Raw genomic sequence first — 288,358 nt, forward strand, 5'->3', positions numbered from 1 at the left:
TTCCACATGTTTTTATATATTATATGATCTGTAGGCTTACCTGTTAGACACGCTCCAAAACACGAAGGTATTTACAGCCATCAGTGTGGCCAGGAGGAAGAAGAACCTCTCCAGATTCCCATCATGCAGTATGTTTGGGTAGAAGTTACCTGTAAACGAGTGTCAACGTGGTCCTATCAGCATCAGCAGCATAGTTTTTTTCAATGAAATTCCCGTGTCAATGTAATTTGTTATTGGTAGAGACCAGGCAATGCAGTATTTGTACTCATTTTACCTCCAGAAAGAAAGAACACCAGCTGAATGATGAAGGCTCCCAGAAAGCAGCCTCCTCCGTAGGACAGGGTGAGGAAGTGCAGGGAGATCCCTCTGATGTGGCTCGGGGTCAGCTGGAACTCTGACAGACGCTTGTCAATCTGCTCTGTGTAGCGCGCACTGTCACGTTACGCACACGCTTTCCGCTGAGTCTCCAGCTCTGACGCCAGGTTTTGGAAGTTTCCCAAATCATGGCGCTGCAGCTTTAGCTTCTTTAGCAGAAATAAATTGGAAGATTAACTAATTAGCTTGCCGGAGTTTTGCAGTAGCTCGCGCGGTTGACTCCGCATACGTGGTGACCCGTGTTTTAGAAAATCAAGTGGCAAATGCCATGCGGACATCTAATTTTTTTTTAATGGCATGCGATCTACCCGCACTACCTTCGACGTATTGGGCACCCCTGATATCGAGCAAACATGTGAAACGTTTTCTGGTTCCAGCTTATCAGATGCCAGGCTTTGGTGCGTTCTTCGAACAGTAACTCTTGGTCAGCGGCCCTAAACGTCAAACTATGACGCTCTACGTCAGTGGTTCTCAACTGGTCTGGCTGCGGGACCCACCATCACCCCTTAATGACAAGCCGGGACCCACGACCCAAATTATATATATAATTTGGGTATATCTATGTTCAAGAAATCTTGTAGTAGTAACTTCTCTGTGTAGTAAACAACTGTCAAATCAAATAAAGAAAGTACACATCAATTATATTTAACAAATATTATTCTGATTTTTCAAATTGAACTGGATGGATTATAAATAATACATAGAAATACATGAATAAATAACGGCTGGATTAAAATAACGGCTGGATTAAAAAACAAATTACTTCACGAAATTAATTATAGCAAAATAATTTTCACTGAATTACCCTGCAGCTTTAAATTCAGTTCATTCAGGGTGAAGTGAAAAAGCCACAATATTATATTTTTCTCATCTTCTCAAAAGAGAAATTAGTGTTTGACTGGACAGACTCATATAGGTGAATTCTTCAGAGTCTCATGACTCTGGTCTCTCTGGCCATTTCTCGCTTTTGGAGATCGTCCTATGATTTGACTTTCACGACTCACACCTCAATAAATAGTCCTGCTCTGCTCATATGTCCTCGTCTCTCCCTGTGTGTCATGGTGTGTGAACATCTCACTTGAGTCAGGAAACTTGTCAGAATACTCATATTTGATTGGCTGAGCTTCATCACGTGATGCGATTCACAACGCATTGGTCGTGTTTTTCCTGCACCGCTGAACAAGTGCCGTATATGCTGGAATAATTCCGCTGCATAAAAAATGCCCTTCAAAATAAAATCACTTTTATTTTTTTATTTTTTGTCAGGCAAAGGCCCCACGACCCACTGAAAATGGGTCCGCGACCCACCAGTTGAGAATCACTGCTCTAGGTAACCCTCTAGCGTCAGTTTTGGACATTAGTAAAGTACGGAAGTAAAAAAACGTCAGGTAAAATAGGTCAACGTTGACTTGGTCTCACTCAGGACACAAACTCTTTTTGACAATTTGAGTGGCTTAATGATATAATCGATCTATAATAGATATAATGTAAAAAAAGGCAGACTGCATGGACTAAAAGCGATGATCCTGAAAGTGGGTTCATGCAGAGAGAGAGAGAGGCTAAATGCAATGAATTGTCAAATATGGCGATATGCGCACAGACGATTGTTCCGCGAAAGCATTGATGAAATTGCACTGGTTTGGACACTCAAAAGGTGAATCCTGCTTCCTTTCTGACTTCTGCACACACAACAAATCTCTGCTCTCTTAGTTTCGGATTGTGACATAAAATGTTAGAGTTGATGTTGCAACTCCAACGTCAAAAAGGTGTGGGGAGAGGTGCTGCCGTGGAAGCATTCAGTCAACTTTAACTCCAAAAGAACTGAAACAAAACTTAACCAAACCGGTGTTATGGTAATTTTTGAGTGATTTGGGGAAAATTTACATTTTTAGTTATTGCTTGCTCCAAAAAACAATTTGAACAGTCGCATGGAATAGAGTTGGAAGGGAGGAGCTATTCCAGTTGCCCCTGGTTTGCGAAGTAAAAGTTAGTTTAATTTTCAACCTACAAAATGTTACGTGACTCCCAGTTGGAGCACTTCTTCTTCGGTTTGGATCGGCATGAAACTCCTGGTTGAATCATCAGTCCATATGATTAACAACCGCATTAGAAAATATGAAAGAACAAGCCAGTGTGCCTGAAAAATTCAGGGGAGAAATCAACTACGGCTCTTGAAAATGTGCATTTCGACATTCAAGTACCGATTTGAAGCTTCCGAACGCCTCCACAGATCCTGGTGTAGAGACATTTTTACTTAAAAAATGTTTTCATCAACAAATAGATCGCATTTTGTTTACATCTGTGTGGAGCATCGGCCAGACTGGTGGCAATAAGGGAAATCTACAGAACGGTCATATAATCTGGCAGGGTTTAGTGTTTCTACGTTGAGTAACAATGAGGATATTGCATAAAGAAAAAACTGAAATGGAAGCTCTACAAGAATATGATTAAAAAAGGTGTTTAATTCTGACAGACATCATGCAGACCTTTGTGCAGGTAATCTCAGAAGTAATCATCTTCAAAATACTTAAATGATAAAAACTGATTTGGTTTGTGTTTACTGTTTAGGGAGGGAAGCCTTTAAGCTTGTTGGCGTGAAATGTGTTTGTGCGGCGCCATGGCAGGATTAACCTGTTTGCGTGGGCCCTCGGGGGCTAGAATGTTTTGTTCAAAACCTCCGTCGCCATCAAGTACAAAAGCCAGCCAACACCTGATGCAGTACTTAACGGTCTGTACTTTTCTGTGTGTCAGTCAGCTTGAGGAGATATGATTCAACACAGCAAAGAAAGGGCCCCACAAGATTAGGTAGGGCCCGCATTTTAAGTTTGATATTTAATTGTTTCAGGATGGCAACATCCCAAACTAATTGTCAAACGAATCAAGTTCCACACAAACAGATGTGACACAGGGAAGCTCTGGTTGTCTGGGAGTAGAGTTAGCAGAGTCGCGCCACTGACGGAAGTGACCCTTCACCTGTAGCCGATAGACAGCATGCGAGGCCCACCTGATGCTCACGCTGTCCATTGACAGCTCCCACTGAGCGTCCGTCATGCTAACGTTGTCCGTGCCGAGCGCGGCGCCAGACTCTTGTCAGACACGGAAGGGGGTCCGACGAGAGCGACTCTTTCCCTCTCACTCCGGTGTCACCTTGGCTGTCACGGCCGACTTGAATCCCTTTGGAGCCTGGAGTGAATTCTCCGGAGTGACGGTGGCGATTGCTAATCCGTCAGAATGATTTGGTGACAGGCGGAAGTGCTAATCCCCACTGTGTTATTCAGTGCCAGTGCGAAGCGCCTAATCCTTTGCTGAGGGTCAGATGTAAAAAAACAACCTAAAAGGGCTCTCGAGGGAAAAACGGACGTTCATGCCTCCAGTACACACTGGTATTAACACTGCCAATATTTACTGCCACTATGTGTATTTTGTCGTGAATGTGATTTGATTCTAAGCCAAAAGCGTATTCGTGAGGTGATTGGCAGCTGAGCGAAGAGACATGTTGTTCCTCAGGCGAATATAAATCATTCAAACACCTTCAGGGGAAGTTTCTTCAACCTGTTTTCGGGGTAACACTTTTTGTTTTATCCGTAGAGAAACTGACTCATTTTTGGAACGTATCAGTTTTGAGAGAGCGTAACATTTAAACATCAAGATTTTCAAAATTACTTCCTAGAAAATGTGTAGCTGAACACGGAGAAAATAGCAGGTCCCACACTGACATATTGCAAGTGGAGGAGAGTTTCCAGGGAATGAGAGGAGCGCAAGTTCTCAGAGAAAGACATTTTGTAATGAGAGCATATTACGAATCAAATCCCTTGGCGGCTAATAGGAAGTGACTGACTTTTAAAGCTAGTATCAATTATACGAGCTGTGAGGAGCATCTTGCTTTAGCTTCCGATACCTAATGTCGAAGTGATTTATTTTCCAGAGGAAATGATGGAAATGCATGCAGTGACCCAGAGGTAGTGTGCAGAAAATAGACGTCCCTGAGCAACTGTATATGAATTGCAAACTTTTATTCAAACTGCCCGAGTTAATCCCCTAATTATTAGCACTCTGATGCAAATGGGGTATTGTTGACTGTGGGCCCTCTCATTCACAGAGATGAATCATCTTCTCTCTGACTGAATGAGAGGCCTGAAGCAGGGAGCGAGCGAGCCGGAAGGGATTTGACAAACACGTGTTATCATAATTATGCAGACGACACACAAATCTACATAACTATGTCACCAGGGGACTATAATCCCATACAAGGGCTGGGTAACTGCATTGAACAAATCAACAACTGGATGTGCCAGAATTTTCTTCAATTAAACAACGATAAAACAGAAGTAATTGTTTTCGGTACCAAGGATGAACAATTGAAAATCACCGCTCAGCTTCAGTCACTGATGTTAAAACCCACAAACCAAGCCAGAAATCTAGGTGTAGTTATGGATTCAGACCTCAACCTGAACAGCCATATCAAGACAATTACAAAATCAGCCTACTATCACCTGAAGAATATATCAAGGATTAGAGGACTTATGTCTCAACAGGATTTGGAAAAACTTGTCCACGCATTTATCTTCAGCAGACTGGACTACTGTAACGGTGTGTTTACAGGTCTCTGTAAAAAGTCCGTCAGAAAGCTGCAGCTGATTCAGAACGCTGCAGCTCGAGTCCTCACTAAGACCAGGAGGGTGGATCACATCACTCCAGTTCTGATGTCTTTGCACTGGCTTCCTGTCCAACAAAGAATTGACTTTAAAATCCTGCTGTTGGTTTACAAAGCACTGAATGGTTTAGGGCCAAAATACATCTCCGATCTGCTGCTACCTTATGAACCATCCCGACCCCTCAGGTCGTCTGGGACCGGTCTACTTCCTGTTCCCAGAGTCAGAACTAAACATGGAGAAGCAGCGTTCAGTTTTTCTGCTCCACATATCTGGAACAAAGTCCCAGAAAGCTGCAGGTCTGCTGAGACCCTCAGCTCATTTAAATCAAGATTGAAGACTTTTCTGTTTGCTGCTGCCTTTAATTGAACCACGTTCAATTCATATATTAATACATTTCCTGCATTTCTGCATTTTACTACTGCATTTTATTTCTTGCACTGTTTTTTAATGTTTTAATGAATGTTCTTAATTGTTTTTAAATCTCCTTTTCTTTTGCCTTATGTTTTGATGCTTTTAATGGTTTTATGTGAAGCACTTTGAATTACCTTGTTGAAATGTGCTATACAAATAAACTTGCCTTGCCTTACTGATACGCGGCTACTACTTCTTCTAAATACCAATACTTCTTCTAAATACTAATACTTCTACTACTAATGATACTTCTACTACAACTACGACTTTGAGGTTCCTGACTCTTTTCAAATGAGAGCACTTTCCCTTGTTCCCATTTCCTCCGAGATCCAGAGAAGCGTCTGTTGAATGTTAAAATCAAGGATGGGCTTTAATCAATACTTGCCATCGATGTGAACATATAATTGCAACAGGCCTCAACTCGGACAGTACAAATGCCTCCCCTGAGTTTTGTGGCGAACACGTTGACAACAAGAGACCGTCTAACATCAGCGGGCTCCTTTTCCTTCTTCTTTTTGAACAGATGTGAGTTAACGCTTGCCCTTTTCAAGCGGCGACGCCTCTTTGCCGTCGTGGTTTGGCGTCATCTGTAAATCGAAAGAGACAAGAGTCCTGAAATGTATATCCACGGGACTTCTCCTTCACCGGGAAGGGAAAAGCAGACGTTTCATTGTGTGCAGATTTTCTCTGGATAAGTAAGAACCTTGTACGTGGGCTATTTTTAGTGTGTTTAATAAGTTTGTTAGGATTTCACACGAGTTTAAAGGGAAGATAATCCTCACCCCTGCCCCAGCTGCAGCGAGCCTCGGATGCCCACGAAACTTGGAACTGAACGATAAAGCACTTTTCAAAAATGCATTACACTGAACTTGTTTGCTGAAGATAACATAATTAGAATGGTTGCAGTGAGAGTAAAAAAAAACAGCTGGAATATGCTAAAACTCATTTTGCTGAACGGGGAAGAGGCCTGCGAATCCGCGGTGGTACACATAGACCATGAAAAATGGATGAGATCTACCTCCCGAGACTAAAATTAGACAGGAACCTAATATGCTCAGTGTCCTTCAAGTAACACTCTGATTTATAAGCCACAACAAGAGACTCAGGGTGAGAAAAACAAAAAATAAGTCTTCCGTTCTACAAAACAGTCGCCAAGATAGGTAGAGAAACGTAATGCCAGTCGCCACAGCGTGGAGAATCAGATGATCCCTTTTGGATGAAAACTAAGCAGCCATTGAAATGAAGCAATGGGGTCTTTTTTAAGCAATCGCATCACACAATATGATTACTGCGTGACTGTCCTTCAGTGACTACGCTGCTGCAGAATATAAAGGTGCGATTTGAGCGCGTGCATGTTGATGTTAGTGTGGCCTTTGGCAAGCAGCTAATAGATGAGCAGCATAGTTCATTAATTAAAGAAGGACCTTAATAGGCTTTTTTTCTTCACAGGCTTCTGGAAGAAGCATCTGTGGAGAACACCAGTAATTAATTGCTTACTAACATTTAAAAGTGCAGCCTTAATGGCTTATTCATTTATCAATTAAAGCTCTTTTATTTGTTGCTGTAAAGTAGTGACTCAAAAACTACCCTGAAATGTCTTTGGTTCCCAGCTTTAGGAGAGATCAGCTCATCTTCACAAATATCTACTGAACTTTTCCAGGCCATGGAGATAACATATCGGAATTCTTAATTTCGCTGGTGCTAAGAGATAATTGCGAGATAATAAGGGCTGCATCAGCGATGGATTTAAAACATGTTTTGCTGTTGAGGACTTCGTTAATGAGCGTAAAATGCCAAGACATAAATCTTAATTGATTTTTGTGGGCCACTTGGGCGATTTGCGTCATTAACATGGATTTGCAGTTGTGATTGCATCTACCTGAAAGTCCAATAATCGCTCTCCTTTTAGCTCCGCTTTGATCCCCACCAGGCCCTGAGGGAAATACTCTTTAGCTGTGGAACACTTCAGTGTGTTCGCCAGCTTGTTGCTAACGTCTTCCATTCAGTGCATTCAGTGCGAGAGCCTGGTGATAATTCAAGTGACACCTGTACTTTTACACATAGCTGTTTGATTTATTCTGACAGCATTGGATTCAGATGTGTTGAAAGTGTTACGGAAATGTCATGAGGTTGCCGTCACAGCCTAAAAGACTAATTCAGACATGTGAAAATCAGCATATCTGTTTCTTTGTTTTCCAACGTGTTATACTTATATGACAAACTTATTTTAAGCCGCAATGTTTTTCCTAAACCTAACTAAGTGGTTTTGTTCCTTGTGCCTCAACATAACAGCTAAAGTGTGTAATAATGAAATGTATGAATGTAAATTGCTGTGCTATTTATACACCTTCCTCTGAGATTGGGTTGATGCAACAGGAAGCATGTCTGTAAGGGGCTTAGCTTTGAATTTAAAAGTGACTGAGTGTCAGAGTGTTTGTGCTTTGTCTTTCACCTCTGGGGGCTGTAGTTTAGAAGCACTACCCCCCCCCCCCCCCCTGTCTGTCAGTGTGAGCAAACACCGACACTAAGTATTAACTGGACTTTTCTAAATCCAGAGACTGCAGGGTAAAGCAATCTCCCCTGTGAGCCTGCGGCACAGCTGACGTACAACAAGCCACACGGTGGGAGACAGGATGCGCTGTTGATGGCTCAACAAAGCAACGGCTTCGGAGGAAACGCGGCCAGCGGTGCGGAAAGGAGCGGCTTAATTGGCAGAGTTTGAATGCACAATCACTAATTGGCCGCGAGGAGCACGGTTCAGCATCCGATTCCCAATAGCGTTCCGAAAACTGCGCTGACATTTTGCACTCTGCAGGGTGGTCAGTGGGTGTGCAGACTCCCCAGAATAGAAAATGCACAAGGCTTGTTAGCATTTGTTGTGGATGCACAGTGAATTATCATTCATCTGAGCTCAGGCTATGCTGATGTTAAGAGTATTGGGGATTTCTTCTTGCACAATCCACATTTGTGTCAAAGCTGTAAAAGTCTGGTTCTCCTCCGCTGCATCTTCTGTGTAATAACACGGACGGAAAAGCAATCAGCGCTGATTTCCTGAGTCCCGTCAGAGACAACTTGATGACTAGAACACGCATCCCTCATGTTTCTTTTTTAAAATGCAGTGCATCACAACAAGCTCTGAATCAGAGTCAAATTACATGTGAAACACAGTTAGCGGGACGTAAACACAATTTGCACGTTTGTTTGTGCGTCCACGCGTAGAAGTGTAAAAAAAAAAGAACGATCGGTTTAACGACGCGTCGCTTCAGGTCAATCATGCAGAGTATGTCGTGTTATGTGCTCACACTGCGGCAATAATCGCCAACATGTGAACTCTCTCATGTGAAATAATTCCATTGTTCATGCCCGCTATTATATCTGGAAATGAGCAACGCGTGCCCATGTTTTATATTTCAAGGGAAAACAGCAGGATAAATGCATGCAGCACGGTTTACGACTCCAGTGATCCAAAGTGACAAATGAAAAATTCTAAGAGAAATATATGCTTATTTTTTTCTTTTTTGGGGGGGAATAAAAGTGTGCATTTGACTTCTTTGCAGAGGTTGTATTGGGTAAGATTAATGTCGAGGAAAACAACAATGGCTTCTTTCCGAGGAGTTGGGCGCAAAATAAGTGAATGCAAAGCCTCGTGTTTGTGAGGCGGTGCGAAGAGGAGGAGAGAGGATTTATAGTGGAGATTATTATGCACAGTCACTGCTAAAGCCACCCGTTCCTATAATGCTGTCTGCCTAACCACACACACATATTGGGGTAACTGTGCTACAAGCATTAGCTGAAAGTCGCGGCACTGCAGACGGCACGTCTCACAAAGATGCAACACAAAGCATTGATTCCATGGACACCTGAGGGCGGGCACGCAGTCTGTCAATACAGGTCATTATTTATTCATGATTCATTTTGAAGCGATCAATGCTGTAATTTGGAGTAGTTTAAAAAAAAACTAATTGGCACAGTCCAATTAAGTTATTAAGTTATTCTCAGTGCAAAAAAAAAAAGCATTTGCTCTGCTCCTGTACAAAGATGTAGATCTGGAAAGTGGTGCGTTAATGAACGGGGCTGTGGTGGTGCTCGTCGTGTTAAATTAAAATCAACATGAGCGTTGCTTTGAGTGTTGGAGTAGATCTCCAAGAAGAGCTGGAATCACTTTCTCGAGCTTTACTTGGTTAAATTCACATTATAAATCCCGGTCAACTCAAGCAAACAAGGGTTTTATGTAATCTGGTAAGCGTGGCTTTCCTCGTTTTTTCATGTATTTCTGCTTTATCTCTCTTTATTCCTCCCTCTTCTCTCTCACAGTGACTCATGCATCAGCCTACAGCTGCTTTTTCGGCTGTCAGATTTTCCACAGTTTCACTGACTCTAATCCAATTCAGAAGCAAATCCCAAAACGCCCAACCCTGTAGGCTGCCCTTCTCAATGACCCCCCTCGCCATTACCATTTACCCAGAATTCTGTGGGATCTTTTGTGTTTTCCGTCTTGCCCACGACACGGTTGGCTCAGAGTGTTTCCAAAAGATATGGCATGGGCTCGAAGGGAGTAAAGAAATTGCCACTACAGTACTGTATGTGTGCCACCTAGGTCAGCCCGGATCAGCCTATTAGAGACACAGCTGCATGTAGGCCACTCGGAGTGGTGAGTCATATGCTAATTTCGTGCTATAGATAACTTCAAGTCTGTGAAATGATATTTTAACTTCCTTTATTAATTGTGTTATCACCTTATAAAGTCAAGTTAGCAAACAGCTGATCTACTCATCCAACAGACATGGAGCAACATTTGGAGTTGTGTCTCGTATAAAGTCTAACATTCGCTCTTTATCTCTGATTTGGTCTCTAATGGGGGAACTATCGTCGCTACATTCTCCGCTATAGTTCGAGGACTGGTCATTGTTCGGAAGGCCCCTTATTCCAACACCCCAATAGTCAAAAAAATGTCCCATTGGACCCAAAGCCCATTTGTCCGATAGCCTGTTATCCCGAAAACAACCGCCCATTCTTATGAACGGCTAATTATTCTAAATTCTAAAGTTAAACTAGCTTTGTCTGTCTGCCTTGTGTTGCTAGGCAGGTAGCATACAATGGGTTTATCAAAAATGAAAACAGTCTTTGGACGTAAGAACCAAAGCAATGAGCAGGTATAAAAATGCTCTTTAGCACTGAGGGGAACTGCAGAGTTATATGATAATTACCACCATGAGCAAGACATGACACATTTTCTTCAATGCTAGTATAAAAACTATTGGTGCAGCTCTAAAAGGTCAGTGTAATTATCTGCTGATGTGCCACCAGATGTGATGCTGCGGTTTAATGACGGCGAAGCAATGAGATCACAAAGTACAACTTTGTGATCCTTCAAAATGTTACTTTTAATTGTTGCGTGTAGCGTTTCTTAAATGCGCGACCACATTTCCAATGTACCCAGCAGCTTTCTGTTCTGTCTCCTTCCTCCTTACCATGTTGGAAGAGATTTGTATTCCCATCTGGCTTTCACTCCTTCCACCAACTGTCATTGCTGGAAAGCCTGAAAAAGCTTAATTTCTACAGTATTTAGCTGTAAAAATAGAGGCCTTGTTAAAACAACCTCCTAAATCTCCAACTAACTGTGAACAGTTGCCACAAAATACAAAAGACAATATCAGCTGCAGAAGCCACCACTTCTTTCAGCACTTATTCCTTTTAATCTTAGCCGTGCTTTGAAACCACATTCTGCCATATAGACTTGTAGGATCACATACTATTATATCGTATTACAGTCTGTCAACCTGTATCTGCTGTCCATTCAGTCACTCTGTGGTGGGAGAAACATGTCTTAAAGGCAAACAACTGAAAACAAAAAGCTGTTGTATGCCAGATATGGATTGGGGACAGGAAACAGACCGCAGGATCAAAGCTTTCAAGGTAATGCACTTTAACAAGTGCTGAAATTGTATTTTTAGTCTTTATTTGATCAGTTCCTGCACTCTGTAACCTCGGCCTGGATAGATTTTTATAATTTATTATTATACGTTTTTTTTGAATACTTAAAATACATTTACAGTTATTTGAGTAATTCAAGTTTTTCCAGTGGCCTATCGAGGATCCTGAACTGTCTTTCTTCAAGGGTTTAACTTCATAAATAGCTCATAACAATAGCCATTTTAATCATGATGTTCTTTCTGATATGAGCTTAAATACCTTACAAGGCCATAGTGTTTTTCAGCGCTGCTTGCTGCATGACACACAGCTCTCCGACAGGATCACCAGAGCAGTTCCCCACCGCAGCAGCAGGCAACTGGACTGTAATGATTAAACAGAGAGGCAGAGAGGAACAGGGGCCGACGGGCAAAGGCAGACAGATAAATACACAAAGACAGAAGCGGGCTTGTGGACGGATAATAAGGTAGACAGACAGAGATAGTTACCAGAGCACCAGATGGATGGGCAACAAGACAGGTCGACAAATAGCAAGGCGGCCAGAATGACAGATTGGAAACACCTTAAATTGGGCTCTGTAGCAATGAAACTGAAGGGATGTACCGTAATCAATTTGTGTGTTCTCTCAACGCGAGGACCAAAGGAATTTGAATTTTAAAAAACATCGCCGGCCTTACTCTATTTCTTCCATTTTTTTGTTTTTCATTAATGTGATTGGCAGACTACATAGAGCGGATGGGAGTAAGGGTTTGTAGTTGCTGTGGCAACGGCCTGCTCTTTGTTAAAGGCTACATTCCTGGAATCTGATGTTTCTGCGCCGCGATCGATAGAAAACCCAGCCTGCAGGAGGGACTGATGAACGGACTCGGGCTTTTGCCAGGCCAGGTAGGACCGGCAAGAGATAGAGAGAGAGAGCGAGAAAGGAGTAAGGTGGAAGATGTGCGAACAGGAGGACGGAGAGATAAAACAGCGATAGGTAGAAAGAGGGGAGATATGGAGATGCGAGCGGTGCAGCTGTTGAGCCGGGTGGAGGGGTGAGTGCTGTGGGGAAGAGGAGGGCGTGTGTGTGTGTGCTCCCCAACTCCTTCTGCCTCATCTCGGTTATTTTCTGAACGTCACTCACTTCACTAGTGTGTGTGTGTGTGTGTGTGTATCTGTGCACTCATCATCTACTTGCCTTTTTGCTGGGGAGATCCGCGAGCAGTCGGAGCTTTTTTTTTTCTTCCTTTTTTTCGAAAGACACCTTTCATATTTCGAGCATGTTTTCTTTGCCTTTGCGACGTGCGCTCAAAATTTCCCAGCGCTCACAGATGCGCCTGACGTTTTGCACACCTAATTGGCAAAGATGGCCATGAGCGGAATGCAGATATGACCGGTAATGAGGCAATTATGGTCAGCCTCACTGTCTACACAGCCATCTGTCAATTCTACAACCTGTGGCTGCTGGAAGGTGTTTTTCTGTCAAGGGCTGTGTCTTTCCAAGCCGTGAGGAGGCAGGGCCCTCGGAGAACATAGTGTTTAACAGTTAACTGTGCATCCCTCCCCTCATCACCCTGCCGTTATCCTGTAGAAACCTGGAGCCACGTTTCACAGAGGAAATGAACAAAATGTAAAAGAAATGAGAGAAGAAGAAAGAAAAAAAAAAGCACAAATCAAATCTTTCAGGAGCCACTCCAAACTTCACAGATTTTATTTGATGTGTTGGTTTTCACATGCAACGTGCAGTTATCCTGCTATGCAAAGCAGAAAGTGCTGCCATACCAATAGAGTGGTCTCGTGTGACGTCACAGTTTAGCTGTCGGCCATGTTGGAGTACACACAAAGCCACTTGCATGCACGGCTGAGTCGCATAACCTATCGGTGGTGAACTTTTGTGCTGTCTTTGGTTGTGGCAGCAGAGCTGATAGAGACAAGAAATCATTCTTTCGTTTGCCAGCGGTCATTACACATCAAGGAAATGACACGAAGGAGCTATCCAAGCGACGTCGCGAGAAATGGCTGTCACGCATCTCTCGAGATATAAAGGAATGGAATTTGGCGTACACTAGAGTATGTGCGGATCACTTTATAAGTAGTCAGTGATTTTATTCACAAATTCGTTTGTGAACAGTATTTAATAAAGGAAATATAAATTAAACTTGGACATGAGAAGGTTACCGAAGCTTCATCGGCCCGTGACAGCAGTCGGTGCCAGAGACGTGTCAAGCGTGTACAACAGGCGAAACACAGAGATGCAGCCTCAGCATTGCATGATATGAGTTTAACGTTGGATCATGCATATGACAGCCCACCAGCAGCAGAGGATGAGGACGAGGATAAGAATAACCAAGCCAACCAGACAGACCTCGGTGGGGCCACGATTGCAGCAATGCAAGCTGAGATGCAGCGCCTACTCTCGGGAAATCTGAATTTTTAAAAGGAACTTTCCGATGAACGATCCATGTTTGATTCAGAATTTTTCGAAAATAATGATGAAAAAGTGAGATATTATACTGGACTGCCGGACTTCTCAACCCTGTAAATTCTATACCATTTTATAGAACCACACATCCCATATTCTACTTGTGTAAGGACTGGGGGTGTTCACGAGATACGTGTAGATGTTGGCGTAGTTTACCGATGGAAGATAAGTAGGATCGGCACTGAAACGATCTGCACTCATCGTATAGGGATCCAAGTTAACAATAACCTTCAATTTGGCCAGGTAGCGAACCTTTGATGCACTATCCAGTGATTCAAAGTATTGTATTTTCGCCGCACTTCCTTGTTTACGCGCCGCCATGTAGGATCTTGTATGTACTCCAACATGGCCGACCGACCTCGTAACTAAGGAGATCGTGACGTCGGTGAGACCACTCCATATGCTTCCATGAGCTGAGACTGCGTGTGCTACAGAGACGAGCACGGCGACTGCAGTGATGTTACCCTGCCTCACTGTTCAGACTGGGGTTGAGCCTGCGAGTGATGCGCACACATCAAGCGGCTCTATCGAGAGACACCACTTTACTGATTGCTTTAGAAAAAAAGCCGGGTCATTTCAGGAATAACTGTAACGCAGTTTGATTTATGATTAAACAGGAGATGTATGCATTCTCTACGCATGATTTTTAGCGTGAAATATAGAAACGTAAAATGAAAGAATGAGCCAGTAACTCTGTGGATTCACTTGTAGGAGCAAACATAAGCTCCCATTTCATTTCCTGTTCAGTTTGTCTTTTAGTTTGATCTCCACCCCACCCCCTTCAGACTCTCACACGTGTACAAACCATGATCGTTGATGCGAGCTCCACAGTCGCACGCATGCAGCAAATACCGAACCCACGTGCATTTCGCCTCGCTGCACTCTAACGAGGGGTCTTTTCTCGCCATTGGGCCAAAACATTTTCCATCCTCACGCAACAGCCACCAGTTCGCCTGCAACCTTTTGTGCTAACACAGTTGAACGTTCACATTTATCCGCAGCTGGTATTTATCTTGCTGTGCCCTGCTGCAAGTTTAATTCCATTTTACCCACCTTGCCAGGAAAAGCGAAGGTTCATTAAGGGAGAAAAGGCTTGACAGTTTAAAGAGACATGAAGTGTAAAAGGTTGAAAATGTAAAAAGGCGGCGAGAGTAGGTGAAGACAGACTGAGTCGAGCCGAGTGTGGAGTGTTCTAACACATTTCTTGTTCGTGTACTGTGTCTTGCAGGGCTTGTTCGTGATGGTGCTCTGTATGGACAAGAAGCTGTGCCATGACAGAGGGCAACGTGGGTAAAAGAGACATGCGACACCCAGCCCTGAACCACTGCCACCTCTTCCTGGGCGGGGCCTTGCTGCTTCTCCTGGCCAGCCCGACCCTGAGCTGCCCCGCCCGCTGCGAGTGCTCCGCTCAAACCAAGTCGGTCAGCTGCCACCGCAAGCGCCTGCCCACCATCCCTGAAGGCATCCCCATTGAGACGCGCGTCCTGGACCTCAGCAAGAACAAGCTACGTATCATCACGCCGGACAACTTCTCCTCATTCCAGCAGCTGGAGGACCTGGACCTCAGCGACAACCTCATCAGTGTGGTGGAGCCCGGCTCATTCCGCTCTCAGCTCGCTCTCCGCTCGCTCAACTTTCGCAGAAACTTGCTTCAGCTGGTTCCCGCTGGCGTGCTGTCGGGCCTGACTAACCTCACCCGCCTCGACGTCAGCCACAACCGACTGGTGGTTCTCCTGGATCATGCTTTCCAAGATCTGCGAAGGTTGACATCCCTCGAGGTGGGCGACAACGAACTGGTTTTCATCTCTCAGCGGGCCTTCACGGGATTACTTGGACTCCAAAGTCTGACCCTGGAACGTTCCAATCTGACCGTGGTTCCTACTGATGCTCTGGCACACCTGCACAGCCTGGTCGAACTGCGCATGCGCTACTTGAGTATTAGTTTTCTAAAGCCTTTCTCCTTCAAGAGGTTATCACGTCTCCGCCGACTGGAGATCGATTACTGGCCCTGGCTGGACACACTGCCTCCCCTCTCACTGCACGGCCTCAACCTCACGACGTTGATCATAACCAACACCAACCTGTCTGCCTTCCCCGGCGTGGCACTGCGCAACCTGCCCTACCTCACACATCTCAACTTGTCCTACTGTCGCATCCAGCACATCCATCAGGGTGACCTGGGCCAACTCCCACACCTGCTGGAGCTCCACCTCCAAGGGTCTCATCTGATTTCTATTGAGCCCTTTGCATTCGCGGGCCTCAAATCTTTGCAGCAACTGGATGTGTCACAGAACCGCCTGGACTCTCTGGAGAGTGGAGTGTTTGCCTCGCCAGACATCCTCCAGAGGCTCTGTCTGGGTGGAAACCCATTAGTGTGCGACTGCAGATTGCTTTGGCTGCTCAATAGCCATAAGCCCCCCTCTCTGCAGATTCTGGATGTGCAGCCAGAGTGCAGTGCCCCGGAGCACCTCCTGGGGAAACCACTCCGTGACCTCAAGGAGCCTCTGGTCTCCAGATACATGACCTGCACCAAACCCCGGATTGGACCCAACACGACCCAGCTGCTGATGGCTGATGAGGGTCAGCCGGCCCGCCTGAGCTGCACGGCGGAGGGAGTGCCTCGGCCCTCAGTGGTGTGGATTACACCTCACAGACGTTCCATCACAACCAAGAGCAGCGGCAGGGTGGAAGTCCAGCCAGATGGTACCCTGGAGATCAAGGAAGCGGAGCTGCATGACAGCGGTGTGTACTTGTGCATTGCCAGCAACCCTGCTGGCAACGCCAGCCTGTCGGCCTCTTTAGCTGTGAAGAGCATGGGCATTGGGGACAGATATCACTTCAGCAACAGGAGCTCAAACTATCTGACGGACTCTAATAGCACATGGGGTAATGGGACAGTACTGTACAACATGACAGTCCCCATAGACCTCAAGACTATCATTATATCAACAGCAATGGGCTGCCTGTCCTTCCTAGGTGTGGTCATCTTCTGCTTCCTTATTCTGTTCATCTGGAGCCGAGGGAAAGGACGCCATAAGAGCAACTTTGATATTGAGTATGTCCCTCGCAAGTCCAACGGGGCGGCATCAGACGTGACAGAAACAAGTGGCCCGCGACGGGTCAACATGAAAATGATTTGAAAAAGGATGCAGGCTTACATGCAGGCTTACACATACGACAGCGAAGTCTACAACAAAGTGCACATATCAGCTGAAAAAAAAAAGAATTTTTTTCTATGACTCAGTGGATTTGTGACAAACGAAATTGACGTACTATTTATAGTGGGTGTCGATATGGCAGTGATCTCGTGATAAAGTGGGCATGTGAATATAAAAGTGATCTATGAAACCGTGGACGTGTTTATATGAAATAATGTTCTCATACAGTACATTGAATATACTACTATAACCAACATATCAATATGGGAGTAATATAGTGCTGCACTAGGCATGTCGTTCAGTGGTGATGTGATGAGTAATGATGTTGTCGACCCGCCGTGACATCAGGGTGCAGGAGGGAGCCGTTGGGAGTGACGGGACATCGTCGCGTGGCAGTAAAGCCGTCATCGCTGCGACATGTCAGGACTAAATCGTCGAAAACCCATCTTAGCTGCAGAATGGAAGGGTGTGCGAAGTGTTCATGTGTGTGCGCGTGCGTGTCTGTGTGAGTGCATCGGTGTGCGCATGTTGCATCTGTGCGTTTCTTTGTGCATGTGCACGCATTGCCTTTTCTCGTCGGACTGAACAATTGAAGCGGACGATGGGGTCCAAAGCATTTTTTTCCAGGCCTTTGTTCGTGTTCGGTCAGTGCAACAACAGTGTTGTCACTGTTGACTAAAACAGAGGATTATCTATGTTTGTATGCAAAAATCACAATGGTTATATTAAAAGAGAAATACATTTTGAAAAAGGTCAAATGACTCCAACATTAAATGGGGATTTCAAGGAAACGCTAAACTAACACACGGTAGTTCCTATGTCAAAATGTCTGAGCTTTCTTTTTACCATAGAGCTCCCTCGCACTTTCCCGGGGAGATAGCAGTGGTCGGAGCCGTTATTACTCTGGAAAAGCTTCCAGCCACAGAAATGGCATGTTGAACCCATTTTATAACACAATAAATCATGGGCAGATTTTCCTGCCAAACAAATCCCTCGATATGCCATAAAAGAGTCGGTGACCAGACAGAATGACAAAGATTTATTGGCCGGTGCCCTCTTTGGGACAAGACAAAGTTGAGCTTCACAGATTTATGGGATGTATTCCCCCTCCTGTCATATTTTTCTTTGATCGCACCACTTCAAGCTAGCGTGTCCAGATTCTTCCCTCGGGTGCCAAGGGGTTCTGGGTATATTTAATAGATGGCAATTTGAAAGTTGTAGTTGAAATCTTGTGTTGTTTAGTTTTTTTGTTGAAAATGTTTTTAAATGTTTAAGAAAAAAAAAATAAAAATAACAGTAAAACCAATTAAGGGCAATTGTTTGTAATGCAGGGAGGTGGGTGTTAACTTGTGTGATCCTGTTGTGATAAAATGTTCAAGGTTGTATAATTGTTTTTGTAATATGACAAATTTATGGGTATATTTTCAAAAGGAAATAAATCTTAATCATACCCCAATAATTGGACTTGCAGTAGTTGAAATCTTGTTTCCTGACTTTACATTGATGTTAACATGTTTTATTTTCAATCCTGTCCTATTCATCCTTTTCTCTAAATTATATCAGTTATGATATTTAAAATTCGTCTCATAACCCATGACGTTTCTCTGTCACTCAGTATTGTATTGATCTACAGTCATGCCTTTTTCATATTCCATATATCATGTCATATAGTAAACCTTCTGTTGTAACAACTCAACATTTATGTCATCTTTACTTGTATGGTCAGTATAATATTACCGTATTCATGTATTTTGCAGGATATCGTGATGGCTCAGTCTGTGTTGCCTGGACAGACCTTGTTCTTCCAGCTGGCTGTCACATGTGTTTAAACACTCGTCAAGCTCGAACAATGTATTTGTTTAGGCTGTTCTCATACAACGTACGTAGCTGTACCTAAGAAAAGTGATGCACTCTAATTTGTACATATTCAACAAAACCCCTGTTTATACTCCGCGTGTATCCTGAAGTCACAATGTTGTTACGTAACTTCCGTACTTCTGTAACGCCACATTTAGTTTAATCCGAACCACGATATGTTCCTAAACCTAACCAGGTAGGGTCCTGCAATGATGGAAGTTTACTTCAAAAAGACTGTTGTGGGAGATATCCACACTAGGACCCTTCAAGGCCAAAATACTGCTCTTATTTGGCTCTTGGGATAGCAAAGTCGTTTGTTTGGTCGATTGGTCCACCACTTTAGTTTGCACAGTTCGCCAATAAATTTGGTACAAACATTCATCGTCCCCAGAGTATGAATACTAAGGACTTTGGGGAACCCCTGACTTTTCCTCTAGCACCACCATGAGGTTGACATTTTTGTTTTTCATTAAATGTCTCCGACTTCCTGCCTGTAACCCAAAGCTCTCCTGCTTGTTGTCCTCCCAGTTCAGTATCGTCTCATGGTTTTGGCTTCTTTGGCGTATATTTTCACACAGCAACAGAGTCATGGCAGTGCTGACGAATTCTTGATTGTGTATTCATATTCAAGCTGCTCGAGGTTGCGCGCCCTGATCTGACTGTGTGCATAACGCTTCCATGTAGTCCAGATGGGGATTGGAAAACTGTGACGGCATGCATGTTTTTTTTCTGTTCCCACTGATCAGAAGACATCAAAACTGGGACACATCAGAATTGGGACACTTTGAGCTGCGGTTATGCGAATGCAGGCTGAATAGCCTGTGAGCAAGCAAAACTTACACACACACATTACATGACCCGACACTTAGTCAAGGTGACACCACACTTGACTTACCTATGGTCATATAAGTATATTCTAAGCCAGGCAAAGTACCACACTGATGAAGAGCTCTTAGCAGCTCCCTCCTCCACTGCCTGACCTGGCAATCAGATGAAAGGAAATGCTAATTTGGCATCCCGCTCAAACAAAAAGTCTCTTTTTCAGACAGCACTTCATACTATCATGCTAACGGTAAAAAGATCTGTCTTCTGTGTGTGAAAGCTCACAGGGAATATTCAGGCCACGAAGACGAGATCAAAGTCCCTCCGACAGGCTTTTATTGTTGCTGTTTGCAGGTTCCCTTTTACCGAGAGAGTGCTTTATATACTATGGAGAAGAAATGGAACGCAAGTGTCACCGTCTCCTTTCCTCACATCATATCTCTTTTTGATGGAGGATTTCCGAATCAGTTCTTTAATGATTCGAGCTCACACAAACGGTTAGCAGAGTGTAGTTTTTATTAGAATGTTAAAGATTCTCTTCCTCAGTCAGGCAAAGAAACAACATTAGCTTCGTTTTACGCCTGCGATGAAAACCAGAACCATCATCTAGTGCAGTAAACATACCATGCCAGGACTCTAAGTGCATTAAAACACTTGAAGAGTGTTTGGTGTTCAGGCTCTGGGCCATGCACGCTTAAATGAATAATTTCAGACATCATAAAGGATCTTCATAAAAAATCTGTCACAACCTTGCAGCCTCATCAAAGGCCATGAATCAAAGTGAACCAGACTCTGTGGGGCTGGGTGCTGCATCAGCGTGAGTTTAGCTTGGTTGTGAAAGAGGATCTTCGTCGCAGTAGAGATCCACGTTTTTGGGGGTGGTTATAAGTTTATCCTGTCTCATGAGATCATCTTTCATCCGGAGCCAACTTACTCGCTGTTAACGGATATGTGCATATACGGATGTAAAATATGTAGGCAAAGGGGCAAAATGTTGGTATTGGAAGCATTCTGGTTTCCGATTATATTATCCAAGTGGTTTTGACCAATCACGTTTGAGCTGGCTTTGGTTGCATGCAGGTAAACAGTCTGTGTGAAGAGCAAAAGAGGTGGAACGCACTGGCCAGAATGCGATCTCAGAAACCTACTGGTTATCTTTTGGCAACGATTCAGCTTTTTATCAGCTTTTTAATTTTATTTATCTGGATTCATACACAGATATCTGGTTGTAGACGTCACCTCTCAACTCCATTCTTGCGAATAGTCTTGATGGATCGGACTGTAAACAATGACCAGCGCACAAAAGAGGAAGTCTTGGTCCAGATATCGGTTACCTGGATACCCCAGGCAATTCTCATTCCCAAGGCGTCAAATACCAACACTTTGTCACACACCTCGGCGTCTGACACAGACTACATAGGCACCCATGAGCGTCTGTATGAGACGCACGGGGCTTTCAAGTAACTACAATGTAAACCCATCTGCATCATTACTGAACGCTCTGAGAAATTATTGCATTACTTATCACAGTCCTAATGGGGGGAAATTGTTTTTTGAGTGTGAAATTCAAAAGAATTATGCAGATGTTATTTTATCTAAACTTTGACTTTGATTGTTGTTAGTACACATGGGATGTCACATTCTAATTCAGAGTTAGTTCATTTACCACCTGCCTTCATCAACTTATCACCAATTATATCCTTGCTGCATCCTTGTACCCAAGCTTGATGAGATATTGAACTTTTTCCACACTGCCCCTGCTGCACTTGTGTTACCAATCATTTCGCTGTCTGGTTGCTCCAGACGTCTGTGCGGTTTTGATCCGTGCTTCACAGCAACCCAAATCCATGAAAAGTATTGGAGTTTGGTGCAGTGGCTCTTCCCTTCCTGCTGCCCTGATGCTTGCTGATGATGGACAGACGATAATGAAAGGTCAGCCGCTAATCGAGCTGGCCTGCAGGTTCATGCCACGCAGGACCCCAGAAGGCCCTCAGTAGAGAGCTGTAAAAGTGTAATGTTATGGCTAGTTGGTTTTGATGGTACTGGTGTTGTACTGTTTTAATGAAAGCTGCTGCTCAGTTGCCCTAATTCTCTTCAAACCATCCATCTACATAGGAGTACAGCCATATTTCCATTTACAGTACATTACTGCAGATACATAAAGAGTACATAAATCACCCGGCTCAAATGAAACTTGCTTCACTGCCCGTATTCAGTCCAGAAGTAATCATACACTTAATGATGTAAAAGCAGATGGAGCCCCAGATTCATAATTGTGTTTACAGCTCCAAAAATTGCAGCTTGGGCATCTTTCGCAGTGTTGGAAATGTCCTCATCTGAAGCATCCACAGATACTATGTCTCTGCAGCGATGTATCCGATGATCTTACGAAGAAGATGAAAACATTAACAAGGCTTTTCTGCGACCTTTGACAGAATAAATAACACAGTATTCCTCTTAGAAATGGAAACTTACTCGTAGAGGCAATATAACAGCCACCGGCTCAATTTAATACACTCCCAGCAACTGTGGCTTTTTTTTACAGTGCTATTCCGCAGTCAGTTTTTCAAATGTAGTGGCAATTTGAACCGCGCTTCCAGAAAATCTGCAGAACAAATTGCATATAAATGTTTGCACATCGACTAGGGTTGCTTTGCAAAATATAGAAGCTGGCCAGAGAAAAAACAAAAAAACAGCTGGTGGCACTAATTCTCCAGTCGGGTGCCGTAAAACCATTGCAAAAGAGGGTGGACGTAATCAAAACACGCGCTAGTCCAGCCTCAGATGGTGGAAAACCATCATGAGGGACATTAAAATCGTGGCAAGAGAGACATGTAGTGACAAATAAGTCACATGTCATCATGTATTCTCGCAGTCTGTTTCCATTGCACGTTACCACATTGTTCAGCTTTTCCAAATAGATATATATATTTTTTTTAATGGAGCAAATTGAAATTGCACATATAAAAACAGGATGTAAACACGCTTTTCTGACATGAGTGCAGCTATTGTGGGACGGTGATGATGTCGGAGAGCAGTTTGATTGCACCCTCATTTCTCAGTGATGGTGAAAGCGCACTCACCGGCAGCTCCCCGTTTAACCCTGCTCTGGTCGAAGTCGAGCGCCACTCGCCTCGTCTCCGACGACCTGCCCCATTACAACGCAGCTTGTGGCAAGTGTCAGGGAGAGGTGCAGTGTGTGAAACATGAGAGCAATAACAGGAAAGGAGCACATCACATTGCGTCCCCCCTCCCCCCACCCCCTCCCGTTGGGGTGTTGATTGAACTGATGCGTCGCCCCAAACGTCGGGGGGGTAGAAAAGGTTCAGCCCACCCCCCCTCCCCCTCCCCTCCCCCCACACACACACACACAGAGTTGTATGAGGAAGCTTATGAAGGAGCCCTACCTGCTGAGTCTCAGATGTGTATAAGGGATTACAGCTGGGGGGCCCGGAGGCATGCAGTGTGATTTGGGCCTTGGTGAATTGCAGTCACATTAGAGCTCCTGCTGCTCTGGGCTTCTCTCGCTACCCGTGTGAACACAAACCCTGTAGGCAGCTAAGTGTTCAAGCTGCCTTTCACTCAGCAGCGCTGCAACTGTAACACCCCAGAGCCATAGCTTTATTCTGAAGGATACAGGACGGAGAGAAACATGTCATTTACATATCAGTGCATGTTAATTATTTTCTTTTTTGTAATTGTTGCACCGCAGCTGGTCAACAAGTGAGATGAACGATTATAAAATGATTCATTTGTGAGTTACGACTCCCTGCAGCATTTCCTCCCGCGGATACTAAATGACAGAGGAAGAAAAGCAAAGCTAGGTGCTGATTAATTCAAATATTAACTCTCCTTACAACAAGCCTCCCAGTCAGCTCTAAATAGGCCCATTGTTCAACTGAAATTCCCTCTCAGACGACACAGCCGCCTTTTTCGTGCCAGCGTTCTTGTCAGTGAGTCACCGATTCATTTGGTTCATTCTGTGGGCAGCGATCGCGTGCATTTTTCGAGTTGGTTCGAACGCGGAGATAGCTACGACCCACGTGCAGCCTGCTTGGACTCTACACGGAACACCTGCGACAAATGTGTTAACAGCCTTTTGTTATTGATCAGCATAAAAAGCACAGTTAAAACTCATTCAGAAGTCTAATTGCACGTATTTGGCTCAAAAACGGATCCGTAATCCGCGTGAGCGCCGCTCCTCGTGTCAGCCAGCAGTCAGAGTGATGAGGCAGGAGTCAGCGCCTTCACTGGATGAAGAGGTCACAGCCATGCTTAGAGGGTCAGGAGAGCTAATTAGACTGGATGAATGACGGGGACCTGAGGGGCTAAATGCAATTACCAACAGAATGAAAGGCATAAGTAGAGGAGATAAACCCATGAGATGAGATGATGAAAGTATAAATTCTTTAACTCTAAGCCCCGAAACACCTGAAGTCAAAATCAAATATATGCAGCGCTGAGTAGGTATGAGCTTCGAGATGGCAGGAAGCTCGCAGCACAAACAGTTTTGGGCTCATTACCACGCAGCACACGCTCGGATCGTCGTTAGGGATGTTATATGGACGAATATGCCGCCCTTCTGTCGGGGAATTTATGGACAATACGACGACCACGATGTGAAAATCGGCCTGCTTGTCTAACTGATGAGCTATACAAAAATGAATTTAAAATAAAGCTGCAGTGTATCGGGATAACAAGGATCACCTGCTCCTAAATATATACATCCCCCTCTCAGCAGGTGCTGCGAGATGAGTCGGACGGAGCCTGCAGACGGCAGAATGTCACTTCAAGCACGTCTGGAGAGAGAAGCCGCCTGAATAATCATTATAGCCTGTTCAGCTATTTCCCGAAACAAAAAACAACAAAAAAGGCAGCAATAAGCAGAAGGCAGTGCTGGTGCTTCGTGTTTCATGTCGTCTGTTTGATTGTTTGATCCGGGATAAAAGACACGCGGGAAACCTGCACGGCTGTCTGCCTGGCTTCCCTCCAACGACAGTCTCCGTTTGGGAGTCCCTTAATGTCTTAGCAGTATATAGGAAGGATGTCTGGAGGAATTTGAATCTGCAGAAGTAAGACCGGGGTTGACGCTTAACAGTGTCTGACGGCACAATGGTAATAAGAGCAACAGGGCAAGCATGAAACCCCCCAAGAACACACAAGTGAGTGAGCGGGGATGAGTTGGTGATGTAAATATCACTGACAATAAAATCATTTTATAGAAACTTTAAAAGAGAACCAAGCCAATTCCAGAAAGGAACGTAGAGATCCTGGAAGACACTGCGAAACCCCAGAACAGGTCAAATGATATCATACAACGATTAGTTTCGATTCAGTATTGGTTGGACGAGAGGCATTGTACGACAGCACTTTAAACTATTGTATCACTCCGCTTTACAGGCGTGCTGATATCTTAGATTGTAACAAACGTTACACAGCATGAGCAAATATCCACAAATACCATTTGTGTTCAATTCTAAATGTTCGTCAGAAGACGACGAAGGGAAGGAAAGAAACGTGGATACTTCAGCGACAACTTCCAGGTGCGCTCGTATGATATCGGACGACCTGGACAAATTTGAGAAAAAGCAATAATGGGGCTTCAGCTCTCGGCCTGCGGCTCCATACCTGGTGCAGAATCACGGCTGTGCTGATATTCAGTAAAATAGCACTTCCTGTGTTTTTGCTTTCTGTTATACCCATACGGCGACGAACAAACATATGGGCCAGCTCGATTAATGGCGTTCCCCCCCCCCCCTCCCCAGATGTTATGTCTTTCAGCACTAATGCCATTGTTTGCGCTGCTCGTGCTGTTAGCACTGTTAGCTCCTTGCCGCCGGCTCAGCCGTCGCCATGTTGAGAGGCATGTGGAAGCAATAGGCATGCTCTGAATCCAGAGAACCTTTAATGTTAGGCAACTAAAACACATGGTTAATCTTTGGCAAAGTTTGTGTTTCGGCTTAATAAAATGGTGAACACCACCACCCCGACTTACACACCTCTACTTTCCGCCTTGCTATATACAAAAACCTCTAAACCCTGTGCACTGGGACTGCACATTAGCATTAGATACAAAAGGTGTGGAATCATCCAATATGGATGCAATTCCTCTTATATGGGCTGATGGGGCTACAAACTGGTGTCTGCAGCAACAGAAAGCCATATAAAAAAAGTTCAACAGAATACTGAGTGAGTTCTGTGGCTGCTCGAGTCTGAGTTCTGAGTAAAGCAGCCCCGCCGAGTGCCACTGGCACTTAGACATAGGGAATTGGAAAACAAGTTCAAAGGGATTGTGGAAGCTTTGGTCTTGACCCAAGAAAACCTGCGATGGACAAAGCAACACCCTGAGAAAACAGCAGGCTGCCAGTAGAGGTGGGTTTTTTTAAGAAGGATGCGGCAAGGGGAGTTAAAATAGATTCTCAAGCAGAGGCAGGGGGCCGACTGGGGAAGCCTTGTTGCAGAGCTCTGTGTGGCCAACGGGGAGGCGTGTGAAATGACAGATGAAACGCTCAGGTACAGCACGCCGAGCTACTGTAGCAGCTGTTGCTAGAAAGGCTGTAAAGACAGGATATGTCCCCGTGTAAAGTTTCGGTGATATGAATTCGCAGGCTCATTCATTTCCAGTCTACCGCTGAGTTGGTGCTGAGTGTGGGATTCAAAGAAAATCGACTGGAAAAAAAAGAGCATGTGCATTTTCCTCATGCATCATCACATCCCCGTGAGATGGAATAAACAAACGTTAGCCACAGGGTGTGAGCGAGACCAGCATCAACAAATTATGTAATCACGGCAAAACGGTAGAGCAGCGGCAGGTGTTGAAAGGGTTCACAGCTCACGGCAGAGCAAACAAAGCATGATGAGCACATGTGGGGCATGGAATCCCAACACAAACACAGCCCCTAGGCCTGGACTGGACAATAACTGGTGCCTTTGAGCCAGAAATGCACAGTGCATGACGTCTGCAACAGCAGCGCATATTAAAAGACATGATAGCAGCTAAGATTTAAAAAAAACAAACAAGACAAGGCAGGTACGTGTGACATTAAGGAAGCCCATAAAAATCTCTTTCTGAATGCAACTTGATCAAACCTGAAGTGATGCATTAAAAATCAAAGAAGATCAGAGGTACACTGTTGCGTCACCCGGCTTGTTCACGGTGAAATGTCTCGCTAAGTTTTAACTATTTAGATTGTCAGATTGGAGACTTTTGCCCTGGATGGTCCTCGGTCGTTTAATACATTCCGCTGGTTTCCATTTAGCGGAGCGGCTATATCGATTCCTTTCTGCTCAGGACACTCCTGGTGCCGGCACTCTCAAATCTTTACTAACATCTCGGGTTATTCGCATCGATCCCATCCAAAGTGTTTTGAGTTCTGCCAGATGTGTAATGTGTTATATTAATATCATGTAACAATGAATAGTCCGGTAGTATTATTCCCGCCAGGTGTAAGCCTGTGGGGAGATCATGTGCTCGGTCGTGCCTGTGTTTGTATGTGTGTGTGTGTGTGTGTGTGTGTGTGTGTCTGTCCATGCTAATCTCGCATGCCACTGGACCATCTACCTAACATTTGTTGTGCACATTTATGACTGTTTGCTCAATGACCTCATGGTTGTGATGATTGAAACCTGTTTTATTGACCGTTTTATCCCGTCTTTGAGAGTTGAGTGCTGACTCCTCGCCTCTCGTAGGGGCAGCAAGTGATCAACAACTGCTTCGCGTGCAAAAAGCCTTTTTCCGCAAACAACTAGGCTAAAAACAAGGCCACCCGAAAGTTACTGAATTGGTGTATAATCCTCCATTAAAGCTGTTGTTCTTGAACATGTAAGTATCTACCTACACTGACACTTCAACTGCATTCATTTATTCCTCTTCAACTTCTTCCAATGCTTATATTACATCACAAAGCTCTCCAGCTCTTCTGAGTTCTTCAACTTACACGGTTCATACACAATTTTCAACTGACATATTCTATTAGTATATTTGCTTGAACTTGTACTTATGTCTTTCAGGACAGCCACTTCAACTGAGTTCTGGTTCTAGCTCAATTTGTCACCTAGTATTCAACGGACATTCCACCTCCTTTAATCCCTTTCTCCTCATATTTCAAGTCTTTTCAGTGCTTATACTTTGACTAACACTTATGGGTCTCAGGTCAGGAAAAAAAACTTTCAAACCAATACTTCAACTTGACTTTCACAATTAAAAAGGCACCTCAACTCCGTGTAGTTCTTACACTTGAAGATGAAACTTCTTTAAGTATTTGTACTGCACTTGTATTGCAACTACTGCTTCAACTTATTCAGTGCTTCAACTGCAAATTTCCTTCAGAATCAAATCAAGCTCATTCTAGTTTGTAATGATCAATGTGAATTGATAACACTTTGTTAATGTGACACTAATGCAATGGTTCATTTCATAGTTTGACGATATCAGATACATGTATTTATGATGATGCTTCAAATGTATCAACAGGGAAACCAAGACTCTGTATATGGTTTATACAGAGTCCTGGTACTGTGCATCATATCTAAATTGGTTGTCCTTATTATGATCCTTTGACAAATACACACCCATTGTGATCTAACAGTGTTGCTTCTCAGACAGCAAGTACATGAACTCCCATTAAAGCTCCTGTTCTTGATCATCCTAACATGTCTTCATCAGTATTTGAGGCAGATACAGTGACCTGCAGTGTCAGTCTGTTTAGCTGTCTGTCGAAAGCCCTGTTTTGTTTTTACTAATTATAATGATTGGCCCGTGACAGCGAGCCGCATTGCAGCTGGGCAAGAGAAAATGAGGTCCTTTGAAGTTCCCTCCTTTGAATGGCGACACCGATCGTTGTTATTGCGCCTTGTTTCAAACCTGGAGGCTGCTTTGAAACCATACAAAGGGGCCGGGCTTATTATGGCCCAGTAGCCTGTCCATACTTTGCCCTTTAAAAAAATTGAGGAGTAATTGGAATTGGCAGGATCGGAATTGGCAGGATCAGCCTTTGCTGAAGTGCGATCATGAGCGTGACAGACTGCGGAGCTTTGTGATCGCACTTATGTGATTCATCTTTATCGTTTTTGTTCTCCTTCCCGCTGTATTTGCAATGTGTATTCATGTCAGTGTTTTATGCTTAAGGTCTAATCTTATATGACATTGTGCCCGGCACAGCGTGTAGCCGCCATGCATGTCTACTTTTACCACCAATATGTGTGATATTTTCAGTTCAAACACAGGGTATGTGAAGGAAGATAGGGGGTTATTTCACGAAAGAGGTGGCAGAAAGAAAAAACTAGGAGTCATGGAGGCTCCGGAGGCTGCTCTGACGGCAGCTTTGCCCCATTTCTCATGGCCATGTAGGTTAGCGGGGAAAGGACTGATGTAAAAGCGATCCTAATGGATGCTGGTGGTGAGCATCAGGCTGCCGGCCTTGGCGTAAACAGGAGCCCGTCTGTCCGTCCATGGCAGACGGAAAAGAGATGCGGTGCTGTCACTCCTCTCAATCACATCTCCCGGAGAAGAAAACCACTCAGACACCAATGAAGTGAACCGCAGATACAGAGACACAGCCACAGACTCCACAACCTCGGAGCTTTTAGCGCAGATCGCTGCTCAGTCATCCAATATAGCTTTGTACTTAGAATCCAAATTGAATCGCTCTTAATCCAAATTGAATTAGCAATTCATGAGTTATTTACTGTGCCAAACACATGAAGAGATCCACGTGAAATGACTTCGCAAGACGCTATTAAGCAAAATAATTTAGTTAACAGGACTTTACGCTGAGATTGTTACTTGCAGTCATATAATGTTGTCAAAAACACAGAGAATAGAAAGAGAGAACTTACTTTTAGTCTTCCCATGGCCTTGTACCAGACTCAAATGATACTATTACCTGTCGATCTTGTGTAATGTCGCAAATTTTTGAGAGGGAAATGTGTCAGGATAACAGGACTGAGTAAAAATCTGGGAACGTGATCATACAACATATTATGAATTCACGGTGTGAAAATGTATTTTATGTCTAAATTGGAAATAGAGTCACACAATAATACAAAAAAAGGTAACATGAAGGTGTGCACCAAATTTCATGGCGAATATTTGTTGAGATTCTTCTCTCAGAACCTCAAGTGGGAACCTCAAGTGGGAACCTCGTGGTGGCGCTCGAGGAAACGTCAGACGTCATTGGGCTTCATCCTCTGGCGACCATGAATGATTGTACAAGATGTCATGGCAATCCAGCCAACAGTTGTCTCGACATTTCAGTATGAACCGACCATCCGACAGACCAACATTGGCATCCATAGAAGCGCCGCTGGCATGGGAAAAAAGTAATCAGCTGGACAGCCATTTGCAACATGTTTATGATAAGTAAAGTAGTGATTTCTTCATATTTAAATGAAGTAACAACCTACACCCTCTCTATTCATGAGTCAACCACAGGAGAATACTTCTTGTAGACTATTAGCATGCAGAAGCTGCTGGATTTACATCCATACAGCTAATTATGTGTGAAACAGTGAAACAGAAGGTTTCTTCCAGCGTGTGATTATCATGACTAAAAAAAGGCATCCTTTGAAGCCAGGGATATTGAAGTTCAGATACATGACCAGAGATTTTCTTTGTGAATGGGAATAAAAAGGCAGTGTGAATGGGAAATATGCAACACAGACAGATTTACCTCCCACTCATTTGGGGCAGATATAGATGAAATGGCATTGCGTGAAAAGTCTGCCCTCCAAGCTGAATGATGAGCTCGGAAGAAAGTGACATCGATATAAAATAGAGATTTCTACTGTTAAAAGAGTCTATATCAAAAAGGAAGGCAAAAGATGCAGAAAAGTGTTAAGAGCTACACACGCTTCACAAACTAGAGTTGTTTGGAAGAGTGTGACACTGATATATCTTTTACCAATATATCTCTTTAAGGTTCCTCAAGACTGCAACTAAAATTCTCTGTAAAAAGTTATTTCATCCATCCATCCATCCATTTCCCTCCGCTTATCCGGGGTTGGGTCGCGGTGGCAGCAGGCCAAGCAGGCTGACCCAGACTTCCCTCTCCCCGGCAACATGTTCCAGCTCATTCTGGGGGATCCCGAGGCGTTCCCAGGCCATCTGGGAGATGTAATCCCTCCAACGTGTTCTGGGTCTTCCCCGGGGTCTCTTCCCAGTTGGACGTGCCTGGAAAACCTCCAGTGGGAGGCGTCCAGGAGGCATCCTAATTAGATGCCCGAACCACCTCAGCTGACTCCTTTCGATGCGAAGGAGTCGCGGCTCGACTCCAAGCTCCCTCCTGATGACCGAGCTCCTTACCCTATCTCTAAGGCTGAGCCCGGCCACCCTACGGAGGAAACTCATTTCGGCCGCTTGTAGCCGTTATTTCATGTAAACAGTCAAATTACAGACAGTGTCAAAGTATTGGCAATGGGCAAGTAATGTTATTATGAGCATTACTTTTCAAAACCACAGATTTGTTTCGGATATGGTTGGTTAAACACTGATGAGAAGATCATGACTGTGTTGTTCAAAGCCAGGAGACAGTTAGCTTAGTCAGGAGACGGTTAGCTTAGTCAGGAGACGATTAGCTTAACCTAGCATAACAGCTAGCCTGGCATGGGCCGAAGGGTGAAGGAAATCTGCCTACCAGCACCTGGAAAGCTCCCAGTTTAACATGCAAGCACCTTTTATCGTTTGTAAACGATAACGTACGTAAGTGTGCGCATGCAGTTTGACAACAGAAGAAAGGTGGAGTGCAACAGCTTGTCAAGCTATGCAAGGGCATTAATGCCAAAGATCACGATTGCAACCTAACCAAATTAGTGAGTGTGTAGAATAAATGTGGTCCAACATTTAGTGGCCAAAGTATACAGGACGTCAAATACCAAGATAAACAGATTCAGAGTTTTGAGTTTATTGAGTTTTACAATGGCCGCTACAAACAACAAGTATTTTTGATCAGTCCCAGCGGGGATCAACGCGTTTGACAGCTTGGAGCATAGACGCCGCCGGTGTTGCAGTTTAAGGACTGACCGTACTAATTGGTGGCTCTCAGCCATTGCTCGTGGAGGCCACAGCTGTTGAAAACACAAACCGCATTCTCATCTGTGTTTCTTATCTACGCCAACCATTTCCATAAATTACTGCGAGCATCCTCAGAGCTTTCGGCTGAAATTCGACAGTTAACACGATCAAACACCTGTTGCTCTGAAGCGGTTGAGATCCTGTCGGAATTCTGTCGAACTTGAGTCCGCTGTTGTAATATCGATTCTGAAGCTCCAAGCAGGCAACAACCAGCCATGCTGATGCTGGGAACAGTTTTAATTCAATGTTTAAAGCTTGCTAACTCTTCTGGATGGCTGGGGCAGTACAACCTTTATGTTGACAACATGTGCATGCAGGGTTCTTTTAAAACACAGTGAGCTTTAAGGCCGCTAGTAGGAAGACGTTATTTTTTTCAAGCCTTGCACAGGCTTGCTGTTTCCCCATATCCAATCTTTAGCTGAGCTAACGTCTCTCGCAAAATATAATCGTGGTATCCATCTTCTCACTTAACTCTGGGCAAGAAAGCAAAGTGTATTTTCCAAAATGTTTTATTCCTTTAAAAGCCTGTAGTAGGAGATAACGACGGCAATGTTTAGAGAGAAAGTCTTACTTCAACATGAAGAAACCTACATATTTCCAAACGAGATATTGGGTAGGCAGAAAGTTGTTTTTGTGCATGTAAGTATTCAGTGTAATGATCAACATCCAAAATGTGTGAATAACAAGACTGGTTATCTGTGGACGTCCAAAAGTGGTACTTAAAGACACAGATATTGTGGGTGACGTGCATAATTATCCAAGCCTCGGTTCTGGCGCAAGAAAAACCTGCAAGGAACAAAGTAACACCATTACAGTGTGCTAACACTGCCAGTGAGTTGGTTATTGGTTGGATCTGTTCTGACTGCGGGCGGTTCGAGAGTCTGATTGCATCTTTGTGGTGGTATGCAGCCACAAAAACGCCTGAATAGGTAAATCTAATATGTTATGTATTTTTTCTGTCATCACGTTACGCCGACATAGCAGCAAACTGTACAGCAGATGGTTGGCAGGTGGCAATAAGGCGGTAAATATATATATTTCTAATCGTATCCTCGTCCCAAACAACGGAAGTAATTGTTTCCTAAATAGCATTTGTGAAAATTCGAAAGAGATATAAAAAGCCAATGAGAGCTTCATCAATTTCTCATGAATTGAGACCCAGGAACCTGACTGTGCTTTTGAAGATGAAAAGATTTATAACAGGAAAGAAAAAAGATCTTGAGGCACTTTTATGTAAAGCAAGATGATGAGGTACATGAAAGTCCTTTGAATCTGGAGTGACTACGGGTAAAAATGAAGACCATACACTTTTGACTTTCATCGGGGCAGAGATAATAGACAAGCATTATATATATAATATATATATATATAGAATAATAACACCTTCAATTTGGGGAATCTACCATGAGGAAGTTACCACAAAAAAAGAGAACTAAAAAACGTGTATTAAAATAGTTCTACAAAAATTGCCATGGGTCCTTTCGCCTGAGGAATATAGAGTAATGGGAAGCCGATGGCCTCTGTAGCAGTAGCAAGGCTGCAGCGCTGTTCACAGAAGGCAATCACATCAGCAGGGTGGCCAGCGGCTAGCCACGCAATTTGGAGTGGCTGTTGACGGTCAGTGACCTTGAAAACTTCACCAGCAGCCAACTTTTTTTTTTTTTAAACGAACTCGCTGGCTGACCGTCCGCACACTGTCTGAGTTTGCTGCTGCTGCTGCTGCAGCTCCGTAGGGAAGAAGAAAAAATAGGACTTACCGGTAGTATCTTGTTCTTCATGATGTGGGAAGAGCGGGTAATGGTGGAAATACGCTGAAAATGGTGGGCAAATATTTCCACAAAATTAAAAGGAATAATGTAAGCATTCGGAGAAAGAAAAGGAGGGGAACGAAAGGCAGGAGGATGTGATGGAAGGAATATGAATGTGTCAAAGAATCAAAGATCTCATAAGTCCTAAATATTCAGAGACAGCTGAACACTCCCTTCAAATCCTGTCTGAATGTAATTAGCAGGCTATAGCTGAAGGGCAGTCACTTCATAACCACGTGCTTATGCCCCACCAATATCAATGAAATGGTAACAAAAAATATTTTGAAGGAATAGTTTGCTTGGCTTACTCCCTTTCTTACCGAGATTCGGACGAGAACATTGGAACCACTCTCATGTCCGTCTGTTAAATATGCAGCTCAGCTGGTTTAGCCTATAAAGACTGACATGAAGCCTTCCAGCACTTCTGAAGCTCACCAACGTCACATGTCACAACCTTAGTTGTGACATTTAGTCAATTTGTCCAAAAACTGAGGTATAAAAGCATAATTTTATTGAATTTTTTTTACAAAAGGGGTAATGTGCGGAACTATCTCTTGGCGGTGTGGTAGTTGATTTTCTTTGAACAGACTGGTCACAGATGAGGTTGGAGATGAAGATCAATTTTTCAGAATCCTTTATTGGATATGAATCATGGGAAGAAAAGCACAGTTTGCTGCCAGACATGCCAGACATAAGTCCATACATGGAGATGGTCAGAACACAGGCATGCAGGACATAGGTCCCTATTTAGATAAGAGCTGACCCCACTGGGTCAACCACCTGTTCAGCCAGAGTGCATTCGGTCACAGAGTTTACAACAAAGTGGAAATATATACCAATTAATTGTGTTGAGACTGATCATAAGCTGCTATAATATTACATACAATGTTATCAATCCTAACATGTATACACAGGAGATATAAAATATCTCCACAGGCGGGAGCAGTGACTTTGTGAACTATTGTCGTCATTGTGAGGTTGCCAGGCAAGAAAGCAAATTTCCTAAAATGACAGGACACCACCAAATGGGTCTTGGATTGCATCACAGCTGAGTGTCCAATTTCCAACTATCGGTGTAATTGTGTGACATAATTAGGGCTCACTGCTTGCAGGAGCGTTCGCTCTGATGAGCCACTTCCAACAGCTGCATGCAGCCATCCTGTAAGTGTCTTACTAAGATTATTAGGAATAATATTGTAACTTGGTGTCAGCTCAAGTGTGTAGATGAATATAAAGCTGAGAAATGTTAAGGTATTTATGGAAGTGTGAAAGAGATACGTTCCTTATGATAAAGGATGGCTGGTGTTTAAAATCCCGGTGAAATTGGAAAATATCACATATATCCTCAAGGGAAATAACACAATCATGTTAACATCTGTTTACACAGTTAAGGTTCCCCTGGAGGAGGTCTGCTGCCAGGTACTCATGAGAGATGTCATGAATGTGATTTACAGTGGTATAGATGGAAGAAGGAAAAAGGGGGGGGGGGATCTCCAGGACTGAGTGGGTTGCTATTAATTTGGACTCGCAGTGCCCTCAGAAGATGAAATTACAAAGGCAAACACAAAGTGTTTTTCCCGCAGATACATCCATTCGTATGACCAGGTAAATGATTTCCTACAACTCATTTTCTGCAGGTGGCCGCCCAGACTAAATATGACATCATTGCAGCTCTGTCAACGGTGACGTAGGGCTGACGTACAAGGAAGTGTGTCAAAAACAACACTGCAGCTGGCTAACCACCATTCAAGCGTTGAGCTACATGCTAACAGAAAACAATGTAATGAGGACATATCAGCAAAATCCAAAACTCGTCCTCTGACAGACGCCGCGGTGTGGCCATTCACCACCGAAAAGGTGGAGAACAAGTAAGTCATGGCGGTGTCATTCCTGCGCTTTGTCGGTGCTAGTTCGGCTAACGCCAGTTAGCGAGCTGTCCTGAGTTAGCCTGCTAATAATTATTGACTGGTTAGCGAAATACCAAAGATATTTGGTGCCTTTATTTCATTTTTTTCACTGATACTGTGTTTAAGCTAGTTTAACGACTGCATTGTCACTTGAGTTTACAACACGTGACCTAGCTAATTATGAGCCGTGTTGTTGTTGTGGTGTAACGTTAAACATAAAACATTTTAACCATATTCGGTTGTAAAAGCTGTCAGTATAGGGCACATTGCTTGTTACAGATAGACAGAGCTACCTGTCGACGAAACAGCGACACATCTTAAATGAATAGAGGTTGCTGGCAAATTCGGCACATGTATGATAAATGGAGTAACGTTAGCAGTTTATGATTGAACGTTACATGACTGTGTGTCTGATACGCCGTACGTTTCCAGGTAAGACGCCTAACGCAGGGAGCTATATTGAAAAGTAAAAAGAGACATTTTTGCTGAATAACGTGTAAGTATATTAAGCACGAATGCGGAATTGCTCAGAAGTGTATAAAGACTGCTACAGGCTCTTGGGTAAGCATTTTACAGACGTTTATTTTGCTAAAAAAATGAATTAAGCATGAAAAGGCCACATATTGAAAGGAGTATGGTGATAACTTCCATGTTTGTCAAACACAACATTGCCAGAAAAAGAGAAGTTGCTTTTGACTTTGTGTAACAAAGTATCAGCTGACTCCAACAACATCCCAAACAAATTACTTTCATTTCCACTTTGAAGCCTTCGGGTTTGTTGGATTTCTTTTCACTACGTGAGCTGTAAACTTCTTATCGTTGTGCTTTCAGAGGCGTTTGGAACAGAAGTAGAATCTACTCTTTACCGAGAGCTGATAACTGTTGTTTCCTGTAGTTGTCTTATCATTCACTGGGACACTCGGGGGACACGGTGACATCTCCAGGCCCCTCCAATGTCCTCTGGCTGTCCGCCCCAGTCACCCGCCGTGGCGAAGTCTGAGGTAGCAGTGGAGGGAGACTGCCCGCTGCTGGCTGCCACCTTCGCCTACTGGGACAACATCCTGGGGCCGCGGGTGCGCCACATCTGGACGCCGAGGGGAGACCAGCTGATGTTCCTCAGCGACGGAGAGGTCACGTTTTTGGCCAACCACACACTCAACGGGGAGATCCTGCGCAGTGCCGAGTGCGGCGCCGTGGACGTGAAGTTCTTTGTCCTGGCGGAGAAGGGCGTCATCATTGTGTCGCTCATCTTTGACGGCGAGCTGAAGGGGGACAAGAACACGTGCGCCTTGTCCATCGTCCTCCCGCAGACGGAGCTGGCCTTCTACCTGCCTCTGCACACCATCTGCGTGGAGAGGCTGAAGCACGTCATCCGCAAGGGACGCATTTGGATGCAGAAGGTACCCACACCGCTCTTGCTGATCCCCCGACTTCTTGCTGTTAGATACGAGAGACGGCAAATTGTTCCCCCTTTACACCCATAAACCTACTTTAAGACCTGATTCATCCGTAGGTCCTGATTTTAAATGGATATTAAGTAACCTATCACCTCTGTTTTACCCATTTGGGATTGCAACAACATTGCCAGAATAATAAAGTTGCAGCCTCCCAACACAGAGGACTGAAATTAGCTAATTAGGTCTGAGGGAGAATGCTAGTGAGGAGGTAATAATAGAGGGGGGGGGAAGAACATGACGCACAACACTAAAAATATATATCCTCGTTGCACTTCCCTGTTACTCCCTTTTACCTTTCGGACGGGGAGCCTCTGATCAGACTGCTCCCCCCCCCCCCCCCGGTCACAGTAAATATTTTAGGAGGTTCTTTTTATCCTGCCTGATCTTCCCACAGTCCGGCCTTTTCTGATGCTCCGTTACTCATCTTGTGTTGCTTTGAAAACGTATCTAAGAGTCCTCGTTGCTGCCAAGCACTGCTCACTGGCCTCATGGCTGGATATTGATCCTCAGTACTCACTTACCTTTTGGCACTGACTGTAATGTACCTGTACCATTGAGTGCCAAAACCTGTCGAGTACAGTTGGCATCGTGTCTGGTCAGAATAATAATGTTGTTACGTCTTGCTTCTTCTTTGATATTATATATATTATAGTTCTGGTACAGCTATGTGTGTATTGATCCTTTTCAATCAACTGAATGCATCTTTAACCTGACATTTTTTAAGGAGTGTTTTATAGGGGTGGGAATCGCCAGAGATCTCGTGATACGATATTATCGCAATACTTGGGATACGATATTATCACGATATTGTGATATTATCACGATACTTTCACGGTAGTGCGATATTCTGAGTATTGTGATAACATATGTTGCGATTTATTACTTTTTTCAACTTCAAATTATGTCCCCAAAGGAAAACTGTGTCAACAGCATGTTTTATCTGAGTTCTTTCTCTGATGTCTCCATCTTTGTTTCGACCAACTTCCTACCAATCACGCATGCAGATCCGGCACCTCTGCTGACCTCACCAGAAAACAACTCAGCACCATCTAGTGGACTGAAAAAGCAATTGATTTTATTTTATTTCTTTAGATTTTTTTTTATTTTTATAGTTTATAGAATAAAAGATTGATACTTGGCATCCGTGTATCGATATAATATCGCCACGCAAAATATCGCGATACTATGCTGTATCGATTTCCCCCCCCCACCCCGAGTGTTTTATAATAGTTGCTAAATTACCTCAAAGCTTTTTCACAGTCTAACCAATACTGATATCATAATAAGAGTGAAAAAACTAATTAAAAACATGGAGACCTCACAGTTTTTACCAATATGTGTACTGAGAAGGACATTTTACAATGAAAGTCAACAGTGGCCTCTGGAAGACAAACTTTGTAAAACTTCATATATGGATCCAGCCGACTCATCAGTCCAGCTCTAATGGCTTTTATTCTGTCCCCACAGTGTGACTGGTGTCTTTCCACTTCCAGCTCTCGAGTGAGATGCACAACAGGCCGTTTGATTCCTTAAATCATCTGTCCCTCTCAGTAAACGTATCTTAGTGTTTCTCTGCAGTGCCTCACAGTTAACTGTTTCCTCTTCCCTCCACTTCAGGGCTACAACATCATCTCGGTGCTGAGCTTGGAGATCGTCCCCATCATGGAGCTGTTGGCCTCCATGAAGTCGCACAGTGTGCCGGAAGACATAAACGTGAGCGGCACATGCACATCGCCACCAGTGATCAAGCGAACCACTAGAAACTGTAACGATTGATTCATTCTCCTGTCGGTGGCAGAATTAACAGCTTCTAGTTTCAGTGGTTCACGGTGAACAATCTCTCTATTGAAAACAATCACATATGACTTTTTGGAAGAAAAAAAAAATAATTCTTTCTCCAACTTTTCAGTTCTTTCATTATTTCACTTGTTCAAATCGTTTCTATTTCCAAGAGGTTTAGATTACCCAGGTTCCCCCCTGCCTAGACTACCACCCAGTGTGATTCAACACATTTGCTTCCTTCTAATATGCAAATGCGACAGAAAAAAAGAAGCAGCACAAAAGAATCTCCCTGGAATCCGTCTTGCTGTTTCCTACATTGTTGCACAATGGTGCTTTTTTTGCATTTTAATTTTCATCACAGTGCCTGCAAATGTGCCCATCAGCACTTTTGTCTTTGTTGAGACCAATTCTCTTTTTTATTAAACGACTCATTTGTTTCGCTCCCGCTGAGCAGATAAAAGACACCGTGCTAAATGATGATGACATCGGGGACAGCTGCCACGAGGATTTCCTCCACAAGTAAGTGCTCTCCGGTACAGGCAAAGGGAAGACGGATGATGAACATCGCCCGTTTAACGCCCATCAAGCTTCCAATGATGACTAATGGCTCGCCACTTACACCAAGTTTCCTCCTGAGAAAGAACCAAAGCTAAAATGGCCGTTAGTGTTGAGGACCCAGAAAGTCCATTCCGGCAGTGGAGCTCCCGATTGCTCAGGTGTTGCGCAGGATTAGTTCAGCATCCTGTGGTGATGACAAAGCATCTGTGCACTGTAATTTAGTTACTTGGATCTGAAGGAGCTTTTTAGCTGATGGAGCTTTTTAGTGAGAGAATAACAGACTTACGGACGCCCTGAGAGGGGAGTAAGCACAGAAAACTTTTCTCTCTTGACTTTATGACTTAAGATCAGGAATGGATTTTGCCAGAATAATTATTCTGAATTCCTAAAAAAAATTATAATTTGTGTAAAAATGAAATGTGCCAAGAGTTTTTGTGTGTTGTTGTAATACTCGTTTCAGCCACAAATAGCTGAAGTGCACCACTGCCCCATGTGTTAAATATGGCTAAAAGTATTGATAACAGCAAATTAGCACAGATTAAAATCCTACAGGCTAACACGCAATATCTGTAATATGTGTAAAACTCGGCTCGATGAAAACAAGTCCGCTTTTAGTCCTACTTAGAACATTCAGCCTCTTGTGGCCGGAATTAGTTTTACAACAAACACCTCGAAAATGTTTTTTTTATAGGATTTTCTTTTTTCCTCCCTCTCAGTGCTTCCGTACAGCTAACTGTACGTTTGAGCCAATGTAAGATTTAGCTTAAAACCAATCAGTTATTTTTCGTGACAATCAAATGATGACGGAAGGTCATGAAATTGACTTATTTCCCTCAGAATATATTGAAAAGGTCAGAAAATGAACCAAACTACATGATTTAAAACTGTAAATGTGAGTATTACGAGTCAGATGTAACTCTCCACTGGCCCCTCTACGTAAAGCCTCATGTCCTCTTCCTCCTCCCTCCGCCTCAATCATTATTCCTAAAAGCTGTCGTTGACGATCAGAGCAGCGGTAATGAAGCTAATTGGTTCTAATTTGCATGTCTTTGTCTCCGTGGTTCAGGGCCATCAGCTCTCATCTGCAGACTTGCGGCTGTTCGATTGTGGTCGGGAGCAACCCGGAGAAAGTAAACAAGGTAAATGCTCCGTATTAGTGGCCGCACACAAACATATTTGTAATGCATCTACATAATTTAGAATGTTTTGAAGTGTGTTGTTTTGGAGCTTTAATGAGACCCCCGTGTCTCTGTTGCTGCTCGAGCCGACGCTTTGGATGTCTGTCTGGGCTTTGGCAGTTTCCAAACAGAAGTAACACGAGGAAGCTTATCAGCTTCTCCAAATGGGCACATATGGGAACGAAACAAAGACAAGTTATCCTGCGTACGCTGTTTGTTTAAGAGATCTACAGCAGGAAAACAGCCGCTAACGCTTTGCCCGATGAATATCAAAGGGCTGCACCACCGTCATTTGTAGTTTTGTTGACTTGAGGCCCAAACTCGGCACCCAATTAGATCGTAAATTGTATTTGTGTCTTAACAACAAGCCTCAAGCCTAATGTCACATTAAGGTCCATTTCCAAAATGTGGCTGCTTTAGTCAATTTTGTGCTGAGATGTAGCTCCTAGAATAAATGCGCTGGCCTGGTCTTAAGACATTAAGGTGAAAACAAAAAGTAATTCATTTTCTGTCCGTGTTTTAAATGGTAAACCTAGTACAGCGTGGTTGCATAAGGGTTGCACACGCCTTCCAATGGCAAATAGTTGCAACAATGTCACGTTTAAGCTGTTTTCCATCAACCGGGGAGCAGTTGAAAGCAAATCAAAGCCAGTTATTTTCTGAAGTGTTGAAATCTGACTGTTCTGGGGTTGTTTTTTGCAGATTGTGCGGACTCTGTGCCTCTTCCTGACCCCGGCTGAGAGGAAGTGCTCCCGCCTCTGCAAGGCTGACTCTTCTTTCAAATATGACACGGGCCTGTTTGTTCAGGGTCTGCTCAAGGTAGCCGCTCAGTTCCCCTCTCATTATACCGCACAGTGCCATTTGAATAGGAGCTCATTGTTCTGTTGTGCCTGCTCGTTTGATGTTGGTATGACCTCATTTCTTTTTTGTATGAATAGTTGCGATAATATATTTGTATTACTGCACTGCATGCGATTCAGATCTGTTTCAATTACATTTTAATTATCTAACTGCATTGTTCACGTTAAGGCTAAGCAAGCGAACAATGTTACCACTGTTTGTTAATGTTGTTGGTGAATTCTACTCGCAGTTCTCAACGTTACAATCACTTCTTATTTGCTGCTGGCAGCGGCAGAACACCTGGCGGTGCTTGTTAGTTCAGTCATTAAGAGTCAGTATGGTGCACGTCGGCTGTGCAGCGGCGCTCCTGCAGGACCGTCTTATAGATTTCAACATAAGATGCAGCGGGGAACAAGAGACAGTGGCCCAGGGAGAAACAACAAGAGAGGAAGTTGGAAGCCGCGTGCTCGCAAAAATAGTGAAATTATTTATGAGACCTTCTGACCTGAATGTAAAAAAAAAAACACACAAACACAATACGTGAACAAAGAATAAACATCAAGGTAGCTTCACCATCCCTATGTGAGTATATCCACGGCAGAAGCTTTGATAAAGCGTTCCTATTGTTGTTTTCCTTTCTTATCTTTTGATTCACAGGACTCCACGGGCAGCTTCGTCCTGCCCTTCCGCCAGGTGCTCTACTCCCCGTACCCGACCACGCACATCGACGTGGACATCAACACGGTGAAGCAGATGCCACCGTGCCACGAGCACACGTACAACCAGCGGCGCTACATGCGCTCCGAGCTGAGCGCCCTCTGGAAGACGGACAGCGAGGAGGACATCCCCCCCGACACGGTCATTCACACCGACGAGAGCTTCACCCCCGACCTGTGAGCCACGGCTCTGCATTTCTTTTCATACACTATTTTGTTTGCATTTTTTTGACACCATATTTAAAGAAAAACAACATATAAACAATTGCATGTCATATCATTACCACAATGTCTTCTCTTGTTTTTTAGGAATATATTTCAAGACGTCATGCATAAAGACACTTTGGTGAAGTCGTTTATAGACGAGGTAAGAGTACAGCGGCATCTTTTTTTTCTTCCATATTCTTTGTCATTTAAATTTTAGTTTTTTAAACGCTCGACCGAGTCAGAAGAAACGAGACAAGAACAAGTAAGCCCTTAAACATATTGACAAAAATACTGACGTAGGAAATAATAGAGAACATAACGGCAACCATTGGTATCATTCTCGTCATCGTTCAGAGACGTTGTGAAGCACTTTTGATGAAAGCTTTATTTACCATTGAAATCAAACAGCAGGTTGGTGCTCATAACCCACAATAGGAATATGTTAGTTATGAAGATTGGACAGTGCTTAAATGTACTCATTTAACATTGACAATAATATAGCTTTTTATGGAAAGTGAGAGAAGAAATATCTGCTTATCCATTTTTTTACTCTGATTGGAATTGTTTTTCTCTTCTGTGCTTTCGACTTAAGAACAGGAAAACAAACAACTTCGTACGTTTTTGGTTTTCATCTGGTAAAAAAGAAAAGAAAAAAAAGTTTGTGTCCTTTCTTGTCAATATTGGCCACAAGAGGCTGAAGTGCACGACTCTCCTCTGTTCTAAAGAGGAACAGAATACCTCTCAGGGCTTCCATAGAGATCAACTGAATGCTCTTCCACACCAAGTTGAGGCAAATTAGATGGCACATATCTCGGTATTGTTGAATCCAGTTACAAGCACCTGCTTCTTATTGCACAAGATTAAAATGGCATACCAGAAATACACCTGTTCTGGTTCCCTTTTTGGTCAGCTGATGAACACTTAAAAAGTCAGACTGAGTAAAAATGATAGTGAACCAAACTGACTGAGGCAAGAACATGGTAGAAATGCTCAGTTATTTTGTTGCCTGTTGTATTTATATACCATTCTGTTTGTATCCGTTTCTATTACAAATTGTGTTTGCGGCGATATTAAGTTTGAAAATGCTTTATTGTGAAAGAATCTGCTTTCAAATGAGTGAGGATTCAACTGTGAAATCAACAAGTAGAAGTGTTAGATTTCTTATTTTTGGCTCCCCATTGCCGTCTATGACCGACCTTGTTTCTTCTACTGCGCTGTATAATAATGTGTAGTTGAAAGTGGCAGATGCATTCTCATAGTTTGAACACAGAGAGGTCCGTCTATCGGGCTGCAGCGAATACTTGAACGATGCAACACAGCGGTACAATGTGTTCCCACGGGGTCTCGACCCGTCAGCCGTTCGTATGCAGGTGCTCCCAGAGTTACAAGTTCCTCTCGAGACAACGGCAATGTGTTCCTCTCTGAAGGTCGGCACAAAGGAGGGACATTAGGGCTGTTATTCCAGACTACTAATGGACGTCCTGTGTCGTACCCAGGTGTTCATGCTGAAGCCCGGCCTGTCCCTGCGGAGCACCTACATGGCCCAGTTCCTGCTGCTGCTCCACAGGAAGGCCCTCACGCTGCTCAAGTACATCGAGGACGACACGTAAGAGCTGCCGCCAATCACACTTTAATCCCAAAAACAAAAAGGATGCTTGTTTGGCACTTGCTGTGCGCTATTGTTTGTGCATCGACTTTGCGCTGCAGCCGCTGACCTCCTAAACACCCTGAAGGCTTGTAGTCTACGGGTGAGTAGAGAAAAAACAAATCATAAGATCAGCTGAGTCATCCTTCACCCTGTGCCGGTATGACTGTGATGCAGTTGACTTTATGGATATGCACAAACACAGTGGCTGAGGAACCGTAGCTGCTGGGTGTTGATGGAGCCCGGTGATATCTACACACTGGGGCATAGCGAATGGCAAGATTACGGTACATTACATCTTCCTCTGGTGAAGCACGTCGTTCTATTACGCTGTTGCTGAGCTGGCGACAACTATAAGAGGCTGGAAAGATGTAGAAATTACAATGTTTTTAAATTAATAACCAATAGCAACCGGCACATCTACAGTCATGATCTCCGTATGTTTCTCTGTAACACCAGAATAGCAGCCGTGTTCCAACACGCTTTGAGTGAAACACACGAGCAGGGGGTGAGGTCAGAGGAGGCGTCTTAATATTACCTTCCTCCATTTCCGCCCTTCAAAAGACGAAAGCCACAAATTGATACATATTGATGTATGTGGTGAAGGGTTTGTACTGAAGTCGAGATTTGATGGGAGTCTGACTCCCCTGATGTGCTTTTTGGCGGCGTATTTCACGTGGCCTTCTCCTCTTTCGCCAGCTGTGCACCGTCGTCGCTGCTTCAATGTGCTGAGCCCTGCCCACGACGATTGTGATTGGTTTAGAAAAGATGTAAAATACGAACAAGGCAGTGTTTTTTTTTTTTTCTCACAGCGCTGCAGAGATCTGGTCTGGCTATGTGGGACTAATTCAATAGTAACAGAAACATCTCAGACCTTTGTTGATTGAGAGCCCTCGTGCTCATTAAACAACTATAATATTAGACAAAAAAATGAATAGACGACGATGATGCACGACTTTTGGTCGGCTGAAACGAGCAATGGGAAGATCTTCTGATGGGAAGTTTTCACATTTTACACGCTCGACAATGAACAATTAATCAACAATACAAATGACTTCTTCGCTTGTGTATGCCAAAGGATGCCTTTTTAACGACACCGACAAAATGTGTCTCGTTTGATAGCGAGTCACGCTCACCGGACTGCTTTATGATGGTGATTGGTGTCGGGGAGAAGCTGTGACCAGGCGGCTGCGCGTCGAGCCGCGCGGGGCGATGAATCCTCGCCGGCGTCCCAGACTGACGGCTCCCTCCATCTACACAGCACGTGTTTTTGGGGAGGAAAATAAAAAACGTGCTGGGCAGGAAAATGATGCACCGCACACACACAACAACCACAACATCTGAGATACCCTCATCATCAACGCTCTAAATGATGTTTTCATGATCGGCATTTGATCACTGACAAGACACGCCAACTCCCCCGCTGAGGTGTAGAAATGAGACTGTATGCCAGGTGTCAAGGTGACCTGGTGTATTCTGATGGCCTCGCACCAGTCTTTGCTTTAATGCGTTCACTTCATGATAAAACATGGAAACCAGGAGTAGGGCTTTACACCCTTATAATAATCGTATCTAGTCACGCTACAGTCACGGTTACAGTAACCACTTTCTGGCACGGCTCTCGACGCCCCTTCTTAAAGGGGGATGGTTTGGATTTTTTTTTTTAAGTGAGGTTGTATGAGGTACTTATCCACAGTGAGTGTATTCATTACAGTAGCTGGCACGCCCCCCGGTGTGGAGTGCCTCGTACCGGAGATGAACAATGAAAACAATATAAAAAACTGGTGCTGGTACTCCTGTCTGTTTCTCCAAACTGGGAGAGTGCCAACCGCCATCTACTGTAGGTAATGCACCGACTTTGGACAAGTACCACTTAAAAACATCCAGCTTATCCCTTTAAGCCTGGACCATTCCTCTGAGGCACCTGTGGCTCACCGCGTCTTCAGCTCCTCGAAATTCTTTCCACGCTGCTGTCCCCGCCGCGACCCGGTCATCGCTCCATCTGGGCTGGACTCATCTCCGTCTGTGCTGTCCAACAGTGGACTGACCTTCCCACTCCTTCAGGGCGGCAGTCGCTCCCCGTTTTAGTTTCTTCCCCTTCTGCACGATTTGTCTTTTTCTCCCGTTAATGAAAAGAGTGAGGATACCAGAGCAAATGCGTCAACAAGTGCGTAAGCAGTCATGACGATTTGTAGCTTCTGCTTCCGGCGCGTCTTACTTCAGATTTTGAGACGATTAAAAGTACAACGTATTGGAACACTGCAGAACAAACGAGGTGACACAGCAGTACGTGTTACACTGGGGTTACTAAAAGTGGCCGCATTGTTGCATCAGTAAATATATATATATATATATATATATATATATATATATATATATATATATATATATATATATATATATATATATATATATATATATATATATATATATATATATAAAAAAACATTATAATACAAGTCTTCCCTTCTTTGTTTCCCCCCTGACTAAATATTTCAGTGATTTTGAGTTCATAGTTGGTGTGCAAACCCAGTATTTAGGTGCTGGCGTGAGAGGATGAAAGCGCTCTTGTTTATGGTGCAGCTAACAGCCTTAGGTCGAAGGGCGCGCTATCATACAGGTGCCTCGACAGCATTGTTTATGCTCCGCATAGCGGCATACATAATTCATCTTGGCCACGGCGCTCCCGTGCACCAGCTGCGGCCCCGACTAGATGCCAAATGCAAATCCTTCTGACCCCGAGCGTTGTAGGCCGTTAGCAGCTACACTACCACGCTCTCCCCTCTCCCCTCTCCACAGGCAAAAGGGGAAGAAGCCCTTCCGATCCCTGCGCGACCTGAAGACGGACCTGGATCTGACGGTGGAGGGGGACCTGAACGTCGTCATGGCCTTCGCCGAGAAGCTGAGGGCGGGGCTGCACTCGTTCGTGTTCGGGAAGCCGTTCTACACCAGCATGCAGGAGCGAGACGTGCTCATGAGCTTCTGACACCTGCTCTTTGTACACGCTGCATGGATACTGGAAACAGATGGCGTATTGTCTTTGGTTTGTCCTGTTACATCAATGCATGCCAACCATTGGACTGAATGTTTGTTTCTGCTTTGTTGACATGAAAAGAACACAAACATGTATTTGCCTTTTTTTTTTTTTTTCTTTGTCTTGATAAATTCAAGGGATGATTTCAAAGACTGATTGTTACAGCTATTATGAGCCATCAGAATTAAAGTTCTGATACATTGCCTTGATCAACTGCAAGCATAATGTGAGTTTAATGTTTTAAGAAAGCCAGAATAATTATTCATGTGTTCTATGCCTTCTGTATTAATTTATGGCGTTGAAATCGGTGCACACCAGGACATTTGCAATTTATTTTAGAAATCATATTTATTAGAACACGCGTTATCGGCTTCTTTGTTACCCGTGTTATACAATAACCTCAAAACCTGTGAATGGCCTGTTTTTTTTTTTTTTTGTTATTATTTCTTGAAGAAGTTAATGAATGAGCATGTGCACTGAATGTGAATGGTGCTGATCAAGTGACATTACAAAAAGATTGCAAGTAATCACAAAGATTTCATTAAAGTAAAAGAGACTGGTCATTGAAGTCTCATCACAGGCCTTCCTAACAAAGCACATCTGACTGTAGCTGACACTGAGTGTCATTATTAAATGCGTTCGGCCAGCTGTGCATAAGATGGATTTGCATTTGAGTCTTTCTTTGTTTCTCCTCAGGACAGACCCACGTACTGGCTGTTAGGATTATCCGGCTGTACTGGTGGGCTTAAAGTCAAGCGATCTAGTTGATGTGCTATATGTATTGCTTCCAAAGATGTGAATAGTGTTTTGGCAGTGTAGTACGGTGAGGTGATAATGGTCTGCCATTTTCCCACATTTACATGTGATTTTGTATTCAGGACATGTATGCTCCCGCTTAGAGAGACAGAGATACTAATACCACACCTTTCCCGCCACCACATGCTGGATAGTTTTCTCAGTAGTTGTTCGTTACAATCAGGATTTTTTTTTAAATTCAGTATGCTGAAATACAACTTACTCAAACGTGCTCAATTTTGGCTGACCAACAACCAAGATGTTAATCAACAAGGTTCATGGAACAGTGTGCCAAATGTGCTCTCTATATATTTCTTTTTTACTGCAGAAGGTTTCTCAACATTCACTACACCATGTCTTGATGTTCCAACATCTGGCAAAGTGTTGCGTGAGTCACGGTGGATGAAGATGTCCTGTTGAGATCATGTGGAGATGTGCGGTGTGTATTGAAATCAGCCGAGAGTGATGCGGGAATGAGTCCTCAAACCCAGCAATGAGTCCGAATTTATGCAGTTTCATTTCTCCCGTCTCGAGGGCAATGGAGTTTTTGGGTTTGATGCCTGAAATGAGGTCTTTGGTTAACGCAAGCCGAAGAGATTTTAACATTTTTTTTCTACGATACGTAGGTAAATACCCCTCTCGTGAATTGCTAAGCTTACGTGTCTTATAAAAGATAGCCAACAAGTGACCAAAGTTCATTTATAGCCTGACGTTAGCTTTTGACTTCTTGATGAAATTTACACTTCAAAAATCATAAAAGTGATGTCCATTTGTGAAGACGATCTCGCTGGACAAAACATCTCCAGTATTATGAACGTTTGTTTGCCAGAGAGCTTATTTTCTGCAATAATCTAAAAGAAGATGTGGTTAATCTGTGAGGAAGCTGCTTTCTCTAATCCACTGGATGAAACAATGGCAGTTTGAAGATCTTAGTCTGTCTATAATTGCCTCAAGCTAGAAAATTCAAATTAGTTGTCCTCTCGAGGACCTTGAACTGTTGCATATTTAAAAGAAGAAGAGAAGAAACCATTTTTATTGTCATATACATATATACGGAATTTGACCCATCCCTGGACATATAGGGAGCAGTGGGTTGCCATTGCTCGGCGCCCGGGGAGCCGGGGGTTCAGTGTATTGCTGAGGTACACTTCGACACCTGACACGTCCCAGTCGGGGTTCGAACCGTTGACCTTCCGGTTCCCAGACGACCCTCTTAACCCAGTGTGCTACGGTCAAATAAGTGAAGGTGCTGTTAATTACTAATAGGATATCTGTATAGCGACTGTATCAGGGACCTCCATCAGGAATTTACTTCACAAAAGAGGAAAAGATAATTCATGTGAGATGTGGTTTCTTTTAAAGCCACTGCCAAAATAGGTCGGTCTTGAGGGGACGACTTGATTGGCAGGGGAAAGCTTTGAGCCTGATGTTTGGCACCTTTTCAGTAAAACAACTCCTCCGTGTTCTTTGTTATTGTGACTGTAGGGAGGGCATGACAACAGGATCCTACATGAAATAGCACCCTAGAGCTCTGGCAATTCTTAGAGATAAAACAGAAGTTGATGTTGGAACTGTTTCTGCTGCTTTGACACAAGATTGTTTTTAAGAGCAGATGAGAATAGAACAGGAAGTCAAATTGCCATTTTTTTCTTTTTTCCCCCCTTTTGGCTCCCAGTTTTCAGCTCCTTTGATATTCAAACCACTTTATCCACTCATTAGTGTTAAGATGAGCATTTTAAAAGTACCACTGATAGAAACAGCTAAACATTTGCAGAATCTTGCAGAGGTGACGTTGGTCGGAATGGCTCAAATGGATTAATTGTTGTAGCATCTGCGAGATGGATTGGCACAACATTTTGAATATTCATGGTCCACAGCGGATTTCTTTGCTCTGTTCACGGTTTTAAAAATATATATTTTTTGTGCATTCTTTTATTTTCTTAAGTGTATAATGTGTGTGTATACATTTGTTTAATTGTATAAGGCCTACATTATTTTTTTGTATACATTTTTATATTGCTTGCATTTTAAATACTGAAAAAAACTTTCAGAAACAGATAATTAAAACGTGTGAATCCTGTTGATCCTGCGATGGGTTCAATACAACTGTACAGCATCAAAACAGCGCTGCTCAAATCCCACTACTATAAAAACATTAACGTTCATAGGTTGATTGAACTGTCTGTCAGCGAGGCCAGTGTGTGGCCTCGCTCACGACGCCCTCTGATTGGTTTGTCTCTAACTCGCCATCTCTTCCTATTGCTCAACTTTGTGACCGCTCGCGACAGACCAGGAAGAGATTGTTAACTGGTCGCCTGCCAGGTAAATATTCAACAGAGGATGCTAGCAATGCTCTTGTCTGACACGACAAAAGGACTGCAACTCCTGGAGAACTGGAGCAAAGATGAAACCACATGCTTTATCGAGGACGTTAAGGTATTTAACAACCGCTGAGCGACTTGTTTTCACAGTTTGAAGAAGGAGAAGTTAAAGGGTGCGGCCTGCTGTCATTAGCTTTCTAGCTAACCTCAGTGCTAACGTTGTGATATTTAGCGGTTAGCTTAATAACTGCATTAACCACAAGCTAAAGCGTAATTAGCCAAGGAGCTGCCCGGCTGCACCGGACGGGTCGGCAGCTTGTCGTAACGTTACAAACGTCAAAAACAATGAAAGGCAACAGTTCGACTGTGTTGCTAGTGCTGAGAACATTGCCCCAGGAAGGACCAGCAGGGCTCAGCTAGCTAGCGTTAGGTTGTATGGGTCCAGTCAGTTATGGCTCTGGGTTCAAGATTACATCTGAATTCAAGTGCATTGTTAATTTAGCAATCGGTCACGCCTGGCCATCTTAACACACGACGTGAAGGTGATAGCTCCTCCACTTCAACATGTAAACAAAGCCAAAGACTGGCTGTCTTTGGCTTTAACGTTTCCTTCAATAAGTTCCTCTTTTCTTTTGTCTTCCCCATCGTCTTAGTTTAGCAATCATTATAGTCTAGCAACAATATATACAACATGGCTTGTATATTCTTTTTTTGTGTGTGAGAGAAGTTTGTGTGCCTGTGAAGTGTTTTGTGATCAAGAATGCTTTGTGAAGTGGTCACCAGATTCCCCAGAAACAATGATAATTAATTTAATCTGACAGTGGATGTTCCAATGTATATTTCCCTGTCATATCTGCAATGATGATGATACAAACTAGTACTTTCCAAAATCTGTCCACTCTGAGGCTAGCTGTTTGGTGTGGTGCTTTGTCTTATGTTTACAGTATCTGTTGGGATTAGCTGTGGTAGCTAACGAAAAACTGGATAGGTGGCTTTAGAACTACCCTCCTCGCGCTGCTTAATTAAGTCACTCGTAAACCAAAACACCTCGGGTGTTGCAGGTGCCTGTGATGAGTCACTGGGAGGACCTGCCTTACACGAATACCTGTGCTGTGTGATCCATTCAGATGAATTGAATCACAGACGCACACATGGGTACATGCACCTGGCTACATTTAGATGTTTGTACTTGTGATTCCAAAAAAAGTCTTGCAAACACTGCTTTAGCACACCCAAAATGAGCATGTGCCTCCTGCCTGATTTGACGTAGTAAACAAGCCCAACAGTCTGATTTGGATTCGTCTCTGGTAGCTGGTGTCAAGTTCCCTGTGATGTGAGATCTAGAGATGTTTAGAAACAGTGTTTTCTGTAAGAGAGAGTGAGTGCAGGGTTTGGTGACATCTCAGTGGCTTTACAGCCAAAGTCATTTAAGGTGGATTAGCCCCGCCCCACACACACACACAGAGACACGCACTAATGTGCAACACCCTTCCACCAGGCCCCTTCCACACACACACACACACACAAAATATAATAATCCTCTCTGTAACAGCAAAGCCCACGTCACCAAACACAGCCTGCGTCCTCGCGGTGCACGTATAGCTGATTATGATCACGCGTGGTGTTACACGGCGCAACACTGTGAGCGCAGCTCTTATGGATGTTTGGTACGATACAAATGCTTTGAATTCCTAAACAGTTTTTAAAAAACTGAATGACTCAGTTAAATGCAAAGATAAGTTTGACTTTTTTTTTTTCTAAATATGTCATGGAAAATTATTTGAAATAATAAATATACCTTCAGGGTAATATGGAGAAAATTAGATATATCACGATTTTTATTTTACCAAATACCTCGTGGCTCCCGCAAAATATTTACAAAATGTGGTTTTTGATATATAATCATCGTTGATGTGGATATATTGACTCGGTGAAAAAGGCAAATAATACAACAGGTAGAACAGTCTGGTAAGTTCAGTAAATGACATCACCTCACTGCAATATAGCCTCTAAAACCAGGAAAAGACAACACTGTTTCCCACAAACCAATTTATTTTCCGACTTGATCTCAACATTTTAGACTAATAATTACTGGCAGAGGTGGCGCAGCAGTTTTGAGTAACGTATCACGGATGAGTCGTAAAACCCAGAGTTGAGTCAGCATTTTTGCGAATCCGCCCTTTTGTCTAGGTACCCAGGCAGATGCAGCACTCTATTTTATTTACATAATTATTTTCTACTTTTATTCATATTATACAAACACCATTTAAATATCAGAATTAAGTTTTAGGTAACAGGTCTCTTCCTGGGAGTTTTACGCAGCACCAATCCGTACATTAAACATGTTTCAGTTACATCTGGCTGTCTTTGCTGTGGGGCTTAGTATCGTCCTCCTTTTTGTTTTTCTTTTGCTCCTGTGCCATGGAAGTTATCTGACATTTGACTCTTTCAGTTTTAGGTATCGGACTGAGAGCCTGTAGCCATGGAGGGGCATGCTACCAAAAGCAATGAGAGCACGTTCCCCAGCTTCGTGGACCTGGATGACTTCCTCACCAAGCACAACTCCAACTTCATCTGGCTCCTCGTGGGTAAGTGCTCTGGATCTACACCGTGTATCAGTGGATAGCACTGGATCAAGCTGCATTGAAGCAGTTTCATAGACAATGTGCCATCACTTCTTATCATCTAAACCAGGGGTGTCAAACTCAAGGCCCGCCACGTCATTTTATGTGTTAGGAGTAGTTACATTTACACAGTCTTACATTTACAACCGGCCCTTTGAGGGTAACCATGATGCTGATGTGGCCCAGAGTGAAAATGAGTTTGACACCCCTGATCTAAACTATTGTGGTGCTTATGGCTCTTTATTATGTTGGGAAAACTAGCATCTGCCACGTTGTACTCAAAGCACCAATCCCGGTTTATTGACCTTTACAAACAAGTGTAATTCTAGAGTTTGACTGAACAGAGTCCAAATCAGCACAAGTGATCATATTTAAAAGTAAAGGCTTACTTTACTGTTTGGTTCACAAACATCAATGACGTTAACAAACTATTCAAAATATCATAAAACATAAATGACTTCTTGTTTGTGTTGTTCCATGTGTTAACAAAGGGGGCCATGTTTTTGTCTTTCAGCCACCATTCTGTCCTGTGGATGGATCATCTATTTAATGTATTACAACTCCCGCAACATTGGCCTCATTCTCACCCTCATCATCAACCGGCTCTACAAGGATGGCTACATCCACATTGGTGTGTGTTCCTCCGGAGCTCTGTCACACAGTGATGAATGGGGAGGAGGAGGAGCGCTGCCGAAGCTTTCAGTTCAAGCCGTTCGCTCAGTCCGCTGAATATTTCATGATGAGCCGGCTTGCTTCAGTGATTATCGCCACTGAGCCCGAACGGCAAACTGCAACCAACACCTGATTTAATTCCTCCACACAAACGACACAGAACTTATAAAAGCACCTGGAGGCCATGAATCCAAGTGAAACCAAGCCGTTCATTCTTAGAGAGTTTCTTCCAAAAACATCAACAGTCGTCCGTGTGCCAGCTAATCTCTTCCCATCGGCCAATCCATAGTCTCAGGAGACATCCGGTCTTCAGCCAGTCAAATGAAAAGTCATGCGACAAACACCGCGGACATGAGGAAGTGTCAGCTGGGATGATGATGGTTGAATCACTCACTCACTCTCTCTCGTGTTATGAGCCAAAAAGGATGAAAGATGTAACTCTATGTTCTTACTCAGTGACGACTCTGACCTACTTGTTCTACAATTGGAGCCTAATTAAGATTGTTGTTTTTATTCTCTCAATGAGAAGAGATAAGCTGATTAAATATCTCACCAACTCCCACTCTACCGAGGCTCGAACAACCATCTCATTACAACTTGTGTTTACTTTTCATTATTTAAGGAATACATTTTTATTTCTCTTTAATCAGCAGGTTTGCTGGCTTGATTTCACACCACTGTGATCCAATCCAAACATCTTTTCACTTGCTTTTTCAAAAAATTGTAATCGCGTAACTTCATATCATTCTACGACCCTGTTATTGTTCATGAAAGATACGCTGCTTTCTTTTGTGACCGTAACACAAACTGTGTCTGACAGGCTCCTTCTCCTTCTCCGTGCTGTCGGGGAAAGTCATGTTCAGAGACGTCTACTTCATCAACCAGGACATGTCCATCAGGTAGGCTGGCCTGGGCTGCGTCCTTCTCTGCTCTCCTCTTATCATCTTACCACTTTCTAACGTATTGATATTTATGTTGTCTGTGATACAGGATACAGGATGGCTTCCTCATATTCTGCTGGTGGAAAATGTATAACCCAAAACAGAAACAGCATGGTGAGTTTAAGAGTTTTGTCTTTCAGCTAAAATGTTCCTTCAAAGTTCAAGTTAAGGTTTCCTTATAATAGAAACACCTTTAAGACTTCTCAGGGTTTCCTTTAAATGTTCACTTGAGTATTTCAGGTTTTCTCCTGACATTGGTCTTCTACTTAAAGAATCCCTTAAAGTAATTACAAAAGACCTTCTTAACCAAAGTAAGGGAAACTTAAGGTGCGTCAGGCTCTAGCTTTAGCTCTGACATGGCTGAGTTTATAGCGATAAATGAGGAGTTTGCTCTCTCGTCTCTTGTCGCCAGACCCCAAGGCAGAGACCAGGCTTTACGTGACGGTTAACGGCTTCGAGTTTCACGTCTACAACCGCACTGACCTCTACTACCGACTGCAGGAGACCTTTGGACTGGATCCCACACTCATTACGCCCAAGAAGGACGAGGAGAAGGGACAAGAGGACCGAAACAAGACACTAGAGAGGTGCTGCCGAGGGCTCTGGCCAGTCAGTGTTCGGGTCGTTTTCGAGAAAATCCAAATTCACCATCTTAGTAGAAGTAATAATGACATTAAGATAATCATAAGCTCTCTATAGCTGAGCACTTACAGTATTTTGCGTCTGAACTTGGACTAGAATGATTTAAAAAAAAGTCTCTTTTTTGGTAAATAAAACTGGAAAAAAAAACATGAATCAACAATTTCCCAGAAGTTGCTGCACAGATGTGCTCCCTTCTCTGTCTGTTACGAGCAAATCCATTTGAAGTGTCTGCACAGAGGAGAGCTTTTGTCATCTCCCCACTGAAGGCCAAACAAATCGGTCTGACTGGAAGAAGTAGATCTATTGAAACTGTCTTCTGGTCCCCTGTGCAGCGTGAACATCAAAGCAGAGAGTCCAGACAACACGTCATCATGGCGCTCCCTCATTCCCGTCATCAAAGTCAACATCAGCACTGTAAGTTCCTTTTTTTTTTTAAATAGTTTTTTTAGAAATGACTTCTCGAGCGTTGATGAGAGAAGAACCCCAGTGTTCAGGCCTCGCTCCTTCACGGCATGTTTGCTCTCCCGCTAGGGTCGCATAGCGTTCGGGAACCACCACCTCCCCCAGACGCTGTGCGTGAACTTCGAGGACGCCTTCCTGACGTACGCCACCAAGCCTCCCTCCAGCCACCTGGACCAGTTCATGCACATCGTCAAAGGCTCGCTGGAGAACGTGCGCGTCATGCTGGTTCCCAGCCCGCGCTACCTCGGCATGCAGAATGACGAGTAAGTCCAAGTCGCTCGACTGGAGACTCGTTTAAAAAAAAATTGAGCTGTGAAATCACGTCCTCAAAGGCCGGCCCTTCCAGAGGGGTCACTTGTTTGAATTGGAGGGTTGAATTCATATAGAAGCTACACAAAAAATGGAAATGAATAATGTAGCAGAGTTTGGTATTTATTTATTCCAAATGATTTCTGAAACTTGTAAACATAATTTTTCAACTTATGTCGTTGTCGGTGCTAAAACTGTTTAGAATGAATGAATGCTCACGCCGGGAGAATAATGACTCGAAAATATCTTCGCCACTCATTTGTTTGGAAGCATACTATAATGAGAGAATTATAAAGATTGAAAATATACATAGAAGGGCCGCACTCTGTGCCTCCCTTCAGTGCAATTTAATAAATCACACTTAGGGGAGCTGCGCTGTGCGGGCCTTATTTATGTTTTTATTGCTGTATTATTTTGCTCCAGCAACGGCCTCCAACGGCTCTTGGATGTGTGCGACCACTTTACATTGTTTATCATTATGAAGTTTGAAATGGATAATTCTGTGAAATGCTCTCTTTCTCTCATTTCTTCTCCTTCTTGCTGTTGATCCTGCAGTGTGTATTGTATGGTGTGAATTCTTAAACACAGGCAGAGGACTCGCTCTATATCTCTTTCTTTGTTTTTACAAAATGAAAATAAATACGAACATTTTAATGTTAGTAAGGAGTTAATTGTAGATAATAGTTTTATCTGAATTCATTATTTTTGCTTAAAACATTATTGGTACATTTGCTGCGTTTAACTCAGCTTTTAGCTTGTTGAGTACAGGAGCTGCAGCCTTCTTTAAAGCATAAGAGATATTGTATAAAGATAAGGATATATATATATATATATATATTGTATAAAGATAAGGATATATATATATATATATATATACACACATCACAATGGGGCGATTGAAGCTTTTAATGCTAAAAACGTTGGCAGAATGTTTAAATATGGCATTTTTTTCAGAATAGAGTTCATAACCTCTGCGTATAATCTGTACTTTGCCTTCCAAACTCTGACCTGGTGATATTTCCCATCTAGACCTCCCAGACTGATGGGCGAAGGCTTTGTGGTCATGCAGTCCAACGATGTTGACATCTACTATTACCAGGACGAACCCGGTATGCACACACACACACACACACACACACACACACACACACACACACACACGAAAAAATGGCCTTCAACAAACTCTTGCGGTGCTGCGACGATACCAAAAGTTACATACAAATGTAACTGGGGATTTGTTGTTTCTTTGAAATAACTTTAGGAATAGTTTCTAATGGAGAAATACTGTGTTTTGCTTTGGAATAGAGCTGCAGGATATGTATAGTTTTAGTATTGACATTGTAGCCAATATGTTTATGAATAGTGAATACCGGTACATATTTTACTCAAACACAAAGTTCTTCATAGATCCAACCTCTTGATTCTGCTCTCAAGGTGCAACAGATTGATGTATTTACCACCTTTTTTTTTTTTTTTTTTTTTTTTTTTTTTTTTTAACGTACATTTTTCCGACCAAAAAAGTTACGATGGAGTCATCTGGCAAATATTCCTGTATTTTTTTTATATATATATATCGCAGATAGAAAAAAATATTTTTTTCCAATATCGTGCAGTCTTTCTATCGAACATCTCTTGATACTTCAGCGCGAGTACAAAAATATGAGCATGACCAATGGACGTTGGCTAAGTGACGAAGGAGCCGTAGAAAAGGAGTTTCAAGATTGCTTGCGTTTTGTACAACTGTTTGTTGGCAAGATTAGTTTAAGTCTTGAAAGGTGTGTGTGTGCGCGCGCAGGTCTGGTCCCCGAGGAGCAGGAGGGTGGGGAGGAGGCGGAGACGTGCAGTGAGGGTGATAAGCTTCAGGACCTGCCTCCATGCTGGGGTCTGGACATCGTCTGCGGAAAAGGAACCGACTTCAACTACGGCCCTTGGGCAGATCGTCAGAGGTGAGCGACGACAGCGGAAACACGGAGCACTCTTCTTGTGTCTTCCGCATGTAATTGAACGGCATAACAATATGTAACGGGTGGAAGAAGAGTGCCGTGGTCAAGTATAGCTCAAGGCTTTGGACTTGGGCTTCACAGATACGCTCTCGCATTTACACAAGCTCTTGATTTTCTCAGGGACTCTCTGTGGAAGTTCTTCCTGCCGGCTGACTACCAGGCCATGAAAGTCACAGAGGTTGCCCAGCCAGGAAAACCCAGACAGATCCAGGCCTTCGAGCTGCGCATGAACATCATCGCTGACGCCACCATCGATCTGCTTTTTACCAAAAACAGGGTGACTTTTGCTCTCGTGTGCTTTCTTCTCTCTCTCGCTCTCTTTTTATTTATTTAATTTTTTCCTTCATCTCGCCGACCTCTCTGATCTTTCTTCCTCTCTCTGCTGCTCCACTCATCTTTGTCTTCATGCGTCATCGTGTTTCAGCTGTCGATATCGCTTCATGCTTTATGCTTTTTCAAATTTTCATCCTGGATCAGTGCTTGGATTTTCACAAAGCTAAGCGTGTGAAGTGCATACTAAACATCAACACCAATGCACGTAGAATAAAAAGATAAAAATGCACGGACAGGTTATCAAGCTATTACCTCCTTTTTAAACAGATTTTAGTAAAGATTTGGTGGCGTTCTGTTATTCTGAAGGCCCCCTCTGCTGATTTGACAGCATATGTGACTGCTCTGTTTACTCTCCCCCCCCCCTCCCCCCACACTCTGTATTCATCCCTGTTACTAGGAAACCAATGCCATCCATGTGAATGTAGGGGCAGGCTCCTACCTTGAAGTCAACATCCCCATGACTGTGGGACAGAATGGTAAGTCTGCATTTAAAACAAAAATAAGACCAAAATGTCAGCACTTGGCTCAGTTCCCACAGCAGATGTCCCGCTGGCTTAAAGGCAGCTCTTGTTCATATAGAAGCGCACGTCAGCAGTTTCCCCATCGTCTGGTGATAATCTGGTGCACTGACTAACGGCTGAACTACAGCCACGACGAGCAGCTTCATCAAATGTCAGGATGAACTCATCCTTTAGGAAGTCAAACAGTAATGACGATTCTTCAAGCTGGTCAAATTAGGCTTATTAGTGATTTCACATATTGATTTCCATTGAGATTGCTCATTGTTTATCTGTCCCGCCCTGAATTTGACTGTTCTCAGTCCGTATCGACGCTCTGATGATGTTGTTTTCAGAGCTGTCCTCTATAAATATCCACCGTCTGCTACCTGCTCGGCACCAAACGGCAGACGGACACAGCTAGCGGCTAGCTGGCGAACACAGAGGAGCATTTATCGGCTAAAGAGACCGATAATTCCCTCAGGAGTGGGTAGCGACTAAAAACAGAGCTGAAAGAGAGAAAATATTCACCTTAAAGTCATTAGGTGAACACAAACTCCACACCAAATAAACAATGCCCTCTGGATGTGCAAATAGATGAAATCAATTTGACCAAAACACAACACCAACCTCTGTTACCAAGGTCTGTGAAGTCATTGCTGAACTATTTTCCACAAGGAAAACAGCAGAACTAAGGAGTGTGTTACCAATAAACCAAAAGCTTTATTCAGCTCAATTCCAGCGCAGAGCGCTGACCCCTTGGTTATTCACATTAAACATGTCCCAACTTCCCAGCAATACACCCACCAAGTGTGAAGTAGATCGGGTGAACTGTTCTCGAGATAACGGACAGAGCCGTATCCAGAATAATACAGCTGACCCTGGGGAACGTTGACATTCTCAACGCTGATGGATGTGAGGAACGTGCAATAATTTATCGCGCTGAGCTCATAATATTTTGTCAGTCATCAGTCAACGACCCTCCTCTGTCTCCAGAAATGTGGTTACCGTAAGTAACTGTTCAAATTTAGCCGGTAAATGAAATTATTTGCAAGAACTAGGCCCCAGCGCTGGGTTTTGAGAATTGATGGCCCTGCCTGTGTGTCCTCTCTCCTCTGCCCTCAGGCTACTCTCCTACCATCAAAGGCCAGCTGCTGCACGTGGACACCACCAGCAGCATGCAGTACAGGACTCTCCTGGAGGCCGAGATGCTGGCCGTAAGTAGCAGAGACGCTTTACAGTCGGGTTTTTGAACTCTTTCTTCTCCATCGACTTAAGATGCATGGGAAAGTTGAGTGCACAGTAAGTGAAATCATGTGCTGCCTCTCCCCTTTCTTTTTTTTTTTATATTTCAGTTTCACGTCATAGCCAGCTACCCTCGTGTGTGGAACATGCCTCAGTCGTGGCAGTGTGAGATCGAGGTGTACAAGGCCACGTACCACTTCATCTACGCCCAGAAGAACTTCTTCACCGGTGAGCTCTCCAGCAAAACACACTTCAGGAATGACATTGTAGCGCTTAGCGTTGTCATAGTGAGATGTATGAAACGTAACGGGTAAAGTTCCTCTCTCACTGTTCCCTCTGTTCTTTTTAGATTTGATCCAGGACTGGGCGAGTGACAGCGCGCCGGACATCTACTCCTTCGTGCCCTACTCCTGGAAGTTCAAGGTGCTGTTCCACCAGTTCGAGATGATCTGGGCGGCGAATCAGCATAACTGGGTCGACTGCTCCACCAAGCAGCAGGAGAATGGTGAGACAGAGCATCAAAGAGTCTGAGCTGGGTTGAGCTGAATTCAATCTTTTATTAGTGGTAGATTAATATTTTTAAGTGTATTTATTATGAGTAGATGTTTTAAGAATTTCATATTTTCTTTTTTTGATGCCAAAAAGTACTTTATTCGGGACACAAATTAAAAGTACAGTAATGTGTTCCCTTTTAAAGAACTAGAAATGATTTGTTTCTTCAGTGAGGTGCTTGATGTTCAGCATTGACGGCTGTTAATATCTGCACAAGATTTCTGTAACAATGAATGCATTGTACATATGTACAGATAATTCTGTGATTATGAAGAAAGGCCGAAAGGCCCCCCCCCCCCCCCATAAATCCTTTATGATAATAAATTGGGTGATACGGTAGTTTACAGTTTTGCAGCAGAACCAATGGACTTCCTGTTAGATCTGTGTTTAGTGCCCTGAAAGCAGTCGATGACTTAATGCCTCCTGAGCACTGGAAGCAGAATTGCAGATACTTTGACTCTATTAAGTCGTGATATATATTATACATACAGTATATACTCCGCTTAATCCCAGGGCAGACTAATCGATTGCTTTATTGATCTCCTATAGTGTACCTTGCAGCGTGTGGCGAGACGCTCAATATAGACTTCACTTTGTCTTTCAATGAGTTTGTTCCCACCACCTGCAACACCCGCTTCAGCTTGAAGGTGAGCCGTGCTTTCAGTGCATACCATACGGCTTCATACATGTATTTTCATATTGTTCGGATGCTTTTGTATTTCTATGCGCCTGTAGATTGAAATACTGTGACATTGACTGTGACTACATGTGGGTGAATGCACTTATATATGTGTGTGTGTGTGTGTGCTTCGTCCTCCTCAGGCGGAGGATACAGACCTGCGACTGTCCCTGCCGGAGTGCCACCCGAGCCGCGACCCCCTCCTCACCCTGTCCAAAGAATACCAGAACGTCAAGCTGCCCCCGGACATGTTCATGCCGGGGGAACACCAAAGCGCTCCCCCTCCCAAAAACACAAAGTCCCGCTGGAGGAACATCACCCACGCAGAGTGAGTTAAACCTGGGAGTTATTTCTCTGTAGTTGTGGGGAGAGGAGCGCGACTGTGTTCGCAAAGAGCAGGGTGACTCATCGTTGTAGCACACTGACTCACATCAATCCTAGGTAGTAAGTGGTGATTTCAAGTAAATGTACCACTAACCTTCACTTTCTATGCTTTGCTTGGTGAATAGTTGCTGCCTCGATACAATAACCTGTTTACTTTATTAGGTATTCCAGATGAAGATATGAAGTATAAGCTTTTCTAGGGGCTTGTCATAACAATTTCTATTTCCTTATCAACCCGTTTTATTACGTGTCCCACAGTTATTTATCCATCTTGGTCTGCATTCCCTCTGGAGAATGTTGCAAAGCAAGGATCTGTGTCAGGGTCGGGGAAGGTTCAAACCGATTTTAAATAGTTTGGTAGCGCATGCATCGTGCATTCCGCACACAAGTCCAAATTCAGATCATTCATAATCCATGACCCCGAGCCAGACCGTACTGATGCAGCACCGCCGCGAGAGACCCACTTCCCCCCCCCCCGGGGAGGTTACGATCAAACTCTGTCCGGACCGTTGCACTCTGTGCCGCAGAGAAATCGTCCGTGACCCATTTGCTGTCTCTCGCCCCGACTGCAACGTCCTCGGATTGAGCGGTTCATGAAGAGAACGATGTACCGGAAAATCCACTCAAACGATGATAAACTCTGTATTACGACTGTGAACCTGAGAGTGTGTATTTCTCTCCTCCTTGCATCAGAGCTGGCTGGGTGGATTGCTGGAGCGTACCCAACTTCTTGCTCATCATTGACTACACTTGGCACCCCATTTATCCCCAGAAGGCCGATGAGCAGCTCAAACAGTCGCGTAAGCTCCCCGCTTTAGTATCAATTCTCTGCTGTTCGTTCTAAAGCCAGCCGTCACAAAACGACTGTGTAAGAAATTGTAACAGTCTCTCACGTCTTTGCTCAGTCGCCTTACTTATGTCTGTTTTTAAAATGGATTTTGTCTTAACTCGCCCGTGATCTGCGTCTGCAGTGTCTGAGATGGAGGAATCCATCCTGTCGGCTCTGCGGCCCCCGGAGAACACCGGGGGGGTGCACCGCAACGCCCAGCCGCGCTACACCTCCACGTCTGCCTCGGCGGCTCACGGACGGATGCCCGCGGACCCCTCGGAGCTCCCACCCGACAGGCTTCACGTGGAGATGGAAATGTCCCCAGATTCTCAAATCATCCTCTACGGGCCTTTGCTCCGAGCGCTGATCTCCATCAAGGTACGGAAATGCTGGATTGCGGTGGCACCTTCGGTAATCGGCCCTCGTGTGTTTAATGTTTCGGTGTGGATGCTCGACGTGGATTTTGGATAATAGTGAACCAGGAAAGACTTGGTGTTGTGTTCCCACAGGAAAACTATTTCGGCGAGGACGACATGTACATGGACTTTGAGGAGGCGGTATCCAGCCCCGTGTTGTCCACCTCCTCCTCCTCGGGCCTCGGTTGGTCTCCTCTGGGAATGGAGGACAGCGAACAGAGGGAAAACTCAAACATCCATCCCCTGGACCTGCGCCCCTGGGACATCACCGTGCTCATCAACCTCTACAAAGTGCACGGCCGACTGCCAATGGTAAAACCGATCACCGCTAGTAGTTCACTTTAATCGAAAGAGAGAGAGATCAGTGTAGAAGTTTAGCAAATTGGGAGACAATCAAAGATTATGACACTAAAAATATCACTTCATCACAATGTGTACTAATATAATAGACATTGGAAAATGTGTCGTATATAGAAATAGATTTATAGAGTGTATAAAAAAGGAGTGCAAGACATTGTGAACATTCATGGGAAGTGTGTAGCTCTACATTTGAGTCCACTTTATTTGCCATCGTTTGTTTCCTAGCTTGCAAGGAATCTTTTTTCCGTGTTTTTTTTTTTTTTCAGTCGTGCCTTTTGAAGTCTGTGCGTTTCTGTACGAAAAACAACATGATGCATGACTCCACATATTTCCTCTCTTTGTCTGTGCCTCCAGCACTGCAGCAGCGAGGGTCCCGAAGGTCCATCCGGCTTCTTGGAGCGGCTGTGCTTTGAGATGAAAAAGGGTTACAAAGAGACGATGCTTCAGCTGCTCCTGTCTCCCATTCACATCTTCATCAGTGACAACTACCAGGTCAGAAGCACACCGGTGCCTGGTGGGATGTGCTGCTCCTTATTGCTCCATATAGTGCAGTGAGATTCATATTTTCTCTGTGGGAAATAGCTAAAGAAAAAATAATTAGGAACAGTGATGAAGTGTCCTGATGCTTGCAATACAACAGTCCAACAATAATACAAACGTCAACTATGTGCTCCTTCTACGGAAGCCCATTTTTCACTCTAATCTAAATAGTTTTCTCTCCTGTGTTCATGTCTTGTGAACAGGTTATCAAGTCTTAAACCATTTCCATCATACTTGGAAAATGGATAACCAGATCTTTCTTTGTTCTCTCTTACCTCTCAGGGCTTCCGTTCACCAATTATGTGTGAGCACAATTAATACACAGACAACGACTCATTAATCTGGCAACTAATTGGGTGACTCAGCCCTTAGAAAACACCCTGAATACAGCTTGCATAAGATCAAACGTACTTTTCACCAGCCACATCATTGCATAAGCACCTGCCTATTGTATAACCACGCAGAATTACTGAGCTTTAGCCCTGAGTTGGATCCTATTTGCTGTTTAGAGAGAATATCTTTCCTTAATCCCCGACAAAGCGCACGTGTCCTTTATCTCTCTCCTCTACTGAGATAACAAACTAATTTATTTTTTGTATGTGTGGCATGAAAAGGGATATTATGGAATGCAGAAGATGACACAAGTTGCTGCTATAAGATCAAAACATATTTGCGTGTGTGTGTGCGGCCGCTCTTTCGCCCACAGCGTCCCACGGCGGACGGGGTGTTGAGGGACGGCCACCTGAGCCTGTCGGGCCTGCAGATGAGGGCCCACGCCATGTTCTCTGCTCAGGGCCTCCCACTGGGCGGCGACACGCTGGAGTACGCCTGGCTCATCGACATGCAGGCTGGGGGGCTCACCGGCAGGGTCACAGTCCCACAGGTGTGTGCGTGCGTGTGTGCGTGTGTGTGTGTGTGTGAGACCGTGGTAAAGTACTTAAAAAAAAAAAAGAAATTAAAAAAAAGAAGCGTACTTGTATAAACGATACATGTGCAATATAATACGAGCCAACTTTTGTGCATTTATTGTTGTTGAGACTGTCAGACCGTCATCATTCTTTTATATTCTAGCTTGTGGCGGTGTTGTGTTTTATTGTTTTCTGTTGTAAGCTGTTCCTTGTGCTTTGTCCACCCCCACGATGACTGCAGTTATTCTACTCTCATTTGTGCATTCGCCCCAGCAGTAGATGTAGTCGTCGATTGTGTTGGAAGTATAACGGCCCTTTGTGCGCTTGTGATTATTAGGTGGCCAGTATGATACAGTGGGGGGAGAATTTCCTCTTCCACGGGGTGTCCCGAGAGTTCCAGCTAGAGCAACCCAAGCCCTCCGTCATCTGCCAGCATGGCGTCAATCGCCGCATCTGCGATGCCAAGGTACAAAACCGGCAGGAGACGACAGAATGCTGCGCAGCCTGAGCGTCGGTTCTCACAGTTCCTCTTCGTGTGTGTGTGTGTGTGTGTGTGTGTGTGTGTGTGTGTGTGTGTGTGTGTGTGTGTGTGTGTGTGTGTGTGTGTGTGTGTGTGTGTGTGTGTGTGTGTGTGTGTGTGTGTGTGTGTGTGTGTGTGTGTGTGTGTGTGTGTGTGTGTGTGTGTGTGTGTGTGTGTGTGTGTCATGCTCCCAAAAACAGCTCATTATGGCTTTTTTTTCTTTGTGAGATTTGAATGTTGGTCAGAACTGTCCGGTGTGAAGGGAAGGGTGCAAATGACATCGGATAATAAAGAAGGAGACCACTGTGAAGCTTTGTCTAATGATGCATGACTCAGAAAGCCAACTTTTTCTTGACGCAGCCGGAGACAAACCTATTGATGTACTCACAGCTACCTCACATGGCTTACAGACACAAACCTGTGATGTATGAAGTCACTTTGAGAGGAAACTAGCCTGTTTCACAAAATGTTTATTTGCGAATACTAACAAGGATATTTAAAAAAAAAAAAAAGAACCTCTGCCTGAGAGCCCTCGTTAGTTTCTGACAACAGAGCAGCTGTGGCTACCGGCCACGGCGCTGTGTGGAAAGCAAAGCCAGACTGAATTAAAGATGGCTTCCCCATGCAACCATTTAAACAAAAAAATGTTTTTCCAGCTGGGCTGCCTGCCGGGTCACTGTCGCACATCAGAGGAGCTGAAGTACACCATGACCCGGCTGGCCATGGATGGAGTTGACCTCTTCATTGTGGAGCATGGCTGCGCTGCCAACATCAGGGTAATTAGCACCCAACTGTTTATGTATTGTAATTCAAGAAAATATATTTATTCATAAAACTTGAACTCATTTAAATCCATGTCATGGGCTGTTTGGTTTTTGGTATGTGTAAAGATTTTTCCTTCCTTCCTTCCTTTTTTATTTATTATTTTTGTTTTACCTCTCCAGACGGCCATCATTCATGTTGCCAACTGCAACCTGCACAACCAGGCCGTGGGAGAAGGCATCAGCGCCGTGGTGCAGGACGTGAACATCCGGCAGTACATTGAACAGCAGCAGCACAGCGAGGCGACCAGGCTGCAGCCGGCCGGACAGGGTCAGGGTCCGGGTCAGCCGCTGGGTCTCGGGCAGCCCGCTCTGCTGCGGCGCTCCGTCTGGCTGGAGGCGGGTTCGGTCAACCTGAACCTCATCACGGCAGACGTCGCCCTGGCCGCCGACCATCCGGCCAAATGTGAGGTCCAGAGGCACTTTCTGGAGCTGCACGACGCTCGCACCAAAAGGTGGGAATTCGTGTGTTACAGTATTCTCTTTTTCAGACATTTGTCTCACAGCCTTGGCCATTATTGTTCACCTTTTTAATTCATTTGTGAAGAAAAATGTCAGTGCTGAAAGTTCTTTTCGATGTAGAAATGACTCACTGGCTGCATCACACGTCCTGTATGATGAGTCACAGATACAGTCACAAGATGTAATGTGAAGTAGGTCGGTTTAAACTAAACAAGATGATTCATGTGCAGGGATCCGGCTCATGATGTGTGATAATCAGCCGTTATACTGCTGTGATGATGAATTCAACATGATTGAAGAGCTCATAAACGGTCTGCAGGGAGCTATTATCAGTACAGATGTTCTCGTCTTCCTCGTACTTGGACACAATGTCTCTTATTACTTCAGCTGAATGCCCTGCGTGTGGGTTATGAAGAAGTTTAAAGTGTGTATGGATGTACATTCATGATTCTGGGAGAGTATACTAAAGGGAAGCTAAATGTTACGGCGAGGAGTTTTTAACTGGTCATGAAACTGTGTCAATTTAATACAGACGTTAAAACAAAAAAATAGTATTAAAAATAGTCTTCGTTTTACTCTCTTCCGAAACAAATGCACGCGTTGGCCAGATTACGACACAAGACGGCTGTGCTCATGGGAACTGTAGTCTTCATTCCGTGAAAATACGACAAAAAGTAAAGCATCTTGTAGTTGCTACACAGAACAAAGACCCAGGTATTCAATGATTATCAGATATTAACTTAAAAAGAAAGGGCCGATGCAACGTTTTATCGACAAGAGCCCGGCAAGTCCGCAACATCTTACAGACGACTCCATCCTTTGCTCACCTCTCCCTTTGCCCTCCTCTCCTCAGACTCTGGTTCCTGTGGCCAGAAGAGGTCCGCATTCGCAACAAGCGCAGCAGGAACCGCTGTGGCTGCCTCGGAGGCTGCCGGTTCTTCGGAGGTACCAACATGGGCCTGGACTTCTTCAAGCTCGAGGAGCTGACGCCGTCCTCCTCGTCCGCGTTCTCCTCCTCCAGCACCGAGCCGGACATGTCTTATGGCCAATCTCTGCTCCAGCCGGGGGAGTGGATTATAACCAAGGAAACGCCCAAAGTGGATGGTATGCATTTGCAAAGTTTTGATGTCGATTTCCAGAATTAATGCATGGGCCACAAAATACTGAATGCATCATAAAAGTACATGCCTGGAAGTATCGACGGTTGATCAACCAAATGCGTGTTTTCTCAGGGAGGGCTGTCGGACTGAAGACGGACACGCACTCGCCCTGCCTGCCTCCCGAGCTGCCTGAGAGGCGTGGCCAGCAACACCTCAGCCTCCAGGTGCCCCAACGCTCTCACAGCTCCGCCTCTTCCTCTGAGGAAAACAGCACCTCTAGTGCCGCGTTGCCCCTGCTGGCCGGAGAGAGGGACACCCCCTCGCCGAGCACGGAGGACCGCATGTTCCCCATGAACGGCAAAAGCCCTGCTGAGTGAGTAACATCAAGATCCTGTGGGGAAAAAAAGAATATGTCAGAGCATGTGCTTTAGGAATCACAAGCAGGATTTTCAATCTCTTTAAATCTCTCTCTGCGCAGCACCCTAGGGGACGTCCCAGAGGTCTCGCCAGTCTCACCCAACAGCTCCCAGGACCGCTCCTCGGTGCGCTCCCCCCTCTGCTCACCCCTCAAGCGTCAGTCCTCCGTGCAGTCCGGTCGACTGGGCAGCACCAAGAGCCTGTCGGCCGCCGTCTTCACCGACAAGCCCCCGCCGGTCCTGTCCGGAGGCGTCCAGTTCAGCAGCGAGGTCTCCCGCAGCGACGAGAACGTCCTGGACTCGCCGCGTCAGCGCAGGAGCTACGGCTCCTTCCCCTTCACGCCGTCGGCGGATTCCAACACCTTCCACCAGTACCGCTCGGCGGACTCCAGCATGTCGGTGGCCGACAGCGAGGCCTACTTCTCCGCCACCGAGGACTTTGAGCCGATCAGCAGTGCCGACGAGGGCCCGGGGACGTACCCGGGTCGCAAGAAGAAGAGGAGGCAGCCACAGCAGCCCCCGTACCACATGGAGAACTACAGGTCAGCTCCAATGATTATGATCTCAACAAGCTCGGCTTCTGTGGAAAAGTTCTCAAAGTTAAACGGTTGGGAGGAAGCTCTGATCAAAAGCTAAGCCCGGGATTAAGGCGATGTTAGAGTCCAGACGGCTCACAGTAGGATCAGATAAATGAATGACCTCTCCAGCAAGCTCTGACTCACATTGCTTGAAGTGTTGCCCTTTTAGATAACGATACAGAGGCCATTCTGAAGGATTTATGATTCACATTTTAAGATTGCGATGATTGCAGGAATTCGATGGTTCATAACGTGTCCTCAATTGGCCCGTTGCCTTCGTTGGGATGTTACAGTGAAATATCAAAGGCATGATTACGGCGCTGTGTGAAGAATTACAAGCTCTTTAACAAAAAAACAGGCCGTAAACTATTGCGCCAAATAACTTCTGATGACTCGCTTTGACATAAATGTCTTCATGGCACAACACGCCGGAATACATAAACGTTGTTTATGACATTTCTTTTTATGTTTAATGCCCCAACAAGTTTTGCATTTCATCTTGTTAAGCAACTTTCCCCCCGAAGCGAAACACGCTGCAGCTTTTTCATTTATTGCTCTGATTCGATCACTCCAGGATGGATGGGATCTAGGAGGGTTGTGGCAAATGCGGCGTTTGATCCACGGGCGGCCACTTACTGCGGCTGTGTTTTTTGCAAATTGGATTTCGGCCTCGCTCTGCAAATACCTCGTCATCTTTCTATTACCCCGAGATGCTCTCACACTGATTGCGACACGCTTTTTTTGATTGATACAGCCTCCACTCCAACACAAGTAATCAATTCGATCTCGTGAAAGGTTTCAACTGGTGCAAGCCTGTTGCAACGTAAGGCTGATATTTTCAAGAACATACAATTATGCACAGAAAAGAGCTGTAACGTCTAATCTAATTTTAAGGGTTTGTTCGACAGTAACCCGAATGTCCTTCAAGTGCAACAAAAAGGCTGTTTGCCACCAAAACATTCATGTATACGTTGACTATTTGTTTGGCTGTGAACCGGCTTAAACCACAATATTGAATATGTGAATATTTTGACCCCTCCCCCCCACCCAGCCGGAGCTCCATCTACCACAGCGTCGAGGGCCCCCTCACCTACGTTCTCAACGGGGAGCTGATCACCGAGCCGCGGCCCCTGCCCATGCTGCCCCCGCTGCCACCGCAGCCCCTGCCCAGCCACACGTCCCAGGCCTCCTTCGTCTCGGCCCTGGCCATGGAGGAGGAGAGTTCGGTGGAGACGGAGAAGACTGCCGAACCCGGCCCCGTGACCCGCCAGCCCCACGTCATGGCGTGCTACCAGAGCTACCTCGCCCACTACCAGGTAACGTCTTTCGCGTTAATGCCAATCCTAGGGTCCTTCAGGCATCGACACAAATACCTCCATCTGAATGTCTAGCGTGTTCATTTGGCTCAATGTTATGTTATGAAAGCGTTACCTGTGGTAACACCGAGCCTGTTTATTTTCACTCCACCTCTGCCAGGTCTCAAATTGGTCTGTCAAGCAGCCCACCAATAAGAGGACCTCAAAGTCGTCTCTGCACCGGCCCTTAGATTTGGACACGCCCACCAGTGAGGAGAGCGCCGCCTCCTTCGACCAGCTCTCCGTTCCCGGCTTTAAGGTAATAACTAATAACGGTCTTTGTGTGCATGTAGCGAGGCAAATGGCTCCATCAGCATAGATACTATAGTCAAACTTCAAACGTTTGGCTTGGTATTAGTTGTTAAAGTGATTAAATGATTTGTGTCCATCCACAATAACCCAGGTCATCAGTTTCAGGTTTAACTTTATCTTTAACACTACAGGTGATAAAGCAGGGCCTCTCAGCCAGCTCTCTACTGGACAGAGGACTTCAGCTGATGGGAGAGAACAACAGGTATTGAAGCCACATTGTTCTCACCCAGCTCATCCTATGTATCTATTCTAGTTACAGTAAAAACGTATCCACTGAAGACGGCGTGTGTTTTGTATTTGTGTATCTCAGTATACTTAACAGCACCAAGTAGCAACTCATGCTGTGTATTTTTATTCTGAGTATGTAGAGCTGATCAGAGATTGTGTCTTTGCTCCTCCACAGTACACCATACACCCCGCTGGATAAGAGAGCCATGGAGAACACAGACGAGGACACGACGACAGACGACTGGACTCTGGAGCAGCCCTTGGCTCAGACCAGGACCACGGCCATCGTGGAGGTGAAGGGAGCTGTCAACGTGGTGCTCACGCCCCTTGTGGCTGAATCCCTGGACAGGTACTAATTCTGCTGTGTGTGTGTGTGTGGTTTAAAGGGATAGTTCATAAGTTTTGAAGTGGGGTTTGAACTATCCCTTTAAGCCAATTTATTCCCTACACACACACTGCATCGTGGATCTAAAATTCCACCGACACTGCTTCAGGGTGTTATTCTGCTCCTGGTTGTCTATCAGTGTGACTCTTGTTTGCTAAAGGCTAACCATGTTGGCTTTTCGGTGGCCTTTTAAGCACTTTGCTCTTGGCTACAGCAGTGTGGAGATGGGTAAACTGTAGCTTGAAGATTGAAGCGAGGCCAATCTTCAAGTACTGACATCGTAAATTTGATGATCCTTGGAAAGGGCGATTTTTATATCCGATTGAGTTCTGATAGAACGGTTTGTAACAAAGCTATGAATCATTAAAACAAAGATATTTATAACCCTATGGAATTGTGTTGTTTTATTACAGCTCTTTTGTCTGTTTGGTCTCTTTTAAGGTACATCGAATCCATGGTCCACTTTGCCAGTATCCGTCATCCTGCGACCATTCTGGACGACCTGCACGGGAAAGTCCTCAACGAAGCCTATCAGATCAGCAAGTCCACGGTCACCGAGTCCGTAAGTACAGCAGTGCACAGGACAGAGCAGCAGTGACTCAAATCAGAGGGAGAGCTGTAATTCCTGCAATAAATGTGTCACGCGATTGTTTATTGATGGTATGAAATCAGTGTTTATATTCTGAATGTTTAAACTGATAATAGATGGATGGAGGGATATTCTAAATGGTTTTGAGGTTCGACACAACTCAGCTTCCCAAGTTTAAAAGTGGCTTTTGTTGGATCTGCATCCACACAGAGCCAAACAGGCAAGCAGGAGCACAAGCTGTCCAAGACGGAGGGCACGACCCCCGGCTCCCTCAACATCACTCACGGCCAGACCGACCTGTCCGTCAAACCAGATAATGTGAAAATCAAGGGCCTCCAGGCCAACGTCTCCATCCCCAAGGTAAGACCCGTGACCCGGGGTAATGAGAGGCCAGCGGTGGTCCTCAAGCTGTGCCCCGACCAAGAGAGGTTTGCGAGCGAGCGCAGAATCCTGAGCATCGCTTTAGATCGCGTTACATTTAAACAAAGAAGACACAACTTTGCAACAGTGCATCTGTGAAATGTAGCGTATGTAACGTTTAACTCTTTTAACATTGATTTTTCTATCGCCCTCTGTTTATCTTCATGTAGAGAATTAACAAAACAATCTTGCAGTCGGCAGAAGTAGCTTCACACGCAGTATATTAATCTTTTTATTGCCGTATTCATCCCAGTGGAACAGTAATTTGTCTTTTTAAAGAGATTCTTGTCGGCAATGCTTTAATTTATCTCCACAGCATCGGGGGTTTTAAGTTGAAGAACAATATTTTACAGCACAGTGGGGGTTAGTTCAGTTTATTTGTTTGTTTTTCCTGCAGGTGAATCTTTGCCTCCTGCAGGCTTCTGTAGAGGAGGGGTCACCGTCGTGCTCCAGTAAGTGCGTCACACATGTGTCTCTGGTGGCGCTGTGCTTCGACAGGATTGCCACCCAGTTCAGAATGAACAGGTAGCGCCTCTCCACTACTCCTCTTGTGTGTGTGTGTGTGTGGGTGCAATGACTCAGCTGTTTGGAGTAAATGTGCTCAGGACAAATATACCTGCTATACATCCTTTAAAATGCCTCCTGGCACATTCCGTTGAGGTTGATTGATTTTTTCTAGAGTACCATTCACCTTAGAACCAATTCAGTACGGTGCCAATCTTTAGGAATAATTCACTGAGATACTTATTGTTCTATTCATTACTTATTCTCATTTCTAAAAGTAGATGTATGTTTTGTACTCGTCGAACTAAATTAAGTCTGTTTCTTTTACTCAAAAACATCAGATTTTTAGGCTTTAATTTAATTTAATTTTTTCATTGCTTTTGGCTGGGTTGCCAAAATATATCTATCTATCTATCTAGCTAGCTAGCTAGCTAGCTAGCTATAAAAATAAGTTAGTTTAGAGTTTGTTTGTTGTTTTCTTTGAATTGTGAAGTAACAAAACGTGTTGCCAAAATACAGACAAATGTCCCCATTATAACCAATTTTTTATCCCACCGCCATTACGGCTTGAATTCATGCATTGTATTGTCTCTGGATTTAAATCTGTAGCCTTGGATTCAAAACGTTAATAATAATCTTTATTTGTATCGCACATTTAACACAGACTATGTAGCTCAAAGTGCTGTACATTTCAAAATACAGAACCTTACTTTTACAAATACTATAAATAAAAGCAGTAAGAGGAAAGCATGCTTGCATAGTAAGTGTCATTTAAAGAATATTAACGGCTGAATAAGAACCGGAAAACATTAAAAAAATGTTGTTTTTACTATCTTCCATCTATCTACTATCAGATTGAGCCATTTTCTCATGTTTGTTCAAAGGGTCAAATACATGCTATGTTCCTGGTCTCCTTGAAATGCATGTAGTACACAGAAAATATATAAAACAACAGTAGTGTTATATAAACAAACTGGTATTCAAAGAATTAAAATTCTGAAATGTAATGAGCATTTGGTAGATAGACGAGGAATGCCGTTGGTTAGACATCGTCTCTCACGTGAGGCACACGGGCAGCCAAGCTCGGCTCCAGACGCACATTTTTCATCCCACTCGTTTTCAGGGGCATTGTGGAGGAGACTCCCAACACCGCGGAACATGGCCGACCGTCCGTCATGCTGGAGAAGTACGCCTCGGCCACCAAAATGCAGCCTCAGTCTTCCGGCTCGCTGCGCTCCAACGCCGGCATCGAGAAAGGCAAAGAGATCGCCGCCAGACTCAACATCCACCGCATCCACAGCCAGCTGAGAGGCCTCGACTCCACAGGTTGGGACGTGCACGTCTTTCCTGAGCGGTGCACTGGCCTTTTACTAAAAGTTGCATTGTTTCTTCTGCTTTTCCTAGACATTGGCACGTGTGCCATCACAGCGATCCCTTTCGAGAAGTCCAAAGTGCTGTTTGGCCTGGAGGAACTGGAGGAGTTCTCCATGGTGGATGAAACCGATGCCCAGGCCACAGCGGGAGATCTCAGCCGCTCGGCGACATCTCTTGAGAAATGGGGCTGGATCATGTTCGAATGTGGCATTGAGAACCTCACGGTCAAAGGTAAAACAAAAAAAAAAAATCATTGAGTCATCCCTCAAGTTGAGACCTAGAGACAGGAAAAATGTAAAGATGAGTTGTATTGTGAGGGATGAAGAGAATTTGAGTGCAGATTTGCAAACGCATGACGCTTTGTGTTGCAGGCGGCCGTCAGTCGGGAGCCATTCTTTACAATTCGTTCGGAGTGCTGGGACGCTCGGACACGGGGGGGAAGACGGGCATGTCCAAGTCCAACGGGTCGACAGGCTCTCAGACGGGCAGCGGCTACAGCACCGACGTCTCTGATGAAAACCTGCCACATGACCCCCTCAGCCCCGCCTCTGATGCCAATGAGCACTCCGACTCAGACGACCAGGTGAGAAGTGTTGAATGCTACCGTGAGGTGGCAAAAAACGACGTCAAATCTGCTTTAACCCAACTGGAACTGAACATTTGTACCATGACATTTGAGTGTCACAGTCTGACAAACTCATGACAGCTTTTATCTGCAGCTGTCGGCTTAAAATGTAACTTAGCAAGCTCGCACCCTCCTAAATGTCACGGAGAGTGCAGGTGAATGTGAACATCTTAACGGAGAATCAATGCTCATTTTAATATTGTGGAGTATTCATGTGGTTTCTTATGTTCTGTGTTTCTACATTTTTATTTTGCAAACGTGCAAATATCGGTACCGATTGCCAGCCTTTTGATTCACATTTGAGTAATTGCCTTTCTCAAGCAAAATGAGTTCAATAAGACTGGTTCAGATGTGTATCCAAAAAAATTCCATTTATTCAAAATACATAAGTGAGAAAAAAGAGATTAAAGTCATCAAACTAGCAGAGATCCACTCTCATCTTGAAAACACGCCTTGATGGCAAATCAAAGCTCTAATCGGTCACAGAGGACGGCAGTAAGTCTCTTCAAACGCTGCGATGCTGAAACTCATTTCCTCCAAATCCCGGCGTTCTCTTGTGTGCTCTGCAGGATGAAGGGGTGGAGTCAGACGACCTGAAGAAGGACCTCCCCCTCATGCCCCCGCCGCCCGACTCCAGCAGCATGAAGCTGACCATCAGGGAGATCTGGTTCAGTTTTGCTGCGCCCACTAACGTGCGCTCCCCTTCACAGGCCATCTCCAGGTACGACTCCAATGCAATATACGGACCTCTTTACGCAAAGGCGTTCACACACAGTAAGTCCAGGCTTTGTGCTAAAGCTATACCAGCTGTTCATCACATTCAGACGAAAGACATGACAGTGACATCTGGCTGGGGTCTAAGTATGAGATTGTGTCATAAGTGCAGTGTTAAATGCCAGAGAGAGGTTTTTGTGAAATGTATAGCCATTTAGGAAAAATAAAATAACTTTTGTGTCCCCTGGCAACTGTTTGCGTCAACAACGTTGCTGCTGTCGCAGACTTGTCAGCCTCAATAGGTCAGGTACGTTCTGAGTGCAGTCGTGAGGGTCTGAGTTTTATTAGAAGTCAACTAACCGACACAAATCCTGTGTCTGCAGTCGAGATGAGAATAAAGGAACAGAAATCAATTCTTGTGAGATAAAATATGGCAAAAGTTGTTTACAGCATGATAAAAATATTAAACGGGAGAAAGAAAAATATATATCGATCAATCAGGATCTATTGAGGTGTTCAAAGATCGTCTGACTCTCTGTTGTGTTTACAGGCAGTTAAATCTGCTCAGCACAGCCACACCTGCCATTGGAGCCTGGTTGGTTCCCATCGACCAGCTCAAATCGTCTCTCCGCAAACTGGACATGGAGGGCACGCTGCGCGTGTGCGCCGTTATGGGCTGCATCATGACCGAAGCTCTGGAGGTCAGCAATGCGCCCGTCGACCCAAATCAAATGTACACGCATAATAGTCCAGCATCCTCTGACTGCCTTGATGAATTTGACCTCTTTTTCTTTCTTTGTTTTTGTCTTTCCCCCCCCGACAGAAAAAGAGCATCCACATCCCCATCCGGAGCAAGTACAACCGTGTGACTAAACGAGCCCGCTACCTGCATGAGAATCCCTCCTGCATGCTCTGTAACATCCTTCACCGCTACCTGCAGCAGGCGGACTACTCTGTCATCGAGGAGGCTACCATGGTGAGTGCCAAGCGCCCCATTCGCCTCTTTTCCATCTCTCCGTGTTTAGTTGATTGACTACTAAAATTGATACGGTCTCATTTGGAGTCGGGTTTACACAAAACAACCACCACTTACTTTAAGTGGTCTTGAGCGCTCTTGGCTCTGCTCAGCTGTTTTTAATTAATCCCTCACTGGTGGCACTGATCCAGTTCTTTTTATCTCATCCTTTCCATCCCAGAATGACGGGGTTCCGGCCCTCGTGACTCTGAAGAAGGGCCTGGTTGCTTTGGCCAGGCAGTGGATGAAATTTATAGTGGTAACTCAGGGCTTCAAAGCTATCGGTCTGATGAGGCCCACTCAGCTCGCCAAGCCCAAGGAGCCTGAGCAGAGCCTGGGCGAGACCATCCTGGGCCTGGACAACGGCGCCGCGCTGCAGAGTGACACCAGCGCCGACGGAGCCGAATTTGAATTTGACGCAGGTGGGAACTCGCAGATTTCAGCGTGCTAACACCATTTTTGACCCGCCCATCTGTGGACCGTGAAACTCCCAACCTCAACTTCTGTGTTTGTGCCGATTTTATAAATAGCAGGAAGGAGATTTAGTCATACATGATGTAGTGTCATATGGTTCTTCTAGGAGTTTTATATGATGTTATTTTTGTGAAGCCACAGTGAGTGAACACACCATGCTGCTGGAGGGAGCATGCAGTCGACCCCCGCCCAAAGAAGCCAACTCTGGTCCCGTCAGCGGAGTGGAGATCATGAGGAAACTGTCCAAGTCCCACGCGCACAACGAGTCTGCACTCAGGATAAAGGTACAGCTCTGAGAACTAGTGTCTCACGTATCTGCTGCAGGATGGCGTTGCATGAGAGTGTGCAGACATACCTAACAAATGCAATGGATATGCTCACACACAAAGATGTGCAATTTCACATCATATAGGATTAAGAAAAACAAAATATCTACAAATTTCTATAAAGCATTTGTAATAGTGAACATAAGATGTACAGTAAGGCAAGGCAAGGCAAGGCAAGTTTATTTGTATAGCACATTTCAACAACAAGGTAATTCAAAGTGCTTCACATAAAACCATTAAAAGCATCAAAACATAAGGCAAAAGAAAAGGAGATTTAAAAACAATTAAAGAAACAGTGTAAGAAATAAAATTCAGTCGTAAAAAGTAAAGGAGATTTAAAACATACATTGAAACAATAATCGATGTCTCCCTGAGACATTACGCTGCACGCAATCAACCATACACTGCCGCAATTCTGCAATTACTCGCACACAAACCACGTCTGGAAAAGATCTCTGCCGATCTGCGTTTTATAGTGTACGCCTTGCACGAACTCGGTCCCGGAGGAAATGGCGACATATTGTACACTTTCTAAATTTGAATCGATGTCTCCCTGAGACATTGCGCTGCACGCAATCAACCATACACTGCCGCAATTAGACATGTTCTTTAATCCAATACCTGATGTGGGGGTGTGACATATTTCTCCCGTAGTGAACATGTGAATTAGGCAGAGATTAACCATTTTCATTAAATCATTTGGGAAAGTGCCCACTTCACTTATTAGTTCTTTCCAAAATGTTTGCATCGTCTCACATTCCCAAACACAGTGCACGAGGCTTCCTCTCTGTGTGGCGGTCTCCTTTGTATTCAGATGATTCTCTCCACCTGTAGAACAAGCTTCCTAAATACCCGAGGGTTGTTGTTTAATTCAGGGCGTAAAACATTATTTACCACCGCTTTCCAATTAATTAGATGCATAACTTATATTTAACCTGTAGCTTTTTATTTGCTTGCTTTTATGTTTTTATTGCTTCTTAAAAAGCCATTTTTTACTAGACTTAAACTACTTCTTTGTTTGTTCTCGTTCTCATTGTCCTTTAAATGCAATCTGAATTGCACATTGTTTTGAATGACCTTGTGTCTTAGGGAGAACACCAATGCCTTTAGTCCCGTCTAGAACATGGGTAGTGGTGCACGAAACGAGTATCACGGAAAAAGTAACTTAGAAAGATTATCCTGTCAAAACTCTTTATTCTTAAGTCGTAAACACAGACAATTACTTTACCTCAACTGCCTCCCGGGGCTGCTGTAATACCAAATACACTGAACCAAAAACAGTGAAGTTGAAATGATTTATGATGAATTGATTCGTCATTGGACAGGAAATTGATCAGCAGAAATTGTTGAAGCAATAATGCTAAAATGTTACACAACTAATCAATGAAATGATCAGAGAGCCAGGAGGGATCAGAGCTGGCACTGAGTGGAGACATTACATTTGTTTATACCAACTCAGGATCTGCCAGTCAGCTCTTTCATCAAAAGAAGACTATTTCCATAACGGATCGCGTCCGTCGCCGGGTATCCCTCTCCTCTTTCGAAATATAATATAAAAAAAAGCCCCAGGCAGTCGTGTAGCGCGATCACCATCTGTACTTCTGTCACACGCAGGGCTCCCATCCGTACCAGTCGCTGAGCTACACCAGCGGCGACACGGCAGCTGACTCACCTGCCCATGTGAGCCGCCCGGGCCTACCGGCCAAGGACAGCCCCAGGAAGGAGAGCCTCCTGAGTAATCTGACGGGCAGCTTCCGGAGTCTGCACAACCTGCTGGAGGGCATGCCCCAGAGGAACGAACCGTCTGCCGTCGCCGCCGCCAAGAGCGGCTCCCTCACTCGCACAGGTGCGTACGCAAAGGACGTGGAAGGTTCTGGTGAAACTGCAGAGCAGCCTTCACTTTGTATCACAGCATGTTAAAAGTCTTCTTGGCATTTTTGCTGCAAGGCTGACCTCTACCGTCCAGTAATGCGAATACAAACGCACCAAAATAGATTCACAGCTTGGGCCCTGCTGGATGCCCACAGCGAACTGATGTGCAGAGTCAGTTTGCCACGAGTTTCACACTCCCAACAACCCCTGCTGATGTCCCCTCGCTTCAGGAAAGCAGTAATTCTACATTTAAGCTTTCGCAACTCCGCCTCAACAAAACACACCAGAGGCAACTGCATAAGAAAACAAGTGTAAACAGAAAAAAGCATCCACATGTTTTGATTCCTCATACTAGTGTGTGTGTGTGTGTCAGAGCTTAAATATTGTACAAACCATGTCTTTGTCACAACTTTTATAATCACCAAATTTAAATTGACATAAACCACATGTGCCTCGATGATGCAAGATGAAAAATGATCCGTCAACAGCAGTCTGTGTTCTGTCCAGTGTTCTGTTTTTTTTTTTTTAGTTCCATGATGTAACGGGCTCTCAATCTCTCTCTTTTGGGGTCTCAGGAAACAGTTTAGGGACGGACATGCTGACCGAGCACCCGCTGCTATCCGTGCCGGCCTCGGTCAGCTTTTACAACTGGATGTCCAACGCTGTGGGCAACAGGACGGGGGCGGTGACCCAGGACTCGCCCGTTAACCGCTCCCAGCACAACAGCCTGCAGACAGGTCAGACATCGTGTGCGGACACAGTATTTGTTTCTTTGCGATTAGATGTCGTGGTGTAAGGCTGTTCATGCTTCACAGTAGCTTTGACGGCACAGGATTCACGTGCTGTTGCTGTTTCACGAGACCCACTGGATTCTCCGGTCAACCACTACCAGTACCAACCACTACCGACAGTTACCAGTCCAGAAGGAGGTCAGGGGTCGTTGCTCAGTGTTGTGCTGATGATGTTGATCAACTAGTTAGCCGGCTAGCCCTTGGTTTGGTCCCCCGTTTGTTCGTTCAATAGTCACCTTGTAGTCTGCGTAAATCCATCCCACAGAAAAGCCTGGAAACAGGTTTGTTGTTGTTGTTGTTGTTGTTGTTGTTGTGAATACAACAAAATTACCTTTTATTCACGCTGGAGGGAACTTGATTAGATATACATTTAACTATTAATACTGTGTCGATCTCAAAGCAGTCTGAGCAAATAATGCAAACTTCCACTTATAGCGTTAAGTTGTAAAGCACAGATGTCGCTTTCTCCTTTCCAGCCATCAGTACAGATACGCAGCGTCGGGTTATCGGCCAATATTGAGTCCCAATCCAACACCATCAGTTTTTAATTCTTTATAAGTCCCACATTAATGATGCAACATGTGTTTGATACCAAAAAGAGTGAAGTGGTAGCTGATTCAACCTTCATCCCTTGTGCTACAGGCCTGTAGCGGTGCAGCTGTGATGGACAGATGAAGTCCTGTTGTTCTCTCGCTGTCAAACATCTTGTGAGAACCGGAGCATGTTAGTGGAGTTTAGCAACCTGAAATGTTTGTTCATCCATCACAGCGCCGCTCTTTCCCACGCTCTGTTCCTCTGCACGCCCACTCACCTTCTGAGGCTGCATCCACACGAAAAAGCAGTTGAAACAGCCTCTTTGTCCAGGCGAGCGCTTCAGAACTGATTTCCGTCGGCACAAACTCACCTGATAACGCGTATCGCACAACCTTTCACTTGCTACTGGACACAGCCGTGGCAAATACAATCCAAATTGCTTGACCAATAGCTTCCCTCCTGCACATGAAGGCAGTTGTAACGTTATGAAATGCAGAGTTTAAATGCACAGCAAGGTCTGCAAAATGTCCAGACTAAAACGCATCCCCCGAGTTTTCAAACTAAAACGAGGTAATCGTTTTCAAAAGTGTTATGTGTTTAAACACGTAGCAGTGTGGAAGTAGCCTATTCTTTACTTTGAAAAGGTACATCTTGCCATCACAAATTAGCGGAGCACTTCTGATTGTGTCGGTACGATTCTTATCGCACGTGAAAGGCTGGATCCGTGCCCGAGGCGATCAGCGTCGTCGTTGTATCCACTCCCCCCGGGTGTCGGTTAATGTCAGCGCGGCAACTTAGCCGGAGCAGCTCCTCACAAACACATTAGCAGGATGTGATGTGGCTCTTTAGAGTCCCAGATCGTGTATAAAATGGCCATAAAGTTGCTCTTAACACTCCCCCGTGATGTGACGGTTGCCTTCCATTTAATTCACTCTCATCTTTTGTTGAGAGGAGGTGGAGTGGTAAAGTGCTTCACCCTTTCACCCCCCCCCCCCGACAGGTGGCACGTGTAACCTGCCCACGATCCCCTCGGCGTCGGACTTCAACACGGTGCTGTCCAGCGACCAGAACACCCTGGACGGGACTCCCTCCCAGCACAGCACCAGCCAGGACGAGATGGACGACGTTGAGGAGGGCAACCAGTGCCCCGCTGCTGTTCAGCTGGCCGACGCTCAGGTGCCGTGGATACGCCTGTCCGGCTTCCTTTGTCATTTGTTGTGCTTGATGTCTAAACTGCCACCAAGCAGGCAATTATAAAAAAAACAAAAGGAGTCCCTATTGTTTGTCCTTGATTCGTGTTTTCACAGCGTGGGTGTTGCAAACTCTTTCTCTGCAGGGCTCATACAGTTGTCTTCATTTGTTGTGCCTCTGTCTGTTGCCCACCCTCAGGTTGTTTTCAAGCCTTTGCTGAGCTACACAGGCATCCAGGCCCAAGACGCCACTCCTCTTAGTTACAAGATGTATTTCGGAGAGCACCTGTCTTTTTCTGGCAACCTCGAGTGCCTCCGAGCAGACATCGTTGACTCCGACACCTCCAAAGAGCGGAAAAACAAAAGATCCAGGAGGTGAGCTATATCGTAGTAACAGTAAATGACCCGAGCATTCATTCGTTTCTGATATTTTTCCGTAATGTGTTTTAGTTTAGAGTGTCCGCTTTGTACAGACGTTAACCCTCCCTCTGTCTTTAGACAAGGCATGGTGAACCTCCCTCCGCTGGAGTTCAAGCCGGCGCTGCTGATTGAGACGTTCAGCCTGAACGCCGTGGTGATGGAGAAGTCGACCAGCGCCCCGCAGGGCCCCACCGCCGCCCCGCTGTCCTTCCACGACCTCAACCGCCGCCACTACAACACCTTCCACTGTGACTTCACCACGGCCTGCCAGGCCATCAGCCAGCGCGTGGACATGGCCCTGGTGCGCCTCATCCACCAGTTCAGCACCATGATCGACGACATCAAGGCTACGCAGACGGACATCAAGCTGAGCCGCTACACCGCCGGCTCGGCCTCCCCGACGCCCACCTTCAAGGCGCGGCCGTACCGCCACTTCAGGTCCTCCGACTTCAGCCGCAGCTCCCGGGGCAGCCTCAACGGGGCGGGGCGCAGCGGGACCCAAACCCTGAAGAGCAAGAGAGGGTTGGCCGGAGGGGGAGGAGCAGGCATGGCCGGGGGTTTACCACCCAACGGGCCTCCGTCAGCCATGGACACGCTGGGGAGAAGGGAGCCCCGAGGACGCACGTCCCTCGGACGTTCAGAGCGACGCACCTCTAAGGTAACAATAAGAAAGATTTTAGCCCTTTGAGGAGTCATCTTCTCAAAGCACAGGTCAGAAGCATATATTTAAAGAAGGGTGGACATCCAACCTCGGCACGTACACACTTTAAATGGGTCCACGTTTGTTTTCTGTCGGATATTGATGACGCTGCAACAGGACATTTGTTTTTTCATATTTGAAAATTTTCCAGTTTCAACACGAGTCCGGTAGCCCGACTGCCTGTTTATGAATCTACAACTTTAAACTTTTAAAAATAATGTTAAAATGTCTCTAATATTCCTCTGTCCAGACCTTTTTAACATGATCAGTGAAATCACAACAATCCTTCTGAATCTGTCATTTTCCACACAAACTCTAGAGGGAGCCACAAGATAATAAGATTTTCTCAGAACGGGCACCATTCAGTGAAACACAGCGTCAGGTGTTGGTTACTCAGTGTTCTATTCAGTCTTTAGTTTTCAGACAATACTTAAAGTGGTAGAATCTTCTCTGTAAAGCTGTCTTGATTGATTGATGGATTCACAGCAGAGCATTCTTTATTTTGACGGTTGAAACCTTCAAACTTGAAGAAGCCGATGTTTGTTTTATTAAGTGAAGACTTTTTTTAGTCCAGTAGAATGTTTTCAGAGGGACTTGTGACAGACTTCCACAGATGAACCAGAGCTTTTAGAGAGTAACTCTGTTATCTCTCTCTGCAGAAATAACTCCTGTTTACCGACGTGAACGTCACGAGTAGCCGATGTAGACGATGTAGACTACGCCGTAATGTAGAAGACATGAGTCGGCCGAGGCTGTTTATTTACCCGCGATGCGTGTCGTGACATTTCCGGACCGTTTGTGTAACGCCTTCAGGTGTCGAGGAAGGGCTCCCGTGACGTGGCGGACCACATGGCCATCCAGATGGACGACTCTGACTCCATCACGGTGTCGGAGCAGAGCGAGCCGTCGGCAGAATGCTGGCAGAACATGTACAAGCTGCTCAACTTCTACTCTCTCATCTCCGATCCCACCGGCATCCTGGAGAAAAGCTCCCCGGAGAACTGCCTCTCAGGTGGGAGTCGGCTTCCAGCACTCATCCACTTCCTAATTCTTCTCTTCCTCCCTTTTCTTCATCTCACCTGCATCCTCTGCTCTTCATTCTCTCCAGAAACATTTCCTTCATATTTATACTGCTTCCATTTCCTCGTGATGCAAAAGTCAATCCCCAGCTGCTGTTGTTTTGTTGATACTTGATGTTGTTCATTGTCATTAATAATGTGCTCCTTGTTAATACATCATAACGCTGCAGTTATCTGCTCCTCTACTTTCTATTTGCTCTATGAATGAAGCATTTCTTTTTAATTGATCCTGATATTCCGCCGCGTTCGCGCTGGAGGCCGCTCGCCATGTTCAGCGATAAGCTTCTTAGCCCGGTCTATTTTCTCAGCGTGCCGTGAACGAATCTGGCAAGAAACGTACTGATAATCTACTACAAACCGTATGAATGATATATTAAATATGATATAAAGGGTCTGATTCTGATAAATGGCAGAATATGCATCCCACGCACACTTTTGACTTCACTCCTCTCTCCATGCTGTTCTCCTGGAGTTTCAATTCCCCTGATTCCCTCCCCTCCATCCCATTTCAAAGTCCCTCCTCTATATGTATTAGAAATATGGTTTTTATATTGTGTACTTATTCCACATTTTTGTCAGTTGCATCCAAACAGGGAGTGGGAACAGAAACACACACACACACACACACACACGCGCCGAGTGTGAACCCGGCGTTACGACCCACCACTTCACAAAAGGATTGCGCGCCTGTTGCAGCCTCTAAACCTGCACGAATGAGACAAAAAGAAACCTGTGCATGCACCTGCATACAAACCATGCGCCTGTGACCCCCACGATCCTCTTCTCGTGCACTGATGATATCACACAACAGCGGCGAGAAACGGCCGGGGGCTTTTGTTTCACGCGCTCCTACAGTGGTTGAATTTGACTCTGGATCTCCTCCACACGTGTGCTTTGCTTCCCCTCTCTTTTCCCCCGCAGAAGGCGGGCGTCGGCCCTCGGAGCCGCTCTGCAAAGTGATCTACGAGAACGAGCAGCAGGACCCCACCACGCTCAACAAGCCCCCTGGCGCGGGCGGGCGGCGGCGCAGCCTGGTGAGCTCCGAGCCCCAGCACGTCACGCTCATCGTGTTCGGCATCGGCATGGTGAACCGCACCCACCTGGAGGCCGACATCGGCGGGCTGACCATGGAGGCCGAGCTGAAGAAGATCCACGGGAGTTTCACCCTGAAGGAGAAGATGAAAGGTGAGGCCGACGTCTGTGTGGGTATCGATGGAAACGAGTCTAACCTCATCAGTCACTTTCAGCTAAATAGTGCCCGTTACTACTGACCTTTCATTCAAAGTGTCTTCTGTTTGATGCAGTGTTCTTTTTTCTGTTCACGTGTCGGCAGATATCCTGCACCAGAAAATGACTGAGACGTGTGCATCGGCTCACATAGGAGGGGTAAACATTGTTCTCCTGGAGGGCATACCTCCCGACATCCAGTACGTACAAAGACTTCTTAACTTCTGTTTGTTAGAGTGATTTTTACAATTATGGGTTTTTTTTAATGTAAAGACTTTTTTATGTGAAAGAGAATTCTTTGAACAGCATATTGATCCTAACCCTCTGAGTTAGTGTTTTTACTATTTAATTATAAATAATAACATTCTTTTATTGTTTTCTGCTATCGAAGAGAACAACTATTTGATTTCATAAGTGTTACATTTTCGCCAAAATGAACATTGACCTTTTTTTTTTTTTAAGACGCTCATTGATATCAAAATGGTGAGTCGAGTCGGGGAAGAATTCCTTGTACTTGCACAAGTACACAGCAGCAATACTCTTACATAGATGATTTAATGTCAAGTACCTTTTTGTAAAATCACTGAGTTAAAATGAAAAAGATGGCATGCGGCGTTTTCCTGAAGCGTTCTGGCGCTCAGCGGGAGCCAATTACCGACTCATTTCCAGATTTTAACAGCGCTTTTTGTTTTTACTGCAAGCAATTTCCTCAAAACATAACTACCCTAATCAGGTTACAAGCCTCGTAGTCATGCATTGAGACAGACCGATGCTGCTTCAATATGAAGCTTCTTTTTTTTTTTTTTCATCTCATTCTGTTTGACAGATGCTCTCACTGTGAAAATGCAACCGAGACTGAATCCCGTCTCTGAGCTGCACCCGTGTGTCTGATTGATTCTGTTCGTGCCTACGTACTCCTTGGCACTCTGTAGTCTCTACTCATGTATGAAGCTCAGATGGAAGTAAGACTGATTGCAGTGCTATCGGCATATTTTTCCTACTCGCCTGTACGCTTCAAATAAACACAGTTTGCAGACAAAGACGTTGATTCAGCGATATTCAGCAACATGCTCCGATCTCAATGAATGGGTCACAGTCAGCAGTTGTTTTGAGATGTTTTCTTCCAGATTAACTCTGGTTATCCTTTATGGCTTATTTTATTCACACTTTATTAATCCAGAGTCTTTTTCATCATAAACTCGTCCATCACGGTTTAGCTTGGAGTGACTCCTCAATTTTCTTGCTTGTAGATGACTGTTTCACACTTTCTTCTGCTCTTCTTCTTCCTCTTTTTCTTTTTTTCTTTTTTTTTTTTGTTCCTTACATTCCTCTGCTTTCTCTTCCAACTACTTGCATAGACTGGAGGATTTCCCAACATCTCCCACCAGCACAGCTAAACAAGAGTTTCTGTATGTTACTGCCACCGTTTAGGCTTCCCGTGCATCAGTGCACATCCTTCATCCGTCCGTCATCCATAGTGGAGCGTGTGTCACCGTTATGGTTTGCTCATTCCACCTGTGCCCAGCAAACTGACTGCCGTCCTGACTCTGCATGGTCTTTCACTGTTCCGTGTCCTCTCAGTTCTTCCACTTCAGCTGCACGTCCACTCGCATGTCCACGCCGCCTGAAAATACAAGCGTCTCGTTGCTCATTCCCCGTTTTTACTCTTGTGTTTCAGGACGGTGGTCAAATGCAACATCGCCAAGTCCCAGGCCCTGTACAGCGCCCAGCGAGGGCTGAAGACCAACAATGCAGCCGTCTTCAAAGTGGGGGGCATCATGATCAACATCCCCCAGCACCCGGCGACGCTGCACAGCATGATGGTCCGCAGCTCCCACCAGCTCTCCAAGCAAATCTCTGACCTCATCCGCCAGCCCTCCAACGTGTACGTGCCCTTCATTTATCTGTCTTTGAACCCTCGGTGTCTTTAGAGGACACTAATATCCCCATCATATGTTACATATCACTATTATTCTAATATTGTTTTCGTTAAATCTCTTGACTAGCATCAGTCCTGATCGTAATTACCAAAAATCTTTTTATCTTTTAGAATATTAACCCTTTAAATGCCCGTTTGTTTCCCATAATAAGCTGATATAATGGAATGCTTGATGCTGCTCTGACGGCCGTGGTTTTGGTCGGTTTCGATGGCGACATATTTGTCCGAATGGGCCCGAGTGTCTTTATTTTGCCCACACAGTTTATTATAGGTGCTGAGGTTGAACTTCTAAATTAGAAAAGAAACTCCCAGCCTTGTCAGAATGTATGCCAGATGCATCAACACGGCCAAAATAATTAAAGAGCCCAAACATGTCCCAGAGTGGCGCACAAGTGGCTCGTTTACAGCGTTTAAAAGTAATGAGAAACTGACATTAAAATGTTGTACACTTCTAACTATATTTAAAATTCCAAATGAATCCATCATGCAACTCGCTAATGTCATTAGATTGTAATCTACGTTCAATAAACTCCTCGTAAGAAGTCTTTCATCTCCATAAGTGACGGGTCACTGCAGCACATCCACACTGTTGCCAGTTAACTGCTTCCAAAGCCTGTGTGTGGTCTGTTTCCATGGTAATATTCAGAATTATGTTAATATATTTATAGAGTTGTAGGTGTGCTTGGGATATATAACAACTTTCCTATAATTTAATGTTCACAGCAATATGAGCCCGTATCTGCAAAGCTCTCCGTAATAACACACACACACACACACACACACACACACACACACACACACACAACAAATAATAGCAGCAATTTTCCAGTGTGTACGTCGCTTCCAACCGCAATAATTTACCCTGATAAGCACTTATGCACTGAATGCCAAATCCAGGCCAGCCATCAACACAGCAACAGTTACTGGATAGAGCCTCACCTTCATGAAGTCGACACCTTATGTAGATAATGTGAGTAAATCCTACGATAACAAAGGAAGAAGAAATGGAGCCGGGGAAGGTGGGTTATAGTTTGGGAACAATTTCCAAGATTAAAGTGATCATTTTAGGGGGGAAAATTGGACACAAAACAACACAAACAACACGAGGAAATTGGAGCTGCCGAGTGCAAAACCGCAGCAACGCCAGCCGTGTTGATGATGTTGCATCTAAATCCTGTCCTTATGGTAAGGATGGCCTCTGAGAGAATCCAAACATACACATACGTGTTGTCTTTTATGTTCTGTGTCCGTGCTATATTATCCGGCATAATCCTGACATCGGTATGGATTGAATTTTGTCCTCATTCTGGAACTGTTGTGCGTTTAATTTTCCCGACGCGTTATCAGATAAAACCTTTAGTTTCCGTGCTCCTCTTTTACATATCAGTGGATACTAAGTCATACGTACATATTTTGCACTCAGGGCCTTGTGTTTGTGGTTTGATGAAGTTTATCCATCCTCGACCAAAAAAGACGCAATCTTTCCAAAATGTGTGACCTCATAATCTCAGTGAATATGTGTGTTGTTCTCATAAATGTGTTTTTCCGTTAATTTACCTCTCCAATCTCAGAATATGCACATTTCTTTGCCATCGTACAATCCTGACCTGGCTGAACATTTTTTCTTTCCTCCCCGTACAGTCAGCCTCCTAGTAGGGAGGACACCCCGACCCCCCAACCCTCGGACAAAGCCTCCAGCATCAATCAGACCCCCGTGGAAGCCAACGAGTTCCCTCAGCTCCCCGAAGGCCTGGAGAAGAAGCCCATCGTCCTCAAGTTCAGCGCCATGATAGATGGCATCACCATCGGGGCCGCTCTGCTGCCCTCGCTGAAAGCAGAGTACAAAATGGGTTGCATGAAGAGCCATGGCACGACAGGTATGTGTGTGTGTGTGTGTGTGTGTGTGTCTGTGTGAGAGAGAGAGATGAGATCTGATATTGATGTTCGACAATGATGAAAACGAATTGGAGAACAGAGACTTTCCCCATGAAAGATTACTTCCACCTGCTCTCTGCGAAAAGACGGATTTCACATTTGATGTTCTTAAAGAGTCCTCGTCTTACTGGTCTTGTTGAGGCATGCCCAGAATAAGTAACAATAATAATAATAATAATGGTCTTTTTTCATCGTTTAGGTGCACAGACAAGTTTCACCTTTGAGTTGCCAAACCACAAGCTCTGCTTCCAGTCCAAAGTGTCCCCGGTGGACATGTCCACCATGCCACCGTCGGCCAGCCTCACCCTGCCGCCAGTCACCATGTCAGGAGAGTACATCATGGAGGACCACGAGAGCCACTCGGACCAGGGCTGGGCTCCTGACGACTTCCCGGCAAAGCAAGGGAACTACCTCCAGGGCAACTACCTGCGCTGTGTGGCCGAGGTGAGCGGCTCCTGATGGGGGACGATGAATAAAAGATAACCAGACTGGAGAGCAGTGTGGCCACGTATTGCCGTTAACTCACCCTCACTTGTCTCCTCTGACGTGCAGATCGGTTCATTTGAGCACAACCTGACCACAGACCTGCTCAACCACCTGGTGTTCCTGCAGAAGGTTTTCATGAAGGAGGTCAACGAGGTCATTCAGAAGGTCTCAGGTACGGTACCAAAGACCATAGAAATACATTTCTATACTGCAGTGCAAGCTTCACCGTGTCATATTGTAAGATAAAAACCTGCACAAAACATCTCCTTTTCGTTTGCTACCTGTAATGGCCCAGTTTTTCCTCTCCGATCAATCAAGTTAATCTAATCCTAAACATCTGACTGTTCCCAGCAGTGTTCTGTAGCCTTCAGCTGCTGCTTAAGTCAATGAAAAATATTGTTTTCCACACAAAACAATGCCCAAGGCACTGACACAAATCCAGTCCTGTTCCACAGCAGTATCGATCGTCGGTTTTTTTTAAACCCCCCAAGCTTGATTGATGCTGCTGCCCAGGAGAGAGAGAACTGAGTTTTACACCATTTTATGATAAAGGATAATGAGTGGTGTGTGTGGTAAATATTCACATCAGGGTCTTTTTAAATGTAGCACTGGGACACTTCAGGCACATATCGGCGCTCACACACATACACAGACAACATAATCCCACTTTATTACAGGTTCGTCAGCACTTTGCAACAGTCCGTGAGGGCTCGTGAGGTTGATTTGTTTGCGCTCTGTGCGTGCAGGAGGAGAGCAGCCCATCCCACTGTGGAATGAGCCCGACACCTCAACAGACGCAGACAAGCCCAAAATCCTGCTTTATTCCCTCAGCCTCATGTTCAAGGTACAATTAACTTTCGTTCTGTCACAGTGGCTGAAGGTGAAGAACTTTATGTTGTTTTAAAGGAGTAAAACTAGTAAACTGTTCCGTTCCAGCGGTTTTTGGTGTATTTTGAGTGTCTGTTAAGCTTTGAGGAATTTTACCGAAAAGCCGTTTTCTCGATTCCCGCAGGGAATCCAGATGACCGCCACCACTCCTTCCATGCGAGCTGTGCGCTTTGAGACGGGCCTCATCGAGCTGGAGCTGTCCAACAGGATCCAGTGCAAGGCTCAGCCCGGTGGCAGCAGCAGTTACCTGAAGCTGTTTGGCAAATGTCAAGTCGATCTCCACCTGGCTCTCGGACAGATAGTCAAGCACCAGGTACAGATCGGGCCTCGCACTCGTGCAATGAAAGTCTGGAATGGTCTTAAAGACTGTCGTAGATCGCCACGTGACGCCCTTTCTCCCATGGCTTTGCAGGTGTACGAAGAGGCCGGCTCAGACTTCCACCAGGTGGCGTACTTCCGAACGCGGATCGGTCTGCGTAACGCTCTGCAGGAGGAGATCAGTGGCTCTTCAGACAAGGAGGCCGTCCTCATCACGCTCAGCAGGCCAATCGTTTTCGCCCAGCCGGTGGCATTTGACAGAGGTTCACTTCAATTCTTCTCCACAACACATTAAATGTCAAAGCGTATCCTGTGTACCTTATCAAAACATGTGTGTGTCTCACAATGAGGTCTCGGAGACACCCACTGTAGCGGAAACTATCAGGGTTGAGTTTTCAAGTGCTTTGTCATATTTCTGTCTGTCTTTGCACAGACGATGCAATCACAAAACTTTGTGTATTTGGCATCAAAAAGGCCATGTTTGAAGATGGGTGTGGTCTGAGCATGGGCGGCGGAAGTAAGGGGGAATGAAGCAAATACGGTATATAAGAAGTGTAAGTAGTCGTCGTGATGACATTCACTGGTTTGTGGACCGCCGTTTGCAAGCCACGAGTTGGGCATTTTGGCTGTCGCCATCTTGGATTTTTGCCGTTGACTGCGCAGAGTGCCGTAGTGACGCCGTATACAACTCTGGTACCGGGAGCCACCTGTCAATCACAAGATAGCCCGCCCTAAAGCATACACTTTTTTTTTTTTTTTAACATTGGAGTTGCCCCTTGATGGCCAGTAGAGAGAATACAAGTTTAAAGCACTTCTGCATTGGCTGTACTGGAGGTTGCCGCCTAGTAGGAAGTGGGGAAGGCCCCCCCCCCACCCACCACACACACACACACACACACACACACACACACACACACACGCATACATACACCCCTGACCCGTTGTGGCATCGCGGCTGGTGTGATCCCATTGCAAGAAGACCCCGAGTTTTTGTTGTGGGGGAAGAAAAATTGAACCATTTCCTATTAACGCTGTTTGTTGACACTTAAGACATCAACATAGCAGGTTATGAGACTGCCCACAGTTTCCTTAAGTATTCTACCCACTCAACACTGGGGCTCACTGATGGAATTGCATCTGATTCTCACACGCAACAAATAAGCACCGCCGCTGTCTCAAAATCCACTGTGTTCACACCACATGAATGCTAATTCGATGTTCTTTCACCCCACCCGTGTGCCCTCCTGCAGCTGTGCTCTTCTGGCTGAATTACAAGGCAGCCTACGACAACTGGAACGAGCAGCGCTTGGCCCTCAACAAGGACATCCACATGGCCACCAAAGAGGTGGTGGACAAGCTGCCGGGCATCCAACAGACCTCAGCCCAGGCCTTCAGCACCCTCTTCCTGCAGCTGACCGTACACGACCTGGGCATCTGCCTACCCATCACCACCACATCCCAGGTAATCTGCCCTGCTTGGTTTTTACACGTTAACTTCTAGACGTAGAAGTAAAAGTTCATATATCCTAGTTGCTGATTATACAAACAATAGCAGGGTTGCATTCTGCTTAATTCTGTTAACATGGTCACATTTACATAAGTAGTCATGTTTAATTGAAATGATGTAATCAGAGAGCTAAAAACTGTTTCAGCATCTTTGACTGTAATTAAAATACCATGGTTAGATTTTTAGCAGTTACACATGGAAGCCACATTTTGCAGATGTATTGTACTTTTAGCGTATGTAAATGCACATAAGATTTAAGTGCTGTCCGGAGTAAAAGCACTCTTATTATAAGAGTCATATTCTAACCTAGGAAAAGTAAAGCACACAGCAATCATTTTTGGGCTTCTTCTGTCAAATTGTTGACTTCATCCCGTCTTTAAAAAGGAAATGAGTATCATCATCTCCATCAGCAACATCAACTGTACCAGTGTTCATGACGTGGATTTTGCTGTTATTAATAACCTTTAAAACACAATTGCCTTTTTGGTCTTTTGTTTCATAAAAGAGCAATTCCTCTGTTACCAGTTTTGATATCGGTGTTTCCCCTACCTAAGCTGTTAGCGGGCTAACCGTCCATCAACCTGCACCACGAACACACATTCATTCCCCTCAACAACCTCTGTGATGTCAACTTTTAATGCAAAGCAAACAACCGCTGATTCGATGCACAACTATACCACAATAAATGGTAACACAATTGTGCAAACAATTATAATTCTTCACTGTAAAGGGGTTAAATGTGCTTGGATGGTGTCTCTTTGTTCATACATTCATACCTTCCTGACATGGCGGAGCGGCTAGTCGACCAAAATGAGAATATCTGGGGTCGGTCCACCTCAAGCGAGCCTTTAGCAGAAGTTGTCATGAACTTCAAGGCCTTCATTTTAACCAGCAGGTGGCAAGCAAGACATAGGAACTTGCCTGAGACATCAGTGGGCGTCTCCTCTGGTTGCAAATAGAAGTCCGACGTCTTTGAGAAAATGACCCTGTTTCTCACTTGATTTATTACCTAATTAATTACAAGATTCTTCAACGCGACATGATGTTCATTTAGTAAACTGATGTCCCATTTAGAGTCAAATAGACCATAAAGCAGGGTATGCTTTAGGTCGTGGCTACCTCGTGATTGACAGGTCGCTACCACGGCGTTGTGCGGGCGTTGTGCGGGCGTTGTCCGTGTTTTCGTCTTACATCTTTAACCCTTTCACTGTGTTTTTTTTTTTTTTTTTTCAGTTCAAGAAAGTTAATTGGAATATTTTGGTCACCTAAAAATGTCTTCTTGAGCGTTCTGTGTCTTTTCTGGTTGCAAAAACCAAGATGTCAATGGCCTAAATGACAAACTCGATGCAACAAAACCGTAGTGCACCAACCAATGGGGGACGTCGTGCTGCTACGTCCACTTCTTATATACAGTGTATGGTTGGGTCTTGAGGAGTTTTAGCATTTATTCACCGACAAATAGCCTAAACTGTACACATACTGCACTGCTACGCATGTTTGTTTCTGCTAACGTCATGTCTGCCATCACACACGTTCTCTCTTGACCGTCCGCACAATCGCTAATCTTATGTACCTACGCACCGAGTTGTTTCTACATTTCAGTTTAAAAACCATCCGTCTGGGCAATACACTGGCCGACTGTGTAGCACTTAATAGAAAGAGGACCATCTGTATTATTGGTGGTATCCTACCTTTAGGACTTCTAAATACCCGGGTATACCTTGATGCCACCCAAGCCTCTGTCTTTTTTCTTTTCTTTTTTTTTGTCCACAAAATCCATTTTTGTATGATAAACCAGTAGGAATGTCCTCACACACACACACACACACACACACACACACACACAATAACATAAACCTTTGGGGAAACACTGGATATCAATGACTGGTCCATATCGGTTGTCTTGTTGTACTCCAGTACTATGCTATACTACAGTATGACCACAGAGTTGTGTCACACTTATTTCCATAGAGAGGACAAGTACCAGCTACGGAGGGCATCAACTCTGAAGCTGGGGCCAGCACATCAGTAGGCCGGCAAAAAAATGCACGAAAAGTAACCGACAATTTATTACATCTCTTGTGGTGGCTTGTTGTGGGACAATGACTTACTGTGATCAACACTTTTCCATGTCACACGTACACTGCATCACGAGTGCTCTTTATTGTTGTGAAGATGGCAGGTCGCACCACTTTTTAACTATCAAAGTTTCCACCCGCACAGCTGGCATAACAACAATGGCAACAAATGAAGCTTGAGCTGGTGGCTGAGGTGTGGGTGGCTGTGTAATTACTTCATTCTAAAACGGAGGTTATGCTAGTTGTTGTCCTGAGTATCCCTTATCTGTTGCTAAAATGGAAACAAATGCAAATCTTTCAGATACCGCCGTGGAATTGTATATAATTGCACACACAATACCAGATTTAATGACAAAGCAGGCATATTGTAAGAGAGAGCTTTTTCAAATGACCTGGATTCCTGCAGTAATTGTTCCAAAAGCGGTCTGTTTTTCATCCAGTTCATTGCGATAGATAATCTGTTAGTTTCGGAGAAAAACATGCTTTTTACCTGCCTCCAGTTATGACTGGGATGATGATCAGACCCTCTATTTTAGGACCAATGTAGAGTCGATCCAGAAATTCAGGGCATTTTTTTTGTTCTTCTCCGAATCCTGCAATTAAACACAATCTAACAAACTGAAAAGCTCTGTAGCATCTCACTCATTGGTGTGTTCACAAGAGCAATCATTTGTGGACTTTATTTAGCGAAACATTTGATTTAAAACCGCATCGCTCCTGACGACTAAAAGTGTCTGCAGAGTAGAGTGAAGTGTTACCAGCTAACTCGGCCTTTTGTCCGTACACATGGAAGTGGCTTCTTTTTCCATGTACTTCACCCTCACTTGAGACCTTGGTAAACACCCCTCTACCCCCCCCCCCCCCGCCTCTCCACCAGACCAACCACAGCATCGATTTTGACACCGGCTCAGCTATGGTCCTGACCATTGAGAGCACACTGATCACCGCCTGCTCCTCTGAGTCCCTGGTAAGCAAAGGCCACTTCAAGAACTTCTGCCTCCGCTTCGCCGAGGGCTTCGAGACCTCCTGGGACGACTGGAAGCCCGAAATCCGAGGGGAAATGGTCATGAATGCATGTGAGTGACGCATTGTATGTCGGTGTGAATTTTCACTGTACGGTTAGTTTTGCCTTCACCTTTTTAATTCAGGTCAAAAGCATTGATTGAGTAAAGAAAGGAAAGTATTCTAAAATGTGCAAGTTGCATTTTGAAAAACAAGAATTTAGTCTCTTTAGAGATGCTTAACTGATACATATTTTATACCTACATGGATAAATGTTTTACTGGACCTTATATTATTGCGCGGACTTCAGCAGGTCAAAACAGGTCATTCTAATATGACTTTCTGTGCACGCTGCTCCTCTGAAATATTGACAGGCTGCTGCCCGTGTGTCTGTGTGTGTGTGCTCTGTGTACAGGTGTAGTCCCTGATGGCACATATGAAGTATGTTCCAGGACTACTGGGCAACCTTCTGCAGGCAAGTTGTTTTTAACTAAGCTCTGGTCCATAAAATATGGATCGCACCCTAGAGCTTCTCAATAAGCACGAGGCCGCTGTCTGAAAACTCAATTTCGCATTAATTTCATCCACATTCTCATCCGTTCTGTTGTTCCTCTCCCCATTGGCGTCCTCCTCCTCCTCCTCCTCCTCTTCCTCAAAAACAGAGAGCAGTAGTGCCGGCACCTGGACTCTGAACGTGCTTTGGAAGATGTGCGGTATCGACGTTCACATGGATCCCAACATCGGCAAGCGCCTCAACGCGCTGGGCAACACGCTGACGTCGCTGACGGGCGAGGAGGACGTGGACGACATCGCCGACCTGAACTCTGTCAACGCGGCGGACTTTTCGGATGAGGACGAAGCCGGCTCCATGTCGCCCACCATCAACATGGTCAGTCAACGACATGTTCATCCACGTCCCAGCTATTATATACATGATATCCACCACAGATGCATCTCTTTTTGTCATTTTAATCCCTCTTTCGACTTTGTTGTGCCAGCAGTAGATCAGCTGTTGTGGTTCTTGAAACCACAGAGCATAAACAGTGAACTTAAGCTGGTGGTTGACACAAGCTAAAGGTATGGTTTGACATTTTGGGAAATAAGTTGTGAATCGTAAATGGACTTGTACTCAAACAGTGCCCTTCTCTTGTCTAGGTGAATTTCCTCCCCTTTGGACAGACGCTATGCTAAGCTAACTAGCTTCCCAAGGTAGCCTCATATATTTATAAATATATATTTTTAGGTAGCCTCATATTTAACAGACCGACATGAGAGTGGTGTCTATCTTCTCATCTAACTCGAAAGACAGAAAATACGCTTATTTCCCAAAATATCAGACGATATAACATCAATGCATCTGAGCAGACCCTACCTGGCTTACCTTCAGAAGGTAAAGTCCAACCCATGTTGACCGTTCCTGCCACCTCTTCCATCCATTTGTCCCTGCCGTTGTTTACAGAGTCCAGGGAGCCAGTTCAGCCCTCGGCTGACCTTAAGGAAGCGTCTGGTAAACCACATCCTGGGCCTCAGCCCCAGGCCTCAGAGTGTGTTTCACCTGGCCGACTACTTAAACTGTGCATCGCCTCGTCCCCGAGAGGGCAGCGCCCGGGCCCAAAGACCCCTCTCCTGGGCCTGTGTATGTAGCCACCCCACACGGTGTTGAAACTCTTCTCTGGGCTGTCGGAAAAATCACTTGCTAGGTGGCGTTACGTCTCGGTCACCACCTGAGGGGTTGTTAATTCCAAAATGCTGAGCAATGCTATGTCATGATGGTGGAGAATGGGTGTTGCTTAACATTTGCTTTGGCTGCCCTCCTCATTAACCTTCAATGATGGGTGAACATATGAACTGGGTGTATACAAATCCTGGATGCAGAGCTTTGTTTTCCCCTTGGACTGGAGTGGTGATGGTGGGGGTGCTGGTGGTGGTTTCTCCCGTTTCGTGACATTCTGTGTTTGATGATACCTGGTGTGTGGATTGGACTACCTATAACCCTACTGTAATTAAATCAAAAACAATCAAAATACTTTGCCTCTAATCAGACAGATTTTAAAGGGTGTATTCTCATTTGCAGCAGCTGCCTGGTGTTTTTGTTTTTTCCGGGGTTTGATCAGAAGGTTTTTATCCGATAAATATGTCCGGGTGTGTATCATCGCTTTGACCCAACAGGACACCATTGACCCCAGAAGGCAGATGGCAATGGGGAACCAGGGGGTCGACGCCTGTGGGAGGAAGTTCACCAAGAGGGTGGTGGACATCAGGGAGCTGAACGAACAGGCCAAGGTCATCGACGACCTCAAGTAAGATGTGATGTTGTGGTGCGGTGTCTAATGATTCTAGATGGTTCAACTAGTGAAGAGAAAGCCCTGCAATTCAAACATCCTCTTTTTCTTAACCACAGGAAATTGGGGGCAAGTGAAGGCACCATCAACCAGGAGATCCAGCGTTATCAGCAGATGGAGTCCGTGGCCGCCAACGACATCAGGAGAGACGTCCGAAAGAAACTGCGTCGCTCCAGCATGAGGGTGAATGCTCATCTATTTACCGTCCCCAATGAGCAATGTATTGGTCAAAGGACGTTTTGACACTGTCAATTAAGATGTTACCCGTCATACCTGAATGTCTCTCATTTAGACTTTTAAGGAAACTTGTGTCTGACTTTGTGTTTTTAAAATAAAAAAAAACTTATTTTTATTTTTTGCTGACCAGGCGGCCTCTCTAAAGGATAAGTGGGGTCTTGGCTACAAACCAAGCTACAACCGCTCCAAAAGCATCTCTGCGGCAGCAGGCCGACCGCCTCTAAAGAGGATGGACAGACAGAGGTAAAAAGAAGTAGCCACTTACCCTGCCTGCTTTCATTTTATTCGGAAATGACACTGTTAAGGGTGTTTCATACAGCATTAACTGTAAGCGAACAAGACGGAGTAACTCTGCTGTTGGCGCTACATGTTTTTAAAACACATCTCCCATTAACCTTCTCACAAAGAGGATGCTGGGACTCACAAATTCGATAGCTAACGTAGAGAGGAAGTGCTTATCACATTTGCTTACAGTAATTATGCCGATATCTCCGAATTAATGTAGTAATGATGTTAAAACAGTTGACAACGCTGCAAGCAATGGGAAAACATTAACTCTGGGGCAGAACGAATGAGTAAAACACAACTGGAAATTCATCTGATGAGTAATCATTTTAGTTTTGTGCTCTGATTGAGAGGTTACAGTGTTTTATGAACTCAACAATAATGTAGTGTATGTTGCATGGAAGTTAAGTTGCGCCAGTGTGATGAAGCAAAAGATCCCCCAAGCCATTGCAATGAGAAACGTTCTTGTAAAAAATGATAAATAAATATCTCAAAATATAGTATTTTTTAAATAATTACTGATCTCACAATAATGACTTAATTATCTTAAAATAATGATTTAGTATCTCAAACTGATGAGTGACTGATCTCAAAATACATGATGACTTTGGAGACTTGGAATCAGGCAATCATATTTTGTGAACTTTACAATTGATTTATCTTTTTATTATACATTTTGACTTTTGGACTTCACAAGGCTCAAAGTTATTGAAAATGTTTGGATCACACCAGTAACACACAATCCAACACAGCCACCGCTGGAATATAATTCTACAAATATTACAATACTGATCACTACCGGGTCCGCATACGTTGCCCGGCTTTTAGTGAAACACAAGAGCAGAGGATATGGTCGTCTGAAATTTAAGCAGCAACGCTCATTATTCTGCAGCGGCGGTGCAAACTCAGCAAACACTGATTGTGGACCCTAAACTTTACCTGCAACTGTGCAGAAATACCAGGTTTAATCAGATCGAACAGACACTACTAAGTATTTTGACAAAGTTTCTTGGTAATTTGGGATATTAAGTCATTGTTGAGGGAAAAAGATGTAATTATTTTGCGATACTTGTTTGTATCTTCTCGGTTTGCTTTGCTGTGTCTCTAGCTCCAGACTAGGGGATGTGGATGATCTACCAGATATGCGCGTGGATGCGTCCTCACCTGCACCACGGGTCACCTTCAACATCCAGGACACGGTAAACATCAGCTGACAACACGGAGAGAGAGCTCCAGGAACATTTCTTAGCCTCACACAGATGTGATTGCACTGTAGCGAGTTTGCTCTAGATACATTTGTTTTAACCGAATCAATGACTAAGGCGATGAGAGTGTGATGAAAGTAGATATTATGAGTTTTGTGCCATTTTATGTTGATAGTTTGAAGACCATCGTCTCATCCGTCACGCCGTTGTTTCACTGTAATTGATCTCCATACAAGCCGATACTTACTGTGATCGTACGTCGTACGGTCACGGGTTTCGCAGCTCAAAGGGAGAGAACCACTACGCTCTGAGGATTTAATTTTTTTTTTCATTTTGGATGAGCTCTTTTTTTTAATAACTCTTTTGTTCAATTGAAGATAAATAATCAGGCTCTGGACGCTGCACATGCACCCGTCAGTCCAGGAGAGGTGTTCAAGGTATACGGCTCGGGAGACTCAATTTAACAAACTTAAATACCTAACCGACAGCAACGAATACTTGTTTCCTCTTCTCCTCTGTGATTACCTTGAGATGGGACTTTGAATATGCTAAATCAGAACAGGATGATGAAACGCTAGCTCCCGTTGTATTGATAGGACACCAATTTTACATTGAACAACAGTGTGTCTATTTGCATAATTATTTACTGTTAACCGGATCTCTGTGTCCCTAGTTACACGCTGATTTATGCGATGCTATACGTGGAACCAGAATACATCTTCCACAGTCTTTATTACTCCTCACTCACTAGATAAATACCAGCAGCATTCCATCACCCACACAGAGATGAGAGATAGAAATTGGTCCAGGATTTTATTTGGATAAGGCAGGCATGCTCTCAGAAATGAATTTTCTTTCATAATAAGGCTTGCCTGAAAATACAAGTTCATAGTCTGAATGCTGCTAATGATTTACGGACCCACACGTTCTCATCCTGTCTTGAAACTGCATAAATAACCAAATCAACTTGCCTCCAACATTAACATACTCGCTGATTTCTAACAGCTCTGCATGGCTCGGCTCTGAATCACAGCCCCAACAACAGCCGATCAAATACCGACTCCAGATGGACATCAGTCCGGCTTTAAAGGTCCTCGGCGCGTGATGTCAAATTGTAGTTGTTTGGTGTTATTCCCATGAAGTCAAAAACGTTTACAATACACAAATTAAAGTCCTTTATATTTCACTCCCTTAAAGTCGGCTGTGAACAGCTATTCCCCCTAATCACTCGTAGTGGCACAAATAGTTTAAAATGTTCTCGTGTTAAAACGCTCCATATTTATTAGACTGGTCTAAACAGCCGATAGATCTTTAAGGACGAGCCTGATATTTCGGGAAATGCCCTTTTTTTTCTCTCGTTGAGGGTTGGGTGAGAAGATCGCGACCTCTCTCATATCTGTATGAAGTTAAAGCGAGTCGCCGGCTAGCTTAGCTGAGCATAAAGACTAGGATCAGGGGGAAACTGCTATCCTAGTGACTTTTTGGAGTCTTGTCGTCATTGCGAGGTTGCCAGGCAACCAGCTGAGCCCCTGGGAGAGTCGAGCTGTTCCGATCCAATTTGTGACCAACATCCACTAATTTGACATAAATCCTATTTTGTTCCAGACAATGTTTAATGAAAAAGCACCTAAGTTAAGGAAGTCAATTCAGTTTTAACAGCAAAATAATCATTTGGCTGTTGATGGTATTTTCCTGCTAGAACGATCAGATAGTTTTCACCACGCAATGCCTCCGATATTTCCTCTCCAATGGTGACGGACCCGGACCGACCCCGCTTAAGGCCACATGACCGAGTTTGCTTCCTTCTGTACCGTCACTCGCCTTAAACCGCCCACGTACTCCCAGTCAGCGAAAAGACAAATAAACACACATCGTTGATGCTCGAACACATCGTTGATGCTCGAACACATTTCAAGTCCAGCTTCAGATGCAGTTCGCACTTTTTCAACATTTTCAACAACTTGTCTCTATTTCTTCCAGCTGTCTTTAAGGACAGCAGACTTGGTGGACTTGAAAACTTTCTTGGGCATCTTTCCGTCGTCTCTCTCGCTCTCGTGTGCATGACCTCTCTGCTCCTCTGGGAACTGTTGTGGGCGGGTAGTGTTCTGTCATTGGACATGTCCTAAAACGAGACATTTAAACCGTGCTGGGAGACTTGATTTCAGCATTCAGTTATTGACTACACGTAAAGGGAATACCTTATGGTCCAATGAACAGAACACTACCTCCTTCAAAGTAATGATTCATTGGCTGACTTCCTGCTTAAGACAAGTCCTGTTCTTAAGTATGAAGAGCTTCATGAACACTGTCTCCCTGTGTGAGTTTGACTCTTTGCCCCTCTCTGAAGTTTCCCGAGGAGACAGAGGTGGACCTGTTGTCAGTCACCATAGACGAGCCATCCCATCCTCACCATCACCTTCATTCTCCATTCGTTATCGAGGGCCAGGGCTCAGTTTTCAGTGCCCCCGGCACCCCTGCCGTCTTCTCACCCGCACTTCCCTTCCAGCACGACGACATGAGGCGTGACGACCTGTCCTCATCCTCCTCCGAAGACTCTGAAAAGGACGAGTTTGAACGGGAGAGACCGCCGAGCTACCGAAGGCCCAAGTGAGTCCTCTTTTTTTTCTTTTTTTTTTTTCTTTCGATTTTCTTTCATGTTTTTCTTTTTTTTGTCCTATAAATAAAGCTTAACGGTTTTCAGCATTCACTCAACATTCTCTTTCTTCCCAGCCAAGCGTCTCACAGGAAGCCCTCTGGGTTTTCCGCTGTGAGTCAGCTGTTCAGCGAGTTCACACCTGCCAACCGCAGCTTCGGCAGCCCAGCCACTGAGAGAAACATCGACTTTGAGCTGGATGTGCGCGTGGAGATTGACAGCGGGAAGTGCGTCCTTCACCCCACTACTCAGCAACCAGAGCATGAGGACATTTCCCTCAAGAAGTATGATGAAAGGCACACTTCTTCTTCTGATAACCACTGTGGCGAGAATAGATTTTCATTTGAAGTCTGACTCAGTTTTTTTTTTCTTTTTCTTTTTTTTTTTTTAATAACATCCAATCAAACTCCACATTAGGAAATGTAGAGTTTAATTTTCCAGATGAATTATTTTGCTGTAGCGTGTCCTCAGTGGATAGGAGTGAAACCTTCTATATAACAGAACAAGGCATGAGCACACCTTCCTCATACGACTCCCTGTGGGTTTTGCAGGAGCTGTGAGCGCAGCATCAAAAGTCTGGACCAGGAGTCTCCTCCCAAGAAGAAGAAGCTGCAGCCCCCCTACACCTCCACCACGCATCTCCTAGCTGGCAAGAAATGTCCCTCCTCCCTGCAGACCAAATCCAACGACATGGAGACCACAGTATTCTACATTCCAGGAGTGGACGTTAAGGTCAGCCGCCTGTAGCATCCACAGTGTCCCCAGGTTTCTACTCTGTACTGTTTCTTTGCTTTAAATGATTCAATCTTCCGTTTTAGTTGCACTACAACTCCAAGACACTGAAGACTGAGTCGCCCAACGCCTCGCGCGGATCCTCTCTCCCTCGCACTCTCTCCAAAGAGTCGACGCTGTATGGTATGAAAGATAGCGGCCCTCCCAATGCAGTCCAAAGCCAGACTAACTCGCTCCTACCTCCCCCGCCCCCACCTATTCCATCAGGTACTGAGCATTCCCTCGTTTCTCCTTGCATGCCCTAGCACCGACCGTAATCACAGACACTAGAGCACCGCGGCGCTCCGATTTGATGATTTTACATCTGGGCGAGGGCCCCACCCAATCAAACGCATGTGATTTCATCTCTTATTTCAAGGCATGAATCCAGTGGGTACCTTTTGATCAAACTGGGCTCATGCATATTGATGTGCACCACAGAGGGGAAAAAAGCATTTATTAATACGGTTCCAGTTTATTTAAAGTTTAAGAGATGCGAAAAGTGTTGTCGACGTTGAGTCCAGACTTCAGATGGTTTTAAAACTCCCATGTGTCCTTGCAGCCAAAGGTAAGGGCAGTGGCGGGGTAAAGGCGGCCAAGCTGTACGCCTGGGTGGCCCTCCAGACTCTGCCGGAGGAAATGGTCATAAGCCCCTGTCTGCTGGACTTCCTGGAGAAGGCGCTGGAGACCATTCCCATCACACCGGTGGAGAGAGGTTACGCAGGTTTGTTTGTTGAAACATCTAATTCTTGTGTTGTCAGCGTTATGTCGTGTTCACCGGCATGTCTTTGTGTACTTCCCGTCAGCGGTGGCTTCCCAGGAGGAGGACATGGGTCAGTTTGACCCGGTGGAGCAGCTGGAGGAGTCCGCCACCTCTCTGGTGTCCTCGTCCACATCGGCCTACTCCTCCTTCCCCGTGGATGTGGTTGTCTACGTCAGAGTCCAGGTACTGACAAACCACTAGAATCTTTATTGCCAAGACATTTGCAACATTAGATAATAGCAGCAACAAATATAACCTTCTCGCATTTCCTCGTAAGAGCTATTTTACTTGCTTTAAATAGTATGACAACCAAATATCTGTTGTTTCTTTGAATTTAGAGAAATTACAGAGTAAATACAGTACAACTCACAGGGACCTTATATCCTTTGCATACCTTTACCCAAAACATCGTTATTTTACTCAACATTAAATGATCCACACTCTCTCCAACATATCTGATGTCTGCTACTTTTCACCTCCGATGTACTCCGGAGCTCATTTCCCGTTCAAATATTTGTAATAATTGCAGGTCATTCAAATGTGTAGCAATTCAAAGATAATTGCATGTAAAGCTATGGATGGTGTGTTTGTAATTGATGATTTTGAATCATATTTATTTCATTGATTCAGTCCCTTTTTTATTTTTATCTATCGAGCCAGTTTGACTTGCAGTTACACACCTGGCGTTGACGTGAGTTGTCGCCTGTGTCCGCAGCCCTCTCAGATCCGCTTCAGCTGCCTGCCGATGTCCAGGGTGGAGTGCATGCTCAAGCTGCCCTCCTTAGACCTGGTCTTCTCCTCTAACCGTGGCGAGCTGGAGACCCCGACCGGAGCCCACCCCGCCGAGGGATCTCACCACCCCTCCTCCACTCCGCCAGGGCAACACATCCCCAAACCACCCTCCAGCAAAAGTACGTGGAGCACGTCTTACGGAATAATGAGGCTCTAATGCGTGCAGAGATATGTGTGAAGGACTAAACTTTCTTTTGAAGTCACTTGAAACACAGTGAGCATATGTATTAGCTGTCACTCCATGCTATGTCTGGGCTCTGTGTGATTTAACGTTGCTCACAGCTTGTTCTCATCCATTCATTAGTTTGCCCTCCAGTCAGTCTTTTTGCAACATCATGCAACTTCTGCCATGTTTTTTCCCCTATTTTTGCTATTTTACAGAGCATCTCTGTATATTCCATATTTTGTTGTTCGTCCAGGCATATCCACAGTAGATGTCACATTGGGAACGACTAAATGCCCTTGTTGCAACATGTTTGTCATTTTATTTTATTACCTTGAACAGCGAATGACTTTCCTCTTGTATCACATTTGATTTGTATGATGTTACCGCCTGTCTTACCTCCTCCGTGTGCTTCCTCCCTCCTCTGCCTCCTTGCAGCGTCTCCGTTGCTGGGGAGCCCTCTGGGCAGGAGCCGCCACAGCAGCAGCCAGTCGGACCTCACGGGCCCCCCCAGTAACTCCTCAGGCCTCAGCTTCACCGCCTGCATGTCTGAATTCTCCCTCTACGTCTTCCACCCCTACGGCGCCGGAAAGCAGAAATCCGCTGCGACAGGCCTGGCGCCGGGCCCAGGGCCATTAGGTATGGAAAAGGGAAAGTGTGTCTGAGTCTTCTAATGTGCTGCTAATAATACATGGCTACAGTTTGTAATGTCGCTTATTTCCCTCCTTCCCCGTGGATGTGATGTACAGACCTGCTAGAGCCAGTGGATATGGGGATAACCATGACTTTACAAACACATGTAGAATAAAAATGCCGTCTAGTGATTGTCCTGATAATCACTCTCTCGCTCCTCAAGGTACAGTAGACGAGGAGCCTTCCTCAGTAACAGGAAGGAAAGACTCTCTCAGTATCAACCTGGAGTTCGTGAAGGTCAGCTTGTCCAGGATCAGGCGTACTGGAGGCCCCACCTTCATTGAAAGCTTTATTCCCACCAAAGGGGGCAAAATGGACACAACCCTCATCAACATCTCAGGTAGGTCGGCGGCCCCAGAAGAAGACGTTTCTCTGCGAGACTTGCAGCGGTTTTTACTGACTAATGTTCAAGGTTTAGCTCCGAAGACTTGGAATGGAGTTTATTCAGGCAGGGGAACTCAGGGAATTGGATAAATTACCAGCAAAAGTGAAGGAATATGAGGAAAATCGATAAATCCTGTTTGTGATATACAACAAAGCTGAATACTTACGGCGTAGGATCTTTAGGAGGTATGAAATACATTATCGTTAGCAGGCGGTTTGTAAATGTTTAACATCGGGGATGTTTATGTTGTACATGGCAACGGGAGAATTTTAAAGATTTCAGATGAAACTGAGCAGGGCTCAGAGAAATAGTCACAATTCAAAATCTATCTGCTGCTTCAGCACCACGGACAGCGCCATGGATTTACTGACACACAGCACAGTTACTGCTGATGTTTCAGAGCTATGGCTTCTAACTGCACAAACGCATACAGATAAAGGAGCAATGAGTCAGGCAGACTAGACTAACACGTTCTGCCCCTGCACACTCTTTGCTTTGAAGATGAAGGGGGGGGGGGTGTGACGGGTTAACAAGAGGGATGCATTTTGGTTATTTTGCTAACAAGAGGGGAGGCGTCCCCCCTCATTCCCCTTTAAATTGTCTACTGACGATTAGGCACAGTCCTAAAATTTTAACAGCAGCTACCTCCAGGACAAAGGCAGGGTTTGAAGTAGTTACAAGCATACCGGTAGATATGAGACTGAAAATGCAACTTTTCAATCTCTGAAAGTCAGGATGCACAAGTGCTTATTTTTGCCCTGTCGATTTTTTTCATTAGCATATGCTACCAATTTATTTGCACACCTTTTAAAAAAAGTGTGACTCGTGTATGAACAAATGTCATGTTCTCCCCCTAGCAGTGTGTGACATTGGCTCGGCTTCCTTCAAGTACGACATGAGGCGGCTGAGCGAGATCCTGGCCTTCCCGAGAGCCTGGTACCGCCGGAGTATCGCCAGGCGCCTCTTCCTGGGAGACCAGACCATCAACCTGCCAGGTGAGTTTCTGACCACTCAGCGGCTCTGGCCCGTGTCGGGGGTCAGTTTGTTGAGTGATGCATGCGTATTGAATGGTTTTACCACTACTGCTCCAAAATAACCACCAGCTTTTACAACGCACTGAACAGAGAGCATTTATGTGCTTCCGACGTGTATTTTCTAAAATGAACTACTTACTTTTAACATGTCCTTCAATTAAAATCAGCAGTATGGACACAAGAATAAAATGAAAAGTGCTTACTGTAGAAATGTGGACGGAAATTCATGATTTGTTTTCCGAATATGTCGGCCTTCGTCGACCTACAACTCTCCACGGGTTTAACTTGTGTTCATTTTTAATATCCCATCACGCTGACCTTCCCTCAGCCAACATTTCCTCCCACTGCTTCCCGTTTTGACATTTCCACGGCTGACTTACACATCCCTCAACCTTTACCTTGTCTCAGCCTCTGGCCCCGCCACCCCGGACTCGGCCGAGAACGTCGCCCAACATCTGTCCCCCGAGTCCAGCCGGAAAGCCTACTGGAGGACGTGGGACGGCAGCACCGGGACGCAGCACATGCCCCAGTCCCCCAACGTCTTCTCGGAGCACTCCACCGGAAGCAACATGTCCCCGGGAGGCCCGGGCCACCTCAAGTCCCCCGCACCTGCTCGCACCAGGAGCGTGTCCGATTCCTCCGCTCCCAGGAGAGGTGACTACAAACCATTAAATGAAAGTGGAAGGTTACAAAATGCAATGGTGGCTTGTGCAAGATGCTCATAATTTGCCCTCTGCTGCCTTCCACCTAATCGTCGTTCGTTCTCGCCTAGACTCTGTGACGAAGACCTCCACCCCCTCCTTCAGTAAGAACGGTAAGGCGGCAGGTCAGCAGGGGGCGCCGTGGGAGACGCTGGTGGTGTTCGCCATCAACTTGAAGCAGCTCACCGTCCAAATGAACATGAGCAACGTCATGGGGAACAACACGTGAGTGGTCACGGTTTTTGCACCTTTTTAGCGTCGATACTTAAATACCCACCGTTGTGTAAAAAGCTGATTCTGGTTGTGAGTTAAATGGAGAGATCGATACCACTGCAGGGCACAGAGGTACAATACTGTTAAATAACATAATAAATAGTTAATTTCTCTTTTTAAGGCAACATTTAGATCTTTAAGCTCTTTCTCAGGTAGGCAAGATGGATACCAATAAATGCTAAATATGATGCTACAGCCAGGAGATGGTTAGCTTAGCCTAGCATGATGCCTGGAAACAGCTAACCTAGCTCGGTTCAAAGGTGACAACATCCACGTCCCAGCAGGGTGTCATGTGGACGAAACAAATGAGATATAATGTGTTAATTATTGAGTTTTAGAGGAGCTGCTCATTGCTGTACAGACAGCAGAGTGGTATCAATCTTATCATCTAACTGAAAAACAGTGAATAAACATATTTTCCAAAATATAACACTTAATATATCCCGAGGATCACTAATATAGGGTAAATAAAAGGTAAATCTCAACAGTTTTTATAAAAAATAGTAACAATTGTTGACATTTCAGGAAATAGCGGTTTACTCCTAATGTTTTGTATCCTCTCTCTCCAAAAATAGAACCGGAGATGCAATAGTTCAGAAATATTTATGCATAAACAGACGGCAGTATTTCCACCCTCTGGGCTCGTGTAGATACATCCTCTCAGTCTCGCTGAAAATTGGCCTCAAACTTAAATATGGAAGTAATTCTGGCAAATAACTGTATGCGGGATTTGAGCTGTGCATGATTAAGCAGCCGTGAACGTGACTCCTCCCGTCTGTTACACGATGCTGTCTGGAAAACACTGCTGTAGTGCGAAAGACTCTAAATCATTTATTTACACTGATTGGAGCACTCTGCTGGCTCACGTACGCCGGTGTAGACTTATGTCTCCGAGCCGCCACGCTGACATTCCAGCTCCTCGTGCTCCTTTATCGCCCACTCTCTTATGGGCTCAATGCAGCTCTCCTTCGCCGTCGTATTTCACCGGCCACGATGACGAGGGGCCGTTTCATCGCCACGGTTAAATCTTGAATTGCGGAAAAGGATCCGGCTGAATCATTGACGAACACAACACCCTCATAACCAAGGCAGCACTGTTTTATGAGCTCTCTGAGCAACACATGCCTCTCCGGCTCCAAGTCAGGGTATACGAGCTCTCGCTCTCGCGCGCGCGCGCTCATAACGTACGAAGAGAAACCTCGGCGTCATTTGAGATTCTGACCTCATCCTCTGCATGCTGACCTTGCAAAAACTGCAGAGCGTTCAGAATGCTGCCGCCAACAACTAAAATGAGCAATTACTGTATACAACTGGTACTTTTACGCCACCTACGCTGGCTCCCTGTGTTTTTTCTGAATTGATTTTAAAGTCTTTCTTTTACTTTTTGAGGCGCTAAATGCCCTCGTCGCCTTTTTACATCACAGACTCCCTCTCGTTTATGATCCACCCCAGAACCATCAGATCCTCCACAGCCGCTCAAAAACCTTCAGGGGTCACAACGCCCCCAAAATAATGAGCGTTCTGCCCTTTTAAATATTCGACTTGCTGACTCAGTGGACAGTTTTAAACGCCAACTCAAAACGTATCTTTTTAATTTCACTGATAAACAGCTTTTATGATTTTCCTCTTATTTAGGATAAAAGCACCACTCGTCTTCTCCCTTCCTCCTCGTCTGTGTGTCGTCTTTAAACTTTTTTTGGAGTTTTGTTCTGAATTGTAAAGCACTTTGTGCCGCATTCTGTGCATGAAAGGTGCTGAATAAAGTAAGTTCATCCATTCATCATGATGTGTTCGTCTCAAAAAGGCTGACATGTTGAAAAGTCAATCAGATGTAGTCTGTGTTTATCCCTGGGCCGAGCTCTCGCAGTGTGAGAGTCCTCGTTTTCGTCGAGAGCCCTTCTGCAATATTCAGCGGCGTCTCAGGGGAGCTCACAGTTTTGTGTTTGTCCCCGCAGCTGGACCACCAGCGGGCTGAAGAGTCAGGGCCGACTGTCGGTGGGCAGCAACCGGGACCGGGAGATCAGCATGTCCGTCGGCCTCGGCCGCTCCAAGCTCGACTCCAAGGGCGGGGTGGTGGGCGGCAATATAGACGTGAACACCCTGGAGATGGTCTGTAAGTAAACAAAGCGTCGACTTTTTTTTTTGCCCCCCGACATCTGGTGTTTTTCTGCAACTCGTTAGCGGCTCCCGTGGACTGGATGTGGAGCCAGAGTTTAGTGCAGAGTTCTCCCTCAACACTGGGAGCTGTACGCTCACATTTAACTCTCACTTGCTGTGTCAATTGATACTGCATTTTATGGGTTGTGTTTGGTGGTTAAATTAGCTAATATAGGATGTATTTAGATGTTCCATACATTTGTAAATAGAAGGTAGAGTATTTATCCCGCTGCAGCTTTGCCTGTTACACTTTCCATTGCACTCCATTCACTGCACTTGACTTTTTACAGTTTTTTGGGAAGGAAAATTCTTTTTAAAAATGACATTTACTGTAAATATTAAAATATATATAGTTTGGCAACTTACTGGATTTTCTTGTCCTGATATTACCGCTAGTTCAGTCTAAATAAACCCTCCTTTTCCACCCAAATTTTCAGCAAAATCCCTTTTCATATCACGTAGCTGCAGCGCGAACCGATCACCGTCCGTTTTTTTTTTTTTCTAGTCCACATCTCGGAACACCCCAACCAGCAGCCCAGCCACAAGATCCAGATCACCATGGGGTCGACGGAGGCGCGCGTGGACTACATGGGCTCCAGCATCCTGATGGGAGTTTTCAGCAACGCCGACCTGCAGCTCCAAGACGAGTGGAAGGTCAACCTGTGCACCGTTGACACCAGCCTATCGGAGAAAAGGTTTGGAGACGATGTGGGCGGCAGCTCGTCGTGCAACACAACACGTCTTTTGGTTCTTGTAATATAGCGCGCTTGATAGAATGCTGAGATTCATTGTGCAGTGAGTACATGAAGTGTTTTTTCTCTCTGGGAAGTTTCTTATCTTGGTTCACTACCACCTGAGTTCATATGAGCCCAAGTAACTGCATCAGGAGCTCTTGAGAACGCAGGTTTTGGTTCTTTAGACTTTCATTGTGGCTTTCATAATTACTCGGCAAGCCAGTGTAGCAACATGATGACACAAATCTGTCGTTCCAGATGCAGTGGTGTTTCATCTCCACCATTACCATCTGCTTTCCACATTATCCCCTGTTTTAATCTCCTATCTCCCCCACCCCCACCCCAGTGAAATCTTCATCCACGGTGACTTGCAGTGGGACATTTTCCAAGTGATCATTTCACGCTCCACCACGCCGGACCTCATCAAGATCGGCATGAAGCTGCAGGAGTTTTTCACTCAGCAGTTCGACACCAGCAAGCGGGCCCTCTCCACCTGGGGCCCCGGCCCCTACCTGCCCCCCAAGACCCCCGTCATCAACGCCGACAAAGGTTCGGCCGAGCTCTGTAAGCATTTTCTACACTGCTGGGAGAAATATTGAATGCCGACTGTGGCATATTAAGGTGTGCACAGCGAGCGAGTGAGGGCAGTTGTGCTGGTAGTAGGAAGTGAACTGATTTGCAATTCAAACTTTTGACAAGGTGGGTCGGCAAGTGAATGGAATCAAACATGCAGCATTTGTCAAAAAGAGATCGGAGATTTAAAACCAGCATAATGCACAGAACTGATCCCGTTAGCAGCATGCCTCACGTTCAGGTCAGCGTCTCACTTTGTGCCTCCCGACCGTCGTCTTTGTCCCACAGACATGGACGCCGCCCATCACCGCCACTGGCCCGGCGTGCTGAAGGTAATCGCCGGCTGCCACATCTCCCTCTTCCAGATGCCCATGCCCGAGGACGCCGTGCAGCTGGGCGGTTCCATGAGTCTCCACGGCAACCACATGACCCTGGCCTGCTTCCACGGGCCCAACTTCCGCTCCAAGTCGTGGGCGCTGTTCCACCTGGAGGAGCCCAACATCGCCTTCTGGACGGAGGCGCAGAAGATCTGGGAGGACGGTGAGACAGAAAATGTCCACTGTGGGACAACGATTACGTAATGAAAGAATAACATTTGGCGCCGCACATAATCCCTCTCTGACAACCCACTTGTGTTTCTGTCCGGTCCAGGCATCAAAGACGATTCTACTTACATTGTTCAGACACTGGACTTCCATCTCGGTCACAACACTATGGTGACCAAACCCTGCGGTGCACTCGAAAGTCCGATGGCCACCATCACCAAAATAACCCGCCGGCGCCATGAAAACCCCCCACATGGGGTCGCCACGGTCAAAGAATGGTTCAACTACGTCACTGCCATGAGGAACGAAGGTAACCTTTTATTTATTAAAATCTATGTAAACCATTTGTTTTGTGATGTCATCACACGTACCGGTTCCAGGTCCTCAACCGGAAATCTGAGAACAGATCTTATTTATTTTTCCCATTTTTTTTTTTTTTGCTCTGATGGATGTAAACGTGGTGGAGGAAATACTGTAGACACAACACACATCCCATCAATAACAATAAAAGAGGCGACTAAATGAAAATGGTTGCTTCATTGTAGTGTCTTCAAAAACTTTTCTCAACTTCAGACGGCTCTGACTAAAAGAAGACAGACGCAGCGATATAAAAAAAAAAAATGTCACAAGAGCTTCTTTCCGTCTGCCTTTCCTTTCAGCTGCTGCCTCTTATCTTAAATGTAAAACAGGCGCAGATAGTATTTAACGAAGCAGAGACGAGTGAACTCGCAAGCTTTCACGCGTCTTATCTCTCGTCTCAGAGTTGAACTTGCTCAGGAACGTGGAAGCCAACAACCAAGAGGGCGGCACGGCGGCCAAAAGCGACAGCCTGCTGAGCAGCTTCCGCAGCTCCTCCAGCTACAACCATGAGACGGAGACCATCTTTGCTCTTCCCAGGATGCAGCTGGACTTCAAGTCCATCCACGTGCAAGACCCCGACGAACCGTCTCTAACAGGTAGGACTGGAGCCCGCAGAGTAATGTAACGGTACATGAAGGCAGTAACGCATCTGTCGATGGACTGTGTCCTTTAATCACGTGGTTTTTTAAAATTTATTTTTTATTATGAAGACAAGATAAATGAGACACAAATTAGCTAGCTAGCGCACCCCAGGGTCCCTCCGCCTCATAGCACCCACTGCTAGGGGACTACTTTTTTGGAGCGAGAGCGCTCAGCATCTCTGGAGACAGACCTTCAGTTTATCCCGCTTGCTAGTGCTAATGCTAACACTAACAGCATTGCGGAAGTCAAAATATGAGAAGCAAAGGTCTGTCCTCTCGTCTCTCATTGTTTGTTTTTATTTGTTCCAGACGGCGACAGCAAACCCAAAGTGGAGTGCAGCGTGGTGACGGAGTTCACGGACCACATCTGCGTCACCATGGACGCCGAGCTCATCATGTTCCTTCACGACCTGGTGTCTGCCTACCTGAAGGAGAAGGAGAAAGGTTTCTGCCACTACATCATTCACTCCTCACGTCAGCCAGTCAGCGAGAGACAATAAGCAACGTTTAGTCGTTTCAGCCGGCCTCGCTCTCTGGGACAAATTCCAGAGTCATCTGCGACTAGGTGCGGCGATGACGATAGTTTGATTTGAGAGTGACGATAGCCCCCGGCGTTCTGGATCAGACACGTCAATAAGAAGAACAACAATATGAACCACGTCCGTCTGTCTCCCTCGCTTTGGAAGCCGTTTGTACGCTGTCGGACTTATTCCGGAGAGCAGCGTGAAGCGCGGGCCGCTGAGTGTTATTTTCACACACAGCAGGCAGGTCGGAGTGCTCCACGCAGGCAGGATTTTAAGTGGTTTGTCATTGTGACGGAGGAACAAATTAGCACCTTTTATGCCGGCAACCTCGCGTTCGTCATGACAATTAGAATAGCGCCCGTGACTTTGTTCTGTTTATTGTGCGGCTGAATAAGAAGAAAAGAGAGGCGAGCGTCGGAACAGTTTCACACCAGAGCTTGATCCCCTCCTGATCAATCAAAGCAGGCCAGATGGGTATTTGAATGTGAAGAGAGTCCAGATGCGTGCTCTCGAGGTTTCAGGGATGTTCATGAATGTTTATTGTGTTCTGGCCCTGGATGTTGTTGCTGGAGAATGTGTTTACCATGTTAACAAAGAGAAATAAAGAACAGGGCATTATAAGGAAGCTTCCTTAATGCCTCTCTCCTCCCCCCCCGTGTCCTCAGCCCTCTTTGCCCCGCGGATGTTCGCGGCGCGGCCCGGTCAGAAGAGCCCCACGGCGCTGCACGACGAGAGCTCGGCGGACAAGGGCGACGCTGACGGCATCAACTACACCACGGTGGACTGGAGGGAGTTCATGTGCAACACCTGGCACTTGGAGCCCACTCTCAGGTCAGCGGCGCTCCACCGCACCGCAGACATGTGGAGCGTTACACCCTCCGTTGTGACGGAGTCGCATTCATTCAAAGCACTCACTCGTGAATAACGCTCACTCGAAAAGCAGCGGAGGGCGAACGAGAAAGTGTGAGCGTCACTCTCTGTGACCTCGTGGCCACGCCGGGTTTCTACAGCGACGCGCCGGCCAAACCGGCAAATCCAAAATATACGAGGCTGCCTCGCATCAGTGTATAAGGGAAGAAAAGAAAGAAACCCAAGCCACACATAGGAAATATAGATTTCTACTGTTTATAGGAGAAATAGCATAAAATGCTGGCAGCTGAGTGTCGCTCCTATTTCAGCATAAAGGATCCACTGCAGTTTAATTTAAAGCTGTTCTCGTCTCGTTTGATGGGTCAGTGTGTAAATGTACTGCCATGAGACGTCCTCTAAGCTTTTAAACTGTAAGTAAGCATTATAGTGGCAATAAAAATGAACTCAAAGTATCAAAAGTAAAAGTACTCAAGATGTAGAAACAATGCTCCTCACAGGTCATATTATCTATACATTAGAATATTTATTCGATTATTATTTATTAGCATTTGATGTTGGAGGTAGGGATGGGTTGGGGAAACAGGAATTATCATGTAAGAAGGAACAGACTCGCACAATGTTGCTATTTATCTTTTTATTTATTCATTCATGCTTTATTTATGCAGGGGGACCTATGACTTGTGATTACCTTATTCAAGATTAAAAGACGTCCCCTATCTGTGATGCGACAACAATAATTTCCTTCACAAAATGTCAGGTAAAGGGAAGCCAGGATGTTCTAATCAAGATGGTTGAGATGGAGACAGTTGGTTTATTTCAATGCTGTTGGATGGTCAAATAAGTAGCATTGTATTTGTATCTGCTCACAGACTTGAAATATATATATATAATATATATATATATATATATATAATCTTCTTGCGTCCTCAGGCTCATCTCCTGGACGGGACGTAAGATCGACCCGGTGGGCGTGGACTACATCCTGCAAAAGCTGGGCTTCCACCACGCCCGCACTACGATCCCCAAGTGGCTGCAGAGGGGCGTGATGGACCCGTTGGACAAGGTGCTGTCGGTGCTCATCAAGAAGCTGGGCACCGCCCTGCAGGACGAGAAGGACAAGAGAGGCCGGGACAAAGAGGAACACTGAGGAACACGCCGCACCGCTGTACTCGAGGCCGTGCGGGCGTTGCCTACAGGTCAACAACACTGGATTACTGGATTACAACGGGCCACTACTGTACAACACATTCGTCAAACGTTTCCATTTTTACCTGCTACAGCCTGTGAATTGCAGCCGAGTTTGTTTACTGTGGCGTACGCCACTAGCACCGATGTTTTTCTGTATATTTTGAACAAAGTAGCAAATGTTAGAATTATTTGACTTTAATGGTGAAGAAAGAAACAGAAAAAAAACTTTCCTCTTTACCTGCTGTACATGACCTTACTGAAATCGCTTGAAAGTTTATTTTAAGGCTTACCAATATTTCATGAGAAATGATTTCTTATACCGTTGCCTTTTCTTTGTTTCCCATGGAACACATGGTAGATATGCGTTATGTCTTTTATAGTGTAGTTTTAAGATATTTAAGAACAGTTCAGTGACTGTGTTCTTGATTTTATTTTTTTGATGCGAACAAATAAATACTGGGAGGTTTACTGCACACCATCCGCTCAGCCACTAGGATGACATGAACTTGTAATTATAATTTGAAACCAAGATCACTATTTATGAGTATGTGAAATGCAAAGTCTGTAACATGTATCGGCTTGGTGTCAAGCTTATTTTTGTCCTTTTAAAAAAAAAAAAATGAAATTCGTACAGTAGAACCACTGTATATAATTACATTTCTTAAATATGTTGATTTCCTAACTTAATAAAAGTATTGCCGTTCAATTTTTGATGAGGCTCGGATCTGGTTTTGTTCAGTTGGTACTAATTTAAATGTATTCATTATTTAATGAAGTGTACTTTCCATTGCTTTAAATCAATCGTGATGCCCTCTGCTCACTTTCCACTCCATGAAATGCTTCACGTGGCAAAGGGTTCCCATGAAGCGGCTGTCGGACAGGTGATGGATCTTTAATGAACAGCTGTACATCTTTGAATTTGTACGTCTCATCTTGTTTGAATCAAAGCTTTAATGGTAATAATTGTTGGAATGCTGTTAAGCATTCCAACTATTGTTATCCTGTTTCTTTATTGTTGGAATGCTGTTAAGCATTCGAACTATTGTTATCCTGTTTCTTTATTGTTGGAATGCTGTTAAGCATTCGAACTATTGTTATCCTGTTTCTTTATTGTTGGAATGCTGTTAAGCATTCGAACTATTGTTATCCTGTTTCTTTATTGTTGGAATGCTGTTAAGCATTCCAACAATAAACCGCTTCTTCATTTTTTAAGCTACAGAAACCGTTCAACTATTAAAATGTTCAGCTCTTTCACCAGAGGTCTGCTATGACTTTTCATAGTTCTAACCTTTAAAGTTTTTGAATTATTAAGCTTTTTATTTTCAATGGGATCTCTATGGAGAATATTTTCAAATGGCTTCAGGCACACAGGTGTTCGCAATTGAGCCAATTAGTGATGTTGATAAACACAGACTCACAGACACACGCGCACATACACTCCTCTCCCTCTCTCTCTGTGTGTCTCTCATACAGTCATTCAGGTCTTAGGGATCTTTAGAGGTCTTTCCCCCCCCCCCCACACACACACACACCCCATTTTAAAAATAAAAGCCGCACACACATGATGTGTTGCAGCTGTTACGTGTTGCATCTCGGCCAATTAGACATGAGTATTCTGATAAGTTTCCTGATTCGAGTGACATTTACACACACCGCGACACAAGAGGGAGAGGTGAGGAAAGACATGGCAGAGCAGGACAACAGTCATGTAAGCTGTAAAAGATAAAACATCGTAAAATCTCCAAATGAGGAAGTTTGCCAGAGATATCAGAGCCGCTCTCTCGCTGCCTCTCTCTCTCTCACACAAATTCTTTCTTCTCTCTCTCACAAATTCTTTCTTCTCTCTCTCACAAATTCTTTTCTCTCTCTCTCTCTCGCACAAATTCTTCTCTTGCTCTCTCACTAATTCTTTCTTCTCTCTCTCTCCCTGTCTATGTCTCTCTCTCATACAGTCATTCAGGTCTTAGAGACTTTTAGAGGACCCCCCCCACACACACACACACACCCACCCCATTTCAAAATAAAAGCCGCACCCACATGATTTGTTGCAGCTGTTACGTGTTGCAGCTCGGCCAATCAGATATGAGGATTCTGATAAGTTTCCTGATTCGAGTGACATTTACACACACCGCGACACAAGAGGGAGCGATGAGGAAAGACATGGCAGAGCAGGACATCAGTCATGTAAGCTGTAAAAGATAAACATCGGACAATCTCCAAATGAGAAAGTTTGCCAGAGATATCAGAGCCTCTCGCTCTCTCTCTCTCTCTCTCTCTCTCTCGCTCTCTCTCTCTCACTCTTTCTTCTCTCTCTCCTCTCTCTCTCTGTGGCTCTCTCTGTGTCTCTCTCTCATACAGTCATTCAGGACTTAGAGACTTTTAGAGGACCCCCCCACACACACACACACACACCCCATTTCAAAATAAAAGCCCCGAAGAGTGAATTCTAATTAAAATGCTTGTGATGAAGCCAGGCATTTAATAACCTCTGTTCATGTGTGTCAGACATTATGATTATGTCTCCTCTCCCCCTCTCCCCCCACCCAGCACCACCCATTCAAAATAAAAGCCCCGTGGATTAACTGTATTTAAACAAGCTCAAAAATAGGCTTTTTTGTTAAAAAAAATGAATGCTCTTACTAATACTGCGACAACTACTGCTGCTGCTGCTAATATAGTATTACTACTACTGCTACTACTACTTCTACTATAACTTTAGCTGTTGCTACTATTACTACTACTGCTACCATCAATATTATTACTACCACTACTGCTATTGCTTTTATGACAACTGCTACTACTACTACTGCTATTCATGCTACTAAAAGTAGTAATACTACTACAGCTATTAGTACGACTGCTACTAGTACTACTACTGCTGCTACATCTTCTACTGCCATTACTACTGCTACTACTGTGATATTAAATACTATGACCAATACTACAGCTATTACTATGACTACTGATACTACGTCTTCTACTACTTCTAATTACTAATACTTCTACGACTAATAATACTTCTACTACAACTACAACTTCTACTACTACAAATATCACTACTACTAGTACTTATTCTAATGCTACTAATACTTCTACTGATAATACTTCTACTACAACTTATACTACTACAAATATCACCACTGATGAATTTTTTTAAGCCACAGAAACTGTTCAAATATCAAAATGTTCAGCTCTTTCAGGAGAGGTGTGATATGACTTTTCATATTTGTAATCTTTAAACTCTTTGAATTAGTAAGCTTTTTGCAATTTGTTTTTGAATTGGATATCGATTTTCAGCAATGTTTTTGCGATTAATTTCAGTTTTCAGCATTCCAACGCATTTTCAGCAGGAAATGCTTTTTCTAGTTAATTTTGTTTTCCTTCAGGCCGTAATTTGTTTCCATTTCCGGGTTTTTAGGTCAATTAATGAGCGTGTAAATTCTACAAGATTCAGTAATAATTTATACCCACTTTATACCCCACACCCCAAAAAAAACAAAATCCGTCAAAAGGCCTGCTGCTGTGCTCAATAGGGGTCTTTTATTAATACAGAACCGCCCCCCCCCCCCCCCCCCCCCTACCAGGGCTAATCCCCCCCCCCCCTCACCACGAGCCATGTTCCACTTTTTGCATTTTTGATGGTGCGTTGGCGGGTGATGGGGAGCGCGTTGGTATGGCGGAGAGGAAGGGAACAGCGGGTGTCCTCTGTGATGCCTGCGGTGAGATTAGTGCAGTGTCACCTGAGGAAGCCCAGACAGCTCCGTGTGGGAGAACGCACTCAACTTCTCTCTCTCTATCCCTCTATCCCCCTTTTTCTCTCTCTCTCTGGTGTGTCCTGGCCGGATATTATTTTTTTTATTCTGCCTGCTGAACAAGCGGCCTTCCTTTGAAGTCGTTTCTTCTATTTTACATATTCCCCTCGCTCTTTTTCTTTTATCGCTTCCCAGAGCTACACTGTGTAGCCTACATGGCAACGTGGGAGCCAAGTGAGCGACCAGCAGATGGAGTCAAAAGCCAGTCGTCCCACAATCTGAGCTCCTCCTCAATGACGAGTCAGCTCCCCAGTTTACTGTCCCGCTCCTGAATTATAAAACAGAAAACGGAACGGGGGTGCATTAAAAAGTCATGGAGTGGCCACAGATGTCAGACAGCTTCCAAGTGCCTGGCTCGGTCCTTCCCGGCCTCCGATAACGCTGAGCGGTGGACTGCCAAGTCGAGGACAACTGAAGCTATTCTTGCTTTGTGTGACCATTAAATGACAGAAACAGTCTTCTTAATTGGAAGGTTGGAGAGGTGGAGTTAAAACAGTGTAGAAGGCCGTGCTGGAGAATGTATATTTTATCTGCGGAAGACAGAACTTCTCAACATAAAGGGTTCTAAGCTTTGAAGCGAAACAGAGAGCTGCTGGTGGAGCTTTCGAACAGTTTCTCGTATGCGGTTTTAACAAAAATGCATGTTCTCTTTGCCGAATAACGGTCTTCATTAGCAGAAAGCTGACAGTGAAAAGAAATTAAACAGACAGGGTATCATTAAGAGCGCTTTGAACTTTGCCCTACACTTCATCATAAATCTATGCTTCAGTATAACAGAGTAAAAAGTTCAGTGTCACCTTCAAGGCACCTATAAGTGTTCACATTGTAATAATGGCTTCATAAATGGTTAATAAATCATTTACTAATGCTTTATAGGACAGTTAAAAGCCAATGATATAAAAATCCCTTTTGCTGGTGTTTGTGCTCGTCCAACATCCTGCTTGGCCTTTTTCATTTTTTAAAATGTATTAGTAATTTGTGAAACCCTACAGCCAGGAGTCTGTTACCTTAGCTGAGCGTAAAGACAGGAAACTGTTTCAAAAACTGCCAAAGTCAACTGATTTGGATTTCTTGCCGAGAGTTCAATGAGAACAAGAATAGAACTCTAATGTCTGTACACTACATACATCTTAAAGCACAGTGAAGAGGAGCTTAGCTTAGCATAAAGACTGAAAAATTGGGAAACAGTTCGCCTGGCTCCGTCCAAGGCTAACACGTTGTGTCTCATTTGTAGTAAAACTGAGATGTAAAATGTGTTGCACTTGTTTGTTGCAAACAGACAACAATAAACCAACCAATCGTACCTAAACTTAACCTCCCTGGCAGAGGTTATTAGTGAGCTTTAGGTGCTGGTAGATGGACTTTGTATACCTTCAAACAATTGTCCTTGTTTCCAGTCATTTTGCAAAGCAAAGCTATCTGGCTGCCTTATATTTACCAGACAGATGGTATCAATTAAGAAGTGGCATCACTTCTCTTATCTAACCATTTAAAGGTGCAGTGTGTAGGATTCTGCGTCATCTCGTGGTGAGGTGGCAGATTGCAACCAACTGAAATTTCTCCCGTATGCCAAGCGTGTAGGAGGTATTCATGTACTAACAGCCCATTTTTATTCATTTTATTTACTTTTCTAAAGGTTTTTATTACAATTTTAGTTGAACTTTTCTTTCCCCCCAATGCTGATTTCCATTATAGGAAAGCATTTTCAAGAACAAGGTATACAACCAACATTGTGACAAAATATATAGAATTATTCAAGGTAAAAGGGACACCAAGGAGGTCAATGATTATATCAAATCCATAGAGAAAGCTCTTTTTGGAATTTACTCATCAGATATGATCCAGCTTCTAGGTTAGTAATAAGGGATGTATGCCTTTACATCTGTTCGTGTGTCTGTTGTCGAACCCTAGGCTGATAAGAGACAAGACAATACATGACAGAGAGAGGATGACATATGACAAATGCATTTAGAGCGTAATGACTCCATGGTTGCATTTTGGCCGACAGACTCAGCAGGAAGCCACTCAATCCATCTCTGCTGACAAAGGCCCATCAATGATGACATGAATGCGAAATGGAGAGTTGATTTCTTCTGTCAGCGTCGGGGGAAAATCCTAACGGCAGCCAGATGTTGGAGAGGCGTTTGTCTCGAGCGGGAACAAACAGTGTTATAGTTGTGTAAGTTAGCTCAGCATCAAAGAACGCTAAGTTTTGGAAGGATTTTGTTTCTGATTCCAGATGGTGTACATGGGGCACAAACTGTCGCCTTCTTTTGCAGCCATGCTAGCGGCACATCGCTAGGTGCTTTGTCGGGCACCTGTGAAACTAACGACACCCCTGTTAGCCTCAGCTGTAGGCTACATTGTGTAGCGCTAATTAGCAAAATTTAGCACGCTAACACACCAAACCAATATGATGAACTTGATAACTTGGTAAACATTTAACCATTTTTGTTGTAATTTTCCTCGTGAGCATGTTGCCATGCTAGTGTTAGCATGTTGCCATGCTAGTGTTAGCATGTAGCTCACAGCACCACTGTGCGTACATGAACAGGTTCACAGAGCCGCTAGCACGGCTGTAGACTGTTAAATTCATGTCAGAAAAATGTGTTGACTTGCTTTGGCTTTGTTTTTTGGAACATTTGTGGAATTGAAACCATCTGGACAGAAGTGGTCGTTTACTCGCATCCTACGCCCAAATGCCATCAAGAAAACAAAGCTAGCTGGAGCTGTAAGGACTACAGCACATTCCCAAGCAACGTGGAGAACAAAAAAGTTTAACTTTAAAACGAGTGTAGGCATCTTGTGGACATGATTTAATAGCAATGTCAGAGATTAAATTCAAAGTGTGCCCACTGTTCGATTTGACTGTGGTGACCTGATGAACACATTGTGAAACATGAAGCAAAGACAGACTGAGGGAATGCAAGAAATAAAAGACCTAAGGGTGAACTTCTGGGGAACCAGGCCTCTGTTATTGTCTGCAGAGGATTACTGTGTAATGAGTTTTCAATTTGATCAGAAAAGGTTGTACAGTAGGCCACGAGAAAGATAGAAGCTGGAGTAAATTACGGCAAATGGAGCAAATTACGGCTGAGCAAAGAAGTCTGCCACGGGCACAAAGGCTGTGTTAAGATATGAAAGGATTAAAACAGAAGTTCCACCTAAATTCTCTTCCACAACTGGTTATCGTTGATAAACTGAAAAAAGTTTGAGAAATGCAACGCCTCGTCAAAATCCAAAGATCTCCCCATGGTTCCTCCGGGGCGGACGTTTAGTTGTTGTGGCCTCTGCTCGATGATCAAACACTGTATTCAGAAGCAAGAACAACACCAGAAATATGTGCATCCTTAATAAGCCTCAGTCCCCTCGACAAAGAAGGGTCATAAATATTTGCAGAAACTGGCAACCACAAGATTTTGTTGAACACCAGACACAGGCCTAGAGTCTGGTATGTCAAACACAACCCCAGGAAAGTGAGCTTTTTAAAGAAATATATTTTTTATATCAGGGAAAAGAAAAGTCACTTTGAAGCTTTCACACAAGGTTTTCAAAGCCTCTAACAAGTTAAAGAAGCAAGAGCGAGATGAAGCGCTGTGATCGCAGGCCGGGAGAGGGAATGACGGAGCTTTAAAGCTAACTGATTGATGGTCGGACGTATGGAGGTCTTTTTCTTTCAACACACGGCTGAAACCAGATGCTAGAGCTACATCACTCCAGAACATCATCTTCCCTTTCACGATAAGGAGATCCTGAAGGATTCATTCATGTTAAAAACAGTTCCTGAATGTGTGTGTGTGTGTGTTTGCGGGTGGGGGGGAACAAACATCTTCTCACATCATGAAAGTTTGAGCAACTGATCCAGAACTAGGCAACAATTAATACAATCCAGAGTATCAGAAGGGCAACAGAAGATTTAATCGTTCTGGTAACTGGTCAGTAAAGTTAGTACAGTAACACTGTAAGTAGCTTGAGAAGCTAAGGCCATCCAAAAAATGTTCTTCTGTGTTTTCACTGTCAAAATGAATAATATGCACAGAGGTATATATTTAGATATTTGTACTGTCTGGGAAGACAACTTCATTCAATGAAACAACTCATATATTTTAAATGAGTAAAATATGCGTATTCGCTTTCTCGCCATTCAAATAACCACTGTTTGTGTTTTACCATAGCAACCTTCATTTATATTTGAAGATAAGTAAAGTTTGAGCCCTGTTAATGACCCTTAGGCTATTACAGACAGTGAGCATTAATGGTCACATTAGTTTCCTTCTGCATCTTTATGATATGCGTTATTGAATCATTCCATTAGGTTTTGCTACATAAATCTATGTTTTTCTTGCCTCCTTTCACACCGACGCTGTTTGTACCTTCGCGGCTGCATTCTGCCTGTAGGAGTGTTTATCCGACTAAAACTCAAGGCTGCACACTGAAATCCACAGGGACTGCTATATCTGGCAACAATAAGTTGGGGGAATCAATTTAGCCTGAAATCCACAACGGCATTCACGCACCGTCTCATCAGATTCTTGCAGAGCAATATCGAGTGGACGCCTGTCACTGAAGTTCGAAGCGAGAGGGGAGCTTCTCCGATCCTCTGATGATACCTTTTCAGACAGTTCTGTGCTGGAATAGTACACTGTCCATCATTGTTACCCTCCTAGATGGACGTGGAGCTCTAATCCTGATCATTTAATAACAAATGGCGAGCAGACGTCTGTCACAGATTACCGACTTGCAATCACACAAAGTAAAACCACCTCTCAGGTACTGTGGGCACTTAGGCGTTGGAGAGTCTCTATTTATAACCTCTACTGCTCCTGACAGAGTGGTGGTTATTGGAAGAGGTATAAGGTAAAATCCATTGTGAGTCTGGCACTGATGGGTGGGAGTCAGACAGCATCCCCCCCCCCGCTCTCTGGGCCAGCTGTGAGGAGTCAGTGGTTCACTGGCTCACCAAAATCATCTCTGAGCCATCTCCCCTCCTGCAGGGAAACAAGCAAGGTCCACTCCCGTGTCCACGGAAATTGATTTGTGTCAGTACCCGTGGAGGTTGAACATGCTCGGGGAAGCTGGCACAGAGCTCTGGCTCTTTACTGATTTACATGTTGTTGTTCTTGGTGGTGTTTCTTATGCCAGGGCTGAATCCAAGACAAATTGTACTGATTGTTTGTGACAGTGCACTGACAGCCTACACAAACCATATACATATATATATATGTATATATGGTATACATATATACATATATTTATGTATATATGGTATACATATATACATATATTTATGTATATGGTATACATATATATATATATATTTATATAAATATATATAAATATATATTTATAAACATATATATATATATAAACATATATATATATATATATAAATATATATGTATACCATATACATATAAATATATATGTATACCATATATATATATATATGGTATACATATATATATATGTATATATATATATATGTGTGTATATATATATATGTGTGTATATATATATATATACACACATATATATATATATATATATGTGTGTATATATATATATATATATGTGTGTATATATATATATGTGCCCATGATTTATGAGGATTTAAATGCCATCATGAGTTGAGGATTGATGCCGGTGAATGGCTTAATGTCCTGTGGTTTGACCATGGGTTTGACGCAGGAATGGTTAATAGAACAGGCAGCAGGTGGAGAGACATGCAGACTGATGAGCAGCAGCAGAGGAAGCCACTGTGTGCTGACAGCCGCGGAGAAAAGAAGCAACGATTGCACGTCACTTATTCGCCCCATGCAGCAGGCAACATTGTTGTAATTGCAGGGTTTAGGCACCTTTAAAAAAGAAAAAGAAAATAGAGCTTCCAGGCATGGTTTCTCCGTCTGCCGCTGTCGTCGAACGGGACGCCGGTGAATAACAGCCCATTGCCGGGTAGATGACTTGAGGAACTCTCGTCGAAGTCAGCGGACAGAGAAAGCGGGTTTTTCTATGGGAGATGAATGTGACCGGGAAGCAGCAACCTGAGCTGATCGAGCGACCCGCCTGCCTTTTGGTTCCAACTTCGGCAAGTAAACCTGTTCGTGTGGATGGGATTGACTGGGTTAGCGATGTGCAAAGTGTCCGGGCAGGTACAAGGCGCATGCACGCCCGCGCAATGTTTGGTGTGCGGAGGGAACTCCTGGCTAGCTTTTTAAAAACCCGACTGTTTCGTGTTTCGTTGCTTATAAATACTTGGTGGTGGCTACAGGGCTTTGATATAAAACTCTTCACCACATCAATTGCAGCATCTGCACATTTAGGTGAAATAGTTAACAAACTATGGTATCGTACTCGTGCAAACGTCTAACTTTTACCATTAACGTATTCACAGTGTACCGTTACTCCTTCCACGCAAACACCGTGAAGGGCAGGAGCGACTTCTGTGTGCGTTGCTATCAAGTTTGAGACGCATTTTATTGAAATATTATTTATTCACTATTACGTTCATGCCGAATTCACCAGAGGACTAAGCTCGTTTCCCAGAGTCCCTTTGTTCTGTCGTACGAGACGTGTAATTTGACCGATAAGCAAGTACACGTTAAACTCTCGGGGATGTGAGTGCAGGCTGGTGTGACGTTCCTTATGATGGAGCTGGTGCGTTTTTTGGGTTGATTTTCTATCTGTTCTTTGTTTGATAGGTCACAGCAGGTGTGCTCTACAAACACGAGAGCAGCTTAACTATTATAACTTTGCATTTTGTTGCCGTTTCTCTGACGACAGTTTTGAGAGATATTTGATTACCGTGTAGTTTATTCCTCCATATGCCTGGAATCAACATCCAGTTTCAATGAGTGCCAGATGAACGTATGCTTGGCAGGTTGAGCATTAATTATAGCACGACTGTTGCCATTATGCTCTTTTGTCAGACTCGGATGTGTATCGAGCTGAGCTTTCTTTCTCAAGGGCTTCATATTTAATTGGGCATTGTGGTTTTAGGCTACTTGAACAAGAAAACAAATTATTTCGACTTTTTTAAAATTTATTTCACAGCAGTTCATATTCTATGAGTGGGCTGTTAAAAGCAAAACAACCCAACTCTGATTGAAGATGTCATTGTATCTACAATTCTAATCCAAGAGGGGGAAAATATATATATTTCAGTTTTTACATTATGATGATTTTTTTCTAATCTGCTTGTCTTAATTTTTGCATTGCTTTTCTGAACCGGTCAGTCATATGTATCTTTTACTTTAAATTGAGCGAATTAATGCTTCCATCCTCTTCTGGCTAAACATGACACACCGTTTTATTTGCAGCGTGGTGTCCAGCCACCCTGCGTGTTAATGCCTCCGTTGGACACATGGCACCTTTTGATTTCATCGGTTCCCCGGAGCCCCCCTTTTACTTTCCGGTCACGAAGCATTCCGCTTTTGAAAAACCGGATACCTGAGCCTCGAGGGACACAAGTCTGCGGCTTAATTCTGCCTCATAGAGTGTGCCCAGATTTCACACATTTCCCACTCTCCACTTACCACTAAGTGATGGCTAAAATTACACAGCAAGCAGCGATTTCCTGTTGAAACGGGCTCTCCCACAAACACAGTTAAATGCCTGCAACGCTCTCACTCCATCGCGCATGTTTCCGATCACCAGCATTTCAGGGTTGTTAAGCACGGACGTGATTGCGCTTCGACGGGAAGTGAACTCGAGACTGTGCAAGGCCCTTAAACAGTTCACCAGAAAGCGCTTGCAAGAAGCCATCAAATCAAATTCAGCAAATCTAAAACGGCTCTTTAAAAATTGTATAGTTTTGTGGACGGTGTCTGCCGACACAGGGTTTGACCGTATTCCTCCTCGGCAGGCTCAGCTCTACGCGCGGTGACCGATGACCATCAAAACCAAAATGTCGTTTATAACAACAAAGTTGAAACTTTTTTTCCTATTCCATGTATATTTTTTTTGTCATGAATGCAAGACTTGTAAAACTTACATCTGTTCATATGAACAGTTTATTGAATAGACTTGTTTTATCTCATGTTATGGCTTCTATGTAACGGTTGTCATGAATGTAACTGCAGATTTGAGTGCGTGTCTGAAATCAACGTTCAAAACGATGATGCCACTCCGTGACGATTAGGAGGGTTGTATTATAGACTTTAGTACTACTTATTATTGTCAGTCCAATCTAGCAACACTGGATTCAACTGGTTTCTTTAATTTAGTGATGAGCTGTACTTAAAAATCTTGTTTGTGCGAGTTTGATTTTTAGGCTCAAGCTTATTGAAACATTTGTCGCCTATAGTTTCATGCAGGGATGACATATTGTTTTGCAGGAAGTTAGCATCCCACTGGGTCTCTCGGCAAAAAGCCAAAGATATTTTACCATCGATTTTGGGGTATTGGAGAAAATAAACTGTGCGGCAAACGCAAGTTTATGATACTTGCAAGTTTTGTTCAGCAAGATAATCTTCACAAATGGAAACCACTGTTGCGTACCATTTTTGAAGCGTGAATGCAGTCGACGGAGGTAAACGGCTAACGATACGCTGCCGACAAACTGCACCACTAACCGCCATTTTTAAGATGCGTAAAAGCTTCAAAACTGAAAAAGAAGTATCTATTTTACATCGTGGAACAAAACATTCAAATGTTTTAAACTTGGGTTAACCACAGACCTTATTTCATTCATCTAACCAAACAACCCGTTCAGAAAGGTAGCCGGACGTGCAAAAATGCTGACTCATTTCCGGGTTTTAAGGCTCGTTCCTGCAGCACTATTTAACAATTTGTCATACGCAGTCCGCCTGAGAAGTGAGCAGGACAACTTCCTCTGAGTAAATATGCCTGACCACACTGACACTAAAATACTTCCAATGATGGATAACCACTCTCTCACTGCCTTGCAGGATTGCACTGGCTGTTGGTGACATTAATGTGTTGGTCAACATAACTTTTTACAGAAGGGAACGAGCGGCAAGGACAACCCGGATCACTAAAAATGGGATTAAATACAGTGTGATTAATCGGATAATCAAACCCACGTCCCTTTTTACAGGCAGGATAAAATACAGTGACATGCATGTCATATAACATTTCCAACCGCCTGTGGTCACACGCCTGACTGTCTCTTGGCAGGAGCTGCAGAGGCATAATTATACCCCAGTGGAGTGTGAAAGTTGACGCTTTTGTATTCAGGAAGTCAATCATATTTTAACCAAATCACTTCTGCTGGAGCATGAACATGAATTCACTTTAACACTTTTCATTTTCTCAGAGCCACTCAGGTAATTGGAACTGACACAAAACAATCAGACCTTATTATTGTCAAATATATAAAAATGTCAGTTTCCGAAAAAAAGGTCATATTTAATTTCTTTCAGTGCCTGTCCCAATCATTGGAGTCGGTCCTTCAAGATAACCGGTGTAATTTAATGACCCTAGATTAAGAATAGAAGCCCGTTGTTTGACTCCTCCAAGACTTTCCTACTTTTGCTTCATTAAATGTTTCTGCACCAAACATTATATGGACATTGCAGTATACATATCTAGATATCATTTCCTGGCAGATGGCTGCACAGTTTCACTTTTGAAGGCATGTGAACTAATGACAGGAACTCGAGGAGACCCATGAGAGTTGTGGAATGGGCCAAAGGGCAGACTCCACTGTTGCATCATAAATTAGTCTTTTTTTTAAAGATTATAATTAGTCCCTGTAGGAAGTGCTAAGTTACATATATATATATAATAGTGTTATGCACAGTCATATTCCATAATTCAGCCGACTACAATCGCAGGCTGTAATTAAAGTCTTTTAATTAGGTGGCGTTTTCAATTTTTAAAGCGTCGAGAGGATATGTTGTCGTAAATCCTGATGCGTCAAAGCAAGTTTCGCTGTCGCTGCTTGAAGCCTTCCTTGAAATGTTTCCCTGGTAAATAAAAGGAAAGTCGTCCTCTGCATTATTAATACCCACAGCGTTTCATTAGCATTCTTATTTCGATTCGAGGCAGGGAACTTATGCATTTGAATGTCGCCATTCATTTCCAAGTGACATTCTAAGAAGTCTACCTTGCCCTTTTACTAGCCGCTAGTGGATTTCTTTCTTACCACTTATGATAACTGCGCTTTCAAAAAAATAAGTTAGAAAAAAAAAGCATGGTGTTTTTTTTTTTCATCCTTGAAATGGGAATAAACGAATGCCGGAAATATTCACCCGCCCAGATTGGTTCCTCAAAAACCTACATTCACCCCGAATTGCTGCTCCCACAGTGTCAACATGAGAGCACCTAATCCCCACTCATGCGTAACTCCTGTTACTGCATTGTTTGTGTGTCTGTTTGTATCACAAACAGACAAAGACACAAGCATTATACTCTAATTATATATTTAAAAAAAGGAAAGGTACTGTTTCTACCCTCGTCTACTGATTTACTTAATCCTGTCTCTTGCGCTCACACAACCACATGCAATGATCGCACACGCGTTGGACGGATTTGGGGAATTTGCGGCTATCATCAAGTCTACCGTGCTGCTATTTGTGCAGCGTGGCTCTGCGAGATGAGCCTATTCAAACAATGAATATACAGTGGAGAGGAAATGCATCAAGTGGCTTTGATTTCCCACAGAGACGCTCCGAGGGGAAGATTGAAGCGGGATGATTTCTGTGAGCTCTGTGCATACGAGTCCCTTCCAGCATATTGACGCACAGCACGGTGCTGCACACAGTGCGTTGGCTGATACATAGGGATATGGTCCATGTAGATATTTTCATCGGGGCCAGTGGGATTAGTGGGGAGGGGGGCATAGAGCGAGCAGACCCTCCAAAAGTGTGTTGAGTGACGAGCTGACCACTGCAGTTAAATCTTTATTTATATGTGTGTGTGTGTGTGTGTGTGTGTATATATATATATGTTGATCCACTTATTTATGGTTGGCATATCTTCCTTAAGCCTATTTCTGACCATTAACCACGAACAAAACCCTTTCAACAAGTATCCATCTTGCTTTTCACAGTGAAGCCCGTACCAGATCACCAAGGTACATGATTTTAAAGTTAAACTGGATTTTCATCTTAATAATTTCCGCCAGGACACGGCGGACACTTCTCAAAGACGGAGACACAGAGGGACAATTGCAGAGACTGTGAAAGTGGTTTGCCGCTGTGCTTTCACAGGACCTCCAGCAGGCTGTCTGATTAGAGTAGTTAGTCTTTTGCGCTGGAGTGCAAAAGACCATTCTTCCGGCTGAATTCTCTCCAGGAGGGAGGACTTATTATTAACCATTGCGGTCTTCACACCCTGTCCCATTATTACAGTGTTCTCGTTTTAATATTCAGAGCATGGTCTCTTTTTAGATCGTACTTATTGGTGGTGTTTTTATGGGCTTCTTGAAAAGTATGTAGGCTGTTCTTTCACATTGTGGCGTCGTCTTTTGGATTGATTTGGAAATACCAAAGTGGTCCTGATTCTGCAGATACAAGTTGTCCTTTGGGTACACGAAGCTCAAATTCATACTTTCAATGAAAAGTGTGCAATATGTCATCTTGGTCTCCATGAAATTACATTCCCACACAACTAAACTGGTCAAGTGGAGGCAACAAAAGTACTTTGTTATGTTTAGGCTACAAAAGTACTTTATTTAGAAGGGACATGGGCAGGTTTGTGTTTTTAGACTCATCCACCACCCCTACCTTCTCCCTATGTGGACTTCCACCGACTCAGTTCCATAGTATTTCTGAAACGTCAAAAAGAAAAGTAATCCACGAGAGGCGTATTGGTCGAATTCACAATGCCGTTTCCATGTATCGCAACACAAGTTTCAGATGACCGGGCTGTATCCGCAGTGAGACCATTTCCAGTCAGTCATATTTACAGGGCATGAAGTCCACACAAACTATTTTAAGGTTTCAGTCCCGCCCTTCCATCGGTGCCTTCTTAATAAATTCATTCCGTATATTCAGAGAGCGAGTAATCAAAGTGTTATTGGGCTCTGAAAGACAACATGTTAATGAAGGGTCTCCCACTAATGTGTCAACTGGTGGTCCCCCTCCCCACGCTACCTACAGCATGCTACCCTCTGTATTCTAACGTTACCCCAGAGCTGTCCTTAATAGGCTCCTAACGTGCTTGCTCATGACTTATTTGAAGAGTTGGGTCTGTGATTGACAGCGTGGTCCTCAGAACAGAGATTCACTTGAATGCATCAGCTTTGGACACATTTGTGCAGAGGTGTTCATGACCATTTGTGAACTAAGGATGGATTCGATTCAGGGACTCGGTCAGCAGTCTTCTCAGGCGGGGAAAAGCTTCTTTCTTCTCATTCAGAGTGTGCACGGAGAAGAGTGGTTGTTCAGACTGGTCTGTTTTTATAAAGGACCAGTGTAAAGGATTTGGGGGGATATATTGGCAGACATCAATATTTTCATTGGTGTATAATCACCTGTAACTAATAATTAGTTTTCTTTACCTTAGAATCTTCACGGAATCCTTCATGTTGCACCACCATGTTTCTACAGTAGCCCAGGATGGGCAAACCACATGGTGACACTAGTGAGGGCCTTTCGTTGTTTTTACGTCACCTGAAGGCCACCGTAGTTCTCTGACACGCTGCAGCTTACCACCAGCTGTCTTTAGATCCTTCACACCGTCCCTTTTTAATGAATTTAAATAGTCAGTGCATGCCTACCTTTGTGTGTGGCAAGCAGTAAAATATAAACATGCAGCCCATCAAGGCCACGTGATGAACATCCCCACGCTGAACAGTCTGATGTTGAACTCAGAACCAGGGGTTGATCCTTCCTGTCTGGAGATTTGCTGCGTAAAAGAGGGAAATATCCGCAGGAAATCAGAGGACATAAGTCTGTCATTAAACCAGCTGTTTTCTTAGTCTGACATGTAGGCATATACTGTCACGTCAGCCGATGCATTTTTATGCTGACAGCACGTTGTGCTACGGCATTTTTGAGATTATTTTGTCTTCAATATTGGAAGTTTATAACCAGAGCGGTGCTATCCATGGTGCTGAAAAGGGGATTTGATTCTGGCATGTTGAATTAGCGTTCAACATTTGGTTTTGTTGTGGATGATCGTATCCCCCATGTGTCTGCATGAGGAAAGATCGAGGCAAGAGAGTGACACTGTCACCCTATTTGAACAATTAAATAAAGCAAAAATGGATTAGTATATTCCATTAAGTTGGAGGCATTTCTGGATGAATACAGTCCCGACAGTCATCGTATATTACTTCCTATTTGAATGAATATCATTGGCAGACTTCAGTCAGGGGACGCTAGAAGGAGTCTTTTATTCTAATAAAAACAAATCACTCCAAAAGGCTTCATTTGAGTCTTAAAAGCACTACAATTTCCCTCTGGGGGAGAATGATTCCAGACCCCCTCACTGATTAGTTTCATATCTTGTCACCTTTTTCACTACTCTAGAGTTTGCAGGTCTGTGTATTGTCGAGAAGAGTTGAGCTCACAGAGAAAGCCGCCTTGGATACATACTACACGATCAGGGGAAGGTCGGGATATAAAAAGCATAAAGCATATACTCAGAAATCAATAGTTAAAGTGTAATCGAAAGATAAAGTGTATGATCGTTACATAACGAATGTTTAATACATAGAGTGATTTAACAAATGTAAACCTGATAATATGTGTATCTGAGTATAGTGCAGTCTGGGTGTAGAAAGTACGGAGGAAGTGAGCTGAGTGCAGGCCTTAAGAAAATAACGGCTGCAGAGAGAAGGAGACAAAAATCGAATAAGTGTTTTTAAAAGCAAGCGCGTGCTGAATAAAGCGATTAACAACTGTAACTGATTATAACAACTAACTGATTATGACAACTGTAACTGATTATGACAAGTAACTGATTATGACAACTGTAACTGTGTTAGAAATGTGTGAGTGTGGGAAAAGGGGAAGTGCAACAGATGTTGAACACCCAGACACGCGCAGAGCTTGATTAAGTAAGCACCCAGACAGGGAAGTTGGGGTGATTTCCTCATGCACACACACACAAAATGTAGGTACTTTTCGAAGCACATGCACCAAATCAATGATGTCATGTTAATCATGGGCTGAGGGAGGACGTGTTGGGGAAGAGGGGGGAGAGACGCGAGAGGCAGCCCAAAAGTGTTATAAAAGAAGTAACTTGCAAACAGCAAGACGGGATTTCTGCACGAGCCGTCCAGACGCTCTGAGAAGAAGATACGGACGATCGCAACTGAAGTATTCGAGGACTTCGTCTCTGTTCACGGAAAAAAAGACCGCTGTTCGTGGACAAAGATTGAAAGACGGAGATTTTCCTCCCCCCACTGCTCGACTTTAACAACTGAACAACGGAGGAACACAGCAGCCCACGAAAGACTTTGTACTGAGCCTTGAGGACTGTTTGCCGAACTCCGCTGCGAGAGCAGGAGGAATCCGAGGGTCTGACCAGACCTTCGCTCCTAACAAACTCCAAAATAACTTTTTCACCGAACCATTGAAGATCCAGCTCCAACCGAGCCGTCTCTGCATCTAAAACTGAGTATAATCTAAGAAGAAAATTTAAGTAACATGTAGTAACATTTTATGTGAGCTGTAGCTTAACCCTTGCTAACTAACTAAATATAACCTGCAATAAATATCTAATCTGCATTTAAAGTAAAATTCTCAAGTGCATTTATTTGCTCAAGTTGTAAAAATTCCTCGTGGCAGTAAAAAGTTAAATCCATTGTATGTCTAACAACTGAGTTCTGTAAGGTTATCCTAGAGACCGAATCCATTTAACAATCCCTTACGGTTTTAGAAGTAATCCTAGCCGTCAAAACCTAACCTGGCATTTACCAAGAGCACGGATCCAGAAGAGGGAAGCTGCCATAACCGACGCGACTGGTAGGAGCGCCCGGGGCTAGGCTGGTCTCTCGGCCGAGTGCACTCAGACCGGAGGAAGCAGGGTAGACGTCGGGAGTAACGGCAGTTAGAAGAGCCAGGCGAGTTCCCTCGCAAGAACACCAGCTCGACAATCTTTTAATAGAGAGCTGAGTCAGTAAGTAGCCCCGTATCGGGCCAGAAGTACCCCAGGATCTAACAGTATATAATGAAGACCAATATAATATGTATGTAACATATAAAAAACACAATTTAATCGAATGACGTTAACATTTTCACAATAGCGCCGGAATTTGCTGATGGAGCTCTTCCCATGACTCTGTTTTAACTGTAACTCACTGAGTATTGACTGAACCGCCATCTGCTGCAGGTTTACCCAGCATGTCTTGAGTCATCAGCTCCCGCTTGTTTTCAAAAACACATTAAAAAGAGCTTAAGTGCAGACATGCTGATGCATTGATGACTATAATCAATCACTGTGAATTAGATCCCTCATGCAACTTAATGAAAACACAACTTTATGCGAGCCGGTGGTATTTGAAGAAGGGTCTGCTCTGTGTACAAACACAGCTTTTCACATTAAAGGTGCCCCTGTGCTGCTACCACTCTTATGTCAGAGTGTGTCCTGATGGAAAGATGTGGGGATTAAAAAGTGTGTGGTGAGGCCACGTTTGGCGAAATAAGCAAAGCTGTCTCATTTTAAATGATGGATTCTGCTCATCAGTGCAGCTACATCTCTGGGCTGTTTAAAAAAAAAAGAGAATTATTATTTTTTTTTTTTATGCATTTTCCAAAATAAATCCATTAATATGTTGTACCTTTTAACTTTGAAAGCTGCCAGGCAACATCGCCTATTGGTGCACACAAGAGGTAACTTTGTCTAAAACATGCATGTTTGCAAATTTGGAAAAAAAATGTGCGTGTCGGCAATAAAATGCACGCTCACAGTTTGCAAAATAAATGTGCTTGCACTTTTGCCATGGAGGCCACACCTGTCTGCATATTTACTATTGCAAATATATGAGAAAATGCTCCTTATCCATCGCTTTCTGATAGTTGTTATGAATACAGCAAATACTTTGTGACTTTATGCACAGTTGTAGTCTCTGCCTGAAACTCAATTATTGATAAAAAACAAAAGCCTAAACTTTCCGAAAAAGGCAAATTTAAGATGGCAAATTGACAGGCTTGTTTTCTTTTACTGTTAAACTGAAAATCCACAGCTGTTTCGCTGCTGACAGAACACTGTTTAAGTTGACTTGTGCGTCTCATCCTCTTCTCTGTTCTAATGCAAGTGTCTTTAAAGGATCCAGATATGTATCCAAATGTCTGCCTTTCAGCTGGTGGACCACAATCAATATCCAGCTAGAGTTTCAAATTAATTCATTTGATTTAGACTGTTGAGGGTGTTTCGGGACCTTTTTTCTTTTTTATTCATGAGGTGGTAAGTCTTTCAGTCCAGTCATGTTTCATGCTCATTAACAACCACTAGGTTGAAATGAATGTGCTTTCATTATAGTCAGGTCTGCAGCCAGAGACAGATAATTAGGAGTCTCTCTATGGCCCAGAGACAGTTCCACACATCGCAGCTGATGAATCTCGGCTGAAACTTTGTCAAATCCAATGTTTGCTGCTGCAGTGTATCGTGCAGGTTTGATGACGGACGTTATCCGATTTGATCAAAAATGTGTGCGAGTGAGCTCTGGCCACGTTTGTGTTGCTTGACAGTTGAAGGTTATCAGTGTCTGAAAAGTTTTTCTTCCACTGTAGTTCCACAAAGTGCAGGCAGTCAAGCGTCGTCTCCGGGGAGGGCGAGGAGGCAGAAATATCAACACATTCTCACTCCCAACTCGTCAAATACCGCCGCTCGGTCAGCGGCCCTCGTTCGGGACACCGTGCCGTTACACGCATCGTGCCCTTTCAAAATAAGACTGTTAGGTTCAAGGCAACAGCCCACAAGGTTCAGGAAAATAGTCTGGTTGACGTGAACTTGTTTACTAGCGACTCACGTCACCACAGTGTCTAACGACTTTGACTTTTGCAAGGGAACATATTTATCAGGGAGGCCTAGATGTGTGACTTTGATCAAAAACCGTGGTCTGATTAGTCTGACACTTGGCCATTTTTCTAGTTCAGAAAGGCTGACCTTTTTGTTTTTGTAGCTGCATCATTGTACACGTAGTAACACAGGGCAACAACATGGCAGGCTATGCATTTTTACAAACTGAGCTCAAAATTGCCCAACTACAGAACTAACTGTGATGGAAACGAGGCACAAAGCCTGTTTTCATTTTCCAGATGATGAGCAAAGGTATTAAAATGTGTCTTACAGGTAAAGGACTAGACAACTAGCTGTTACAGGAGTTTAGTGGGGCTGCTGCTCTACATGCGAGCGTGAATAATACTTCATTCAATAAAAATAAAGTGGTGACTCAGTCTTCTTGGAAAATCCTGATTCAGGTGTACAGCCCTAGGAGGCTTCTCAATTTTGGCCTCATTGACATCACTTTGCTGTTTTAAATTGGAAGGTAGCTGTAGCTAATCAACTTAAACTCTTGAACAACTCAAATTAAACGTTTGCCTGTTGTTGCCTTGGAAATCCCTCTTGTGTCTTGTTTTGTTATCCAACAACACTAACGGCAGTGTTTGGGTGAATAAATGCAATAATTCATCGTTAATATACATTTCATACTGAGGCAAGATGAAATCCAAAGTAAAGGTGGTAGCCGGTCGTGTCTGAAGGGGGTCCTCGAAGTTCTACTAACCTCCAAAACATATTAAAATTGGATGCTTATCAAATTAATGGTTATCCATCGGGATCTGCAGTATTGGGAGAAAGTACTTTTGACAGTGTGTCAGACACATTTAATCAACATTTAATGCTTCTTGCTGCTCCTCTCGCATACAGATTGTAGCTACACGTTGTGAACATTAATTAGGCTGGCACTAAGAACAGTTCCTGCCCTCGTAGGCAAAAGCTCATTAGAGATCTAAATTGTACCTTCTGTGTTTAGTTATTTATAACGTTGGTTAGCTGCAAATGAAGTAGAAATCTAATGAGATTTGATAAGTGATTGAGGCTGTGTCGGTGAAGGGATTTTTCCTGCGCTGATAATAATTGGCACAACAGCGAGATGAGGTATTATTGACCCTTTTTTTGGTGCAAATTATGTCATTTATCCATTCTATATGATTAAGCCTAATTGTTGACTATCATTGGGTATATTGTTGGTTTTTAAATGACAAAGATAACACTTTTATAACTGATGAAATACTTAGTTGTTAAATGCAAAACATGTGAACGATTGCAAACAAACACGCATGTAAACACAATGGGCAACATCTAGGTCAGCCTAGATTGAAGTCATGTCCATATATCGTACGACAAGTCGATATGATTGAAGGCATGGCCGTATATCGTACGACAAGTCGATATGATTGAAGGCATGGCCGTATATCGTACGACAAGTCGATATGATTGAAGGCATGGCCGTATATCGTACGACAAGTCGATATGATTGAAGGCATGGCCGTATATCGTACGACAAGTCGATATGATTGAAGGCATGGCCGTATATCGTACGACAAGTCGATATGATTGAAGGCATGGCCGTATATCGTACGACAAGTCGATATGATTGAAGGCATGGCCGTATATCGTACGACAAGTCGATATGATTGAAGGCATGGCCGTATATCGTACGACAAGTCGATATGATTGAAGGCATGGCCGTATATCGTAAGACAAGTCGATATGATTGAAGGCATGGCCGTATATCGTACGACAAGTCGATATGATTGAAGGCATGGCCGTATATCGTACGACAAGTCGATATGATTGAAGGCATGGCCGTATATCGTACGACAAGTCGATATGATTGAAGGATGGCCGTATATCGTACGACAAGACTATATGATTGAAGGCATGGCCGTATATCGTACGACAAGTCGATATGATTGAAGGCATGGCCGTATATATCGTACGACAAGTCGATATGATTGAAGGCATGGCCGTATATATCGTACGACAAGTCGATATGATTGAAGGCATGTCCGTATATATCGTACGACAAGTCGATATGATTGAAGGCATGTCCGTATATATCGTACGACAAGTCGATATGATTGAAGGCATGTCCGTATATATCGTACGACAAGTCGATATGATTGAAGGCATGTCCGTATATATCGTACGACAAGTAGAGAACTAAAAATGATTGAAGGCATGTCCGTATATATCGTACGACAAGTATATATCGTACGACAAGAAGATAACGTCAAAATGATTGCGGTCATACAATAAATCGAGTGAATTCATTATTTTGGCAGGCCTCCACATCTTAAAGGCATGCTGGAGATTGGGCAATGATGCAGGAGCTGATGAACGTGTCTTGTTTCTTCCAGCAGCTGAAATGTTTCAGCTTTTAAAGCTGCGAACCTGACAGTAGTGCCTCATTTCCAGTGAACTTTGAAACAAACATGTCCCTGAACAGCATTTTTCTGCAAAAAGAAAAAGAAGCATCCTGGCAAGACTGATCCACTGAGCAAACACTATGATTTTTCTTCCGCTTCAAGTGTGCAAAGCAAAGTAAAATCTATACTGATGCACTTCTTTCAACTGTGAAAAGTGTACTTTACCCTCTTCCACTGGAACCACAACTGTGATGCCTTGGTACAAACACTATAAACAGTCGAGAAGATGGTTGAGACATTTAACAGCCGCCGTCTCGCGCAATTTTAAAGATGCTAGTGTTTGTAGAAAAGATGACACGTCTCTTGAGCCTTGTTTGTTGCAACCTGGCTGCTCACAAGACGTTCGCTCAGGCAGATACACTAAAGCAGCAGATGGTTGACACACTGCCTGGGGGGGAATAAACACCACGGGCTGCACAAACAATCCAGCAGTCAAATTTGCGTTCCATATAAAAGTGCTGTTCTGGTGATTGGCTGATGGAAAAACCTTTTTAATGGAGAGAAAAAGCAAGCATGGCGATTGCGGGGAGCTTAGTCAAAATGATTTGGCTTTTTTTTTGCTTTTTCTTGAAATGAAGAAAACACCCGAAAACAAACCTATTGGATCGGCTTTTTGCAATGTGTGATGGGGTCCTTCATGGACACAGTTTTGGTAATTTTGAGCAACACGTTTGTCTTTGCTCTTCTCATTGATTTTGAAGTGGGCTCTTCTGGGAAAAGATGTTAGACTTCCGAGCACCAATCTGTTTATTAATTTAGCAAAATAAGACGGCTGTTTGATAATGTTGCTAGGCCACTGCCGATCAGATCTTATCAAACCCACCACACGGTCCAGATAAAGGAGATTGGTGAAGTTTTTGAGTGCTGAATAATAAGGGTGGTTGTCAAACTTATATTTTAAGTTTTAAACTAAATTGTATAACTGTACCATGATGAAAACGTAGAAATTTATAAAATCGTCATTTGAAAGTGCCTTTTAAAACTCAATATACTGAGAGTGGTTCGTTGGGGACTCCTCTACGTCTTGAAATAAAATAATGTTAACGCCGTCTAATCAGAACCCCTCTCGTCTCCCCACAGTGTCTTATAGATTTTCACAGAACAGCGGAAGCCTGTTCTCTGCTTTCTGGGTACTGGAAATTAAGCTATCAGCTACCTACTTTTTTTTTTTTTTTTTTTTGTATTTTTCAAAATGATGCGGTGGTTGGACTGAAGCTCAGACCTGGGGCTGAAGTTGAATACTTTAAATGTAAAGGTAATAGTCAGGGTATAATAAAGAGATGAGGCTGGAGGCATCCACCTTAATATGTTATCCAATCTATCTTCTCGACTGTATGTGCACTCTGCCTTGGTCTTTATCATTTAGCAAATCAAATCACCAAATAGAAATAAACCGAGCCTCTCCTTGGACACACCGTTGATGGGATCCCCGCTGCCGACATGGCTATTAGCGCTCCTCTAGCCAGTGTGACGAATCTGGCTGATCACCAACTGTCGGGTCAAATTAGCGCTCCGATTCACAGAGGACAGAGAGTGTGAAGTAAGTAAGTTTAGTAGAGCCTTCGAACGTCAACGGAAAAAAAAGCCTTCGACCTTCTCCTGTCTTTGCGAGTTCAGAGATCTCCACAGCATGTGTGCCACGAGTTCTGTCTGTTCTTTAACTAATCCGGCAACCCCTTCTGACAAGTCATATTATCCTTCAGAAAACCAGAACTGCAAACAAAACCGTCCAGTGATTCCATTAGATGAACGCCTCTAATGTAGCCATGCAAACATCAGGATCGTTAAATTTTTTTCTTCTTTTCCTAATTTAGATCGTTGTGTTGGAAATGATTGCAGGTATCGAGTGAGACCTTATGAAAAGCCTACGACTGATGCCGTGATCTCTGTTTGAGCTCGCTCACCGACTGTGTTTTGAAGATACCCTCCAACTAAACAAATTATACATGCTCACCCTCCGGCACAATTTGTTCTTTCACCATCTACAGACAACTTCTGGGTCTAGCTTTGATTTTCCCTCAGTATTGTACATGGATTCTCAGATGCTACTGAGGCTCTCGTGACCTCCCGCCATCTGTAAATCTTTATTTCGTGAGGCAACTTGGCAGACTTTTTCATTTCTTTGCTCAACGCCGTGCTTTAAGTTGATTTGGTCTTAAATGGTAGTGAGGATACAGCAACTGTTGGGGATTTTGGAAAACTTTGGGTATTTCATCACCCAAAAGTCATGAAATGTGCACTGGACACAAATTTCGAGCTGTCTAGTTGGAATTAATGCGGCGAATATCGGTCAACAAGGCCAACGGGTGGCGACTTTTTAGCCGTTAGAATCTCCCAGTTCCGTTTTCCATCTTGTCCTGTTCATGTTTTAAGCGGATCCACTCGATAGATTTGAATCAGGACCTCGAGTAAGGAGCTTGTGCAGATTAACGTGTTAAAGTCAGTATTCTACAGCTGTTATATTAAATCAGCGTTTCATGTGTTCTCTGCTCATCTCGTATTCAAGCTTTATGTGAGATAAAAGTTAATTATACTGCCACTCAAAACTGAAGTGCTTCTGCCTTCTCAGCCAACAAAGAGATCAGATCTGAAGAACGTCTTTGGGGTTTTACTTTTGATACAGATGTTCAGAGTGGAAGACGAATAGATTTAATTAGAGACTCAAAACACAGCAGAGCGAAACAACTCATCATTTTGCTTGTTGATGCTATAAAATGTATTTAAAAGTTACAGATGGTAAATTTAAAAAGCATTTAATTCTGTAAATGTGCTTTACTAACTTTTTTGTCTGCATAGAAGCAGAAGGCGTTTCAACATTTTTTTTTTTTTTTTAAAGATGTCTGTCTCATGTGTGTCTGACAAAAATGGTGAATTCCTATTTTTGATCAATTCCAGCTGTCTACAGGCCTCGTAACGGCTTGTGTTATACATGCGTAAGTGAGTTCCAGGTTATTTTCTTCTGTTTTATCCAAAAAACGACTGGTTCTCTGAGTGATGCCAAAACGCAGTCTTGACCCTGGACTTGACTGTGGATTCAACTCTGATCTCGACCCAGATCTTGGCTCTGGCCTTGGCTCTGGCCTTGGCTCTGGCCTTGGCTCTGGACTTCTCTAAGACATGAGACCTACTTAGCTATGTTCCATCTCAGCTGATCTGTAAAGGACTCTGGGACAGTCAGACCCAATCCGAGTATAATTAGACCCGAACTAAAGTAGTCGACCCAAACAGACCCAAACAGAGAGAGAGCAGCAACATGATTCCTCACAGATGAATGAGCGGGCACAGTCTGTACCATGTCATTTTTAATGCACTTTAGTTCACACTTTCCATCCACCAGATAATCCCACATTATTCACATGTGATGATTATGACTCACCACAGGATCTGAGCTCCCCCCGGATCCAGTCAGGTGCATATTCACACACAGACCTCGAGTCCTGAACTCTAGCCGAATCAATCAGACTGGAGTAGACTTCATTGGCCCAGGTTTGGTCCTGGTTCAGGTCCTTGATACTAGGAACCAAGCACATCATAAATATTTCTAATGTGATGCCCTTCTGACACTCAAATTATCTGCAGAGGAGAATAAAATGATTTGTTTTTAATTATCGGTTATTGCAGCGGTCAAAGGTCACTTCGTCACAGCGCTTAGTAAAAGTAACAGCTGGGCTCTCAAACCGATCTGACTTTAGCAGAAATGATTCATCCACACATTACAACTACGGCGTCGATGTTTACCATGACTCCAATCAAAACCTCCCCGACACAGTCACCAGAACAACAGAAACCGGACATTTTAAGCTTCACAAATACAGCATTCACTGCAGAGTTGGATTGCATTTGGGTTGTCTGCTTCACAGTGCGGCTGTAAATGTTTTAAGGGAAAAGAGGACACAATTTGACCACAGTCAGCGCAATGAATATGATATGCTGTCACAAGATTTTAACTCACTTCAGCTTTGAATATATTGCAAATACATGTGCTTCTGCAGCGGCTGTGTGATTTGAATGTTAACATCTACTGTTTTCAATCTGCACAAACATAATGAGGTTGCGAGACGGCACCAAAGTATCTAGAATATGCTTCATGATCCCACATGGCTGCACACAGTCACACACGAGGAAGCTGGCGGAAGCACAGGGCCTATAAAGGATAAGCCCAGGAGGTGGTACTTTTTTATTTGGGGGGGGAAACATCAGTTTTCACTTCCCACACATTTCTCCAACACTGGATTTATTACTTGAGGGCACCCATCACTAAATACGTTGCTGAAAATATGTCACCGCTCCATGGTCACCATAGAAATTGACAACGCCTCATGCAGCATGCTACATTTAAAAATCAGTTTTTTTTTGTTTTGAATTTTTTTTAATAGGGGATCCCATTAAAACTGTACCTGTCCATCAAGTGCAACCATTCACACCGACGCAAACGTCGGTGCACTGGTTTAATTGGGTGCCCAGCAAAGGTGAAAGATGTCTTTGTGCAATGCTATCAGATGACGATAAGGAAGCATAAGGTACGACACACGGGACCATTGTGCATGTTTCAATCCTGCAGGTGGGTGTTTTCCATGGCAGCTTTTCTGACAGCCGGTGGTAAACTGTCAAATCCCTTCGCACTGTACCGGAGCATGTCAGGCTCTATAGCCTACGAATGTTGTCACGGTTACATTTTCCACACACTGCCCCTCAGGCGCTTCGGAGTCATGTTCATGTGATCACGATCATTTTGATTCCAACTGGAAGGCCGTTTCCATTGATGTTGTCTCAGCACCTGCTGAGTAGTCGGCATTGGCCGTCGCTCTCTGGGTCCATTTGTGCTGATGGCAAATGGCAGTCGAAACTAGGCAGCAATCAGTGGTCCTCATATAAGTTGTATTATGTTGTGATTTAAATCACAACACTGAGTAACATAGGTGTTCAAATCCCAGTTGGGACTAAGTATTATATTTGATAAAGTCAATTTGACAGTCTTTGTAGCCATTGTTTCAATAGCCAAATGAAATGTGTACAGAATATCTTTAGCTCCTGGTGCATTCAAGCTCTTAAACAGCAGAATGCAAAGTTAATGGTATATGAATGTCACGCGATTTACTGTTGACGATATCGAAGATGAGAAACGATAACGCGAAACTCTTATGTAGCTGAGAGGTTGAGCAGTGACAAAGAATAACGTAACGGCAGATTCATCGTGCTGCCTTAGAGTCCCGTCGGACTTTTCGGCTTGTTTTTCACATCCCCGGGATGTCTCTGCTGTGCTGCCCAGCAGCAGGGAAAGAGCTTGACCTTCATTCCAAAGTCTCTTAAAAAGAGAATTGGTTGACCTCACTCGCGTACGGATTGTCACCTTTTTCACCAACTCCATCTATGAAAAGGTCAATCTTCTGCTATTCTACACAAATCTGCCTGCAGAAGAACACACCACTCACATTTGTGTTCCTTCTGCTCATCACTGTCTTATTACCATCAGGGTTGTCTTAAAAGTATTTGAATTTAACACTTAGATCAGGACAATCCAGGCAATCACAAAATTGTTCAAAGTCAGCGGAAGTCAATTTTTAATAAAGAACTTTACGGTCATGTTTCCAATTGTTGTGAGAAAAAACTTTTCTTGTGAAGTAACTGATGCTTCCTGTCCCTACATTTATTTCTTTTATGGTTTTCACAAATAATCAATGTAAAAAGAATGTCAAAGGCCCACCACTGCCTCTGAGGATGCATGTCCACTAATGATCTTAAAAGAAATATAACCTTCACTGTTCACTTCTACGTATGATGTGTAAATGGAAAGCACTGATGAAAGGGTTAAAATGGTTAGGCGCTCTATGTAGTGCAACGTCTCTTTCATCAACGGTGTCGTAGGAGGCGTTCAATGATTCTTCAGCCGAAAGGGACACCTGGAGAGTAAAACCTGCCACAGTATGAAATAAAAGAGGGGGCGCGCACAATAACCGAAATACAAGAGAAAAACACTGCAATAAATCATATCTGTGTGAAGCTTCATTTCTGGTGAGACTGTCAAAAACATGCTGATTCCTGTCTGCAGTCACTGTAACTGTTGCATTAAACCACTGAGGTTTTTTTGTTTTGGTTTCTGCCACTTCTGAATTTGAATTGTAAACGGAGTCAGTTGTACCGGACAGGAATATGGAAAATATTATGTTACTTATGGACTGTTTTTAACAAAGGAGTTTCTTTTAATATCGGCCGTGGTGACCAACGTTTACAGGTAGCTAATTTCATTTCCTGGTTGAGGTTATTGCTTGCTTGTATTGGACTCCGTCATATTTGCACTCTCCTTGAATATTAAGCCTTTTCTGTGACTCGCAGTCAAGTCACTTCAGTTCAAATGGCAATTATTTTTTTATTTTTTTATTTTTTTTCGTCCCATCAAACATAAGCTGTTGTCCTTTTTCATTTGTTTACATGTCTCACCATCCCTCAATCGTATTGACTCCAGTGACAGGATTTTGATGATGTTTTCAAAACATGAGGGAGTTGAGCATCTCACCGCTGTGTTCAGCCATTTTCAAAATGATGTACGGTTTGTATCATTACCCATACCGGGGCTATTTATTATGCCGGGAAAAAAAGATTGAGTATGTCCCAATACTTAGTATGTCAATTGCAGGATGTTCTACGGTCGCATTTTTTGCAGTATGCAAGCTAGAGCGCTTGGCTATTCTGACCCACAATCCTTTGCGCAGCAGATGTATGAGCAAGAGGGTCAAAAATCAAGCTGCAATGTTATGACGAAGTAGTGTGTCCTACTTGAATGCATGCAGCAGTACTTTATATGGCCAGCTGCAGAATGTACCAAAAGTAAAAATATGCTATTTGGAGAAGAGAACAGAATGTCATTGGGTGCTTTTCAGTATGCTTGGGCATCTCCTTGAATCTGTTCCTTGCCTCCTCTCCTTGTTTCTTAGTCACGTCCACAGGAGGCGAGAGAAGAGGAGGCAACGGGCATTTAACAAAATGAGACATTCATGCCTGTGAGCCGTAGTCGTTAACTTTGTCATGTAAACCTATAAAGAGCTACACCTTATGCAGGTCAGTGGTGGACTCAAAACATTTAGGCCTTTCTACAGAGCCTTGATTTGAATTCTGGAACCTCCAGAATAAAGATGGCTAATTCAGAAGAATACATTTGGACCATGTTATGTCGCCTCAATGTCGGGATACTTTGTTGGTAAGGTGTTTGCAGATTGTGACAGAGCAGTGAAAGGTCAGAATAGTGCCTGGAATTCAAGGGTGAACTAAAACTGTGTTATGTGTTTGAATGTCTCTTCACCTACTCAACGATAATCATAGTGTCAAGTGTGACATCCGTGCCTTCTTTCCCCCCCCCCCCGAGTCAGCTGTTATTTCTGTACTCTGTGTCAGAGTGCTATTTCCCTGAACTTTTGCATGTCTCACCTTTTAAAATTTTTTTTTTTATTACTTAAAGATTTAAAGTTCACTGTGTAATCCTTTTTTTTTTTTTTTTTTTTTTTCTGTTGCACAAAAGTTCAAGCTTTCCCAATGTCAGGCAAAACCAATTACCGCAAAAGTAGACCAGTAGAATGGGGAACACGAGTGAGAAAAGAGGATTAAAATGTTCATTGTGTACATAATTGCTGTGCTTGGCAAAATGTCAATTCCTCTTCTCAATTCCAACAGACAAAATCTGGAATTGCTTTGCTGTACAATGAGACGACCAACAATACCTATGATGTCTGCCTGAAATTGACCAAAGAGGTGTTAACCATACAGAAGCTGGACGTGGTGTGCACCAGTGAAAGTGAATCCCCAGTAAATGTAAGTGCGCCCGAGGGCTCCAGACTTTGCAATTCATGACTCATAACTACAGCATGATGTTTCAATGTTCACAATATCCTATTGCCAATAAGAAACTCCCACTTTCTAAAGCACAGAACTGTTGTACTGCGAAGACAGGCGACTGGCGGTCTGGGCTTAAGCATTAAAGTAAGCAAATATTTTGTGTTTATGCAGAGAGTAAAGTGAAAATGTGAAAGCCGTTTTAGCAGCAAATTTCATCACCGAAACTCATTTATTCTCTCCTGCTTTTCAGGGCGGTGCAGAGCACAACGTGCCGGTGGTTATTTCAAAGATTTTCAAAGATCAAGTAGGTAAGAAAGTCTTTCATTTCTCTACTTCAATGTGGATCTGGGACTGGTTTTTAATGCAGTGTTAAATGTCATTAATCAACTCGATTATGAAAATGTTGATGACATTAGAAAGAGACGCTGGATATTGTACAAGTGACATTTAGGTTCACAATGGAATTTTGAGCATTTTGAGAGCATCAATGACTTCCTTTAGAGCAAAGTATTGGGCGAGGAAATATTCGAAAGAGAAAGAATAAGAGTGAAGAAATTGGTTGAATTTGGGGAAATCAAAGAGAAACATTCAATTTTGGTCGAGAGAGAAGAGAGCAGTAAAAATGAAAGCAGAAGAGCCAACTACTCCGTTACAAAGCATCCTCCTTTTTGCCCTAGCCTAGCTTAGCACAGAGACCAGAAACGTGGGGAACAATTTGATTGGATCTAAAAAAAAATATGCGTCCCGCCCAACACTGCCTCAGTTCATCAACGCGTCTTTGTTCAATCCGCACATGAACATCAAGCTGTGATTTGTACTGGTTGGTATATGAGAGTACCACACCTGGTTACCTCATTGACCTCCGGAAGCTGCACACAGTCACGAAGTTCCAGCGCATAACTTCACATTCCTCTTTAATTTACCTTAAGTGGGTTTAAGCTTCAAAAAGCAACTTATTCCAATCATATTGTCTCATGTGAGGAGTGACTTATTATTCATAGAATTATTATATATGACTTATTATTCATAGAATTATTCGCAACAAACCATGTTTTTGATGGCTGCATCATTCCAAGAAATGGAAATATTCCGAATGCGTTTTGCAGATATTGGGCATGAGTGTTTAATGACTAGTGACCAATGGCCCGTCATTAAACAAACCAGATGCATAAGTCACCTTTTCAAGTCTTTTGTGCTGAGCTAGGCTAAACATGTCCCGGCACCAGCTCCATGACATGAGATCATCGACCCTCTCTTCTTTCTCTCAGAAAGAAAGCAAATAACTATTTTCCCCCGGAAAAAATGTTGACTCACTGTATTTCTTTGAAATCATTTTTTTTAATTTTTTTTGGTTGGACTGGTAGCCACTAGAATATGAACTGTTTTCAAGTAGGTAACATAGTGAAAAGAAAAGTAATAAAAAGTGTGAAAAGAAACTCTGAAAGAGAGTACACAGTCGCCAGATTGGAATGTACTCATGCTGCTAGCTAGACGGAGAAGAAAAGGCTTATATCATGTTCGTCAGTTAAATTGTAAGAATCGATGACCTCTCACTATCCTGTTGGGATGCAATATCGCAGCCTTGTGTGAGTGAATCGTTTCCATGTAATTGGTCCTTTTGCCCACATCCCTTTTTAATACCTTTTTTGGGATACGAGAACATCCCGTCTTCATATCCCCGGGGGCGGTTAGAGCCACTTTCACAAAGCTTTACAAATCTTTTTACAACAGGGCTCTCATTGTTTTCCTCCCGTGCCGCTGCAAATGAGTTTATATCCTGATTAGTTTCAAATTTCATGCTTTCCCCGTGTTCCTTCTCTGAGCTGACGTTGCCGGGGATTAGTCGGACAGAGACACTGCTTGCTATTACCACCGCATTACAGTGTATGAAATGAGCAATTATTTTCTAATGTTTTCATTAACCTCTGACACTTGACAACTGACGCCTGCAGCCGACCAGACGGGGAAGCTATTCGTCGGGGACGCTGTGTTGCAGGTTGGTACATCGGTTCGTGACTTCATTTGCTTCGAAGTTCATCCGGGTCACCGCCAAGAGTGACAACTTGTTGCATCTCAATTTCAACCCTCTTCTGTTTTGACAGCGTAATTTAATTTACAAAATGGAGAGACTGTTTATTTTATTCATTTGAAGTTTAAACTGCATGACATTAATCAAACGAGTCTTTTAATGTCTGTGCTCATCATTTTTGTGGTCAAATATATTCTTTTTTAATTCTGTGGTAGATTAGTCATAAAGTCTATAATCTGTCGTATTTAGTAATGCCGTTCATTTAATCTTTTAAAAAGTTAATTTGAATCTGTCTGGCAGGTTTATTTGCCGTGCCGTTTATCTCTATAACCCAGTACATTAATCGGACAGCCAAGCGATATTAATACTCACACTGGAAGTTATTAGGAATTATATTATCAATTGTTATTGCTTCCACCTTTTGGATAATGTGTGTCACATTTATTTGCAATGACTTTGAATTGTCACACTGCAGAATATTGCATCTAATTTGCATACCATAAGCCATGGAGGGGGAGGCAGCAAATCAGGGGAGGGTAAGAATAGAATGGGAGGGAAGATGCACTTTCTATTCTAATATGAAATAACATCAATGTTTAGCTGCTGTATGGCAAAGGGGCCTTGAACGCAGACATGTAAAGACCCCTGTGGGGAAGTTGTTTTGGCTCTTTGTGTTGTGGTCATTTTGCGTCTTTTGTGGTTGTTTTGCGTCTTTGTAGTTGTTTTGCGTCTTTGTAGTTGTTTTGCGTCTTTGTAGGGTTGTTTTGCGTCTTTGTGGTTGTTTTGCGTCTTTGTGGTGTGGTCTTGTGGCCTCTCTTTGCAGTCATTTTGAGTCTTTGTGGTCATGTGTGTCTTTGTGGGCGTGTTGCGTCTGTTCATGGTCAATTTGTTGGTCTTTGTCGTCGAGTCGTTTTTGTGTCTCTTGGCGAGTGATTTGCCTCTTTGTCATTGTTTTGTGGGTTTGTGATGTGTCTTTAGGTTTGGTGTGTTTTTGTTTTGTGTGTTTGTGATGTGGTCTTTAGGTTTGGTGTGTGTGTTTGTTTGGTGGGTTTGTGATGTGTCTTTAGGTTTGGTGTGTGTGTTTGTTTGGTGGGTTTGTGATGTGGTCTTTAGGTTTGGTGTGTGTGTTTGTTTTGTGGGTTTGTGATGTGGTCTTTAGGTTTGGTGTGTGTGTTTGTTTTGTGGGTTTGTGATGTGTCTTTAGGTTTGGTGTGTTTTTGTTTTGTGAGTTTGTGATGTGGCCTTTAGGTTTGGTGTGTTTTTGTTTGGTGGGTTTGTGATGTGGTCTTTAGGTTTGGTGTGTTTTTGTTTTGTGTGTTTGTGATGTGTCTTTAGGTTTGGTGTGTTTTTGTTTTGTGTGTTTGTGATGTGTCTTTAGGTTTGGTGTGTTTTTGTTTGGTGGGTTTGTGATGTGGTCTTTAGGTTTGGTGTGTTTTTGTTTTGTGTGTTTGTGATGTGTCTTTAGGTTTGGTGTGTTTTTGTTTTGTGGGTTTGTGATGTGTCTTTAGGTTTGGTGTGTTTTTGTTTGGTGGGTTTGTGATGTGGTCTTTAGGTTTGGTGTGTTTTTGTTTTGTGTGTTTGTGATGTGTCTTTAGGTTTGGTGTGTTTTTGTTTTGTGTGTTTGTGATGTGTCTTTAGGTTTGGTGTGTGTTTGTTTTGTGAGTTTGTGATGTGGTCTTTAGGTTTCGTGGGTTTTTGTTTTGTGGGTTTGTGATGTGTCTTTAGGTTTGGTGTGTGTGTTTGTTTGGTGGGTTTGTGATGTGTCTTTAGGTTTGGTGTGTGTGTTTGTTTGGTGGGTTTGTGATGTGTCTTTAGGTTTGGTGTGTTTTTGTTTTGTGTGTTTGTGATGTGGTCTTTAGGTTTGGTGTGTTTTTGTTTTGTGTGTTTGTGATGTGTCTTTAGGTTTGGTGTGTTTTTGTTTTGTGTGTTTGTGATGTGGTCTTTAGGTTTGGTGTGTTTTTGTTTTGTGGGTTTGTGATGTGTCTTTAGGTTTGGTGTGTTTTTGTTTTGTGTCTTTGTGATGTGGTCTTTAGGTTTGGTGTGTTTTTGTTTTGTGTCTTTGTGATGTGTCTTTAGGTTTGGTGTGTTTTTGTTTTGTGTGTTTGTGATGTGTCTTTAGGTTTGGTGTGTTTTTGTTTTGTGTGTTTGTGATGTGGTCTTTAGGTTTGGTGTGTGTGTTTGTTTTGTGTGTTTGTGATGTGTCTTTAGGTTTGGTGTGTTTTTGTTTGGTGGGTTTGTGATGTGTCTTTAGGTTTGGTGTGTGTGTTTGTTTTGTGGGTTTGTGATGTGTCTTTAGGTTTGGTGTGTTTTTGTTTTGTGTGTTTGTGATGTGTCTTTAGGTTTGGTGTGTTTTTGTTTTGTGTGTTTGTGATGTGGTCTTTAGGTTTGGTGTGTTTTTGTTTTGTGAGTTTGTGATGTGGCCTTTAGGTTTCGTGGGTTTTGTTTTGTGGGTTTGTGATGTGTCTTTAGGTTTGGTGTGTTTTTGTTTTGTGGGTTTGTGATGTGTCTTTAGGTTTGGTGTGTTTTTGTTTTGTGAGTTTGTGATGTGGCCTTTAGGTTTCGTGGGTTTTGTTTTGTGGGTTTGTGATGTGTCTTTAGGTTTGGTGTGTTTTTGTTTTGTGTGTTTGTGATGTGTCTTTAGGTTTGGTGTGTTTTTGTTTTGTGAGTTTGTGATGTGGCCTTTAGGTTTGGTGTGTGTGTTTGTTTTGTGTGTTTGTGATGTGGTCTTTAGGTTTGGTGTGTGTGTTTGTTTTGTGGGTTTGTGATGTGTCTTTAGGTTTGGTGTGTTTTTGTTTTGTGAGTTTGTGATGTGGCCTTTAGGTTTCGTGGGTTTTGTTTTGTGGGTTTGTGATGTGTCTTTAGGTTTGGTGTGTTTTTGTTTTGTGGGTTTGTGATGTGTCTTTAGGTTTGGTGTGTTTTTGTTTTGTGAGTTTGTGATGTGGCCTTTAGGTTTCGTGGGTTTTGTTTTGTGGGTTTGTGATGTGTCTTTAGGTTTGGTGTGTTTTGTGGGTTTGTGATGTGTCTTTAGGTTTGGTGTGTTTTTGTTTGGTGGGTTTGTGATGTGGTCTTTAGGTTTGGTGTGTTTTTGTTTTGTGTGTTTGTGATGTGTCTTTAGGTTTGGTGTGTTTTTGTTTTGTGGGTTTGTGATGTGTCTTTAGGTTTGGTGTGTGTTTTTGTTTTGTGTGTTTGTGATGTGTCTTTAGGTTTGGTGTGTTTTTGTTTTGTGGGTTTGTGATGTGGTCTTTAGGTTTGGTGTGTTTTTGTTTTGTGTGTTTGTGATGTGTCTTTAGGTTTGGTGTGTTTTTGTTTTGTGGGTTTGTGATGTGTCTTTAGGTTTGGTGTGTGTGTTTGTTTTGTGAGTTTGTGATGTGGTCTTTAGGTTTCGTGGGTTTTTGTTTTGTGGGTTTGTGATGTGTCTTTAGGTTTCGTGGGTTTTTGTTTTGTGAGTTTGTGATGTGTCTTTAGGTTTCGTGGGTTTTTGTTTTGTGGGTTTGTGATGTGTCTTTAGGTTTGGTGTGTGTGTTTGTTTGGTGGGTTTGTGATGTGTCTTTAGGTTTCGTGGGTTTTTGTTTTGTGTGTTTGTGATGTGTCTTTAGGTTTGGTGTGTTTTTGTTTGGTGGGTTTGTGATGTGTCTTTAGGTTTGGTGGGTTTTGTTTTGTGGGTTTGTGATGTGTCTTTAGGTTTCGTGGGTTTTGTTTTGTGGGTTTGTGATGTGTCTTTAGGTTTGGTGTGTGTGTTTGTTTGGTGGGTTTGTGATGTGTCTTTAGGTTTGGTGTGTTTTTGTTTGGTGGGTTTGTGATGTGTCTTTAGGTTTGGTGTGTTTTTGTTTGGTGGGTTTGTGATGTGTCTTTAGGTTTGGTGTGTTTTTGTTTGGTGGGTTTGTGATGTGTCTTTAGGTTTGGTGTGTTTTTGTTTGGTGGGTTTGCTGAACTCTCTCCCTCCCTCTCTCCTCTCGCTCCCCCTCTCTCCCCCCCTGCCATCTCTCCCCTGACCTCTCTACCCTCCCCCTCACCCACCTTTCCCCACTGCCTCAAATGGAACATACCAGGACATCTACTCCCCCTCACACCCCTTCCCTCATCCAGCACCAGTCACTTTTTCTATTTATTTATTTTAATTTTTTATTCTCTGCTGCTACGAACATAAACCCCCCTCACACACCCTTCCCTCATCCAGCACCAGTCACTTTTTATCAGCACCAGTCACTTTTTATCAGCACCAGTCACTTTTTATTCTCTGCTGCTACTTGTTTAATCCTTTATCTAGGCCCTTATGTTCTTAACTTTATTCTATTTTATTCTATTATATGTTATATGTTCATGTCTATATTACACTGTGGGACTGCGAGAAACGGCATTTCGAATTTTCTGTATGCATAACACATGTGGAAACTTTGACAATAAAGTGAACTTTGAACTTTGAACTTTGATGTGTCTTTAGGTTTCGTGGGTTTTGTTTTGTGGGTTTGTGATGTGTCTTTAGGTTTGGTGTGTGTGTTTGTTTGGTGGGTTTGTGATGTGTCTTTAGGTTTGGTGTGTGTGTTTGTTTGGTGGGTTTGTGATGTGTCTTTAGGTTTGGTGTGTTTTTGTTTTGTGGGTTTGTGATGTGTCTTTAGGTTTGGTGTGTTTTGTTTTGTGAGTTTGTGATGTGGTCTTTAGGTTTGGTGCAACAATAAAAGTGAGCCAACAAACAATAGGTGGTGTACGCAGCCAATGGGCTGTAGAGCGTCGTAAAACACACTTCATTCAAGCTAAAAGAAAAAAGAAGCAGCGACATTGCAAGCAGTCGGCTCGAAGTCGTCGTAGAATACACTTCATACAAACTAAATTAAACTCACCAAGCTGTCTACTTGCTGAGCAGGAAGTACAGAAGTGTGTTTGCTGCTAGTTCTGTTATCTGTTAGCGGTTAGCCAAACACGCAGTCAATACAATGAAAGTGAGCACCGGAAAAATATTATGCACTTCGCTGCAGGTGTGGAACGGAAGGGGGAGGGGATTGCACCAGGGGTTGCCAATCATATTCCACCCCTGGCCCCCCCTCTGGCCCCGTCTCTGCAGTGAATGAGCATAGAGCTGCTTAATTACACACTTTCTGTGGAGTTATTTATATGCTTTCCCACTCTCTCTGTTGGTTTTCTTCAGGTCAATGGCATAAATGTAGAGCCCTGCACACATGAGGAAGTTGTGAGTACATTTGTGATTAACTGTTGACAAAAAGCCAACGCACTGCATATACATGGCACTATGTTTTTCATGCTCAATTTCTCTTTCAAACTTTAGTTTCTGTCTTTGTTCAACATTTCCTTTTATTCTGTGCCACCATCCCCCATCTGCCACACACGCACACACCACACACACACACACACTCTTCCCATGTCTCTTGTCACTGTCTCCTCATGCAGCCCCAAACAGCTGTTCACTTTATTCACCTCCAGAGCGTCAAAACACATGCGCTCTTCAGAAGACTATCCAGAGCTTTTTAATGGCAGGCTGTCCCACTTGCAGCACTGACAGATGCTTGGGCTCAAGTAAGGGCTAGCGCACAATCTTTGAGAGGATAGTCAGTCAGGGATCTGATTGCAGATGTGCGTTTAGGGTAAGAAGCGGTGACCTTTGTTGTGGAAAATTTCTATGAATAGTCGGGAGAAGAGTGTAAAGTGTTTTCAAATCAATGTCGAATGAAACAGAGTTTTGATGAGTGATCAAAGTTGTAATAGTCAATTTTATTTGCTTGCAAGCAAAGAGAACACAGTCTCACAGATACATCAGTCATCTGCAAGAGGTGCTCTGACAACACAGTCAGATGCATGGACAGTTATACTCAGCCAGCATGCTGTTATCTTGCTTCGTAGAAAAGAATAAACAAAGAAGACAGAAGAAGAGTGTCCTGTCTTCACGATAACCTGAAGGCGCTGATTGGTCTGTTTACAAATCCCTTTGTTCCCAGTTTGCCCCACAATAAACCATGGATGCACTCAGCCAGGTGCTTCCTTTGATATCACTGTGACCTGATCAAAGAGTTAAGTCACAGTATTGCGGAGACGGAATAAGCCTGTTTTACCATCACACATCACATATGCCTGCAGAGGGTCATGCCCTTCAGCTGATGCTCATCAAGGAAATACCGTAATCAAGACCTCTGTGTCTCCGTCTTTGAGGACAGAAACAATGCACATGATAACAGATAACAAGACACCTGGAGACGACACTTACTAGAATCATCTACTGAAACAAGGTTTGGTGCCTGCACTGTTAAAGACTTACATTCTTTAACCTGAAAGCATAAGACGATGACATATTTCCCCATAACACCTTGCACGTTGGCTGTGTGACAGTCGAGTGTCTCATTTGCACTTTTATTTTCTCTCCCTTCCAAGATGCACGGATGATGGACAGATTCATTATTTTAATCCTCTAAACCTAATCTTATTTGAAGGCCTCTTGGACTCATTGAGGACACATTTTCTTTCACTTAGACATCAAATAATCAGACATTTTGAGCGTAAGTACTTTTTGAAGTCTGCTGTCACTTTGCTGACCGAAACGCCGGCCTTCACGTTCCGCCGCTTGACCTTTTTTAAGTGAAGCCACTTCCGTCAGGCTTATGACTTATGACTACATGTTCTCCCCTCATCTCCTGTTATATTTAGTTTGCTCAGGCTGTATACGTCGCGACATGAATGTGGCTTATTTCATTTATACAAGATTAAGTTCTTATCTCGCCGCGTTCTCGCAATCATTCTCTCTCTCTCCCCCCCACCCCCCCCACCACCACTTGCTATCTATCTCAATCAGTCTCTCCCTCTCTCGTCAGGTTCACCTCTTGCGCACCGCAGGAGATGAGGTCACCATCACCGTTCGCTACCTGCGAGAAGTTCCATCATTTCTAAAACTGCCTCTAGGTAAGAGTCCTGTTGTTTTGCTGCCACAATAAACTCCATTGCATCGAGCATTTTATTTTTTTTTTGGCGATAAAAGGAATCGGGCCACGTTTACCGGAGATTGTCTTTCAGCGCGCCTCGACGCTTTAAAGCCGTTCAATAGATGTGCATTTATTTCAAAGTAGTAAATTGTCATGCTCGGTGGCCTGAGGCGAGCAGCAATGCCAGGAACACCCAGAGCTGCAATCCCCTGCTCCTGTACTTACTTCCAGCAGCTTGAAGAGTTAGAAACACAGATTCAAAAAATCATCCGTGTGGAGCCGGTAAAAGGTGAGGAATCGGGTACGCAGCTGAGAGAGGGGAGGAAATGATGGCGAGCGGTAAAATGAGGACTTGAAGCGGCTCTGAACACAAAAAGTAAATTTGAAATGTTGGGTATTTAATGAAGCACTGGTTTAAAGTTAGATGGGACTGCTTTGTCTCTGCTTTGACGTCTGAGTTTATTTCTCATAATGCATTATGAAAATGATTGTTTGTTGCGGCTCTATTTGAGCGACTGTGGCCAGCATCCCACCAACTGTCATCTGATTTAAATTCAAATATTACGCAATTGTAATTGGTGCTCAGAAGTATATGAAATCCCCTTTTGGCAGAAAAAACACAGCTTTCAACCACATTTTGGTGTTTTCCTCAACGGATAGAGTTTACTCATTTGTCTCTATGACAACCAAGTAAACTCCATCTGGTGAGGAAGACTGTCAGATGCAGTGGAAAGCTTCAGAAAAATCTTAGTAAGTAAACCTTTTGATTGTGGGGAATCTTCAAAATTGATGTACTCGATTTTTACAGTAAGTTTGAAATTCATTTTCGTTCTGAGACTGTATGCTAAATATGAATAAAGATTTTTACACTTTTTAATTGTTCAATGGATGACGTAGCTCATGGGTACTTAACGTTGGGGGCGTCGTCTGTTCACAGTTGTGTGTTAGACACAGACTGCTAAACCACCAAAAAAGTTGTGTCATGAATTAGCTAAAAATGAATGAAGATGATGCATTACAAATCGTTTCAGTCGCCACCAGCAAGCGCAGTGATCATTTTGCACAATTTACCAAATCCTGAGGAGCACACAGATGGAGAAAAATGATTAATACCAATAGACGTGCATGAATATTTATAGCTCACTTCATAAACCACCAACTCTCTCTCCCAAATTCAAACAGAGCGATAGCGAAGAGTCCGGCCCTCGTCTCTTCTGGGTAAGTTAACATTCATAGAAGGCGTCTATGCAGACACGCTCAGCTGTTTTTGCTGCAGGGTGTTTTTGCTGCAGGGTGTTTTTGCTGCAGGGTGTTTTTGCTGCAGGGTGTTTTTGCTGCAGGGTGTTTTTGCTGCAGGGTGTTTTGGCCGGTGAGTCGCGTTTTGTTGCCGCGAGAACAAAAAGGTTCAAAACGTATTGTCTCTAAGCCGCCCCTTGTTTCACTTTGGCACAAATGACACGCAGGAGAGGCCAGGAGCAGTCTGCCACACGCCCGCGACCGAATTAGAAAGCGGATCTAATGCCAAGGCCAATGCCAAGCTAATATCGTATCAAAGAGCAGCGTTTGTCTCTTTGGGACTCTGCCTGTGAGGTGCACCGCTTAAAGGCAGGGCGGCAGAATAAAGTCAGTGCCGTGGTGTTTGAGGCTTAGGTGCAACGCTTGTCTTGTTTTCTTTGCTTCAGAAGATATTCGATGATAAAATAAACATGAAGATGGACTAAATGCTTCGCAGGGATTCTGCAGAAGCCCATTTGTAAAGAACATGTCTCTTGTTCCTCAGGTTCTCCCGGGCCGTCCACCGATCGCAGCAGAGTGTCCTCGCCACTCTTTGACAGCGGCTTACATCTAAATGGAAATGGAAACAACGCAGTAAGAGATCTATTTGATATGTCGTGCACGATGTTATAAAGTAGCCCCTTCACTTTGTGTTACCGGTGTGTTTTGACAGAATGAAGAATTCACTGCGTATATACCGTGTGATTGCTAAAATGTCACTTAAACCCGACATTAAGTCCATTAGGAGTCCATTAAGACTACCTGTGCCATTCATTTGGACCGTCTATCCTCCTGCTCCTTTTGTACCACTGTGTGTGTGTGTGTGTGTGTGTGTGTGTGTGTGTGTGTGTGTGTGTGTGTGTGTGTGTGTGTGTGTGTGTGTGTGTGTGTGTGTGTGTGTGTGTGTGTGTGTGTGTGTGTGTGTGTGTGTCCACGCACGCACACACACAGCTTGTTGGGGTAAAGTATAGCTGAGTAACACTGGGATTCATGTGAGGGTCACAAAAGTCCAGGGCTGGGCAATATATCGATGTGTGTGTGTGTGTATATATATATATAACACCGATATTGTGATTTGAGACGAGATATCTTGTTCGATTTTGGATATTGTAATATGATATTATGGCACAAATGTTGCCTTGTCCTGACTATTCTAGCTATTCTATAGTTAGTTTTTTATGTCCACATTACTGATGATTATTTATCAACAATCTTACAATGAGCCTCACTGCATTATTGACTAGATCTCACTTAACATCAGAGGGCAGCCGGGGGAATAAAGATACGAGTAATCGACTCTATTCATTGGCTATAGAGACTCAGTTGTTATCATTCTAGCTAGCTTGGCAGGGCTAACCGCTAGTGGGGGGGCAGCAGCAGCAGCGCTATCTGCTGCAGCCTGAGCCTTTTAGGACTGTGGCTCGTACAAATCTGCTTTGACTTTGACATGTAATTAAATGTGAATTCATCCATAATGTCCTCTGCGCAGCACGGTGTTTGGCTCTCCAGAAATGTGGGGGCCAGCCCCGATGGCTGACTGCTGTGGAGCTGATCTCTTGGCAGAGGGAGGGAAATTAAACTTATCTCAGCCAAACTCTCCCTGTTCGTAGGTCAGAGGGTAATATGAGGAAACCAGGGTTGTCGATTTTTCAAGCATTGATTATGCGTTAGCTGTATCTACAAACTGTCCCTGTTTTCATAGCCACACAGCTGGACGAAAGTCACAAAGTTGAATATGGGGAATTATTCATTTTTCACGTCATGTCGACATGTGACACCGTAGCAATACAGCCTCAGAAATGCCTCCTGTGTAAAGCCACAACAGTCCAATCAGCCACTGGGCTCTCTCCGGATTAAAAAAGAAGTCTGAATCGTTCATTTCGTTCCATGTTCTCCTGCAAACATGTTATTCGCTCCCTGACCTTGCTTGATATAAGAGTGGAGAAGGCTGTGATTGCAGTGTATGCTCCTGTGATGATGTAGTGGCAGCTGATTCCACAGAGGGGCATTTCAATCATAACAAAGCTCGTGTCTGCTCATAACCACAAAATCAGTACTGGCTTCCAAAAAACATTTGGTAAATTCCCTATATTGCTGTCCCCATCCTAGAGAGAGGTGTTCAGGTAACACTCATAATGACCGAATGAGATCTATAAGTACGTAGGTACAGCTGTGTCGCGCTTGCTGCAGAAATATCTGCATCGTGACGTCTATATGCAACGTTTAGCCAGAAGTGCACTATAACGGCGGAGCAGTGGAGAATATAAAAGGTAAATGTTTGCTTCCTCTCTCTAAAGCCCATCTTCCACAGTTTTAATAGTAAGTATTGAGAAGGCTGCACATTAGTATAGTTATCTAGAATGAAAAGAGTAGCCATGAAGACTGCATCGCTCGGCCGTCATTTGACATGAATAATTCAGAGAACGCATGGAGGACAGCAGGTGGCCACTTTAACCTTTCATAGACAATCTAGATTTCAAGTGTTTCCATTTAACGTCCTTTGCAGGAGCTGGAGGCCAAACATCCCTGTGCACCACGGGCCTTTGCATCGTCTGCATTTCTTTCCATTTCCACTATGTGCACTTTGGTTTATCTGAAGTGTATAAAAAAAAGTCCATGACACATCATGCAAAAACCAAACAAGGCTTGACTCAGTGCGACATATCGGGGCAGCAGGGATCTTTTTTTCTCTGGTTGAAGTTCAAGACTCTGTGACTGACAAACATAATTAGCCAGGCGGTTTCCTCCCCACAGAAATGAGATTTAAGCATCGAAAAAACACAAAATATAAGAGCAGGCCTCCAGTTGAAGTCAAGTGTTTTTCTTCTTTCCTCACGAATAAGGACTATTATGTCAGTGGTTGCTTTTGTTCTTTGAGTAATTGCTTGTTGTGGTGTTTTTTTCTTCTCTCCCCAGTGCAGTATGAGCCCTGAATCCACTTTAATGTTCAGACCATAATGATAGGAAGCCTCCAGATTTGCAGGAAAGTAGGGCAACTCATAACTTTTTATTTATTTTTTCCACCAAAAGAAGAAAAAAAAAGACATTGCATGCCATTGCGAATTCTGCATCCTACGAAATAGTCTGTAATGGAATGGGTCATTAAGTCTGAGCAATGGTTGGAATGGTAAAATCCTCAGACGTACTGCACAACTTCTGCACATTGTGTGTCGAAAAGATGAACTGGATGTTTCTGATTCATGTCTTCAGCTGTTGACTCTCGCTTTGAGCAAGGGTTATCATTTTCTCATTTGAGAATTGTCCTCATAAAAGGCTAGGAAATTGTGGGACTAATTTAAAGTTAACAACGATGATGCAAAAGACTGTACAAAAGCTTTCTCACTGAGAATTCTCACTAAACTCTGCAGCTCTACGGGGCGTTTTAGCCTCTTTCAGCTCATCGTGTTCATTTTTCGGTTGACTCGCCATCGCTCTCATCAGCTTCGTGCAGGACACATCGTATGTACGGTAGATTGATGCACGTAACGCCGTACCAAAATTAACAAGCGCAAGTTCCACCCGCAATCCTTTGAGCCATACGACGTTGGCAACATTCGCTGAAGCCAGCACGGCGAGCTGATTGGCGCGTGAGTCAGTCGCACCATGGCGAGCGCAAATGAAACTCTTGGGGTTGGAAGACCAAATGGTTTGAGTGCACGCTAACTTGCAATTCAACAAACGGAGAGACTTTAATGCATCGCTGCTGAAGCTTTAATGTTCCTTTTGTTTATGGTTGCTTGTGCTGGAGCTGATGGTTAGACCGGCTGTGTGCCAACTCTTCTCTTCAACACCTTCCCAAGTAATGTTGCAGGCCACCTGCCAGGTGCAAGGCTGTGCATGGGGATGTGTTTTTTTTACATAACCTTGACAATATTCACAAAAATACTCATCACCCAGAGACACATTAACACTCATAGAGGTATGAGCAATGCTCCATGCATCCCTGGGACTATTGTGCCAAATGTCACCACACGTTTTTTTTTTCTGAAACATTAGCAGTAAATGCTTTTGATTTGAGGTCCTCAGAAGGAAGAACTTCTTCTAGACTCACCATTTTTTTTTTATTAAGGCTCAACAAACTCGGGGAGAAACGATAGAGTAAGAGACAGCAATTTCTGCACTGACAGCAGACCCAATAAACCCGAATGCAGCGCACCCACAAGGGGCACAGTGGGGTGAGGCGGGTGATGCGCCCATTTTCTTGACAGAAAAATGAATTGCTTTTTTTTTTTTTTTTAGTTATCCTCGTATCACTCTCTATTCCTGTACATTAAACTGCTGGATGCTGCAAGGCCAGCTGAGTTTCTCCATCGGGGAGCGGGGGTATTGGAACTCATTCTGGAAATGTAGGAAAAAGTAGTCAAAAAAAAGGGGAGGCAAGTTCAGAAACAGTTGATACAACAAAAAATGTATTGCCATATCTCATCACAAAAGGACTCCTCCAATGCTGCACGGCAGCAAAGAACACCACCTCATGGAATAATTGTTGTCATGCAGGAAGCTTTCCAATGTGTAGCCCAATCATAGTGTAATGAGCTCTTTCTCACAGGTGTCTCTTAGTAATTACCTGTAGGAACTTACCTGCAATCTAAAGAATAGTAGTTAATAGCTTTGCTTGGAAACAGTTTTACTACACGTTCCATCTCGGAGCTTTTCTACCACTTTGGTCCAGACTGAAATCGCTCAACAACTGTCGGTTTGATTGTCATTAACTTTGGCACATTCATGGCCCCAAGAGGATGACTCCTACCATGACAGCACAATAGGATCGATGCCTGACATTGAAACCAAATTGAAAGCGCTGGTTTTTATTAATTGCTGACATGACCGATTTAAATCTGGCGCCTGGGATTAAGTTGTCAGTCGATTCATATAATGAAACAGTTACACTAATTAACCACTGGAAACCAGACCACCTCATGGCATTTTTCTTTATATATTCCAACAGTTGTACAATATGTTGTTCTGAACATGTAAGTAAAGTTCAAGAAAAGCGTTTGCTTTCATAAAGAAACAAAATTATCTTTTTAATTATAAAACCCGCCCGTCCTCTGAGAGCCATCACGCGAGAGAGAAAAAGACTTGAAATTAAACCACCCACATCCGTTCGAAACACCTCCTCTTCCGTTTATCCTGATTCCTATTGGCTAACTCCAGGAGTGTATTCTGTCTGTCTGCCTTTCTGTCCCTGAGTTTACTAACACATTCAATGACCGTCAGTTACGGTTTAATCCTTCTATGATAATCCTTCAGTATAAACGTTAAACTTCTGCAACTTTGACAAAAGCTTCATGTCTCAAATTCTACTTCTAGCTACTAATCCTAAAACACTTTATGCGTATCTTACTATGCATTTCCAAAACCCTTATGATTATGACTAATTATGAATTATTAAATATGAATAATTGAACACTTTTATTATAGCTACTAAACAGTTATATGCTCAAATTTCTTACAGAGTGACTTCATCCTCTGCTCTCGACAACATTACTTCACTACATCTTTAAACAGCAAATGGTTGTTTGCTGCTTTATGAATTATGCAAATGTAAGACCAGATGAAACAAAACCAAATATAATTGTCTTCATAATTTGTCTTAATGAGGCTTAAAGGAACATTAAATATGGTTTCTTGCGCTACAAACTCTCATGACACGCAGTCTTTCATGAGTCTCCTTTAAAGGCCTGCCTTGCTTTCCCGCCTGCAGCTGACAGTGGACCGTTTGTAGTGGTGGAAGACAGTTTTCTGTAAATCACCTTGGAAGTCCAACCTTGACAGATTAGAGCGAGATGGTGTGTTGGTAGGAGGGCTTCAGGGGGTTTACAGAAAGTACCTTTCCATGATGTAATGCGCTTTTACTGGACTGCATTTGTATGTACATTATGTGCTTGTAGAAGTTAATACAGTCCGATCGCATGCAAAAAGACCATTTCTTGCACGTTGTCGAGACTAACATGTGGTAGGTGAAGCTTCTGAGGTAGATTCTGGTATCCTTATGAAAGCACGTATGAAATGACTTTGCATTGCTGGCGAACAAGGACGTCCTCATCTCTCAGCTTTTACTTAGAATTCATTTCACTTACAAGTGCAAGTTGGGTAGAAATCTCCCAACAGTCTCAAAGGAGGTGTCGGCACACAGCTTGAAATATTGTGAACACGAATCCTAAAATGAACCCACACAAGGTTTTGCTTCAACTGAAAAGATGACGAAAGATGTTTTGAAGAATTTCCCTTGTATGTTCTTTTGATAGACTCAATTTAAACGTATATATTTATACTAGTTTCATCACAACCAGCAAAGATGACATTTAATAGTACAGCTAACCATGTTAACATATTTATCACCACATTACTCCGCATGAAAGAGACTATATTAAACCTTGCAGTACTTGGTTGTTACCGAAGCAAGCCTTGTGTTTGCTGGCACCGGTGAGCGCATTTTAACATCAGACATGCTCATGGCTAACATTAGCCAACTGCAAGCTTGCATTATTTTTAGCAGCAAATGCGACCAAATTGGAGTTGCTAATTTACAAACATTTATAACATTAGATAGATAATGGCATTCACATGTCTGTGGTTAAAAAAAAATCAACCTACCAGGAGCAATAAGCTTTCTGACCATAACTTAATGTTGAATTAAAAAACCTTTGCTATCTGGCTTTGGTGGATCCCTGACTTTTTCTCCAATGCCACCTGGAGGTGGCACCTCGTTTTTCTTTCGTGAAATAGCTTGATGAATATCATGAAATTTGGTTTAGGTATCGATGATGGCGCATTTGGTGATTTTGAGTTTTTCCTCAAGCGTCACCTGGTCAAAAGTTTCCACATGTTCATTGAAATAGCTCAACACCTACTAGATGAGACATTAAAAAAAAAATCTTTGTTCAGTCTGTTGGTTTCAGACCAAATACCTGCAAAGCATCATTATCAACCTTGTCATCAACCTCAGTTGTGCTTTATGTTTAGTGCCAATTAACAGTTGGCATGCTAATGTGCAAAACCAAAAATGTTGACCACGGTAAACGTTGTACCTCCTTAAAAATCAGCATGCTAGCATTGGCATTGCGAGCATGTTAGCATTTACCTTAAAGTGCTGCTTTGTCAAAGTACAGCCTCACCGAGCCGCAACCATGGCTATACACATTCGTCCTCAGATGTCTACTGTGACTGACCCATTGATAACAGTGTGTCTTGGTTGTTGTTACAATGCAAGAGAATGTCGTGGTTGACGTTTTTCCTCTCCGAGCACTCTCACGACTGCAACATCTTCCTCATCTGTAGGTGATTAGAATTCGCCAAGCTTTGTCGTCAGGAGGCTCTCTCGACATTGAAATGACTGATATCATTTTCCTTTTCCATTGCACCCTGGTCACTTTATTCATTTACATGCTTTTAAATAATTATGGTTCACCACTGAAGTATCTGTATTCATGGTGGAGTGTTTGAATGAATGAAGAGCAACACTGTGGCTTGAGTTCCTGTTTTCCGGCTCCTCAGTAGAAGCACGTCTGTGTAATCCACTCGGACGGCCTGATGGCTTTCAAGGGCCTGCCACCTCACCGACTGCACTTGAGGCTCAACTAAAACAATGTTCTTCTGGGTGGACATAAATGGAACGAAGGGTGGTTTCTACAGAAATGTAGTAATTACTGGTAAGGAGCTGACAGGGTTCTGCATGTGACATGTACTTCAGCAGCAACATTTTGCAGAGGTAGGCAGTTTGCCGCTTCTCACTATTCCACCCCAAGGCTCTTTTAATGCTCTGATAATATGTTCAGCCATTTTGAACGCAGGGCAAGGCAGGTGATTTGGTTATTTTGTGATGAACACACCTACCTGTACTGTGTGTGTATAATGCTACCGGGGCTACGTCAGGTGGTGTGCCGTTGTTTTGGGTTTTTGTGCTGACAGGTAATCTTTCTCTATAGCGTCACTCATTTGATCCCTAAGCTTGTAACTCATTAGATAATCTGTTATAATGCATCTGTTCTTCATTAAGTGCGGTGTGATTTGCATTAAAGTGGCACTCTTCCAGCGAGCAAAGCTTTTTTGCAACATATTGTGCTTCAGGAGCTTTTAGAATGGATGCTTTTTGATGCGCTGCCATCAGTCTTAGAGGGTGTTTCATTCATCTTTTACATTTTTAATAGAGGCATCTGGAACACAATCTGGTGTTCTATGCTGTGAGCCACAATTCTGACTTTGATATCAGCAGTAATCAAAATTGCTTAAAAGATTGCTGAAGTATAAATATCCTCCACCACACTTTTTATTAAAATTTATACAAGTTCTAAACCAACCAGTGCTTTAGACTCCATTCTAAGCTGTTCGGTCTGCTTCAAAGCTGTGTTTTCAGCATGATATACAAGTCTGAGTTCTGGTATTATTCCCGTGGTTACTCCTGTACCGGAGAGACCTAACCTCTGTCCTCAAACTCTAAGCAATAACAGACCCATTTCAAATCTGGCCATCATGTTTAAACTGTTAGTGGTGACTAGCAGCATAGATGGCAGATGACAATCTTGATGAGTTTCAGTCAGTTCAGATTCAAACACGGTACAGAAACTGCACCTACCGGGGTAGCAAAGGACTTCTCCACTAACTGCCATTGATTGTGATCTTACGTCTATCCTGCTATTTTTAGATTTGAGTGACATGTTTGACATGTCATAGAAATCATGGCGGTATCGTCGGTCTTCAGGAGCTTGCCTGGTTCTGCTCATATCAGAGTAACGGTACACAACAGTGCACAGTCTACAAGTGTTTTCTAAATAATACACGATTCAAATTTAGTGCTCTTCCTACGCTGCTTAAAGACCACAAATCAAGCCAGATCTCTTGGTGTAGTCATGTGTTCAGACCTACATTGTTCACTTTAAGATCATATCACGATATAAAGGACTCGTCTTTACAGGATTTAGAAAAAGTTGTCCCTGTGTTTATCTTCAGTAAGCTCAATAGACTACTGCAACCCTGTCTTTACAGGCCTCAGATCAGACAGCTGATTCAGAACGCTGCTGTTAGAGACTCACTAAGACCAGGAAAGTAGATCTCATCAGTGCAGTGCTCAGATCTGAACACTGGCTTCCTGTTCCTCAAATAGTTTACTCTTAAATTCTACGGATGGTTAACACATCCCTGAATAGGTTAGGGCTAAATTACATTTCTGATTAAAACGAAACATGGAGAAATAGCGTTCAGCTTTTATGCACCACAGATCTGGAACAGACTCCCGGAAAAGTTCTTCTCTGACTCTTATTTCTTCAGGGCTTGATACTTTTCTCAGCAATGACCCATTATTTTATTTCAGTTATATGCAGGCTTTAAGCTATTGTCAAAAAAGAAAACTTTAGCACAAATGACTTGAATGGGAGACACTGTTTACAAGCAGAGTGGCCTATCGAATGTGATCTGAGCAGCAGACTGCTAATGAAGGGAAAGTAGTAGTTAGCCGTTATAGTTATAGTGTAATGATGTAAAGTGCGTTCTAAAGTCTTGCCTGCCGCCACGTGTATCGCAACCATCAGGAAGTACCCATAACCATGCCACATTAACACATTTGTTATTAGCACATTTAGGCTGCAATGGTGGCTTTTTCTAATGCTCATTTACTGCCGATGAAAAGCCTGAATGCACCTGTGTGTTTGCCACAGTCAGAGGCTCATACTGCAGGCCCACTGCTTTCAAAAACCCATTAACAGCTCACAGAGACACACTGCTGCCAAGATTAATGTAATCCATTCATTTAGAAAAACTGTATTTTTCCCTACCATGCCTGAATAACACCACTAGACTTCAAGAGACATTGGACGTTATTCACAAACTGTGCGTTCGCACAAATCTATGCTTAAACGTGTAAACACTTTACTCGCAAATCCGGGATTCATCAACATTTCATTTCCTGAATTTGTTCTAACTCTGCGAACAAATTTGGAAACTGCCTCAAATTATGAAGTCTCGATCCGTTCTTTTTATGTAAACACACACCTTTTTCTAAAGGAGCTGTATTTAACATTCTGAGCATGAGTATAGCAGCAAACGACTTCTATCTATGCAAGGATCGTGGAATAATGTTCTACCTGAGCAGAGAAGCCACTCTCCCTTTTCTATGTGTTGTCTCAGGCTGCGCGTGCTTTTAGTGCATGTTGGTGCATGTGAGCGTGCCACACTGGTTAGCTCAGGGCCGCTGCTCTGCCGTGCTCTCATACGGGAGTAACGGACGATAACGTCATCCTGTCCGACAGCGTTGTGGCGGAAGCGTAGTACCCGCCCGCCGTTTCCCCCTCAGGGAAACACCGTTAACTCCGTCACTACTTTCGCCATAGTTTGCGCTGTTAGCGGCCAGCTTGACGTCGGCATGTTGAGAGGCAATCAAAATGCTCCCGATCTCAGATCTTGCACCTTTTACTAAATGCATCTCATATTGTAACCACATTAATTCTAAAATGCTTTAATGGACAACAATATTTAAAATCTTTCATCCTCGATTGTTTGAATTGAAATATTTGTTATATTTCAAATACTTCAATTGAGGTTTTCGAATGACGCTTCCAATGTCTGTCATATTTTATGATGCCATCACAGACGATTTGATGTTGTTGTGGTTATGTCAATGTAATTTATGGTGCTGTTCGATTGCTACTATTAGATAAAATCCTGTTTTGAATTTTAGAAATGATTACCTCTTCATCTTTTTTCAACACATGTTGACTTTTGGACTTTACAATGTCCTGGAGTTATTATAAATGTTTGGATCACTCGGAAATGATGCCGCCACCACCGAAATCTAATATTACACACAGCATAGTACTAACAATATAGCCTCATCTTTTACAGAAACAGCAGAATATATAGACGTGGAAAAAATTCGTTAGAGCCCTATAATACAACCCTGAAATAAATAACCTCCGGGTGAAAGTCCTTGCTGGATGTCATTATTTTCACCCTCATTTCTCCCACTTATGGATGATCCTCTGGTGGAGAGGCACTCATCTCGGGCTGGCAGATCAGTGGTCATTGTCCTCCTACTCTACCTGTTTCCTTGTTTTGCTTTTCTCTTTTTGCATAAACTTTAATATTAAACCATTTATTTTTTAACCTGAGCCACAGTCTTCTTTTAAAAACAAATGTAATCTTTTTAACTCTCGTGGAAACACTTTTCTGCCTCCCACCTCGGACAATATATAAATTTCTTCAGTATGTTTATTTCCGTTTCTTTTACAAAATTGTATCCATGATAAACTTTGAGGCAAGCACATTTCCTGATCTAGAGAAATGGGAACGTGGCAGCAGGCTGATTGCAAAAACGCGGCACAGGGTTGTTCATTCAGAATTACTCTGATTGCTTACAATCTCATCTTTTGTCAGTACTGCTGATCTTATTACTAACAAGTATTGGACATTTGTAATTTTCATGAAACATTTTTTTAAATACCTTAATTCTTTTGGCCTCAAATTTCTCCATAATTGGCAGCCAGAGAAAAATAGAAAAAGCGGTACTAAATCCCATATACCGCAACATAAATTGAAGCTTTAAAATGTTTTGGGACAATAATCCACAATTTAAGAAAGCTAGCAGCAGCAAAACCAAAGTGTGTAGCGTGTGTCTTAAAAGGAGAGAATCAGAACTGTTAATCATGTATTTGAGCGATCGTTTCATGACAAGACGGTGAGATAAGATAATATCTCCTATGTGGGAGATGATGTATCGCACGGTCTCGTAGGAGATAAACTTCATTGTTTTCAACCAACATTTCCCGCAAAAACAAAATAAAAATCGCTGCTTTTTAGAGCTTCCGTAGCAGTCATAAAGAGGTGAGGGAAATTGAACATAATTAGGAAAGTTTCTACAACCTCAGGTGAGACAAGCCCTCAGTGAAAAGACAGTGTGTGCGTGCGTGTAGTAGCTGTCAAGGCATTAATTAGGCAAGGTTGAAGGTGCAGATTTTACCCTTGAAGCAATTCTCAGTGTCAGTCTGTCATTTTGATGTCTACGTACTGCTACATTCCATACTACTGATTAATTTGGGTCAAGACACAAATTCTTTGATCGTGTAAATGGTGCAACTGTTTCACACGGACCACATCCTCCGTGATCAAAAGGATCGGGAAGCTCATTGGCATTGTTCATGTATTCCATGCAGGCTCCATCACCCCCTTCGCCCTCAGCTAATGGGCCAAAGTATGAGAAGCGCTGGCTGGATGCCGTCTCCCTGCCCCTGTTGATGGGCAGAGTCTCCAGATACAAAGCTGCCACAGATCAATTAAGGTAAGAGTAATCCAGCATGATATTCACCTCCGAGGTACACCGTTCACTGAGCACAGTTGTTTGCTTAGCAAGCACTTTTCATTTAAGCGAGGGGACGTTAATGCCAATATCTATGCGCAGGCATAAACAGCTTAAAAGGTCACCGCAGCTGTGAGGCTCGGGCTCAGGTGTGCTGTGAGAACACTGGGCGAGCTCGTTAATGCGTTTGATTATTATGCCTGTCCTTTGTTGTATCGATTTCCATTCATACAGTGTTTTATTTCTAAGGTGAGGGACACAGAAGTGGTGGATTGTTTTTTTTTGCAGAAATTACAGATGGTGCTGCTAACATTTGGCAACCATTACTGTCAGATATCGTGTAGCATGCTACTATACAAGGCTGAATCACATTCAGTTATTTCAACTCACTCCTACATGTTCGTATGTGTGTGTGGTAAACTCATGACAGACACCAATTACAAAATTGGTGTTATGAAAGTCTGACAAGTTTTCTTTATATTTGGATAACATTGCTGGTCTAAATCCAACCTGTTTGGTTTTAATAATACACTAATATTCAAAGTTAAATAGTGGTGCCATTTGTTTATGGACTGACTAACAATGCATGGTTGTATGCAAATATTGAGCCGAATGAAATATGTCATTTAATATAATTCCTTATCATTTCCTGGACTCTTGCTGAGAAGTCTGCTGCTCGTTCAGGTGTGTCTAGTTGCACAATTCAGGTACATAATGATAAATGAACAATGGAAGTCTGTGCTGCAGAGTTAATTAGAAATGTTTATTCAACTTGTTTATTGGACACCTCATTGGGTATTATCCAATTTAAAGCCACAGGCAGCTGTCCATGATAAGGTAAAATGCCATACTGTACCCATAATGCCGTACCCAATATTTTTAAGTAGCGCCAACGCAGTTCTGCTGCCCTATTCCCTGACTTATATGTGGAACAGCTTCTCATTCATGCAGGGATGGATGAGAAGCTGTTCCACATATAAGTCAGGGAATAGGGCAGCAGAACTGCGCTGGCGCTACTTAAAAATATTGGGTACTCCTTCTCCAGGGATATCTAAACCTGCTCCAAAGCTCTCTTCAAATTAAATTTTTAACGTCCAATCTTTCTCGGTGTCTGCCAGTTGCTCCTGCATCAGCAGTGGCAAGTCCTTTGCGCTTTCCAGTGCACATGAACTCCAAGGGTCACGGACCCAGTCAAACCACTCAAAAGAGAAAATAATGGCTAAATATCTCCCAGAGATTTTTCATATCCTGATATAGAGTCCGTACTGTAGGAAAATGTCAGACGGGTGTAAGGTTGTAGTCGGCTCCAGCACAACCACTCCAGATCAACTCTGTTTTTCATATCTGTCCGCTTTAAGGCAGCTGACATTTGAACCTGTGGTTACACTCGTACTAAAATCCATACGGTACAAAAGAACAGAGGCGGAGGATGCCAAACACATGCCGGATCATTGATAATGATAGTAATTATGTCGGGAGCTATAATGGCACTCATAATAACCATCATTATGACTCGGCCGACAAACATCAAAAGGAAACATAAAGGCACTTTGAAAAATGTACTGTTGAGTCAGTGAGCAGCGTACACCAAAAGAAAACTATTAAAACAAATATATTCTCTGTTTGTTTTCTGTCCTAAATAGCAACACTGGTTCTCTCCTTTTGAGACAGTTATTGAGTCATTAACATAATAACGATGTTGCTGCGGACTGCTAAGGTCAGTCTGAGTGAGATCTTTTTCTCTGACTCTGAAAACAGGCCAGGAAACTATACAGTCTATTCAGTGTGAGGGGAGCGAGCTGTCAAATTAGCCCCAAGTTAGCCTGAGCAAGAGCACTCTGCTAGCTGCTGAAACAGTTACACTATAGGAAACTGTGTATATAGTAACAGACTCGGCAAACTCTACCACAGCAGGTAACCTGCATCAGCAAGAAGAGGGAAAAGGAAGGACCCCGCGAAGGACGGAAGACATACAGTGATAAAGCACTGCTTCTGGCGGTCAGTAAGGATGAAATGGAACGGCAGCTTTTCATCTGTAGCACAGCCCACATGACTGAAGACTGCTCGCATACCTCGGACTTCCTCTTAGCCTCCAGGCTTTATTTGGATAAAGCAACAATCCTGTAATGCTAATTCTGCCAGATGTCAAGTCCTCAACAGTTTAATGACTGCTTTGCCTGCGGAGTAAAAAAACTATTTGAGTGTGTTGATGAGATTTGGAGCTCAGTCGCACTAAACCCTGACAACTCAGTGCTGAATGTGGAATAATATGGAGTTCAGTCAATAAGGAGCCCTGGAGGCAGCGAGCACGTCAATATCAAGAGTTTGCTCTGCATACTCATGGCCGACATGAGTATATCAGGATGCAGAAACACAGATCAGATCAGGGTGGATCTTAACGGGGGTCAACAGCTGAGATGATCTCAGAGGAACGTGGTGAGACCTATTGATTGTTTGTTAGTATCATTTATGCTAATCCCTCCTGTTCTTAACATAGTGCCGTCATGATCCGATGATTAAAATGTGTCATTTTACGAGTGACTTATACAAAAATATTAAAAATAATTTATAATAATAAAAAACAGTTTGAACTTGATTAGAACACGGCTACAGACTACAACTGCAAGTTGCTGTGGCTTTATACCTTGAACACTGATGATTCTGTTGCCTTTCACATTTGCCAGAACGCAAGGGAATGTTATCTCTTGTTCACGTGAACGACGAGAGAGAACTGTTGTGAGATTAGCGGAGAGGGAGCCGGGCAACGGAGAACCTCCGCTGTACAAACATTGTGTGAGTGTGAGGTCAAGTGCTCCTTCATACATTTTCCCGGTTAGCAGACTAGCAAAGGAACCTCAATTATTTCTTTCTTACTTACTTACTTTCTATTTTGTTTATTTTAAATTAATTCTGAGAATCTTATATATTGGATCTATTACATTTAATTAGCTTTTTTTTCTCTGACTAGTTTATAAATAAGTAAAAATAAACATTCTCAAACTCAAATCTATTGACCACACCTTCATTTCAAGTAGACATGTGTGGCCACTAGTGGTTTAGTTACAGTTTGAGCTATGGAAGAAGCATGGAAATAACATATTTGTTGTGATGTGTTGTCTCACATTACGTAGAGCAGGTTTGGAGTTTTGTTTTTATTTCTGTTATTTCTCTGTGAAGGTCTGCTAGCACCAGACTGTAATGTTGTTAATTTAGAGGCAAAATCGATTCATCAGTGCTGACGTTTTGAGGGGGAGGAGAAAGCCCCCAGTAAGATCGCCAAACTTTGTAGCTGTCTTTTGAAGACACTGTATATTTGTCCTATTGGCAAACAAAATAAGCCAACAAGTTTGCTAATTGGCTGTTATCTTTCTGAGCTAAGAAGTTTGCTATGTTTTCCCTCCTCAATAACTTTTTACTGAACAAAATATCAGGGTGAGTCACCAGAACAGAGAGAGGCTAACACTAACCAGGCTAGTTAGCTCTCCAGCTACAGCAGTTAGCTAACTAGCCCTGCTAGTCACTGTGTCACAAAGCCTCTTGGACCTACTTTTTAGATCCATATCGAAATGTAATATATCATATAATCGGTGCTTTTCCACTTCATGTCATTAAGCCTTCCACGGTTCAGCTGCGTGCAAATACGCTTTGTTTCCTTGAAGTAGCCACCAATCATCAGCCACCCTCATTGAAGTTGTGATCACGATTGCAACTCCCAGTTCCAGGATAAGGCATGAGGGGCGACTGCAACTGTTGATGGGAAGGTGTCGTTGACTCGGCTAATGTTGATGTGGACTCTGCACACCATGTTGTTGTTGTATCTGTATCCTCATACAATGATCTAGTGATCCTTTCTTGTACGTATGGTCCCAGGTGGGATGACAAATTGTTTTTCTCAATTGCACAATTTACTGGGGAGTTGCTTTTTGTTCATGTATAAAAAAGGAGTCTGAATACACGGCCACATGCCTAGCTGGCAGTGAAAAAGCAGAGAGCAGGCCTTGTTTCCTTCCTTTGCACCGATTCTCCAGGCAACACTGAGTTGTCAGACCAGGCACTGACAGTGAGGTACTCTCAGCTGTTTGTTTGAGCTGTCCAAACTGACAAAGGGTAAAAGGTGTAGAAACTTGCAAATGAATGCAGCCTTTTGCATATATTAGCCATCAGTTATATTGGAATTAATGAAAAGAATATGATGTTAGACTTTTATGATCCAGTCCTGTCTTTATTGCAGCTGTGTTACAAGTTTGAACAGTGTCATTCATTCAAAAGCATGTTTCTATCATTAATTCTGGTGAAAACAAATAGCCCAAAAGCTTTTCCATTTCCCTGCGTCACGAATCAGTAAACATGGCACATTTCCCCTCTCATTGCTGTTATAGCTAACAGCTGGATTCCCCCCCAATATTTTTCATGCATGTTGTCCAGGTGAGATGACGCTGGTCCATCTCAATGGGTTTATTACTGTCTAGTCAGCAGGTGAAGCACAGCGGTGCAAATGTGAGAGACTCTCACTCCCCCGAGATCAAATCTCTCAGTGAGGATTTCAGGTCTGCTCGCTGAAGGTGACAGGATTGTGTTCTCATGACATTGATCCGCCAGCTGTCTGTCACTTTGATTCATCTCTGCCTTTGGAGCTCTTCATTCACTGCACTCTCATCCCTTCTTGCATTCCACCCTCATCCCCATTACTGCATGCCCTCAAAGGGTTTGCATTGATTGAAAGGGATCTAACTGATCTACTGTAGATACTGTCTAATGTCATTTCATCAGTTGCTCACTTTATCGCTGCAGTTCTCAATAAAAGAGAAGAAGAGAGATGCCGATGCCTTGCAAGACAAATCATCGAAAACACTATTTCCGAACATCTTTTAGTGATGGTTTACAGCTGTGCAAATCGCAGCATAAAGCTAATTTGGGTCAGGCACACTGACGGAAAGAATTTGCCCCATTATTTAATAAAAAACAAATGAAAATCACCCCTGGAGAGCCGCTGGGTCAGTACACAGCCAGCGGAACATACGATTTTAACAAGCCGATTGTAGATGCAGTGTGAAAGTCATGCTCACCAGAGGATTGGTTAGGAATGCTGACTTTGTAACATCCAACCTTGAGGAGCTGCTGAGTGTGTGTGTGTGAGAGAACTGTTTGGTTAAGGAGCTGTCTTAGGCAATTTCCCCCCTACACTGTGCTTTCGGTTCCTTCTATTGTTTCTGTTTTTCAGCCTTCACCTCACGTACCTCCACAACATCTCCCCGCTTCTCATGTGCCAAGGGTCAACATTTCTTCGAGCCTTTACGCATTCCCCCTAATGTTGCAACGTCTCCACTCCATCCAATGGGATCCATCGCATAAAAAGTGCTACCATGTTAAGCGATCCCATTCGACGGAGTGGAGACTTTGCAATGCAGGGGTCGTTTTTTTGGGGGGGGGGGGGATATATCAATCTTCTCATATAACGCTCTTCCAGAAAGCATGTGTGTATTTTCACGAAATGCTGAACTATTTCTTTAAGCTTTTGACTGAAGCTGCAACTTTACAGTATATTCAAGGGCTCCCCCGCACTGTAAAACGCAGATAACTTCGTTTTCCTTTCAATTGGAGCAAGTAGCTGAGTCATGCTTTATTCTTGTAAAAACAGTTGTAACCTTGTCACAGAGAGGTTATCAGATCATTCCCAGGATTTGAAGGACTCAAGTGCCTCTCCAGAGGATCAGTTGTGAAGACGTTTTGATAACTAGTTGTCAAAAGCCCATCAAGCTCATGTAAGAAGTGTTGCTGCAGCCCAAGTCTTACCGCCTGAAGTAACAACAGCAGTAACAAGCAGCTCAAGCGTCAATCAGCGCGATGTGTCTCTCAATCTACACTGCGCCCGTCTAATCGTGACCTCTTCTCTCCTCCAGGTCCAACTGTTTTGAAGTCTTCGCCTTGGATGGAGCCAGCGCCAATATTCTTCAGTTTTGCACCGCTGCAGAAAGCACCGACTGGCTCCAAACAATATCTACAAATATCAATGAGTTGACACAGGAGAACGTAAGTCCATATCTAAACATTAGAGACTTGCCTCGATCTTCCCGCAGGTCTTTATTGAAAAAGAAGGTGAAATGGAAGAACCCAAAAAATAGTGATTTTCACATATTTGTAATCATTAGAAAGTTCATTGTGTAATTACTGTCATAAAATTGTGTAATGTATTTATTTTGATGTGTTCTTAAAGAAGCTGATATAATACATCATTTGATTGAATTTCTGTGGTTGTTTTAAGTGATCACAATGGCCAGATTATTAGTTTATGTCATAAAAAAATATTCAGATTGTGAGTTTTTGTCTATTATCCACTTGTGTGTTTTCTTTCAGTCCGTAACACCATCTTAGTAAAGCAAACGTAGAAGCATGTAATAGATATGTTTTGCCCACAGTTGCCACATGTATTTACCCCTGTTTGATTTCTCACAGCCACATAACCGACAGCAGCACTAGCATGGTTTTGATAGACCCTTCCTGACGAGCACTCATTGAGTCACAGTGGCACCTAACCCTGCTGACACAAAAAGAGCTTCTCTCATACCTAATTAATGACTGCAAAGTAGTCATTCGGCATGTGCACTGCACTCACTCACTCACTCACTCACTCACTCACTCACTTTGATTATCACACTGATGATGTGACGCATTTTTGTCGAGGATGCAGACGTACTGTATGCCGTCGATCGCACAGCTGCCTTTAAAAAAAAAATAAGTTTGATTAATTCATGCCTGCAACTAGGGCTGGGCGATATGGCCTAAAAAAAAAATCTCCGATTTTTTTACAAAAAATCCGATTCACGATTTAAATCGATTTTTTTCCCCCAAAATTTTTTGCAGATGACAGAAGCTGTTGAAAACAATTTTTTCTTTTATTTTGTGATGATTTTCCCAAGTAGGTTGATAAAAATAAAGTGCAAACAAAACCTGAACATTGTAGAAAGGTGCCTGTAGTATACAAAAAGTATTTGGTCACTCTTTTGTTTGCCTGAATCATTTAAATATAAAATTAAATTAAACATAACATTAAATGGCATTAAATAGTAGCCTTCCATTGTAAACAACTGTGCAAATGTAACTTTTTACAGTAAGCTTTTCTAACTGAATACACTGATACAAACACAGCATGAAATAAAATGTATATGACCCTTTAACATTCACATTTTCAAAAGTGCAACATCTGATCTAACATCAACATAACATATTTTGCACAGTAAATAAGTGCATGTAAACAAAATCAAGTGCATTCACAACATAACCAACAGTATTAAACAGTAGTGCATGTTTTTTCTAAATATTTTTTGCCAGGAAGACAAGCCTGTCTACTACCTCTGGCTTCAGGCATGCACGGTGGCATGTAACAATGCCCCCCCCCCCACACACTGAAAAGCCTCTCAGAGGGGGCACTTGTAGCTGGCACAGAGAGGTATTTCTTTGCTAAAGTACTTAGCCTTGGAAAGTTAAGTTGGTGACGCTTCCACCAGTCAAGTGGATCGGTGTCTGGGTCAACCTGCTGGACCACAGGTCAGTTGTTGCGGATTAGAATGACATCCCCTCCAGCTCCGCAGAGATCCTTTGGCGTGTACTATTGTACAGCCGAGGCAAGGCAACGTCAGAAAAATGTTTACGGCTTGGTAGCACGTACCTGGGGTCCAAAGCTTTGAGAAGGTGAATAAACCCCGGCTTTTCCACGGTGTATATGGGCACCATATCTTTTGCGATATACATCGCGACTGCATCCGTGATGGCTTTCCACCGGGCACTCTTCTTCTCATGCGGAGTACAGTTGGTGAATGTCTCCAAAATGCTGGGTTGTTTTTGTGAGGTGGCGGCGGCAGCAGTGAAGCTGCTGGCCGCCATTGTTTTAGTTTGTAAACAATGCGCGCGCACTCTACTACGGGAAAAAGGGGTGGGGGCGATTTTCTCGATTTTCAATAAAACACATCGCCTTAAAGCACACATTCGAATTAATCGATTAAATCGATTTATCGCCCAGCCCTACCTGCAACACCTAATTGCGGACGGGGAGTGTGATTGCTAAATGGCCAATCAGGATGTAATTGTGTGCCCGCTTTGGGAGAGAGCACAACTTTTGTTTTAATGACCTACAACCTTTAAATAGACTCCGAGACGCCCGCGGGGTCCCTCGTGTGTTTGAGGATGACTGTCATCTGGCAGGGTGGAGGACTACTCGATGCGGTTTGATGATCAGAGAGACTAAAGCAGAAAGACTCAGGGATCTTGTTGGTGCCTGATTATATTAGGACTCCAAGTGACAATTTACCTTCACTTTGCAACAGAGGTGAGGCTAGACAGGAGCCGTCCCCATATGCTGACACAGCAGGGGTCCTTTCAGTCTGGAAATGTTTTGCAGTGGTTTGCATCACTTTTTTTTTGTCATTGCCTTCAAGATACACTTTGGAAGCAGGAAACAATCTTTCTGAGACTCTTAACTTTATACTTGCTCGGAGCCTCGGGGTGGTTTTCACATTACATGTTTTACTCGTGGCATCTTCTTTCTGTTGACTGAACCTTCAAATGAAGAAAAAAGAGCTCCATTCATAAACATTTATGCACTGTCTGTGTGTTTAGCCCTGTGTTTACCACTTATTGTGAGATGATTAGTAAGAAATCTACACAGCTATTACTGTGCGACTAGAATTAGCAAAACACACTTTACTCGGCAGTTAATTCTATGCAGCTAATCTCAAAATGTTATTCGGTCACATAAATGTTCAAACTTGAGATTGAACGAATTATAACATTTTATAGAATTAATATTGGCCATTATCTTGAGCTCAAGTACATGAACGAAACTGGGGGAAATAATTCTCATTAACATGAAAGTTGTCTGAAATGGTGCGCATATATAGAATATACATGTATGACTGTTGCAAATTGTTATATCTGTTATGTTGCTTTAGATCTTCAGATTTAGTCAAAGAGTAGCAACAATGTGTAAATAGGGTGTGATGATGATGATGATGTGTGTTTTCTCAACAATTCCATTCCCATGAGTTTTCGGTGTTCAGGATCCCTTTTATATAATAACATATAAAATGGCTTTTTGTAATCACTGTTTTCATTTCTCTCACAGATAAAGATCGCCAACAAATACTGCTCTTCAGATGATCAGGTAAGCTGACAGCGGCCTAACTGATCTTTTTGAAACCCGATACTTAATTGCAGCACAACAGGACCCCCGCCCCCCCTGCTGTTCACTGGCAGTGTTCTTTGCAGGAACATGTTACACAGCACAGGTGTACGGAATTGTATCGCCTGCGTACGCCCCGCAGCTGTCCTGGCAGCTCTGGATTCATCCAGAGGCCAAGAAAGAGTTTGGACACATTTTGGAACACTTCAGTCAGCAGATGGTCTGGAAGGAGTCAAGACCGGCATGTAAAAATCGATGTGCATTATTCATCACAAGATGCAGTGTAGATGGAGCGTAGCAGATGGAGCAGCACAGTACATACAGTACAGATATGCTGCTTACAGGAAAGCAGAGGAACATCCCGAGTCAGTCTGAGGAAGATAAAAGGTGCACGTTTGCATTGCAGCTGAGACTGCAGCGCCACTGCACAGTCTCTTTCATTGTAGTTCTGTAACTCGGCACATTTAGCTATTCTGGTCTATTTATTGAGCAAGTATAGATGTCTATTGTGCATGTAGTGGCCATTTGTCGGCTAAATCAAACTTAAACAAATAATAATCAAACGCCACTGATGCACCGTGGTCGGTATCCGTACGCAGCCAGAAGAGAGTAAAATGTCCAAGCAGGATTCCATTTTGGTGTATTTATTAAATAAAGCAAATAAAACAAGCAAACAAACTAATTAACAAAACTCCTGTCGTGATGTCTCTCCTGTCCTGTGTAGCTGGTAAAAACTATACGCCCCCCCGGTGCATGCTGGTCCTACCTTTCTACTTGTTTAAATAGCAACAGGTGCCCACAGTAATTACCCAAAAAATAATAGAAACAAACAAATTACTATTAAAGAGAAAAATAATCTTAACATATGAAACATCTACAATAATTAAACAATACTACTTATAAATGAAATAACAAAATACAATATCAAATAAATAGCTCCAACAGTGCATATTTGTTCTCCTTTTAAAAAAAAAAAAAAGAAGAAAAAAGAAATCAAATGGTAAACTTGTGTACATGTCATCCTCTGTCTCTCCACAGATTGTTCACATGGGCTGGGCGAGTGAAAGCCCCGAGGGCAGCGCCGCTGGTAGAGCTTCAGCATTCAAGTTCCTGGCACTGAGAAGACCATATTTTTATATCTTCAGAAGCCCCCCGGTAACTAGACTTTCATCATTTTTCCGATTTGAAAAAACTCTACTATAATCATTCAGATCTGATTCAAAGCTAATTTCAAAATGGGTTTTGTCCAAAATATCTGAAGCTTATCACAGAACGTGCACTCACACGTGTGCAAATGATTAATACTGTTGATTCAGCTCAGCATAACGATGTGTTCCGGGCCTTTTTGTCACATTCCATGCTGCTGCTCACTGATCTGTTGTCGTCCCCTAGCGTGCTGTGTTTTTGAAACAAGTTTGGCAGCATCTGTAAAATACTGTATGCGTCAGTGATAATTGAATAAGAGAAGACAGGCAAGCAGTAATTGGTGCTGAATTTATATTTGTTGTGATCATGGCTGACTGTTGTGTCAGTGGAACAGGGATTACACATGATTATGCATTATTGATTATGTATTTTTACAACGTGATGTTAAGTAGATGCACTGCATTAGTAAAAGGTGCAATGTGTAACACCTGGCCACATGCTCCCAACCAATAGAGGTACAATTCAAATCCTTGCTACTGGGTCCATTTTTTTTTTTAAACGACTAACTTACGCGTGGCGTCAGCCTGTGCTGTACGTTATAGCTTACTTAGCTCAGGTTTACTATGGTAACAAGAAAACAGCCAGATCAAAACTATAAGTCAATCATTTGGATATATGGATGCCATGTTTCTCGGTATGGTTTGTGTTGCGATTAGCTGCACTGAAGATACATTTAGCTAAATAGCCAATATTTGATGTTACTTTATGAATGTTTTAAACTGACATTCTGGCCATATGTTTTACGTGCACCTTTTAAGCAAGATTTGATTTTTGCCACGTCTGAAGTGTTAAACCGCACTAGTAAATTGCAGTTTCCTATTCAAGCTATAATCTATACTGACTGATTTCATTCCACTCTGGTTATATTAGCTGATCCAGTGTTCGTGAGTTTAGCAGTGTCACCCATACACAACATAATATTTCTAAAACCTGCAACAGCTCACCGATAGTTGCAGCCGATCACTCTTTTTGGTTGCATTATGCATTCTGTCCCCTGTGGTGCAAGATGCAGCTCATCATCAAAGTACGAACACAATCACGGTAATGAATGCCCTCACGGCTTTATAGCCGTAATAATGAAATGTGATTACATCACATGTATAATACATTTCATGTATTTGTAATGAGTCTTTGACTGCCTATGATGGGAAATATTGTAAAGTATATCCGATATTTATTGTCTTAACGTTTCACTGTTTTTCAAAAACATTTTCATAGTTTGGACCTCTATGCGTGTACTCTTGCCAGGGATGGAAAAGCCTCTCAGGCTGCAGGTTTTGCACAACGAGATACTTAATATTCTCCACTGACGCCAACTTTAATTAAATCTTTTTAGGGTTAGCTTGACATCAGACCCCTGAGACACAATATGCTGCCTAAATTAAATGTCCTGTGGATTGTGAAAATGGAATGAGCAGCTCAAATGTGCAATGGAACTAATACTTCCCTGTATAATTTAGAAAGTGTTTCCCATCCACAAGTGGTCTGAGAGAAATCCAAAGTGGCTGCTGGCCAACAGATGCTGTTTAATGCAGGTCCAGTATCACTTTAAAATGTTTCCGCCTGACTGCCAGGGCTGGTGAACAACAGGAAGGTGGCCTTTTGTGCTGTGTTGTCTTTGTGATATGCCCTGTTCCCCCATTGGTATAAAAACCATTGTTCGTCCAGAATGTGCCTCTTTCATCCTCTTACTTCATTTGGCAAGTCTCTCCGCAGGTTAATGGTGTTTACTCTCTGGACGCTGTGATGTGTTGTGCATGGTAGGGTGTGCACGTTATGATTTGTTCAGTCTGTGTTGGTCTGTCCTTCCCCCTGTGGGAGAGCTTTCATCATACTTTAACTCTGGTTGGCAGGCTGTTGTGGCTCACCTCTGTGTTAAAGGTTCCCAATTACTCTTTGTGAGGTTCTAGAAGGTGTGATATTTTGAGGAGCTTGTCTGTCACCGTGTGGCGTCGGTGACGGCACACGTTAAGACGGGGACAATGGATGTCCTGATAGCTGAAATGCAGTGTCTGGAGGATATGATGCTGCTTCCAGTGGAATCTCTGTGAAACAGATATGTGCAGAAGCTGCAGCAAAGAGATTTTGGCATCGGAAGCCTTCTGGTTTCGGTTTGTAGTCTGAGTAGTCTTGACCAATCACGTTTGAGCTAGCTTTAGATGCATGCAGGTGAACAGTCCGTCTGCAGGGCAAAAGTGGCAGAACTCATTCGCTGATATGCAATCGCGGAACACATTGGCTATCGTCTGACAACAATTGATCTTTTTACGAGCTAACGTACACTGTTAACGGAGTATAAACTGGCTACTTGTGAAACAATCCTGTCGTAGATTGCTCCAACTTCCTTCTTGCTTGTTGCTACCGTTGTTTCTAAACAGACTTTTAACAATGACCGGCTCACAGAAGAGGAAGTCTTGGCCCAGGTATCAGGTATCCGGATATCCGAAGGCGACATGAGAGAGAGGTTATGAGAGACTAATCTGAATAGTTTACATCTTTTACGGGGATAATAAGAAACTTAGTAAAATATTGTTATTTGCTTTCTTGCTGAAGGTTAGATAACAGAACCAATACCACTCTAGTTCTTGTACCGTTAACATGAAGCGACCGCTTGGACATGAACAACTTTGCTTAGCAAAACTGGGCAAAGTAACTTCAGTCTGCGGTGGTTGCAATCTCATGGTGACAACAAGGCGAAGAAGCTCCAGTGTCCCGCCACTGACACCGGCCTCCTCATCTCGCCAGGACAACGGGGATGCTTGACGCAACTCTCGCATCCATGATTAACGTGCATCGGTGAACATGGATTATGTGCCCGCTGTGGACCAACGCGTTGCATCTGGAGTTCTGTGTTCTCCGGTCTGCCCAAGCCTCCAACACTGGTTCACAGAGCAACTGTGGAGAAAAAGACGACACATATTGTCAATTCCCTCTCTACATTTCTTGCTGCGTGTAAGATAAGAGAGGGAAACTTCAGCGGTTTGTTTCCAAGGCAGGGACGAGAGTCTGGCCTCGTTCAAGCACAGACGCTCCAACTGAGCTTGTTGATAACATCAAACAGGCCTGTGCTGTGTGGAGGCAGACTGACGGCAAAGGGAAAACCATCAATATTACAGCACTGTGAGTGATGCCTCACTCTGGAGATATCAGTTATCAATGTTCTGTGCCTACTTGGCTGTAAGTTTTCGGCTTTAAATAAATATTGCTGGTTTAAACCATCTCTGCAAAGACACTTAACATAAAGGAAAAGCCTTAGAGGACCATATATGGTACACTAGTTGTTGAAAGAGGTTCCTGCAGCAGGAAATGTCTCTGATTTCTCCTTCAAGCTGAACCTTCCCCAGGCTGAATAACATTTTTGTTTTTTTCTGATGCAGTCATTTTAAGTTGGTGAAGTCTGTACTTTTTCGTGTTATAACCAACTAAACCCTGATGGGAGCAGGTGAGCACAGCAGTAAAGTCCGTCCGAATGCCGAGGATTGTTTTACGGGACCAGGCGATCATGTTGACGAGCTGTTGGTGAGAGAAGTCATCAGACATACTTCAAACTGATTGCATTAGGCCTGAACATAGTGGGCGTATTGTACAGTCGTCGAAATCATGGTTCCGTGAGCTGAAAGCGTTCTGCAGCTTAGTGGGTTGTGTCCGCCGGCTTTTGTGTAAATGTGGCAGCAGCCAGTATCCCAGAGGTAAAGAGGACCTGAATATGTAGCAGGCTAGCATCAGTGCATGCGCTTTAATGAAACACGCCCTGGAAAATCAGAAGCCTCCTGCCGGTCGCAGTTGGTGTGCGTGCTATGTGAAAATATATTGTGCTCAGTGCGGCACACTGCAAACTTTTGGCATCTTCATTGATTTCCGCCGAGATATATTTCAAGCACCACTCAAATGAGTCCTTCCCACGACAACGGGATGAGTATCTCATCCAAGTCTGTGACCCTGCTCAAGAAGGGTCGCTCTTCTACCGTAATTCTACACAATTAGCTGTATTTTCAGGACGCTCTACAATATGAATATCTACTACAGCACTTGATTAGGAGTAGAAGTTAATGTACAGTAATTATGATGTAATATTGTAGTTACAGCTTTGAAAAGAACCACAAGTCAGCACACATAATTACATCTTTGACTTGGTTATCCATGATATCCATGATGTCATGATATCCTCTATGGTCATTTTTCCAACGTTGTATCTGTCAGAACTGGCTGCAGATGTTCGACTCGGACATGGACTTGCCTCATAGCTCAAAGACATTTAGACTTGTCGTAGCAGGGGAAGCAAAGGTGTTACGAATACTGGAACATCAACAATATCATCGTTCTATTCAATTGTCTCAGTAAAGTACGGACGGTGTGACAGTGAACCAGCGTGACAACACCAGGAGGCTGAAACTGGAGCAGCTAAATGGAATTCAGCCATCGGTGTTATTATCTACGCCTATGTGCTTTTCCCACCGTGAAACGTCAACATCTCAGTCGTTCTAATTATCGACACATCGTCAACAGTGAAGTTGCAAAAACCTGCTGTTAATGTTTTTCAAAAATCAGCAAAAGAAGTTGCCCAAAAGAAAACTGTAGTTACTGGATGCAGCTTCAGTTCTAGAGGAACTCCAGGAAGAGGGAGTGAGACGGCGCCTCAACAACGGCGAGAGATGTGACACGATTATCATAGTTTGTAACAAATATGCAGCGCAGTGAGGAAACGGCTATTTAATACACCAGATGAGTGGAACGTGGACCGGGCGATGCACGTTCAACCAGCGCCGGGACCCGTTTTTGTAGCGCTTCTACTTCTGCCCATTCCCCCATTCTCTGGGTGGGTGCCAAAAAAAAAACCCAACTTGTTTTGATATGCTGCCTCCTCATGTCATGTTCCTTTATGTTTCATTTCTTAGATCAGTGCTGCTGACTGGGGAGAAGCTGTAACAACGTATAACCTCTATGAGGTTCTTTTCAAGGTCCACAAGGTAAGTTAAGAGCAGGGGCTGTGACGAGCAGCAGGGGTGTTCAAAAGGTGATCACTGCAGTACAGATGGCTGCCTCTTCTCTTTTTATCAGATGGAATAGTGTTTCAGGGAGCCTACTACACAGGGCTCTCTTGACCTGAGGTGATATTTGTGATTGGCGAACCAGGAAATCCACACTGTGAAAGTTTTTTGTTTAACCTGTGAATTAAGGAAGTTACCCTTCATTCCACCCACTGAATTTAATTGAAAGTGGGCAGCGAACTCATTTTCCCCCCCAGCAGCATGTAGTAATTAATATTTCGTGTTACAGCTGTGGATGGCAGAGGATTGCTGGCTCCAGGCGAGGCTCTACTTGGGGCTGGAGCATTCGCCTGAGCAACAGGACAACGAGTCCCTCTGCTTCAGTATTCTGGTCGGCCACGGCCAGAGCCACACCTTCAGGGTAGAGCTGGCGACGGACCTGGCTATCTGGGAGAAGTCCTTCCAAAGAGCGGTCTTCTTGGAGGTGCAGCGAATACGGGTCAGTATTTTTTTTTGTTGCTCAACTTAAGAGCTGACCAGGTATTTTTTTTTAAATTTGCTGAATACTACTTTCATTAACGGAGTTCTCAAAGCAGGAGAGCCTCTCACGACACCTTAACTGTGACTTGAAGTCTTTGTTCGTAGAATTGAATTCATATAATGTGAAACAACTATTTGCTCTGTAAAGATATAGTGGAGCACTCCACAGAGGTCGCTCTCCCTCTTAGTGTGTTGTATGTTTACACGTGTGCTTTTTAGTGCATGTGAGCGTGGCTCAATGGCTACTTAATGGCCGCCACTTTCCATTTCTTTTAACCGGTTACAGCTCATAACACCATCCTGACGGGCGGCTTATTGGCGGTGAGGCGTCAACCGATCATACGGTTTTTGTTTCACCCTGCTTCGTATCATCGTAAAGATGCCGTTAGCCAGTCTTTAGTGCTATTTAACGGCATTACTTCGTCGACCAGCGCTTGAGCAACACTTCTATGGTGATTCAGGGACAATGTAGCCAAGCTCGACTGCTATGTTGCTTTTTGTCCCTCGTGGTGGAAAAATAGCCAGTTTGTTTTCTAAAGATGCTTTTTCAATGATATTGTAAAACTAGACTCACATTTATCTCACAGGAGTAAGCTCCAATGGCATCCGTCAAAGCACCAGGATTCACTGCTATTTCATCTGAATTGCTCTCTGAATTGACTCATCCTGGCTACTGCAACAGGGCTTCCCCCCCATCCCCCAACTCACATCTGGGCAGGTGCAGAAACACCCACCGGTCACGTCTGTGTACTGGATGGTTGTCCTGTAGTACATTACTTAAGGGAACTTTTAACAGTCGATAGTTTAACCGTCTGATGACTTCATGTAGAACCTGTTCTTTGTGAGAGTTTTGGAGATTTTGTTTGGCTACTTGTGGATTGAAGACTCGGCACAGTGCTTTTAATATTTCAACAGTGAAAGACTTTAGTGGGAAGTTTTTCTTCTTTATTCAGCTGCAGGGGCGACCGTGGCTTACTGGGTAGAGAGGGTTGTCCGCCAACCGAAAGGTCACCGGTTCGATCCTCGGCTGCACCGTGTCCCTGAGCAAGACACTGTACCCCTAACTTGCTCCCCGGGTGCCTGTCATTGGCAGCCCACTGCTCTATGTATGTATGTATGTATGTATGTCTGTATTACAGACATGGGCTCAATAGAAAGTGATTTCTTCTGAATCATTGTGTTGCTTACACTCTAGTTAGCCACAGTCAGTGTACAATATATACTTTTCTAATTTTTCTAATCAGTGCTTCCCTTCCTCCCAATTGTAATGCTTCATCAGTAAGAAGTGATTCCACGTGACGGAGAAGTCTAATCTGTTGACTCATTCTGTGCGGCTTAAAGTCTTCTTATTAAGAAATGGATTGAGTTTAAAATGCAAGGCTAGGCAGCGCTCTGTTTCTATAAATATTGTTACTTAAAATGTTTTTAGCCGGAGTAACCTAAAGAATTGGTCCTCACACCAATGAGCCATTAAATTACCACTTCAGCAAATATGTTTAGTGCGTAAAGGCGATCAGCTCTTGTGGAGAGCGCATTGTTAAGCAGTTCTCAGCAGCAGCTGCCTCGTGTCCATCAATAGCCTCAAACGTGAACACTCGCTGGAGAATGTGAGCCCAGGCCTTATTATTCTAGGGTTTGCTGTATTTGTGTTTGATTGTGTTTAAATTTTCATGACTTACTTAACTATGCTTCCATTTACTGTCCAGCACTCTGCACTGCAGTTCAATAAGCCTACGTGCAATGTATTACAGCGCGATAGCCGCGTGTAACGTGCTATTGCTAATTTTACCGTCATGATTTGGATCGCTCGAATACTCTGATACCCTGATGCTTCTTTCTGTGCATACTTGCTCTGTGAATACAGCGGGGGAATACCGCCTTCCTGTCGTAACAAGTGGAATATATACGCTTTCACTATGATTCACCAGCCATCATTTATTTAGGAGGTATGTTCACAGCAGGGAATCCAGCAAAGTTGATGGCCTGAGGTGTTTCATATGGAATCACACCCATGCAATCAATTGTGCCTAAGGTGGGCAAGAAATGTATTTTATAGTTCATGGTATGGACATTATAAACAGATGTTTTGTGTGTAGGGCTGTACCGAATGCCATTTTTTACATTCAAAGCTTTTATTGAGGTCATCCCCCAAAATAAAAATAGAAAAACTGTTTTTGTTGTTGTGGAATAGAAATGTGTAGTTCGGCTCTGATGTCATCCGAATTCGTGTGTACGCATCAATCATCCACCTGCCGCTCTCCCAAAATGAATTATTTTCTCAGATTCAGAGAGCCGCACCCTGGTCTGTTAGTTGCTTTTTAAACCATGTATTGTAACAATGTGCGAGTGTTTTTGATTTCAATTTACTTTGATGATCGGGAAAGAAGGTGCTTTTAGTTGCATAATTATGAATGTTTCCATACGCTTAGTAATGTCCCTGCAGCAAATAATGTGAGAGGAATAAGCAGCAAATCTAAAAACTGGTTATGAACTGACAAAGGAAACTAAACTTTTTATCTTGTAAAATAATCAATCATGTTATGTTTGTGTTCCTTTTGCGTAAATACCAGGCGGCAATCTCCAGTTCTGACACGTGAAGCAAAAGGGTCTTAAACTTAGATTCTTTCAAAAAAGGGGGCATTTCAGCACTTTAATCTGCTGCGTTGTCAAATGTTGCTTAGTGCGTCTTTTAAGATGGTTTCATGTGGTTTCTGCTGCTCCCTATCTTCATATTTTAGAGGATGTAACTAATATTTCCTTCCATAAGGATGTCTTAATTGACACAACCGCAACCCTTCTGCTATTTATCAGAGACCAAAGGATGTAGCTGCAATCTGCACATCACTATAGAATTGTAATTTATGGTTCTGTTAGATTGCTACCGAGCCTGTTTGTAACCGGTATCGATGAACGCTGTTTTCACTTCACCGGCCTCTCTACTCCACTCTGCATGTGTGTGGAGGAGCTCAGCCCCCCAATCAGGGAAACACGAGCGTATACAGGATATTACTGATCATGTGACATGTCTTTGTCTGCAACTGTGCAGGAATGCAGAGATTAAACAGAATAAATATGCATATTAAAAGGATTGATGAAAATCAAATGTTGATTTAGAACTCTGTACAGCCCTACAGGTGTGTGTGTGTGAGTCGCTTAGTGCAGCTGACTGGTGTGAAATAAAAAGTGTTTTTCACAGCAGGCAGCGAAGTAAATAAGGTTTAAGGATATATATTGGGAAAAAAACACATTTAACTGAATCTTACAACCAAAACGGTAGGACTTGATAAAGAAGTGTTCTCGCCCTCGCTGTGTATTGAGCAACAACGCTCTGAAGCTACACGTTTGTGATCATGAAAAACCTCGGAAAACAACTTTAAATTATCCATCGACACGAATTCAATGCAGCTTCTATCCCACTTACACGGTCACATTACACAAAAGCCGACGCATGGATCAGCCGTATAGACTCACGATGTTTAGCTCAGGTAATTATATGCTGCTGAACAAAATACTACCACAGATACGTTAAAGGCTGTACATTTGGGAATACACACATGAGACGATTGTAAACAAAGAATAGCTCACGTTTAATCTCTAGAAATATTTAGATGTTTGTAATCAACGTTTTATTGAACATTTAAGAATACAAGAAAGATAAAACACCAGACAGGACAAGAGACTACTTGCAAATATGTAATTAATACAGACGAAGACACAAACTTACATTACAACTCGGACAATAACAAGAGATTGCGTTATATCGACAATACAAAATTGAAATAAAAAGAGTAATACAATTTAACAAAGGAGTATAATGGGCATCTAATGGAAATATACAGTAATAGAAAATAATGTATTTTAGAAGGATATATAATGTTGTAACAGCAATGTTTCTATTATTTCTGTCCACTCCCTCTCTGCCTGACACACTGCTGTTGAATTTACTTAATTATTTAAATTGAAGAGTATAAAGTGTTGCATTATTTAAATGCAGTCGTGAGTCTATCTCCACCGTGTATTTTAGTATACACTCTCCGGTCCATCCAGACCTACCACGGCCAAAATGAATTACACTCATCACGGCACCAAAACAACACCAACAGCAATTAATTGGTAAGATTGGACTCTTATTTCTGTGAATCGAGTCACCGACTGTAACTACTGTAAGCTCAATGATGAGCACAGGCCTCGGCTTTTTTGCTAAAAGCAAAACTTGAAATATTTTGTGGGTATTAGCTTCCACATTGCCATGACCACACATTGTATTCAGGAATGAAGAAAGTATGCCTCAGGTCAGACTCTCCCTGAAACGGTGGCTTTTAATAATTTGACCCCATTTCCACCCTTTTAAGTGCGGCCAACCAAAGATGATGGCTAACATTGCTTCAAAGCCTGGGGGCTTTGGTACTCAGGACCCTTAAATAGGGATATTTATAAATAATACAACACTGAAATCCTTTCCAGGATCAACATGGGAACCAGATATAATTAAATGGCTTCCTACTTTACCAGTTGTCCTGTGGGGTCAGCATGGTTGCTTCTAGCACAGGACACAGGTTCTTCAGCAAAAAACGTCAATCTCAGAGTCTTAGGAGCCATGTGTATAATCCCCGTTTACGTTCGGAGGACTCTTGTGGTCACGGAGAGTTTAGAGTCATAATTCTACTGGAGTTAATTACATTCTCCAGTTAACTCTGCTAACTGCAAAGGCTTTAAAACTGCCTCATCCAGAGGGTACCTGTGTGTTTTATATACAGCAACATGACATTTTTACAAGTGACAGCCGTGGCCGGAGACTGTTTTCAGGTTGTCCATCCGGTCCATCCTCGTGACCGCATTATCTAAGAAATGAGGGAATTTGTTCAAATTTGACACAAACGTCCACTTGGACTCAAGGATGAACTGTTAAGAATTTGGTGGTCAAATGTCACTGTGACCTACCAAAACATTTTTCGCTAAAACTCAAGAATCCCTATGCTAATGATGCCAATTTTACACAAATGTGTATATAAAAAATATGAAGTAAGAAGTAATATTGTAAATATTTCTCATTCCAGTACAGTTCCTAGCATCCGGGTTAGCTGTGTTGTGGGATTATGTGCACGTGTGGGGTTTGACTGTAGCTGGTGTTACTTGGATAATCCAAATAAAGGCTTAATTTTCAAAAGGGAGACATCCAGACCTGTCGCCAACACATTTGCTCAGAGAGTCCTAAATGGGGCTTAGGAAGACTCCGTGTCATGGCCATTACAGTAGACACCCTAAATATACTGCAATGAGTCATACAGAACGGATCATAATTCAAATGAATGTATCGGCCTCGCATTGACCTCTTTTCTTCAGCATGTATGAGGAACAAATAATTTTCCACTTCATAACCGTTGCTGCTCAAACTCAACAGTTTCAATGTTTAATTAAGACGTGCGGTTGCGCTCTCTAGACGTTCGCATGATTGGAATCAGTGGAAACACTGTTGACATGAAACACTCCACCTGTGACCACCAACAGGCTGTGGTAGCACGCTGTCGTTATGAAAAGGGGAATCGCTGAACAAAATACTCCGTTCATGTGTTGACTCAGAAGCTACAGTTAGAAACACATTTCCCTCATGCAGCACTCCGTGGGCACTGCACTGTCCAAGCTCTGCACACTGTAATATGCCTGAGCACTGTGCATGACAAAAACCAATCGCGGGAAGAGGACGGATTGGCCTTTTAAGAGCTGTAGATTCAGACTGTATGGGTGAGCCATTTCACAATGCTTTGTTAATAACTCCATATGCAGTTGATGTTTGAAGGAATTATCTCACACAATTGCATATATATATATATATATATATATATATATATATATATATATATATATATATATATATATATATATATATATATTCATTTTTTTAATTGTATCTTAGAATTCAAAGGTACTTTGAAGTATGCAACGTACTAAATATACAGGAATGAGCAGAGATGGTGATATACAAGTAATGAGGAGTTGGAGAGGGTGATCATTTGTTTTAGAGGGTTTAGGGTCTTAATTGCTCATAAGGCATACAATTATGAACACAAGTTTAAAACAAACACAATTGCCAATCTGATCATGTCTTATCAAGCGGTGTGTGTGGGCTCTATAATGAGCAATACTCTCTAAAACAAAAAAAATTATCAAAATGTATAGAATGTTGAAACGGCCTCTTAATTTGCCCGAATGTTAACTTTAAGTGCAGTGTTGCCAGATCAGTTGCCAGTTTCCTGTCCATTCACACCATAGAACCCAGCCAATTCAAAATAAAAACACTTCCTCTTCGGCATGACCGCTAACCGTCCTGTCAGAAAGAGCCTCATAGCAACAGCCTTGACAGACGAATCAGTGTTACATGAAGATGCGTGGTGCATTGCGTAATGTTTTTTATTGGGTTAGGTAATAATGAGTGGGAGGGAACATGATTAATGTCTGTGTCAGCGCTGAAAACTATTTTATTGTTGAAAATGTATAAATCGGGACCTTTGGTAGTGATTGCTGAAAACCAGGAAACGTCAGTGTTTTACAGCTATTTCACGGGACAGCCAGCTTGAAAATGGGACAATCCTCTTTGGCTGTGAAGTATTTTGAGCACCTTGTCCTGTCCCACCTCGAAACCCTTACCGACCCACTCCAGGAGCCCCTGCAGGTCACCTACAGAGCAAACAGGTCTGTAGACGACGTGAAGCTGGGGAAACAAGTCTCTGACTCTCTGATAATCAGCTCCAGTTCCCCCCCCCCCCCCCCCCCCCAAGGCTGCGTTCTTTACATCAGCTCCATTACCAAGACAGCTCAGCAAAGGATATACTTCCTGAAGGCTGCTGAAGAAGTTCAATCTGCCAAAGCCGATAATCCACACTGCTTCGCACCGTAGAGCAAGAACAACAGCCTTTCCTTTAACCCTGCCTCTCCAACTGCTCAGTCTTGGCTCATTCACATGAATGAAGTTGTAAAGTCAGTTTAGCCACTATGTCAAATTGGCTTCAAAGCCCAGCAGTCTTCCTGGGGCCTTGGTGTCGGGTGAGAACGGAAAGCTTGACAGGAGTAGCAACATTTTTAAACAAACGGCCAATAACATTCTGAATGGTAATCCATGTCGGGGACCTTTGTGAAAACTAAAATGTTACACTTTCCTTTGTTTGTGCAAAGTTGGAGTTGGGTGGTAAGCGAAGCTTTTCTGACGGACGCTAGCCAAGTTTCCATAAAATAATGCAGTTTAGTTTCTAATCATTCATGAGAATGTCGGTGGTGAAATGTATTATATTTGGTACTGCCGCGTTAAGATGAGATTGTAAACTTGGCGGTGAACCCTAAACTGAACATGAAGTAGATTGTCCAGGTTTTGTCTTCTCTGTGCACCTTGTGCTACATGATGGATGGAACCGGTAGAGTAGGATAATAAAGAAGCACAGGAGCAAGGCACTCGCCAAGATAAGAGTCCTGGATGAAGGATCACCTCCTGAGTGAGGAGACGAAAGCCAGCTGGAAAGCCCAAGCCAACTGGTTGGATATGTGCGTTTAGGAAATGTTAATCCTTTTACATCACTTGCTGTCAACAGCAAAGCCCTGGACTTCTACATCAACTGATGCAGAATGGACACCTTACCCTCTTTCACTGTAACAATATCAGGTCCCGATGTAGAACTCCTCTGCCGCTCCACACATTAGCTTCAAAGGGGAAGTGATAATATGCAGGAGTGTTTGAAGCTGCAGTCACACTGTTAGCTCACAGCTAATGGGGCTGAATTCACTCTGGATGTGACATAAATGTCAGCTCTCAAGTTGCAAGTGACATTTAAGGCCATATTTATATCCAGTCTAAGCAATCAGATTGACAGGCATTTGATTTATGTTAAATATAAATAATAAATATCATGAAACAAATATTTAGATTCCACATTTATGGGATCAGATGGGTGTCTAATGTGCTAATATTTAACTTATTGGTTTATTTGAATGATTTGTTCATCCGGAATACAAGCACAAGCCCACATCAATGACAAGTGTTGTTTAATAACTCCATACTCTGAATTAAGTACAGTTCTTACTAAGTCAAATCTGCATGGGCAGTTTCTCCCCCCCCCCCCCCCCCTTATCAGTATAAACGCATGGAATATGATAATGAAGCATTTTTTCAGTCTTTAATGATGCAAATGTGGGACACCTTCCTTTAGGAAAACAAAGAAAGCGATGAAGCATTTCCATTTTCTTGTGATTCTATGTTCTCCAGCCAATTAGGCTCTTTCTTGAGAAATTATACTTACACCTCAATGCACATCGCTTATGTTAATTGGCAACCATCCATTGGTGACCATGTTATTCATAGGCCTATTTCAGCACCCTAGGCATAGTCACACAATGACATATTCACTGCTGCTGCAAGGTGTCGCAGATTATGCTCTGAGGAGGGAGAACACATTTCCCAGGACCATGTAGGTCTATTTGCAGAGTGTGACGAGTACTTCTCTGGTTGCTGTCTTCATGCAGCTGTGCAGTAGTTTGGAGCCAGCCTCTTTTTTTCTGTTGTATACCCACTGACTAAATATGTTCCCTTGTTTGGCTGCAGATGTACCTCTACTTCAGAGCTATTGAAAACATGTATATTTATGTTTTCCTCTTTTACTTGATTCTCTTCACTGCCACACAACCTACGGCCGTGACCGTGTAGGGTTCCTGTCAGACTGCTGAACTGTAGACCAGAATCATGACTCCAAGTGAATGTCACTCTGGATCAGCTGAACTACTTAAAATGTGATGGTGTGCGAGTGTTGTCTTCGCAGCTTGTGCCCAATGCCCTCAAGTGGCACAAAAAAATGGCACAACTTCAAGATGGATTATATACCGGTAATACCAGCCACACACACAAACGGCAGCTAAAAATAGAAAAACACAATTGTCAACAGTTCACCAGTGTCACAACCTGGCTGAAAAGGCTGCAACATAAGGGAGACAAGACGAGTTAAAAGTAATAAATACACATTTATTTACAGAAAAAAGAACTAAACAAGACAAGCAAGCAGCTGTGTCATCCATAGGAGGCAGAGAAGAGGGGGAGCCATCTCTGTTCAGGTGCCGAGTCTTTATACCTGGCACTCCCACCAGGCACAGGTGTGTCCCATCAGCTGGCCAGCAACAACCTGAAAGACAGAAAGAGACAAACAGGACACATCACAGAATAATGAATGTGTTGTTGTGCACAGGGTGTGGTGTTGATGTGCATCCAAGATCCCTACCTTAACTGCCTCCCTTACCTTTCATCTCCTCTCTTTCTTTGTGACCAAATGATGCAAAACACTTTATGCAAAACATTTTAGTTTTCTCATACCTGTCCTCTGTTTTTTGTGGGAGGAGGGGGGGGGGGTTATAATTCCCCACACATGCCCTTACTTCTGTCAGACTTTGCTACGGAGATGTTCTCCAAAAATGTTTCCTGTTGCTAATTCTCCCAGAAAAATCCTTTCCAATTAGTGAAGTGCAGTCACAGTTCACCATGGCACAGCATAGTCTGATAACTTAGCGGAGTCATGTGGCAAGAAAAGCCTTTAGAGGGATATTGCTCCACGGAGAGTAGAACGCTCACACATGAGTGTTTTTCAAAAAGACCTGTAAGGAAGAATTGTGAGACAAATGCATGTTTGCATTGCAGCAGCAGCAGCAGAATGAATGTAAAGGATTTATGCCGTCCAAAATGGATTTCCTCGTCTTGACATTATCAGGATGATGCTTTTGCTGACAGCTCGTGCAGGACAAAACATCAGATTTGCTCTAGTTATCAGCTCTTCAAAGCCTAATGTGTCAGACTGCCACTTTAAAAAGAACTCATGTGAACACATGGAAAATGTATACATGAGCAAAGTAAAGTATCAACACAAAGAATTTTTTGAGCAGAAACTACAGTTTTTAACAAACACGGTCTGTCTGACGATTCATGACACTAACAGCATCTTGTTCCAACAACGCTGAGAGCTGGATGAGATGATAGATGTTCAGTATATTACACTGATTGCTTTGTGCACAATGGGTTCCCATATAACTGCTCTTTTTTTGATTTACGCACAATCAGAATACAATATAATACATTATCATATTCTTACTGTTGGTATTATTGGTCTTTATCTTCATGCAAATGACACTTGTTGCGCGTTTTAAATCCTGCCGTAAGGGCGGCAAACTGGTTTAGGATGATTCATTATCATGGTACACAAAGGAACAAAAGGATGTTCACCTGTGCCAAGATTTGGGTTTCCAGTAGCTCTGTGTAATTACACTCAGTGCTAAGAACAACAGTTCATGGCATTCAGATCCATTGTTGATGTTGGACATTTTGCGTTTTCATTACCGAGGGCGCCTTAGCAGTTAGCTTGCCAGGTGCTAAAACGCTCGCAGTAGTGAGTCACTGACTTTTCATCATTCATTTATTGATGAGTCATAGAATAATTCGGGGAAGACATTGTTGAGTTTCAGGTTCCTGGCATCGTGCACGTTGACACGCTGCCACTCTCACTGGAACACTTGAACACAATAAAGCCATTGTTGTTTTCAATAGTAACACCGCCGTCAAAGTGCCTGCTGTGAGAAAGTCAGATTTAAAGAGCGAGAAAAAATATTTCTACGCTAATACTCAAGCTAACCTCCAGTTAACAAGCTCGTTAGCTCGGCTTCCTAACCGTCAGTCAGCTCGACGTCCTAACTGAGTTAGCGAGCGTGTTTTCTTGGTTGTTTCATGTAAAAAAAAATGGATGGACCAACACCACTAATAACCTTTGACAGCTTCCTCTGCTTTGGACTCTTCAGTTCTGCCGAAACGTCTTTCTATTGGTAAACGGTGCAACTTTATCCGTCAGTGTTGTTCCATTAAAATGAGTTTATCTCGCTGACATTTTGCCATTTCAAATGCCGGTGAGACCAGTCACGAAGCCTTTTAAGGATCATTCCTGAGTGGTCACAGCCTGATTATTCAGTGAACTAAAACTTCATTGTAGACTTCTCACACAGTGAACATTTTGACTTGTTATAACACCTTAATAACAAGAATACTAAGTGCTAAGACGGCGATGTATGACAAATACCAAGTGAATTGTGAATTTATCCCCTTGCCAATAGTGGGCTGCGTTCACCACCACAAATTGGGAAGATGGAAGATGAAGATATTATTTATTTACATACATACAGTACAGCCGTAGTTAGGAGTCACATGTAATATGTGCTTCTGTGGTCTTTATGTATGGCTGTTGTCTTGGATGCCCATGCATAGAAATGTACCACAGTATATCCAAAGTATGTCGGTACAGAATTATACAAATCGACAGATTAATTGTAATCCATTCTCTCTCCACAGTCCAAAAGCTACATGTGCAGCAGCCAGGGGAATGTGCTGTGCTTCACCATAGATTTCGGATCGGGGTTCACCTGCTCAGAAGGCACTTCAAAGGTGAAGTATTACTCAGTTCAATTACTGTTGACATCCGGATTCTGTTCTTCCCTTAATAGCTCCAGAAATGCAGTTTGACATCTTTTTTTCTGTATTGATACCCAGTATGTGTTCTTCCTCAAAAGGCTTCCATTGTATTTGAAAATGTATTTTTAATAGCCACATAATTAAAAAATAGAGACTTTCCAGTGTCACCAATTTTGCACAATGGACTTTCCAGAATAATGGAGAGTAACTATCTCAGAGAATGCTGTGCCATTGTTAAAGATATTATTTTGGCAGCCTTGCCTCATTTTCTGTCCATGTAATCGCTGCAAGAATGTCACAGCACTGATTTCTAAAGCGCTAATCTACTTTTGTCATAAACTGTACAGTTCCTCAAAGTACTATTACACATTGAACTGTCAGGTCTTGATCATGCAGTTCTCTCCGTAGTAAGACATGGTATTTAAATCTTCTACTCATGATTGAAATCCTGTGCTGCTGGGTTTTATAATCCCCTCCCTCCCGTTTAGACCGCACTGTGGCGATACAAGTTCTCTCAACTTAAAGGCTCCTCTGATGATGGGAAAACCAGGGCAAAACTCCTCTTCAAGAATGCTGAAAGCAACCAAATAGAGATGAAGGTAATTAGAAGGGAGTCTTTCTTTTTTTTACATTAAAATGACACAATGAGCTGTGATTTTTGCTCATGAGCTAATAGGCAATTTTACAGAATGTCTCGTGAGAAATGTTCCCGTGTCTGGTGCACTTCAGTTTTCAAAGAGATCTGAAGTTTGAGAATTGTGTTATTTAAAATATAAACCTCTTGTACAAATTGATGCGGCTCTCTGTCCTTTTTCAGGAACTGGAGTTTGCAAATCTAACAGCCGTCCTTCACTGTATACATTCTTTTATCGCTGCCAAAGTGGCCTCCATGGACCCTCTCTTCATGTGCAGTCAAAGCCTCCATGGAAATTACATGAACACTTAAGAAGACCCGTCCTCATTGTCATGTGCACCTGTGGCAAGTCGGCAGTATTTTATTTTCTGCACAGAGCCAATTGATATGTATATGCTGTTATTTTTGTATGAACTGAAAATAATAAATATTTGTAAAAGACTGTAAAAGGTGATAATATATGAATTAATTGTGGAATGATGTTTAATTTTTGACCAAAAAAAAAAGAAATACAATCCGAAGTGATGAACAGTTTTTCCTTTTTCTTTAATATTTTTTTTGCTCATGACATTATGAAATCCCATCGTTTAGTTCTTGTCTACTTGTCACTATGAAAGGCAGCGCCCGTGCTGCCATATGGTGTAGAACTGCCGTACATTTGACAACGGGACACAAATTGCCAAACACGGAAGCTGCCACTATTTTTAGCAGATAATCTCAGCGCGTGCTGCATCTATGAAGAATAATGATGCCCTACCTACATCTAGTGAGTAAGTACATTTTGCACAGACATAATGAATCTGATGCTGGCTCACTGTCATGGGGGGGATTCACATTTTTGAAAGAGCTTTGACGACAGTTTTCTTTACTTCAAATTCACAGTTGAACAGTAATGAAAAAGCTAACCTTTCTCTGTTCCCAGTTCCTCTGGTTTACTTTCCTTTATACTTCCATGTCTGTAAACACAAACACCACAATACAATGCAGTCGAATAAGCCTCCAAAAAACCCACTGAATTGAATCAACATCTCTCTGATTAAATTGTATGATGTTTGTGCTGTTGTGACCATCTTTTCTTTTTTTAACCAAATAAAGGCAAGAGTTTCCAATATCTCTGGGCAATGAGGACCTTTTCACTGAAATGTCACATTTCAGCTTCAAAGTATTATGAAAGACACACTTTTATCAACTCCCATTCTAATGCATTGGACGAGCTGTATGTCTATATAATGGTTTTACTGTGAAAATGCATTGTGATGCAATAAATTGCTCATGAAGCACAACTGCCTGTCATCTGACCTAGGGCTGGGCGATATGGCCTAAAAAAAAAATCTCCGATTTTTTTACAAAAAATCCGATTCACGATTTAAATCGATTTTTTTCCCCCAAAATTTTTTGCAGATGACAGAAGCTGTTGAAAACAATTTTTTCTTTTATTTTGTGATGATTTTCCCAAGTAGGTTGATAAAAATAAAGTGCAAACAAAACCTGAACATTGTAGAAAGGTGCCTGTAGTATACAAAAAGTATTTGGTCACTCTTTTGTTTGCCTGAATCATTTAAATATAAAATTAAATTAAACATAACATTAAATGGCATTAAATAGTAGCCTTCCATTGTAAACAACTGTGCAAATGTAACTTTTTACAGTAAGCTTTTCTAACTGAATACACTGATACAAACACAGCATGAAATAAAATGTATATGACCCTTTAACATTCACATTTTCAAAAGTGCAACATCTGATCTAACATCAACATAACATATTTTGCACAGTAAATAAGTGCATGTAAACAAAATCAAGTGCATTCACAACATAACCAACAGTATTAAACAGTAGTGCATGTTTTTTCTAAATATTTTTTGCCAGGAAGACAAGCCTGTCTACTACCTCTGGCTTCAGGCATGCACGGTGGCATGTAACAATGCCCCCCCCCACACACTGAAAAGCCTCTCAGAGGGGGCACTTGTAGCTGGCACAGAGAGGTATTTCTTTGCTAAAGTACTTAGCCTTGGAAAGTTAAGTTGGTGACGCTTCCACCAGTCAAGTGGATCGGTGTCTGGGTCAACCTGCTGGACCACAGGTCAGTTGTTGCGGAGTAGAATGACATCCCCTCCAGCTCCGCAGAGATCCTTTGGCGTGTACTATTGTACAGCCGAGGCAAGGCAACGTCAGAAAAATGTTTACGGCTTGGTAGCACGTACCTGGGGTCCAAAGCTTTGAGACGGTGAATAAACCCCGGCTTTTCCACGGTGTATATGGGCACCATATCTTTTGCGATATACATCGCGACTGCATCCGTGATGGCTTTCCACCGGGCACTCTTCTTCTCATGCGGAGTACAGTTGGTGAATGTCTCCAAAATGCTGGGTTGTTGTTGTGAGGTGGCGGCGGCGGCGGCCAGCAGTGAAGCTGCTGGCCGCCATTGTTTTAGTTTGTAAACAATGCGCGCGCACTCTACTACGGGAAAAAGGGGTGGGGGCGATTTTCTCGATTTTCAATAAAACACATCGCCTTAAAGCACACATTCGAATTAATCGATTAAATCGATTTATCGCCCAGCCCTAATCTGACCCATGTCACAGCTCCCTGTAGTGGAGGGCGTGCAGTGGATGTAACTTTATCCCTGCCACTAAAGGTGGTTGCCTGATTTTAACCCATAAGCTTGTCCCAGTCATTATGTGTAGTATACAATGTGCTGAGCTTAGTTTGTTTTAAAGGAAATAAAAATAGGCTTTATTGTACATTTTACAGGGGATGTGCTGGAATGTTTCTTTGACTGGCACTGCAGTTGTGTGTCCATTTACTTGTTGAGCAATTTCAACCGAGCTTTTGAAATGTTGCGAAAAAGAAGTACGAATTAGGTGATTTCCATGAGCTGGTTTGGAGCGACTCAACTAGGCTATGCAAAGCGCAGTTTCATCAGAAGTTGGAGATACAGTCTGCTCTCTTCACATTGCTGTAACCCGCCAGTAAACAGAATAGCAGAAGCAGAGGTTGCAAACGGAAACATCGACGAGTCTGGTCACTCGCCTGAAAAGCATATCCTGCACAGATGCTGTCCCTATTTGTCCTAACTCCACGGAGGCAGCCTGACACACCATGAAGGATGATCCCCCAACGGCCTCCCACTGGTGAGCAATCGCAAGTTGCGTTTAAAGCTCGAGGTGTAATACAGTTTAGAGAAGTTTATAACATTGGCTTCAATTTCAGGAGATAAACGGTTTCAAAAACTATCGAAGACCATTTCAAATTCACCTGCAAAGTCAAACGGGTATATAGCACTACCATTAAAATGCTGAAGTTTGCACTGTGTTCACGGGAAATCGTATATACTGCATTTCAAGTGAAATCACTAATGTCACACTTAAACAAAATTCAGCTGTTTACCATTGTCAGTGGCTGTTCATGAGCCTGGAGGTCATAGTTTAGAAGTAGCTCAAAATGATGACCATGCTTCAACCTGTCCGATGGGTTTATTACTAGGGCGGTTCATTTTGCATTGTTTTGATGCACTGATGGCGTTGTTGTGGCAACCACTTGTTGATTCACCGCTTAAAATGTTATTGACATAATAACTGGGCAATGGTTGTCACTTTCACTTGATTGACAGGGACCAGCCCTCTCGGCTTGACTAACCTTTGGAAGCCTCACCCTCCTTAGGTATTAATGAAATATGTGGGCGAAATGTTTCCAATTTTAGTCCATGAGTCATGGTGGATATTATTTACCTATGCTCTGAATCTGTGACCACATATCACTGAACCTGACATGCTCTTTTGACTTAATTTAAGGAATAAAATATAAACTTTAGTATGCTGAACATTCCACTGCACAACCATGTTTCTCACTTTAAAGAGTGGCACTCGAATGCATCGCGTTCCATGAAGCAGGACAAACGAACCATAATTCCGAGTTTCGAGCTTCACATTTGGGTTTGTGGCCAGGAGCCTGGATTCCAAAGTTGATCTTGTGCACTGCAATTATTTTTGTTCTACTTTGGGAACTTTATCTCACAACAAGGCCATATACGTGATTTTCCAAATACTGAGGTTATGAGTCTTAATTTCAGAAATTGCAGAACATAAAGTCTTCCTCAGTACTGAACACATTACCTTGGTGTCCTCAATAGTAGCTGCGTCCCTGCCTGGCGAAAGCTACATCTTTTCATACCCTTGTGTGTCGCACAGTGAAAAAGCAACGGTTGTCAGAAAAAGACTGCTGCCAAAACTGAATTAAGGACATTTAAATGGGATATTTGGAGACAACACAATGGACTACAGGAGCAGAATTTACCATGCAGTGGATTAAACGCCTTTCAACACAGTGACAAACTTAACTTCAGAAGGTTTACATATAGTGCGACTGCCTTGTATTACATTGAGCTATGTTGTGCAGGTTTCAGTTATTTAGTAGTTCCCACATTGAGCACAAAAAATTCAGATATGCCAGAAGTTTTGTTTTTAGATGTCGCTCGCTTCACTCTCTACAAACGAAAAAGATTCATTTGTGGAAAGTTCTGGGTTTTGCGTTGAAGCTAAAGCAGGCACTGTGACAACCAGCCTGCACAGAGAGCCACAACTGTGTCCCCGCTGCTGAAGTCACTGGCGGCTGCCCACACACACACACACACACACACACACACACACACAGCATCATCGAGTTGCATCAGCACCATGTGAAGCATGAGTTTCAAGTACACTGCTCAACTATCAATGGGCCGTGACTCTCACAGTAGACTCCGCCGGCGCCATTGGACCCTGAATGCTAACTGAAGTATTTGTGACGACGAGAAGTTTCCAGGGCAACTTCAGGACCGCTGCCATGGCCTTTCTCAGTATTAGTCATCCCCAGTCTGCGAATAAAACATGAAAATAGACGAGGGAGGATGGCAAAAGACATCAATGGATCTCCTTGTTGAAGTGACTTCGCCAAGTGTTTGCATTGAGTTCAACTAGACGGTGCTGAAGGAGAGCTGGGGAGTCTGAAATGGAGGAAGCTTTTATTGCCATCAGAAGCTGTGTTGCACCACTTGCTGTAATTAAATTTCTCCACAAATGACGAATGGTTTGCGAACTGTGACCTGATTGACTCGTTAGCGACCAAGCTAGCGACCAAGCAACTGACGGAGGGTTTACTTGCTCAAAGGATTTTTTTCTACTTCAGTAACTCTTCACAGAGTGAAATGTACAACCCTGAGAACAGAACACCAGGATGACGTCCCAGTAATGAGGAAACAGAAGTTGAGAGCTATTGTAACTCGAACATTTACTCCTTTCACCTTCTTTAAGGTTTGCCAGAACGTGACGGTAAATAATGTTTGTGCATTTAGCACAAACCTGAAGAAATACTGTATATAGGTCATGTACTTCAGCCACGTGACGTAAAAAGGATTGGATTCATATTTTGTTTTACAGTTTGACAATTTTAAGTCCTATCTCTGTCAAAATATTGTAGGCATTTTGTAGGCTCGGCTACTTACAATTTCCAAATAACGGTTACCTCTGGACTCCTTGTTGTTGATCAAGTAATTCTGATTGTATTGCATTTATTGTCAGTGAAATGTAAAATGTTAGCTGAAAATTCCCTTCTTACTTCATTTGCTACATCGCATATGTGGACAGATTAGACACTTGTTTGCAAACAAAACAGGCCACACATAATGCAATGTATCCATATTTTCTCTGGAACCGTTGCATCGACTTCCTGGTCCTACCAAAAATCCAAGTGGCTAAGATCTTTTTTCAAACCAGTCAACCATGGACAAGAGCAACAGTGAATGTCTGAGTTACTTTAGTGGGGGTGGTTCAGCCTACTTAACCTTTGCAAAGGGCTCCCTGCTTTATCTGAATATATAAGGACAGGTCTGACAGGGCACCGAGCACGAAGATAAGTCTTTACTGACTATGTGAAAATATTTGACTCTTTAATTGTAAACTGCCCACTACAAATGGCTCGTCATTTTAATTTAATGTTCCTCATTATGTTGCTCTGCATCACTCTCCTGAGGTGTTCGACTGATGAATCCAGGCATTTAAACTGTAAGTAACTTTTGGAATGTTTTTTCATCTCTGATCATCTGTGATTGTGGTTGAAATAGAAGATTGGAAGATGTAATAATAAAACAAGCAATACATGTTTAAATACTAATATTTCAAAGCATATTTGGTTATTAGCCTACTCTGAGATATAGCAGCATAGTCAATATTTTCATGTCTCATCGAGCTTTTTTTTTTTTTCAATACATATCTAACAACGTGGCATACATGTGAAAATTCTGCATATACATCTGGGGAACTCCCACTTGTTTTGTGTATTGAATTGTTGATGCATCAAATATGCCGACATTTAAAATACAGCACATGTAGCATTCAATATGCTGTTGTCAGAAGTGGAATAAATACTCAGATCCTGTACTGGAAAGTATTGATAGCCTACAACAAGATAAATATATGCCATGATAATCTTCATGTTCATATAAAAGAGAAGTATTAGCAAAATGTATTGTGAATACTCAAACAAAGTACGCAGGACAAGGAGAAAAAAACACAATTTGTGGTCATCCTTTCATTTTTAGTGAAATTTAGCCTAAAACAGATTTTTTAAAATGAAACCATCGTAGAAACGACTCATGAACTTGTAAATGACGTGTAACAAGGGACATAAATAAAGGGTCCCAAGCCAAAAAGGTTGAGAACAACTGGTCTAATATATAACAATACATTTGCTTGTATAGGCTTATCCAATGTGTTTTTTAATGTAAGCAAAAATCATAAGCACTTTGTGATACTATTGTCTGTGAAAAGCGCTATACAAATAAAATTCATTCATTCATTCATTCATAAACTGGTGAAGGAAAACAAATTCAACATTTTATTTTAAAATGTGGATTAGAAGCAGGCAATAGATGAAAATAGGTAAAAAACGTACCAGGATCTCAAAGTTGTATTTTGGGCACTGTACTTGTGTGAATGTTTACCTTCCACCTCTTTTTACAGATGATATTCTAGTCACAGATTTCCATTCTGTCCTGTTATGATACTGTATATCTTGCAGCCACAACTGTCAGAGAACTGCTTATCTCCTCGCATCAAGAAAGCCTTCAAATTGTACATGAAGCCTCACTCCACTCTAGACAACGGTATTGAACTTATCACACGAGTCCTCACCTTTTATGTCTCTGTTCATACTGTACCAAAAATCAAACACAATAAACCAAAGCATCTCCTTCTACACTCCTGTGCTCAGACGAAGCTCCCCCTTGTCTTCCACGCATGTGTTTTCATTGCTTCGGCAAACCGAGCCTGAGACCCTGGAGATTTCCCGAGCTGCAGAGGTCTTTCAAACAACTCTACAAGTCCTAAAGAACACAGCGAGACAGAGAAATAGAAGGGATGTCACGGCACCAGGTAGAATTGCTTTGTTATTTAATCGAGAGGATCTCATCTTGAAAGAAACCTTTAGAGCCAGTTGGACACCAAAGCAACCGTAAAACTACCAACATTTCGAATTACTCCAATGCCACTACACTTACCAGTCTAATGGTCCACCAAAACACAATTTAAACTAATGGATTGTCAAAGATTGTAAAAAGCTCATTAAATACTAAAGATGGTCGTGTTCTTTCAGGTTTGATATGCTCCAAAGGTTATCAAGATCAAGCTCCATTAGTCTTTGTGTTAACGTTGTCATGTCTCAATGCTAGAGCTGCTTTCCTGGGAGGACGTGGAGCGGATAGCGGAGCTGTCGAAATGTCCTCCTGTAACGCATCCAGCCATCTGTCTGCAAAGTCATCTCAACAAGTACCGCTCTGTATCTGGCCTCTGCAATAACAGGTAGCCAACATGGCTTCTTACCTTTCGATGAGTCAAAGAACCAGGACTATACTGTTGTGGAGTAAACGAGACAGTCCAAGAACCAATCATGCCAGCAGAATCTTTATGGGCGTAGATTCAAATTAAACACAATATTTTGGAAAGAAAATTAAAAAATTAGCATCGGTTTAACATTGATGAAGGAACTTCTGATAAGTGACGGGAGGAAAAATGTTGCTGATCCCCAACAGCTGTCACACAATGCAAATGACAAGTTAACCTTTAAGGTTGGACAAAGATCATTGTTGTAGTTTAATACAGAAAAAAAACTCCACAGTGATCGGAGGCATGCTTATTAAAATATAACCACAACAAATAAATGTTTCCTCCATCTTCAAAATCAACGGACCTGTTCTAAGAGCAAATAAACATGTTCATAAATCAGTAAGCTGCTGCACTCCAGTGCATTGGTACAACTAGTATCATAAACTCTTGATGACCTTTGTGAGGAAAACAAATGAATAAAACAAATGTAAGTATTTTTGGACATGCTTCACGATTCTTTTTCTTAGGCAAAATCCTCTCTGGGGAGCAGCCAACACTGCCTTGGTCAGGTGGCTTCCAGCTGAATACGAAGACGGAGAGAGAGAACCCAAGGGTTGGAACCGAGGACGGCTCCATAATGGATTCCAACTTCCCCCGGTAATCTACGGAATGCTGGTCCGTCGGACACAAAAGTCTTGGCGGTGAAATTAGAAATGAAGCGAGCTCATCCTGCAAAACCCAAGTTAATGTCGCGTTCCATTTATTTTCCTATAACCTGTTTTACAGCAGATAAAGTCCACAGCAATTTAGGAGCAGCAGACGTGTGTGTGAGAGATGACACAGATTACGGTTTCATTTGAATATTGTGGACTGTGTATTAAAATACACTATTTCCATAGATGGAAATAAGTTTGTTTACAGTCATAAATATTATTTCTTGTTTTCTACAGCAGATGAAACTGTTACTCTGATATTTGCCTTGAATTTCAGTGTTAATTTATTCACTCATTACACAGAGTGAGGTCAGTTGTATCCAGCATGGAGTTTACCTCCTTGTATAAAAGCTACAATTTACTTAAGTGTTTTAGATAATAAATAATCTTTGATCCATTTGTTGTAAAAACATATCTTTGCATAACTCTTTTTTTAAATCAGTTGCCAAACCGCTTTGAGTTGGATAAATTAAGATATGAAAGACTCATATCACAGCCCCTTTGTTGAGCTAAAGACATTCATCTGTTAATAACATAACTTAATGAATTAAAGAATGAACTAGTTCACACAAACAACAAAGCTATCATCCATCGTCACCCCTGACTGGGACACAATAATCATCAATCCGTTAATGATGAGATAATAAAAACGCTGACAAAATAATAAATGGCAAGCCACCGCAGAGATGGCTGGGGCAAAATGCAATTACACACTGTTAAAAAAAAGCAGTTCTCACTGTCATCCAAAATAACAAATCATCCTGTGTTAACAGCCATGGGAAGTCGGCCAGGAAATAATAAGGAGCTCTACTAAACAGATAGACGATGTCTATTCTCACCTGCTGGTGGAGTGGGGCCAGTACATCGACCATGACGTAACCTTTACCCCTCAAAGCAAAGGGAACGCTGGTCTTTGGACTGGGCTGGACTGTTCCAACACATGTCAAAATGTGCATCCATGCTTTCCCATTAAGGTACACGAAAACAGTCTTTGGACGTGTTGCTTTCCTGTGCTGTATCTTGCTTGCTCTCTTGTTACAATCCTGTATTTTAAAGGAGTATTTTTACATTTTGTGAAGTAGTCTTAGTCGCTCTCTTGCTGAAAGTTAGATGAGAAGATTGATACCATTCTCATAATTGTCCGTTCAATATGAAGCTCAAGCCAGAACTGTTTAGCTTAGATTAGAAGAAAGGATGTCTTCCTGGGTTTCCTGACTTCACCACACAACCAGTGGAGACTCCAGGAATTCACTGCTCTCGACCAAGAAATAGTCACAATAGTTGCACGTAAGCATAATTTCCTCCTTGTCCCGCCCTACTGTGCTGTGATTGGCGAGTACTTGTTATCTCTATGCGTCCTTGTGATTAGATGGAAGCCGGTTTTCTTCCTCTGGTGGAACTGTGTTTACATATGTCACCGTAAAAGCAAGGTACAAACAGCTAAAAGCCTATTTAATCTTGAACCAGAATCTAGAAAAAAATCGGAATTAGACGGAGTATGGTAACAAAACGGTACGACGCACCAATAGCCAATTCAATTTCGTTACCTTTGTACGGACCAGTCCAGCTGTCCCCCATGCCGACTTGAGTCTCGTGTTAAAGTGACATCAGAACAGAGTCAGTCTCCTGATCTAACTCGGCAATGAAGCAAATTAACTTGTCGATTTATTCTTTTGAAATTCTACAATCATAAAAACCAATACATTTGATTGCTAGAGGAGAAGTAGTTCAAGATGCTGTTGTAGCAGCTTGAAAGAAAGAAACGTTTTGTTTTCCACAGACAGGTGATTCTATCACTGGTGCACAGCGCTGCATGCCCTTTCATCGCTCCACAGCAGCCTGCTTGGTCAATCGTGGCTCTGATATTCGACAAGCTCTGCAGCGACAACAGATGAATGCCATCACGTCGTTCATTGACGCCTCGGTTGTGTATGGCCACACTCCAAGGCTGGAGGGCATCCTCCGTGACCTCACAGGCCTCAATGGGAAACTTGCTGTCAACGACCAATTCAGGGATCCCAAGGGAAGACCCTACCTTCCATTCGTGACCGCTCTTCCATCAGCCTGCCTACAGAGTCTGCACGGGGAGAGGGTGGAGTGTTTCAGTGCCGGGGACAGTCGGATTAATGAGGGTCTGCCCCTGATCGGTTTGCATACGCTGTGGCTCAGGGAACACAATCGGATTGCAGAGGAACTGAAACGCATGAATGCTCACTGGAGCCCGGAGACGATTTACCAAGAAACCCGCAAGATTGTTGGAGCTCTGCATCAGGTATGTGACCAGTAACTGAAATAGTTTCAGCAAGCCGAAATAACAAACGCTTTTAGCTGATAGAACTGAAAAAGTGTCAATAAATGTTGACACAAAGTTAACACATTTAAAAGAAGTATAACATGGATGAGAAGTACTTGAAGTGTTCAGGAAAAATGGAAATGAAACCATCTACTATTCTATGACAAGTGGGCATCTATCGAGGAAGATCATATGGTCTGATCAAAAGCTCCAGAGAAGCTACTGAAGGGATCACATCGTTACCTCAGATATTCTAAAACAGTTGCTCTCTCTCTCCGATTGGACGTAAAAGACATTGCTACAGGAGCGCCAACGCTGCACTGATCATCGCACTAATGTTTCAGCAACTGACAAAAACAATGCGCATATTTTTGGACCACCGTTTTGAGTTGGTTCAGTCGAACGTGGCGCTGTCAATCGCAGTCCGTCCGTCCAAACAGAGGTCTGATTGTTTACAAAGAAGCAGGCCATTGAGCTTAACTGCTGCCATGGACTTACAATAGAACATAGGGGAAGATATGTTGAATGAAGCCGCTTGGCCCAATGACTCCAGCCAAACGTGCATTTTTTTTAACAGTAGGCTTGTGTTGCGAGTACTTGGATGTGAAAGGGGTCGCTCGTAGTGACAAACCTAAAGAGAAGTATCACCCCATAGCTGTACGGAGGGTATAAGTGTCTTTCAGTTCATTGTTTTGGTTTTATTGCCATTAACTTGGTTTAGTTCACTTTCACCCCTCCTCGATGCATACTGTGCGTGATCACATCCTGTGCTGCACTGCTAACAATATTCTACTCCTGTGTAGACTTTGTGTTATATATCAACCATTGCTTTCTTTCCCCCTCATCATTTCTTTTTCTTTTCTTTTTTAGAATCAGAAACAACTCCCTCAGTGGTTTCTAATGTGTGCCTTTGAATGGTGTGTTATTCTGAGCTGGTATCCATTTGAACCAGAGAGTGCAGCTAATGCGCCTCTGCTTTGCTCGGTGCAAACCCTACACACATTCCTTTCAGCAGGGCAGGGCAGCCGTCACAGCCCGGCAGGAAGAAAAAAACTGTGCGGGAGATTGGCAAGTCATAATCCTTCATCACTTAAACAGTCTTTGTGCAAAGAAAACATTCATGAGCACAAAGGCAAGGCAAGTTTATTTGTATAGCACATTTCAACAACAAGGTAATTCAAAGTGCTTCACATAAAACCATTAAAAGCATCAAAACATAAGGCAAAAGAAAAGGAGATTTAAAAACAAGAACATTCATTAAAACATGAAAAAACAGTGCAAGAAATAAAATGCAGTAGTAAAATGCAGAAATGCAGGAAATTGATTAATATATGAATTGAATGTGGTTCAATTAAAGGCAGCAGCAAACAGAAAAGTCTTCAATCTTGATTTAAATGAGCTGAGGGTCTCAGCAGACCTGCAGCTTTCTGGGACTCCAGAAATGTGGAGCATAAAAACTGAACGCTGCTTCTCCATGTTTAGTTCTGACTCTGGGAACAGAAAGTAGACCGGTCCCAGACGACCTGAGGGGTCGGGATGGTTCATAAGGTAGCAGCAGATCAGAGATGTATTTTGGCCCTAAACCATTCAGTGCTTTGTAAACCAACAGCAGGATTTTAAAGTCAATTCTTTGTTGGACAGGAAGCCAGTGCAAAGACCTCAGAACTGGAGTGATATGATCCACCCTCCTGGTCTTAGTGAGGACTCGAGCTGCAGCGTTCTGAATCAGCTGCAGCTTTCTGACGGACTTTTTACAGAGACCTGTAAACACACCGTTACAGTAGTCCAGTCTGCTGAAGATAAATGCGTGGACAAGTTTTTCCAAATCCCGTTGAGACATAAGTCCTCTAATCCTTGATATATTCTTCAGGTGATAGTAGGCTGATTTTGTAATTGTCTTGATATGGCTGTTCAGGTTGAGATCTGAATCCATAACTACACCTAGATTTCTGGCTTGGTTTGTGGGTTTTAACATCAGTGACTGAAGCTGAGCGGTGATTTTCAATTGTTCGTCCTTGGTACCGAAAACAATTACTTCTGTTTTATCTTTGTTTAATTGAAGAAAATTCTGGCACATCCAGTTGTTGATTTGTTCAATGCAGTTACCCAGCCCTTGTATGGGATTATAGTCCCCTGGTGACATAGATATGTAGATTTGTGTGTCGTCTGCATAATTATGATAACACACTTTGTTGTTTTCCATAATCTGAGCTAGTGGAAGCATGTAGATGTTGAACAGAAGAGGCCCCAGTATTGAACCTTGGGGAACACCACATGTCACAAAGGACTGCTGTGTCACCTTACTGTTGTCTCTGTGTGTCTGTTGCTCAGTGATGCAATATTGATATAAGCTGTATGCCTGGGCATTATTTAAGGTGAAGGAAATGTTGGGTAAATTCTGTACACTCTAGACAGGAAAACATTTTTTCAATGGAGATGCTTCCTTGCGTCTAGTGAAGGGGACGAGAGGACCGAGGGAGGAGAAGTCTGTATTCTGTCAGACTTTTGGGGGGTCTGACATTTGACCACAGCAGTGGATTAACAACTGCTATTTTTCAGGTGACCCAGGGACAATGCCAGAGCAGCATTAAAAAGAGATGGGTCTAAGGTGGATGGGTTTTTTAAATAATTTGTGAAGATGAAGTATAAAAGGCAGGGAGAGGATTTACATACTGTACCCCTATAACCATGCCCAGCTTGGAAAATCCCTGTATTGGAGGTGGAGGGAAATGTGGGGCACGATCTGGCCCAACTAGTTTCAGCAACCTTATACCTGAATAAATATCAAAGTCAAAGAACATCTTCCATTTTGTTACACTGTTATCTCTTACTCTTCCCCCTCCACTCGGTGGGTAAAGGACAGAGTCAGCTACAGAACAGGGCACCGTGTGGCTGTGCCTGGCACTCGCATATGCAAATTACATTCTTCTGGCACACAGTATTACAGTAACACAGGAATTCCATACAAAAAGCAGACTGAGAACTAGATGTAGACAACAAATTGTAACACTGCATTTCAGGTGACTGTAAATTGAGGTAGAGAATGCAGCTTTTGTGGAATTAGATTCAGTGACACTATATGTGAAAGTGATATGCGATTATAACATGTGCATAGCACAGTAAAGGGTCTCGCATTAAGCCATACTATTTCATGAACAGATTTGTACGAGTCAGCTCTATTTGTTGGATGCTGCTCAGAGCAACAAGCTAATTTAGAGAAGCAAAAGAATGCTATCATTGTCCTTTTTTAAACTACTAAGTTATGATAATGTGATTAAATGGTATTTAATTATTGAACCACAAGCATAGCAGGCATAATCCTTTTTTTTTTTTGCTTCTGATCCACTTTTTGCCCTCATCTTACACCTAACCCTACCCTAATATTTTGGGACAAGTACATGCTTTTTTACAGGACCAATGTGTAACATTTAGGGGGATCTATTGGCAGAAATTAAATATAATGATGTTTTCTATGGTTTATAATGACCTGCAAATAAGAATTGTTTTTGTCACCTCAGAAGGAGTTGTTCACATCTGCATATGTTGCACCGCCATGTTTCTACTGTAGCCCAGAACGGACAAACCAAACACAGGCTCTAGATACGGCCTTTCACTGTGCTTCTTCTACGCACTTGCCACAGAAGTTTAAGACTGTTGCAATCCGCAACCTCGCCACTAGATGTGGCCAAAACCTACACACTGCAGCTTTTAACTAAAGTGATAATTTGAGAATAAGCTTTAATGTAAGTGCATAAAACCATGTGCTAAACGTTTGTAAGATTGTATTCCCTCAACACATAACCAGGTGGCGTGACTCATTGGTAGAACAGCCTCTCTTCTGAAGCTCTACTAATTCATCAATGCAATCACATGCCTGTTTATGGTTGGAATGAATTCTGCACAGTTTAACTTGGCATACATGGTGGTCACCCTTAAGCTAAACCAGCATTAACAGCATGACCAGTATAATCCATCTACCATTGATGATGGGTGCCGATCAGAAAGCCATCTCATGTTATGCAAAGCAATAACAACCCCCCCCCCCCACTACTGTTAATTCATAAACATAACAAAATGTTAGATCATTAAGACATGTCAATGCTTAATGTAGTGTTGTTGTGTTTCTGTATAATACTTTAGTATTAATGTTGATATGTCTGCCTGTAATGAGAAACGTTTGCTAGTTATCCAGTCCCACGTAGTAAAAAAAAACAATCCAACTCTGCAGCCCTTTTCAGCTCTCAGCAGCTTTCAGCTCATTGTTGTGTCTTGTCAGTCCATATGGTTGAATCCCAACAGCTCTCACCAAGCCCCCCCATTTAAATCCTGAGACAGCTGTTCCCAGAAAACAGGCTCACACAGGGCGAATGTAATGCAAGATGCTGTTTTCATACAGCATTATTCTTGACAAGTCACTGTGAAAGCATTGTTTCAATGCATTGACATATGGCAGTAATTACGTACAAAAAGTAAGACACTTCCAGGCCAAGGGTATGTAATTTGGCAGGAAATTAAACATAACCAATGTTTGGATTTTAGTAGATGTGTACCTGTTTAAATTAAGGGATTTGCTGTACATTCACCTTTTACTGTATTTCTATGTCAGACACCAAACTTCCATTTTTGCAAGAATGCATTGGTGGATCTTCCCTTCCCTCCTGCTTGCTTTTATCACTTGATATGGCATAAATAAACAAATAGACAGTAGCTTTTTTTGAATGCACTTAAAGGTGCAAGAGCCAATATTGGGAGTATTGGAAGCCTCTCACAGCTCACGATGCCAACAGCACTAACAGCGCAAACTACTCCAGTGCTGACAGAGCTAACAGTGTTTACCTGAGGGGGAACCGGATGGTGGTTGCTACACTCCCACAATGTCAGTCGGGTCGGCGTTATCAGCTTTAACCGCCAAATGAGAGCGGCGACCATGAGCGAGCCAGTGGGGCACGCTCACATGCACGAAAAAATGCTCTAAAAGCATTGAAAATAGTCATGCTCTCTATCTAGAGAGCCTGTGTTTGGTTTGTCCGTTCTGGGCTACAGTAGAAACATGGCGGTGCAACATGGCGGACTCTGTGAAGAGGACCCTCTCCATATGTGAACAACTCATTCTAAGGTTACAAAAACATAACAATTCTTATTGTCAGGTAATTATAAACCATAGAAAACATAATTATTGTATTTAATTTCTGCCAATAGATCCCCCTAAATGTTACACATTGGTCCTGTAAAAAAGCAACACACGCAGAGGGGGAGCGGCTTCATTCTCCGCTCAGGTAGACATTAGTCCGCAATATATTCACACAGCTAAATAGTTGTTTGCCTCTATATTCATGTTGAAACTGTTAGTACAGCTCCTTAAACACTTAAACAGAATACTGTAAGGAAACCTTTTAGTCTGTTAATGCTTGTTCTGTACTTAATGCATGAATTCCCACCTGAATAGCATTGTGGGTACACTCTAAATGCGTCCTGTTACTATTTGACTCATTCGCTATTTCCCATGCATGAAAAGAAAACCTTATCCTCCAGCCCAGTCAGAGGGTGAGGCCAGAGGAAGGCATGAAAGTATTCACACTTCCTTTCCAGCTGACTGTCTGTGTGCAGCCACTTAAACTGTGGGTGAATGTGATCATCTACATGGCCTGCCGAAAACAAATTGAAAGGTCAGAAGCCATTTCAATATCGAGTCAAAGCCTTTTATTTGCAGGCAACAACTTACAGCATCTGGTTTTTATTCTGACTTGCTTTTTAATCGAAGTGCACGGCAGTCAAGGCTGTTGCCTATCCAGTATATAAGGGGACAATGTCATTGTGCTCTAATTCGTTTTTATGTGGTCAGGACATATCAGGAAAAAGCTTTAACGGGTTTAAAGGGCCAGACCTGTTCGGTTTGCGGTGACTTTGGAAATCACTCTTGAATCAGAATCGGAAATGTATATATGGGTTTTGTATTCAATAGGATAGAATGTGTGCAGATATATTGTTTCAGCGCAGATGCGTCATGCAAATAATTACTACAAGGGTGTGGTGGTGAAATACGTATTCAGATCGTTTACTTAAGTAAAAAGACCAACGCTACAATACAATAAAAGTAAAAGTCTTCAACTTCCTCCTTCGGTAAAAGTACATAAATATTATGAGTATAATAATTTATTAGTATCAAAAGTAAAAGTCGTAAATATGCAGCTTAAGGTGTAGCTAGTTTTCCCTATTATCATACAGTAAGGCAATGTAATTCAATGATTCCCAACCTATAGGTCAGGCGCTTCCAAAGGGTCACAAGATCAATCTGAAGGGTTGAGCGATCAGCGTTGGGGTAGGACAGAAAAAAAAAACAAAGTTCTACTCCATACATTTGTTTTGATATTTTGGGCTTGGCTCTGATTCTTTTTCTTTTTCCTTTGTTGAAACCGCTTACAACTCATCTGAGATGTGACAAACGGCCCCGTTTAGACATGACATCTTTGTAAGCCAGACGTCAGAACAACACTCGATTCATTTATGCAACACAATACTCATACGTTTTTCCCATGTGTAGTGTTTTAATGTAAAATATCGATCTGAAAAGTAGTTGACATGTAAATGTACTGGAGAAAAAGTACAATAAATTCAACTGAAGCAGCATAGAATGAACCAGTCTGGTGACGGCTCCTCAAAAGGGACCAGAGTTATCTCCAGGACTGAGGCTCAGGACTGAGTCAGTCTAAGCTGTGTTTGCTTGTCACAGTTGACATGTTGTGGCTCAGCTTCAGTTTGTGCAGAATGCTGCTTGCATTTCACTAATGCAAAATAATATACAACATTTCATTTTGTTTTTAAAGGATTGGGACTTGTGTTAGTGTAAATAATTTAAGGGATAGTTCGGGGTGTTTAGCAGTGAGGTTGTATAAGGTACTTGTCCATAGTATGCCCACAGAAGCAGTAAGCATGTGGCCAGATGCAAAACGTATTTTAACACCCAAAAAAAATCAATCTCAGTTTATGTGTGTGCTGTATTTGTGATATTTTCACAGCTTTAACTTGCCTTCACACAGCCTGTTCTGACGGTGAACTGAAGCAGTTGTCCATGCTCTCTACAAAGCCACATACTTTCAAAAAAATAATAGGAATTTTACCTCGCAGAACACATGCGTTGCTGGTCTATTGCTGCCTTGATCGGTTCGTTTGTTTGTTATTGGGTGAATTTGGTGTTTTAAATGGTTGTTTAGGATTTTTCCAAAGTCACACAATAACACAAGCAAACTATCCCTTTAAGTCTGCTCTCTAACCTATTTCAGCTAGACTGAAGTCTGAGACTCTTGCTATTCAGTGAGTCAATTCAGCTCATAAACTTCAATTATCCGGTCTATGTCATCATTCTTGCCTTAACAAGTTCATCTTCAACAGACTGCCTTTACGCTAAAGGCAGATGTTGTTTCATTAGTATCGCTAAAGCAACAAAAGTAAATAGTGTCTGGTTCACCGCTCCATTTTGCATTGGAAGCTACGACACCACATGTGATCCCACTAGTGTGTGTGTGTTTGCATGTGTGCGTGTGTGCGTGCCTATGCATTTGTGTGACATGTGTTAAGATTCAAGTGGTGAACCGAGGCATTTATAAATAATGATGAGGACGGATGGAATTCTCTGCGGTGAGCTGTGAGGGAACAAATGTGCAATCATTTGTCCAAGCATAGGACATTACACAAATACTCATCTCACAGGGAATCCTATGGGAACAACTTTCAGCTGTGTGCATATCCACATTCACAAAATGTTGTTGATAATTTCCGAGTGGTATATGTTGTATTAATTTGTTAAGTTCTATTCTCATCTAATCTCTTGTGGCTTCATAGAATTCTTGAGATGCACGTTATCCTCACATTTGAGATTTTCTTTCATGACTATCTAAAAGATTATTTCTTTGCTTCTTTGCAATCCCCCCCCCCTCCCTTCTCTTTTATGACTCCTAGATCATAACCATGAGAGATTATGTTCCAAAAATCATTGGCCAGGAGGCTTTTGATTATTACATTGGACCCTATCGGGGATATGATCCAACTACAGACCCCTCTGCCTCCAATGTGTTTGCCACCGCTGCATTCAGGTTCGGCCACGCTACCATCTCTCCCATCCTCAGGAGGCTGAACGAGAGCTTCCAGAAGCACGAACACTTTGGCGACTTGAGGCTGCGTAGCGCTTTCTTCAGTCCATGGAGAATAGTCAAAGAAGGTCAGAACACGCTTATGAAGCTGCCTATTGGAACTAATAATGTATCCTGCAAGCACACTAAACTATACTCTATTTAGGTCAGCTTGAGCATGACTTTGTTCAGCATGACTGTCTGTGTAAGTGTAATAATTACTTGCATGCAATTCAGGGGACTAGTTTGAGGTCGGCCGGCGAAAAGACATGTGCAGGACACTGTGCTCCCTCGAGACTCATTGCTCAAGGTGTAATAATCCATCTGACACACTGCCGGGACCTTTTCCATTAAATATCATTATTTTACTTCATCATTACCTATTTCATACTTATGTGCAAGATAGTACATTATCTGTCATATATAGGAGATGCACAGTTAAACGCTTACAACTAGCGAAAAAAAGACTTTTTTCAACCTCACTTCTTGTCATTGTAACCATTCTGTTTATGAGCCTCGGCTAACTTTGCACTCATCAACTCTGCTGCAGAGACGCAGCAGAAGGGATCCCTGCAGAGGGATGTGTTTCACCTAGTCTGGTCCTTTCATGAAACCATGTGTTGTTATGATAAACAGAGTATTCATCCCCAGCAGTCCGCTCATCCTGTTTGCTCAAATGAAATTGTTGGACACCAGTGAGCCCAGGGGAAGCAGAAAATCCAAAAATCCAAGCTTAGGAGGGATATATACAAACCTCTCTCCCTATTTGCAAACCAAGTCTACCTATGGGTACAAATAAAAGTAACCTGAACCTGAAACCCTTTTTTCCCGAACGCCGTAAAGAAAGCAAACAGTACAGTTCAGAAAACGACTGTCCTCACCAAGCATATACATTCTGTTTTTCTTGTATGTATGGGATAAGGCATTACAGCCAAGTAAAAGTGAGCATGCTGTTTGCAGTTTAGTGACATCAAGTCACATGATCTCTTAGTTTTGAAGTATTCCTGCATTGCACAGGGAAACACGATATCTTATCATGACTATGAAAAAATAAGCAGTGCTGTTATTGTCTCCAGGGGGAATTGAACCATCCCTGAGAGGTGCATTTGGAACTGCAGCAGCAGCTGGTAGCGCAAACATGCTGGTGACAGAGGAGCTAACAGAGAGGCTGGTGGTTTTGAATGTGCCACAGTCCATGGATCTGGCCTCACTGAACCTGCAGAGAGGACGAGATCACGGCCTCCCAGGTAAGTGCTGCGCTGGATCATTGCCATGCGGCTAAGCCTGACAAATCCGAGTGACAATCATCAAGCAATGCCCAGGTTAATCCTGAGAGCCAGTTCCTTTGTCCTTTCCTTCATCCCACTTTCTGTCAAACCATTCATAGACAAGATAATGTTTAGAGGAAATATTCACTTGCTTGGTTGACAACGTCAAGTCCTTTCAGCAGCTTGATATGCAATTAGCTTCTTCCTGGTTCTTTACAGTGTTGATTTACAGTGATGATTTACAGTGATGATTTACAGTGATGATTTTGGTCATTTCGCTAACAAGGGGATTGGCATCCTGCCACGAATTGCTTTCTAGACCTCAACCCACAACCGTTTTACTGAACCATTTCACAGAATTGTTTCACACTTTGGCAGATGCACATATTCACTTTCTTTGTGAAAAGACAGATAGCACTTTCATCTGTTCACTAAATATAAAACAAGGCGATAAGCTGAGTGTGACTTTGGGGGAACTCCACCGATTTCACACCTCAAAGTCCGTTTACAGGTCTTTATATGTAAAAAGAAAAGTTGCATAAAGCCTTCTGGGTCTTCAGTGGGAGATGTGTGAAGTCTTATAACTTGCCTCTAGTGATGTCTCTTGAGTTGACGTTGGTTGGGCCTGAAGAAACAAGTTTGAAAAAGAAAAAAATACTTTGTGTTTGTGGTGAGTCTACCAGAACCTCTGTAGCCCGCTCCTCATATCTGCTTGAGGCTAGCACCTCGAGGCTACATTAGCTGCTACTAATACACATCCAAATCTCCTTGTTGGCGGCCGAGTTGCATTGTAGGTAATGTAGGCGCCAGGTTTCGACAAAGAATGCATAGAATGAAAAAAAGGCGTCATCTCTGATTCTGCTGCATCACTACTGATACATTAAAAAAACTGTTAAACTGTAAACCAGTTAAGCGAAACCCTCTGCAGACTTTTGCTTTATATTCATCACACGGACAGTGGATAGTGGTATTGATCCTCTAGCGCAGCGGTTCCCAAACTTTTTAGGCCGCGCACCCCCTTCTACATCCCGACTGGGTTCGCGCACCCCCCCCCCCCCCCCCCCTAATAAAAAAAAAAAGAAAAAGAAGCAACAGAGCCTTTTAAGCCTTCATAGCCGCATAAGAATCGGACCAATGAGAGAACAGTTTGCTCGCGCGTGGCATTTGTTTACAAGATTTAGTCCGCTGTTAAATGTTGCAGTGTGAACACAAACTGAACAAAGGAGCAACTGCAACATTGTATCATATTAATCCCTGAATCGGAACAAAGCAAACGAACTGAAGGTGTGAAAACGCCCTGAAACACTGCAACAAAGTTTCAATATCTTTCAGTTACACAAGGCGTCACTTTTAAAGAGCAATACGGATGCGAGGACACACGCACAGGCTCAGAGGCAGATTATCACATTTAATTTACAATTAATGAGCGACTAATGAAGCCAGGATGTCTTCGGACAAAGCATCGATGCGGCGCGACACAGTGTTGTTGGACACCGGGATCATGCACAACTTTTTTGCTTCTTTCTCCCCAATCATACATTCCACCATCTCTCTGGCAGCTGGCGAGCTCACGTCTTCGGCGATTGTGTGCGGTAGCCCCTTTCTCGCTATTCTGTAACCAGATATGAAGCCCGTAGTGCGTCATTTATAGACCCAACACATGAATGAGACTGCAGTTGTTTTTGGCTGTTTTGTAACTCCTCCAATTTCGATATAAACAATGTAAGGGGCTTTTGACTTGCACTGGCATGCTTGGTGTTCAGGTGGCGACGTAAATAAGAGCTTCAGACTGTTAGCCAGAACCTCACTGCACACCACGCACTGTGGCTTTGGGGAATCTGCGTTGCCAATCCAAGTGAAGCCCAGACACAGATACTTTTCATCATATTTCCTCTTTTTTTTCCCAGTCTGATGCTCACCCTCGTTTCCTTCTTTCACCTTGACTCCGCGATGGGCCGATGTGCTCCCGATTTGTCTGTGCTGCACCTCTCCGTTCCCCTCGCCTCCGATTCCTCTCTCTCTCTCTGTCCCTCTCCTCTTTTACGACTGATAGCTTCAGATGTCCCACCTGACAGTTTTTAAATTAAAATTACATTTTTTTTTTATATTTAATATTATTACACCATCAGACCGCCATTACACTTTTCCTCTCGCGCACCCCCTAGAGGCAGCTCACTTTGGGAATCCCTGCTCTTGCGTATCTCTCAACAAGAAAGAAAAATACAAATGCGATATGCTAACTTTTATATTGTGCTGAAATGAATTTTCAGGACACAATGATTGGAGATCATTCTGCGGACTGGGGCGCATTAAGACAATGGATGGTCTCAAAGAGGTTGTAAGAGACTACAGGGTTGCAGAGAAGATCGCACAAATATACAAACATCCTGAAAATATCGACGTGTGGCTTGGAGGGCTTGTTGAAAACATGTTGCCGGGCTCAAGAACTGGTCCCCTCTTTGCTTGCCTGATTGGAAAGCAGATGAAAGCTCTGCGTGATGGCGATAGGTACATTCACATTTACTTGATTAACAAAAAAGCTACGTATTAAATGTTATGTACCAAACCACAATGGCACATTTTAAAGTCAATTTCTTCATCTACTTTTGAAGACGTTTATTAATTGAAATGTTTGTTTGAAATGGAGAGATCAACTGTGTTTATTTGTCAGGTTTTGGTGGGAGGCTGAAGGTATGTTCAGCCAGCTACAGAAAGCTGAGCTCTTAAAAGGTTCTCTGTCTCGGATCATCTGCGACAACAGCGACATAAGAGAGGTCCTGCCTGATTCTTTCAGCTTCAGGAAATACCCCCATGATTACATCTCTTGTGATCATGTGCCATCGACAAATTTGGAAGCTTGGCAAGAGGAAAAGAGCCAAGGTGAGCTTGAGAAACAGCCGTGTCACTCCTCGTCCTAATACTTGAAAAATCATACACATTCCGTTTGAATTTTATTTCTCACATTAACATAAAAAACCTTTTTATCTCTCAATTCCAGACTTAGAACAGTGTGGCATTCCAGGAACGATAAAAAATGGGGATTTCATTTTGTCTTCTTCAAATGGCAAACTGGTCGCTCTGTACTCCTGTTACCATGGTTTCAAGTTAAAGGGTGCCGCTGCAATAGTTTGCGAGGGAAATCAATGGAGTGATCGACCCCCACGATGTACAGGTGCGTGAACATATATCTTTGCCATGGATGTGTTTCATAACATTAGTTTGTGATGACATGTTGTGATGCCTGTGTGGAGTAGTTTAAAATGAAACAGATTCCACCGTCAGCTGGTAAGTATCCTGATTGTATGAACTGCTGCGGATTGAAACTCACACAGTTCAGTTTCGGAAGGATTTGGTTATAAATCACAGACATAATCCAGCAAATATCTATCTTTGGACATGCTGTACTGTACTGCTCTCGTCTGACTGGAGCTTTACTGCTATCTGCTGGTAGAGTTGGAAAAGGGGAAATGTTCCAAAGGGAAATATAAAGGGAATAGGGCTGATTTGGGAATAGGGCTGATTTGTGATTTGAACATTTTTTCATCTAGACAAATGGTTGTGAATGGGTTTAACCACCTTTCAATCAGCCACTTATATCAGTGTGGTATGAAAGTCCTTGCAGGAATCAAAATGTGGTTATCTATCAGTGATACGAAGATGTAGTTATGAGATTTAATTTCATGTTGTATTCATTGACTGTATGTAAGAAGTAGACTCAGTCACCATCAGCATTTTGTCCATCACGGTCTTTCGCCGTCGCAATCTCGTTTTTTTTTTGCAACCAGAAGCTACGAACAAATGCTGACTAACATTATTCATAAATAATTATTAAAAATCCACTGTGGAAGGGTTAAAGTTATATTATGAGAAAATGGACAACTACCAGACCGGACAATGCCGTGGTAGCGACAGGTCAATCACAAGGTAGCTACGCCCAATGCTACAGCTATTACTATGACTACTGATACTACGTCTTCTACTACTTCTTCTAATTACTAATACTTCTACTACTAATAATACTTCTACTACAACTACAACTTCTACTACTACTACAAATATCACTACTACTACTACTAGTACTTATTCTAATGCTACTAATACTTCTACGAATAATACTTCTACTACAACTTACACTACTACAAATATCACCACTGATGCAATTTTTTAAGCCACAGAAACCATTCGAACATCAAAATGTTCAGCTCTTTCAGGAGAGGGGTGATATGACTTTTCATAGTTGGAATCTTTAAACTTTTTGAATTATTCAGCTTTTTGCAATTTTTTAAAAATTGGATATCTATTTTCAGCAATGTTTTTGCAATTAATTTCAAATTTCAGCATTCCAACGCATTTTCAGCAGGAAATGCATTTTCTAGTTAAATATGTTCCTTCCTTTGGCAGTGTGACAGTGGAAAACATTGTAGTGTCTCATACAGTATACTGTATGCTGTGTATATATCATCAGTAGTTCAGCATACGTCAGCTTTTTGAAGTAAATTGTGTCAGTGTGTCAAGAAATAGGCTTTCAAGACAGAGGTGAGACAGATGTTTTTGTATGGCATGGTTGACATGCTGACATCATTATTATGCCATGCAGGTAACATTGAAATGTTGCTAAAATGACCATGATGTCTTGTTTTTGTTTTTGCAGGGAATCATCACTAACGTGTTGACGGTGCAGCAGATACAGAAATGCTTCATAGTTCTATAACCACGCTCAGGGAATCGTTGCAATCCTTGTTCTCTTTCTTTCTATATTTCATGATTTTGTTGATGTTGATGTTTTGTTGATGTATGTTTTTTGAAAATTGACAATCAAACTCTATTTGATTAAGATGATGATTGTTTTTTAATGAAAGCTACTATTATGTTATAACCTGTTTTACATTTGGTAGACTATCACTGTCTCTAATTAATTGCAGTAAATTGAATTTTGTTCAATAAAGATATATACACTAAACTGTAAATCAAAACACTTTTTCGTCATGCTTTCTTATCACACATGTATGAGGTTTCATTCAAAATGACTCAGCTTTTACTGCTCTGAACAAGGCAATATTATTTTCTATCATTTGTGGATATCAGCTTTAGAAAACAACATCGAACAATCCGCAATAACATCTCCAAATGACTAAATCACTATACCATGAAAGTTCTCATACATGAAATGTTGTGCAGTATATTTAGTTTTACTTAAGAACAGCTATGGCTGAGAAAGTTGCACTAACATGAGCAGTTAAACACCTGTCACCATAATGAAATACCTTTCTGCTTGGAAATGATTCATACATGCCACCTGTTATGAATACACACAAAAGACTGGTGAGAACATGCTTCACTTGCTGGACTGCCTTGCAGTTCAAATTCAACTTACACTTGCACTTTTGGGAGCCTTGAGAATTATACTCAGAAATATGTCACTAACAACACATTCACACAAATCAGATCAATACATGTGTAAGCGTGACGGCTTTGTTTGAGGTGCAGTTAGGTTTCGTTTCCCTCATCTGCTGATTCTCTAATTGGCGCACTCTTTCTTGCTTTTCCAGTCAACATATCACAGCAACATGTACATGTATGTGTTTCTCCATGCACCATAAAATACTTTACTTTTAATCCCTCGACAGTCGTAAAAAGGATCATGCTTTGCTTTTCACACAGGTAGTCCGGTTCTTTTACATTGTTTGTGTGTTATTGTTGTAATATTCTGTGGGATATTACTCTAAAAATGTTATATTACACATTATTTTAATGGACATACTGTCTATAATAGCAGCATGTTGCAGTTAGAGTTTACATTTCGTATGTTATGTTCAGTTAGAATTCAAAGAAGTCAAATGACAGTTTGAAAATGCAGCGACTCAAGTTCCAAGGAACGAACTGCTGGAGCAGAGGAGTTACACTGAACATTATCTGCTGTTCAAAACGGAAAGAACAGTGTGTTTTACAAGGAAAAGATAGAAGAGAAGAGTACAGTACCATGGAATGATCAACTGTAAATTGATGAGAAAAGACAATGCTAAATCGGGCCTTGTAATCAAGTTTGGAAATTAATAATTTCATTTATTATACTATATTGATCCCGGAAGGGGAAATTAGTCTCTGCATTTGACCCATCCCTGTATATAGGGAGCAGTGGGCTGCCAATGACAGGCGCCCGGGGAGCCGTTAAGGGTTCAGAGTCTTGCTCAGGGACACTTCGACACGTGACAAGTCCCAGTCAAGGATCGAACCGTTGACCCTGCGGTTACCAGACAACCCTCTTAACCCAGTGAGCCATGGTCACCCCCGTAATAGATAGAACATTAGACCGTAATAGAAAATTATTAGTAAAATAAAAAAAATAATAATTCTGAGAATATATATTGAAATCCTCGAATAACAATCGGAGCACAAAGCCTACTCGGTGTAGGCCTCATGCTGTGATGGATGTCACATGCAGGCCAACTTTCTTGATCAAAGTTGACTTCTATGACCAGGGATATGAGGTAAAGGACATGGATGCTTCAAGGCTTTTTAGTATCTCAGAGGATTTTGCCCCACCTATCATTCATCTGTTCTCAAGGTATTTTCCCATGCGCTTTAAAGCTGGTTTTGGTAACACCCTTCTAAAACATCAGGTGACAATTTATGACGAGCGAGAAGTGGTGGAGATGATGTCTTGTGATTCGCTCCCTTCCAGTGGGTCTTCACTGTAACAGCAAATTCCTCTTGTATCCAATTCCAGCTATACTCAAACACACTCAAACAGAAACTTTGATTCTATAATGTTCAGGAGCGGAATTATTGGAGGATCTTTCTTTCATAGCCAGAAACAGCCCAGTGTGTCAAGATACAAAGTCACGACTTGTGTACGCATGATAGCACCACGGGGTCCCCAAATGGCTTCATTTTAGAGTGCCTATTATTTCATCTTTGATCTGCCATCTACAGTATGTTCTCATGGAAATCATCATGTGTGTCCTCATCTGAAGCCAAGAAATGAAAACACACAGGTAATGTCCTGGAAAACTAAAGTTAAGGTCAAATGTGACCAACCTAAGGACAACCTTGCACAGAAATGCTGGAGAGTGAGAATGTCGGGGCACCTCCTAGTTTATGTGGTATTCCCTTTGTGTGAATGAATGAATGGAAGAATGAATGAAATGTATTGATAGACCGCTTTTCTTGGTGTGGCCCAAAGTGGCAGAGTTTCATTTCTCAGGCATCTGTCACTTGTGTTGTTAGTTACCTGAGTCGGTTGGGATGTTACTTACATGACAAACAAACTGCAGTTCTTTGAATGGACACTTGAGTCATGCTCCGAAATTGAGTGAATCTTCATAAACCCCGTGTTAACATACACAACTTTACAGGAGGAATAATTGTGTTTACAGCCTGGTACAAAAAATGTCTATGGTCGGTATTTGACGATTTGGGAGCGAGTATGTGTTGCAAACCTGTCCATTGGATATACTTTACACTTGCAGAGTGTATTGCTGGAGAATCAGTGGCACGCATTGTCGAACTTTGGACATGCGACATGTTCAATATTAATTAACTTTGAATTGACGAAAGTGAAATTGCTCTGTGCAGCAGCGGTAGCAGAGTTTTAGTGCTCTGCGAACTGAGTCAAGCATGTCGTCCGCAGAGGATCTTTACAGGCCGTGGCTCGTTGACTGCAGTTCACTTTTGCTGCTTAATGCTAAATATACTGACGTTAAAACCGAACTCTTCCTCGCCTCCCTGGATTCAATGAGCAATGAGCGGTTCTTGACAACGCTGCCAGCAGCACTTCCACGCAATCGGCCCTACTCTGAAGGGGCACGTGTTCCGAAAAGCCAATGCTCCTTTTGTTTGCGATAGTTTTTATTTCTAAGTGCCATAACTAAATTCAAATTGGCTGAATAAATAGGCGGAGAGACTAATCTAAAAAAGAAAAAGAAATGTTCTCTGATGTTTCAGCCTTACATAAGGTGGACAATGGTTTAGTCCAACCCTCTGCTTGTTTCACACGGAGGGGCCGCGGACCTTGCGGTAAAGCATTATTCAGCCCCGAACTAGTCTGACATGTTTGGCACCAATGGATTCATCTTAATCTCAAGATTCATATGATACCAAATGTCAATCCTGTATGCACAACTTGCTAAAAACCTTTCTAGGTCCCACAATGTTGTGCCACACCCCTGTCTTATAGTATTGTTATGGGGTGGGCCTAGAGCATTTTTTCCGAAATAGATACGGCCATTTTGTGGATATCTGTACACAAAGTAATTATAGGAAGAAGTACTTAAGTAAAAGTGGGAAATCTTGCCTTTCAATTAATGAATAACTAAAGTGCAGCTACATGTGCCTGTATGGGGACTTGAATTTACCTCTGGACTTATTTAGAAAATGACTAAGTTGATGCTTGACTATACACATACTGCGCACCAATACAAAGCTGACTCACGCTCTCCTCGACTGAGGAGAAACTGTAATTCACTGATGCAGGGAATCCTAAAGATCAAAAGTAAATGTTCCCTGTACAGGAGTGTTGAATGAACAAAAAGGCACACAGAGGTGTACATTTGTACTTATGACGGGTGCATTTGCATTCACTGCTTTGACTTGACTTCTTTGCCCATTCAACTGCATAAAAAAGACACAACGCAGCTGAATCAGATGCTTCTCCGGTCCAAGACGGCAAAGGCCTGCTGATCAATCAGTGTGCTCTTGTCACATGCGTAACCTCGAACACGAAGGTGACTATAGGTGTGACTGTACCTTTAGCAGCAAGTCAGCAGCAGAACAGCAGCTGCAGTTTAATAGGAATACACTACACTAATATGTATATGTTGGGAGAAAATAGACTGGAGGCATAATAAAAAGTGGCAGTTGTTTGTGTCAAACATTTGTGAACAGCCAATGTAGATAACCGCGCTAATTTAAAATGTAGTATTTGAATGAATATAATGAAGATGTTCTTTCCTTTAACCTTAACAGTGACCAAAACTTTTCACTCACCAAGAAATAATTGCCTAAACGTCAGTTTACTTTTATTGTATTGTGTATTGTATTGTGCAATGTGTTGGGCTGTGTGATTATCTAATTATAAAACTGAGTGACAAGCTTTCACTCTGTTTTGTTATTCACAGAACATTCTGAGCATGATATGCATGATTCATATCTGAAGTTTTTTTGCTCCACCCAATATAAACCTGCTTCCCTTCAAATTGTAATCCTCACTCTTGTCTGACGAGGCAAAGGAGAAAGACAGGTGAGCTAATCCTACCGATCTTCCTCTGGCTTGTCTTACTTTCTTTTTTTATTGTTTAAGCATTGGTAAAACTGTTTATTCCAGGAAAATAATTTTAACCATATAGATGTTGTTATTGGATGCTGGTGCAATCAGCTAAAACACATAAATTTCTCAGAAATGACTCAGAATTTCAGCGATGTGTGAGCTTAAAAGTGACTTTCGAGCTTATTGAAATTCAGCAAAATTGGTCGTATTAGAAAGCACTTTATTTCTTTCAAATCAGGCATTGAAACAAGCAAAGGGATGCACATGCCTCTGATCAAAAATGATTTCACATTATTTTCTTGTATTCTTCTTCTCATCAAATGCCAGTTAAATACATTGAAGATCAGTTAAGGTGTACCAAATAAAAAGGTGAGCCGAACACTGTTCTCAACCATGGGTAGCCAAAGAACTTGGCCGAAAGTTCTGCTCCTGTCATTTGTCGGGATCGGTAAGTGTCACTCTCTTTTATTCTATACAAATATTTGGATAAGGATCATTCACTTTATTGCCAGTACTCATGATGAATATTTTAACTACAAATGTTTTTTCTTTAATTCCCTCAGCATGGATACCAACATTGGTCTCTTCAAGCGTAAGTCAATTTGCTTGTATTTGATTGTAGCGCTAAATGTAATACTCAGTTTTATATGTCTCATCTGTACAACATACCAAATATATAAATATGCTTCCATTTTGTATTTCAGGCAAATACGACATCAGGTAAGGAGAAAATGTTTTGATTCATTCATAATTGTGAAATTAATTATGTACATAGAGTGTAATCACACTGTTGTTACTTTTAATCATATATGTTTTGATATATGTAGGGCCAGGTCCAGGGACATCTGAAAACAGGTCAGTATGCACATTTTAAATAAAACTGGACGCATTAACACACCACTGTTCACCAGGAATGTAATGTTAACTTTTGTTTCACCATTTTATTTTGCTCTAAAAGCAATCCGAATGATGGTTTCCAGGAAACTTGCCACGCGGTAAATCCACTAAATGCCAGCCGCAGAGTAAGTCTTTCAGAATTCACATTAGTAGTAAATTCACAATGTCCCATAAACACAATAGGAACTTCACAATAATCTGTGTAACTTTTGAAAGTCACCACCAAGAAGTGTTGATAAAGTGCACCCTCTGGTGTTCACTTGCCAACATTAATCCCTGCTTGACAGCTTCCCATGTTGCTGTGTATTACAAATACATCTATCTGTGTTCCCTCTAGATATCGGCTGCAGTGGACACACTGGCAGGGGAGCTATTCTGTAAGACGGGTAACAATGCCCAGTTGGAAGAAAACCTCAGAGAGTTTGTGGAGTCCACTTTAAAAGTCTTCTTTGACCGGGTATATACATTTCTTTACTTTTCAAATATTTACAACATGTATTTTGTTATTTTGATGTGGATGGTGAGAGATTAAAACATTCAACTCATTCCCTTGGAAGCAGATACTAACAATCTAGTACCAGCAAATGTCTGCCCTACAATGACGTATGGAGGCTACAGTAGTGAATGCAATTTGTCATAATTGTCGAAATATTCTAAATCTAAAGCAGGAGCATCATTTAACAACTGTGGAACTATTATGTAGCTGTCATGGCATCACATTTCACCTGGTTAAGTGCAAAGACCACACTTGTAAACACATGTATTTAAAGTATTCTCACATTCATAAGTAAGATATGCAAGATTTGGATGGAAAGATCTGCATTTTCCTTATTTGTCAGTTATTCATGATTGAAAATATATGCCTAGCTGTGTTTACATTTAAGACTTCCTTCGATGAAAATGTGAACACGTTTTTTGACAGCATAATTAAATATGATTAACTTTGGTTGGATTTAGTCTTACGACGCCCATTTAGTTAAAAATGTACAATTTTGAATTTCTCATAGCTTTTAACATTCAAAAGATGTTAAATTAAAAACATACCACACATACAGCTGCAATCAATGATTTATTTCAACTTTTCTTTTCATAACAGAGCACCAATGAGTCTGGATTCAACATTCTGGACATATTTGGTGTCCTGGACAGTCTACGTCTGGGTAACCAAAGTGACTCAAGATTCATCAGACTGTGGTTCTCGGTAAAGCTGGCTCCTCTTCTGCCCCATGTTGACGAAAACTTCCTGGTCCAGCTGAGCAGTCAGCACTTCAGCTGCAGTTCTTTCCAAGAATTGTAAGTAAATCCAATTCCATTTTACTGATGCATACAAATGAACGCTAGTGAATTAACTTCATTTTTGTTTACAAAATAATACATGACAATGACACTTGGGTAACCCTTGAAAGAAGGAAATATAGTTATTGCACACCCGGCATTTTGAAATGAAGGTTGGTGGGAACAGGTTATGACGAATTTGAGTAGTGAGTAACAAAAAAGAAAGTCCTGTAGATCTCGAATCGAAAAAAAAGTGCAGATTAGCAGATTAGGTCATACATTTTATAACAAACTCTGACAGGTAAACAGGCAAAAAAGGTAAAGAAGTGAAAATATTTCCTTTCCTGTAAACTTGTTGACATTGTTGTTATTGTTCCTGTCTGATGACTCATGAGCTACATTTTTGTTGTTGTAAAAAAAACAATAATGAATATTCTTTTTCAAGGATTGAGGCGATGAGCGATGAACTGAAGACATCTCGAAGAGTGAAGGGAAAACTAATCTATTCACACTTCATTCAAGCCTACCTATCAAGAAAGAACTTACCAGGTAAAAGGATGAGAATATGTGCTAAATGTGTCAGAAAATGAATCAAATGGTATTTAATATAAGGGGCAAACGAAGAAGAAGTTCCTGTTTGAATCAGAAATGAACAATCAGAATTGCATGCATATTAACAAATCTGGAGCAGATTTTTCAAAATAGAATGAGAATATACCACTCACAATTCACCTTGTTTGCATGAAATATTTTTGACCACTTATTAAAACATTCACAGAACCTGGATGCACACAAAATGTGAATGGAAGTGCAGAATGGCTGAAAAGAAATCTTGGACATTTCTCAATTTTTGCAAATCTTGACGATTTCAAAGAACTTAACAACAATTTCTCTGCAGTGAGTAATATAATATTCGATCAATTCACAATATCAATACTTATATTGTCATATGTTGATGTTTATATTTCAGTTTCTGAAAATAATGTGAGTGAAAAATCATGAATTTTTTGATGTCACCAGAAAGAGGTTGTGGGCTCCCTCTCACCAAACCAGAAAGCTGAGCTGCTCCTGGATGAAGAGAGCGGCGCGTTGGAGGATGAGGCCTTCGTAGAGGAGGTTTTCAGAGGCTTGACAGAGTACCCTGATGATGGGCAGCTCGATCGGTTTTTCGAGACTTTTTCAGAGATCACCAAGCAGGTCAATGCTAAACTTTAAGATTTGACATATTTTACCACAGGATTGGCTGGTAAACTGGTCTGTTGGAAGTGGTCCTGGGGTGGATGAATTTTGGCAGAATCGAATAAGTGGCCAAGATTTCACTCAAAAGGATACATTTCTGTTATGCTTCTTGAATAAATGGCCTCCAATGATTCCTTGAGTGATGCCCCTGATGCTATAAAGTACAAAGATGTGTCACCAAGCTTGCTCTCACTACAATGATTCAGTAATGTAAATTGTACTCCTGAACTGAAACGTGAATCCTTTTATTTCCAGAAAAACATCACCTTCATCAGAAATGCAGCTGTGCGAGAAACCATCTTAAACCTGACCTTGACAGCCCTGGCTCCTAAATTTCAAGGATTTCAGCCTGAAGACTTTGAGCTGTGGTGCCAGGTCAATTTGTTTACTGTGATGGCGAGCTTCAACCCTGGCAGATTGGTGGTGATCCCCAGTAACATCAGCTGTGCATCCTACGCGGCTATGTAAGAGATAATATTTCTGCAGTCCAAAGCTGAACATTTAAAGTTTGCAGGATGATGTCAAACTTTGGCTGCTGACAAGTCACAATGATTTCTGTTTTCTTCCTTCAGACTCACTGGTCTTCGGCAAAGTTTGGAATCCTTGCCCGTGAAATTTTCACAGGGTGTGAGATCAAGCATAGTGTCCCTCAAGGAGACATTCCCACGTAAGTGGCCAAATGCTCTGCTGACAAACTTTTTCAGATTTGCCCATTGCCACTAGTGTGCTGATAGCTGTACTGATGCCATGCCTTCATTTCAATATTTTCTTAAACAGGTTGCTCAGTTCCAGATTCCTTCATGGTGAGTTCATTTCTATGGGTGTACTGATGGGTTTTACAATATTTGATCAAAATTGACAAGGACACAATTTTGGCACACAAACTTTGTTAATGATGCTGTTTGATGTATTTTAACTTTAAGTAGCTTTTGCTACCAGACTAACAATTATGCTTTGCTTGTCTCCAGTGCAAGGTGACCCCGATTGATGGTAAGTCTCTAAATGACCAGATATTTCAACTTTGATGACAAGATCGCATTCTGAAAGTACAATATCTGATACACGACTTTTGTCTTTTCACAGAAGACCTCATCTGTTATGGAGTTAATAGGTGGGTGAATTACTCTTTTGTCTGGTGCTGGGTTTATGAAGGTAAAGTTCTCTTACACAATCTAACTAAGGTGACAATGGTTAACTTTTTTATTCATCTCTTTAGATCACAACTCGAACAAACCCTGTCTGTTGGCAATTCCTCTGAAGCCCTGTGCAACTTTTCCATCACTGAGCATGCCTGTTCCTCGGTAAGACTGTTATCTGTAAGCTGTAAATCCCAGACCAAGATGTGGCTTTTGCTACATTACCGTCCTGATATCTCCATGAGCTCTGAAAGTTTTTGATTTATTTCTTTTCAAATTTTTTCCAAGGCTACACATCTCACAGCCAGCAACTTGGTCACACTGATGAACTGCTCACTGGAAAGCCAAATGACATACCCCGTAAAGATCTGGAAGCTTCTCTTCCAAAAAGCTTCTGCGGTACTAGACCAGGCTCTGGAGACATACGCCAGCATGGTAAATCCAATCCCAACCTTTCACACATTTGGTGTTTCCCCGTGGGAATGCTGTGTCAAACCGAAATTGTTTTTTTCAATTCCAGGCCCCCAACAACGGCAAGCCGTCCTTGTCATATGTGCTCGAGGCTCTTGGGGAGGTGAAAATAGCCAACTTCAGCCAGGCACAACTGCAGAGTGATGCCTTTGTCAGCCACTGGTTCCAGACAAAGATCCGTCCGTTTCTAGCCTCTCCAAACTCCAACTTCCTATTCTGCCTAAGCTCCAAGAACTTCAGCTGCCATACCTACCAGATTGTGTAAGCACATGTGTGAGAAATTACTCGACTGCGAACAAGATTGCAGAGGAACCTGTTGTTTTGTAATTGTTATGGTATTAAAAGTCTTCTCTCAAATTTAGCATCCAGGCATTCAGCAGCCAAATGGCATCCATGGACACAGAAAGACAGCAAGCAGTCTTCACTCATTTCATCAAGCCCTTCCTTTCAAGAAATGACTCATCAGGTACATGCAAGAGCTCAGGTTAAAATTGATAACGTCTCGATAGCATGTGGTAGTTATACCTTGACAATGACTTTGTTTCTGTCTTCGTCGCAGATCCTGGCTGTGTCTCACTTAACAGAGATGTTAAAGTGTGGCTACGGGTAAACCTTGGCAGCTTCTCTCATTTTGCAACCCTGCAGGATCTGCAAGCCCTCAATGCCAACATCTCCAGTGTAAGTGGCAACTGCGGTTACAGTGTTCCTATCCCAAACTGAAATGTCTTACCTCTAATCTTCCAATTACTGCTGTTTGATTTCATATTGATTTCCTTTTTTAGGCCGAATTGTTGCCAGTGCTCACTCCTACTCAGGTGGCGCAGTTGACACTGAGCTCAGGGGCCTTGAATGACACAGACCAAATCCACCGTGTGTTTGAGCGACTCGAGAATGGTGATGCTCTGGGAAATGTGAATGAATTCCTGACAGAGTTGACAGCAAATGGAATGGTAGGCTACTCTTGACACCTGGGGAAGGTGGATTATGGATGGGCTTAAAACCGAGCATAGTCTGTAATTAGTTACGTATCTGAACCTCTACATCAGTTGTAGGGCACTCATTCATATCAAATATGTTGTTACATCCTATGATGTATGGGGTATCATGGCGTTTGAATCCTCTCATGTCGTCATTTGACAGGGCCCTGATTTCCAACCTGTTGCGAGAGAGCGTGTGATGAATAGGACCTTCGCCATCATCAGTGCCCATTTCCCAAGATTCCAGAGAGACGACTGGTTTCTTTGGTTCCATGTGTTACTGGTTCCTGTCCTCCCAAGTTTCAGCCCAATGATGCTCAAGAATGCAACTGCAAATATAAACTGCACAAACTACCATGTCGTGTGAGTAGCATTTCAAGAACAAGCTAATTTGCATTGCAAAAAGTGCAAAGTGCTAACGGTGGACAGAATAAGAATGTTGACTTGTTTCCCCTCTGCAGTGTGAGTGGGATAGCCAAAGCTTCCCTTACAGTGCCGTTGCCTGTACGAAAACAAATCGCAGAAGTTCTGCTGGACTACCTGAGAAAATTGGGCAGTGTCATCAACAAGCCAGGTAGGGCTGACGCAGTAAATTGTGTCGTGTGGTTGCTTGTGTGTGCTTGCCCATGGACTTGGAATTGTAAAAAAGTCTGCTGAAATGGCAGTGAGAAGAAAACTGACAATTGACTTTTTCCATGTGTATCAATGCAAAATAATGCTTGCTGAATGGTACATATATTAATGTCCATCTACGTGCCTTAGTTTGCAGGCAGGGAATTCACAGTGATGGAGAATGGATTGAAGCAAACCTGGGTTCCTTTTCCCAATACACAACATACTCTGACCTCAAAGTCTTCAACCTCTCTGGAGTAAGTCATCCATTTTTCAGCCAAGCTTTCTTGAAAACAGCCACACAATATTCGCGACTTGGAAAATCTGCACACAGTTGTGGCTTTGCCATATCAAAGAAAAAAGCAATTGATATATCATCTTGGTTTGTGCCATCAGTTGGCAGTTGTGGACTCCCTCTCACCAAACCAGAAGGCTGAGCTGCTCCTGGATGAAGAGAGCGGCGCGTTGGAGGATGAGGCCTTCGTAGAGGAGGTTTTCAGAGGCTTGACAGAGTACCCTGATGATGGGCAGCTCGAACGGTTTTTCGAGACTTTTTCAGAGATCACCAAGCAGGTGAATGCTTAACTTTAAGATTTGACATATTTTACCACAGAATTGGCTGGTAAACTGGTCTGTTGGAAGTGGTCCTGGGGTGGATGAATTTTGGCAGAATCGAATAAGTGGCCAAGATTTCACTCAAAAGGATACATTTCTGTTATGCTTCTTGAATAAATGGCCTCCAATGATTCCTTGAGTGATGCCCCTGATGCTATAAAGTACAAAGATGTGTCACCAAGCTTGCTCTCACTACAATGATTCAGTAATGTAAATTGTACTCCTGAACTGAAACGTGAATCCTTTTATTTCCAGAAAAACATCACCTTCATCAGAAATGCAGCTGTGCGAGAAACCATCTTAAACCTGACCTTGACAGCCCTGGCTCCTAAATTTCAAGGATTTCAGCCTGAAGACTTTGAGCTGTGGTGCCAGGTCAATTTGTTTACTGTGATGGCGAGCTTCAACCCTGGCAGATTGGTGGTGATCCCCAGTAACATCAGCTGTGCATCCTACGCGGCTATGTAAGAGATAATATTTCTGCAGTCCAAAGCTGAACATTTAAAGTTTGCAGGATGATGTCAAACTTTGGCTGCTGACAAGTCACAATGATTTCTGTTTTCTTCCTTCAGACTCACTGGTCTTCGGCAAAGTTTGGAATCCCTGCCCGTGAAATTTTCACAGGGTGTGAGATCAAGCATAGTGTCCCTCAAGGAGACATTCCCACGTAAGTGGCCAAATGCTCTGCTGACAAACTTTTTCAGATTTGCCCATTGCCACTAGTGTGCTGATAGCTGTACTGATGCCATGCCTTCATTTCAATATTTTCTTAAACAGGTTGCTCAGTTCCAGATTCCTTCATGGTGAGTTCATTTCTATGGGTGTACTGATGGATTTTACAATATTTGATCAAAATTGACAAGCACACAATTTTGGCACACAAACTTTGTTAATGATGCTGTTTGATGTATTTTAACTTTAAGTAGCTTTTGCTACCAGACTAACAATTATGCTTTGCTTGTCTCCAGTGCAAGGTGACCCCGATTGATGGTAAGTCTCTAAATGACCAGATATTTCAACTTTGATGACAAGATCGCATTCTGCAAGTACAATATCTGATACACGACTTTTGTCTTTTCACAGAAGACCTCATCTGTTATGGAGTTAATAGGTGGGTGAATTACTCTTTTGTCTGGTGCTGGGTTTATGAAGGTAAAGTTCTCTTACACAATCTAACTAAGGTGACAATGGTTAACTTTTTTATTCATCTCTTTAGATCACAACTCGAACAAACCCTGTCTGTTGGCAATTCCTCTGAAGCCCTGTGCAACTTTTCCATCACTGAGCATGCCTGTTCCTCGGTAAGACTGTTATCTGTAAGCTGTAAATCCCAGACCAAGATGTGGCTTTTGCTACATTACCGTCCTGATACTAATCTCCATGAGCTCTGAAAGTGTTTGATTTATTTCTTTTCAAATTTTTTCCAAGGTTACACATCTCACAGCCAGCAACTTGGTCACACTGATGAACTGCTCACTGGAAAGCCAAGGGACACACCCCGTAAAGATCTGGAAGCTTCTCTTCCAAAAAGCTTCTGCGGTACTAGACCAGGCTCTGGAGACATACGCCAGCATGGTAAATCCAATCCCAACCTTTCACACATTTGGTGTTTCCCCGTGGGAATGCTGTGTCAAACCGAAATTGTTTTTTTCAATTCCAGGCCCCCAACAACGGCAAGCCGTCCTTGTCATATGTGCTCGAGGCTCTTGGGGAGGTGAAAATAGCCAACTTCAGCCAGGCACAACTGCAGAGTGATGCCTTTGTCAGCCGCTGGTTCCAGACAAAGATCCGTCCGTTTCTAGCCTCTCCAAACTCCAACTTCCTATTCTGCCTAAGCTCCAAGAACTTCAGCTGCCATACCTACCAGATTGTGTAAGCACATGTGTGATAAATTACTCCACTGCGAACAAGATTGCAGAGGAACCTGTTGTTTTGTAATTGTTATGGTATTAAAAGTCTTCTCTCAAATTTAGCATCCAGGCATTCAGCAGCCAAATGGCATCCATGGACACAGAAAGACAGCAAGCAGTCTTCACTCATTTCATCAAGCCCTTCCTTTCAAGAAATGACTCATCAGGTACAGGCAAGAGCTCAGGTTAAAATTGGTAACGTCTCGATAGCATGTGGTAGTTATACCTTGACAATGACTTTGTTTCTGTCTTCGTCGCAGATCCTGGCTGTGTCTCACTTAACAGAGATGTTAAAGTGTGGCTACGGGTAAACCTTGGCAGCTTCTCTCATTTTGCAACCCTGCAGGATCTGCAAGCCCTCAATGCCAACATCTCCAGTGTAAGTGGCAACTGCGGTTACAGTGTTCCTATCCCAAACTGAAATGTCTTACTCTAATCTTCCAATTACTGCTGTTTGATTTCATATTGATTTCCTTTTTTAGGCCGAATTGTTGCCAGTGCTCACTCCTACTCAGGTGGCGCAGTTGACACTGAGCTCAGGGGCCTTGAATGACACAGACCAAATCGACCGTGTGTTTGAGCGACTCGAGAATGGTGATGCTCTGGGAAATGTGAATGAATTCCTGACAGAGTTGACAGCAAATGGAATGGTAGGCTACTCTTGACACCTGGGGAAGGTGGATTATGGATGGGCTTAAAACCGAGCATAGTCTGTAATTAGTTACGTATCTGAACCTCTACATCAGTTGTAGGGCACTCATTCATATCAAATATGTTGTTACATCCTATGATGTATGGGGTATCATGGCGTTTGAATCCTCTCATGTCGTCATTTGACAGGGCCCTGATTTCCAACCTGTTGCGAGAGAGCGTGTGATGAATAGGACCTTCACCATCATCAGTGCCCATTTCCCAAGATTCCAGAGAGACGACTGGTTTCTTTGGTTCCATGTGTTACTGGTTCCTGTCCTCCCAAGTTTCAGCCCAATGATGCTCAAGAATGCAACTGCAAATATAAACTGCACAAACTACCATGTCATGTGAGTAGCATTTCAAGAACAAGCTAATTTGCATTGCAAAAAGTGCAAAGTGCTAACGGTGGACAGAATAAGAATGTTGACTTGTTTCCCCTCTGCAGTGTGAGTGGGATAGCCAAAGCTTCCCTTACAGTGCCGTTGCCTGTACGAAAACAAATCGCAGAAGTTCTGCTGGACTACCTGAGAAAATTGGGCAGTGTCATCAACAAGCCAGGTAGGGCTGACGCAGTAAATTGTGTCGTGTGGTTGCTTGTGTGTGCTTGCCCATGGACTTGGAATTGTGAAAAAGTCTGCTGAAATGGCAGTGAGAAGAAAACTGACAATTGACTTTTTCCATGTGTATCAATGCAAAATAATGCTTGCTGAATGGTACATATATTAATGTCCATCTACGTGCCTTAGTTTGCAGGCAGGGAATTCACAGTGATGGAGAATGGATTGAAGCAAACCTGGGTTCCTTTTCCCAATACACAACATACTCTGACCTCAAAGTCTTCAACCTCTCTGGAGTAAGTCATCCATTTTTCAGCCAAGCTTTCTTGAAAACAGCCACACAATATTCGCGACTTGGAAAATCTGCACACAGTTGTGGCTTTGCCATATCAAAGAAAAAAGCAATTGATATATCATCTTGGTTTGTGCCATCAGTTGGCAGTTGTGGACTCCCTCTCACCAAACCAGAAGGCTGAGCTGCTCCTGGATGAAGAGAGCGGCGCGTTGGAGGATGAGGCCTTCGTAGAGGAGGTTTTCAGAGGCTTGACAGAGTACCCTGATGATGGGCAGCTCGAACGGTTTTTCGAGACTTTTTCAGAGATCACCAAGCAGGTGAATGCTTAACTTTAAGATTTGACATATTTTACCACAGAATTGGCTGGTAAACTGGTCTGTTGGAAGTGGTCCTGGGGTGGATGAATTTTGGCAGAATCGAATAAGTGGCCAAGATTTCACTCAAAAGGATACATTTCTGTTATGCTTCTTGAATAAATGGCCTCCAATGATTCCTTGAGTGATGCCCCTGATGCTATAAAGTACAAAGATGTGTCACCAAGCTTGCTCTCACTACAATGATTCAGTAATGTAAATTGTACTCCTGAACTGAAACGTGAATCCTTTTATTTCCAGAAAAACATCACCTTCATCAGAAATGCAGCTGTGCGAGAAACCATCTTAAACCTGACCTTGACAGCCCTGGCTCCTAAATTTCAAGGATTTCAGCCTGAAGACTTTGAGCTGTGGTGCCAGGTCAATTTGTTTACTGTGATGGCGAGCTTCAACCCTGGCAGATTGGTGGTGATCCCCAGTAACATCAGCTGTGCATCCTACGCGGCTATGTAAGAGATAATATTTCTGCAGTCCAAAGCTGAACATTTAAAGTTTGCAGGATGATGTCAAACTTTGGCTGCTGACAAGTCACAATGATTTCTGTTTTCTTCCTTCAGACTCACTGGTCTTCGGCAAAGTTTGGAATCCCTGCCCGTGAAATTTTCACAGGGTGTGAGATCAAGCATAGTGTCCCTCAAGGAGACATTCCCACGTAAGTGGCCAAATGCTCTGCTGACAAACTTTTTCAGATTTGCCCATTGCCACTAGTGTGCTGATAGCTGTACTGATGCCATGCCTTCATTTCAATATTTTCTTAAACAGGTTGCTCAGTTCCAGATTCCTTCATGGTGAGTTCATTTCTATGGGTGTACTGATGGATTTTACAATATTTGATCAAAATTGACAAGCACACAATTTTGGCACACAAACTTTGTTAATGATGCTGTTTGATGTATTTTAACTTTAAGTAGCTTTTGCTACCAGACTAACAATTATGCTTTGCTTGTCTCCAGTGCAAGGTGACCCCGATTGATGGTAAGTCTCTAAATGACCAGATATTTCAACTTTGATGACAAGATCGCATTCTGCAAGTACAATATCTGATACACGACTTTTGTCTTTTCACAGAAGACCTCATCTGTTATGGAGTTAATAGGTGGGTGAATTACTCTTTTGTCTGGTGCTGGGTTTATGAAGGTAAAGTTCTCTTACACAATCTAACTAAGGTGACAATGGTTAACTTTTTTATTCATCTCTTTAGATCACAACTCGAACAAACCCTGTCTGTTGGCAATTCCTCTGAAGCCCTGTGCAACTTTTCCATCACTGAGCATGCCTGTTCCTCGGTAAGACTGTTATCTGTAAGCTGTAAATCCCAGACCAAGATGTGGCTTTTGCTACATTACCGTCCTGATACTAATCTCCATGAGCTCTGAAAGTTTTTGATTTATTTCTTTTCAAATTTTTTCCAAGGTTACACATCTCACAGCCAGCAACTTGGTCACACTGATGAACTGCTCACTGGAAAGCCAAGGGACACACCCCGTAAAGATCTGGAAGCTTCTCTTCCAAAAAGCTTCTGCGGTACTAGACCAGGCTCTGGAGACATACGCCAGCATGGTAAATCCAATCCCAACCTTTCACACATTTGGTGTTTCCCCGTGGGAATGCTGTGTCAAACCGAAATTGTTTTTTTCAATTCCAGGCCCCCAACAACGGCAAGCCGTCCTTGTCATATGTGCTCGAGGCTCTTGGGGAGGTGAAAATAGCCAACTTCAGCCAGGCACAACTGCAGAGTGATGCCTTTGTCAGCCGCTGGTTCCAGACAAAGATCCGTCCGTTTCTAGCCTCTCCAAACTCCAACTTCCTATTCTGCCTAAGCTCCAAGAACTTCAGCTGCCATACCTACCAGATTGTGTAAGCACATGTGTGATAAATTACTCCACTGCGAACAAGATTGCAGAGGAACCTGTTGTTTTGTAATTGTTATGGTATTAAAAGTCTTCTCTCAAATTTAGCATCCAGGCATTCAGCAGCCAAATGGCATCCATGGACACAGAAAGACAGCAAGCAGTCTTCACTCATTTCATCAAGCCCTTCCTTTCAAGAAATGACTCATCAGGTACAGGCAAGAGCTCAGGTTAAAATTGGTAACGTCTCGATAGCATGTGGTAGTTATACCTTGACAATGACTTTGTTTCTGTCTTCGTCGCAGATCCTGGCTGTGTCTCACTTAACAGAGATGTTAAAGTGTGGCTACGGGTAAACCTTGGCAGCTTCTCTCATTTTGCAACCCTGCAGGATCTGCAAGCCCTCAATGCCAACATCTCCAGTGTAAGTGGCAACTGCGGTTACAGTGTTCCTATCCCAAACTGAAATGTCTTACTCTAATCTTCCAATTACTGCTGTTTGATTTCATATTGATTTCCTTTTTTAGGCCGAATTGTTGCCAGTGCTCACTCCTACTCAGGTGGCGCAGTTGACACTGAGCTCAGGGGCCTTGAATGACACAGACCAAATCGACGGTGTGTTTGAGCGACTCGAGAATGGTGATGCTCTGGGAAATGTGAATGAATTCCTGACAGAGTTGACAGCAAATGGAATGGTAGGCTACTCTTGACACCTGGGGAAGGTGGATTATGGATGGGCTTAAAACCGAGCATAGTCTGTAATTAGTTACGTATCTGAACCTCTACATCAGTTGTAGGGCACTCATTCATATCAAATATGTTGTTACATCCTATGATGTATGGGGTATCATGGCGTTTGAATCCTCTCATGTCGTCATTTGACAGGGCCCTGATTTCCAACCTGTTGCGAGAGAGCGTGTGATGAATAGGACCTTCACCATCATCAGTGCCCATTTCCCAAGATTCCAGAGAGACGACTGGTTTCTTTGGTTCCATGTGTTACTGGTTCCTGTCCTCCCAAGTTTCAGCCCAATGATGCTCAAGAATGCAACTGCAAATATAAACTGCACAAACTACCATGTCATGTGAGTAGCATTTCAAGAACAAGCTAATTTGCATTGCAAAAAGTGCAAAGTGCTAACGGTGGACAGAATAAGAATGTTGACTTGTTTCCCCTCTGCAGTGTGAGTGGGATAGCCAAAGCTTCCCTTACAGTGCCGTTGCCTGTACGAAAACAAATCGCAGAAGTTCTGCTGGACTACCTGAGAAAATTGGGCAGTGTCATCAACAAGCCAGGTAGGGCTGACGCAGTAAATTGTGTCGTGTGGTTGCTTGTGTGTGCTTGCCCATGGACTTGGAATTGTGAAAAAGTCTGCTGAAATGGCAGTGAGAAGAAAACTGACAATTGACTTTTTCCATGTGTATCAATGCAAAATAATGCTTGCTGAATGGTACATATATTAATGTCCATCTACGTGCCTTAGTTTGCAGGCAGGGAATTCACAGTGATGGAGAATGGATTGAAGCAAACCTGGGTTCCTTTTCCCAATACACAACATACTCTGACCTCAAAGTCTTCAACCTCTCTGGAGTAAGTCATCCATTTTTCAGCCAAGCTTTCTTGAAAACAGCCACACAATATTCGCGACTTGGAAAATCTGCACACAGTTGTGGCTTTGCCATATCAAAGAAAAAAGCAATTGATATATCATCTTGGTTTGTGCCATCAGTTGGCAGTTGTGGACTCCCTCTCACCAAACCAGAAGGCTGAGCTGCTCCTGGATGAAGAGAGCGGCGCGTTGGAGGATGAGGCCTTCGTAGAGGAGGTTTTCAGAGGCTTGACAGAGTACCCTGATGATGGGCAGCTCGAACGGTTTTTCGAGACTTTTTCAGAGATCACCAAGCAGGTGAATGCTTAACTTTAAGATTTGACATATTTTACCACAGAATTGGCTGGTAAACTGGTCTGTTGGAAGTGGTCCTGGGGTGGATGAATTTTGGCAGAATCGAATAAGTGGCCAAGATTTCACTCAAAAGGATACATTTCTGTTATGCTTCTTGAATAAATGGCCTCCAATGATTCCTTGAGTGATGCCCCTGATGCTATAAAGTACAAAGATGTGTCACCAAGCTTGCTCTCACTACAATGATTCAGTAATGTAAATTGTACTCCTGAACTGAAACGTGAATCCTTTTATTTCCAGAAAAACATCACCTTCATCAGAAATGCAGCTGTGCGAGAAACCATCTTAAACCTGACCTTGACAGCCCTGGCTCCTAAATTTCAAGGATTTCAGCCTGAAGACTTTGAGCTGTGGTGCCAGGTCAATTTGTTTACTGTGATGGCGAGCTTCAACCCTGGCAGATTGGTGGTGATCCCCAGTAACATCAGCTGTGCATCCTACGCGGCTATGTAAGAGATAATATTTCTGCAGTCCAAAGCTGAACATTTAAAGTTTGCAGGATGATGTCAAACTTTGGCTGCTGACAAGTCACAATGATTTCTGTTTTCTTCCTTCAGACTCACTGGTCTTCGGCAAAGTTTGGAATCCCTGCCCGTGAAATTTTCACAGGGTGTGAGATCAAGCATAGTGTCCCTCAAGGAGACATTCCCACGTAAGTGGCCAAATGCTCTGCTGACAAACTTTTTCAGATTTGCCCATTGCCACTAGTGTGCTGATAGCTGTACTGATGCCATGCCTTCATTTCAATATTTTCTTAAACAGGTTGCTCAGTTCCAGATTCCTTCATGGTGAGTTCATTTCTATGGGTGTACTGATGGGTTTTACAATATTTGATCAAAATTGACAAGGACACAATTTTGGCACACAACCTTTGTTAATGATGCTGTTTGATGTATTTTAACTTTAAGTAGCTTTTGCTACCAGACTAACAATTATGCTTTGCTTGTCTCCAGTGCAAGGTGACCCCGATTGATGGTAAGTCTCTAAATGACCAGATATTTCAACTTTGATGACAAGATCGCATTCTGCAAGTACAATATCTGATACACGACTTTTGTCTTTTCACAGAAGACCTCATCTGTTATGGAGTTAATAGGTGGGTGAATTACTCTTTTGTCTGGTGCTGGGTTTATGAAGGTAAAGTTCTCTTACACAATCTAACTAAGGTGACAATGGTTAACTTTTTTATTCATCTCTTTAGATCACAACTCGAACAAACCCTGTCTGTTGGCAATTCCTCTGAAGCCCTGTGCAACTTTTCCATCACTGAGCATGCCTGTTCCTCGGTAAGACTGTTATCTGTAAGCTGTAAATCCCAGACCAAGATGTGGCTTTTGCTACATTACCGTCCTGATACTAATCTCCATGAGCTCTGAAAGTTTTTGATTTATTTCTTTTCAAATTTTTTCCAAGGCTACACATCTCACAGCCAGCAACTTGGTCACACTGATGAACTGCTCACTGGAAAGCCAAAGGACATACCCCGTAAAGATCTGGAAGCTTCTCTTCCAAAAAGCTTCTGCGGTACTAGACCAGGCTCTGGAGACATACGCCAGCATGGTAAATCCAATCCCAACCTTTCACACATTTGGTGTTTCCCCGTGGGAATGCTGTGTCAAACCGAAATTGTTTTTTTCAATTCCAGGCCCCCAACAACGGCAAGCCGTCCTTGTCATATGTGCTCGAGGCTCTTGGGGAGGTGAAAATAGCCAACTTCAGCCAGGCACAACTGCAGAGTGATGCCTTTGTCAGCCGCTGGTTCCAGACAAAGATCCGTCCGTTTCTAGCCTCTCCAAACTCCAACTTCCTATTCTGCCTAAGCTCCAAGAACTTCAGCTGCCATACCTACCAGATTGTGTAAGCACATGTGTGATAAATTACTCCACTGCGAACAAGATTGCAGAGGAACCTGTTGTTTTGTAATTGTTATGGTATTAAAAGTCTTCTCTCAAATTTAGCATCCAGGCATTCAGCAGCCAAATGGCATCCATGGACACAGAAAGACAGCAAGCAGTCTTCACTCATTTCATCAAGCCCTTCCTTTCAAGAAATGACTCATCAGGTACAGGCAAGAGCTCAGGTTAAAATTGGTAACGTCTCGATAGCATGTGGTAGTTATACCTTGACAATGACTTTGTTTCTGTCTTCGTCGCAGATCCTGGCTGTGTCTCACTTAACAGAGATGTTAAAGTGTGGCTACGGGTAAACCTTGGCAGCTTCTCTCATTTTGCAACCCTGCAGGATCTGCAAGCCCTCAATGCCAACATCTCCAGTGTAAGTGGCAACTGCGGTTACAGTATTCCTATCCCAAACTGAAATGTCTTACCTCTAATCTTCCAATTACTGCTGTTTGATTTCATATTGATTTCCTTTTTTAGGCCGAATTGTTGCCAGTGCTCACTCCTACTCAGGTGGCGCAGTTGACACTGAGCTCAGGGGCCTTGAATGACACAGACCAAATCGACCGTGTGTTTGAGCGACTCGAGAATGGTGATGCTCTGGGAAATGTGAATGAATTCCTGACAGAGTTGACAGCAAATGGAATGGTAGGCTACTCTTGACACCTGGGGAAGGTGGATTATGGATGGGCTTAAAACCGAGCATAGTCTGTAATTAGTTACGTATCTGAACCTCTACATCAGTTGTAGGGCACTCATTCATATCAAATATGTTGTTACATCCTATGATGTATGGGGTATCATGGCGTTTGAATCCTCTCATGTCGTCATTTGACAGGGCCCTGATTTCCAACCTGTTGCGAGAGAGCGTGTGATGAATAGGACCTTCACCATCATCAGTGCCCATTTCCCAAGATTTCAGAGAGACGACTGGTTTCTTTGGTTCCATGTGTTACTGGTTCCTGTCCTCCCAAGTTTCAGCCCAATGATGCTCAAGAATGCAACTGCAAATATAAACTGCACAAACTACCATGTCATGTGAGTAGCATTTCAAGAACAAGCTAATTTGCATTGCAAAAAGTGCAAAGTGCTAACGGTGGACAGAATAAGAATGTTGACTTGTTTCCCCTCTGCAGTGTGAGTGGGATAGCCAAAGCTTCCCTTACAGTGCCGTTGCCTGTACGAAAACAAATCGCAGAAGTTCTGCTGGACTACCTGAGAAAATTGGGCAGTGTCATCAACAAGCCAGGTAGGGCTGACGCAGTAAATTGTGTCGTGTGGTTGCTTGTGTGTGCTTGCCCATGGACTTGGAATTGTGAAAAAGTCTGCTGAAATGGCAGTGAGAAGAAAACTGACAATTGACTTTTTCCATGTGTATCAATGCAAAATAATGCTTGCTGAATGGTACATATATTAATGTCCATCTACGTGCCTTAGTTTGCAGGCAGGGAATTCACAGTGATGGAGAATGGATTGAAGCAAACCTGGGTTCCTTTTCCCAATACACAACATACTCTGACCTCAAAGTCTTCAACCTCTCTGGAGTAAGTCATCCATTTTTCAGCCAAGCTTTCTTGAAAACAGCCACACAATATTCGCGACTTGGAAAATCTGCACACAGTTGTGGCTTTGCCATATCAAAGAAAAAAGCAATTGATATATCATCTTGGTTTGTGCCATCAGTTGGCAGTTGTGGACTCCCTCTCACCAAACCAGAAGGCTGAGCTGCTCCTGGATGAAGAGAGCGGCGCGTTGGAGGATGAGGCCTTCGTAGAGGAGGTTTTCAGAGGCTTGACAGAGTACCCTGATGATGGGCAGCTCGAACGGTTTTTCGAGACTTTTTCAGAGATCACCAAGCAGGTGAATGCTTAACTTTAAGATTTGACATATTTTACCACAGAATTGGCTGGTAAACTGGTCTGTTGGAAGTGGTCCTGGGGTGGATGAATTTTGGCAGAATCGAATAAGTGGCCAAGATTTCACTCAAAAGGATACATTTCTGTTATGCTTCTTGAATAAATGGCCTCCAATGATTCCTTGAGTGATGCCCCTGATGCTATAAAGTACAAAGATGTGTCAGCAAGCTTGCTCCCACTACAATGATTCAGTAATGTAAATTGTACTCCTGAACTGAAACGTGAATCCTTTTATTTCCAGAAAAACATCACCTTCATCAGAAATGCAGCTGTGCGAGAAACCATCTTAAACCTGACCTTGACAGCCCTGGCTCCTAAATTTCAAGGATTTCAGCCTGAAGACTTTGAGCTGTGGTGCCAGGTCAATTTGTTTACTGTGATGGCGAGCTTCAACCCTGGCAGATTGGTGGTGATCCCCAGTAACATCAGCTGTGCATCCTACGCGGCTATGTAAGAGATAATATTTCTGCAGTCCAAAGCTGAACATTTAAAGTTTGCAGGATGATGTCAAACTTTGGCTGCTGACAAGTCACAATGATTTCTGTTTTCTTCCTTCAGACTCACTGGTCTTCGGCAAAGTTTGGAATCCCTGCCCGTGAAATTTTCACAGGGTGTGAGATCAAGCATAGTGTCCCTCAAGGAGACATTCCCACGTAAGTGGCCAAATGCTCTGCTGACAAACTTTTTCAGATTTGCCCATTGCCACTAGTGTGCTGATAGCTGTACTGATGCCATGCCTTCATTTCAATATTTTCTTAAACAGGTTGCTCAGTTCCAGATTCCTTCATGGTGAGTTCATTTCTATGGGTGTACTGATGGGTTTTACAATATTTGATCAAAATTGACAAGGACACAATTTTGGCACACAACCTTTGTTAATGATGCTGTTTGATGTATTTTAACTTTAAGTAGCTTTTGCTACCAGACTAACAATTATGCTTTGCTTGTCTCCAGTGCAAGGTGACCCCGATTGATGGTAAGTCTCTAAATGACCAGATATTTCAACTTTGATGACAAGATCGCATTCTGCAAGTACAATATCTGATACACGACTTTTGTCTTTTCACAGAAGACCTCATCTGTTATGGAGTTAATAGGTGGGTGAATTACTCTTTTGTCTGGTGCTGGGTTTATGAAGGTAAAGTTCTCTTACACAATCTAACTAAGGTGACAATGGTTAACTTTTTTATTCATCTCTTTAGATCACAACTCGAACAAACCCTGTCTGTTGGCAATTCCTCTGAAGCCCTGTGCAACTTTTCCATCACTGAGCATGCCTGTTCCTCGGTAAGACTGTTATCTGTAAGCTGTAAATCCCAGACCAAGATGTGGCTTTTGCTACATTACCGTCCTGATACTAATCTCCATGAGCTCTGAAAGTTTTTGATTTATTTCTTTTCAAATTTTTTCCAAGGCTACACATCTCACAGCCAGCAACTTGGTCACACTGATGAACTGCTCACTGGAAAGCCAAAGGACATACCCCGTAAAGATCTGGAAGCTTCTCTTCCAAAAAGCTTCTGCGGTACTAGACCAGGCTCTGGAGACATACGCCAGCATGGTAAATCCAATCCCAACCTTTCACACATTTGGTGTTTCCCCGTGGGAATGCTGTGTCAAACCGAAATTGTTTTTTTCAATTCCAGGCCCCCAACAACGGCAAGCCGTCCTTGTCATATGTGCTCGAGGCTCTTGGGGAGGTGAAAATAGCCAACTTCAGCCAGGCACAACTGCAGAGTGATGCCTTTGTCAGCCGCTGGTTCCAGACAAAGATCCGTCCGTTTCTAGCCTCTCCAAACTCCAACTTCCTATTCTGCCTAAGCTCCAAGAACTTCAGCTGCCATACCTACCAGATTGTGTAAGCACATGTGTGATAAATTACTCCACTGCGAACAAGATTGCAGAGGAACCTGTTGTTTTGTAATTGTTATGGTATTAAAAGTCTTCTCTCAAATTTAGCATCCAGGCATTCAGCAGCCAAATGGCATCCATGGACACAGAAAAACAGCAAGCAGTCTTCACTCATTTCATCAAGCCCTTCCTTTCAAGAAATGACTCATCAGGTACAGGCAAGAGCTCAGGTTAAAATTGGTAACGTCTCGATAGCATGTGGTAGTTATACCTTGACAATGACTTTGTTTCTGTCTTCGTCGCAGATCCTGGCTGTGTCTCACTTAACAGAGATGTTAAAGTGTGGCTACGGGTAAACCTTGGCAGCTTCTCTCATTTTGCAACCCTGCAGGATCTGCAAGCCCTCAATGCCAACATCTCCAGTGTAAGTGGCAACTGCGGTTACAGTATTCCTATCCCAAACTGAAATGTCTTACCTCTAATCTTCCAATTACTGCTGTTTGATTTCATATTGATTTCCTTTTTTAGGCCGAATTCTTGCCAGTGCTCACTCCTACTCAGGTGGCGCAGTTGACACTGAGCTCAGGGGCCTTGAATGACACAGACCAAATCGACGGTGTGTTTGAGCGACTCGAGAATGGTGATGCTCTGGGAAATGTGAATGAATTCCTGACAGAGTTGACAGCAAATGGAATGGTAGGCTACTCTTGACACCTGGGGAAGGTGGATTATGGATGGGCTTAAAACCGAGCATAGTCTGTAATTAGTTACGTATCTGAACCTCTACATCAGTTGTAGGGCACTCATTCATATCAAATATGTAGTTACATCCTATGATGTATGGGGTATCATGGCGTTTGAATCCTCTCATGTCGTCATTTGACAGGGCCCTGATTTCCAACCTGTTGCGAGAGAGCGTGTGATGAATAGGACCTTCGCCATCATCAGTGCCCATTTCCCAAGATTCCAGAGAGACGACTGGTTTCTTTGGTTCCATGTGTTACTGGTTCCTGTCCTCCCAAGTTTCAGCCCAATGATGCTCAAGAATGCAACTGCAAATATAAACTGCACAAACTACCATGTCATGTGAGTAGCATTTCAAGAACAAGCTAATTTGCATTGCAAAAAGTGCAAAGTGCTAACGGTGGACAGAATAAGAATGTTGACTTGTTTCCCCTCTGCAGTGTGAGTGGGATAGCCAAAGCTTCCCTTACAGTGCCGTTGCCTGTACGAAAACAAATCGCAGAAGTTCTGCTGGACTACCTGAGAAAATTGGGCAGTGTCATCAACAAGCCAGGTAGGGCTGACGCAGTAAATTGTGTCGTGTGGTTGCTTGTGTGAAAAAGTCTGCTGAAATGGCAGTGAGAAGAAAACTGACAATTGACTTTTTCCATGTGTATCAATGCAAAATAATGCTTGCTGAATGGTACATATATTAATGTCCATCTACGTGCCTTAGTTTGCAGGCAGGGAATTCACAGTGATGGAGAATGGATTGAAGCAAACCTGGGTTCCTTTTCCCAATACACAACATACTCTGACCTCAAAGTCTTCAACCTCTCTGGAGTAAGTCATCCATTTTTCAGCCAAGCTTTCTTGAAAGCAGCCACACAATATTCGCGACTTGGAAAATCTGCACACAGTTGTGGCTTTGCCATATCAAAGAAAAAAGCAATTGATATATCATCTTGGTTTGTGCCATCAGTTGGCAGTTGTGGACTCCCTCTCACCAAACCAGAAGGCTGAGCTGCTCCTGGATGAAGAGAGCGGCGCGTTGGAGGATGAGGCCTTCGTAGAGGAGGTTTTCAGAGGCTTGACAGAGTACCCTGATGATGGGCAGCTCGAACGGTTTTTCGAGACTTTTTCAGAGATCACCAAGCAGGTGAATGCTTAACTTTAAGATTTGACATATTTTACCACAGAATTGGCTGGTAAACTGGTCTGTTGGAAGTGGTCCTGGGGTGGATGAATTTTGGCAGAATCGAATAAGTGGCCAAGATTTCACTCAAAAGGATACATTTCTGTTATGCTTCTTGAATAAATGGCCTCCAATGATTCCTTGAGTGATGCCCCTGATGCTATAAAGTACAAAGATGTGTCACCAAGCTTGCTCTCACTACAATGATTCAGTAATGTAAATTGTACTCCTGAACTGAAACGTGAATCCTTTTATTTCCAGAAAAACATCACCTTCATCAGAAATGCAGCTGTGCGAGAAACCATCTTAAACCTGACCTTGACAGCCCTGGCTCCTAAATTTCAAGGATTTCAGCCTGAAGACTTTGAGCTGTGGTGCCAGGTCAATTTGTTTACTGTGATGGCGAGCTTCAACCCTGGCAGATTGGTGGTGATCCCCAGTAACATCAGCTGTGCATCCTACGCGGCTATGTAAGAGATAATATTTCTGCAGTCCAAAGCTGAACATTTAAAGTTTGCAGGATGATGTCAAACTTTGGCTGCTGACAAGTCACAATGATTTCTGTTTTCTTCCTTCAGACTCACTGGTCTTCGGCAAAGTTTGGAATCCCTGCCCGTGAAATTTTCACAGGGTGTGAGATCAAGCATAGTGTCCCTCAAGGAGACATTCCCACGTAAGTGGCCAAATGCTCTGCTGACAAACTTTTTCAGATTTGCCCATTGCCACTAGTGTGCTGATAGCTGTACTGATGCCATACCGTCATTTCAATATTTTCTTAAACAGGTTGCTCAGTTCCAGATTCCTTCATGGTGAGTTCATTTCTATGGGTGTACTGATGGGTTTTACAATATTTGATCAAAATTGACAAGGACACAATTTTGGCACACAACCTTTGTTAATGATGCTGTTTGATGTATTTTAACTTTAAGTAGCTTTTGCTACCAGACTAACAATTATGCTTTGCTTGTCTCCAGTGCAAGGTGACCCCGATTGATGGTAAGTCTCTAAATGACCAGATATTTCAACTTTGATGACAAGATCGCATTCTGCAAGTACAATATCTGATACACGACTTTTGTCTTTTCACAGAAGACCTCATCTGTTATGGAGTTAATAGGTGGGTGAATTACTCTTTTGTCTGGTGCTGGGTTTATGAAGGTAAAGTTCTCTTACACAATCTAACTAAGGTGACAATGGTTAACTTTTTTATTCATCTCTTTAGATCACAACTCGAACAAACCCTGTCTGTTGGCAATTCCTCTGAAGCCCTGTGCAACTTTTCCATCACTGAGCATGCCTGTTCCTCGGTAAGACTGTTATCTGTAAGCTGTAAATCCCAGACCAAGATGTGGCTTTTGCTACATTACCGTCCTGATACTAATCTCCATGAGCTCTGAAAGTTTTTGATTTATTTCTTTTCAAATTTTTTCCAAGGCTACACATCTCACAGCCAGCAACTTGGTCACACTGATGAACTGCTCACTGGAAAGCCAAAGGACATACCCCGTAAAGATCTGGAAGCTTCTCTTCCAAAAAGCTTCTGCGGTACTAGACCAGGCTCTGGAGACATACGCCAGCATGGTAAATCCAATCCCAACCTTTCACACATTTGGTGTTTCCCCGTGGGAATGCTGTGTCAAACCGAAATTGTTTTTTTCAATTCCAGGCCCCCAACAACGGCAAGCCGTCCTTGTCATATGTGCTCGAGGCTCTTGGGGAGGTGAAAATAGCCAACTTCAGCCAGGCACAACTGCAGAGTGATGCCTTTGTCAGCCGCTGGTTCCAGACAAAGATCCGTCCGTTTCTAGCCTCTCCAAACTCCAACTTCCTATTCTGCCTAAGCTCCAAGAACTTCAGCTGCCATACCTACCAGATTGTGTAAGCACATGTGTGATAAATTACTCCACTGCGAACAAGATTGCAGAGGAACCTGTTGTTTTGTAATTGTTATGGTATTAAAAGTCTTCTCTCAAATTTAGCATCCAGGCATTCAGCAGCCAAATGGCATCCATGGACACAGAAAGACAGCAAGCAGTCTTCACTCATTTCATCAAGCCCTTCCTTTCAAGAAATGACTCATCAGGTACAGGCAAGAGCTCAGGTTAAAATTGGTAACGTCTCGATAGCATGTGGTAGTTATACCTTGACAATGACTTTGTTTCTGTCTTCGTCGCAGATCCTGGCTGTGTCTCACTTAACAGAGATGTTAAAGTGTGGCTACGGGTAAACCTTGGCAGCTTCTCTCATTTTGCAACCCTGCAGGATCTGCAAGCCCTCAATGCCAACATCTCCAGTGTAAGTGGCAACTGCGGTTACAGTATTCCTATCCCAAACTGAAATGTCTTACCTCTAATCTTCCAATTACTGCTGTTTGATTTCATATTGATTTCCTTTTTTAGGCCGAATTCTTGCCAGTGCTCACTCCTACTCAGGTGGCGCAGTTGACACTGAGCTCAGGGGCCTTGAATGACACAGACCAAATCGACCGTGTGTTTGAGCGACTCGAGAATGGTGATGCTCTGGGAAATGTGAATGAATTCCTGACAGAGTTGACAGCAAATGGAATGGTAGGCTACTCTTGACACCTGGGGAAGGTGGATTATGGATGGGCTTAAAACCGAGCATAGTCTGTAATTAGTTACGTATCTGAACCTCTACATCAGTTGTAGGGCACTCATTCATATCAAATATGTTGTTACATCCTATGATGTATGGGGTATCATGGCGTTTGAATCCTCTCATGTCGTCATTTGACAGGGCCCTGATTTCCAACCTGTTGCGAGAGAGCGTGTCATGAATAGGACCTTCACCATCATCAGTGCCCATTTCCCAAGATTCCAGAGAGACGACTGGTTTCTTTGGTTCCATGTGTTACTGGTTCCTGTCCTCCCAAGTTTCAGCCCAATGATGCTCAAGAATGCAACTGCAAATATAAACTGCACAAACTACCATGTCATGTGAGTAGCATTTCAAGAACAAGCTAATTTGCATTGCAAAAAGTGCAAAGTGCTAACGGTGGACAGAATAAGAATGTTGACTTGTTTCCCCTCTGCAGTGTGAGTGGGATAGCCAAAGCTTCCCTTACAGTGCCGTTGCCTGTACGAAAACAAATCGCAGAAGTTCTGCTGGACTACCTGAGAAAATTGGGCAGTGTCATCAACAAGCCAGGTAGGGCTGACGCAGTAAATTGTGTCGTGTGGTTGCTTGTGTGTGCTTGCCCATGGACTTGGAATTGTGAAAAAGTCTGCTGAAATGGCAGTGAGAAGAAAACTGACAATTGACTTTTCCCATGTGTATCAATGCAAAATAATGATTGCTGAATGGTACATATATTAATGTCCATCTACGTGCCTTAGTTTGCAGGCAGGGAATTCACAGTGATGGAGAATGGATTGAAGCAAACCTGGGTTCCTTTTCCCAATACACAACATACTCTGACCTCAAAGTCTTCAACCTCTCTGGAGTAAGTCATCCATTTTTCAGCCAAGCTTTCTTGAAAACAGCCACACAATATTCGCGACTTGGAAAATCTGCACACAGTTGTGGCTTTGCCATATCAAAGAAAAAAGCAATTGATATATCATCTTGGTTTGTGCCATCAGTTGGCAGTTGTGGACTCCCTCTCACCAAACCAGAAGGCTGAGCTGCTCCTGGATGAAGAGAGCGGCGCGTTGGAGGATGAGGCCTTCGTAGAGGAGGTTTTCAGAGGCTTGACAGAGTACCCTGATGATGGGCAGCTCGAACGGTTTTTCGAGACTTTTTCAGAGATCACCAAGCAGGTGAATGCTTAACTTTAAGATTTGACATATTTTACCACAGAATTGGCTGGTAAACTGGTCTGTTGGAAGTGGTCCTGGGGTGGATGAATTTTGGCAGAATCGAATAAGTGGCCAAGATTTCACTCAAAAGGATACATTTCTGTTATGCTTCTTGAATAAATGGCCTCCAATGATTCCTTGAGTGATGCCCCTGATGCTATAAAGTACAAAGATGTGTCAGCAAGCTTGCTCTCACTACAATGATTCAGTAATGTAAATTGTACTCCTGAACTGAAACGTGAATCCTTTTATTTCCAGAAAAACATCACCTTCATCAGAAATGCAGCTGTGCGAGAAACCATCTTAAACCTGACCTTGACAGCCCTGGCTCCTAAATTTCAAGGATTTCAGCCTGAAGACTTTGAGCTGTGGTGCCAGGTCAATTTGTTTACTGTGATGGCGAGCTTCAACCCTGGCAGATTGGTGGTGATCCCCAGTAACATCAGCTGTGCATCCTACGCGGCTATGTAAGAGATAATATTTCTGCAGTCCAAAGCTGAACATTTAAAGTTTGCAGGATGATGTCAAACTTTGGCTGCTGACAAGTCACAATGATTTCTGTTTTCTTCCTTCAGACTCACTGGTCTTCGGCAAAGTTTGGAATCCCTGCCCGTGAAATTTTCACAGGGTGTGAGATCAAGCATAGTGTCCCTCAAGGAGACATTCCCACGTAAGTGGCCAAATGCTCTGCTGACAAACTTTTTCAGATTTGCCCATTGCCACTAGTGTGCTGATAGCTGTACTGATGCCATGCCTTCATTTCAATATTTTCTTAAACAGGTTGCTCAGTTCCAGATTCCTTCATGGTGAGTTCATTTCTATGGGTGTACTGATGGGTTTTACAATATTTGATCAAAATTGACAAGGACACAATTTTGGCACACAACCTTTGTTAATGATGCTGTTTGATGTATTTTAACTTTAAGTAGCTTTTGCTACCAGACTAACAATTATGCTTTGCTTGTCTCCAGTGCAAGGTGACCCCGATTGATGGTAAGTCTCTAAATGACCAGATATTTCAACTTTGATGACAAGATCGCATTCTGCAAGTACAATATCTGATACACGACTTTTGTCTTTTCACAGAAGACCTCATCTGTTATGGAGTTAATAGGTGGGTGAATTACTCTTTTGTCTGGTGCTGGGTTTATGAAGGTAAAGTTCTCTTACACAATCTAACTAAGGTGACAATGGTTAACTTTTTTATTCATCTCTTTAGATCACAACTCGAACAAACCCTGTCTGTTGGCAATTCCTCTGAAGCCCTGTGCAACTTTTCCATCACTGAGCATGCCTGTTCCTCGGTAAGACTGTTATCTGTAAGCTGTAAATCCCAGACCAAGATGTGGCTTTTGCTACATTACCGTCCTGATACTAATCTCCATGAGCTCTGAAAGTTTTTGATTTATTTCTTTTCAAATTTTTTCCAAGGCTACACATCTCACAGCCAGCAACTTGGTCACACTGATGAACTGCTCACTGGAAAGCCAAAGGACATACCCCGTAAAGATCTGGAAGCTTCTCTTCCAAAAAGCTTCTGCGGTACTAGACCAGGCTCTGGAGACATACGCCAGCATGGTAAATCCAATCCCAACCTTTCACACATTTGGTGTTTCCCCGTGGGAATGCTGTGTCAAACCGAAATTGTTTTTTTCAATTCCAGGCCCCCAACAACGGCAAGCCGTCCTTGTCATATGTGCTCGAGGCTCTTGGGGAGGTGAAAATAGCCAACTTCAGCCAGGCACAACTGCAGAGTGATGCCTTTGTCAGCCGCTGGTTCCAGACAAAGATCCGTCCGTTTCTAGCCTCTCCAAACTCCAACTTCCTATTCTGCCTAAGCTCCAAGAACTTCAGCTGCCATACCTACCAGATTGTGTAAGCACATGTGTGATAAATTACTCCACTGCGAACAAGATTGCAGAGGAACCTGTTGTTTTGTAATTGTTATGGTATTAAAAGTCTTCTCTCAAATTTAGCATCCAGGCATTCAGCAGCCAAATGGCATCCATGGACACAGAAAGACAGCAAGCAGTCTTCACTCATTTCATCAAGCCCTTCCTTTCAAGAAATGACTCATCAGGTACAGGCAAGAGCTCAGGTTAAAATTGGTAACGTCTCGATAGCATGTGGTAGTTATACCTTGACAATGACTTTGTTTCTGTCTTCGTCGCAGATCCTGGCTGTGTCTCACTTAACAGAGATGTTAAAGTGTGGCTACGGGTAAACCTTGGCAGCTTCTCTCATTTTGCAACCCTGCAGGATCTGCAAGCCCTCAATGCCAACATCTCCAGTGTAAGTGGCAACTGCGGTTACAGTATTCCTATCCCAAACTGAAATGTCTTACCTCTAATCTTCCAATTACTGCTGTTTGATTTCATATTGATTTCCTTTTTTAGGCCGAATTCTTGCCAGTGCTCACTCCTACTCAGGTGGCGCAGTTGACACTGAGCTCAGGGGCCTTGAATGACACAGACCAAATCGACCGTGTGTTTGAGCGACTCGAGAATGGTGATGCTCTGGGAAATGTGAATGAATTCCTGACAGAGTTGACAGCAAATGGAATGGTAGGCTACTCTTGACACCTGGGGAAGGTGGATTATGGATGGGCTTAAAACCGAGCATAGTCTGTAATTAGTTACGTATCTGAACCTCTACATCAGTTGTAGGGCACTCATTCATATCAAATATGTTGTTACATCCTATGATGTATGGGGTATCATGGCGTTTGAATCCTCTCATGTCGTCATTTGACAGGGCCCTGATTTCCAACCTGTTGCGAGAGAGCGTGTGATGAATAGGACCTTCGCCATCATCAGTGCCCATTTCCCAAGATTTCAGAGAGACGACTGGTTTCTTTGGTTCCATGTGTTACTGGTTCCTGTCCTCCCAAGTTTCAGCCCAATGATGCTCAAGAATGCAACTGCAAATATAAACTGCACAAACTACCATGTCATGTGAGTAGCATTTCAAGAACAAGCTAATTTGCATTGCAAAAAGTGCAAAGTGCTAACGGTGGACAGAATAAGAATGTTGACTTGTTTCCCCTCTGCAGTGTGAGTGGGATAGCCAAAGCTTCCCTTACAGTGCCGTTGCCTGTACGAAAACAAATCGCAGAAGTTCTGCTGGACTACCTGAGAAAATTGGGCAGTGTCATCAACAAGCCAGGTAGGGCTGACGCAGTAAATTGTGTCGTGTGGTTGCTTGTGTGTGCTTGCCCATGGACTTGGAATTGTGAAAAAGTCTGCTGAAATGGCAGTGAGAAGAAAACTGACAATTGACTTTTTCCATGTGTATCAATGCAAAATAATGCTTGCTGAATGGTACATATATTAATGTCCATCTACGTGCCTTAGTTTGCAGGCAGGGAATTCACAGTGATGGAGAATGGATTGAAGCAAACCTGGGTTCCTTTTCCCAATACACAACATACTCTGACCTCAAAGTCTTCAACCTCTCTGGAGTAAGTCATCCATTTTTCAGCCAAGCTTTCTTGAAAACAGCCACACAATATTCGCGACTTGGAAAATCTGCACACAGTTGTGGCTTTGCCATATCAAAGAAAAAAGCAATTGATATATCATCTTGGTTTGTGCCATCAGTTGGCAGTTGTGGACTCCCTCTCACCAAACCAGAAGGCTGAGCTGCTCCTGGATGAAGAGAGCGGCGCGTTGGAGGATGAGGCCTTCGTAGAGGAGGTTTTCAGAGGCTTGACAGAGTACCCTGATGATGGGCAGCTCGAACGGTTTTTCGAGACTTTTTCAGAGATCACCAAGCAGGTGAATGCTTAACTTTAAGATTTGACATATTTTACCACAGAATTGGCTGGTAAACTGGTCTGTTGGAAGTGGTCCTGGGGTGGATGAATTTTGGCAGAATCGAATAAGTGGCCAAGATTTCACTCAAAAGGATACATTTCTGTTATGCTTCTTGAATAAATGGCCTCCAATGATTCCTTGAGTGATGGCCCTGATGCTATAAAGTACAAAGATGTGTCACCAAGCTTGCTCTCACTACAATGATTCAGTAATGTAAATTGTACTCCTGAACTGAAACGTGAATCCTTTTATTTCCAGAAAAACATCACCTTCATCAGAAATGCAGCTGTGCGAGAAACCATCTTAAACCTGACCTTGACAGCCCTGGCTCCTAAATTTCAAGGATTTCAGCCTGAAGACTTTGAGCTGTGGTGCCAGGTCAATTTGTTTACTGTGATGGCGAGCTTCAACCCTGGCAGATTGGTGGTGATCCCCAGTAACATCAGCTGTGCATCCTACGCGGCTATGTAAGAGATAATATTTCTGCAGTCCAAAGCTGAACATTTAAAGTTTGCAGGATGATGTCAAACTTTGGCTGCTGACAAGTCACAATGATTTCTGTTTTCTTCCTTCAGACTCACTGGTCTTCGGCAAAGTTTGGAATCCCTGCCCGTGAAATTTTCACAGGGTGTGAGATCAAGCATAGTGTCCCTCAAGGAGACATTCCCACGTAAGTGGCCAAATGCTCTGCTGACAAACTTTTTCAGATTTGCCCATTGCCACTAGTGTGCTGATCGCTGTACTGATGCCATGCCTTCATTTCAATATTTTCTTAAACAGGTTGCTCAGTTCCAGATTCCTTCATGGTGAGTTCATTTCTATGGGTGTACTGATGGGTTTTACAATATTTGATCAAAATTGACAAGGACACAATTTTGGCACACAACCTTTGTTAATGATGCTGTTTGATGTATTTTAACTTTAAGTAGCTTTTGCTACCAGACTAACAATTATGCTTTGCTTGTCTCCAGTGCAAGGTGACCCCGATTGATGGTAAGTCTCTAAATGACCAGATATTTCAACTTTGATGACAAGATCGCATTCTGCAAGTACAATATCTGATACACGACTTTTGTCTTTTCACAGAAGACCTCATCTGTTATGGAGTTAATAGGTGGGTGAATTACTCTTTTGTCTGGTGCTGGGTTTATGAAGGTAAAGTTCTCTTACACAATCTAACTAAGGTGACAATGGTTAACTTTTTTATTCATCTCTTTAGATCACAACTCGAACAAACCCTGTCTGTTGGCAATTCCTCTGAAGCCCTGTGCAACTTTTCCATCACTGAGCATGCCTGTTCCTCGGTAAGACTGTTATCTGTAAGCTGTAAATCCCAGACCAAGATGTGGCTTTTGCTACATTACCGTCCTGATACTAATCTCCATGAGCTCTGAAAGTTTTTGATTTATTTCTTTTCAAATTTTTTCCAAGGCTACACATCTCACAGCCAGCAACTTGGTCACACTGATGAACTGCTCACTGGAAAGCCAAAGGACATACCCCGTAAAGATCTGGAAGCTTCTCTTCCAAAAAGCTTCTGCGGTACTAGACCAGGCTCTGGAGACATACGCCAGCATGGTAAATCCAATCCCAACCTTTCACACATTTGGTGTTTCCCCGTGGGAATGCTGTGTCAAACCGAAATTGTTTTTTTCAATTCCAGGCCCCCAACAACGGCAAGCCGTCCTTGTCATATGTGCTCGAGGCTCTTGGGGAGGTGAAAATAGCCAACTTCAGCCAGGCACAACTGCAGAGTGATGCCTTTGTCAGCCGCTGGTTCCAGACAAAGATCCGTCCGTTTCTAGCCTCTCCAAACTCCAACTTCCTATTCTGCCTAAGCTCCAAGAACTTCAGCTGCCATACCTACCAGATTGTGTAAGCACATGTGTGATAAATTACTCCACTGCGAACAAGATTGCAGAGGAACCTGTTGTTTTGTAATTGTTATGGTATTAAAAGTCTTCTCTCAAATTTAGCATCCAGGCATTCAGCAGCCAAATGGCATCCATGGACACAGAAAGACAGCAAGCAGTCTTCACTCATTTCATCAAGCCCTTCCTTTCAAGAAATGACTCATCAGGTACAGGCAAGAGCTCAGGTTAAAATTGGTAACGTCTCGATAGCATGTGGTAGTTATACCTTGACAATGACTTTGTTTCTGTCTTCGTCGCAGATCCTGGCTGTGTCTCACTTAACAGAGATGTTAAAGTGTGGCTACGGGTAAACCTTGGCAGCTTCTCTCATTTTGCAACCCTGCAGGATCTGCAAGCCCTCAATGCCAACATCTCCAGTGTAAGTGGCAACTGCGGTTACAGTATTCCTATCCCAAACTGAAATGTCTTACCTCTAATCTTCCAATTACTGCTGTTTGATTTCATATTGATTTCCTTTTTTAGGCCGAATTCTTGCCAGTGCTCACTCCTACTCAGGTGGCGCAGTTGACACTGAGCTCAGGGGCCTTGAATGACACAGACCAAATCGACCGTGTGTTTGAGCGACTCGAGAATGGTGATGCTCTGGGAAATGTGAATGAATTCCTGACAGAGTTGACAGCAAATGGAATGGTAGGCTACTCTTGACACCTGGGGAAGGTGGATTATGGATGGGCTTAAAACCGAGCATAGTCTGTAATTAGTTACGTATCTGAACCTCTACATCAGTTGTAGGGCACTCATTCATATCAAATATGTTGTTACATCCTATGATGTATGGGGTATCATGGCGTTTGAATCCTCTCATGTCGTCATTTGACAGGGCCCTGATTTCCAACCTGTTGCGAGAGAGCGTGTCATGAATAGGACCTTCACCATCATCAGTGCCCATTTCCCAAGATTCCAGAGAGACGACTGGTTTCTTTGGTTCCATGTGTTACTGGTTCCTGTCCTCCCAAGTTTCAGCCCAATGATGCTCAAGAATGCAACTGCAAATATAAACTGCACAAACTACCATGTCATGTGAGTAGCATTTCAAGAACAAGCTAATTTGCATTGCAAAAAGTGCAAAGTGCTAACGGTGGACAGAATAAGAATGTTGACTTGTTTCCCCTCTGCAGTGTGAGTGGGATAGCCAAAGCTTCCCTTACAGTGCCGTTGCCTGTACGAAAACAAATCGCAGAAGTTCTGCTGGACTACCTGAGAAAATTGGGCAGTGTCATCAACAAGCCAGGTAGGGCTGACGCAGTAAATTGTGTCGTGTGGTTGCTTGTGTGTGCTTGCCCATGGACTTGGAATTGTGAAAAAGTCTGCTGAAATGGCAGTGAGAAGAAAACTGACAATTGACTTTTCCCATGTGTATCAATGCAAAATAATGATTGCTGAATGGTACATATATTAATGTCCATCTACGTGCCTTAGTTTGCAGGCAGGGAATTCACAGTGATGGAGAATGGATTGAAGCAAACCTGGGTTCCTTTTCCCAATACACAACATACTCTGACCTCAAAGTCTTCAACCTCTCTGGAGTAAGTCATCCATTTTTCAGCCAAGCTTTCTTGAAAACAGCCACACAATATTCGCGACTTGGAAAATCTGCACACAGTTGTGGCTTTGCCATATCAAAGAAAAAAGCAATTGATATATCATCTTGGTTTGTGCCATCAGTTGGCAGTTGTGGACTCCCTCTCACCAAACCAGAAGGCTGAGCTGCTCCTGGATGAAGAGAGCGGCGCGTTGGAGGATGAGGCCTTCGTAGAGGAGGTTTTCAGAGGCTTGACAGAGTACCCTGATGATGGGCAGCTCGAACGGTTTTTCGAGACTTTTTCAGAGATCACCAAGCAGGTGAATGCTTAACTTTAAGATTTGACATATTTTACCACAGAATTGGCTGGTAAACTGGTCTGTTGGAAGTGGTCCTGGGGTGGATGAATTTTGGCAGAATCGAATAAGTGGCCAAGATTTCACTCAAAAGGATACATTTCTGTTATGCTTCTTGAATAAATGGCCTCCAATGATTCCTTGAGTGATGCCCCTGATGCTATAAAGTACAAAGATGTGTCAGCAAGCTTGCTCTCACTACAATGATTCAGTAATGTAAATTGTACTCCTGAACTGAAACGTGAATCCTTTTATTTCCAGAAAAACATCACCTTCATCAGAAATGCAGCTGTGCGAGAAACCATCTTAAACCTGACCTTGACAGCCCTGGCTCCTAAATTTCAAGGATTTCAGCCTGAAGACTTTGAGCTGTGGTGCCAGGTCAATTTGTTTACTGTGATGGCGAGCTTCAACCCTGGCAGATTGGTGGTGATCCCCAGTAACATCAGCTGTGCATCCTACGCGGCTATGTAAGAGATAATATTTCTGCAGTCCAAAGCTGAACATTTAAAGTTTGCAGGATGATGTCAAACTTTGGCTGCTGACAAGTCACAATGATTTCTGTTTTCTTCCTTCAGACTCACTGGTCTTCGGCAAAGTTTGGAATCCCTGCCCGTGAAATTTTCACAGGGTGTGAGATCAAGCATAGTGTCCCTCAAGGAGACATTCCCACGTAAGTGGCCAAATGCTCTGCTGACAAACTTTTTCAGATTTGCCCATTGCCACTAGTGTGCTGATAGCTGTACTGATGCCATGCCTTCATTTCAATATTTTCTTAAACAGGTTGCTCAGTTCCAGATTCCTTCATGGTGAGTTCATTTCTATGGGTGTACTGATGGGTTTTACAATATTTGATCAAAATTGACAAGGACACAATTTTGGCACACAACCTTTGTTAATGATGCTGTTTGATGTATTTTAACTTTAAGTAGCTTTTGCTACCAGACTAACAATTATGCTTTGCTTGTCTCCAGTGCAAGGTGACCCCGATTGATGGTAAGTCTCTAAATGACCAGATATTTCAACTTTGATGACAAGATCGCATTCTGCAAGTACAATATCTGATACACGACTTTTGTCTTTTCACAGAAGACCTCATCTGTTATGGAGTTAATAGGTGGGTGAATTACTCTTTTGTCTGGTGCTGGGTTTATGAAGGTAAAGTTCTCTTACACAATCTAACTAAGGTGACAATGGTTAACTTTTTTATTCATCTCTTTAGATCACAACTCGAACAAACCCTGTCTGTTGGCAATTCCTCTGAAGCCCTGTGCAACTTTTCCATCACTGAGCATGCCTGTTCCTCGGTAAGACTGTTATCTGTAAGCTGTAAATCCCAGACCAAGATGTGGCTTTTGCTACATTACCGTCCTGATACTAATCTCCATGAGCTCTGAAAGTTTTTGATTTATTTCTTTTCAAATTTTTTCCAAGGCTACACATCTCACAGCCAGCAACTTGGTCACACTGATGAACTGCTCACTGGAAAGCCAAAGGACATACCCCGTAAAGATCTGGAAGCTTCTCTTCCAAAAAGCTTCTGCGGTACTAGACCAGGCTCTGGAGACATACGCCAGCATGGTAAATCCAATCCCAACCTTTCACACATTTGGTGTTTCCCCGTGGGAATGCTGTGTCAAACCGAAATTGTTTTTTTCAATTCCAGGCCCCCAACAACGGCAAGCCGTCCTTGTCATATGTGCTCGAGGCTCTTGGGGAGGTGAAAATAGCCAACTTCAGCCAGGCACAACTGCAGAGTGATGCCTTTGTCAGCCGCTGGTTCCAGACAAAGATCCGTCCGTTTCTAGCCTCTCCAAACTCCAACTTCCTATTCTGCCTAAGCTCCAAGAACTTCAGCTGCCATACCTACCAGATTGTGTAAGCACATGTGTGATAAATTACTCCACTGCGAACAAGATTGCAGAGGAACCTGTTGTTTTGTAATTGTTATGGTATTAAAAGTCTTCTCTCAAATTTAGCATCCAGGCATTCAGCAGCCAAATGGCATCCATGGACACAGAAAGACAGCAAGCAGTCTTCACTCATTTCATCAAGCCCTTCCTTTCAAGAAATGACTCATCAGGTACAGGCAAGAGCTCAGGTTAAAATTGGTAACGTCTCGATAGCATGTGGTAGTTATACCTTGACAATGACTTTGTTTCTGTCTTCGTCGCAGATCCTGGCTGTGTCTCACTTAACAGAGATGTTAAAGTGTGGCTACGGGTAAACCTTGGCAGCTTCTCTCATTTTGCAACCCTGCAGGATCTGCAAGCCCTCAATGCCAACATCTCCAGTGTAAGTGGCAACTGCGGTTACAGTATTCCTATCCCAAACTGAAATGTCTTACCTCTAATCTTCCAATTACTGCTGTTTGATTTCATATTGATTTCCTTTTTTAGGCCGAATTCTTGCCAGTGCTCACTCCTACTCAGGTGGCGCAGTTGACACTGAGCTCAGGGGCCTTGAATGACACAGACCAAATCGACCGTGTGTTTGAGCGACTCGAGAATGGTGATGCTCTGGGAAATGTGAATGAATTCCTGACAGAGTTGACAGCAAATGGAATGGTAGGCTACTCTTGACACCTGGGGAAGGTGGATTATGGATGGGCTTAAAACCGAGCATAGTCTGTAATTAGTTACGTATCTGAACCTCTACATCAGTTGTAGGGCACTCATTCATATCAAATATGTTGTTACATCCTATGATGTATGGGGTATCATGGCGTTTGAATCCTCTCATGTCGTCATTTGACAGGGCCCTGATTTCCAACCTGTTGCGAGAGAGCGTGTGATGAATAGGACCTTCGCCATCATCAGTGCCCATTTCCCAAGATTTCAGAGAGACGACTGGTTTCTTTGGTTCCATGTGTTACTGGTTCCTGTCCTCCCAAGTTTCAGCCCAATGATGCTCAAGAATGCAACTGCAAATATAAACTGCACAAACTACCATGTCATGTGAGTAGCATTTCAAGAACAAGCTAATTTGCATTGCAAAAAGTGCAAAGTGCTAACGGTGGACAGAATAAGAATGTTGACTTGTTTCCCCTCTGCAGTGTGAGTGGGATAGCCAAAGCTTCCCTTACAGTGCCGTTGCCTGTACGAAAACAAATCGCAGAAGTTCTGCTGGACTACCTGAGAAAATTGGGCAGTGTCATCAACAAGCCAGGTAGGGCTGACGCAGTAAATTGTGTCGTGTGGTTGCTTGTGTGTGCTTGCCCATGGACTTGGAATTGTGAAAAAGTCTGCTGAAATGGCAGTGAGAAGAAAACTGACAATTGACTTTTTCCATGTGTATCAATGCAAAATAATGCTTGCTGAATGGTACATATATTAATGTCCATCTACGTGCCTTAGTTTGCAGGCAGGGAATTCACAGTGATGGAGAATGGATTGAAGCAAACCTGGGTTCCTTTTCCCAATACACAACATACTCTGACCTCAAAGTCTTCAACCTCTCTGGAGTAAGTCATCCATTTTTCAGCCAAGCTTTCTTGAAAACAGCCACACAATATTCGCGACTTGGAAAATCTGCACACAGTTGTGGCTTTGCCATATCAAAGAAAAAAGCAATTGATATATCATCTTGGTTTGTGCCATCAGTTGGCAGTTGTGGACTCCCTCTCACCAAACCAGAAGGCTGAGCTGCTCCTGGATGAAGAGAGCGGCGCGTTGGAGGATGAGGCCTTCGTAGAGGAGGTTTTCAGAGGCTTGACAGAGTACCCTGATGATGGGCAGCTCGAACGGTTTTTCGAGACTTTTTCAGAGATCACCAAGCAGGTGAATGCTTAACTTTAAGATTTGACATATTTTACCACAGAATTGGCTGGTAAACTGGTCTGTTGGAAGTGGTCCTGGGGTGGATGAATTTTGGCAGAATCGAATAAGTGGCCAAGATTTCACTCAAAAGGATACATTTCTGTTATGCTTCTTGAATAAATGGCCTCCAATGATTCCTTGAGTGATGGCCCTGATGCTATAAAGTACAAAGATGTGTCACCAAGCTTGCTCTCACTACAATGATTCAGTAATGTAAATTGTACTCCTGAACTGAAACGTGAATCCTTTTATTTCCAGAAAAACATCACCTTCATCAGAAATGCAGCTGTGCGAGAAACCATCTTAAACCTGACCTTGACAGCCCTGGCTCCTAAATTTCAAGGATTTCAGCCTGAAGACTTTGAGCTGTGGTGCCAGGTCAATTTGTTTACTGTGATGGCGAGCTTCAACCCTGGCAGATTGGTGGTGATCCCCAGTAACATCAGCTGTGCATCCTACGCGGCTATGTAAGAGATAATATTTCTGCAGTCCAAAGCTGAACATTTAAAGTTTGCAGGATGATGTCAAACTTTGGCTGCTGACAAGTCACAATGATTTCTGTTTTCTTCCTTCAGACTCACTGGTCTTCGGCAAAGTTTGGAATCCCTGCCCGTGAAATTTTCACAGGGTGTGAGATCAAGCATAGTGTCCCTCAAGGAGACATTCCCACGTAAGTGGCCAAATGCTCTGCTGACAAACTTTTTCAGATTTGCCCATTGCCACTAGTGTGCTGATCGCTGTACTGATGCCATGCCTTCATTTCAATATTTTCTTAAACAGGTTGCTCAGTTCCAGATTCCTTCATGGTGAGTTCATTTCTATGGGTGTACTGATGGGTTTTACAATATTTGATCAAAATTGACAAGGACACAATTTTGGCACACAACCTTTGTTAATGATGCTGTTTGATGTATTTTAACTTTAAGTAGCTTTTGCTACCAGACTAACAATTATGCTTTGCTTGTCTCCAGTGCAAGGTGACCCCGATTGATGGTAAGTCTCTAAATGACCAGATATTTCAACTTTGATGACAAGATCGCATTCTGCAAGTACAATATCTGATACACGACTTTTGTCTTTTCACAGAAGACCTCATCTGTTATGGAGTTAATAGGTGGGTGAATTACTCTTTTGTCTGGTGCTGGGTTTATGAAGGTAAAGTTCTCTTACACAATCTAACTAAGGTGACAATGGTTAACTTTTTTATTCATCTCTTTAGATCACAACTCGAACAAACCCTGTCTGTTGGCAATTCCTCTGAAGCCCTGTGCAACTTTTCCATCACTGAGCATGCCTGTTCCTCGGTAAGACTGTTATCTGTAAGCTGTAAATCCCAGACCAAGATGTGGCTTTTGCTACATTACCGTCCTGATACTAATCTCCATGAGCTCTGAAAGTTTTTGATTTATTTCTTTTCAAATTTTTTCCAAGGCTACACATCTCACAGCCAGCAACTTGGTCACACTGATGAACTGCTCACTGGAAAGCCAAAGGACATACCCCGTAAAGATCTGGAAGCTTCTCTTCCAAAAAGCTTCTGCGGTACTAGACCAGGCTCTGGAGACATACGCCAGCATGGTAAATCCAATCCCAACCTTTCACACATTTGGTGTTTCCCCGTGGGAATGCTGTGTCAAACCGAAATTGTTTTTTTCAATTCCAGGCCCCCAACAACGGCAAGCCGTCCTTGTCATATGTGCTCGAGGCTCTTGGGGAGGTGAAAATAGCCAACTTCAGCCAGGCACAACTGCAGAGTGATGCCTTTGTCAGCCGCTGGTTCCAGACAAAGATCCGTCCGTTTCTAGCCTCTCCAAACTCCAACTTCCTATTCTGCCTAAGCTCCAAGAACTTCAGCTGCCATACCTACCAGATTGTGTAAGCACATGTGTGATAAATTACTCCACTGCGAACAAGATTGCAGAGGAACCTGTTGTTTTGTAATTGTTATGGTATTAAAAGTCTTCTCTCAAATTTAGCATCCAGGCATTCAGCAGCCAAATGGCATCCATGGACACAGAAAGACAGCAAGCAGTCTTCACTCATTTCATCAAGCCCTTCCTTTCAAGAAATGACTCATCAGGTACAGGCAAGAGCTCAGGTTAAAATTGGTAACGTCTCGATAGCATGTGGTAGTTATACCTTGACAATGACTTTGTTTCTGTCTTCGTCGCAGATCCTGGCTGTGTCTCACTTAACAGAGATGTTAAAGTGTGGCTACGGGTAAACCTTGGCAGCTTCTCTCATTTTGCAACCCTGCAGGATCTGCAAGCCCTCAATGCCAACATCTCCAGTGTAAGTGGCAACTGCGGTTACAGTATTCCTATCCCAAACTGAAATGTCTTACCTCTAATCTTCCAATTACTGCTGTTTGATTTCATATTGATTTCCTTTTTTAGGCCGAATTCTTGCCAGTGCTCACTCCTACTCAGGTGGCGCAGTTGACACTGAGCTCAGGGGCCTTGAATGACACAGATCAAATCGACCGTGTGTTTGAGCGACTCGAGAATGGTGATGCTCTGGGAAATGTGAATGAATTCCTGACAGAGTTGACAGCAAATGGAATGGTAGGCTACTCTTGACACCTGGGGAAGGTGGATTATGGATGGGCTTAAAACCGAGCATAGTCTGTAATTAGTTACGTATCTGAACCTCTACATCAGTTGTAGGGCACTCATTCATATCAAATATGTTGTTACATCCTATGATGTATGGGGTATCATGGCGTTTGAATCCTCTCATGTCGTCATTTGACAGGGCCCTGATTTCCAACCTGTTGCGAGAGAGCGTGTGATGAATAGGACCTTCGCCATCATCAGTGCCCATTTCCCAAGATTCCAGAGAGACGACTGGTTTCTTTGGTTCCATGTGTTACTGGTTCCTGTCCTCCCAAGTTTCAGCCCAATGATGCTCAAGAATGCAACTGCAAATATAAACTGCACAAACTACCATGTCATGTGAGTAGCATTTCAAGAACAAGCTAATTTGCATTGCAAAAAGTGCAAAGTGCTAACGGTGGACAGAATAAGAATGTTGACTTGTTTCCCCTCTGCAGTGTGAGTGGGATAGCCAAAGCTTCCCTTACAGTGCCGTTGCCTGTACGAAAACAAATCGCAGAAGTTCTGCTGGACTACCTGAGAAAATTGGGCAGTGTCATCAACAAGCCAGGTAGGGCTGACGCAGTAAATTGTGTCGTGTGGTTGCTTGTGTGTGCTTGCCCATGGACTTGGAATTGTGAAAAAGTCTGCTGAAATGGCAGTGAGAAGAAAACTGACAATTGACTTTTTCCATGTGTATCAATGCAAAATAATGCTTGCTGAATGGTACATATATTAATGTCCATCTACGTGCCTTAGTTTGCAGGCAGGGAATTCACAGTGATGGAGAATGGATTGAAGCAAACCTGGGTTCCTTTTCCCAATACACAACATACTCTGACCTCAAAGTCTTCAACCTCTCTGGAGTAAGTCATCCATTTTTCAGCCAAGCTTTCTTGAAAACAGCCACACAATATTCGCGACTTGGAAAATCTGCACACAGTTGTGGCTTTGCCATATCAAAGAAAAAAGCAATTGATATATCATCTTGGTTTGTGCCATCAGTTGGCAGTTGTGGACTCCCTCTCACCAAACCAGAAGGCTGAGCTGCTCCTGGATGAAGAGAGCGGCGCGTTGGAGGATGAGGCCTTCGTAGAGGAGGTTTTCAGAGGCTTGACAGAGTACCCTGATGATGGGCAGCTCGAACGGTTTTTCGAGACTTTTTCAGAGATCACCAAGCAGGTGAATGCTTAACTTTAAGATTTGACATATTTTACCACAGAATTGGCTGGTAAACTGGTCTGTTGGAAGTGGTCCTGGGGTGGATGAATTTTGGCAGAATCGAATAAGTGGCCAAGATTTCACTCAAAAGGATACATTTCTGTTATGCTTCTTGAATAAATGGCCTCCAATGATTCCTTGAGTGATGGCCCTGATGCTATAAAGTACAAAGATGTGTCACCAAGCTTGCTCTCACTACAATGATTCAGTAATGTAAATTGTACTCCTGAACTGAAACGTGAATCCTTTTATTTCCAGAAAAACATCACCTTCATCAGAAATGCAGCTGTGCGAGAAACCATCTTAAACCTGACCTTGACAGCCCTGGCTCCTAAATTTCAAGGATTTCAGCCTGAAGACTTTGAGCTGTGGTGCCAGGTCAATTTGTTTACTGTGATGGCGAGCTTCAACCCTGGCAGATTGGTGGTGATCCCCAGTAACATCAGCTGTGCATCCTACGCGGCTATGTAAGAGATAATATTTCTGCAGTCCAAAGCTGAACATTTAAAGTTTGCAGGATGATGTCAAACTTTGGCTGCTGACAAGTCACAATGATTTCTGTTTTCTTCCTTCAGACTCACTGGTCTTCGGCAAAGTTTGGAATCCCTGCCCGTGAAATTTTCACAGGGTGTGAGATCAAGCATAGTGTCCCTCAAGGAGACATTCCCACGTAAGTGGCCAAATGCTCTGCTGACAAACTTTTTCAGATTTGCCCATTGCCACTAGTGTGCTGATCGCTGTACTGATGCCATGCCTTCATTTCAATATTTTCTTAAACAGGTTGCTCAGTTCCAGATTCCTTCATGGTGAGTTCATTTCTATGGGTGTACTGATGGGTTTTACAATATTTGATCAAAATTGACAAGGACACAATTTTGGCACACAACCTTTGTTAATGATGCTGTTTGATGTATTTTAACTTTAAGTAGCTTTTGCTACCAGACTAACAATTATGCTTTGCTTGTCTCCAGTGCAAGGTGACCCCGATTGATGGTAAGTCTCTAAATGACCAGATATTTCAACTTTGATGACAAGATCGCATTCTGCAAGTACAATATCTGATACACGACTTTTGTCTTTTCACAGAAGACCTCATCTGTTATGGAGTTAATAGGTGGGTGAATTACTCTTTTGTCTGGTGCTGGGTTTATGAAGGTAAAGTTCTCTTACACAATCTAACTAAGGTGACAATGGTTAACTTTTTTATTCATCTCTTTAGATCACAACTCGAACAAACCCTGTCTGTTGGCAATTCCTCTGAAGCCCTGTGCAACTTTTCCATCACTGAGCATGCCTGTTCCTCGGTAAGACTGTTATCTGTAAGCTGTAAATCCCAGACCAAGATGTGGCTTTTGCTACATTACCGTCCTGATACTAATCTCCATGAGCTCTGAAAGTTTTTGATTTATTTCTTTTCAAATTTTTTCCAAGGCTACACATCTCACAGCCAGCAACTTGGTCACACTGATGAACTGCTCACTGGAAAGCCAAAGGACATACCCCGTAAAGATCTGGAAGCTTCTCTTCCAAAAAGCTTCTGCGGTACTAGACCAGGCTCTGGAGACATACGCCAGCATGGTAAATCCAATCCCAACCTTTCACACATTTGGTGTTTCCCCGTGGGAATGCTGTGTCAAACCGAAATTGTTTTTTTCAATTCCAGGCCCCCAACAACGGCAAGCCGTCCTTGTCATATGTGCTCGAGGCTCTTGGGGAGGTGAAAATAGCCAACTTCAGCCAGGCACAACTGCAGAGTGATGCCTTTGTCAGCCGCTGGTTCCAGACAAAGATCCGTCCGTTTCTAGCCTCTCCAAACTCCAACTTCCTATTCTGCCTAAGCTCCAAGAACTTCAGCTGCCATACCTACCAGATTGTGTAAGCACATGTGTGATAAATTACTCCACTGCGAACAAGATTGCAGAGGAACCTGTTGTTTTGTAATTGTTATGGTATTAAAAGTCTTCTCTCAAATTTAGCATCCAGGCATTCAGCAGCCAAATGGCATCCATGGACACAGAAAGACAGCAAGCAGTCTTCACTCATTTCATCAAGCCCTTCCTTTCAAGAAATGACTCATCAGGTACAGGCAAGAGCTCAGGTTAAAATTGGTAACGTCTCGATAGCATGTGGTAGTTATACCTTGACAATGACTTTGTTTCTGTCTTCGTCGCAGATCCTGGCTGTGTCTCACTTAACAGAGATGTTAAAGTGTGGCTACGGGTAAACCTTGGCAGCTTCTCTCATTTTGCAACCCTGCAGGATCTGCAAGCCCTCAATGCCAACATCTCCAGTGTAAGTGGCAACTGCGGTTACAGTATTCCTATCCCAAACTGAAATGTCTTACCTCTAATCTTCCAATTACTGCTGTTTGATTTCATATTGATTTCCTTTTTTAGGCCGAATTCTTGCCAGTGCTCACTCCTACTCAGGTGGCGCAGTTGACACTGAGCTCAGGGGCCTTGAATGACACAGATCAAATCGACCGTGTGTTTGAGCGACTCGAGAATGGTGATGCTCTGGGAAATGTGAATGAATTCCTGACAGAGTTGACAGCAAATGGAATGGTAGGCTACTCTTGACACCTGGGGAAGGTGGATTATGGATGGGCTTAAAACCGAGCATAGTCTGTAATTAGTTACGTATCTGAACCTCTACATCAGTTGTAGGGCACTCATTCATATCAAATATGTTGTTACATCCTATGATGTATGGGGTATCATGGCGTTTGAATCCTCTCATGTCGTCATTTGACAGGGCCCTGATTTCCAACCTGTTGCGAGAGAGCGTGTGATGAATAGGACCTTCGCCATCATCAGTGCCCATTTCCCAAGATTCCAGAGAGACGACTGGTTTCTTTGGTTCCATGTGTTACTGGTTCCTGTCCTCCCAAGTTTCAGCCCAATGATGCTCAAGAATGCAACTGCAAATATAAACTGCACAAACTACCATGTCATGTGAGTAGCATTTCAAGAACAAGCTAATTTGCATTGCAAAAAGTGCAAAGTGCTAACGGTGGACAGAATAAGAATGTTGACTTGTTTCCCCTCTGCAGTGTGAGTGGGATAGCCAAAGCTTCCCTTACAGTGCCGTTGCCTGTACGAAAACAAATCGCAGAAGTTCTGCTGGACTACCTGAGAAAATTGGGCAGTGTCATCAACAAGCCAGGTAGGGCTGACGCAGTAAATTGTGTCGTGTGGTTGCTTGTGTGTGCTTGCCCATGGACTTGGAATTGTGAAAAAGTCTGCTGAAATGGCAGTGAGAAGAAAACTGACAATTGACTTTTTCCATGTGTATCAATGCAAAATAATGCTTGCTGAATGGTACATATATTAATGTCCATCTACGTGCCTTAGTTTGCAGGCAGGGAATTCACAGTGATGGAGAATGGATTGAAGCAAACCTGGGTTCCTTTTCCCAATACACAACATACTCTGACCTCAAAGTCTTCAACCTCTCTGGAGTAAGTCATCCATTTTTCAGCCAAGCTTTCTTGAAAACAGCCACACAATATTCGCGACTTGGAAAATCTGCACACAGTTGTGGCTTTGCCATATCAAAGAAAAAAGCAATTGATATATCATCTTGGTTTGTGCCATCAGTTGGCAGTTGTGGACTCCCTCTCACCAAACCAGAAGGCTGAGCTGCTCCTGGATGAAGAGAGCGGCGCGTTGGAGGATGAGGCCTTCGTAGAGGAGGTTTTCAGAGGCTTGACAGAGTACCCTGATGATGGGCAGCTCGAACGGTTTTTCGAGACTTTTTCAGAGATCACCAAGCAGGTGAATGCTTAACTTTAAGATTTGACATATTTTACCACAGAATTGGCTGGTAAACTGGTCTGTTGGAAGTGGTCCTGGGGTGGATGAATTTTGGCAGAATCGAATAAGTGGCCAAGATTTCACTCAAAAGGATACATTTCTGTTATGCTTCTTGAATAAATGGCCTCCAATGATTCCTTGAGTGATGCCCCTGATGCTATAAAGTACAAAGATGTGTCAGCAAGCTTGCTCTCACTACAATGATTCAGTAATGTAAATTGTACTCCTGAACTGAAACGTGAATCCTTTTATTTCCAGAAAAACATCACCTTCATCAGAAATGCAGCTGTGCGAGAAACCATCTTAAACCTGACCTTGACAGCCCTGGCTCCTAAATTTCAAGGATTTCAGCCTGAAGACTTTGAGCTGTGGTGCCAGGTCAATTTGTTTACTGTGATGGCGAGCTTCAACCCTGGCAGATTGGTGGTGATCCCCAGTAACATCAGCTGTGCATCCTACGCGGCTATGTAAGAGATAATATTTCTGCAGTCCAAAGCTGAACATTTAAAGTTTGCAGGATGATGTCAAACTTTGGCTGCTGACAAGTCACAATGATTTCTGTTTTCTTCCTTCAGACTCACTGGTCTTCGGCAAAGTTTGGAATCCCTGCCCGTGAAATTTTCACAGGGTGTGAGATCAAGCATAGTGTCCCTCAAGGAGACATTCCCACGTAAGTGGCCAAATGCTCTGCTGACAAACTTTTTCAGATTTGCCCATTGCCACTAGTGTGCTGATAGCTGTACTGATGCCATGCCTTCATTTCAATATTTTCTTAAACAGGTTGCTCAGTTCCAGATTCCTTCATGGTGAGTTCATTTCTATGGGTGTACTGATGGGTTTTACAATATTTGATCAAAATTGACAAGGACACAATTTTGGCACACAACCTTTGTTAATGATGCTGTTTGATGTATTTTAACTTTAAGTAGCTTTTGCTACCAGACTAACAATTATGCTTTGCTTGTCTCCAGTGCAAGGTGACCCCGATTGATGGTAAGTCTCTAAATGACCAGATATTTCAACTTTGATGACAAGATCGCATTCTGCAAGTACAATATCTGATACACGACTTTTGTCTTTTCACAGAAGACCTCATCTGTTATGGAGTTAATAGGTGGGTGAATTACTCTTTTGTCTGGTGCTGGGTTTATGAAGGTAAAGTTCTCTTACACAATCTAACTAAGGTGACAATGGTTAACTTTTTTATTCATCTCTTTAGATCACAACTCGAACAAACCCTGTCTGTTGGCAATTCCTCTGAAGCCCTGTGCAACTTTTCCATCACTGAGCATGCCTGTTCCTCGGTAAGACTGTTATCTGTAAGCTGTAAATCCCAGACCAAGATGTGGCTTTTGCTACATTACCGTCCTGATACTAATCTCCATGAGCTCTGAAAGTTTTTGATTTATTTCTTTTCAAATTTTTTCCAAGGCTACACATCTCACAGCCAGCAACTTGGTCACACTGATGAACTGCTCACTGGAAAGCCAAAGGACATACCCCGTAAAGATCTGGAAGCTTCTCTTCCAAAAAGCTTCTGCGGTACTAGACCAGGCTCTGGAGACATACGCCAGCATGGTAAATCCAATCCCAACCTTTCACACATTTGGTGTTTCCCCGTGGGAATGCTGTGTCAAACCGAAATTGTTTTTTTCAATTCCAGGCCCCCAACAACGGCAAGCCGTCCTTGTCATATGTGCTCGAGGCTCTTGGGGAGGTGAAAATAGCCAACTTCAGCCAGGCACAACTGCAGAGTGATGCCTTTGTCAGCCGCTGGTTCCAGACAAAGATCCGTCCGTTTCTAGCCTCTCCAAACTCCAACTTCCTATTCTGCCTAAGCTCCAAGAACTTCAGCTGCCATACCTACCAGATTGTGTAAGCACATGTGTGATAAATTACTCCACTGCGAACAAGATTGCAGAGGAACCTGTTGTTTTGTAATTGTTATGGTATTAAAAGTCTTCTCTCAAATTTAGCATCCAGGCATTCAGCAGCCAAATGGCATCCATGGACACAGAAAGACAGCAAGCAGTCTTCACTCATTTCATCAAGCCCTTCCTTTCAAGAAATGACTCATCAGGTACAGGCAAGAGCTCAGGTTAAAATTGGTAACGTCTCGATAGCATGTGGTAGTTATACCTTGACAATGACTTTGTTTCTGTCTTCGTCGCAGATCCTGGCTGTGTCTCACTTAACAGAGATGTTAAAGTGTGGCTACGGGTAAACCTTGGCAGCTTCTCTCATTTTGCAACCCTGCAGGATCTGCAAGCCCTCAATGCCAACATCTCCAGTGTAAGTGGCAACTGCGGTTACAGTATTCCTATCCCAAACTGAAATGTCTTACCTCTAATCTTCCAATTACTGCTGTTTGATTTCATATTGATTTCCTTTTTTAGGCCGAATTCTTGCCAGTGCTCACTCCTACTCAGGTGGCGCAGTTGACACTGAGCTCAGGGGCCTTGAATGACACAGACCAAATCGACCGTGTGTTTGAGCGACTCGAGAATGGTGATGCTCTGGGAAATGTGAATGAATTCCTGACAGAGTTGACAGCAAATGGAATGGTAGGCTACTCTTGACACCTGGGGAAGGTGGATTATGGATGGGCTTAAAACTGAGCATAGTCTGTAATTAGTTACGTATCTGAACCTCTACATCAGTTGTAGGGCACTCATTCATATCAAATATGTTGTTACATCCTATGATGTATGGGGTATCATGGCGTTTGAATCCTCTCATGTCGTCATTTGACAGGGCCCTGATTTCCAACCTGTTGCGAGAGAGCGTGTCATGAATAGGACCTTCACCATCATCAGTGCCCATTTCCCAAGATTCCAGAGAGACGACTGGTTTCTTTGGTTCCATGTGTTACTGGTTCCTGTCCTCCCAAGTTTCAGCCCAATGATGCTCAAGAATGCAACTGCAAATATAAACTGCACAAACTACCATGTCATGTGAGTAGCATTTCAAGAACAAGCTAATTTGCATTGCAAAAAGTGCAAAGTGCTAACGGTGGACAGAATAAGAATGTTGACTTGTTTCCCCTCTGCAGTGTGAGTGGGATAGCCAAAGCTTCCCTTACAGTGCCGTTGCCTGTACGAAAACAAATCGCAGAAGTTCTGCTGGACTACCTGAGAAAATTGGGCAGTGTCATCAACAAGCCAGGTAGGGCTGACGCAGTAAATTGTGTCGTGTGGTTGCTTGTGTGTGCTTGCCCATGGACTTGGAATTGTGAAAAAGTCTGCTGAAATGGCAGTGAGAAGAAAACTGACAATTGACTTTTCCCATGTGTATCAATGCAAAATAATGATTGCTGAATGGTACATATATTAATGTCCATCTACGTGCCTTAGTTTGCAGGCAGGGAATTCACAGTGATGGAGAATGGATTGAAGCAAACCTGGGTTCCTTTTCCCAATACACAACATACTCTGACCTCAAAGTCTTCAACCTCTCTGGAGTAAGTCATCCATTTTTCAGCCAAGCTTTCTTGAAAACAGCCACACAATATTCGCGACTTGGAAAATCTGCACACAGTTGTGGCTTTGCCATATCAAAGAAAAAAGCAATTGATATATCATCTTGGTTTGTGCCATCAGTTGGCAGTTGTGGACTCCCTCTCACCAAACCAGAAGGCTGAGCTGCTCCTGGATGAAGAGAGCGGCGCGTTGGAGGATGAGGCCTTCGTAGAGGAGGTTTTCAGAGGCTTGACAGAGTACCCTGATGATGGGCAGCTCGAACGGTTTTTCGAGACTTTTTCAGAGATCACCAAGCAGGTGAATGCTTAACTTTAAGATTTGACATATTTTACCACAGAATTGGCTGGTAAACTGGTCTGTTGGAAGTGGTCCTGGGGTGGATGAATTTTGGCAGAATCGAATAAGTGGCCAAGATTTCACTCAAAAGGATACATTTCTGTTATGCTTCTTGAATAAATGGCCTCCAATGATTCCTTGAGTGATGCCCCTGATGCTATAAAGTACAAAGATGTGTCAGCAAGCTTGCTCTCACTACAATGATTCAGTAATGTAAATTGTACTCCTGAACTGAAACGTGAATCCTTTTATTTCCAGAAAAACATCACCTTCATCAGAAATGCAGCTGTGCGAGAAACCATCTTAAACCTGACCTTGACAGCCCTGGCTCCTAAATTTCAAGGATTTCAGCCTGAAGACTTTGAGCTGTGGTGCCAGGTCAATTTGTTTACTGTGATGGCGAGCTTCAACCCTGGCAGATTGGTGGTGATCCCCAGTAACATCAGCTGTGCATCCTACGCGGCTATGTAAGAGATAATATTTCTGCAGTCCAAAGCTGAACATTTAAAGTTTGCAGGATGATGTCAAACTTTGGCTGCTGACAAGTCACAATGATTTCTGTTTTCTTCCTTCAGACTCACTGGTCTTCGGCAAAGTTTGGAATCCCTGCCCGTGAAATTTTCACAGGGTGTGAGATCAAGCATAGTGTCCCTCAAGGAGACATTCCCACGTAAGTGGCCAAATGCTCTGCTGACAAACTTTTTTAGATTTGCCCATTGCCACTAGTGTGCTGATAGCTGTACTGATGCCATGCCTTCATTTCAATATTTTCTTAAACAGGTTGCTCAGTTCCAGATTCCTTCATGGTGAGTTCATTTCTATGGGTGTACTGATGGGTTTTTACAATATTTGATCAAAATTGACAAGGACACAATTTTGGCACACAACCTTTGTTAATGATGCTGTTTGATGTATTTTAACTTTAAGTAGCTTTTGCTACCAGACTAACAATTATGCTTTGCTTGTCTCCAGTGCAAGGTGACCCCGATTGATGGTAAGTCTCTAAATGACCAGATATTTCAACTTTGATGACAAGATCGCATTCTGCAAGTACAATATCTGATACACGACTTTTGTCTTTTCACAGAAGACCTCATCTGTTATGGAGTTAATAGGTGGGTGAATTACTCTTTTGTCTGGTGCTGGGTTTATGAAGGTAAAGTTCTCTTACACAATCTAACTAAGGTGACAATGGTTAACTTTTTTATTCATCTCTTTAGATCACAACTCGAACAAACCCTGTCTGTTGGCAATTCCTCTGAAGCCCTGTGCAACTTTTCCATCACTGAGCATGCCTGTTCCTCGGTAAGACTGTTATCTGTAAGCTGTAAATCCCAGACCAAGATGTGGCTTTTGCTACATTACCGTCCTGATACTAATCTCCATGAGCTCTGAAAGTTTTTGATTTATTTCTTTTCAAATTTTTTCCAAGGCTACACATCTCACAGCCAGCAACTTGGTCACACTGATGAACTGCTCACTGGAAAGCCAAAGGACATACCCCGTAAAGATCTGGAAGCTTCTCTTCCAAAAAGCTTCTGCGGTACTAGACCAGGCTCTGGAGACATACGCCAGCATGGTAAATCCAATCCCAACCTTTCACACATTTGGTGTTTCCCCGTGGGAATGCTGTGTCAAACCGAAATTGTTTTTTTCAATTCCAGGCCCCCAACAACGGCAAGCCGTCCTTGTCATATGTGCTCGAGGCTCTTGGGGAGGTGAAAATAGCCAACTTCAGCCAGGCACAACTGCAGAGTGATGCCTTTGTCAGCCGCTGGTTCCAGACAAAGATCCGTCCGTTTCTAGCCTCTCCAAACTCCAACTTCCTATTCTGCCTAAGCTCCAAGAACTTCAGCTGCCATACCTACCAGATTGTGTAAGCACATGTGTGATAAATTACTCCACTGCGAACAAGATTGCAGAGGAACCTGTTGTTTTGTAATTGTTATGGTATTAAAAGTCTTCTCTCAAATTTAGCATCCAGGCATTCAGCAGCCAAATGGCATCCATGGACACAGAAAGACAGCAAGCAGTCTTCACTCATTTCATCAAGCCCTTCCTTTCAAGAAATGACTCATCAGGTACAGGCAAGAGCTCAGGTTAAAATTGGTAACGTCTCGATAGCATGTGGTAGTTATACCTTGACAATGACTTTGTTTCTGTCTTCGTCGCAGATCCTGGCTGTGTCTCACTTAACAGAGATGTTAAAGTGTGGCTACGGGTAAACCTTGGCAGCTTCTCTCATTTTGCAACCCTGCAGGATCTGCAAGCCCTCAATGCCAACATCTCCAGTGTAAGTGGCAACTGCGGTTACAGTATTCCTATCCCAAACTGAAATGTCTTACCTCTAATCTTCCAATTACTGCTGTTTGATTTCATATTGATTTCCTTTTTTAGGCCGAATTGTTGCCAGTGCTCACTCCTACTCAGGTGGCGCAGTTGACACTGAGCTCAGGGGCCTTGAATGACACAGACCAAATCGACCGTGTGTTTGAGCGACTCGAGAATGGTGATGCTCTGGGAAATGTGAATGAATTCCTGACAGAGTTGACAGCAAATGGAATGGTAGGCTACTCTTGACACCTGGGGAAGGTGGATTATGGATGGGCTTAAAACCGAGCATAGTCTGTAATTAGTTACGTATCTGAACCTCTACATCAGTTGTAGGGCACTCATTCATATCAAATATGTTGTTACATCCTATGATGTATGGGGTATCATGGCGTTTGAATCCTCTCATGTCGTCATTTGACAGGGCCCTGATTTCCAACCTGTTGCGAGAGAGCGTGTGATGAATAGGACCTTCGCCATCATCAGTGCCCATTTCCCAAGATTTCAGAGAGACGACTGGTTTCTTTGGTTCCATGTGTTACTGGTTCCTGTCCTCCCAAGTTTCAGCCCAATGATGCTCAAGAATGCAACTGCAAATATAAACTGCACAAACTACCATGTCATGTGAGTAGCATTTCAAGAACAAGCTAATTTGCATTGCAAAAAGTGCAAAGTGCTAACGGTGGACAGAATAAGAATGTTGACTTGTTTCCCCTCTGCAGTGTGAGTGGGATAGCCAAAGCTTCCCTTACAGTGCCGTTGCCTGTACGAAAACAAATCGCAGAAGTTCTGCTGGACTACCTGAGAAAATTGGGCAGTGTCATCAACAAGCCAGGTAGGGCTGACGCAGTAAATTGTGTCGTGTGGTTGCTTGTGTGTGCTTGCCCATGGACTTGGAATTGTGAAAAAGTCTGCTGAAATGGCAGTGAGAAGAAAACTGACAATTGACTTTTTCCATGTGTATCAATGCAAAATAATGCTTGCTGAATGGTACATATATTAATGTCCATCTACGTGCCTTAGTTTGCAGGCAGGGAATTCACAGTGATGGAGAATGGATTGAAGCAAACCTGGGTTCCTTTTCCCAATACACAACATACTCTGACCTCAAAGTCTTCAACCTCTCTGGAGTAAGTCATCCATTTTTCAGCCAAGCTTTCTTGAAAACAGCCACACAATATTCGCGACTTGGAAAATCTGCACACAGTTGTGGCTTTGCCATATCAAAGAAAAAAGCAATTGATATATCATCTTGGTTTGTGCCATCAGTTGGCAGTTGTGGACTCCCTCTCACCAAACCAGAAGGCTGAGCTGCTCCTGGATGAAGAGAGCGGCGCGTTGGAGGATGAGGCCTTCGTAGAGGAGGTTTTCAGAGGCTTGACAGAGTACCCTGATGATGGGCAGCTCGAACGGTTTTTCGAGACTTTTTCAGAGATCACCAAGCAGGTGAATGCTTAACTTTAAGATTTGACATATTTTACCACAGAATTGGCTGGTAAACTGGTCTGTTGGAAGTGGTCCTGGGGTGGATGAATTTTGGCAGAATCGAATAAGTGGCCAAGATTTCACTCAAAAGGATACATTTCTGTTATGCTTCTTGAATAAATGGCCTCCAATGATTCCTTGAGTGATGCCCCTGATGCTATAAAGTACAAAGATGTGTCACCAAGCTTGCTCTCACTACAATGATTCAGTAATGTAAATTGTACTCCTGAACTGAAACGTGAATCCTTTTATTTCCAGAAAAACATCACCTTCATCAGAAATGCAGCTGTGCGAGAAACCATCTTAAACCTGACCTTGACAGCCCTGGCTCCTAAATTTCAAGGATTTCAGCCTGAAGACTTTGAGCTGTGGTGCCAGGTCAATTTGTTTACTGTGATGGCGAGCTTCAACCCTGGCAGATTGGTGGTGATCCCCAGTAACATCAGCTGTGCATCCTACGCGGCTATGTAAGAGATAATATTTCTGCAGTCCAAAGCTGAACATTTAAAGTTTGCAGGATGATGTCAAACTTTGGCTGCTGACAAGTCACAATGATTTCTGTTTTCTTCCTTCAGACTCACTGGTCTTCGGCAAAGTTTGGAATCCCTGCCCGTGAAATTTTCACAGGGTGTGAGATCAAGCATAGTGTCCCTCAAGGAGACATTCCCACGTAAGTGGCCAAATGCTCTGCTGACAAACTTTTTCAGATTTGCCCATTGCCACTAGTGTGCTGATCGCTGTACTGATGCCATGCCTTCATTTCAATATTTTCTTAAACAGGTTGCTCAGTTCCAGATTCCTTCATGGTGAGTTCATTTCTATGGGTGTACTGATGGGTTTTACAATATTTGATCAAAATTGACAAGGACACAATTTTGGCACACAACCTTTGTTAATGATGCTGTTTGATGTATTTTAACTTTAAGTAGCTTTTGCTACCAGACTAACAATTATGCTTTGCTTGTCTCCAGTGCAAGGTGACCCCGATTGATGGTAAGTCTCTAAATGACCAGATATTTCAACTTTGATGACAAGATCGCATTCTGCAAGTACAATATCTGATACACGACTTTTGTCTTTTCACAGAAGACCTCATCTGTTATGGAGTTAATAGGTGGGTGAATTACTCTTTTGTCTGGTGCTGGGTTTATGAAGGTAAAGTTCTCTTACACAATCTAACTAAGGTGAAAATGGTTAACTTTTTTATTCATCTCTTTAGATCACAACTCGAACAAACCCTGTCTGTTGGCAATTCCTCTGAAGCCCTGTGCAACTTTTCCATCACTGAGCATGCCTGTTCCTCGGTAAGACTGTTATCTGTAAGCTGTAAATCCCAGACCAAGATGTGGCTTTTGCTACATTACCGTCCTGATACTAATCTCCATGAGCTCTGAAAGTTTTTGATTTATTTCTTTTCAAATTTTTTCCAAGGCTACACATCTCACAGCCAGCAACTTGGTCACACTGATGAACTGCCCACTGGAAAGCCAAAGGACATACCCCGTAAAGATCTGGAAGCTTCTCTTCCAAAAAGCTTCTGCGGTACTAGACCAGGCTCTGGAGACATACGCCAGCATGGTAAATCCAATCCCAACCTTTCACACATTTGGTGTTTCCCCGTGGGAATGCTGTGTCAAACCGAAATTGTTTTTTTCAATTCCAGGCCCCCAACAACGGCAAGCCGTCCTTGTCATATGTGCTCGAGGCTCTTGGGGAGGTGAAAATAGCCAACTTCAGCCAGGCACAACTGCAGAGTGATGCCTTTGTCAGCCGCTGGTTCCAGACAAAGATCCGTCCGTTTCTAGCCTCTCCAAACTCCAACTTCCTATTCTGCCTAAGCTCCAAGAACTTCAGCTGCCATACCTACCAGATTGTGTAAGCACATGTGTGATAAATTACTCCACTGCGAACAAGATTGCAGAGGAACCTGTTGTTTTGTAATTGTTATGGTATTAAAAGTCTTCTCTCAAATTTAGCATCCAGGCATTCAGCAGCCAAATGGCATCCATGGACACAGAAAGACAGCAAGCAGTCTTCACTCATTTCATCAAGCCCTTCCTTTCAAGAAATGACTCATCAGGTACAGGCAAGAGCTCAGGTTAAAATTGGTAACGTCTCGATAGCATGTGGTAGTTATACCTTGACAATGACTTTGTTTCTGTCTTCGTCGCAGATCCTGGCTGTGTCTCACTTAACAGAGATGTTAAAGTGTGGCTACGGGTAAACCTTGGCAGCTTCTCTCATTTTGCAACCCTGCAGGATCTGCAAGCCCTCAATGCCAACATCTCCAGTGTAAGTGGCAACTGCGGTTACAGTATTCCTATCCCAAACTGAAATGTCTTACCTCTAATCTTCCAATTACTGCTGTTTGATTTCATATTGATTTCCTTTTTTAGGCCGAATTGTTGCCAGTGCTCACTCCTACTCAGGTGGCGCAGTTGACACTGAGCTCAGGGGCCTTGAATGACACAGATCAAATCGACCGTGTGTTTGAGCGACTCGAGAATGGTGATGCTCTGGGAAATGTGAATGAATTCCTGACAGAGTTGACAGCAAATGGAATGGTAGGCTACTCTTGACACCTGGGGAAGGTGGATTATGGATGGGCTTAAAACCGAGCATAGTCTGTAATTAGTTACGTATCTGAACCTCTACATCAGTTGTAGGGCACTCATTCATATCAAATATGTTGTTACATCCTATGATGTATGGGGTATCATGGCGTTTGAATCCTCTCATGTCGTCATTTGACAGGGCCCTGATTTCCAACCTGTTGCGAGAGAGCGTGTGATGAATAGGACCTTCGCCATCATCAGTGCCCATTTCCCAAGATTCCAGAGAGACGACTGGTTTCTTTGGTTCCATGTGTTACTGGTTCCTGTCCTCCCAAGTTTCAGCCCAATGATGCTCAAGAATGCAACTGCAAATATAAACTGCACAAACTACCATGTCATGTGAGTAGCATTTCAAGAACAAGCTAATTTGCATTGCAAAAAGTGCAAAGTGCTAACGGTGGACAGAATAAGAATGTTGACTTGTTTCCCCTCTGCAGTGTGAGTGGGATAGCCAAAGCTTCCCTTACAGTGCCGTTGCCTGTACGAAAACAAATCGCAGAAGTTCTGCTGGACTACCTGAGAAAATTGGGCAGTGTCATCAACAAGCCAGGTAGGGCTGACGCAGTAAATTGTGTCGTGTGGTTGCTTGTGTGTGCTTGCCCATGGACTTGGAATTGTGAAAAAGTCTGCTGAAATGGCAGTGAGAAGAAAACTGACAATTGACTTTTTCCATGTGTATCAATGCAAAATAATGCTTGCTGAATGGTACATATATTAATGTCCATCTACGTGCCTTAGTTTGCAGGCAGGGAATTCACAGTGATGGAGAATGGATTGAAGCAAACCTGGGTTCCTTTTCCCAATACACAACATACTCTGACCTCAAAGTCTTCAACCTCTCTGGAGTAAGTCATCCATTTTTCAGCCAAGCTTTCTTGAAAACAGCCACACAATATTCGCGACTTGGAAAATCTGCACACAGTTGTGGCTTTGCCATATCAAAGAAAAAAGCAATTGATATATCATCTTGGTTTGTGCCATCAGTTGGCAGTTGTGGACTCCCTCTCACCAAACCAGAAGGCTGAGCTGCTCCTGGATGAAGAGAGCGGCGCGTTGGAGGATGAGGCCTTCGTAGAGGAGGTTTTCAGAGGCTTGACAGAGTACCCTGATGATGGGCAGCTCGAACGGTTTTTCGAGACTTTTTCAGAGATCACCAAGCAGGTGAATGCTTAACTTTAAGATTTGACATATTTTACCACAGAATTGGCTGGTAAACTGGTCTGTTGGAAGTGGTCCTGGGGTGGATGAATTTTGGCAGAATCGAATAAGTGGCCAAGATTTCACTCAAAAGGATACATTTCTGTTATGCTTCTTGAATAAATGGCCTCCAATGATTCCTTGAGTGATGCCCCTGATGCTATAAAGTACAAAGATGTGTCAGCAAGCTTGCTCTCACTACAATGATTCAGTAATGTAAATTGTACTCCTGAACTGAAACGTGAATCCTTTTATTTCCAGAAAAACATCACCTTCATCAGAAATGCAGCTGTGCGAGAAACCATCTTAAACCTGACCTTGACAGCCCTGGCTCCTAAATTTCAAGGATTTCAGCCTGAAGACTTTGAGCTGTGGTGCCAGGTCAATTTGTTTACTGTGATGGCGAGCTTCAACCCTGGCAGATTGGTGGTGATCCCCAGTAACATCAGCTGTGCATCCTACGCGGCTATGTAAGAGATAATATTTCTGCAGTCCAAAGCTGAACATTTAAAGTTTGCAGGATGATGTCAAACTTTGGCTGCTGACAAGTCACAATGATTTCTGTTTTCTTCCTTCAGACTCACTGGTCTTCGGCAAAGTTTGGAATCCCTGCCCGTGAAATTTTCACAGGGTGTGAGATCAAGCATAGTGTCCCTCAAGGAGACATTCCCACGTAAGTGGCCAAATGCTCTGCTGACAAACTTTTTCAGATTTGCCCATTGCCACTAGTGTGCTGATAGCTGTACTGATGCCATGCCTTCATTTCAATATTTTCTTAAACAGGTTGCTCAGTTCCAGATTCCTTCATGGTGAGTTCATTTCTATGGGTGTACTGATGGGTTTTACAATATTTGATCAAAATTGACAAGGACACAATTTTGGCACACAACCTTTGTTAATGATGCTGTTTGATGTATTTTAACTTTAAGTAGCTTTTGCTACCAGACTAACAATTATGCTTTGCTTGTCTCCAGTGCAAGGTGACCCCGATTGATGGTAAGTCTCTAAATGACCAGATATTTCAACTTTGATGACAAGATCGCATTCTGCAAGTACAATATCTGATACACGACTTTTGTCTTTTCACAGAAGACCTCATCTGTTATGGAGTTAATAGGTGGGTGAATTACTCTTTTGTCTGGTGCTGGGTTTATGAAGGTAAAGTTCTCTTACACAATCTAACTAAGGTGACAATGGTTAACTTTTTTATTCATCTCTTTAGATCACAACTCGAACAAACCCTGTCTGTTGGCAATTCCTCTGAAGCCCTGTGCAACTTTTCCATCACTGAGCATGCCTGTTCCTCGGTAAGACTGTTATCTGTAAGCTGTAAATCCCAGACCAAGATGTGGCTTTTGCTACATTACCGTCCTGATACTAATCTCCATGAGCTCTGAAAGTTTTTGATTTATTTCTTTTCAAATTTTTTCCAAGGCTACACATCTCACAGCCAGCAACTTGGTCACACTGATGAACTGCTCACTGGAAAGCCAAAGGACATACCCCGTAAAGATCTGGAAGCTTCTCTTCCAAAAAGCTTCTGCGGTACTAGACCAGGCTCTGGAGACATACGCCAGCATGGTAAATCCAATCCCAACCTTTCACACATTTGGTGTTTCCCCGTGGGAATGCTGTGTCAAACCGAAATTGTTTTTTTCAATTCCAGGCCCCCAACAACGGCAAGCCGTCCTTGTCATATGTGCTCGAGGCTCTTGGGGAGGTGAAAATAGCCAACTTCAGCCAGGCACAACTGCAGAGTGATGCCTTTGTCAGCCGCTGGTTCCAGACAAAGATCCGTCCGTTTCTAGCCTCTCCAAACTCCAACTTCCTATTCTGCCTAAGCTCCAAGAACTTCAGCTGCCATACCTACCAGATTGTGTAAGCACATGTGTGATAAATTACTCCACTGCGAACAAGATTGCAGAGGAACCTGTTGTTTTGTAATTGTTATGGTATTAAAAGTCTTCTCTCAAATTTAGCATCCAGGCATTCAGCAGCCAAATGGCATCCATGGACACAGAAAAACAGCAAGCAGTCTTCACTCATTTCATCAAGCCCTTCCTTTCAAGAAATGACTCATCAGGTACAGGCAAGAGCTCAGGTTAAAATTGGTAACGTCTCGATAGCATGTGGTAGTTATACCTTGACAATGACTTTGTTTCTGTCTTCGTCGCAGATCCTGGCTGTGTCTCACTTAACAGAGATGTTAAAGTGTGGCTACGGGTAAACCTTGGCAGCTTCTCTCATTTTGCAACCCTGCAGGATCTGCAAGCCCTCAATGCCAACATCTCCAGTGTAAGTGGCAACTGCGGTTACAGTATTCCTATCCCAAACTGAAATGTCTTACCTCTAATCTTCCAATTACTGCTGTTTGATTTCATATTGATTTCCTTTTTTAGGCCGAATTCTTGCCAGTGCTCACTCCTACTCAGGTGGCGCAGTTGACACTGAGCTCAGGGGCCTTGAATGACACAGACCAAATCGACCGTGTGTTTGAGCGACTCGAGAATGGTGATGCTCTGGGAAATGTGAATGAATTCCTGACAGAGTTGACAGCAAATGGAATGGTAGGCTACTCTTGACACCTGGGGAAGGTGGATTATGGATGGGCTTAAAACCGAGCATAGTCTGTAATTAGTTACGTATCTGAACCTCTACATCAGTTGTAGGGCACTCATTCATATCAAATATGTTGTTACATCCTATGATGTATGGGGTATCATGGCGTTTGAATCCTCTCATGTCGTCATTTGACAGGGCCCTGATTTCCAACCTGTTGCGAGAGAGCGTGTGATGAATAGGACCTTCGCCATCATCAGTGCCCATTTCCCAAGATTCCAGAGAGACGACTGGTTTCTTTGGTTCCATGTGTTATTGGTTCCTGTCCTCCCAAGTTTCAGCCCAATGATGCTCAAGAATGCAACTGCAAATATAAACTGCACAAACTACCATGTCATGTGAGTAGCATTTCAAGAACAAGCTAATTTGCATTGCAAAAAGTGCAAAGTGCTAACGGTGGACAGAATAAGAATGTTGACTTGTTTCCCCTCTGCAGTGTGAGTGGGATAGCCAAAGCTTCCCTTACAGTGCCGTTGCCTGTACGAAAACAAATCGCAGAAGTTCTGCTGGACTACCTGAGAAAATTGGGCAGTGTCATCAACAAGCCAGGTAGGGCTGACGCAGTAAATTGTGTCGTGTGGTTGCTTGTGTGAAAAAGTCTGCTGAAATGGCAGTGAGAAGAAAACTGACAATTGACTTTTTCCATGTGTATCAATGCAAAATAATGCTTGCTGAATGGTACATATATTAATGTCCATCTACGTGCCTTAGTTTGCAGGCAGGGAATTCACAGTGATGGAGAATGGATTGAAGCAAACCTGGGTTCCTTTTCCCAATACACAACATACTCTGACCTCAAAGTCTTCAACCTCTCTGGAGTAAGTCATCCATTTTTCAGCCAAGCTTTCTTGAAAGCAGCCACACAATATTCGCGACTTGGAAAATCTGCACACAATTGTGGCTTTGCCATATCAAAGAAAAAAGCAATTGATATATCATCTTGGTTTGTGCCATCAGTTGGCAGTTGTGGACTCCCTCTCACCAAACCAGAAGGCTGAGCTGCTCCTGGATGAAGAGAGCGGCGCGTTGGAGGATGAGGCCTTCGTAGAGGAGGTTTTCAGAGGCTTGACAGAGTACCCTGATGATGGGCAGCTCGAACGGTTTTTCGAGACTTTTTCAGAGATCACCAAGCAGGTGAATGCTTAACTTTAAGATTTGACATATTTTACCACAGAATTGGCTGGTAAACTGGTCTGTTGGAAGTGGTCCTGGGGTGGATGAATTTTGGCAGAATCGAATAAGTGGCCAAGATTTCACTCAAAAGGATACATTTCTGTTATGCTTCTTGAATAAATGGCCTCCAATGATTCCTTGAGTGATGCCCCTGATGCTATAAAGTACAAAGATGTGTCAGCAAGCTTGCTCTCACTACAATGATTCAGTAATGTAAATTGTACTCCTGAACTGAAACGTGAATCCTTTTATTTCCAGAAAAACATCACCTTCATCAGAAATGCAGCTGTGCGAGAAACCATCTTAAACCTGACCTTGACAGCCCTGGCTCCTAAATTTCAAGGATTTCAGCCTGAAGACTTTGAGCTGTGGTGCCAGGTCAATTTGTTTACTGTGATGGCGAGCTTCAACCCTGGCAGATTGGTGGTGATCCCCAGTAACATCAGCTGTGCATCCTACGCGGCTATGTAAGAGATAATATTTCTGCAGTCCAAAGCTGAACATTTAAAGTTTGCAGGATGATGTCAAACTTTGGCTGCTGACAAGTCACAATGATTTCTGTTTTCTTCCTTCAGACTCACTGGTCTTCGGCAAAGTTTGGAATCCCTGCCCGTGAAATTTTCACAGGGTGTGAGATCAAGCATAGTGTCCCTCAAGGAGACATTCCCACGTAAGTGGCCAAATGCTCTGCTGACAAACTTTTTCAGATTTGCCCATTGCCACTAGTGTGCTGATAGCTGTACTGATGCCATGCCGTCATTTCAATATTTTCTTAAACAGGTTGCTCAGTTCCAGATTCCTTCATGGTGAGTTCATTTCTATGGGTGTACTGATGGGTTTTACAATATTTGATCAAAATTGACAAGGACACAATTTTGGCACACAACCTTTGTTAATGATGCTGTTTGATGTATTTTAACTTTAAGTAGCTTTTGCTACCAGACTAACAATTATGCTTTGCTTGTCTCCAGTGCAAGGTGACCCCGATTGATGGTAAGTCTCTAAATGACCAGATATTTCAACTTTGATGACAAGATCGCATTCTGCAAGTACAATATCTGATACACGACTTTTGTCTTTTCACAGAAGACCTCATCTGTTATGGAGTTAATAGGTGGGTGAATTACTCTTTTGTCTGGTGCTGGGTTTATGAAGGTAAAGTTCTCTTACACAATCTAACTAAGGTGACAATGGTTAACTTTTTTATTCATCTCTTTAGATCACAACTCGAACAAACCCTGTCTGTTGGCAATTCCTCTGAAGCCCTGTGCAACTTTTCCATCACTGAGCATGCCTGTTCCTCGGTAAGACTGTTATCTGTAAGCTGTAAATCCCAGACCAAGATGTGGCTTTTGCTACATTACCGTCCTGATACTAATCTCCATGAGCTCTGAAAGTTTTTGATTTATTTCTTTTCAAATTTTTTCCAAGGCTACACATCTCACAGCCAGCAACTTGGTCACACTGATGAACTGCTCACTGGAAAGCCAAAGGACATACCCCGTAAAGATCTGGAAGCTTCTCTTCCAAAAAGCTTCTGCGGTACTAGACCAGGCTCTGGAGACATACGCCAGCATGGTAAATCCAATCCCAACCTTTCACACATTTGGTGTTTCCCCGTGGGAATGCTGTGTCAAACCGAAATTGTTTTTTTCAATTCCAGGCCCCCAACAACGGCAAGCCGTCCTTGTCATATGTGCTCGAGGCTCTTGGGGAGGTGAAAATAGCCAACTTCAGCCAGGCACAACTGCAGAGTGATGCCTTTGTCAGCCGCTGGTTCCAGACAAAGATCCGTCCGTTTCTAGCCTCTCCAAACTCCAACTTCCTATTCTGCCTAAGCTCCAAGAACTTCAGCTGCCATACCTACCAGATTGTGTAAGCACATGTGTGATAAATTACTCCACTGCGAACAAGATTGCAGAGGAACCTGTTGTTTTGTAATTGTTATGGTATTAAAAGTCTTCTCTCAAATTTAGCATCCAGGCATTCAGCAGCCAAATGGCATCCATGGACACAGAAAGACAGCAAGCAGTCTTCACTCATTTCATCAAGCCCTTCCTTTCAAGAAATGACTCATCAGGTACAGGCAAGAGCTCAGGTTAAAATTGGTAACGTCTCGATAGCATGTGGTAGTTATACCTTGACAATGACTTTGTTTCTGTCTTCGTCGCAGATCCTGGCTGTGTCTCACTTAACAGAGATGTTAAAGTGTGGCTACGGGTAAACCTTGGCAGCTTCTCTCATTTTGCAACCCTGCAGGATCTGCAAGCCCTCAATG

At 43.1% G+C, this 288,358-nt stretch overlaps 4 protein-coding genes across 8 annotated transcripts; all 4 read left to right on the forward strand.

Moving 5' to 3' along the window:
* Positions 1-15,104: 15,104 nt before the first annotated feature.
* lingo2b (leucine rich repeat and Ig domain containing 2b) lies at positions 15,105-16,973 on the forward strand (the record flags this gene model as incomplete). Its single annotated transcript, XM_079285953.1, has 1 exon — positions 15,105-16,973. The coding sequence occupies one exon, from the start codon at positions 15,105-15,107 to the stop codon at positions 16,971-16,973; it is 1,869 nt and encodes a 622-aa protein (XP_079142079.1).
* Positions 16,974-35,272: 18,299 nt separating this feature from the next.
* Positions 35,273-47,531, forward strand: c9orf72 (C9orf72-SMCR8 complex subunit). 5 transcript variants are annotated; one of them, XM_079287252.1, is made up of 11 exons: positions 35,273-35,416; positions 35,888-36,016; positions 36,351-36,855; positions 38,530-38,625; positions 39,149-39,213; positions 40,319-40,391; positions 41,133-41,249; positions 41,928-42,163; positions 42,296-42,353; positions 43,690-43,799; positions 46,638-47,531. In XM_079287252.1, the coding sequence occupies exons 3-11, from the start codon at positions 36,409-36,411 to the stop codon at positions 46,822-46,824; spliced, it is 1,389 nt and encodes a 462-aa protein (XP_079143378.1). In that variant the 5' UTR covers positions 35,273-35,416; positions 35,888-36,016; positions 36,351-36,408; the 3' UTR covers positions 46,825-47,531. The 5 variants fall into 5 exon arrangements, with proteins under 5 accessions (XP_079143378.1, XP_079143381.1, XP_079143382.1 ...); XM_079287255.1 differs by having other exon boundaries at positions 35,888-35,949; positions 36,287-36,855; XM_079287256.1 differs by lacking the exon at positions 35,888-36,016 and having other exon boundaries at positions 36,287-36,855.
* Positions 47,532-52,470: 4,939 nt separating this feature from the next.
* kiaa1109 (KIAA1109) lies at positions 52,471-115,151 on the forward strand (the record flags this gene model as incomplete). The annotated part of the gene is made up of 89 exons (XM_079286774.1): positions 52,471-52,576; positions 53,127-53,243; positions 54,105-54,183; positions 54,275-54,339; positions 54,638-54,812; positions 55,200-55,281; positions 55,399-55,592; positions 56,668-56,747; positions 57,434-57,584; positions 57,762-57,918; positions 58,372-58,450; positions 59,597-59,688; positions 59,827-59,944; positions 60,066-60,221; positions 60,818-60,915; positions 61,091-61,275; positions 62,025-62,131; positions 62,303-62,538; positions 62,670-62,888; positions 63,291-63,428; positions 64,183-64,359; positions 64,722-64,850; positions 65,561-65,680; positions 65,849-66,180; positions 67,041-67,291; positions 67,420-67,660; positions 67,766-68,245; positions 69,333-69,597; positions 69,758-69,895; positions 70,080-70,150; positions 70,352-70,525; positions 71,003-71,123; positions 71,361-71,510; positions 71,968-72,095; positions 73,198-73,400; positions 73,479-73,679; positions 73,820-74,031; positions 74,643-74,794; positions 75,338-75,488; positions 75,611-75,763; positions 75,984-76,224; positions 76,412-76,560; positions 78,217-78,448; positions 79,050-79,211; positions 80,800-80,975; positions 81,189-81,364; positions 81,488-82,067; positions 82,923-83,121; positions 84,110-84,373; positions 84,522-84,615; positions 86,094-86,300; positions 87,996-88,231; positions 88,489-88,733; positions 88,842-88,947; positions 89,522-89,619; positions 89,788-89,976; positions 90,076-90,244; positions 91,232-91,443; positions 93,460-93,543; positions 94,444-94,642; positions 94,984-95,047; positions 95,235-95,457; positions 96,028-96,204; positions 96,738-96,868; positions 96,970-97,093; positions 97,278-97,390; positions 98,541-98,631; positions 99,015-99,074; positions 100,985-101,244; positions 101,368-101,574; positions 101,842-102,022; positions 102,109-102,289; positions 102,624-102,785; positions 102,868-103,007; positions 103,540-103,735; positions 104,218-104,418; positions 104,636-104,812; positions 105,715-105,852; positions 106,300-106,545; positions 106,664-106,817; positions 108,821-108,978; positions 109,528-109,717; positions 110,103-110,320; positions 110,618-110,869; positions 110,981-111,184; positions 111,636-111,830; positions 112,185-112,319; positions 113,065-113,230; positions 114,200-115,151. 89 exons carry the CDS (start codon positions 52,471-52,473, stop codon positions 114,414-114,416), a joined length of 15,462 nt encoding a protein of 5,153 aa, XP_079142900.1. The 3' UTR covers positions 114,417-115,151.
* Positions 115,152-124,285: 9,134 nt separating this feature from the next.
* sntg2 (syntrophin, gamma 2) lies at positions 124,286-196,292 on the forward strand (the record flags this gene model as incomplete). Its single annotated transcript, XM_079286108.1, has 17 exons — positions 124,286-124,354; positions 145,281-145,418; positions 145,530-145,586; positions 145,693-145,750; positions 147,395-147,438; positions 152,615-152,656; positions 154,287-154,374; positions 156,175-156,263; positions 167,816-167,940; positions 173,859-173,988; positions 177,077-177,115; positions 178,172-178,288; positions 183,235-183,306; positions 183,617-183,826; positions 195,227-195,319; positions 195,835-195,945; positions 196,164-196,292. The coding sequence occupies 17 exons, from the start codon at positions 124,286-124,288 to the stop codon at positions 196,290-196,292; spliced, it is 1,611 nt and encodes a 536-aa protein (XP_079142234.1).
* Positions 196,293-288,358: the final 92,066 nt, after the last annotated feature.

The sequence above is a fragment of the Melanostigma gelatinosum genome (genome assembly GCF_949748355.1).
Source record: "Melanostigma gelatinosum genome assembly, chromosome: 16".
NCBI lineage: Eukaryota > Metazoa > Chordata > Actinopteri > Perciformes > Zoarcidae > Melanostigma > Melanostigma gelatinosum.

Bases quoted from the DNA above. Each gene is read 5' to 3' on its own strand.
- c9orf72 (XM_079287252.1), top strand. From the start codon at position 36,409: ATGTCCTCTGGCTGTCCGCCCCAGTCACCCGCCGTGGCGAAGTCTGAG. The intron at 38,626-39,148 runs GTGAGCGGCACA...CCCGCTGAGCAG, and splicing joins GTGTGCCGGAAGACATAAAC to ATAAAAGACACCGTGCTAAA. The intron at 41,250-41,927 runs GTAGCCGCTCAG...TTTGATTCACAG, and splicing joins TTGTTCAGGGTCTGCTCAAG to GACTCCACGGGCAGCTTCGT.